At 49.5% G+C, this 259,192-nt stretch overlaps 6 protein-coding genes across 29 annotated transcripts in view; 4 read left to right on the top strand and 2 right to left on the bottom strand.

The window, feature by feature from the left end:
• Window positions 1-24,197: 24,197 nt before the first annotated feature.
• LOC111858340 (plakophilin-4-like) lies at window positions 24,198-75,790 on the top strand. 2 transcript variants are annotated; one of them, XM_023840011.2, is made up of 23 exons: window positions 24,198-24,392; window positions 38,638-38,777; window positions 45,039-45,160; window positions 50,569-50,603; window positions 51,748-51,873; window positions 51,981-52,174; window positions 53,060-53,486; window positions 54,563-54,727; window positions 56,822-56,983; window positions 57,847-58,057; window positions 63,758-63,890; window positions 65,147-65,360; window positions 68,819-69,002; window positions 69,445-69,562; window positions 69,721-69,912; window positions 70,024-70,197; window positions 70,764-70,914; window positions 72,412-72,604; window positions 72,949-73,033; window positions 73,348-73,465; window positions 73,602-73,733; window positions 74,488-74,561; window positions 74,858-75,790. In XM_023840011.2, the coding sequence occupies exons 2-23, from the start codon at window positions 38,643-38,645 to the stop codon at window positions 75,092-75,094; spliced, it is 3,582 nt and encodes a 1,193-aa protein (XP_023695779.2). In that variant the 5' UTR covers window positions 24,198-24,392; window positions 38,638-38,642; the 3' UTR covers window positions 75,095-75,790. The 2 variants fall into 2 exon arrangements, with proteins under 2 accessions (XP_023695779.2, XP_023695780.2); XM_023840012.2 differs by lacking the exon at window positions 54,563-54,727.
• A 1,002-nt stretch (window positions 75,791-76,792) lies between these two features.
• LOC111858341 (death-associated protein-like 1 homolog) lies at window positions 76,793-79,157 on the top strand. The gene is made up of 5 exons (XM_023840013.2): window positions 76,793-77,078; window positions 77,160-77,316; window positions 78,225-78,315; window positions 78,493-78,556; window positions 78,731-79,157. The coding sequence occupies exons 2-5, from the start codon at window positions 77,250-77,252 to the stop codon at window positions 78,845-78,847; spliced, it is 339 nt and encodes a 112-aa protein (XP_023695781.1). The 5' UTR covers window positions 76,793-77,078; window positions 77,160-77,249; the 3' UTR covers window positions 78,848-79,157.
• A 5,485-nt stretch (window positions 79,158-84,642) lies between these two features.
• LOC111858297 (protein TANC1-like) lies at window positions 84,643-169,303 on the top strand. Of its 4 annotated transcripts, XM_023839942.2 has the most exons (27): window positions 84,643-84,788; window positions 97,868-97,958; window positions 113,407-113,616; window positions 119,575-119,679; window positions 128,388-128,524; window positions 130,260-130,434; window positions 132,481-132,750; window positions 138,020-138,142; window positions 138,248-138,529; window positions 138,697-138,839; window positions 143,893-144,124; window positions 145,176-145,342; window positions 147,841-148,448; window positions 150,698-150,806; window positions 151,131-151,253; window positions 154,634-154,870; window positions 155,071-155,256; window positions 155,757-155,835; window positions 161,511-161,644; window positions 161,892-162,015; window positions 162,445-162,620; window positions 163,733-163,865; window positions 164,494-164,523; window positions 164,633-164,724; window positions 165,310-165,456; window positions 166,829-166,929; window positions 167,186-169,303. In XM_023839942.2, exons 2-27 carry the CDS (start codon window positions 97,880-97,882, stop codon window positions 168,423-168,425), a joined length of 5,442 nt encoding a protein of 1,813 aa, XP_023695710.2. In that variant the 5' UTR covers window positions 84,643-84,788; window positions 97,868-97,879; the 3' UTR covers window positions 168,426-169,303. The 4 variants fall into 4 exon arrangements, with proteins under 4 accessions (XP_023695710.2, XP_023695712.2, XP_023695715.2 ...); XM_023839944.2 differs by lacking the exon at window positions 164,494-164,523; XM_023839947.2 differs by lacking the exons at window positions 119,575-119,679; window positions 164,494-164,523.
• A 242-nt stretch (window positions 169,304-169,545) lies between these two features.
• Window positions 169,546-178,464, bottom strand: LOC111858298 (WD repeat, SAM and U-box domain-containing protein 1-like). Its single transcript, XM_023839949.2, has 10 exons — window positions 178,335-178,464; window positions 176,760-176,843; window positions 176,419-176,512; window positions 175,864-175,897; window positions 175,252-175,292; window positions 175,054-175,160; window positions 174,688-174,723; window positions 172,297-172,476; window positions 170,644-170,778; window positions 169,546-170,312 (listed from the first exon to the last, which is right to left on the bottom strand). Exons 1-10 carry the CDS (start codon window positions 178,462-178,464, stop codon window positions 170,161-170,163), a joined length of 993 nt encoding a protein of 330 aa, XP_023695717.2. The 3' UTR covers window positions 169,546-170,160.
• Window positions 178,465-180,118: 1,654 nt separating this feature from the next.
• LOC111858352 (bromodomain adjacent to zinc finger domain protein 2B-like) lies at window positions 180,119-241,124 on the bottom strand. Of its 16 annotated transcripts, none has more exons than XM_072700151.1 (38): window positions 240,856-241,124; window positions 225,749-225,898; window positions 214,496-214,619; window positions 208,024-208,173; window positions 205,072-205,260; window positions 204,047-204,205; window positions 203,466-203,629; window positions 202,567-202,767; window positions 201,423-201,848; window positions 200,166-200,754; window positions 199,734-199,994; window positions 199,525-199,585; window positions 198,746-198,854; window positions 198,246-198,429; window positions 198,066-198,158; window positions 197,925-197,986; window positions 197,487-197,552; window positions 196,560-196,625; window positions 196,145-196,189; window positions 195,871-195,903; window positions 194,849-194,914; window positions 194,245-194,385; window positions 193,333-193,587; window positions 192,241-192,464; window positions 191,720-191,794; window positions 190,724-190,952; window positions 190,020-190,082; window positions 189,635-189,779; window positions 188,249-188,844; window positions 186,862-187,126; window positions 186,332-186,487; window positions 185,140-185,300; window positions 184,643-184,935; window positions 183,989-184,124; window positions 183,738-183,884; window positions 183,325-183,617; window positions 182,514-182,657; window positions 180,119-181,568 (listed from the first exon to the last, which is right to left on the bottom strand). In XM_072700151.1, exons 4-38 carry the CDS (start codon window positions 208,169-208,171, stop codon window positions 181,415-181,417), a joined length of 6,399 nt encoding a protein of 2,132 aa, XP_072556252.1. In that variant the 5' UTR covers window positions 208,172-208,173; window positions 214,496-214,619; window positions 225,749-225,898; window positions 240,856-241,124; the 3' UTR covers window positions 180,119-181,414. The 16 variants fall into 16 exon arrangements, with proteins under 16 accessions (XP_072556252.1, XP_072556253.1, XP_072556251.1 ...); XM_072700152.1 differs by having other exon boundaries at window positions 225,749-225,869; XM_072700150.1 differs by lacking the exon at window positions 225,749-225,898.
• Window positions 241,125-254,848: 13,724 nt separating this feature from the next.
• Window positions 254,849-259,192, top strand: part of LOC111858361 (E3 ubiquitin-protein ligase MARCHF7-like) — a 7,267-nt gene continuing 2,923 nt past the window's right edge. For 2 of the 5 annotated variants that reach the window (XM_072700544.1, XM_023840095.2), the window contains exons 1-6: window positions 254,849-254,950; window positions 256,188-256,354; window positions 257,611-257,751; window positions 257,926-258,076; window positions 258,283-258,417; window positions 259,155-259,192. The exon at window positions 259,155-259,192 is cut by the window's right edge and continues 980 nt beyond it. In XM_072700544.1, the coding sequence (XP_072556645.1) occupies window positions 256,190-256,354; window positions 257,611-257,751; window positions 257,926-258,076; window positions 258,283-258,417; window positions 259,155-259,192 (630 nt within the window). In that variant the 5' untranslated portion in view covers window positions 254,849-254,950; window positions 256,188-256,189. The other 3 variants (XM_023840096.2, XM_023840094.2, XM_023840097.2) reach the window with 2 other exon arrangements.

Below are 259,192 nucleotides of genomic sequence, written 5' to 3'. Positions count from 1 at the left end.
TTCGCCTGAGTAGCTTTGTTTTGTGGTATCTGTACTTCTACAATGGAGATACTTTATTAATCCCCGTGGGCAAATTCTCTTTCCACCGACCCCCATCTTGCTCTCCATGAGACACACATACAGGTGACGACAAGCTTGGGGGTCACATCGCAGGGTCACCCCTGCACCTGGGGGTTAGGGGCCTCGCTCAGGTTCTCACGCACATTATGACTAAGTCGGGACTCAAACTGGTAACGCTCCGACCACAGGCAGACTTAGCCCGCTGAACCACACACTTTTACTTTCAGTGTAAGGCAGTATGAAAATTGAGTTTCTTTTCCACCACCGAAACAGCTTCCTTCACCTGGATCATCGACAGTCAAACCTGGAAGAGCTCGATAGACACAGAAACTGTATTAATCCCAAAAGAAATTGCACTATTACTTGCTCTTGTACCTCATGTGACTCGTAATTTCTTAAGCGTTACTATAGCAACGTCTATTTTCTGTTTTCTAGTCATTATTTGTACTCGTTTGCTGTTCGTCATGCTGGGTGTGACCGAACATGCTGAAGGTAACATCTGTTGCTGTATGTAGCTATTCCATGTACAGGTGCAACGCCGTCTTTACATCTTGACCCTTGCGTACGGCGCCAGCTACATTAGACCCTCTTGGTTGAATATTTAAGGCTAGAAATAGACTGATTACTTATGCTCTTGATTTTATCAGCTGAGCCTTCTGGGAAAATGCCTGCTGGCACCCATTCAGGGCACCGCGGTGAGATTCACGGGGTAATTACCTGCACGGCGGAGAGGGTGACACTAAACAGCTGGGGGCGAGGGAGGGGCACATCACCATATAATTTTGATAGCAATTTATTTGTACTGAAGAATTTTCATACCTGTGACTCAACAACTCACACAACAAAATTTACATACTGCATATTTGGCTCTTTTAATTAGAGTGGAAATGTGTCTTGGGGGGGGGGGTATTATTCAAAGATTTTAAAAGCAGCTGCATGGAGACTGTAGGTGTTTCAAACTATCTGATTTACTCATGCATATTCACTGGCCTGTTGGCATACTGCTTTTATGTGGGGGGACGGAGGTGCTTACGCGCTCTCTGACCAGCAGGTGGCATGCTGGCTGTGGCATTGTCAATAAAGGATGATAAATTATAAATCCTAAATGATAAAACCGATCTTTTGATCACTGGCACAGAGACTTAGCCCACTGAGCCACTCACCAGCCCCTGCTTTAAATTATCAATCAACCAATCAATCACTCGACCAACCAACCAACCAATCAATCAATCAGTCAATCAATTGATTATTTAATCAATTAGTTAGCTAGTTAGTTAGTTTGTTTGTTTGTTTGTTTGTTTTAATAATAAATGGCAGGTTCAGGACATAGGCAAGTGTAAGACTTGCACCAGTTGGGTGGGTGATCGGACCCCCTTTAGGATGGAAGGAGGGAATGAGGACTTTATTTGGGGGACATGCACCCTCAGCCAAAGGTGTGGAGAATAAAAGACAGCCGTTTAAGTACAAGGAAACACAAGCTTTATCGGACTGGATCGGGTATAAAACTGTGGATGAGACACAAAGCAGAAGCCCATTTTTATCATGGGTAAGTATACCCAGGCCCTAGGGGGCATGTAGTCCCTGTGGGAAGCACCTCCCAAGCCCCCTCTGTGTGTGTGGAGTCAGCACAGTCTCCCCATATAGTGAGTTTCCTCTGTGTTCTCCAGCTTCCTCCCGCAGTCCAAATACATGCCACTAGGCAACCTGATTTCTCTAAATTGCCTGTAATTATGTGTGTGTCCTGCAATGGACTGGCATCCCATCCCTTGTAGCCTATGCTGTCTTAGTTAGCTTCTAGGTTCCCTGCCACTCTGACTAGGATAAGTGGTGAAAAGATGTATGGATGGATGGATGGATGCCCATGCTCCCTTACAGTGGGGCATTCAACGTCACTGAATCCGGCACTAGTGGAAGCTGCACCTGTTTGCCAAGAAGCTAACTGGCTCCCACTTCACACAGCGCACGCGTGAGCGCATGTCCACCTGCTCTCCAAATGTCAGGGGCCACGAGGGCCCGTTCGGGGCCCCTCTGCCCTCTGAGCGGCAGGTCCCATCACTATGTCTCCTCGCCGCGACTCAGCCCCCTCCTGAAACCACTCGGGCAATTCATCGGCTCTGCCTGTTTTTCAGAGATCATGTGACCTCCTCTCTTTTTTTTTTTTTTTCTTTTTCCCAGAGGGGTCTCAGTCTCACATCCCCGTCTCTCTGCCAGCCCGTGCCACCCGCCTGGCACAGACGGTTCATGTTCTGGCTCCTTCTGCTCCTGTCGCAACGATGGCAGACAAAAATAAAACGGAACACACAGGTATAACAGATAAGCCACGTCGGACACAGCCCGTGCGAGGTGGGGGGTGGGGGGGGGGGGGGGGTGAGGGTAGTGGGATAAGCTGCGGTGACAGAAGGTGGGGAGGAGACACGGGCAGTAAGGATATAATGTGCCAATAACATCGATCGCCAGTGAAGCCCTGTTTCATTTGTGTGAGTAATGTGAATATAATGATGTTATTGACTCTGGCACTCTGACAAATCAGACAGAGGGACAGAAACAAATCTGCGTAGCAATAAGATAATGTTTCATTGTCTGTTGAATTATCCCGCCAAACAATGCACAATCAATTCCAGCCCAACTGCCTCTATCAGTCTTCTTGCAATTCCCCGTGTTCCTGAGTTCATTAGAGGTGACTTCATTACCTGGATTCCAGAGATGTGAGGACCATCAGAAAAACTGCTGAGACGTGCCCAGGCAGACATGAGCTCACGTCACCTCCTGTCAGCTCGACCAGGGTGACACACGGTGACACAGACATGGAAGTAAGGACTTCACTGTACTTAGGGCACATGATGATAAAACTGGAATTCTTGAAGGTTATGTGACCCCTGAGGATGCCCCATACAGACGGACCAATGACAATGCATCCTGAGGACATCCTCCAGGCCAGAACGCATTTGTGCTATTCCTCCATTCCTGTCCCCAGTTCGCTAACCTTTGAGTTTGACCCCCTCCTCCCATTGGGCCAGGAGACTAAGGTGAAGCCCTGATCCTTTACCGTCTTCCCTCCACATCTGCTAGCCCCCTCAGGGCCCGCAACAGGTCGGCGGAGAGGCGCCGCCCCCTGGACAGCTGGCAGAGGCTCACGTGTGGCATTAGCAACAGACGGACACATGGAGCAGCTAGCGAGCCAGGACTAGCTTCCAGGGTGACGATATGCTAATGGTGCATCGGGCGTTTGCAGCAGGAGTGCCGCGAGCCAGCCGGCCTGCCCAGGGAGTACGGCGGCAGCTGTTTGGAATTTGCAGAGCGCTTATTCGCGCGCCGCGGAGAGGCCCACAGAATAATGAAAACGTATTTCCGCAAATGCGAGAAAGACGTGCAAATGTGTTTATCTTAGCGACATTAGCATAATTAAACTCCAGTCATATTAATCTGTTATTTAGTCTTGCACGTCGCACGTAACCCCACGCTGACGCATTAATAAGGGGAAATAAATCTTTCTCCAGGTGGCCTGTCATCTGCAGTTGTTATAAACAGACGTTACAGCCGTTAGATACATCAGATCGTGTCCAGCCTTGAGGTTGTCCTGCTCTTGCTGCTTTTGCTACACGCTGGATTCAGAGGAACATCCCCAAGGTACACACAACATTAATGTACCCCCAATGGTACAATAATGTTCCTCAGAGTCCATTTCTGTATCTTAAAAGGTACAGTTACTTAGAGCTATAGGGTACAATTGGCAGACCCTTGAGGGTACAGCCCTAGTGAACAGCAAAGATATAAATTGGAACTCTTTTTTCTGACAGTGTAATGTCTCATGAGACTGACGTCTTGCTCAGAGAGAGCGCAGGTACTCAACACATGCACCGTCCCCACATTTGCACAAATGAGTGTTTCTATAGACACAGCACACTGTCATCCACCGAGGGGGAGGCAGCCACCCCCGACAGAGGTCTTGGTCATTGGTGGCCTGACAGATCATAGATGAAGCACTTCACTACGGCTGTGTCTAGCAGAGACCCGTGGCCAGGGAGCAGAGGCTCGCTTGTAACGGACGCCATTTTTGTGTCCATATGCATCAGGCTGCCGAGGCGTGACAGCTAGGCACACGAAGTGAAAATTATAAGCTTCATTCTTTCAAGCAAGATTAATCAGCAGCTAGCAGCTAAAGAACGCAATCAATCTGCAAATGAGGCAAATGTGGAGGTTTTAGTCGGACAACTAAACAGCTAGAGGGACTTTCCAGCTTGTTTGTAGTTCGGGGTGGCAGTTTTACCAGTTATTAGACACGCTGATCTGTGTCATTCTTAACAATGAATTCAAAGCTTTTTCCCTTAATGGAAAACAGATTTTTGAAGAGTGTTTTGAAGACATGGAGGGACAACAAGACCCTCTGTCAGACTTGCCCGAGCAAACCAGAGACGAATATTTTCCTGTTGGATTCGGCATTTTGAAAAAAAGCTGATAAGCCAACCAGCTGGCAAAGGGAGCTTGGCCTGAGGGCAGGCATACATAGTCCTGAGCTGAACTACCTGCCGACAAAAGGAGGATGAGGTCAGGTCTACGGAATCTTGGGCTGAGCTACCAAATGGCAAAAGGAGCTTGGCTCGAGGGCAAGCCTATGAAGTCCAGGTCTGAGCTATCAGCCAGCAAATGGAGCTCGGGTTGAGGGCAGGCCTACAGAGTACAGGGCTGAGCTACCAGTCAGCAAATGGAGCTCAGCATGAGGGCAGGCCTACGGAGTCCAGGGCTGAGTTACCTACTTTACCTGGACAGGGTCAGGGGGACTAGAGGCAATTCCAGACAGCATAGGGTACACCCTGGCTGGGATACTCCTGCTGTAGGGCACACACATGCACACACTCACAACACACTACAGGCAATTTAGCAACTTTAGATGTGTGACATGAGGAGATCATCCAACCTCCACACACACACACACACACCATGAAGGTGGGAATTGAACCCTCTCCACTAGAGGTGTGAACCAGCATGCCACCATCAAACAATTATAGGCTGGTAAAGACTATTCAAAATACAGCGGTACCCCATTATCCTCAGTTTCAGTTTCTGTGGTCTCAGTTACCCACAGTGAACGGCGGTACAAAAATATTAAATGGAATGTTGATGTCATATTTTGCCTAATTTATTTCAAACTATTAACTGATTAAACTGTATCATAGCTGTATATATATCTGAGAAACGGGAGCGCTCATGTGGTCACTTCCGGCTGCAAAACGCCGGAATCCGACTCGTAATCATTCTGCACTGCAGATGGGTAAATTGCGTTAAAAATTTTAATCAGATTAAACATGATGATGGATTAATCCACTTTAACCCGTTAATTTCGACAGCCCTAATATATATATATATATATATATATATATATATATATATATATATATATATATATATATATACACAGTATATAGGGTAAGTACTATCTGTGGTTTCTGTACCTGCTTGTCCTATTTAGGGTTACAAGGACAAGGCAGGGAACACCCCAGGATGGAGAACCGACCCATGGCTGGGCGCACAACAGGCAATTTGGTAACTCCAATTAACCTCAGCATGTTTTCAGACTGTGGGGGGAAACCAGAGTACCTGTAGGAAACCCCACGATGACAGGGGGGTGACATGCAAACTCCACACACATGGACTCAAACTGAAATGAAGAGGTAGTGGATTTTCAACCAGATCGATGTGAGATCCAGGTGCAAACTCTTCTCTCTCCTCTGTTTTGCCGCCCAGTTCGGCTCCCCTGCCACGGGATATGACATCATCATAGCCTCAGTGCTCTGTCCCTCCCGTGGGGGGACCGTGCTGCCATGATTTCACAGGACCTGCGGTGCGAATCCTCCTCTCGCGGCTAATGAGGCTCCTTTTCAGATTACAGTCAGCCTGGCGGCCTCCGATCTCCTGACGGGCCCAGCGGTGCGGCTGTGTCGGGCCCCTCTCTGCACATGGATTTTGTCAAAATCGAGGCCCCGTTCGGCAAGTGGGAAGCGGCTGCTGTACTGCAGAGTCTGTGGAGCGCTACACCCTCCGCTTGTTCTATTCCACACGATACGCTTAAAAACTGCCAGGAATAAGCACATAAAGACCCTCCCGGGGGGAATCTGTGCCTAAATCTCAGGGCGGGGGGGTGGGGGGGGGGCTTTTTGGAGCCTTTCGAAGGAACCAGCTCGAAACCCAAGAGAAAGCATGAGGTTGTCAACAAATGTAACCCAGCTGGGAACAAATAAAAGACTAAAAACGTGATAACCCTCTACACTTATGATGCACTCTTCAGAAACCAAACCGATGTTATGATTCAACCATCCAGTCCCACCTTATACTAATCGTTGTTTTTGTTTTGATAGGAGAAATTCGATACACACAAAGGATGAAGAACAGTAAATTGAAGAAACTGATAGTGTTTTGATTGATCCTAATTTCTCCCACGCTATTCCTCAGACTGACAGCCTCTCATAGACATGTCCTATCGAAATAGGTGAACAATGTCAGCTACACAGACTATGGCTGCTCCACCAGCTCTGATACCCGCCTCACATAATTACACTATCAATCAAACTGCATCTCACCTCAGATAAGATAAGAGGTCGCTTCTGAAGATCTGCGGGACTGTGAGCAGAGCCATTAACACCTGTGTGTGTGTCTGTGTCTGTGTGTGTATGTGTGTCTGTGTGTGTTTGTCTGCCAAATAAGGCTGCCACGCTTTATCAACTCGAATCAAACTGTTTTGTCTTAAAACGTGCGTCTGAGTCCGTTTGGTTTGAAACTCCGCTGCCCCCGTGGGACAAACAGGAAGTAGGATGTGAGGAATGAAATGAAGAGCAAGGGGGCCAGTCACCGCCCCACCAGCAGTATGAGGTTTCCTCAGAAGACGAAGAGAGGTGTGACGGTGTCTTTTTTATCTCTGCTTTGTTTACACGATATCTGAGGGGAATGAAATAGAAAAGAGTCTCCACAGAATGCGAGACCATTATCACGATTGTTTGCCACTGGCAAACTGGCGGACTGGGGGGGCAGGGTGGCCCCGCCCGATCCACGCCTGGCACTTCCTAGGATCCGCTACTCCGCAGAGGTGCGCGCCGCTATTCAGCCAAAATGGATTCTGATGGTTTGCTTGTGCTTTCAGGCTCACCTGTGTGAAGGGGCTTGCAGGTGGTGAACAGACGAGAGCGGATCTGCAGTGAGTAACGGCGAAAAAGAAGCGAGAGACGCCCGTCAGGAGCCGGGCCGCTGAGCGGAGGCGGGTAATGAGCATGCGGTAAGTGCGGCACACACACCGGGCTCAATGGCCGCAGCGGGTGGCCCGGCAAATCCGATAGTAACGTTTCCATGGTCATCGCCATAGTGACCAGGTGGGAGGTGTTCACGCTGGCCTGCTTTCTGCCATCGACATCGGTGCTGCCCCTTCTCCTACAGCCTGTTGGCAAAGCGCGCACATGAAGACCCTGACACAAGACTACAGAGATGCAGGTTTTTACAGGTCCATTTCACTAGATGGCGCTGTGAGAAGGTCACTGGCTGGCTGTGCCTTTTCTGATTGGCTAGCAGTAAATGTTACTAAATGTAAATGTTAGTGAATGTCTCCACTCATCTTCCAGCCGTTTATCCTGGATGGGATGCCAGTCCAGCACAGAGCAGTTAAGAAGCACCACTTCGTGTACAGTTCACGTTTTTTTTTACTGTGGAGGTTGAAACTACTGGTGTGACAGTTCTGAAACCGAGACTGAACATGCGATACAGATGTTCACGATCTCATGTCACGGTTCTGGAAAACAGAACCATGATATACCCCCAGCTTGGAATAGACTGTTCAGCTCTCAGTTACATTACTAATATTATAAAAGTAATTTTTCATATCACAATTAATGCTATAACATGTGTAAATCACAAAATTATTATTCTATTTAAAGCTAGGGCAAGCTGCATATTTTGTAAATTTGACATATTAAACCTATTTTATGGCATGTCACATGACTATTTTCATCCAATCATGATCAAGTGATCACGCCTATATCTAAAGCACCTGTAGCCCAATATTTAGAGCATTGTACTGACAATGTGATGGTTATGGGTTTAAATCCCTGCTAGTGTGCATAGATCATAACCCTTCCCTCTACTTTAAGTTAGATAAATAACCAAACAGAGATTTAAATCCTTGAAATGATGTAGACATTGTACAGATTTGTACCAGATATGCATTTATTACATGTATGAAAGTAAAAGCCGCCAAAATCATCTCATGACTCAGGACCGATCTGGAACCACCTGCCTCTGGGGTGGCTAACCTGCTCCATGAGGGTCGCTGTGCGTGCGGCATTTTGGGATGACCTCTCAAACAGCCATTTACTGTGGGACTCCAGGACTAGAGTTGAGAACCACTGTTTAATTATTGGCTGATTGAGAGGTAAATCCAAAAAGTCGCCCCCTCATTGGCCCTCCTTGGAATGGGTTTGCCACCCCTGAGAGGGGAACCAGGGCCACCAGTGCAGAGATTGCATGTTCTCTGCATGCTTGCATGGGTTCCCCTCAGGTTCTCTGGCTTCCTCTGACAACCCAGAAAGGCATATAATGCCTAAACTGCCCTCAGCATGCGTTTGTGTCAGCGAGGCATCCATGAGCGCCCCCCCCCCCGATGACTCATCGTCCTAGGAGAACATGTGGCCTCAGCTGTCTAAACCGCGGATAGACGGGCCGCAGCAGGATGCAGACCGCCTGCGATCGAGGGCTTCTCTCCCTGCCACTCATCACAATGACAGGCTAAGAGGACTCCTCAAATGGGGGAGGGTGAGACACAGCTGCGGATTGCATCACTCCGAGGTAACCCTGGCGAACATCTGGCTGAGAAAAAATCCAGAAGAGCAAAACAATAAAATGACAAAACGAGTGTCAGAAAGCTGAAAGTGTTTTACGTGGGGAAGGACCCGTTCTGAAGCAGCCGCTTCTCTCAGAGCGTGAAGACCTCAGGCATCTCACCAACCGGCAGCTGTTTACAGTAACCACGGAAAACGAAGGGCGGTTTGCAAGAGAAGTTTAGGAGACTCTCTGGCAGACGGCCACATTTTACTGGGTCCAAAAGAGAAGGCAGAGGATCTGGGGCTGCTTCAGCACAGATCACGGTTCCACTGGGTCCGACAGAGGAGACGGAGAGCCTGGGGCGATGACCACAAACCGAACGTGCCTGTGCTGGGGAGGTCCTCACCGCCACTCGTTCTGGTCACATCATTTGCCTAACTCCACCTTAATTAATCCCACAGTGATTAATTGAGGCACGGGAGGGTAGGTTTTCGGATTTCTGTGAAATACTGTCGTCTTTCACAAAGTAGGCTGTATGCCAACGGCCCAGTTTGAATCAGTATGCTTGAGATAAACGTTGACAGTCTACACAGAATGATCTGGATACTTTTTAATAAAAGAAGAGAGCCGCTGTCAAGGACAAACATTTAGTTAATATAAACTTTTGCAAATTACTGTGACTGAGCCTTGGAAACTCAAATTTAATTGCTGCAGATGCCAGCTACATCTTGTTCAGTCTGTGATATTTTATTCTGACCTGAAGTAAATGCATAAGCACTAATCAGGAATGCCATATGGATGTCACATCGTCAAAATGCTTTAGGAAGCATTGGGTAGTGGGTAGAAATATAAAACTAGTTAGATTTAAGATAAGTTCATCCGAAAGAGACCAATACCCAGGGAAGCCTCAGCCATTCTCAGCACCAGAGCCACTTCTAACCACATGACACAAAGGTTCCTGGGAGTTCCCGAAAACTCAGGCGTTCTCTCCAAGTCAGGTGAATCGTTGTGGACGATAGTCAGCCATACTTCTTCCACAAACACCTTCAGCAATCAGACGGGCCCATCGGACCCCGTCCAGAGCTTCTGCAGATTAAGGTTGGTATAAGTGGAAAAAAATTACCCTCCTAGGTCCAGGATGAGGGGCAGAGTGTGTGGGAAACCTTGATCTTCTGCACATTCGTCAATGGCAAGTCTTCATAATTCACATTTAGTTGTAAACAGCTGGACGAGCAGGCCTTATGCATTGTGTGGGATAATCGAGGCGCAACGCTGGTCGCTCGTTATCTTAATTAGTCGACGCCCATGAAGCTCCGGAAGAAGGAAACAAAAACAGAGGCCTTCTGTCTGCAGAGCCGCTGAAGAGTGGCAACCAGCTTAATGTAATGCGACGAGCACATTCCGCATTGCAGAGGACCGGTCTCCCCGTCCTGTGAGACAGCGGGAAAACCCACAGCCCTGACACACGATGAATAAAATGCTTAACTCTCATTTCTGAGTGAACCACACAAGTCAAAGCAAGAACAAAGGAATACCTCAGGGCATGTTTCGGTAAATAAAGAGGGTAGCATGCGTCCTCGTTGGCCGCCTTGCGGAGTCAGTCCTCTGAGCTGTAAAACCCAAGGGGCAAATGGGATGTTGGGGTGGTTTGGAGGTACAAGATGAATCCAAAAACTGGAGACTTCCAGTGTATGAGCAGACTTCCAGCCTGTGAGCTGACCCCCTGTCTGTGAGCGGACCCCGGCCTGTGAGCTGACCCCCTGTCTGTGAGCAGACCCCGGCCTGTGAGCTGACCCCATGTCTGTGAGCGGACCCCGGCCTGTGAGCTGACCCCCTGTCTGTGAGCGGACCCCAGCCAGTGAGCTGACCCCATGTCTGTGAGCGGACCCCGGCCTGTGAGCTGACCCCCTGCCTGTGAGCGGACCCCGGCCTGTGAGCTGACCCCCTGTCTGTGAGTGGACCCCAGCCAGTGAGCTGACCCCATGTCTGTGAGTGGACCCCAGCCAGTGAGCTGACCCCATGTCTGTGAGCTGACCCCCCGTCTGTGAGCTGACCCCATGTCTGTGAGCTGACCCCCCGTCTGTGAGCTGACCCCCTGTCTATGAACAGAATCGCGGCCCATGAGTCGACCCCCTGTCTGTAAACAGACCTACAGCCTGTGTGCTGACTCCTAGCCTTGGCTTGGAACCTTCAGTAGGCTGCATCTTCCTGTGGCCATTTCCAACAGATGGGACTGTGTCAGCACACGCTTCTGCTCCAGGGCTAACCAGCACCTAACGTGTTCGAGAACCTTCTGCAAGAGGGCACTGCTATAGGTCTTGTAACCTCCTGAGACCCCACCCATTCATTTATGTCCATTGTAGTGGACATTTTGTTTTTGCATCTATCTTTTCACTGATGTAAGGAAACGTGTTTATTCCTGTTGTACACTAAAGAGGACATGCTGTGAAATTAAAAATAAAAATAAATTTGAAAAAATCTAAATTGTAAGATGTCTTATTTACTCCAAAGACAAATAACCTAAAATTGAAGGACACTTTTTTCCTGGGGTCTCTGGAGGATACTAGAACAGTGGCTGAGGGCCAGGGAGGTCTGCATATAAGTCTGGATGTCATACCTCACACTGACCACTCAGTTTAATAATAAAGGTCATTGCCATGTAAAAAACAATGAAATGGTGGGTGGCTATCATGGCTATGGCATCTATTAATCAGTTATTGTTCCATTGGGGGAGATCCTGGTGAAGAGACAAGGAGGGCACTTAATGCTAGTTACTAAAAAACCTAAACATGTAAACTCTGAAATTCATTGCCGATTAAAGCGCACGACGCTGGCTGGTTTGATCTGAGCCCACAGCTGCTCTCAGGTCTTCAGACAAGGTCTCTCTGAGAGACGGTGAGTCCAGCGGCTGCCAGGGAGGCGAAGATCAGAGCTCATCCAAGAGATCCATCCGGGCACCGATGGTCACTTTATCATGGCAGGGTTGGGCAGACTCTGTAGGAAGTGGGAGAGGCTTGGGGGGAGGGGGGCACACGATTTGGGCTATACCACTTGGGGGGTGGGGGGACACCAGCTGGGCTATATCACTTGGGGGAGGACACTAGCCGGGCTATACCACTTCGGGGGGAACACCAGCTGGGCTATACCATTTGGGGGAGGACACGACCTGGGCTATACCACTTGGGCAGGGGGGAGACCAGTCAGGCTACACTACCTGGGGAGGGGGGGAGCACCACCCAGGCTATACGACTTAGGGGGGGGGGACCAGCTGAGTTATACCCCTTGGGGGAGGAGACACCAGCTGGGCTATACCACTTGTGGTGGGGCATTGTTGGGAAAAGTTGTTTCTCAATTTCTGGGAAAGTTTCCTTGTGCAGTGCATCGATGACGATTTATCATAATGTCACAGCCTGTGCAGAATCCTTCTCACTTGGCTGGCTTATTGGAGCAGCGGGGAACGATATTAATCTGAGGGCTAATGGCGGCTGACCAGAGGAGGGGGGGGCATTTAGGGGCCGGCTGACTTCATCGGGAACGAAGCAGCCTGGCAGGTACGGAGCCACAAGGTGTGGCGAGAGTTACTGCGTGACTCAGGGATGAAGGAAACCGTCTGTGTGTTTATACGCTGTGTGTGAATCTGTGTCGAGGAGTGAGTGTTTGTTCTCTTTGTCTGCTTTCACTGTTGTGTATGTGAGATTGTATCTGTCTCCTGTGAGAGTCAGTGTATCTGTTTGAGTGTGAGTGTGTGTGTGTGTGTGTGTGTGTGTGTGTGCATGGTTCAGGTATACCTTACCTTGTGGGGAACTACACAAAACATTTCCTGGTCCCCATATGGGAAAACTCTATTTTATAAAAATCCGTGACTGTATTTTCCTTGGTTTCTTATGGCTATGGTTAGGGCTGGGTTGGGGTTAAGTTTGTCATAGTTAGCATTAGCATTTTTCCCATAGAAATGAATGAGCAGTCCGCAAAAAGATATGATTACACGACTGTGTGTGTGTGTGTGTGTGTGTGTGTGTGTGTGACTGAGGCATCACAGCCCTTATCAGAGCAGCCCCTTCGGCGCCTCTGTGTGGCTTGCAGAGGTGATTTTCCACAGCAGATGCCCCCTATTTAATTTGAAGGTAAGCAGCACTCAACCAGCTCTTACCTCTTAAACTGACAGTGACATTTTATGGGGGAGTGGGGCAGGGATGTCTACCTAATTCTGCGTGACTCCTCTGATATGTGTGGAATTGAAGGTGGCTCCGTCATCTGCGATCACATGAGTCTGCATGTTCCTGCACAGCGGTTTGTCCACGTTTGCTACCACTTCCCCCTGCAGCTGGGTAGAGAACAGGAATAAGATGTCTTTTCAAGGGAAAATTAAGAATCCCCCCCCAACCCCCGCTGTTCTAACAAGGCGGGGGGTTTGTGAACTGTTAATGCAAAAAAAACAAAATGGTCCATCAAACCAAGCTGCTATTAGAAAACTGAGAGATATTCATGACTTATTTCACTTTATAGAAGGGTTACGCATAGCAGTAGGTCAGGATTATAGCTGGGAGAGCAGAGTTCATCCCCACTCTCAGAGCCACTGATAATTGCTGTGTATTCATTTGTATGTACAGTGCACTGAAATGTTGGCCTGATTTGAAAATCCCCATTAGCATTTTGATTAAATCCATAGTGCTCGAGCGCACCAAGGACGGGAAGGTGGGTGGGGCTGATCCCAGGTCAGAACCACTGCAAGACATACCCCACCCCCCCATTCACACATCTGCTCTCACACGGATTAAACTGTTGATGTGGACTAAGGGGGTCAAGCAAGGGGTCAAACAGTGATAATGGACAGTGATGATGGACAGTAATGATGGACACTGGACTTTAATGATACACAGTAATGATGGACAATGATGACGAACAGTGATGATGGACAGTAATGATGAACACTTTGGATTTTAATGATGGACAGTCCTTGCGTGTGGCAGTATGAGAAACCTTCTAGCACCTGGTCGCGTTCTGGTCCCTTCGCAAATAACAGCTGCATCAACCCAGTGGCACTGTCAGCTGATTATGCTTTTTAAAGTAGTTCTTTTGTTTCCAGAAAGAGCGCAAACAGCCCACCACATAATTACAGCCATGCAGCTGCAACAGAATCACAGCAACAGCCTGTGTGCTTGTCCTTCCGTGACTCCAGTTCGTCTGGGGTTTTGTAATAGGAATCTGATACTGTTACAATATCAAAAAAATGTAACTCATCCTACTGGATAGTATTTCAGTCCAGAGAAATGTAAGCATTTAAATCCAAAGCTCATGGGCAACAGCACAGATTTATCGGAAGATGAGTCAAAACTCAGTGTGTTAAGAAACTCAAAAAAATATCAAAGCATTCTCGTATATTCTATGCAAAAATCATACAAATATAGTGTTTGTTGAGAACAGATGTAGTATCCTAAGGGATTTAAGTAGGTTTGGCTGAATCTTGGACACAAACAGGTTACCTCTAGGTACTGTGTTTGGGAAAACGTCCGAAGCCCCCAGCATGTTGGAAAGGGGCATCACACTCACAAGCCCCTGGCCCCGAGCACAGAGCTGTCAGAGCATCATCTCCTGACCAATGACGTGAGTGTCAGACCTGTGTTCGGTGGCGTTGACACCGGTCTGTGCCGTTCCCTGCTGTTTACTTATGAGATGCCACTGAGGCAGATATTTTCCTCCAAATCCTTCCCTCTATGAGCTCCACAAAAACAGAGATATAGGTCCACTCTCCATCTGGGCTGGTTTGGCATGAAGAATCTCAGCTCGATTAATCTTAGCACATTCTCCAAATCAGAGGTCATGTCTTAGGGACGGAGTGCCAAAAGACCGGTGACATTGCGAAGAGGATAAACATTTTGCCAAAGGGTAAAAGTCAAAATATAAGTGAAACATAAGCCTTACAGGTCTGACTACATGCAGATAGATATAAGGGGCAAGAGTGAGCAGGGGTGTGGCGGTGATGGGGTGGGGTGGCAGGGTATCAATACTGAAGGAGGAGACAGGAGGGCCAAGTATGCTGAGGGTGATGGTCCATCTCAGGGAGATATGTGTCACACCTCTCAGGGAGAGAGAACCAATCACATTGATGAGAGGCTGACCGGTCACACCTCTTAGGGAGAGAGACCCAATCACATCGATGAGTGGTTGAACTGTCATACCTATCAGGGAGAGAGATCCAATCACATTGATGAGGGGCTGACTGGTCACACCTATCAGGGAGACAGACTCAATCACATTGATGAGGGGCAGACAAGTCACACCTATCAGGGAGAGAGACACAAACACATTGATCATGAGCTGACCTGTCACACTTATCAGGGAGAAAAACTCTTCATATTGATGAAGGGCTAACGTGTCACATTAGCTAGGGGGAGAGACCCATCACACCGATAATAGACAAACAGCCAGTCCAAATAGCAATCCATCACACACAGAAGAGAAACAATATACTTGCAGTTTTACATCTTTCTGACACACATGGCCTGAAGCATTTCTGTCAGAAATGTATCTAATCATTAGAGAACTTCTCCTGCTCTCGTCAGTACAAGGAAAAAATGCATTCAATCTGGTCGACATAGAAGAAACCAATATTTGATATGTTTCCCTTTAAATTGTTCTTCTGCTCTATTGAGCACCAACCTAAGAACATTTTCAAGTTCGCCTAGACCTGGAAGAGTGTATTGGAATGATCAGCACCTGTAGCCTCTGGCAGGGCCTGTGAGATGGGGAGTGGACACCATGTGACCGGCTTCTGGGTAGCTTGCTAAGTCGCCACTTTGGTATCTCACCCCCCCTCCCCCCACTGGCTTTTCACACTGGTCCCTGAATGATAAGATACCTATGGCAGGTATTCCATGCTTCAGTGGGGCTTCAGGTTCTGAGATCAGGGTCCTTCTCCCCACTGGGGGCCTGCAGCAGAGGCTTCTGGGATTGCGTGCACTTCTAGCCCCCACTAACACTCTCAGATAGGCTGCAGGACATGGATGGCCTTCAGTCACGTCGAAGCGCCAAAGGTTATTATTCCGCTGAGTGGCTCCTTGTCAGATTAAAGTCTGAAGATGTACAGCTCAGCATTTGGAAATATATGAAACCACTGGGAAGTTTAAGGAAAGAAATATACCGGGTTTTCTGTAGGTGCAGTATCAACTATTCAAGAAGATATAGTTACTTTATGGAAATAGGAAGCAGGCTGAGACACAAAGCCTGAAGCCTGAAGAGGTCATTGACACTGGTGATGCTCTCCAACATGAATGCTTTTAGACGCTCATTTCTCCACAAGATCTGAGGAGGTCTACATTTTAATACAATTAATAAATAAAGAATGAATAAACAAACAAACAAACTGCGCTGAAGCAAATGTTATGCTGACAAAACACAGGTAAACTCTCCAGCAATGTTGCTGACCGGTGTTGCCTGGGCATTTTCCCCTTGATATTGGGCAACAAATTTGAAAGACTTTGATCTGCAGTGGGCAACTTTTTGTAATCATCCAGATCCAGGTTAAGTTGCCCTTTGTCTCATCTGATTAGCAAATGCCCGACAGCATTGCTGAACAAGCTGCGCCGTGTAGCATCACCTGTAGAGAATGATCAGTTCTGAGAAACTGTTTGTGCATGACTTCAGTCTCTTTCTTTTCTCTGTGTGTGTCTCCAGATATGCTGTGATAAAAGAAACTACAAGAAATAGGTGCTTGTTTTGCTTCACTGCCAACCCCATTGTCATGGAGGCCAGGAAGGACCTGCAGCAGCTGCAGAGCGCCTTGTTCTTAACCCTGCGCCTTGTTCCTGACTCCTGTGATACACTTCTAATATTTCACATACTAGAGCCGACACACACTGGAGTGGGCAGGGAGGAAGGAGGGGTGTGACAGCAAATAGCAACAGACAACCTCATCTCCGCGGCACCGTGACCCACCACACAGTCCGCTGTTAAATACACACCTGACATTAACTGAAGGCCATCTCCTCCGATGGCTCCAATCTCCTCCCGGCGCCGTTAACGTTACGGTGGAATCTTGTGCTGATGACGTCCACGTTTCCCTCGCTTATTGCGGCATATGTGACCATGAATCGTTCTTGATGGTTGCGCGGAGAATAATTTAGAACGCAGTCAGTTTTCGGATCATCTTATCTCATTTGATTTTTGAATGCTGACAGAACTGCTTAGAAATCGTAACAGCATTGTAACGATGAAATATTTTGCATACAAAGAAATCCAAATTCATTTAACATGTAACAAGTTTGTGCAATTATTATCCCAGAAACGGTGCACTCAATGAAAAATACTATTTTTAGTATAAACAAAGTTGAGTGAAAATAAATTTTCACAAAATGTCATTTTATTTAAGCTTTGTATTCAGTATACACAATGGCAGTTATGCTGTCATACCACAGTCCGTGGACAGTGTCGTCTATGAAGTCCCAAGGTAAACCATTAAATAACATACAATATTATGCAAAGTATGTATGTTATTATTGTATGCAAAGTACGCATAGTATTGTGTATTATTATTGTATGCAAAGTATGCATAGTATTGTATGTTATTATTGTATGCAAAGTCTTCACATTTAATAGCAGAATACAGCCATCAATGCTTCTGGGCCCAGATGCAGTTCTTATGGGTGGGTCTTGTGCCATTTCATGATTAACAGAGAGATATCTGCAGCCTTGAGTTCCAACAGAAGGAGAGTGAGTTGGCAGACAGATAGATGCAGCAGGGCAGTGGTGTTCTGGACAAGCTACAGTGGTCTGATGGTGCAAGGTGGTGGTAGGACTGGCAGGAGACCTGGATGAAAGCTGGACAAATGGCACGGTGAGATATGAGCGGACCTGCAAGTGCGAGAGAACACTGCAACATCAAGCCCAACGAGAGCGACGGGAGACACCGTGAGGGGACGACGAAGCCAAGGGGCTTAGCATGCCGTGAGAAGACAGAGGAGACCCTGTGCCGGTCTCTGCAGAGCCCCCAAAGATAACATCCATGGGACAGAGGGCTGCTAACTTGCTAAGAGGCTTCAGGGCATCGCCAGAGATGGTTGTCAGGTGGAACTGAAGGAGCTACTTTAGCAGCGCTGAGGGTCTCCGAGACAGCAGAGGGCGCACTTCTGGGGAAGCATCACCCTCTGAAAGCTACCTGGGCTTTGTTCTGGGTTACTTTGGAGACAGCTGACTGAGGATGACACATTCCAGTATTCCAGGGCCGAGGATGGAGCTGGTCTGTGTTGTTGGCATATTGTACGTTTTCTTTCATTTACAGCATATCTGAAACATATGACAGAAAGAGGGCAGCACGTTGACTCAGTGGGTATCACTGCTGTCCTGTACTTTAAGGCTTGAGTGTGTGATTGTGCAGCAGAGGGTAAGCCCCGTCTCATGCCCCAAATTTCTTGGGATAGTCCCCCACTGCCCTATACTGGTTAAGGAATGGAGGCTGAGGGGTCGATATTTACAATTTTGGTTGTTTTGCTTTCTCACAATTCCACCATACTGCGAGACCAGAGGCTTTCATATCGTAGGATGACGAGGTAAGGCGAAGCTCTTGTAAGCATGCTGGCTCTCCTATAAGGTCGGTCTCCAGAAATGTCACAGAGGTTGACCAGATGAGCCAAAGATCCATGTCGCCTAATCAAATCCCACAGCGGACCTCACTGATTTATTTCATTATCCTTAAATGCCTCCCACAAGCATTGTGGGAGTGGGGGAGGGGCGTGGGATATTCGGTCCAGCCAGCTTATGCATACAGAGGCAGCCTTATCTGGTTTGTGCAGCAGGGCTGAATCGGTCGAGCCTTGGGAGTTTTTAACGGTGCTCTGAAATGCTGAGCTGCGTCGTCCGTAATTTACTAACTAGCTTCGGGGGGCGTAATCCCCTATTCTGCCAGGGGGGGCGTCGCCTCGTCACAGGGGGGTGAGCTTCAAGGTGGGCGATCAGTGGGCTCACAGGGGTTTTGTCATTGCCCTTTTCATTTCTATGCTTTTTATCCATTTCCAGCATATCTAGAGATTCCACAATAAACAGCAGCTGTTTCGTAAAGTGCTGTGCGAGCCCTGGATTTTAAATTATTTGTTTATGCTTGAACATAGAAAATGAAACGGTGTGTGGCCGACATGATTTGAAATTTTTTGTAATTTCATTTGTATAATTTCAGATCCTGTATGAAATGTTTTTATTATAATAGTTTACATTTAAATACATTATGTAGATATTCCTAAACAGGTACTGTTTACAATAAAAAAAAATGTCCCTTGTTATTTTGCTTAGCCTGGGAAAATATGACTTACAAATACATTTAACCATTATGTTAAATATGACATAAAATAAGCCTTAGTACTGACAAAAAACATACTAATAGAAGTTTACATATAATCTATAAGTCAATGTAAACACCAATGCCTTTAAAACGAATTACATGACTTGTTTAGGAATTCAGCAGACTGGAGTCTTGACATTAAATATGAGATATTTTTGATTTGCCATGTTCCAAATTTCTTTCATCACCACTCGACAGTTTGTGTTATGTAACAGATTACGTGTTAATTAACTATCTTACTTCCAGAACTCTGTTGGCAGCCCGGTTCATTAGTTCAGATATGCTGAGCGCTGTGGCTTCAGAGTCCAATACCACAGACGCGCTGCAACTTTGAAAATGCAACAAAAGACTAAGAATTAATTTCAGGTTAATCCTGTCGCCCTAAGTTCACATCCCCAGCATCACGCTTCTGAGGTACCTGCCCTATTTAGTCGACAGAAGCAGATGCCTTGGTACTTAGTATCTTTACAGTGATGCTTTGTGACTGATTCTGACTCTATACTGAACAGATCCAGGTCACTCCAGCATCTTCAGTGTGTCACCCACAAAGTTCTGGCTCCAGCAAAAGGTGTCCGTCTGCGGCACACATTTAACGGAGGAAGAATCTGTTCAATTCCTTTATTATCTTCGCAGACTGTGTTAAGAATCTGGATGGAAACGTTTCCTGCAGAAAAACAGCTGCGACCTGACTCAAGAAGTCTAATGTCTAAGATGAGCTGTCAGTTTGTCAACTAGATCCAGACGCTCACTTGTTACAGCAGTGGTGCCATCAGTCACTGCCATGTGTGTGTGTGTGTGTGTTTCTGTGCGAGCAGGTATACCTTACCTTTTGGGGACACAATGTATGTATATATATATATATATATAAAATCAATGCAATATGGTATATAAAAAGCTGCAAATTTTGGTGGTCATGCTCGTTCAATCTCTGCACTGCGCAGCTCTGCACTGCACCAGCATAGCAGACTGCTGTATGCAGAAACACTCCTGAAGACATTATAAGGGCAGTAGGCTTACAGTTTTTTCCGCATGGCAACCACTGATAGAGCCGGTGTTGCTACTAAATCAGTCAAGGGCAAGTGACTTGCTTACGGTTGCAAAGACGGAACCAACAGCATTTTTCCTGTGATTTCTTACATTTGATCCACGCCCCGGTCTAATTTATTGGTAGTTCCATTCATCCCTTTTCATGTGTCTTAAATAAGTCTTAAGCCTTTGAGTTAACAAATTATAGAAGAAAAAACAGTAAAGGGAAATAAAATAGCATAAGAAACCTGAAGATGTGCTTAACAAGGTTCTGCTACTGGTGCCACCAAAGGCCAAAGTAGAGGTGCAGCAAACTGACATGCCCAGTCGCTAAAAACCCTGCATGTAGATCTACAGGGACCTTGGCAGAGCAGAGTTTTATTGTGTCGGTCAGGTAATTATGTCATATCCTCCTGAGACCCCACCCATTCATTTATGTCCATTGTAGTGGACATTTTGTTTTTGCATCTATCTTTTCACTGATGTAAGGAAACGTGTTTATTCCTGCTGTACACTAAACAGGACATGCTGTGACATTAAAAATAAATTTGAAAAAATCTAAATTGCAAGATGTGTTATTTCCTCCAAAGACAAATAACCTACAATTGAAGGACACTTTTTTCCTTGGGTCTCAGGGGGATATAGTTTGATTCGGTCTGAACAAGCCATGTCTCAATCCTTGTCTCCTAGTGCACATAACAGGTGTAGATTTGTTCCCCAGGAATTTGTTATGAAATACATGTTATAGAGAATGATAAACAGGTAGTAATAGGCAAACACATTGACTATTCTGGGATGGCCAATTGGGGATTTTTTTGAGTGGATTCCAGTGTTTGGTCTTGGGGAGTCTGAATCATGTTTTCTCTCTTTGAGGGGGGGTTCCCTGAGCTCATATGGATGGTCCAGGTGTCCTGATCTTCCTCTGTCTTACCCCTGCTTGGAGAGCGGAGGTCACTGGTCTTCCTGTAACCACACTGTTCCCAGCCCTCTTACCTTAACCACCCATACCTGTCTCCAGACTGTACATCCTGTTCTGTGCATAAATGTGCCCGAAGAGATCGCGGCACTCGTATCTGACTCAGGTGAGGTCACCTTTCCAGGCCCTGCGCCGCCCGTGTTCCAGGTTCCCTGCCCAAAGAGGGTCACACTGCTCAGGTTCCAGGTTCCCTGCCCTCAGAGGGCCGCTTTGTCCATGCTCCAGGTTCTCTGCCCACAGAGGGCCGCTTTGTCCATGTTCCAGGTTCCCTGCCCTCAGAGGGCCGCTTTGTCCATGTTCCAGGTTCCCTGCCCTCAGAGGGCCGCTTTGTCCATGTTCCAGGTTCCCTGCCCACAGAGGGCCGCTTTGTCCATGTTCCAGGTCCTCTGCCCACAGAGGGCCGCTTTGTCCATATTCCAGGTTCCCAGCCCAAGGAAGCCCGCATTTCCAGCACACGGCCCAGGGGAGGCCACTCAGCTCCAGTCTCCCACACCCAGCCTTACAGAGGCTACTTTGCCAACCTCTGAAGTCCAGTCTGCTCCGCCAGGTCCCAGAGTCCCCTCTGCAGCATCACAGGTCATTGCCTCCCTACACACTCCAGAGAATGTAGTCAAATCTGGTCCCGTTCTGTTGGGTCTTCACATCCAGATTGCCTAGTCCCTTGTCTCGGCTGTTTTTTCCTGGTTGTGGCAATACATAGAGGGGGATCACCGTCATGATCCACCTCTGTCTATTCCCCGTTTGGCCAGCAGAGGTCGCTGGTCATCCTGTAATTACATTGTTCCCAACCCTGATGTCTTAACCATCCACACCTGTCTCCAGACTATAAATCCTGTTCAGTGTATATCTGTGCCAGCCCTTACTGTGTTCCCCAGCTTGGTCGTTGTTGCCAGGATTGTTTAGTGTGTGTCGAATAAAGCCCATTTCTGTTCAGTCGAAAACTGAGTTGTGTCTCTCCCTTCACATGTGACACCAGGGACAATTCTATTAAATCACTAATAGTTGATTAAATTTGGTATGTCGTTGGGTGGACAGACGATTTGTTTGTGGGTAATTAATAAGGACCGCAAGAAACAACACAATGTTATGTTTCTTCGGAGTCCCACTTGTTGAAATCAGTGAATCCTGATTGACTATGGCGAGTCCTGTCAGAATCAAGATTCTCAGATATTCGCAAAATATTAAATTGGCCTAATAACTTCTGTATTGCAATTTGAATGAATAACTTGGCTCGTGTTCTAAGTGTGGAGCTTCGGAAAAGATTGAAAATACATAGGCATTTTAGGAAATCAACAGTAGATATAAAGTAAAAAAATAAAATATGTGAGTAGTGAGTAGTCGTAGCCTTTAATGCATATTATTTAAATTGTAATTTCATTGTTCTTTGTGTGTGTTTCAGGAGCTTTCTGGGTAATGTGACCATTAGAGGGAAGCGCTATGTTGTTGAATATTTTCATGTTGTAAAAAGATTGGTGTTTGTTTATTTAATCAGGGTTTTGTTGCGTGCTACCAATTTATTTTAGCGAAATTATAGATAGGCTGACGATTGTTTTCCCCTCAATTTATGACACACTAATTACTTATCCTGGCACTTCATTACCGCTTGAAATGCACTTGCCCTCCCCCAAGGGTTCATCTGTAGCTCCTTTGACTTGTATGAAATGAAAACGGCACGTAGAGACCGGCGTCGCGTAAGATGTCAGTGGAGCACTGAGCTTGCAGACCATCGTGCCCGTTCTGTGGCCCTGCCGGGTAGCCGGGCGGTTTTTGTGAGCCCCCATTCATCGGTCCAGCTGCTGTTTTAATCCGTAGTGTGTTACGCAACTTGGAATTTATATGGTCAGGTATTTAGGGAATAGGGAAGCAGTTTTTGGTTATCCAACTAGTCCCACCTTTCTTATATCTCAGCAAACGGACACGAGCAAAAATTCTTCAGCCAATTCCTCAGCTATTGTCCTTCTAACTAACTCACGAAGAACTGAAAATAGAGATTGAAATAGGTGCATTACAATGGACATCCCAAGGAAAAAATACTTGAAGTTTACTGTGATATTGTATATTTCTTTGATATCCTCACCGGACGATAAGTTACTAGGCTACTGAATAGAAGCACACACGTACGTTTATGCTAAAAAAAGACATTCTTTACTTGCATGCGATTTATTAAATTACAGATCCATATCTATACATGAACTTGGAAAACGGTGTAACACACCTTTTTTGAATTCCCTTTGCGGTGTATGTGTAAAGGTTTATTATTATGTTAACCTTTCAACGACGAAAACCTGTTTATACCTGATATGACTTGAACCCAGCAAGGATTTATGCACCGTAGCTACTTGGCCGAACAATACCCTTGCATGCAAAAAGAAAAAAACACACGAGGTTTGATGTCCTCAACGTGCTGCCTGATTAACATTTTAAAAGGACTGAAAATGGTTAGTAGTTAAAGACGTGGAGGTCTGAGCAGAAAAAGGGGTATATCAGGAAGGCAGTCGAGCTTCAGGAAAGTAACTGAAACATCATTGTTTTGTAAACATAAAACTGTTTTATCGATGCTGAATTTCGTCTGCTAAGCAAATAAACGCAAATTATGTTGAACATTGCTGACTCGTGTGCTGGATTTAGTCATGCAAATATTTCTTCAAATATGAAAACACCGATTTAGAATGACATTGGAATAATTGGCTGGAGTTCAAATGGACTACATGAATCTGATACAGGTTATAATTTTCAAGTGGCGCAATTAGTGGCTCCTTTATTTTTACTGAGCGTCCATCTGGAGAAGGACTATGAAAATAATCAGAAAGCACCGCTGTCATCGCCCTCGCATCTAATTTACATACGTAAAGTTGGTTGACAAAACTTGTAGCTAAGGGAACCGGTTTCATCCCTTCCCATTGGCCAATTTAATGGCACGACTCTCCAATGGAACGCCTCCTTTTCCCGATCGTGCCCAATGGGGTCTGAGGTCTCAGCCCTTGCTGCGGGTGACGTCATGCACACTCGTATTCCAGCCGAGTGGAAGCTCGGGGGGAAGAGGGGGGTCGCTCCAATCCCGAATGAGACTAGTTACCCAGCTCCGTACATGGGGCTAGGTCAGGATTCCTCTGAATTTACTTCCAAATCGCCAAAGTTGCAATTTCATATGGAGTTCGTTTCCAGAACACACGGATTGCGGTAATAGTACACCTCCCCACGGTAAGCTTCCGTTTATGTCTTTTTTTTAATGATTGCATGTATCCCGCAGCGTCGGTGAGTCTGATCTGGCTCACGTTTTGGCGGATCGGATCGTAGAGAAATCACCACCGCGCCTACAATTTGGTTACAGTTTCCATCCCTGTCGCCCCTGCACATTTTTTTTTATTATTCGCATCTAGCGTTTCTTCCGCCTTGATGGCTGAGTTGGGATCGCTAATGCGCTGCGATCTCTCCCTTTCATCACTTGTTCACCTCGCACCTCCGGGAGACCTTCACACTTACGTCTCCTGGCATTTTAATATTCCCACATAGTCGTTGAATGGGAAGTCTTTGCTGGCGCCGGGACGACTTTCCTCTGCTTCGCTACATGTTATGCCATTTGCGCCGCCGATATTTACTTTGTGTCGATTAATGACCCCCGATTGCAGCGCACGTTGGCAGGCAGGTGTGTAGGAATCCGGGCATTGCCACGGTGTTACGATCGGGGTAGTCGGTAACCGGTTGTCGCATTTTTTTTCTTTCGGATCCTTAGTGCACGATCCCCACGTTTTTTCGTGCCAGCATTTTAAAAATATATGCTAATAACTTTTCTATTGGGACACAGTGAAAACCGTCGACGCACTTCTCTCATGCCGAGAGCATGTCGTTATGGACCGAGAAAATGTAGTTACTCTGCTGTGATTTAAACTAAAATCTGGTCATTTTATAACCTTTACTCTCTTGAACGAAATGACCAGTGGGATGAAATGTGAGTTGTTTTTAAGTTTCGTCGTGAAGGGAGAGAAGATGGAGACTTGGCCTTTGGAGTTATATTTAACAGCATTCCGCCGAGCCCAGGCAGGCTGGCCACTGTTCCGGTTTGTGCGGAGTCTGGACCTGAGGAATCAAAGGCGGCGCATGTCGGGGCGGATCGGAGCGCCGCTTATCCGCTGAGGGCTGCGCGGTTGCGGGCGTGTTGGTTCACATGCGGGAATCAATCTGCCTGCTGCCTGTCCCCGGTATCTGTCTGTGTTAATGGCTAATCGGACGGTCGGGGCACATACAGGACCTCGCAGTGAACTCGCGTTTAGAGATTCTTTTTTTCTCCCATATTGTCACTGTTTCTGTATATTTCCATGTGAGCGATTGCTGATCTGGCCAGTAAGTGGCTTATAATGAAACACGCTGGTAACGTACGTGTGGAAGTTAAAATATGGCAGTCATAAAGCACTTCGTTCAGTAAGAGTACCGATTTCTTCAAACGCTGCTTTCTTTGTAACTCCTCTTCAAAGTCCAGCACTTCAGCTGATCAGCCAGGGACGAATCAACCGTGTGTGTGTTTACCCACCCAGATCCTGGATGGTAAAACCTTTCAAGTGTCATTTCCGCGATGAATAAAAGCGAGTTTCTTGTTTTTTCAACAAACTTGTTAATTGTTTACATGGAGCCATGGCGTATCTGACCTCAGTCAAAGTTCAAAGTCTTTAAACACTCAATTTTGCTGCCATTTTCTGTTTTGTAAATCCTCTCAGCCGATATTGATACATTAAAGCTATTTGCTGTACATCTTTCCAGTCGTCGTGGCCCGTGGGAGACATGATATAAAATTTATATACAGAAAGAACGTTTGCCACTTTTCTGTGTAGCTTAACTGTTTCAAGCCGAAATCTTTGGAGCTGCAAACTGAATTTTGCACTTGCACATTGGCTGAACCTCGACTGGACACGAAGTGTCATTAGCTGCACCGGTATGATTTACGTGTATACATCTGGTAACGTGTTAGCGATGCATTACATGGCAAAAAATACCATGTAGGCATTGTGTTGTATCACTGATTAGTGCAGTAATGAGCTAAGTGAGCATTGATTTGCCCTAGGCCTTACACTATATGGTGGAATTTTTTAAAATAATGATAAATAAACTTGCTCAATGCTTCCTTTCTGCATCCTGACACATTCTGTACTGTTCATCTGCTCTCCTTTGGTGGTTGGGATTCCCAGTTCCACTACACAAGATTGTGTGAGACAATTTAAGACTGTGTGTGGAGTGTGTGGAGCTCATGATTTTTGGTCCTGTAGCAGGAGGTGGGTCAATGGCATATCAAAGGGACTCATCACATGCGTGTCTGTGGTTAAATGCTCCAATTCTGTCCTCCATTCTCCAGCGATTGATGCTTCTCTAAAATCAATAAACCTAAAAGCTCTTGGAGACCAGAGGACGGGCCAGTCCTCCGTCACCCCGGTTTAACTCTGTCGACAGCTGCCTTGGCTGCCAAGAGCTCAGTTTGTGAACCGGATCCTTGCTGTCAGTATGGCAGAGAGGTTTGACTGAGTGTTAAGAATGTGCAAGATGTTTGTGTGTCACCAGGAAGCATTTGTTAAGCACCAGGAAGACCCCCCTCCAGGCTTGCATGATAGTACTGCTAAGCCTCCGTTATTAAGGCCATTTAAGTTTCCCCAGGCCAGACTTGCTAGTCTTGGTGAATATTTATGGCTTCTAGCTTCCAGGCAAGCATTTGGTAAACTTTTCTGGCTCCTTCTGGAGTCAGTGCATTGTTTCCGGAAGGGTGGGGGTGCAAGATGACGTTGGGGGATGCTTTCTGAACTAGATGGGTCTTAGATCTTGCAGGATCAGAGCAGCAGTGAAACGCCTTTGATTAACTCACCTCCACCTTCCCCTTTTGTGTTCTGTCATAGACGTCTCATTAAAAAAAGCTGAAGTTTAGAAAGTCGCCCGGTGGCCACGAGTGACTGAAGTCTGTGCACACTCTGGGGGGACTATTTGCCCCTTAGCTCTAGGTAGTTATCCACTCCCTCGCTTCTCAGTCCATTACGGATCATGTGATTTACGCCGCGGTGGGTCTGGCTCTGCGGTTAACAGCTGATCATTGGAGGCGCACTGTGGCACCGGGCCCAGGCAGGGTGTGCCCATGTTCCCCATTACTCACGCCGGCCCCGGGAAGGGGGAGGGGGACCCGTGACGCTCATTACCGCTCGCCCATCCTCCTGGCAGCTGACGGCCATCAGTGTGCTTTTCCTAGCGGGGCGGGACGGGACCTCCTGGGTTTCCCAGTCCGGGGAGCCAGGGCTGATGTAGCGACTGGCGGCGGCTTCTGTGCAGACAGACAGACAGACGCAGGCAGACAGACAGACAGGCAAACAGACAGACAGACACACACAGGTAGAGAGGCAAACAGACAGACAGACACACAGGCAGAGAGGCAGACAGACACACAGGTAGAGAGGCAGACAGACAGACACACAGGCAGAGAGGCAGGCAGACAGACAGACACACAGGCAGAGAGGCAGACGGACAGGCAGGCAGACAGGCAGACGGACAGACACACAGGCAGAAAGGCAGGCAGACAGGCGGATGTGCAGACGGGCATACTGAGGCGGTGCATGGTACCCTCTGTTGCCCCCAGGCTGCAGTCTTCAGTGAATAGTGAGCTCTGAATCTGCCCTGTGTGTGTGTTTGCAGGGGGGTGAGAGCTGGGTGAACGGCACATTGTCTGGGTCAGCCAAAAGCCCCGGCTTTTCTCCACCCCCACCCACACACACAATATTTACTTTCAGCTCTCCAGATCGGCTTGCGGGCGGGGCTTTTCCCGCTGCTGTTCCGTTTGACCCCAAACTCTGTTTATATTTAAGGGGTCTGTCCAAAGCTGTTTGGCTGTGAGCCCCTCCCCCCCCCCCCCCCCCCCGCCCCGTGTGCCCCTCCTGTGTCCCAACAGCCTGCAACCCGGAGCCACGGTTGTTTCTGTCCTTTGGATGGTGTCGTCAGCCCCAGTTTTCAGCTATTTTAGCAGCGTTTCTCATGCCCAGCACTATGGGTCAGGCCTCGTCCGGTGTATTGGCTGAGTAGCGGACACTCCTCCCCCTGTCACTGTCTGGTCACTCCGAGCCCAATTTACTCATCCATTCGGAGGCAGATAACCGAAAGTTCCGGCAGAATTTCCCGGCTGTCTGGTACCGGCGTCAAGTCCCTCGCATGTTTCCGTCTGCGGGGGTTTTCCGCTCGGATCCCCGCTCGAACCGTGCGACTGAATTTCCCCGCAAGGAAGTGAACTGGATCCCGACCACGTGGAATCAGAGGTAACATGTAAAACGTGCTCATTAAACAGGTTTTGTCTGCTTTGAGGAAAAAGAAAATAACACTCGCAAATAATAATGTGGGCTTCCTGGTGGAAGCTGCTTCATGTTACGGGCTCCTCTGGGATGTTAAGGAGCTTCTTAATCGGCGTTTATTTTTAAAACGCCGCCTTTACGAGTGAGAGAAGGACCGTCCCCAGCGGCGTGCTTTAAGTGAAAGCAGGATGTTTCCAGCGAGCACCCTGGTGATCCGCGCCGCTGCCATCTGCTTTGCATTTTGCCCCGCTGCCGGGCTGTAATTTCGCTCTGCTTTCGGGCCTCCCTTTAGGAAGTGTGGTGGTCTGGTATTGCAGCAGGCGCCCCCAGGAACGCGCTTCAGCCACGTCACTTTGGATGCGAGCTGGCGGCTGGGACCCGCACTGGGGAGTGTTACCCCTCAGGGACGCCGCCTTGCACCCTGCCACCGTTTTTCCATTGTATTTACATTTTTTAAGTTTGTGCTGTAGGTAGATTTGCTTTGGGGAGATTTGCCAGCCTTTTCCCATAATTAACCAGCAATGAAGTCATAACATAAGTTTTTCTCAAAAAAGAGCTTGAAAAGATTTTTCTTTTCTTTTTTTAAATCCCCTGGAGTCTGTTTGTGGTTTTTATACCGCATGGTTGGATGCATCTACAGAAACACAGCAATTTTTGGGCTATACATAATTTAGCCATTTTCTCAGTGCTTGTAATAAATTATGTTTTGACACTGGGTTGGTTTTTGGATGGAAATACAAGTCTATCATGCAATCAAATAATAACCATCAATCTGCCTTGTACCCCCCATACCCTCCGGGGGGGGGGGGTCACTAGGGCATCTTTGCCGGCTTCAGCTGACCATGCTTTAGTGTGTATGTCCGTAACAGGAAGGACAGACATATGGTGTGATTCTCAGCGTCCCTCCCTTTGCTAATTCGACGTAAAGGTGAATCACGCGTGCTTCCGTCCGTGACGGAGTCGAGCGGTCGCGTTACGGTCACGACGCGGTCTCGACGCAGTCACGGTGTGTTTGAGTGCGTGGGCCCCCAAGCCGTCTTTTTGCCTGGATCTGGGCCCTCAGATGCCGGTTCTTTAGCCGGAGCCTATTTTTCTCTTTCTTTTTTTAAGCATGGCGAGAGAGCCCCCACCGCGGTCACGCCGATCTGGTGCAGGACCAGCGTGAGCAGCAGAGCCGCTCGTTGGCCATCTGTCGCTCGTGGCACAGACCGAGGGGCTCCTCCGAGCGCCGGCGCCGGCCGCCCAATCCCGGCCGAGAACGCTCCCGTCGGATGGCTGCCACCGTGTTAGAATAACAAAAAAATAATATTGGCTGTTGTGAAGACGTGACAAGGTGCTGACTGGCGGAGACGTGGTCACTGTGGGCTGTTGCACGCTTAAGTCACGCGTGTTGGTAGTCAGTGAATGGTGGTGCCCCCCCACCCGCCGGCTCACGACCCGTGTTCCTGCTGCTGGTTTTTTGTTCTTCCGGGAGCTCAGGACTCTCCAATGCCCCCCCCCCCCCCCCCCAATTTCATATCAGCCCTCTCCCCCCTCACAGGCATGCTCCCAGCTGCAAGTTCCTGGTATACGTGCGGATAATCTGCCCCCCTGATGGGCGACGGGGAGTTGGGGGGGGAGGGGTGTAAATCCTTAAACACGCAGCCCAAACTAAAGGCCGACGCGGGGAAAAACGTAACGGGGAACCTGAGCTGGTTCTGCTTTCTGCTGTGTTATGGGTTCCAGCGCGCCGGGAACGGCTCCATGCCCCAAATGATACGTTAATGTCGGGTTAGGCCCGGAGAGGGCGGCCCGTGGCACACGTGTGATTAATGCCGGGACACGGTGCCCCCAGGGGCAATAATTCTGCCGTCCCTCCATGAATCATCTGTGGGAAGAGCTGGGGCGTTATCTCACTCACCCACACCTGTTGGATATGATGGATAATTTAATAACCACCACCCCCCCCAAGAACTCTAAGCAGCGCAATCCCCTATAGTTTAATGCTTAAAGCACACTTAACGGGACATGTCCACATTGTTTAGGTTATTAGTTTGATAATTTTTTCTTTTGTACTTTAAACGGACATGGCATAGTTAGTAGTAATGGAAAAGTATTTTGAGGGAACGCAAAAAAAAATATTTTCCAAGCCAGACCTTGTAGGGGCTCCGTATACCGCAGCTGATCTGTAGAGGGAAAAAAATCACAAATACATAACTGTCCAAAAATTTGTATTTTTATTTCTGTTGTGTAAAATTATATCTACAAGAATACGGAGCAATTTGTACACGTGAGAAGGGTTTAGCATATTTGTGTATCACTTACTTTCTGTTTGTAGATCGCATTTCATGTATGACAATGCTTCCTTTTATTTGCAGATTTTTATCTAATTCATACCGCAGCTGATCTGTAGGAAAAAAATCTATAAATATATATAAAATAAAATATAAGTATATATATGTCATTATCGGGATATGAGATTTTGGTCGTGTCGAAGAGCCCTAATGGCCAGTGCAGACTGGGATGGGATTCAGCCTCGCCCCAGTCACCAAAGATGGATGGATGGGTGAAAAGAAACAATGTAAAGAGAAATTGTACAAGTTGTGTATGTCTGTAGCTCAGTCATATTTAGCTCTTGTCTGTGTGTGTGACACTGTGTATGTGTGTGTGTGAGGGCTGGGCGATATATCGATATTATACGTTTATAATACGTACGTTTATGCCTACAATTTAAGCGGATTAGTAGTACTGCTAAAATATTAATGAGGCCTTTTATGACGCCCCAAAGTTAGTAATCCGTATAAATTCACCATATCCATCGTTTAACAAATGTCAGATTTTCATCTGCAAAAAGTACAACCACACCCCCAACGTCTTCCCTCCTCTTTTAAAAGATGTCGTCGCTGCTGAGCTGTCCCTTTCTTCACTGCCACTCACTGCATATCGCACTGAAGTATACCAAACCATAGTATACCAAAACAGTATTATGTAGTGTGCCCCGCTATAGTGCATGTCGCACTGAAGTATACCAAACCATAGTATACCAAAACAGTATTATGTGGTGTGCCCCGCTACAGTGCATACCGCACTGAAGTATACCAAACTATAGTATACCAAAACAGTATTATGTGGTGTGCCTCGCTACAGTGCATATCACACTGAAGTATACCAAACCATAGTATACCAAAACAGTATTATGTGGTGTGCCCCGCTACAGTGCATACCGCACTGAAGTATACCAAACCATAGTATACCAAAACAGTATAATGTGATGTGCTCCGCTACAGTGCATATCGCACTGAAGTATACCAAACCATAGTATACCAAAACAGTATAATGTGATGTGCTCCGCTGCAGTGCATATCGCACTGAAGTATACCAAACCATAGTATACCAAAACAGTATAATGTGATGTGCTCCGCTGCAGTGCATATCGCACTGAAGTATACCAAACCATAGTATACCAAAACAGTATTATGTGATGTGCCTCGCTACAGTGCATATCACACTGAAGTATACCAAACCATAGTATACCAAAACAGTATTATGTGGTGTGCCCCGCTACAGTGCATACCGCACTGAAGTATACCAAACCATAGTATACCAAAACAGTATAATGTGATGTGCTCCGCTACAGTGCATATCGCACTGAAGTATACCAAACCATAGTATACCAAAACAGTATAATGTGATGTGCTCCGCTACAGTGCATATCGCACTGAAGTATACCAAACCATAGTATACCAAAACAGTATAATGTGATGTGCTCCGCTGCAGTGCATATCGCACTGAAGTATACCAAACCATAGTATACCAAAACAGTATTATGTGGTGTGCCTCGCTACAGTGCATATCACACTGAAGTATACCAAACCATAGTATACCAAAACAGCACTATGTGGCATGCTCCGTTAACCGAATTAATAAACATAAAGATACTCCAGGTTTATACAGATTACTAACTTTTTGGTGTCACAAAACGCATCTCATTAAAATTTTGGCTGTGCTACTAATCTGCTTACCAAATTGTGGGCGTACATACACGTCCATATAGTACCAAAAAGCTGGTGTCCGGCCAAATGTTTTGCCTGTCATCGGAAGCCCTGGTGATTATTATGCATGCATGATATAATATCGATATGCTGTGACCCAGCACTGGTGTGTGAGTGTGTGCCTGTGTTCATGTATGTGTGTTAAAGATGCACAATATACTGCTGATGTTCGTTAAAATAATCAAGATATCGACATCGGTCCAATGTGTGAGTCTTGGTTGATATTGTCGGCCGATATATTTAAACTTTTATCAGTATTCGAAATTTGCAGCACCAGAGCTGAAGACGTTACTACCAAAATAATGGAGGTAATTGTATTGGAAGATGAACCATGTTTCCGTAGCGGAGGGAGCGGGAATGCCTCGGCTTCTTCGCCGCTTATAATAGGTCTCAGAGTACCAGCCCTGAGGGCAAGATCTGGAGATCCACTGAAGTATTATCCTGGGAACTTAAGTACACACAATTGAGGCAATCCTAAGAAAGTATAGTCTGAGAGCATTAATTTTCATCATTACACATGAAGGATTGGGAGTGTTATGTGCTGCGAAACAGGGCCAAGTTTCCCAAAAGCATCGTAGCTCAAAGATCTTCAGGCTGTGTTCCCTTTATTAATATTAAGGAACCTTCCTTTGTCATCCTATGTTTCGGAAATTCGCGAGCCAGTACAGATACTTTCCACGTCTGTCTGCAGCACCTATCTTTATTTTGATGCCAAAAGGTTATTTTACAGATCGAGGAAGTTTATTGCCACGTTGATAATCGATTCATCTAGATGCATGAATGCATTTTTCCACCCCATTTCACTGTGCTAATGTCTGATATCGGTTATTGGCATCAGTCAACATGTCTACATTGCTGCACCATTTTGTCTGTCTATGTGTGCTGGCTTGTTTGCTTGCCTGCTCGATCGGACCACAACCAGCTCATCAGAACCCAAAATGCTGTTTAAGCTAAACTTGAAATTTGCTAGATAGGGAGTCCAGAACCCATTGAAGATGGTGAAACGTGCGCCATGAGGGTAACGGACCCTCCTTCCTTCAGGTGTGACAAACTGCTCTGGTTATGGGTCCATCACTCTTTAGTGGCATCGCTGAGTTAGGTGGCACAGTGTGGACGCCGGTAGGTTCTGGGTTCTGATCCCGCTGTACTCTCTGCACTTAAAGTGTTTAAAGAAGGAGCTAAAATGACTTTTAATGCATTTTTTAATGCACTATTGCTGGTATTTTGCCAGTGCCGCTGTGGTAATGGTGCGGACAGCAGTTATAATGCAGAGAGGCTGAGCATGACTTTCATTCCGAGTTGTTTGAGGGCCGTCCCATGCTCAGAAGGCAACCTGGGCGCCTCTACGTGTCACAGCGGCACCCTAACGGGCTTGGGTCACAGCTGCGACGTTGCGGCCGACGCCGCTCTCGGGATTTACCGCTTACAGTCTGAATTTGGAAACATCTGCACCGGTTGGGTTCAAGTGGATTTAGGATGGACTCTGACGGATTCGCAGCGGAAAGTGTCTGCAGGTTTTACTGCAGCGTGGAAATCAGCATCTATAGTGATGGGGGGAGGGGTTCACACCGACTGTCCCCCATGTCTGTCCTGTCCTGGCTAGAAAGGGACCGGAAAGTGTGCCGTTAGCGGTGCTGAGCAGACATCAAAGGCACTGGTGTGTTACCCGCGCCCTCACATCTGCCCTGCCTCTCGTCGCAGCTCTGCTTTCAGCCTCCGCTCGCAGCCAGTAATGCGATAATTGTGGAAACGAGCAACGTAATTACAGTATTATTGGCATTGGGTGTGGAGTGATGAAAGGTGGCTGCTGTCTCCGGTGTGATGTTTGCTGTAACCCAACCAGTGTGGCAGGACATGATAAACGCCTCAACGCTGCCCACCGGTCTGGACGCCGCTCTCTGGGGTCTTGCTCATATATGCTCTTTGTCTTCATGACCTCCGACTACAAGGTTTTATGAGTCAGAGGTCATCGTCCTGTCTGTGAGCTTGCAGACTGTGAGTTTGCTGATGGTGCTTTCTGGAGCTGCTGGTGTAATTGAGGCCTGATAACTGGTTGGATTAGCAGTCACCCTTCTGCTCCACCAGACTGAGGAACACTAACGTTTCTGGAACCTTCTTTCATGCTCAGCGTTTACATTACACCCTGTCCTACTGCGCTGTGTTACTTCTGCAGCAGTCCGCAGCTTCCCACGGGCCACATTTTTGGAAGTTTGAGGTTTTTCCTCAGTGTCTGTGATTTTAACAGTGTATATTTACGGCAACGTCTTATCCTATGTCTGTGTGCAGTGACGGCACAGGACAGCGAGGCGTGCGCACGGCCTGCAGGCTCCATAAATGTCACGCGACGTCTCTGCATGCGCGGCCCTGTGGCCGGGAGCACGAGCTAGGACGATGCCAACCGTGGCGTTAACCGTCTGCCAGGAAGTATAAAATAGTGACCGTCACGGGGCTGACCTGGATAACCGACTGGTCACTGTGACATTAACATCACAGAAATGGTGGCGTGCTGGAAGATACTAATGCTGATGAATATTAGACACAGTAGCTATAATGACAGTGACAGTAGGGGTGTGTGTGTGTGTGTGTGTGTGTGTGTGTGTGTGTGTGTGTGTCCTGTGCTTCCTGGGGTGGGTTCCAGGCTCGCTGCACTGTGCCCCTCGATAAGCGGTGATGGATGGATGGAACCAGGCCTCCTCCCTGGGCTTATCGTTGCGGTGAGGCGATGGAAAATGACAGAGCTTGGGGGGGGGGGGGGGTTAGGGGTCTGCTGAAGCTCAGAGAGATGCCCATTTGGGTGTAGTGGTTCTGTGAGCTTCTGGGGAGGGGACATGGACTATGAGGCTGTGGGGCTTGTTGCGTGGTACTTTGGCACGTTATGGGACACCCGGGTCGTCATGGTGGTACTTTGGCACGTTATGGGACACCCGGGTCGTCATGGTGGTACTTTGGCACGTTATGGGACACCCGGGTCGTCATGGTGGTACTTTGGCACGTTATGGGACACCCGGGTCGTCATGGTGGTACTTTGGCACGTTATGGGACACCCGGGTCGTCATGGTGGTACTTTGGCACGTTATGGGACACCCGGGTCGTCATGGTGGTACTTTGGCACGTTATGGGACACCCGGGTCGTCATGGTGGTACTTTGGCACGTTATGGGACACCCGGGTCGTCATGGTGGTACTTTGGCACGTTATGGGACACCCGGGTCGTCATGGTGGTACTTTGGTGGGCGGGGCTGTTCTTGCGACAGACGGGTCAGGTGATGGCGGTGGAGGGTTCACTGGCCACACCCACAGGCGGGTAGTATATGGAGTCCTGAATAATGAGCCCCCCCCACCACCACCACCACCATGCAGTGCATGTTTAATGAGGCTGCTTTGATCGGGAGGGGTGCAGTTCATCACTGTCAGGGGCCATTTTGTTCATTTACTATTTTCATTGGTCTTTTTGTTCATTCAGGCAAACTTTAAGTGTAAAATAAAGATGGGTGTGCATTGTCCGGGGGGATCGTGACCCGTACGCCCCGCTCTCCATGGACCCAGGCTGCGGGTAGGATACAGCCAGTCTGCTAATCAGGCTAAACCCCCCCCACCACCCCGTCAAACAACCCGTCATCGGGTGTAATAAGGCCGGTGTGGGCCTGGCACTGAGCTCACCCCCCAGGGGGGTGGATGCCGTCCCCCTAATTGCCAATCAGGAAAGCTGTAAATCATTCTCCAGCTCAGAGTATCTGTTTACAGCATGTGTTGTAAACATGGCGCCCGTCTGGGCTGTATCTGCAGCAGACAGCTCTCACTTCTAATATCTGTGCTGAAATGGGATCTGATAGGCTGGGCTGCCCACCTGTGACGGGGGGGGCGGGGAGTGTCGCCGGATGCCGAGGAAATACGCAGTCACTCACCGCCCCAGTGGGATGATGGTGCAGTTCGGTTCCTCCTCTGATGGTGGAGGCAGGAAACGGTTCTTCAGGGCTGATGTCCTTGTGCGAGCAAGCGGCACGGATGAGCTTCCATGGAACTCCGAAGACGTCGTGCTAGATGTTTCAACCTATGTTACTGCCGCACAGGGACATCTCAGGGGATTTTATCACCAGTCCTGTCTCCCCGCACCCCCAGCATGCCCTGCCCGCATCCCCTGGTTGCATTCCTTAGCACTCCCATTTGTGGTCTCTGTCGCAATCCCACTTCCTGTGGATGACTAAAAACCGTGGTTAACGGCCTCGACTGGTTTGGAGGGGGGGTAGTCAATGACTGGACGCTGTGTTTGAGGGGGGGGGGGGCAGTGTGGCTCTTCTCTGCGGTGACCTCTGGTGTTTCGGCAAATATGGCCTTGTTCATCTTCCTGGGGTGTGCTGGCTCTCTCCGCATGGGGGCTGGATGCCCTTATCTGGGCTGGTTTGATTCCGGCTGTCCCCTGGTCTGTGTGATTTATAAAAAGGCGTGCTCTCCCTCGATTTTCCTCCCTGGTCTGGCTGCGGCGCCGACAGTGATAACGGATAGCCCCTGCTTCTTCCCCTTCGCTGGGTGGGGTTTTTAGTGCTCTGTTGGCCCCACCCTCACCCGAGAAATGGGACAAAATTCCCAATAAATCTGCTCCCATGTGGCTCCATTTGGAAAAGATTCCCGAGGTTTGTGAGAGGTCTGGCGAACACCTGAGCGCTTTATTACGCCAGACTCCGATCCCAGTTCAGAGGCGCGTTTCAGCGTCCCGAGGGTGTTGGAATGCGCGCTGTAATGCGCGGCTGCTTTCATCACGCCGCAGCCGTTAATGCGGCCCAGTGGTTTCACTGCCTTGTTCCCTGACTGTGAGGTTTGGAGTGGAGGGTGGGGGCGTTAAGTAAATAACCACCCTTTTGGGGGGGGTGGGGGGGGCATGTGTGTTGGTGCATGTGTGTGTGTTTAAAACATAGCAATGAGAGCCACTCTGCTGTAAGTTTCCATTTATCGAAACTCATAAAGAGATTAAGAAAACACACGGCGGGCATTTACACATCTTCCCGTGGTGTATTAATGAAGCCCAGTCCTTAATTAGCGTGTCTGTGCTTTTTGGCCCACCCTGCTATCCGTTGTTTGGCTTTGAATACCTCGCCTAGGCCTAGCTCGCTGCTTCACGGTGCCGTGGAGCCCGCCACGCCACCTCCCGCCACGCCACCTCCCGCCACGCCACCTCCCGCCACGCCACCTCCCGCCTCCGCCACCTCCCGCCACCGCCACCTCCCGCCACGCCACCTCCCGCCTCTGCCACCTCCCGCCTCTGCCACCTCCCGCCTTCGCCACCTCCCGCCTTCGCCACCTCCCGCCACGCCTCCTCTCGTCACGCCGCCTCCCGCCACGCCACCTCCCGCCACGCCACCTCCCGCCACGCCACCTCCCGCCTTCGCCACCTCTCGCCACGCCACCTCTCGCCACGCCACCTCCCGCCACGCCACCTCCCGCCACGCCACCTCCCGCCACGCCACCTCCCGCCTTCGCCACCTCCCGCCACGCCACCTCCCGCCACGCCACCTCCCGCCTTCGCCACCTCCCGCCTTCGCCACCTCTCGCCACGCCACCTCCCGCCACGCCACCTCCCGCCACGCCACCTCCCGCCTCCGCCACCTCCCGCCACGCCACCTCCCGCCTTCGCCACCTCCCGCCTCCGCCACCTCCCGCCTCCGCCACCTCCCGCCACGCCACCTCCCGCCTTCGCCACCTCCCGCCTCCGCCACCTCTCGCCACGCCACCTCTCGCCACGCCACCTCCCGCCTCCGCCACCTCTCGCCACGCCACCTCCCGCCTCCGCCACCTCTCGCCACGCCACCTAAGAGGATTTGTGTAGCATGTCTGGGCAGCTGGACTCGGGCAGATTAAATCCGCCCGCTTTTGTCAGGAGGTCAGCGGGGGCAGCGGGAGCAGCGGGGGGCAGCAGGGGCACTGCGCTCCGTTCTGTCCGGGGGAGTTTGGTACATCACTCCTTGTTTGATATGTTATCATCCCCAGAGTCCAGTTAAGCCCACTGGCCGCGCCAGGTCCCATATCTTCAGCCTTTATATTCCCATAATCTTCAGCATGGCCCTTGGTGACTGTAATGCTGAGTGTGTGTCCCCCCCCCCCCCCCCCCATGCAGGCGGGATGCCCGGCCCCGAGCAGACCCCCGCCGCGGAGGAGGGGCTGCTGCCGCCATCGCCATCGCCTGAGGGACCCCCCGGCCGCACCATGGAGCCCGGTGGCACCGCCAGCATCCTCCTGGCATCCGTGAAGGAGCAGGTACTGCCCCCCCACCCTCGCCACCGCCGCCACCGTCGCCTGTGCCCCCCCCCCCTCCCTCCCCCTGTCTCCACTCTGTGTTTCAATGAAGTTGTCCTCCTCCTCGTTCATGTCCCTGTCATATCAGCTCGGGTTTGGATTAACGTGGCTCATCGCCATGACAACCCGATGTCCAATCACTGTGCTGGAGCCGTCGTGTGTGATTTTAATCTACCGGGTATATGGACAGATGGGGGGGGGGCTGCATGATGTACTATAAAAAAGTATAATTTTCTCTGAAAAAAGAAAGAGAGAGAGAGAGAGAGAGAGAGAGAGAGAGCGCGCCTTTGCAGGACGTCACCCGCTGATGCTGATGTCACTTCCCTTGAAGCGGGCTCTGGGCGGCCCTCCCACCCCCAGCTACAAACACTTACTTGCCTTTAAAAAGCTAAACAACTTGAGAAGGGTCGCTGCCGCTTGGAGGTCAGCCCACCTGCTGGTGGGTTGGGGAGGGGGGTGTTTATAGCCCAGTGGATTTCATAGGCCTGTGAAGGGGGGCAGCGAGGGACGGGTCCAGAGAGCCCCGCCCCAGAATTCAGCATTCATCTTACGTCCTAAATACTTTGGAGTCAATATTTATTTGCTTAAAATAATTCTGATCGCTTGTAGGAGTGAAAATGCATCACGCCGGCTGACACTGTGGCTCTGCGCAGTCCTGTTGCAAGGTGTATGTTACTGCACTGCTGCTTTAATGCACTGCTGCTTTAATGCAATGCTGCTTTAATGCAATGCTGCTTTAATGCACTGCTGCTTTAATGCACTGCTGCGTTACAACACACCAGGGGGCTGCTGCATCCCGCGCTGGGTGGGAGATTACATTTTCCCCATTACATTAGTGACAAAGAAGATGAAAGCAGGTGATAAGCGGTTTGGTTCTTAAACCGCCCCCCCCCCCCCCCCACACACACACACACACACACACTCACACTCACACTCGCTGGGTATATCAGAATCTGAAGCTTTCCCGCAATTTTTTTCCAGGGCTGAGTCTATGCCAGGTACAGCGGGCTTTCCGGCCGCGTGGGAGGGGGAAGTACTGCTGTGCTTTGGGGAGCGGCTGAGTGACGGCGTGCGAGTGTGTCTCTGTGTGTGTGTGTGTGTGAGTGTGTGTGTGTGTGCGTGTGTGTGTGTGTGTGTGTGTGTGTGTGTGCGCGCGATCATACTGTGTGTGTCTGTGTCTCAGTATATGAGATTATTTGTCTGTCTGTGTGAGAGTGTCTGTGTATCTGTCTGTGTGTCTGTGTGAGTGTGAGTGTATTAATGGACACTGAGGCCATCAGAGCTTGGTCTGCCTCTGGCTGAATCAAAAAATAGTCTCATAATATCCCACTAAGAGAGCGTCTTTGGCACCTTAACATTCAAAAAAGACGAACGAATGAACGGCATGAGTGCACCATCGCTTTATGGGGTCTCGCCTGCCCCTGGCGACTGTGAATCTGGATCCTAATGTGCTTGATTCAGTCCCCGCCTCCATTATTCAGGCAGTTGCTTACTGATCCCGTCCCAAAGATCAGCTGTCTGCTTCAGCGGCACCTGCCGGGATGTGCCTGCGTCACAGGGACCGACTGGCCAGCGTGGGGCGCTGTCGCGGCACAGCGTCCAGGCTAAGCACCTTCCTCATGAATAATGGTGACCTTTTACTCACCCCCCCAGGGAAGATGTTGAGAAGGTTGAGGTTGTCCTGAGGTCACTTGACAGGCAGATTCAATGCAAAAACGCCCCCTTCTGGCCACGAGAGGTAGGGCTCCGCAAAGGGTCATGGAGTCGGCCCCCTGCCCCCCCGCCCTGTTTCCCAGGCTGCGAGCTGCTCCTTCTTGCTCTGCCCCACCCAATGACCTGTATAGATTTTGGCAGATTGTGGGATTTACAGGCTGTTGGTTTGTGGGTGTGGCTCTCAGGTGTTTGGGGGGGGGCTGCTTGCACCTTTTTAGGGTTAATGGGGTGGAAAGGCAGCTGGCTTCTGCCCCAGACCCCGGATCCACCCCCCTTCACAGGTGCCGGTGTCTCACACAACCCCCACCGGAGTCACGCCTGGTTTAGGACATCCAGCAGAACTGGAGTCATATTCAGTTTCATTAGGGAGTCTGAGGGTTCAAGGGGTGGGGAGGAACAGGTGGGGGCATGAGTGCTGGGACACGCAGAGCTGAATGTGTGTGTATGTGTGTGTGTGTGTGTGTGTGTGTGTGTGTGTGTCTGTGTGTGTGTGTGTGTGTCTGTGTGTGTGTGTGTCTGTGCGTCTGTGTCTGTCTGTGTCTGTGTGTGTGTGTCTGTGTGTGTGTCTCTGTGTGTGTGTGTCTCTGTGTGTGTGTGTCTCTGTGTGTGTGTGTCTGTGTGTGTGTGTGTGTCTGTGCGTGTGTCTGTGTGTGTGTGTGTGTGTGTGTCTGTGCGTGCGGAGAGCAGCCCTGTCAGAGTGTTTGGGGACTCTGTTTTTTTCCTTGAGCATGCAGAGCCCCCCAGTGATGTAGAGACTCTCTGCTTCAGTTCCCCCACTAATGGTCTCGCAGCATGTTTATGCTGAAGCTCCTGGAGCGTGCTGTCGCCATGCTGCCACTGGAGGGCGCTGCCTGTCCCCCGCCACTCGCAGCGTGTCCGCCCACATCTGGGCATCCTCTCCTCCTTCGGGATTAAGTCAGCTGGCTGGGCAACGAGATAAAGGTCAGGGGGGTTTGACCTTTCCTCCCCACCGAGAGATGGCCCCTCTCCCGCCGGGTCCCGGGACGCTGTTCCTCTGGATTATCTCGCTTCCTGTCTGCTACTGTGAGCCCTTTATAAAAGCTTCAACCCCCCCCCCCCCCCCCCCACCCCAAAATCATCCACGTCTGACCACTTTGGTGCTTCCTGCCTTCTGCCCCAGCTGAGTCTGGACCAACATTCCTACTGACCTGGCAGAAGAAGCTCACCCGCCCCCCCCCCCCCCCCCCCATCCCGTATGAGTACTTCACAGGTGTGATGTGGCTCCATTGTGGATGGGTCCATTTAAGGGGAAAAAAAGGAAATCTGTGTGCTGCCTCCCCTACCCTCCAGTAGGGGGCGGGCCACCTAACAAAAACACCCCATTTTCTCCGAGAAAGTATATCAGCTCTCAGCTGTGAACCAGTTAGCATCTCTGCTCTTTACATAGCCTGTCGGGGGGGGGGGGGGGGGGCTTGCACCCCACGTAAATCCCGGGCTGTATCCTGGGTAATGGGTGTTGGTCTAGGACAGAAAGCATGGCGCTGTGTCCAAACGGAGGGGGGGGGGCTTCCGACAAGCTTGGGAGGAGTTTCACAGCACAAGCAAAGGTGGCAGCATCCCGCCCATGTTTGGTTGGTTGGGGGGTGTCCCAAGAGTTAGACATTTATCCTCCACATATCACCCTCTGCGAGGTGGGGGTGGGGTGGGGGGGGGGGGGGTCCTTTTTCTGTGGGCTTGGTTTATTGTTTCTGTTTGATATTGGGGAGGGGGGTGTCTCGCAGAGGGCCGTTTGGGTTTCTTTAAAAGAAAGGCATTAAAAAGGAAAAAATTCTGTCTTCTGTCCCTTCTGAGCTTCGAGCTGCGGCACCATCCTGGTTCTGTCCCTGATGGGTTCTGGGATGTCCCTCAGCCATCTGAGCCCCCCGCCCCAAGCCTGGGTGCCCCCTCCCCCTCAAAGAAAAAGCTTTAGTAAGATTTTAAAGTCGTCAAGTCTGCAAAGCATCGACGGAGGAACTTTTGTCATGCTGCAAACCCACAAGCCAGCCTTGACCCCCCCCCCCCCCCAGCCGGTGCGTCTGTGTGGCTTTAATCCCCCTATTTGCTGCTGAATAAGGGTTCCCTTTTTTGGGGGGGGTGGGGGTGTGGTTGGGACATGCTCGGTTTTCAGTACGGAGGATTAGATGAGGGACTGTCTGTGTGAGAGTATCTGTGTATCTGTCTGTGTGAGAGTATCTGTGTGAGAGTATCTGTGTGAGAGTATCTGTGTGAGAGTATCTGTGTGAGAGTATCTGTGTGAGAGTATCTGTGTGAGAGTATCTGTGTGAGAGTATCTGTGTGTCTGTCTGTGTGAGAGTATCTGTGTGTCTGTCTGTGTGAGAGTATCTGTGTGTCTGTCTGTGTGAGAGTATCTGTGTGTCTGTCTGTGTGAGAGTATCTGTGTGTCTGTCTGTGTGAGAGTATCTGTGTGCCTGTCTGTGTGAGAGTATCTGTGTGCCTTTCTGTGTGAGAGTATCTGTGTGCCTTTCTGTGTGAGAGTATCTGTGTGCCTTTCTGTGTGAGAGTATCTGTGTGTCTGTCTGTGTGAGAGTATCTGTCTGTGTGAGAGTGTCTGTGTGTCTGTCAGCGGCCTGTCCCTGTGCTGGGCAGACGCTCCTCTCTGTGCACTTCACCACGGCAACGCAGACGTGAGCGTGCCATGCGCTCAGTGCCCCCCGGGGGTGGGCTGTCTTTACATGCCGGTAAGCTCTGCCTTCACACACCAGTCTCCTGGTGTGTCTCAGCGTAACAGCTCATTGGCCTTATTACCCCCCCCCAGTTTTTTAATAAAAGGCCAGTTCGGGGAGGGGGGGTCCTGTGGCTAAGCCCCCACTGCCCTGTCAGGGCCCTGCTTCTTCTGTGCAGTAAGTCCCTCTCCCCACACTGTCTCTCTGGGATCCGTTGCGTTCCGCGTTCCGCGTTCCGCTGCGGCTCCCAGGCCCCCGTCTGGGATGGATGCCACAGATTACAGGGAGCCTGCCGGGAGGGGCCGGTCCTTGCGGGCGTGTGTCAGGCTCACGCGTGGGAGGCGGGCACTTCCCGGAGGTTCTGCAAGCCGCTCCTGTCACGACAGGGCTATCCTCCTTTTGGTTTCCTGCGAACAGTCTGTCCCCCTATGCAGCAGAGTGACTCTGTTCTCGACATTTATGTCTTTTGGATGATTTTTAATGATGCCAGCCTTACCGCTAATTCAGAGGCTTCCATTCCTGTCGGGTCCTGAGGCATCGCACAGAGCGACCCCTTGGCCGTCATCTCGAGCTACGCGGCGCTGTGGGTCCCAGCGGGTCGCACCCGGGTTCAGTACGGGCCGCCAAAGCCTTTCTGTCCTTCCCTGCTCTGTTACAAAATGACGGATGAGTCAGAATTCCTGCAGTGATTGTCTCTAATCTCCTAATGAAATGGTACTTCATTTAAGGGCGTAATTGTCCCCCCCCCCGCCGCCCCCCGCGTACTTGCAGGGTGTGATTCCATGCGTTTTCCTGCTGTATTTCCAGTGCCGTACAGATGCTCGCATCCCCAAGGAAAGGATGCATGTTTGCAGAAGCGGATCGAGAGTATCCCATGCTGAGACTAAAGCATCCTTTCCGGTCGTGTGCCGCTTCTGTATGCCGTCATCTTCGGGGAAGAATATGACCGTAAATATACGGTTGTTAAAACTGTCATGTTTAAATTCATCGATGAGAATATGGTGATTCCCCTTTCAGTACAGCCAATCGGAGAGAAGGTGCTGACAGCTAATAGGCTAATTTTGTTCATTCGTCCCTTTTCAGGTATTTCAGTCTTCTAGGGGTCGGGGCATCTCTTGGGTGCCTGGATTACATTGTCCCTTTGGATGGTTATGGCAAGCCTTTCCCTGGGAGGCGGGGGCACTATCATACAGACGATATAGTGCCTTTAATAATGGTGCTTTTTCACTGCCACCAAGTACTGAGCTGTACCAGAGCCATACCATGAACTGGCAATTATCCAATGTATAGTATGAGATCCGTACCCCAGTCGCACCGGCACTGCGTGGGCTGAAAGCATGACCAAACGGAGCTTTTGATTGGTCAAAATGTAGGGAGATACTGGTTTTCTGTGCATGGATTATCAGAATAAATAAGTGTATATTCTCTCTCTCTCTCTGTCTCTGTAATATATATATTATTCCTTATTAGTAGTATTGCACATCGCGATGCATTTCTTCAAAATTCCTACAAGTCCTACAAAAATTACTATAGATCAACTGATCGGGATGGATTTGTAATGCTAATTATGCACGCGAGTGCTACTTCCCCTGGCATTTGATGCTAACATAACACAGTTCTCATGAACCTAACGACGCCTTTACTGAGCTGACCCTCCTGCAATGGAAAACCAAAGTGAGCTGTAACCGAGCTGTAGCTGGTTCCTCTTCGCGGTGCAGCTCAGGTACAGCCTAGTTCCTGTATGCCAGAGGAAAAGTGCCTTGTTCACAACCTGCTCTGAGTGAGTGGCGCTCCTAAGCCTGCTGTCCCTTGCTGCTTGCCGTAGGAGCTGCAGTTCGAGCGGCTGACGCGGGAGCTGGAGGAAGAGCGGCAGATCGTGGCCAGCCAGCTGGAGCGCTGCCGACTGGGGGCCGAGTCGCCCAGCGCCCCCAGCCCTGCCAGCGCCAGGTATGGTACCCACCCCTTTGTCGCTCATTGATGATGTCACTGCACAGCAGGGGCTTCAGTCCAGTAAGACACGAGTGTCTTGTTTATGACATCACAGCACAGCTCCTGGCTCAGTCCAGTACATCATGCACCATGGGCGTGACAAAAATCACATGCATGTTTTTTTGTGACAGGTGAAATACATGCTGCATTCCACTTACCTCGAGTTAACCGTGTTGTACCGGATACAGCAAGTCGGAAAGCCATTTAGAAATACCAGTTTTAGCCAAGTTCGTTGTTAGCCATTCTTAGCAATACCAGTTGATAACAATGCATTATGAGGTATTTTGCACATAAAACCACTGTAGCAACATGTCCACAGATAGAGGTTGGACGGTACTGTGTGTACGACCGATTTAATGAGACGTCTGTGCTGATAATCAGTATATAACTACAGATTTCACTTCTGTTGATGAGGGGCACAGCCATATTGACTTCGGCGGTCGGGGTTGTAGTGTAGCATTCTGCGCTGGGGTGGCAACTACCCTGTCCTTATCTGCCCCCCTGAACATCTACCCCATCCCACCCGTCCCCCTCAACAAAAACCCATCCCTGCGTTCCCCAGAACACCAACAATACAGTGTGAAATTGAAAATGCCCATATTTGCTTTTAAATACCGTAATTATTATATTACTCACTTGACGCTGCCACCCGGTGGTGTTGGGGTGAGAACAAATAATTTAACAGAGCAGAAGGACTTTTAATGTAGCAGATATAAGAATATGCATATATGAGCAATTACTGTGGTGTTACAATACTTTATTACAATCTCCATGGGAATACCGGGGGAATTCCCGCGGTTTCTGCAGACATCCGCAGCATTACCACTTACCCCATTCCCATGCAGCCCTCTAGTGCAGAGGTTCCTCTGACTTTCCGAGTCGGAAATCCAACTTCAGGAGGTGTTCCAGTTGAGATTTCTGACTAGGAACTCAGATATTCCGACTTCCCAATTCAAATGGAATGCGCTAATAGTGCAGTAGTGAACAGTATGCCCTCGGGAGGGATGCGACAGTAAGGGAACGGTATGCCCTCGGGAGGGATGCGACAGTAAGGGAACGGTATGCCCTCGGGAGGGATGCGACAGTAAGGGAACGGTATGCCCTCGGGAGGGATGCGACAGTAAGGGAACGGTATGCCCTCGGGAGGGATGCGACAGTAAGGGAACGGTATGCCCTCGGGAGGGATGCGACAGTAAGGGAACGGTATGCCCTCGGGAGGGATGCGACAGTAAGGGAACGGTATGCCCTCGGGAGGGATGCGACAGTAAGGGAACGGTATCCGGATAATATTCTGCAAAGTTCCGAAGTCTGCATCCGTTGGCCACTCCCCTTTCCCACAAAACCTCCGGAACTGCAACCAGACACTGCGAACGTTGCTCGGTCAGAAATTTTTTCAGGATGCCGACCGCCATGCGTCTCAGTGCATGCATATTGTTCTCATCTATACATACAGCACGGACAGCTTTAACAGTCAAATTTCCGACTAAATTCAGTGTGTACCGTGTAAGTATGCATTTTCGGACCCAGCCACCGTCCCCTGTTTATGACATCACGGTGCAGCTCCTGGCACAGTCTGATGTGTCACAGAGACCCTGTAGGCCATAGGGTGCTTAAATGCCCAAAGTGTTGAGCACAGGGATAAATCGTTACTACGACCACCCCCCACCCCCCAGGCCAGCAAGCCAGCATTATTGCTACGGGTGTCAGTCCTGGGGAGGAGAGGGGGATATCCCGCTGCCTCAGTGGGGTGGGGGCTGGTGGGAGCTACACTCCCTTGTCAGGGCACCTTTCCACCTTTTAGCTTACTTCAGAAAAGCACCAAAAGTTTGGTACTTCGAGATGTTGGTTTTCCACTGGTGTAAAAACTGGTACCGGCGCTGAATGACTTCACGGCGCAAGGGGGTATTTTGTACTAAATTTGAAAAATGCCTGTAGTGTGTTATAAGGTTGGATGATGTGCGATATTAATACCAATGTTGCATGCACGTTCGCTAGTCAGCTAGATTAAGAGCAGGCTTGCCTTGGATTCTGTGCGGACATTATAGCAGAGGAAGTTTAGGTTTCACTAAAGGATTTTACTCTGTCATAGAAAAAACCCTTAGCTTTGCAATTTTAATGATTATTCTTTTTATAGATGATCTGATATATGTTTAAGAATCAGTTTAAAGTTTATCTCTGTTTTTATCGCTGCTTTTGTATGAGCGCTGCATTCGTTCTCTTAATCAGTCATAATCATTTTCATCCTTGCTGTTTAAATCTCTCCTTGATGGGTTTGTGAGATTCATTAACTCCTGTTTGTTTGAAAAATACCCCAAACATAATGCTTTATAAATACAAATATAATGCTTTATAAATACTCCAAATATAATACCCCAACAAAATCAGTGCTGTCCAAGTATATTAAACTGTTCTTCCAACCAGATTGCAATTATTATTATTTATTTATTTATTTTACTTCGTTTCTCCTTGTTTTCGTTTAAAACTTTTTTTTCTAAGATGGTGGTTGTATTGTGTTTCAGAGGCAGGCTGTTTGCATAACCAATCAACAAAGACATTGTTTCAAGTCCCACCCACAGAATTGAAGTACCAGTGTAGTACCTTAGCTGGTTTGGAACCTTCGGTACTGGTGCCCTATGGGAAGTCAATGGAAATGGGAAAGAACCAAATGTTCAGTACTCTGTGCGGTGGAAAAGTGCCCTTAGAGTCCCTCCTGCACTTTGGGGGGGGGGCACAGCCTGGGGTGATATTTCTCCAGTGCCCCTCCCCCCCAGCCTTATGGGTAAAAAGCAGGGCCAGAGTGGGACTGAGTCTCAGACTGATAATGTCACACTCCAGACTGGTATATTTTAGTGTGGGAGGTGGGGTGACGTTGGTAAATATTTGTCAAACTTGGGTGGGGGTGCCAGCAGTAAAATTTGTTGGGAGGGGGGTATTTATTTCCCTTCCATTCAGCCTGGATCATGCCCCCAACCCCCTGGTAACGCTGGTGACCCCTCCCAGTAAGCTATAATGTGCAATTCTCACTTTTCCCGACCCTTGTCCCCCGGCCCCCAGCCAGCGTGGCCCCTCAGGAATCCCCCACCCAATCTATCGCTCTGGCTTTCATAATAAGGCACAAATGAATGAATCTGCTCCTCACTGGGCTTCTCAACACTGTCCCCCAGCCCCCAGTAGGGGCCTTTATTATGAATAAGCTGGTGTGCTTGCGTGCGTGTGTGTGTGTGTGTGCGTATGTGTGTCTGTCTCTATCTGTGTGTGCGCGCGTGCGTGAGTGAGAGAGACCCAGGCCCTCAGAGCCATGCGGAGTCAGGGCCCCCTTAATGGCCACAGACTCCCCACCGTGGGCTAAAGAGTTTGCTTTATTTTTACTGCTGCTCTGGAGCCGTGCATCACAGCTGTAATTAGGATTAGTGGCTGGTCTCTCCTGGCCCAGTACTGCTGAGAGGGGGCTGATTACGGGCCCTCAGGGTGCCATACTCTCTCCCTGTCAGGCGAAGAGAGGCCACTTCCTGTTTTTTTCTGACCCCACACCCCAGTTTTATATCGACCTGGAAATTTTGACCAAGCTGTGGCCTTAGCGCTGAATTTCATGTTGTCCGGATGTTCTCTGCCCCCTCACTGAGTGTTGGGCTTGGAGCATGGGGACAGTAGCATTTTGGGGGTACTGGGAGGGGGGGGCGGGGGCTGTAGAATCGTTGTAGTCTTCCCGCCACGGTTGACGACGGATACACGCATCACGTGTCTCGTGACAGAGGCGGTGCTCTGAGGCACCTCGTCGGTGACTCGCACTGACTCTGTCGCCGAGCCGAGACCCCTGTCTATGCGGTGCCCCATCGGCATTCTGGGTGGCTCTGCCTTTATGACCCCGCGGCTGTGTGCAGCGTACCAGCGACAAGCACTGCAGTACAGCCAGGGCATTAGTGCTGAGTGGAAATGACCCCCCCCACTGGGAAAGGAGCTGGGGCAATATTGGACAGGGCATCCACCAGGAGGGCTTTGTAAGCCTTTGTGTGTTTCCTTTACCCGGCATGCTTAGAGTAATTTACATGGTTGTCCTGACAACGAAGGAGATGGAGTGACGGCGTTTAGCCGCTCTGCGCTGTGCTGGTGGATGGGAGAGTCACAGCCTGATTTACACCTTTGAAAATTCATGGGGCAGCATTGCGTTGATTAACATGTCAGCTAAGTCACTAATTGAGATTGCAGAGTAAATAAATACTGATTACTGTAGAATATACTAAGGGTGTTTGTGTCTAACAAGCTCATACGCAAAAGAAAAAAATAGGCCGGCTGACTATTTATTGTACCACAAATTTTCTGGTTCGATGAAATTCAGTGTCATTGGGTATGAGCCTGAGGATTTGTGCCCCCTGGAGGGCGGGGTGGAGAAACACAGCTCTCTCCCAGGGCTCTCATCTTGATTGCCTTTCCCCCGCGTCGCCCTTCCTCCCAGCAGTCTCTCTCACGCCGGCCACTCTGGCCCTCCGCCGGATTGAGAGGCGTGGCTGGCAGTGAAGGGAGAGCAGGTGCACGCCTCCGGCTGGCCAACCATGAGTATACCCGGGGAAACGCAACGGCTGCAACTGCCGTCTCCTTTCCTGTCTCAGAGGCCCTGAGCTTAGTTGGAGCACTGAGGCCCTGAGCTTAGTTGGAGCACTGGGGTTGTTTCTCTTCATCACTTTGGAATCAAACGTGAGCACATCCCCCACCCCCAGCAAATCATTTTAGGGTGGTTACCTAGAAGCTTATTTTTTTGTACACTTTGTTCCCAGATTTTTTTAACTCCCCCCCCCCCCCACACACACACACACACACACACACACACACACACACACAGTGGTTACTGGCAACCTTTGGACTCGCTAGCTTGTTTGGTCACTGTGACCTTTGACCTTTGCTTGTCTGAAAGCTGATTCGCCAGTCAAGCTCGCAGCCCAGGGTCCTCGTCCCTCCCACGAACGTGGAAATATGCTGCGATGCCACGCCCTGGGGCGTGCGGTCAGGATGTGTGTCCTTGGGAAGATGGCACTCTGCTGTTCAGTAGCTTTCGCTTCTGCTCGTTATTAAACGCTGGGGAATGCCTTGTTCCCAGAAGCGCGCTGCTCGACATGTTCAGCGTGGTTTCCTTTGTTTGCTTTGCATGTGATTCGCCCGAAAGGCATAATTAGACTGTCAGACATGCAGGCATTTGGTGAGCCGGCCGAATACGAAATGCCAAGCTGTACTGGTGTGCAGGAACATTTGGAACCGACTCTCCGGTCTCCTTGTCCCTGTAGCCAGTCCTCCTGCCTCAACATTTGTCCCCACCGTGACAGGATGGTGCCCGGTCTGGCCTTGCACTAACCCGTCCTCCTCTGTTCCCACAGCTCGTCAGAGAAGTCGTCCCCCTGGAGATCCACAGGTAGTGTGCTCCCCTGCGTATTTTACAGCTCTCATGTGGGGGTGGGGTTGGGGGTGGGGGGGGCAGCTGATGGAAGGCAGGCACCGGCCATCTTAACGGCCTGACGGTCGATCGTTACTGTCTGCCTCCTGAAAGGTGATCATTAACCCGTGTGGATGAGCCCCCCCCGGCTCACCTGTTTGTCTTTTAGGGCAAGGATGCAATACTGCGGGTGGTGGTGGGTGGGGGGGCGTTTGTGGAGGTGTGTGTGCGAGGTGCCGTGATAGTGACACACCCTCATCGGTCCATCGATCACGCAGTGACTACTCGTGCTGCCATTCATGAGTCGTCGTTGTAATATATTCTCCTGGGGAGGGGGGCAGGGGTCATAATCATCCCCTTTGGCCAATCCTGGCACTCCGTTAAGAGAACCAGTCTGGTTTAGTCGCCACGTTCAGAGGCTCCCTGCATCCCTTTAAACGGGGGTGGGGCGGCCCCTTTGGTCATTTGACCACTTTATATTAAAACAAGTCTAATATGTAAATAATACATAAATAGTACATAAATTCTATGTACCTCGGATATTTTTTGCTTAAGTCTGGATTTATTCCGTTTCTGTTTGTTTTGTTTTTGTTTTATTAGCATGTATAATGTGGTGTTGAAAATGTGATATTTGTAGTAAAATTTTGATGAAAAAGCTGGCTTTCTGAAAGGGACCCCCTGGCGTCTCCCCCCAGTGGAGATGCCAGAGGCCCAGAGAAAGGGGCCGATCTGTCACCGTCCTGCGCCACCAACGCCCGTGTCCAGTGGGTCGCGCTCAGACGGCCTGCTGGGAGCACCTTTAACACGGAACACGTCCCTTTAAATGGACCCCATCTCTCTCACACTGGGCCCGTCTCCGCTTCCCGCAGGGATTGCATTTTGTCTCACGGAGACAAGCTGTTTGTCTAACTTATCCTGATTAATTCCTGGGACAATGTTTTCAGTGCAATTTTTTTTAATGAATAATTCATGGTTTGGAACAGGTCAGTGTATTTGCATGAAATTAGTCTGTAAGACATTGTCCTCTGATTGGTAGAGTGCTGACAGTGTCCTTTTTGACCAGGTAACTAGCGTGTTATAAGTAATTCCTTCCTTAACTACCCGTTTTTCACTTTCGCCACAGACGCTTCAATAGCAGGAGAGACCAAATCCCGTGTGATGGACGGGTCCCAGTCCCCGCCATTCCACCTGCGCGGTGACCAGGAGGTGGTGCCCTCGTACTCCCCCGAACAGCCCTCGCTGGCTGAAAGTGAGGGCCCGACCCCCACCCCCCCATGTGACCTGGGCGGGGCCTGCTCCTCAGCAGTGTAGCACGTGTAGGCGTGTGTCTGACTCCGCCCCTTCCTCCTCTCCCAGGGTTCGCTGGGAACTCCTGCAGCTCCGCCCAGATGAACTCGTATGCGGACAGCGGTTACCAAGAGGCCGGCAGCTACTATGGTGGGCAGATCCAGGGAAAGGCGGAGATGAGAGCCCAACATTCGTACCCGGGGCTCGGTGGAAACTCCTCCCACTCCAGGAGTGCCAGGGCTGAGGGGCAGGCCTCCGTTCAGGTACCACTGAGGGGCGGGCACAATCAGGGAAGGAGAGAGTGACACCAGTCTGTCAGCAGCTGGCCCTGGGGGTTCAAAGGTCTGTAGGAAGTAGCCTTATGAAGTGATGTCATCGTTTTGTATCATAAACAAACTGGGTAGGTCTGATAGAGTAATTGGTATTGGCCTCTGAATGGATGTATTTTCATAAACCTGGTTAATTTTTTACCACACAACCCCAGGATAAGGGGTACGTGGGTGGATGGATGGATGATTCCTTTTAGATGAATAAATGAGATTGGGAACTAAGCTGAGAACTCTTTCCTCTCCTTCCTTTGTTGTTCTTTCCACACCTCTCCTTCTCTTGCTCTCCTCCCTCATTCATTCCTTTCTCATATTTCTACTTCTTCCCTCTCTCCTCTCACTCATTCCATTCCTCTTTCTCCTTTTCCCTTCTTTTTCTTTACCTGTTCACTCCCTCTCTTCTCTCCCCTCTCTTGTTCTTCTCCTCTTCTGTCCCTCCTTCATCTCTACTCTCCTCCTTTTCCTCTCCCCTCTTTTTCTTTACCCTCTGCCCTCTCTACTCTCCTCCCTCCCTTTCATTCCTCTCTCCCCTCTGCTCCTCCACTCCCTCTCATTCTCCCCTCTCTTATTTTTCTCTCTCCCCCTCCCCTCCCTCTCCTTTTCTCTCGTCCTCCTCTCTGTCCCTTTTTTTCCCTCTTGTTCTCTCATTTTCCCCTCTCCTCCCTCGCTCCCCTCTTTCTCCCCTTGTATCTCCTTCCCCTCCCCCATTCTCCTCCATCTCTCTTCTGTCTCATTTTCTCTCTCTTTGCCCTCTCCTCCCTCTATCTCTCTATCCCCTCTCTCTCCTCTCCTCTCCTCCCTCTCTCCCCTGTACCCCCACAGACCCCCATGACCCTCCCCACGGCACCGGGTCGGGCCATGCGCAGGGTGTGCTCAGTGCCGTCCCGCGCCCAGTCCCCCTCCTATGGCACATGTGCGTCCCCGTCACGGGGCTCTCTGCGGGGCTATGCAGGCCCAGCCCTGCCCGAGTCACGGGGCCCGTCCGCCGCCGCCTACTCCAGCACCACGCTGCCCTGCCAGGGCCAGCGCAGCTCGCCGGGTGTCCTGCGCCGCATGTGCTCCGCCGGCTCCCGGCCCGGCAGCGCCGGTCACGCGTCCTCGCCACCCAGGGCCGGCATGACGGCCATGCCCCAGCACTACAGCTCCACGCTGTCCCGGCCCGCACTGCACCGTGACGCCGACCCCTACGGCCAGCCTGCCTACGACGTCTACGACAGGCTGATCCTGACACGCCCTGACAGCCTCGCAGGTCGGTCCGACGGCTCCCCCTGCAGGAGGGGCTTTGCTTTACCCAGACACCAGTGGCCTGCTTCAATGACCAGCTCAGCTAGGGATCTTTTGAACTTGTGATCAGATGTTTCTGCCTGGGCGCTTCTGTTGGACCCTTTAAACCAGATGTTTATTATACAGATAGCTGTTATCTACACTGAAATCTGTGTGCAGGGCTGAGCAGATGCACCTAGTAACTCTAATGTGGAAAGACAGGAGAGTCAGCTGGGGAGGGCGGGGCTTCGTGGGCCGCAGAGTTTGCCATCTGACGTCCCTGTTGTCACCCAGGGGCTGCTGATCTGCTGTGACGTAAGTGGTCCTCAGGACCCGCGGCTCTCTGAATTTAACCTAGAGGGAGGCTTTAATACGGCAGTAGCTGCTTTGGCCAAGGTCACAGAATGCCCCTGATATGTCACACAATAAGGGCCACATGTGTGAAAGGCTCCAGTCTCTGCTCTCTGATTGGTGGCTTCATGCAGCAGTTTGTCATATTGGCCTTTTTGTGTTGGTTTGACACAGCGACGTTACATTCTTATTGGCAGCGTTCCTTTCTCCAATGTCAGTGCCAAGCCCCGATTGGTGGATTTGCTTTCTCGATGCGCAGTCCTAACATCCTATTGGCTTCCCGACTGTGGGTTTGTCCCATTCCTTAGTTTCTGTGCTTATGCCCCCTTTATGAAATGACAGCGTAATGTAGTCGCATTTTGGTGTGGCTGGGTGTGTCTGCCCGCGGTCGGCGTGGGCATCGGGGCTTTGCCGTACCGCTGTCGTCCTCACCCTGTCGCAAAGCATGCGAGGTGTGCAGCGTCGCCGGGAGCTTGTCGGCATGTGTGTTATGTCCATTATTTTCATCTTTTAAGTCAAAGAATCACTTCCTCCTTTGAAGGACCTGGCATGGGATGGGAGACTGGGGCGGGGGGGGGGGGGGGTCACGTTTTATTCTCCAGTTGGTGTCTTTGCCTTGCCGGTGGTGATGTATTAGGGTCATTAATATTAATGAGGCAGCCCGTCTGATTGGTGGTGTCTCCTGCTGGTGCTTCTCACCCCGGCATGCAGCGTCTGCAAATAATCCAGATCCAGGTCTTCCAGCTGGCGCTGGGCCCCACCCCCCGACGCAACCTCTTCCAGTGGAAAAGTCTCCTGATTGGTTAATTGCTGACAGCACATTTTTCCTTAATGGCTTACGGGACACTACAGACGCCCTGATGGATGAGGTGCAAGGTGATTCCCCAGAGAGTGAGAGTGTGTGTGCATCACTGCAGTGTGTGTGTGTGTGTGTGTGTGTGTGTGTGTGTAGTGCCATGTTCATTGTCAGAGGGTATTTTAAGCATCTTTCTGATTGGGTGTGTGCACGTGTACCTCTGCCCAGTCACATGAGAGCAGGCTGCTGTGGGTTTAATAGGAGCATGAATACATTTCACTGGAGTATTATGTCTGTTCATCTGTGTTTTTAGGTGTTTTTCCATTGAATCATTTATACTTGTGAAAACAAAATCAAAGGCTTTGCCGTGAAACACTGTGCAGCCTGATGTGACTGTGGAGAATATGGCAGTTTACCAGCAACATTCCATAAACTCTGATTAGGCTCCTGCTGGACAAGGAAGGCTGACTTAATCATGGATGGATGGATGGGATGGATAAATCATCTGAATCGGTGACTGATGAATGGTAGGATAGATAAGTCATCTTAATCGGTGGCTCTGAGAGCGGTTGGCCAGTTCAGTCAGACTGTGCTCCAGTGCTGTTCCGGTCATGTGACCTTCAGAGCAGCTTTCTGATTGGCTGGTGGTTGGCTGTTTTTGGAACATGACATGTAGGGTCCTGTAATCAGGCGGCAGGCTGCTCGCTTCAGAGTCACCGAACGGTCACCTCTCCTTAAGACTGTGCTACACTTTCAGTTCGAACTTAATTTGATTTATGAATTTTATTTATTTCATTACTCCGGCATGTTTAATTATTCGCTCAAGGTGACAAACCAGCAAGCCCAAGGTGCCCAGAGGAGCGAGGGCCACGCCCACACCCGCACTACGCCCTTCTCTGTCACATACACTCTCCAAAGCAGCAAGTTATTTTTATTTTCTGTTTTTGATGATTTTAAATCCCCCCCCCTCTCCCCTGTGGTAATTTCCACAGCCTGTTCAATTTGACTTTCAACAAAGGAAAAAAAAAACATGCTTCAATGCTATAATTTTATTCAAATTCAAAATGAAAAGCTGGAATATAAAACTATATTCCTCCTAAAATACGTGGAGGGTGACCGCCCTGCTAGCCCCCCCGGCGCCCCCACGCAGACCGGCTCCGCCCGCCCCCGCCTCCTCTGCCTTATATCTGCACGGATGTGTCCTCCAGGTTTGTTACTGCTTCTGACTCGAAGGTCAACCCCCCCCGACATGGACCGGAAAAGCTGCGCGGATGTCAGGACCTCCCACGGCCGTGTGCTGTCACCAGCTTCACACTGATGTCACGCCATCTTCCCCTCTTTATTTAGGGATATAAAAAGTGTTTTTTTTTTTTTTTTTTTAAATGAAGTCGCAGGATGGTGCAGGGAAGGATTCTGACGCCGATTCTTCTGTCCGTTTTGCATGGAGTCGTGACTCTTGCTGTGGGAGGGGCTCTCTTCCGTGTGCCCTTGAGGTGTCAGACCCGCAGAGGAGGTCGCGTACAGACTCTGGAAGCTGTCTGTATATTTGACTCCACAGCAATGGAGGCGGGGTGTCTGTGAGGTCATCCGTGTGTCTGTGAGGTCAGCCGTGTGACAGGCTCGCTTCCTGCCCATGCGAGACCGTGTCCCCGAGCGGCCCCCACGTGCCATGGCGCTCTGCCAGTCAGGTGGGGGTTCTGGCCAGATCTTCTGGTACCGCCCCACCGACGTGCTGCTTTTGGTTCTGGCATGGACCCCATCGCTGGCGTTTGTGAGAATGCCGCAGCAATGACGTCCTCAGTGACGTACCGGCGAAAAGGGTGCCGGCTTCTGGCACGACTCCGTGGCCCCTGTCTTTGGGTCAGACCGCGAGGCCGAACGCCAAACCGTCACCATCAGGCGGCATCGCAGCGTGTCCTCAGCTGCCATCGCTTTAACCAGCCCAGAAAGCCTTTGGTTCTGCTTTTACTCCTTTGTTCATTTTTCATACCTGCCTGTCCTGTGGCCTTTGCTTATGTGATCATTGTAATTCTAATTTTTGTTGTTGTTCGTCCATCTGTCCACCTGCACATTGTCATGGTTACCATTGACCTAGCATGCAGCTTTATATCCGTGATGTCCCCCTTCTAACCTCTGACCCCGGATCCTTGTACCCCCCCCCTCCCCTCCTCAAGGCCTCCAGAGCTCCTACTCTAGCCAGCAGAGCCCGCTGGGACTGGAATTACGCTCAGCTGTGTCCCCCGACCGCCACATCGTGCCCATCTACGAGGACCAGGCCTTCCACAGCCCCGTATACCACAGCCCCGGCAACGGCTCCATCTACAGGACGGGACCAGGTATGCCAGTCAGACCCCGCCCCCCCCCAGACAGGTACTCTGGGTACGTGTTTGCCCTGAGACCCTTGAGCCCCCGGGAGTTCTACGTGTAACTCTGAATGGCCTTTTCAGCCAGGGCAGGGGGTGGGGGCGATGGGGGGGGGGGCGATGAGCCAGGGGCTCACATAGCATAGATGGGAGACAGTAGCCAATGAGAGCTTGTACTCCCCGGGGGAAGAAAGTCAATTATTGGAGTGTCAGAGTAATAAGTTGAAGACGGATGAGGGAGGGGCCGTGGGGAGCCCTTACAGGAAGCTTCAGGATTATAGAATTCCATCGATGCCCCACCTGCCCACCTCCCCCAGGATGTCCCGGTGCAGTTCCACAAATCCACAGATCCACACATGACGCGGCAGAAAATCGGACAGGCCGCAATCACCAGACCCAAGAAGTCCAGTTTCAGTCCCAAACACTTTTTGTGAAATTCATTTTTAACTTAAATTTTTTTTTTGCCCTCTTCTATGATTAGCAGCTGGTACACGTTTGGGCTTCGCTGATCTGAGGGTCATTAAAAATACGGTTGTCTAGGTGGAGGGCTGGAACACGGTATGGAAACAGACCCTACGTTCTGTTTCTGGAACCGGGAACGCTGCCCCCGTGGCAGATTTTCCCTCCCTTACACTGGCATGCAGATGGCCGACGTGCCACGGTGACATTCAGGCTCCGCCCCCTCGCCGGTCCTCCAGCTCAGAAAGGGGGAACGTTTGGAATGGCATACGGAACTGCGTGACACAGGCTGGGGTAGGGAAGGGCCCATTCATTTGGGGTCATGACGTCCTCTTGCGGCATCAGCGGCTACTGACTGACAGCCCCTGCCCCCCCAGGCCCGGCCGTCCTGCAGAGGGGATCCAGCCTGCGAGGCAGCGCCAAGTACCAGCGAAGCAGCTACGCCCTGAGCTCGGCCGGCAGCTACTCTGAGCCGTATCGCGCCACACAGTACCGGCACGCGGAGCCCAGCTACGCCCGCGGGGTCCTGACGGTGGACGGAGGGACCACACGCTCCCCCTCCATAGACAGCATCCAGAAGGACCCCAGGTACCACACAGCCCGGGTTTGCTGCTCACTGCAGCCTCTCCTGCTGAATGAGGGCAGTGGTGGCTTGATGGTTAGGGAAGCGCACTTGTAAGTGAAAGATTGCAGGTTCGAATCCCCGACCAGCAAGGCACCACTGAGGTACCCTGAGCAAGGTACCGCCCCCAAGCACTGCTCCCCGGGCGCTGAATTGTGCACTGTGTGCTGTGGTGTGTCAACAATGACAATTAATCACTAAATTCTTATTCTCATGCTAATTCTATTCTGGTTTAAGCCTCTTTTAGCAGTACTGTTACTGCCAAGGCTAATGCTGCTATGGCTAAGGACTGCAGGTAATCTAATCCTGTTACTAGTCCTGCTGGTAAGTAATCCTGGAATGGCCACAACTTGGATGAATAATCCTGGTTACTATAAATACTGATATTATTGAGAAATCTACCAGACACACCAAGACTGCTAATGCTAATATACTGATGATTAACTGTGTGTGTGTGTGTGTGTGTGTGGCTTAAATATTCAGTGTTATACATCTTTATTATGTTTATGTTACAACTGAGGTAGGCGCCACACAGTGTGTGTCTCAGACTAGTTTTGGTCCTTATCATAGGAATAGAGCTCTCAGGAGACCGATTCTAGAGGAATATTAAGGCATGATCAGATAAAATTTCCAATGGCCTTTTGTTAATGCTTATCAGTCTGGAAATGGTTATGGCTGACAGAGTGTGTCATTTTTAAACCCTGATGCTCCCACCAAACTGCGGTCAAAACCATATTCTCCAAATGTAGTAATTTTGGAGACTTCCCCGAAGTGTCTGTCTTGCCAGAATCCCTTGAGGAAAGACGCAGGAACTTCAGCAACTTCCATGAAGTGTCGTGAAGAGTCAAGCTTTTCTACTTTGGCTCAGGTTCATGGCTTCACAGTCAGGGCCTGCTGGACGTTATCTGAAACTTCAGAGAAAACTCTGTGTGATCTCAGCAGTGTTGGAATGATGATGTTCAGCCCTGAAGCCAAAAGTGGAAGCATTTTGGCAGCGTGGGGTCTCTTGTATGTGGGGGTTTTACTGTAAGATCCTTATACCAACTGTCTAGCATGGGCGTGACAGCGTCATGGTTTGGGGGGGGGTTTGTCCAGTGCAGTAGGACCCAAACGACTTGGCGTTCCCAAAGGGACCTGGAATCCCATCCATATCAGGAGAACACCCAGCCATCTCTCCGTGGGCTTCTTCCTTCAGGAAGAGTAAATGAAACAGTGCAGCTTTAGATCCAGAATAGCTACAGAACAGAGGAGGTGAAGCCTGACAGACGGGATGATGCCTGACAGACGGGGTGATGCCTGGCAGAGTCTGCTCGCTTCTGACTGTAAGCAGTCAGTGCTGGTTTCTGTGTGCTTCTCTGAGACACTGGTCACGGACCGGAAAAGCTGTGGAACGCTGGACTAAGTCACTGTTAAAAGTGCATACAGACAGACCTGTTTCAGGATAAGTCCTCATCTCATAGTTAAGCGCTGACTTTTTTTCCTCCTCATATGGCCAAACAGACTTTATTAAAAGTCACATGACTGTGGAAGTCCTGCCTGCTTTGTTTGCTCTGGGCCACTTTGAGCTAATTTTCTGCTGTGGTTAAGTGTCTCGTAGCATTCGCTGGAAATACTGAGACGCACTGGAAGATTGACAGGGAGATGCCTGCTTCGCTGTAAAGTGTTTGTTTGCATGGACATTTATAAACATTCACTCTGAGTATCCTGCTACACAGACTAAGCTGGGGGGGGGGTTGGAGTTTGTATTGATTTGGTTTCTGTGACCAGCCCCTCCTGTCTTGAGGACTGCTGCTGTTTTTGTGATATTGGGAGGCACAGGCCTTTCATAGCAGGAGTGATTATCACCCCCCCAGTGAGCCCCCAGTGGGATGGAGTGGGCCTTTCATAGCGGGAGTGATTATCACCCCCCCAGTGAGCCCCCAGTGGGATGGAGTGGGCCTTTCATAGTGGGAGTGATTATCACCCCCCCAGTGAGCCCCCATTGGGATGGAGGGGGCGGGGCTTTCATAGTGGGAGTGATTATCACCCCCCCAGTGAGCCCCCAGTAGGATGGAGTGGGCGGGGCTTTCATAGTGGGAGTGATTATCATCTCCCCCAGTGAGCCCCCAGTGGGTGGAGGGGGGCTTTACTAGGACAACGATGTATCGTGATGTGTCGCAGTGGGAGTTTGTTTCCACTGATGGCCTGAGAATGGCAATATGCTTAAGCTTGCAGAACAGCCATGCCCGCACCATCACCCCCAGGCTGGGCAAAATGGATCGCTCCGGTCGCTGGCCCCTGGAGGCGGGATTAGATTAAAACGAACTCCGCCCCAAGCCACAGCTCCTCTCTCCTGCCGTCGTCTTGGCATGCCCAGCGAGGACAGGACGGGCCCAGACGCCTCCGCCCCACCTGCTCTGGCGTCGGGGGTGTGTGGTGCCAATGCCTGCCCCCGCCATGGAGGACTTACTAGTGGAGGGTGGCCTGGATCGATGCCACAAGGGCTTCAGAATCAGGTCCAAGAACCCTGAGATAAAGTGCATTTGTTCCTCTGAGACGAGGACTTATCCTGCGCCTTTAATACTGACTGTAACATGTCTGAAATGGGTCTGCATGCATCTTTAATCGTGACTGTAACATATCGGGGATTTAACCTGAAATTGGTCTGTATGCACCTTTAATCATGACTGTATCATATCGGGGACTTAACCTGAAATGGGTCTGTATGCACCTTTAATCATGACTGTAACATATCGGGGATTTAACCCGAAATGGGTTTGTATACACCTTTAATCGTGACTGTAACATATCGGGGACTTAACCTGAAATTGGTCTGTATGCACCTTTAATCGTGACTGTAACATATCGGGGACTTAACCTGAAATTGGTCTGTATGCACCTTTAATCGTGACTGTAACATATCGGGGACTTAACCTGAAATTGGTCTGTATGCACCTTTAATCGTGACTGTAACATATCGGGGACTTAACCTGAAATTGGTCTGTATGCACCTTTAATCGTGACTGTAACATATCGGGGACTTAACCTGAAATGGGTCTGTATGCACCTTTAATCGTGACTGTAACATATCGGGGACTTAACCTGAAATGGGTCTGTATGCACCTTTAATCATGACTGTAACATATCGGGGATTTAACCTGAAATTGGTCTGTATGCACCTTTAATCGTGACTGTAACATATCGGGGATTTAACCTGAAATTGGTCTGTATGCACCTTTAATCGTGACTGTAACATATCGGGGACTTAACCTGAAATGGGTCTGTATGCACCTTTAATCGTGACTGTAACATATCGGGGATTTAACCCGAAATTGGTCTGCATGCACCTTTAATCGTGACTGTAACATATCGGGGACTTAACCCGAAATGGGTCTGTATGCACCTTTAATCGTGACTGTAACATATCGGGGACTTAACCCGAAATGGGTCTGTATGCACCTTTAATCATGACTGTAACATATCGGGGACTTAACCTGAAATGGGTCTGTATGCACCTTTAATCGTGACTGTAACATATCGGGGATTTAACCCGAAATTGGTCTGCATGCACCTTTAATCGTGACTGTAACATATCGGGGACTTAACCCGAAATGGGTCTGTATGCACCTTTAATCGTGACTGTAACATATCGGGGACTTAACCCGAAATGGGTCTGTATGCACCTTTAATCATGACTGTAACATATCGGGGACTTAACCTGAAATGGGTCTGTATGCACCTTTAATCGTGACTGTAACATATCGGGGACTTAACCTGAAATGGGTCTGTATGCACCTTTAATCGTGACTGTAACATATCGGGGACTTAACCTGAAATGGGTCTGTATGCACCTTTAATCGTGACTGTAACATATCGGGGACTTAACCTGAAATGGGTCTGTATGCACCTTTAATCGTGACTGTAACATATCGGGGATTTAACCTGAAATTGGTCTGTATGCACCTTTAATCGTGACTGTAACATATCGGGGATTTAACCCGAAATGGGTCTGCATGCACCTTTAATCGTGACTGTAACATATCGGGGATTTAACCTGAAATTGGTCTGTATGCACCTTTAATCGTGACTGTAACATATCGGGGACTTAACCTGAAATGGGTCTGTATGCACCTTTAATCATGACTGTAACATATCGGGGATTTAACCTGAAATTGGTCTGTATGCACCTTTAATCGTGACTGTAACATATCGGGGATTTAACCTGAAATTGGTCTGTATGCACCTTTAATCGTGACTGTAACATATCGGGGACTTAACCTGAAATGGGTCTGTATGCACCTTTAATCGTGACTGTAACATATCGGGGACTTAACCCGAAATGGGTCTGTATGCACCTTTAATCGTGACTGTAACATATCGGGGACTTAACCCGAAATGGGTCTGTATGCACCTTTAATCATGACTGTAACATATCGGGGACTTAACCTGAAATGGGTCTGTATGCACCTTTAATCGTGACTGTAACATATCGGGGATTTAACCCGAAATTGGTCTGCATGCACCTTTAATCGTGACTGTAACATATCGGGGACTTAACCCGAAATGGGTCTGTATGCACCTTTAATCGTGACTGTAACATATCGGGGACTTAACCCGAAATGGGTCTGTATGCACCTTTAATCATGACTGTAACATATCGGGGACTTAACCTGAAATGGGTCTGTATGCACCTTTAATCGTGACTGTAACATATCGGGGACTTAACCTGAAATGGGTCTGTATGCACCTTTAATCGTGACTGTAACATATCGGGGACTTAACCTGAAATGGGTCTGTATGCACCTTTAATCGTGACTGTAACATATCGGGGATTTAACCTGAAATTGGTCTGTATGCACCTTTAATCGTGACTGTAACATATCGGGGATTTAACCCGAAATGGGTCTGCATGCACCTTTAATCGTGACTGTAACATATCGGGGACTTAACCCGAAATGGGTCTGTATGCACCTTTAATCGTGACTGTAACATATCGGGGACTTAACCTGAAATGGGTCTGTATGCACCTTTAATCGTGACTGTAACATATCGGGGACTTAACCTGAAATGGGTCTGTATGCACCTTTAATCGTGACTGTAACATATCGGGGACTTAACCTGAAATGCTTCACTCCATATGCAGCTTAATGAACATTTAAAAAAAAATAAGTGCTGTGTGTGATTATCATAATTAAATGCAGTGCCATTTGTTTACTTGTAACCCTGACCTGAATTGGTGAAGTCCAGAAATGGACGTATGGATTTGTTTGTTTACCAATTAATGACTGCTGTGAAACAGATTTTAAGATCCCAGAGATGGAAGAATGCTGTAAAGCGAAGTGAAGCTTGGGCCTTCGTCTCGCATCTGTGTTATTTCAGTCGGCGAGCAGAGGTTTTATTACCCGAGAAATGGCTTTTTATGAAACGGAGCTGTTCATTTAGCCTCCGTTATGACAGTAATTGTCCGACGGGAATACGGGACATTTCCTGAACACTCAAAATTAAACTCTGCCAGCTGAAATATATCTCCAGCGGAAGCCGGGAAGTAATATTTCTGCCACTGGCCGCCTCGGATTTAATGAAGCCGCAGACGGAGCAATTTGGAAAGGAGGCAGGGGCCCCGCTCGCCCGCCGGCCCGCCTCTGCCCCCCCGCCCCCCACTCACACAGGCTCCGCCTCTCTTCCAGGGAATTCGGCTGGCGTGACCCGGAGCTGCCGGAGGTCATACACATGCTGCAGCACCACTTCCCCTCAGTGCAGGCCAATGCCGCCGCATACTTGCAGCATCTGTGCTACGGAGACAACCGAGTCAAGGCCGAGGTGCGTCCCGATCCAGTCTGGTCCAGTTACCGGGCGGGGGTAGGGGTGGGGGGTGGGGGTCATCTCACCCAAGGCAGGCCCGTGGAACCCAGTATGCCCAGTGTGTCTTACAGGCTGTGGGTTTTATTTACATTTAAACCTGTTGATTTAGCAAAAGCAAGGTGGACAGTGTAGTTCAAGTTCATGACCCTAAGCACACCTTGAGCTTAGGCAAGTACTGTATTATCTTGTGAACAAGGAATGAATGAAGGTCCATTTATATAGCACTTTTCAAGACACCCAAAGTCCTTTACAGAACCAATGGGGAGCCGCTTCAACCACCACCACTGTGTAGCCCCCACCTGGATGATGAGACGGCAGCCATTCTGAGCCAGTACACTCACCGCACAGTAGCTAAGGAGGTGAAGGGGCAGGAGAGAATTAACCAGATAGATAAAGGGGATGATTAGGAGGCCAGATTTGCAAGGGCCACAGTGGACAGCTTTAGCCTGGAAAGAGATGGAGTGCTGTGACAGATGATCCGGCCCCCACAATCCCCCGACCTGAAACCCTATGGAGCGAGTTTGTGATGAGTTGGATGGAAGAGTATGAGCAAAGTAGCCAACTTGTGCTCAGAACTTGTTTTGGAGAAGCATTGCAGGTGGCCATGTCTGGAAGCTGGCTGAGAGAATGCCAAGAGTCTGCAGCGTTGTCATCAAAGCGAAAGGGGCTCTATTGCAGAGTGTAAAATTGGAGCAAATCTTAAGATGTCGAACACTGCTCTTTCGTTACATATTGCTTTGTCACCTCGAGGCTTTTTACTAGAGGTGAATAAAAACTAAACTAGAGACAAATCCATTAAAAGCTGGTGTGTCCAGACTTTTTACTGATACTGTACATCACAAGCATACAGCTGTCAAGAGTCAATCAGGTACAGTTTCTGCTTGTCTGAGCTTCCAGTGAGTGACCAGTGACACTAGCGTGTATTAAGTTAGCATCAGAATAAGAGAGAGACCCTACGTTACAAAACGCAGCTAGAACCAAACAGGAGAACTATTCAAGGGCACCTTCAGAACAAGGTTTATATGTATCTCTCACCAACAACTTTGTAAATATTTAACTTTTATGAGTGCAGTGCCCCCCCCCCCCCCAATAGACCATGGTGATGTTGTGGCACCAGCCTGTGTATATGCATGTAAATGAAGAGAGGGGGCTCGACCTGCTCTGACAGTCATAGTTGCATGTCTATACCCCCCCCCCCCCAATCCCATCGTCAGGTCTGCCGCCTCGGCGGCATCAAGCACCTGGTGGACCTTCTGGACCACAAGGTGGTGGAAGTGCAGAAGAACACATGCGGGGCCCTGCGGAACCTCGTCTACGGCAAGGCTACGGACAACAACAAGATCGCGGTGAGGAATGCGGGCGGGGTCCCGGCTCTACTGCGGCTGCTGAGGAAGACTGCTGACGCGGAGGTGCGGGAGCTGGTGACGGGTACGTCAGGACACCCCCTCCCCGCTGACACTCCGCCCCCCTCCCCGCTGACACTCCGCCCCCCTCCCCGCTGACACTCCGCCGCCTTCTCTGCTGACACTCCGCCCCCTCCCCGCAGACACTCCGCCCCCTCCCCGCAGACACTCCGCCCCCCTCCCCGCTGACACTTCACCATTCATCTCTCTCTGGCTTATTTTTCCACTCCTGCTGACTGGAGAGGCTCAGTGTGTCGAGCAGACAGATCACAGTTCGTAGCCCCAGGGAATGTTGAGGTTTGGCTGATTAATAATTAAGCACTGCTCAGGCGCTGGTGGGGGGGTCTGTCGCCTCCTGGCTGTACAGACCCCCAGTGTCATGCACTGCGAATCAGCCACACATCCTGCATCTGCACACTGGTCCTTCTACTTCTCTCTCTCTCTCTCTCTCTCTCTCTCTCTCTCTCTCTCTCTCTCCGGTGCCTCTTTCCTTCTCTCTCACCTTGTCTCTCCCCCTCATCTCTCTCTCTCTCCCTCTCCCTCCCTCCATCTCTCTCAATCTCTCTTTCTGCCCCCCTCTCTGCATGTCTCTCTCCTCCCTCCATCTCTCTCTTTCTCTCTCCCTCTCCCCATCCCCCCATCTCACTGCCCCCCACCCCATCAGCTGTCGCTAACAGAGCTCTGCTCGGTAAATGTCAGCAGGGACACCCCTCAGACACCTGTCACGTTTCCATTTCTTTAATATTTCCCTTTCCAGTCTTTAAAAGCCCTTTAAAAAAAGTGCAGCTGATGGGGGATAAATTAATGGCCATACACGAACCTACCGTTGAGGACACTGAAGTATTTCTGCAGGTCCAATACCCACGATCCATTGCGGCCCACACCTAGGAAGTGCGTATACTTTAGACCTCAGTATTTAAAACATCCTGGCTACAGCCCTGTTAATAGCAGTCAGATTTATCAAAAGCCAGGGTGTACAGGGTGGGAAAGGCATGTTACACTATTTCATACCCGCTTCTACCTAGTTAGCTGATGGCTTCCAGATCTTCCCTGACAGAAATACACAGTACAGTGCACACTGATGTCATGTTTCAAAATGCTATTTTATTGGGCTTTTCTAAACAACATTTGATTCGTACGAGCCATCGTCTAATCAGAAACGAGACTGAAGTTGACATCGTGTGTCACATGACCTCCTTGCTTAACCCCCAGCTGTGGCCCTTGAATAGTTATTGACCTGCAATAATGCATTTCCTGATCTCTGCCCTCGGTCCTTACCTCAGAGTTCGGAGGCACTTTGGTGACGTTTGACATGCCATGTGAAGGACCCTGGTGCCATCTATAGACCTGTGACAGGTTTGGGGGGGGGTTGGTGGTCATGTGACTGGGGGGTCATGACCGCCGCTGATCTTGTGGGGTCAGACTCCTCTTCCCTGCCAGCTCAGGTGTCAGGGGTCACGCCAGGGATCGTTTTAGGGGTTGTTTGGCATCCACATTCTCCCCTTTCTGTCAGTCTGTTACTCGCCTGTCCCTGTCGGAATTACAGCCCTGTCACTGTCTCCCACAATGCACTTAGCTGTGACCCCCTCGTGACCTTCTATTTAAACGCTTTTTCATGCATTTCCCGGCACCGTTTCTGAGTGGCAGGAGCTACTGTGTGATGAAGCGTGGGACGGTTCCCTCTATTAGCAGGAGTTCGTCGCTTGCCGGTCGCTTTTTAAGCGTCTTAAAGGGGAATGTTATGCTCAAAGGAGCAGCTCGTGTGTCCGTTGGCAGACGGCGAGAAAATCGAGCACAGCAGCTTATTCCCTGGGACGCTTCTGCAGGGTGTTTTATTTTATCGTGTATTTTTTAGGTTCTCTGTCCTTTTGTCACGGTCGCTCGGTTATTGGCCCTTTTTGTGACTCCACAGCACAATGGGAAATGGGGAAATTATTAAAGATTAATAAGGATCAGGGGCGGTTCCCATTTTTTGAACCTGAAAAGACGTGTCATGTTGAACGGGTTTTGTTCGGAGACTGGGGAGCCCGGTTGGCGATCAGCTTGTGTATGAAACCTCTGGACACTCTTGACCGTCTTATGGGCTAGACAGCGGGATGAATATGACTGTCAGAAAGACAATGACCTGTGTGACCTTCCTGAAACACTGGTGGGGCAGCGAGTCCACTTCAGTCTGTGCTGCTCAAATCCGCCCCCCCTGCAGGGCAAGGGGAGAAATGCAGCCAAGTGTTACTGCTGTTCCTTCAGTTGCTTGCGATATGCTGGGAGATCTTCCGCTAAAGTGTACATGCATTAGTTTTGTAGGATGACGGTTCGGATAACACCAGTGCCTACAGACAGCGAGCTGCGGTTCCCCCAGGCCCCCTCTTGGGGGCGCCCTTTTGTTTTCCTCCCAGAGGGAGGCGCTGCCTCAACTTAGTTATACCGGATGTGAGCGCCCTCAATCGCAGCCCACCCCCCCATTTGTTAGTCCTGAAATGCACACTACAAGGGACTGTCTGTGTACCAGCCATGGTGTTAACCATTAAAAGGCAGAGGAGTCCCGTTAAGCAGCGTGCTCCCTGTGCGCTCCGGCCCTGGGGGGGGGCGCGTGGGACCTGCCCGCGCATGCCCGTGTGTCCGCTCGCATGCGGCTGACTAAACGTGGCATACTGTGAGGAAGCGGGGGCCCGTCCCATTTACGCCCGCATCAGCACGCTGGCCTGGCAGGCAGCGATAAGGGCTGTCAGCTCATTGAGAGACCCTGCCTGCTTTATGCATCCTGAGCCCCTGTGACATCACCGCGCCGGCCGTGTGTGTGTGTGTGTGTGTGTGTGTGTGTGTGTGTGTGTGTGTGTGTGTGTGTGTGTGTGTGTGTGTGTGTGTGTGTGTGTGTGTGTGTGTGTGTGTGTGCGTGCGTGCGTGCGTGCCACTGTGCATTATATAATGTCATCTTTAAGGGGGTGCCCTGTCACACGAACACTGGCGGACTGGGGTGGGGTGGGGGGTCCAGGGCACGCGTATACTGGGAGCTCCCCAGTAATGAGGCACAGGCAGGTAGGGGTGGGTGAGAAAGGGGGGCGTGTCCCCACAGACACATGCGCACACACACACACACACACGCACCCATTGAAACACAAATGCATGCATGCAGACACGCATGCACACGCAAACACACATGCAGGCACGCACACACACACGCAGGCACACACATGCACGCTTGCACACACACACACACGTTCCTGGTCCACAGTAGCCTCTACCAGAAAGTCATGCACACCAGTTTCTGGTAATCTAGTGTCAGTCTGATAATCCCAATGTGCCGCCATGATGATTCCAGATACTGATTCAGATACTGGCCTGAATTTCCCGGAAGTTGTGTCCGGTTCCATTTCTGCGTACGGAATGTGATGGTGTCCCGGCCTCCAGTAATGCACTGGCGTGTGGGAGTCACGGCTCTGAGATCTGCTTCTGTCCCCCCCCCCCGCCTCACCTTCCCTGCAGGGGTGCTGTGGAACCTCTCCTCGTGCGACGCGGTGAAGATGACCATCGTGCGAGATGCCCTCACCCCCCTCACCAACACTGTGATCATCCCCCACTCGGGGTGGAGCAGCTCCTCCTTCGACGACGAGCACAAGCTGAAGTTCCACTCCTCTGTGGTGCTGCGTAACGCCAGCGGCTGCCTGAGGTGCCGGCTTCCCCCCAACCCCCACCCCACTCGTGCACCGCTCTGCCATCAGTGTTGCGCTGCCGCCCCCTGGTGGACAGCTTACATACTACAGCTGGAATTCTCACACAGGGCTTCTTAAGAAACTGAAAAATCTATCTGAGATTCTCCTGCACACGCTTCCTAAAAAATACACTAGAACTTGGTCTTTCACAATCTTTTCTTTGTCCTGTTAAGGGGGCCACCATTGAACCCGCTTAGTGGCCCCAGGCCCTGACATCGTCTCGGCAAATGCAGACACATATTCCAGTTAGCGTGGTAATGCTAATCGGTCCACCACCCCTGGTCCCCTCCCCGCCTGGGGCGGTGATGTCTCACTCGTCATTAGCCCTCCATAATGGCTGGCTTCAGACCGTAATCGTATGCTGAGTGAGTGACCCGCTGCCTCCTGCCACCTCCCCAGAAACCTGAGCTCGGCAGGGGAGGAGGCGCGGAGGCAGATGCGCTGCTGTGAGGGGCTGGTGGATTCCCTGCTGTACATCATCAAGGCCTGCGTCAGCACCTCCGACTTCGACAGCAAGGTGGGCGGGCGCTCCCTCTGTGCCCTGGGAATATATAAATAAATGATCTCAGCCCCATTGTTCTCCCTTTGAGAGTGGCAGAGGGAAATCACTGAGCGCCCCCTGCTGGTGGTGCTGAGTTATGGATGCCCCCCCCCCCCCCCACCTCCCCTTTTCAGATTGTAGAGAACTGTATCTGCACCCTGCGAAACCTGTCGTACCGCCTGGAGCTGGAGATGCCCCAGTCGGGCCCTCTGGGCACGCAGGAGATGACCAGCCTACTGGGGAGGGAGTCACCCAGCAAGGAGGCGGAGCCCAGCTGCTGGGGCCGCAGGAAGAGGAGGAAGAAACGGGCCCCCCAGGATGAGCAGGTGGGGGCCCTCGGCTCCTCACCGCGGAGGCCACTTCTCCGTTTCGGGTGTGAAAGAGGAGTTCAGGCACTCTGCATCACAGATGCCCTAATTCCCTTCTCCGTTTGGCAGTGGGACGGCGTGGGCCCTATCCCCGGCTTCTCCAAGGCCCCCAAGGGGGTGGAGGTGCTGTGGCACCCGGCCGTGGTAAAACCGTACTTGACGCTGCTGGCAGAGAGCTCGAACCCGGCTACACTGGAGGGCTCCGCAGGGTCCCTGCAGAACCTCAGCGCCGGCAACTGGAAGGTGAGCCCCTCCCACTGGGGAAGAAGTCCCAGCATTGAACACAGTGGGACAGAAGGAAGTCTACGGTCTGTGTATCTGCATTGTAATGTACAGGTAGAATTAAACTCTGGCCTATAAATTAGCTGTTTATGTCCATAGCATCGCATCTGGAAAACATACAGTACCAGTCAAAATTCTGGACACACCTCCTCAAAATGGCTCCCTTTTGCGTTGATGACAGCATTGTAGACTCTTTGAACCAGCTTCCAGATGTAGCCACCTGGGATGCTTCTCCCACAGTGCTGAAGGAGTTTCCACAAGTTCTGGGCACAAGTCGGCTACCTTGCTCTTACTCTTTGGTCTAACTCATCCCAGCAATCCATCTCATTCCTTGTTCACAAGATAATACAGTTACTTACACAACCTCCAGGTGCTCTTAGGGTCATTATCATGTCGAACAACAGATTTTCCGCTACTGTGTCAAGATTTTGTGACCTTCCCAGAATGCCAGAGAGATGCCGCATACCGGCCTCGCCTTAGACTTCTTCCTCTCCCCCTCCTAACCCCCTGCCGTCCTGCCTTTCCAGTTTGCGGCCTTCATCCGGGCCGCAGTGCGCAAGGAGAAGGGCCTCCCCATCCTTGTGGAGCTGCTGCGTATGGACAACGACCGCGTGGTCTGCTCTGTGGCCACGGCACTCAGGAACATGGCCCTGGACGTAAGGAACAAGGAACTGATCGGTGAGGAGGCAGCGTCCACCGACTTCTGCACCACACAGCTGGGTGACACCTATAGGCCGGGGTGGGTAGCTCAGGTCCGGAACGTAAAAATCCAGACTAAAATTTCGTTTCAACCAACCAGTTGAATACTCCAGGCTTTCTCAACCCAGTCCTCAAGGACCTCCAGACCATCCATGTTTTTGCTCTCTCCCAATTACCAAAATGTGGACGGTCTGGTGGTCTCTAAGGCCTGGGTTGAGAAAGCCTGGAGTATTCAACTGGTTGGTTGAAACGAAATCTTGGTCTGGATTTTTTCGTTCTGGACTCAGTGTCCTCTGAGGGACTCCAGCAGGTATACAGTCGTACAGAGAGGACCGGCTGCAGCTACAAGCAGAATAGGCCTGAATTACCCCCATTGCAGAGGAAGTGAAATGGTCGTCGGTCTTCTTAATAGCTTTGCCTGTGGCTCCTGAGATGGTAGAGCCAGCCCTGTGTACACCGCCGTGAAGTAACGTTCCCCCAGAACCACAGTGTGACGTACAAACAGTGAGCGAGAAGGGGAGGGTTAACACAGTATCTAAAGTATAGAACACAGGATGGTACGTGACAGGCGGGCTGGAAACGAGGGTGTATATACACAGTGCACTGAAAGCTGTATGCAAACAGTAATGATAAATAATGCAGCAGAATAAACGATGGACTAAATAGTGTCAGTTGTCTGACAGTGAATAGCTTAATAATAATAATAAGGTAAAGAGAGCAGTGCGGGTAATCGGATACATGCTGTTATTCAGATTCTGTTTTGGTTAATGAGCAAACAGGCGAGACGGAAGGCTGAAGGAGCTGGACATGGGTGGAGATCATGGGCTCCGTGGAGATGGTTAACATGAAACACAAGCCCTGCCCCACCCCGCCGCAGGGTGGGGGAGCAGGCCAGCGCGGTTACCCCACCCGAAAACCACGGGCACTCCGCTGCTGCTCCTGTTTGCCTCCTCCATACACAAGCTTCTTGTGGCTTTTGCTACAGAAATAGTTTTTATTGGCTTGATATGGAAACGGTATGAGGATCTTGGCCGGGGGAGGGGGGTGGTGGTGTTAGGATGGAGGATTAGCCTCGTGACCGGGGGCGTGAATATGTACCTGAGAGGAGGACTGGTGTTGTAGGTGTTTTAACCTAAGCTAAGCGAGTAAAAACAACCAGTTGGATCCATCCATCCATTATCAGGATTGGGGGGGTGGGGGGCCTAGAGCCTATCCCAGGCAGCACAGGGCACCTCCCAGAATGGATGATTGAGCGGGTCTTTAAAAGTTAAATAAATACATATCATTTATTAAATGTAAGGAGTTTGCTTTGGATGATGTGCCATGGTGCAGAGAGGGTCCCAGAGCTTCCACAGGGGCCGTGGGTGTTGGACATTTCTGATGAGTGTGGGATGGAGCTGTTGGTCCCTCTATAGTGCCCTTGAGGTGTGGATATGCAGAGGAATATGGCAGTAACCACCCCGAGGCTTCCTGCAGGGAAGTACGCCATGCGGGACCTGGTTAACCGTCTCCCCGGCCCCGGCGCCTCGCTGCTGTCTGACGAGACGGTGGCAGCCGTCTGCTGCACGCTGCACGAGGTCACCAGCAAGAACATGGAGAACGCCAAGGCGCTGGCAGACACCGGCGGCATCGAGAAGCTCGTCAACATCACCAAGGGCAGGGGCGAGAGGTGGGCGGGGTCATATATGGGTGGGGTCGTTGGTGGGTGTGGTCACATGTGGGCGGGGTCATATATGGGTGGGGTCGTGGGTGGGCGTGCTTATATACGGGCGGGGTCGTGGGTGGGTGTGGTCACGTGTGGGCGGGGCCATATATGGGTGGGGTCGTGGGTGGGCGTGCTTATATACGGGCGGGGTCGTGGGTGGGTGTGGTCACGTGTGGGCGGGGTCATATATGGGCGGGGTCCTGTGTGGGCGGGGCAAGGAGTGGGCAGAGTGTGGGAGCTCAAGCTGTCTGCAAACTGCTCACTAGTTATCTGATTACCTAAGAACCTCTCTGGCTGCCATGTTGCAGGTACTCCATGAAGGTGGCAAAAGCTGCTGCCCAGGTGCTCAACACACTGTGGCAGTACAGAGACCTGCGCGCCATCTACAAGAAGGTGAGGGGCTGCGACACTGCGGGTTCGCAGGACTCATCACTGGAAGAAGTCGTGGGTAGTTCAGGGCCAGAAAGTAAAACTCCAGACCAGGATTTACTTTTGACCAACCAGTTTAGTACTCTGTGACTGTGACTCAACTGATTGGTTGAAACAAAACTCTGGTCTGGATTTTTAGTCTCTGGACCTGAACTTTCCACCTCTGACCGGACGTTTGTAGGTGCATTCGGATCACCTTGTGTTAAGTAGCTGTATATCACACCTTATACATACAAATGCCTTACTGTTCAGATTTTTGACGTGTCTTGTGATCTCAGGATGGATGGAACCAGAACCACTTCATAACACCTGTCTCCACACTGGAGCGGGACAGGTACAAGTCCCAGCCCACTCTGCCCAGCAACGCTATGCAGATGTCACCCGTGAACCAGATAGGTGAGCCTAAGAAGTCAGGGGAACGTGGGAAATGTAGTCCTGAGACGGTACCGTCATGGACAGTGAGCCTTCTACAGAAGCGCCTGATAGGCCCCAGAATGCTCACCTTGCGCCCTGATGCTGTGTGTCTGTCCAGCCTGCAGTGCCACCTCTTCCCCTGCCGTGCTGGCAATCACAGAACGCCGCTCAAACTACCAGAGAACGCAGTCAACTATGCAATTTTATAATTACCAAGGAGACAACGGTGTGCATAAAAGTCAGTACGCAGGTAAGACACTGCATGCTTGCTGGGTGATCATGTGACAGCAGGAAACCGCCACCCCCCCCCCCCCAGAGCACTACTCTGTGTTCTTCTGAAACCACAGTTTCCTTTAGAGCAGTGTTTTTCATAGGCGTCCTCAGGGACCCCTAGACAGTCCGCATTCTGTTCTCTCCCAGCTGCCAAACCATCCATCAGGAGCAGGGAGGGAGCAAAAACGTGGACTGGTGGGGGTCCCCAAGGACCGGGATGGGAAACACCGCGCTACAGCATCATCAAGGATGTCACTGCCCACAGATCTTCTCTGACAGTGTTCCTCACCCTGCCCCCCACCGCACCCCTGCAGCCCTGCTCAATTTGGACTCGCTTAAGTTCTGCCAAGTTCTAAAGAGCGCCCCCAAGTGGCCCTGTGTGCCCCACCCCTGTAACCCCCTGCTACAGAGCAGCCCGCCTCAATGCCTGGGGGGGGCTGGCAGACATATCTCAGCCAGATGGAAGCCCTTCAGCTTGGGGGCGTCACCATGACAACACACTGGGGGATTACCGGAGAAAGGCTTCTTTGGGTTTGGATTCCTTGAAGCTGCGCCAGGGCAAATAAGATGGTGCAGTCAGAGTAAAGAGCAGTAAACTGGGAGCAGCCCAGCCCGCAGTCGGCTGTGAGCCGTGCTTCGTGGTGGGAGAGAGGATGGGGGGTTTGGGGGGAGGGGGCAGCCGCTCGCAGTGCCAGAGCAAGACCCCGTCCCTCATGCATCTTTCCGCGCAGGCCCTGCGAAGCCGTCGCCGTACTTCATAGAGTCCTGCCCCTCACCACCCAGGGAGGAATCAAGGAGAACACAGGTGAGACGGGGGGGGGGGTCTGCAAGGGTTTCCCTGTAAGGTGGGGGCCTTGGAAAACTCCAGTACAGGAGGGAGGGATGGAAGGAAGAGAAAGAGTGGGCGAAGGAGGAAGGGAGGAAATTAAAGGGAGGGAGGGAGGGAGGCGGGAGCAGTTTCCATGGAATTCATCTGCTGTTTTCAAAACATTGCAACTGGGTGAGTTGGGGGGGGGCGGGGGGGGCATGGGATGGAATTGGGTGTGTTATGTAGCGGAGCAGAGCAGGACAGGTCTGCATGGCCGTTGATCTCTCCTGCAGCTGTACTACGCAGACGAGCAGGCCAGGAGGACCTATGACACCTACCGGCCGTACCGGCAGCCCCCGCTCGGCTACGAGGAGCCCTACTTTGAGGACGCGGTGCACTTCGCCACGGACTATGCCCCCTCTCTGCACACGCTCAAGTCCAACACCAACTACGTGGACTTCTACTCCACTACGCGGCAGCCGTCCTACCGGGCGGAGCAGTATCCAGAGTCACCCGACTCCTGGGTCTAGAAGGTTCTGCTGCGGGCGGGGAGGGGTGGCCGTCCCGTCCGAACTGAGTTTGCCCTGTGCATCTCAAACAGGTCTCTGCATGCTCAGTGAGCCGGTAATGTCATGGAAGGAACGCAGAGCCAGAAAGAGACAGCAGGGGGCGCCTCTCCATACACGTCGGCCCTTCCTGATCCACGCGCTTCCGTTTCTCGAACCCGCAACCCAGCGGGGGCGACGGTGGAGCGGGTCACATGATGCCTTGCGGCAGCAAAGTGGGAGATGAGAGGCCTCGTGAAAAGACAGTTTGACATTAGTGAGAAGAACGAGATGGCTTGTTCATGGGATTCGAACCGTCCTCCTTCCATGTCGTACTGCTGTGTGTCACATCGAGACATTGTCTGTCACCCCGTTCTTGTGGTTTCCTCTCTGTACACCCTGAAATCGAATCCCTCGCAGCCCTCAGATCATCAGCATCAGTAAACTCTTGTGCCATATTAATCCTGTATAAATATATGGAGCCATTTAAAGAAAATGTGGGATCAATTGAAGTGTCTAAAAAGTGACATTCTTTTTTTAAATGAACTGTGCGATTGTAAACATGTGTGTGACATTGCAGAGGCGTTTATTTTTCCATGTCCTGTCCAGTGACCCCCCTGTGGATGGTTCACCGCCATGTTCTATGCACATGAGTAGAAATAAACGTGAACGTTTCATCCATGGGGGCATTCTGCCATCCTCAGTCTGTGGGGGGAGGAGAAAGAGTCAGAAGGTCCATTCTGGCAGTTTCTATGGTCTCCCCTTGTCCTGCAGGTTTCTTTCGGGTACACCAGGTTCCTCCTGTAGGCTAAAGATGAGCAGTGAGGTGAATCGGTGTCTCTAAATGGCACTGTGTGTGTGTGTGTGTGTGTGTGTGCGCGCGCGCGCATGTGTCCTGTGACGGACTGGCATTCCATACAGGGTGTTTACACTCTGTGCTGCCTGGAACAGGCTACAGGGTCCCACAAACAGCCCTTTACTAAATAAAAGTTTTAGAAAATGGATGGTTCATTCCATATGTAACTCAAATAAAAAATAAAATTTCAATCTGATACATTTAGTCTGCATGGGAGTTCAGCCGGAACCTTCTCTGAACATCAGCGTGTATAAATATTAACGTGTGTACGGTCGTCACCTTGGGCTGGAGTGTGGCCGGACTTACAGCGATCTGTTACGGTAATCAGACTTCAGTGCCACCCCAAAAGGTTGCAGGAAAACATTCTTGGTACAGAGCAAACAATTTCAGCCCATCCTAAAAACACAGGATTGTAAAACCAAGTGATAAAAATGTCCTCTATTTCTGAAGAAACCCAAGAGCGCTGTGGTATATCCTGCAGATGTTAGCATGGTTTAGTGTACACATCCCCTCTCTCTCCCGGTGTGCCAAAGACCCCAATGGACGCCTGTGGTCACACCCTCTGCCCTGGGCAGGCAAACACACCAGCAGCTCCTGCCAAAAATCCGAATACTGAAACAAACAGGAAGCCGTCGAGAGGATGGGCCGAAGCCGCCTCGAGCTCGTGGGAGTTCTACTTATGGAAAAACGTTCTGAGGGCGGAATGAAAAATGATTGGGTGAGAGAGATAACCAATCAGATTGGCTGATCCCGCCTCTTCTAGCTGTTTGGATCCACCTCTACAATCTGATTAAAATGTCAAAACCGTGTCAATGTGCAAATGTCGTAATGCCTACCTAGTTATTTATCTTTGACTGTGTTCTTAAATTTAATGTACCAGTAATGTTTCACAACAGTTCGAACGTCAGTCCAATTTAGAGTGGTTAGTGAACTGGCGCTCTAGTAAATCTAAACTTATACTTATAAGCTTTAGACTCCAAGAAAGTAATTGTATGGTTTAATATTCAAATTATTCTCTGAAATGCTGAACAAAAGTAGCGAGTAACTTCTCTGTAAATGTAGCTAACGCTTTGCGGTTGTAACGTGACTCACATTTGCATTGTGTGCTGGTGGGTAAGTAACCAAAGCGTGTCGGGTGCTGCTTGTTTTTAACTTTAACTCCACCCCGTAAGTCTAATTTCCTGCGTCGTGCAGAAACCATCCTGACCCTTTAGAGGTATAAATAGGAGTGCGTGCCCCCATCGGCGCCCTGTTGATGTTAGTGTGTTGGCCGAGCGGCGCAACATGGTGCAGGTGTCGAAGCCCGGGGTGCAGAACAGAGCGGCGCTGAAGGCTGGCCACCCCCCCGCAGGTAAGCCATCCGGCCCATCGCCGCCAGTGACTTTTTCATTTCGAAAGCTGATCTTTGTTTTTTCTCTACAGTAATTTAATGTGGGACTGCTTGGCTGGATCCCAAGTGCGGAAACCCCTTCGCTTCGTTTCAGATTTAAGTTTTTGCGCACGGCGGAGCGTGGACGGAAATATGATTATTTTCAAAATTGATTCTTGAGTAGAAACTTGTACAAACTTGCTATCCTCTCACTTCCGACACGTCTACCTTGGCTGTTTTCCGTCTGGGGATCTCATCTATGCCCAGTAGCTTTTTTTACATTAGACTTTTGTTTACTCTGCCATATTAATTTTCAAACCAATGTATATCACTACATCAAGTCCATGTGTGCCCCTGATTCGGGTCGTGTACTGTATTCCGTATTTTTTTTTTTCTTCTGCGAAATCGCTCTTATTTTGCTTTCCCAAATTGCCGTCAAATGGCGCACGCTTGTCTCCTACAGATGCGTGAGCTTTTCGCTTAAAGCCTCGACTCCGTTTACCACTTGTGCAAACACTTCGCTGCCCTTAGTGTATAGAGACGTGTGAAAATACAATAGTCGCCTGTCTACTGCACTTGGTACAAACCAGTTCTGTACCGACTGAGCGACACCGACGTACAAAAGCTGAATGATGCCTTTGAAAACTCTCCAACTACCCTGCTTTAACTCGGAGCTTCCTCTGGCAGATTCCTCTGACTCTTTCCACTTAAGATGGAGGTAGACAAAACATTTGTGCACCCTAAGCCTTTGAAGGTTTCGGAAGTACTGTGATTCAGTGCTACATATGTGGTATTCTAGCCTTCCAAGGTCCACCTAGGCTGTTCCCAACACATGTTGGACTCCTCTATTCTGGGCCTGAGGGGTGTGTGTGTGTGAATTCTGTTCACAGTGATGGCGGGGGGGAAACGGGTGGCCAAGAAGAGCTCCGAAGAGGCCTCTCCCCCAGAGAAAGATGTGAAGCGAGCTGTGGACAAGGCCAGGTATCCTCTTAAGGCACCAGTGGTGTGGAGGTGCTGGTGCGAACGCAGCCGTGGGCTCCTAGTGCTTGGTGGTGAAGGAGGATGTGTGGCCAAGCAGTGCTTCCCCTCTTTGCAGAAGCCTGTGGCTTAACCTCCACCATATTGCACATGCTTTTGACCTCCCCCTGCCTCTTTCAGGTCCTTGCCTGCTCCAATCAGAATGCAGTCTGTAAATCTGTTGTTGGCAGGTACCCTGGACAAGGTGAGTGACACATCTGTCCCCCTGGTATTAAAGTAATCGCGTAGGTCTGAACTGCAGGAACGCCACAGCAAGAATCGGGACAATGCTACTGTTAGCCTTGTGTGTGCAGATGTCTCTGTGGGTGGGTGACGTGCACGGGTTTCGCTGAAATGTAGACGTGCTTTCACTTTTCAGCTGGCGCACGACTTCCCCACGGCCCCAGTGAGCGTGCGGCACAGTCGGCTGATCCCTGCTGTGGCAAAGCCGCATTCACCGAAGGCCTTTGTCATCCAGCAGCCCAGGAAGTGCTGAGTGAGGTGGCTGTGTGCGCCCACCCCCACCCGCTGTGGGGGGGTCGATGACAGCACAGGAAAGCTCTGGTGGACCCCAGCCCTTGGTGTCTCACTCTGGGTCCTTGTCTTTCTGGGCGTGAACAAGCCTCAAGTTGCTTCCCTACAAATCTGTAGCTTTTGCTGAAGTTGCTCTGCTGTTGGAGGCTTTTGAATGGGAATTTGCACTTAAGTTGTCCCAATAAGGACACGGTGGGCTGTATGTGCTCATTTGACTTCAGATGTTTGTCCCAAAATTCCTGGAATTGAATAAAACTGCATTTCTGACTTTAGTGACTGATCTGTTTTAATGGCATCCCCCCCCCCCTTTTTTTTTTTTTTCCTTCTCTCCTCCAAACCGTTTACTTAGGCCAGGGGTGGGGAACCTGTTCCATGGAGGGCCGGTGTGGGTGCAGGTTTTTGGGATGGCCTTTCAATCGGCTAATACTAAAGCAGTGGTTCTCAACCCCAGTCCTGGGGACCCACTGTTATTGGCTGATTGAGGCCATCCCAAAATCATGCACCCACACCAGTTCTGTGCAAGGAAGGTCATTGGTTCAAATCCTGCAGCCAGCAGTCTACTCATCCCCAGTATCCACCGCCTGCCCATTGCAGGGGTACTGGGTGCTGGTGCACGAGGCTGACTTGCAGAGAAATGGATCTGTGAAAACTACCCAATTTCCCCAGGGAGAAGAAAGCATCACTAATTCCTCCTGCAAATATGTGCATGTATCAATGGAGCTGTAGTGTCACACAACAACCACAAGGTGGTGCCATAGCACTTGGGGTGAAGGCCGTACCAATGACTCACTGAAACTTCATAGTAGTGAAATTTGTGTATAGACTACACACTCAATCTGTGGATGTATTATTTACATTCTATTCTAGAAAATGTCAACTTGTGGTATCCGGTCTCAATGGGGCCTGGAAGGTGGGTTTGTCCACTTAGTGTGATTTAAGTCTGTCCTACACCTAATGGTCCCCTGTATATCACATAGAGGTCACTGTACTGTAATGAGGCTTTCTTCCTATGTATTCCAGGTCTGTTTCAGACATGAATGTTAACTGATTACGTGGCACTCCACAGGACCTGTGGTTTCACAGCGTTTGCACAGATTTTCACTATTGCACTAGTGACTAGGGCAACTGAAGATTGAGATCTGAGATGTCGCACTGCAGACAAAGTGCAGAACATGCTTGCGGAGGATCAGGCAGAGTCAATGGCTTCCCAGACTTAGCTTGTGATGGACTGACCCAGAGCAATAAGAAGTGTTGGTTATAAACTGGAAGTCTGGGTGATATCTGTCACTTGGAGAGCAGCTCGCTGGCCTGTCACACTTAGCCCGCTCGTGCAAGAAGGTTTGTCTGCATTCATAAATCATATCGGCTATGAGCTTGGAGCAAGACTTCGGCACAGCAAAGCTACGATCATTAAAAATAAATCACAGCAAGTCTGTCGGAGCCTTTTAAGGAGGTGGAGATGGTCAATTTGGCTATTCATCCATCTGTTCATCAGCAGAGATGTCAAGTCGTGCTTTGGCTGTTCGGGGAGCGTTTGTAGATGTCACTAGTGTGGTGAGGCTTGAGCGCCATCGACACGTTTTCTGCAGTAATCCAGGTGATCTATCTTTTCAGGGACGTGACAATTCCAGCTCTCTGAACCTACAACCATAAGCGTAGGTCCTTCCCCAATGCTCCACTTGCAGCTTTTCCAGGTTCTGCTCTTTGCAAACATATACCCAGTGGGCCTTAGACTAGACCATCCACATGTCAGCAGATACCTGACCCAAGGTTGCTGTCTAAGCTGTGTGGTATCTTGGGTAGAGCCTGGAATGCATGTGCTGCTGTTCTCCTGGTTGGGATCTGGAGCAAATAGGCTTCTTTCTCAAGTCAAGGACGAATAGCAGGCGCCGTTCCAGCATAATTCACCGAGTCCATCATCCCAACGGAGCTGCCCAGGGGTCTGAAGAACCTGGACTCTGTGCTCACCTTTGCATCAGGACAAGAAGACTCCACAATAGCAAGTAATGAAAATGCACTCTGACCAATCTGCCTGGGACTCCATTAAGATCTAGAGTAATTAAACCCACACCCTGGGGGCCCGATCCACTCATCAGTCATCGATATTCACACACTAACAGGCTCAGGTCATACAGCACTCAGATTCTTCAAGTAAAAAGTCTGAAGTAAATGGAGCCGTTTGCATGACATCCATACCGAAGTCCGGCGCCCTGTCATGTACCACTTTAGCACCAAGGAAATCAGTTCCCAACTTGATACAGAGACACGCACATTATCTTAATATGTTCAGTGAAACATCTAGCTGATTAAATTTAATTTGAAGTCTAAACAGCATAATTTAAATGTCCCCAACTTACAACCTATATGACTCCCGACTCACACGTACGACTAAAATTTGTTTTTAAGCAAAAAAAATGAGTACATATCTTAAATTTCGGGCGGCTGCATACCAGGCAGTGCTAAGCTACCTAGTGCTATGATGGCTGCCGCGGGAGAGCATTGTCCTGTATGGCAGAGTGACCATCCCAGCCTCACACGCTTCTCCCAGTCATATTCTCACACCTAAAAGTCGGTGTGATTATCTTATTCTGACATACGTCCATTTTGGTGCACAAGCTGTCGGAACGGACCCAGTCGTAATTCTGGGACAGTCTGTATATATAAATTAATTTGCATATACAACACAAATCCTCTTGTCATGCTCTAGCATGACAATATTAAGTTTGAACAGCATTACCAGTCTTATATTTGGGTTCTAGTCTCAGAAACACAGAACAGGCGTAGCACCCGGAGGCGTTACGTGAGTTTTGGGATGCATGTCGTGGTTGGGGTCTTGACCTCACAGTTGCTGGACCACAAGGTCGGGAACATGGGTGAAAGGTGGTGAATCCTATGCATCCTGGGTCACAAGCTTGGGCCACCAGGGAGAAAAAAACAAATGTCCACTCAGTTTGGGATGACCCCCCCCCCCCAGGAGGCAATCCCCAGTTGTGTGAGGAGCTCCTCCCAGCAGCAGGAATGCTGTGAGCTCCATGCTTACCAAGGCACTGGAATGGTGGCAAATTAAGCAGGTTGTGATGGACTGGCATCCCATCCCGGGTGTGCCCCAGCCCCGTGCCCTGCGATGGACTGGCATCCCATCTGGGGTGATTTGAGCTTTCTGGGGTAGATTCCAGACTGACTGTAATTCTATAAGTAGTCATGTGAAATAGACAGATTATTACTTCAAGCAACTTTTCAATATTACTCTTGAACTAAACATTAAAATCAAGAAAAGCTGTTTTTCACAAATATTATGTAACAGTGGCTCTCTGGCTTTTTGCTGCACAGGGGTTATTATAAGGTGGAAAAACACGACTCGGAGAGATGGTTCAGGACTGACCTTTACACCAAGGGCCAGCTCCATCTCTGTGAGGCCATTGTGAAACCAGGTTCCACCAATCAGTCAGTGTGTGCGTGACTTTTTGCTCCATATTGAAACCTGAGTGCGTGGTAATGCTAATCATTTTCCCGGCTGAAGTCATTTTCACGTGTCATGTTTGTTAAAGATGGCTGGAAAATCTCACAGGCTCTCTGGTCCAACCATGCCAGGGTTCTAAAGTATTATTAAATATTTTCTTCAATATTTTTTCTGCACCCTTTTTCAGCACAGCATCCAGAATATCATCTCAGGCTGATGTCATGGCAGCCCAGGGCTTCTTGGTCTGTGATTGGCTGTGGTCTACTGACTCCGCCCACAAGGTGTGGCTCCCAGTGCCCAGGATCGGGCTGCACAAACCACCAGGAGATGACAGGTCTTTTGCCATGCTGATCAAAAATTACATGAAGGTCTCGTCTCCTGCTACAAACTGGCGAAACATCATTTAAAGCTTGTGCCCAGGTCAGCGTAATAATGACAGAAGCTAATTAAGGGTGGAATAAGACATTAGTCTGATCGATAATCCACAGCACAGTACATGAGCAGGTCCTCACAGTGCTCATTGGTGAGAATCAATGGGTGGACATCCATGTAGACCTACAGGTACAGTGGAATGCTTCTCTTTGCCGACCACATCTTGCTCTCCATAGCTTGGGGGGTCGCAGTGCAGGGTCAGCCAACATGTGCTGCACCTAGAGCTGGGGGTTAGGGGCCTTACTCAAGGGCCCACAGACACGTGATTATTTTGTCTAGGGTGGGATTTGAACCCATGAGCATCTGGTCACAGGTACTAGTGGAGGGTGGGGGGATCCAGACCAAGATTTTGTTTCAGCCAACCATTTGAGTCCTCTGTGGCTGTGACTCTTTATACTCAAGTGGTTGGTTGAAACAAAATCTTAAGTCTGGATTTTTACTCTTTGGACCTGAATTAGCCACCTCTGTCAGTACTCTGAAGAGAAAACAAAGACGTGCTGCTACCTCTTGAAGCACTCAATTCCATACATAGATAGCAGGGAGTGAGTCTTGAACCATGAACCCTGGAGATGTGAGCATAGGTGCAATTGCACCCCCTATTGGTTAGATGAAAATGTTATTTGAACACACGTTTAATTAAATTAAATTGTAACGTTAGATTTGAAAATGTAGCTTTTGTTCGTCATATCAGCATGTAATAATAATTTATCGTAAATGTATTTACTATTTTTATTTTACAAATGTATTTATCTAGATGAATGACCGGTTGGGCTCTCTCACCTTGAACCCCCTGGGAGAAAAGTCTAGAGTCGCCTATGGATGAGTCTCCATGCAGCCCTACAGAATGGTTAAGCTGCGTTTCACTGCGTTAACTTTTCGTTATTTAGTCAGGGAATTAACGTACCTGCTGGCAGCTGGAGTGTAAATTTAAACCTACAGCAACAGCAGCGAATGTGTTAAAACAAAGAAAACGCACCTCGACGCCAGGTGTGCCTTTATAAGCAGCTAATGGGGGGGGGTTCCCCGGTTAACCCCGCGCCAGATCCCATTGTAACGGCAAAATGAACGCAGATCGGATATCTCCCGACTGCAATGCCAGACATAGGCATAACGCTGGAAGCCAGATTTTTTTTTTAAGACACAGCTTTCCGTATTTTCTGCCTCAGGAGATTTTAATTAAAAAAGACAAAATGTAGCCTAGTTTTAGTCTATATTTATATTGAGAAGTTAAATAAACGCGATATTCTGCGGAGCAATAGCCTAGGAAATTTTTTCTGCCTGGGGTGTCACTATAACGCCCTAGCGGCTGTACTAAGCTGCTTTGCTCACACTGTATATATATACATGAAGCTCAAATCACTTTTACAATGGATGCATTTTAATCTTTCTACTTCCTGTCGTCATTAACTCATTCATTTTCTCGTGATTTTCCTAAACTTGCCTTGTAAGTATTTAACTGCCATTACACTGTTTCAGGAAAGCCGGAATATGCAGCATATCTTTACCAGCACCCACAAGCATCGTCGTTACATACGTGTTATGAAGTTGATTAAAGTTTCTTTCTGGCTTTCAGAAACAAAACAGACACAGACGAAGAGTTATGACCTAAATTTGGCTCGTATGACCCATTTAGGTAATACGTCTCGAATTATTTCCATAAATAACACAGCTTATGAGTTAATTATTTCAGATTGTCGTAAAATTGGTTCAGTGTTAAAATGTGTTATAAGGACCGATAGCAATAGAATAAAAGAGGATTATTAAGTTTGGTGAGATTCATCACCTTGTGCGCGCAGCCGCTCGTTCTCGATCAGGTATAGAGCACGGTGAGCTTACACCCAATGGCCGCTAGGGGCGCTATCCCAACTCCCAGTTAACCCAGAAAAGTTTGCGCAAAAGTTTTCCACGTTGCGCATTTCTCTTCGTCGGGGTCCCACGTCTGGGTGTTCGCAGTCTGTCTGCTGGCCTGCGGAACAAGCGGAGTGGCCGGCCGTCGGTCCAGGACTCGCAGGTAATGTACCCCGCCGAGACGCGCTCGCTTTCGGCTCTCATGAAGCTAGTTTTGTGCCAGGGAGGAGTTTAGCTCTCTCGCTTTATTAGGGAACTGTTTTGGAAATAAAAGACTAGGAAAAGTTTTTCACTTCCCTGGACGGACGATTCGTGGTTTAAAACCAAGTATTTCTCCACCTATGCTGAAGTTTCATATGGTCAGAAACGTGCGTATTTATTTATTTTTTGTAAATGCATGATCAGCCCCGTTTGTGTCTTGGGAAGGATGTAGCGCGAGTGGGCTAGATCAAAGGTGGTAGTGAAATAAGTCAGGGCATGCCTCTGAGTAACGTTAAACCGTTGAATGTTTACAAGATTGTTAATCGAGTCGATAAAGTATTGGTATTAAACTGCAAATCATCTAGATTATATTAATACTGTAGTTCGTGTAATACAGCGGCATTAATGAAGTTCTACCTGTGTTTTGTTAATGTTCTTACCTGTACTAGTGCGTGTTTGGTTTTCTGAATAAGATTACAGGTTGTAATGCTTTGATCGCCTCTATATCTCTTCTAAACAAATGGCTTGTCTGATTTTGACACCGTTTGCCATGACCGAGGTATAAAGCATGTATCTTTATTTCAGCGCTGAATAATCAATGTCAGTAACGTGTGGATGACAGCCGCCGACAGCTTGTTAAGTGCCGTAGACATTATTTATTGATCTCGTGAAGCCAGTGCAAATCATAGCGCCCACACTTTATGTGAAGCTCGTAAACCTGGTGGCTTCTGGTTTTTATGAGTCGTAGTCAGGTTTATTTTCAAGTGCATAAGCTTTCTATAGTATCAATAAATATGTTTCACAAATAGTGATGTAGGGGACACGCCGACTTGCGAGACGCCTCGTTTTTATGCGCTTTACGTGCAATTTACTGTCTTTCTGCATCTCTGTCTTCTTGACCGCTCGCCGGGCGCTTGTAACTCTGCTTTACTGATCTTTTCCCAGGTGTTGAATGCATACCAATCCAAAGTGCATCCAGAAGTCCTGAAACTTTGGGAAATCAGCCCCCTATCATTCCTTACTCTGGATGCACTGTGGAAATTGTCGTTTAAAGTTTATTACACCCCCCCCCCCCCCCCCCCCCCGCTTAACAGTCCATACTGAGGGAGGATATTCGTTAGTGTTGTAAATTATAATCTTTGTAGCAGCCCAGGTACCTAACGATGTGAACGGGAAAGTTTGAAATACAAATCACTTTCTAAACGACAGTACGTGTTCAGTAAATGGACAGGAGGCTCTCATTAAAATTCCGTATTTTATTATAAAGGCTCTTTCTTAAACTCCCGCTTGGGTTTTGATCTCCCTGCTGCAATCATTTTTATGAGCGTGGATAAACTGAGAAACGCAAACTGGAAGCGTGGGTGTTTATTTTGCGTTTTGCATAATTAAATGGCCTTAAAATCGCCATTGTGTCTGCTTCACTGACTCATGAACGCTTGTGTTGTGCTTCACGTCTGGCTTGGCTGTGTGACTAATCTCAGTGACGGCACCCCCTTCCTCCCCCGTACAGTAAATATGTCAAAAAAAACGTATTCATCGCCATCTCTGATCACATGGAAAGGGCCTTTGGGTTTTCGGATCTAAAAGATCTGCGGCTTCTCATTCTTTTTTGGAGGGGGTGGGCGGTTTCCATGGTATCTGACCAGTTGGCAACGTGAACAGGTGCTGGCACTGGGGGCACCGAAGCCTCCCTGACCCCGGAGAGCTCCGGAGAGGTTCGAGTCCCGGCCAAACAGTGCCTCCATTATGTGGTAGCCTGTGCAACAGATTAGACCGAAATTGATCGTGTGGACAAGGGCACGGTCCAAACCCCGGTCTGGGCTCCCCTCACTGCTCAGCCCTGTTTTTTCTCGCGCAGATGGTGGGCTGCGTGGTTCCGCCGCAGAACCCCGTTGTTTGTTTATGGAGATACGGTGCTGGAAAGCCGGCGTAATCCGTAGCGCCTGGCTGATCACGCGGCGCAAAACGGGCGACTTCAGGAGGCTCTGACAGTCGCCCAGCGCGGCCGTGATGGTCCCTCTGGGGTCAGGAGGGCTGGGCTGTACGGGACTGGTGATGTATCCCGTCTCACTCCCTTCGGCCTCGCGGCGGAATGCGGGATGTCCGCTAAAATGCTCCGTGCAGAAGGGGAGTTCGCCGAGCCGCTCGCCAAGGCTCAGTGAGCTCGGTAAGCCATGCCACCCCCCCCCCCCCCCCCGATCTGCTTCTCTCGCATCATCCCGGGCTACTGAGGCGTATCTGAGACGGGGAATGAAGCGACTTTCCTAACCGCGGACGGCGTTTGCGGCATCCTGGCCGCCGTGTCGCGGTAACACAGCTTATGCAACCCGGCTGTATAATTTAGGAAATTATTGAGGAGCGCATGCTTGGTATATAGGCCACCAAAGAACTGGAACCCCCCACCCCCGTTTAATTTTATTCATCCATCTTCTAACCGCTTATTCTGGTCAGGGTCATTTAATTTGATCTCTCTAACTTTCCTGGAGAGCGAGCCTGCGCAGTGACACGCAGGATGGCTGGGAGGCGCTGCGAGTGTGTGAGCAGGACTGGCCGGACAGCTGGAGAGCTGGAGATCACTCACCGTGCTCCTCTGCCCGGACCTTCTACCAGCGAGCTCGGCTTCCTCAGACAATGCCGCTTCAGGCTATTTTAGGCAACCAGATATTTTGTTTGGTCAGAGGTGTGATGATGTCATGCTGTTTATTGCAGCGTTCCTCTTGCTGAAATCCCCCCCCCACCACCCCCCCGGAGCTTCTGAGTAGTGTTTCATGCCAGGTTTGAGTTGTCAGTGTGGGATATCACTTGTGGCTTCCCCGCTCTCTTGTTTAATACATGGACTAATCCATATTTCATATAATCTGGTGTATTTTTATTTATTTAAACATATCCATCTCAGTGAGATGTACTTACTCATTTTTGTTTATTTTTTGTACAACTTCCTCCATATTGTAAATGTTTAATTTTCTGGTTTGTGTTGCCATGTTCTGTGTGCGACTCTGTACTGGTTGTAGTGGTTGGAGACTGGATGGATGTTCAGACTTTCTATGGCAGAAAGCTGGGACTGGGGGGAGCAAAAAGGTGGTCCGTCTGGGGATCCCCAAGGACCAGTTTGAGAAACACTCTTACTCCACTGAGTAGTACTGGTTTGAGCTGGTAGCTGACTTCACTGAGTAGTACTGGTTTGAGCTGGTAGCTGACTTCACTGGGTAGTACTGGTTTGAGCTGGTAGCTGACTTCACTGGGTAGTACTGGTTTGAGCTGGTAGCTGACTTCACTGAGTAGTACTGATTTGAGCTGGTAGCTGACTTCACTGGGTAGTACTGGTTTGACCTTGCTGGTTTTCAGTTTACTCCCTGCTGGTCTGCCTTGGATACATAACTCAGCTGGCCCCTCCCCAAGGCCGCCGTTTCCCAGAAAGCTGGTGGCTCCTGCCGCAGCCGCTCGTGGTGGCCCCCGCGTTGGTGGCCCCCGCTTTGGTGTCCAGCACGCCGCCTGCTGACTGACCTTCTGAGATCTCCCGGGTTCATGAGCGATTCTCAACCCAGTCCTCTGAGTCCTCAAGCTGATCTACATCTTGTGTTATACTCCACCAACTCCACTGAACCAGGAATTCCAAGGGCTTCATAATTGGCCGACAGGTGAAGTCAGATGTGTAAATGGTGGGGGTGGGGGGGGGGGGGGTTCAGCTCCTGTTAAGTGTGTAGCTTGAACAAAATGGGTAATTTCCTAACAGAGACACGGTGGCCGAAATGGTTTCAGTTGGTCTAAACTTGGTCTGAAATTTGAAAGATGTGATTTAATGTTAAATTTAAATGGACTCCACCGGTTCGCAAACAAGGACTGAGACTGCTGGTCATTCTGCTTCAGTTTTTGCATTTTTCTATAGTCTTCATCCTCAGGTATGTCTGCTGAAAAATATTAGCGGTGCAGTGATATCTGCTGCCTGTTTTTTTGCCCGTCAGGTGGGCTTCTCAGCCCCCGGAGGACAGACTACTGGCTCTGTTTAGGCCTCCAGGGAGCCTTTAGCACAGCCTGTCTGTCAGTGAAAGCCTGCGTGGACTCAGCTTTGCTGGTTAATCTTTAACTGTGAACACACTGCAGGAAGCCCCAGAGCATCCCTGCCAAGCGGACGCACCTGGATCCTGACGGTCTGGCCCCGTGTCGCCCTTCCCCCCCCTCCCCGCCACCCGCCTGCCCTGGGTCACTTCGTTAGCGCTGGATGAAGGTCGCCGCTCCAGCCTGGACGTGAGCTGCAGTTGCCGAGGAAGCCGTGGGGTGAACCGGGCGTGACGGAGAGTCAGGCATTCACGAGGACGGTCCATGTCGTCTCTGAGGCCCTCTCTATGACATTGTCATTGGTCGGTTGCGGTTGTTTGGTCATGTGACTCGGTGTGAAGGCGGAGCATAAAGAGACATTATAAAGTGGTTACATGAAGAACTGAGGAGGGTGTGGTTAGCCGTGTGGGGCATGCCAGGTGATCTGCTGGTCTCCTTCTCAGTGAGACGACAAAAACTTTCATGCATTTTTGATGGCGTCCCCGCTTGTTCTAGATACCCGGACTTGACGTATGTAGGACGCTCGTGTTCTTGAGGGGCCACAGCCCTCTAGGCACCAAGCTGCTGTTCCAGAATAGAGTCGGGACGAGGCGAGTCTATTCTGAGCCAGAGTAAGTGTACAAGTAGAGCATGAGGGCGGGCGGGCGGACGGGCATCACCACCAGCGAGGTCGGTCGCAAGCAGCCGCACGCCCGACATTCTCTGAAGGAGAAGCCGATTCCCGTCACACGGAGCCGGTTCGCTTTCCGCGCCGCCTGCCCGTGACCGTAAGTCTTACGAGGATTAATGACCGCCTTGTCCTCATTGTGCCGGGGTTCGCTGATGCCAGACGGATCCCCCCTCTTCCCAGGCTGATCGCACAAACGGTTAGTACGTTTTTGCCAGCGCTGGGCTCCAGAGAACAGAGCTGGTTCAAGCTGGAGGCCGGTATGACGGAAGACCTTGGAGATGTGGGCCTTCTGATCACATCTGTCTTTTTGTCTCCAGGAAGAAGAGCGAACTGGATCATAAATCTTCCTGCTTCATGTTTGAAAGCAGCAGAAATGCTCTAATGGCAGGAATCACATCTCATAATACTCATTTCACCAGCCTCGTTGGTTTAATGGGAAATGACCTGCAGCAGTTTTTCCCAACCAGCATGATCTCTGGTGTTGATACAGTAAAACAGGAGATGTGGAGTAATGTGAGTGCTGCTTAACTTTTGTGTGCATATAAAAGGCTGAATTCTATCAGACGCCACCAGGCAGAGTGAAAGCAGCAGAGGATTCTGGGATATCTCTCGTTACGAACTGCAGGTGACGGGAGTATCCAAATAACGTCCCTCCTCCTTCCTCCTGTCCTCTCGTCACGGGATCCCGTCTGCCGTCTCGCACAGTGCGGACGAGTCTCAGTCGGGTTGTAATGGGATCCGCATTGCCCGCATCTGGTCATTGTTGCTTTTGCCCCAGCTAACGGCGGCTGGTCAGAAGGGCCGCCAACTGTACAGTTGGCTGGCATCTCCCAACGAGGTCTTATTCAGACCTATTCTTATCCAACAAGGTCCTGTTCTTATCCAGAAATAGCTGCGTTATTTTTAAGGGGCCTCGTTTCGCCGCTCAGTCACAGGCGTGCCGGAGGTCCTGAGGAATGCCGTGCACGACACGTGATGAGAGAATATTCGATAAGAGCAGCTAGGCGAGGAGAATGGGCCCCTTGTCCGGAATTGGCAACGTCATCTTCTCATTACCTCTGTAATGACAGGCAGGGATGCCCGTCTGTCTGTAGGGCTGTTGCTGTGTTGGTCACAGTCCTGTTTCCAGTCTTTCCATCTTGCGGAGCATCCATGTTAATTGGGCCTGTGAGATTTGCCCATGAATGGGTGATTAAGATGCTGGAAGGCCGTCAGTATCCAAAGAAGAGCGGCTGCTGTTCTGGGCTGCAGATTCCAGCCTTGCTGTCCTGTTACCAGACACTCCTGCAATTGCTTGTTGAAACTTTCCATGCTTCACACTGTTTATTCCTCTCGTAAAGACTTCGGTAATCACTATCAGCGGGTGGTCAGATGTTTTGCATGTGTCCCGATGCCTACAAGCGATGGAGAGGGGATCGCCTGTGGCGGATGTGTGGCCATGGTAACGGGGGACCTGCAGGCGGAGGGGATCGTCATGGTGAGGACCCTTCCTCCAGCCCGTGATGCGCAGATGAGTTTTTCCTTGCTATGAACAGTCCTGATGTGGAACCTTTGGTTTCAGAATTGTTGAGTCAACCTATAATATTTATATTACTTGTGTGAAACTGTATCTTGTGTTAAGTTTTCTCTGCTGGGTCTCACCCCGCTGCTGGATGTCAAGGTCCTGTAGGGTTGGGGGTGTGACCTAGCCACCGGCAGTGATTCATAATTTCCCTCTGCCTCATCTTCCTCGTTTTATTTTTCCTTATTATTCCAGTTACCCAGCAGTGAATTTTGGCCCATATTTGCTAGGGCCTGCATTGCTGACTTAGCTGTTTTATACTGGTGGATGTTTTTGCTGAAGCAAATTACACTGGCATTAATGGCACAGCAGGACCCTGCGCTGATTTCCAGATCTCAGACAGGCCCAGGCTGCAAAGATTCTGTCCGGTGGTACCCAAAGCTGCCCTGCATTGTTCTTTGACTTGCTTTTAAAATGGCAGAGCAGGCTTTTGCCTGCTTCATGGTCTTGGAAATACAGCTTGAGGTGAAAAATAGCACTGCTAAATTCTTGGCTTTTCTGGGTTTAGGAGGGAAACGGCAGTATGGCCTGCGAGTCTGGACGCCGTTTGTGCTGGGTGGGGGCCGCGTCACCGAGCCCACTTTGGCACTGATTTGTGCTTTTACTTGACTTTAAAAACATGCAGCAGTTAGTTGTTAATCTCGGATTGACTGATTGGCCTGTAAAACTGAAAACAAACTGCTTTAGGTTCTGTGGCCCTGGTTTCAGTCACATCAGGGTCCTGCTGCAGACTGTGACTGTGCTTATACTCGTTACTGTAACTGTGCCTGTGGCTTTTGTTGTTTCCATAACTGAGACTGTAGTCGTTACTATAAACCCACCTCCCCCGCCAGTGGCTGTGACCCATATCACTTTCTATTCTGGGACAGAAGCCCCACTGATGGGAATTGCAGGGAGAAAGTGGCCTGCCTCTCTCTGCCTCAAAATAAGCCACAGTTTGGAGGTCCTGCCAGTAATCCAGCACGAGGTCCGTTGGAACGGCCACAGTCACCCTGGTGGACCATCGGAGGAGCTCTTGAGGGGTGGGGCATCTGCACAGAAGCTCGAAGTAGAGAGGGAGATTCGGAATCTGGAGCTGTTTATGTAGCACAGAGGGTGAAGGTCTGTGCTATCCCAGAAGGTTGCTAGGTCCAACTCCCAAGAGGAGTAACCTATCCACATCACAACGTTCTCCAGAAGAGTCGCTTTCCAGAAGGCCGATTTGCCAGATTTGGGCTTCTCGTTATTTTGAGGTCAGTTGTAGTTCTTTCATGAAACCACACAATGCTTTAATTAGCTCTCTCTGAGGTCACGTTTCCAAAGGCCTTCTGACGACACTGGTGCTGTTGTGTGTCGGGTCTGGACCTCATTAAAACCCTCACGCAGCCTCTCAGCTCCGAGAGAAATGGCAATTTCAGAACAACCCTCAAAGGACCGAAAGCTGCGTGAGCATAATTAAAATGATTCCATAATTCTGTGAGCATGCTATGTGCCACATCTCGCAATACGGAGAGATTACATTTGATCACTCTCACCATACCATATAGTGGGGGGGGAAGACTTTGTTCCTGTTTGCCCAGAAGTATGTGGACACCAGCTTGTCCAGCATCTCATTCCAAAATCAGGGCAATTAATATGAAGTTAGTCTGTCTTTTGCTGTAGTCGCCGCTGCTCTTTAATTAAGGAAGGCTTTCCATTAGATGTTGAAACACGGCTGGAGGAGATCAGGTTGGGTTCTGATGTTGGGTGACCAGTTCCCTACCTGTGAGATTGTGTGGCTGCCTCCCAGATGTTTTGATCTTCACAATCACTTGCAGTGTTGGAAAGCTGGTGTCCTATGATGTTGCCATGTGGAAAGTCACCATCTATTATACTGCTGATGATTGTTCCAGGAGGTTGCAGAACTATGTGTTTAACTACATACCTGTGTCAGCAATGGGTGTCACTTAATTAGGCAGTTCGTCTAATTAATAGGGGTGGCCACATACCTTTTGGCCATATGGTGTACGACAAGTCCCAGCATCCTTTTGGGGCCCATCAATTATTTCTTTTAAAAAGGCGTGCTCGTGCACACTGACTGTCGCGTAATCACGCCGGAGATTAATCGCATTGTCATCATCCTGTGCTGCTTTTGATCTGCTCCCCCGTGTGACAGGATTCAGGATCTGGGTGATGATGACAAAGGGCAAGCGGCGTCATTGTCTGCTTTCTTGGTGTCAGGTAGCACCATGAAGGTGCCCCGTGATGAACCATGATGGGTTCAGTCTGGCCAGGACCTGAGGGCCCCTTGGACCGGCTGCTATGTCGTCTTCCATCTAACGTTGTCCGGTCATGATGCTTAAGCACAGAAAGACATCAAAAATCTGCTTTGCTGCCACCTGTATTGCTTGATCTTTGCTTACACGCAGAAGCCCCTCCCTGGAAGGTGAACTTGAGAGCAGCATCAGCTGAGTGCTGGATAAACGGCCAGCTGTTCCTTTCCACCTCCCTCTGATGTGGGCTCTGTGTAACTTTCTTTAAAGAGCCTGATTCTCTGCGTCACCCAGCGAGGGGGGGGGGGGGATTGTGTGATCGTCCTGTTCCAGAGCCCCCATTTTGCATTTCCAGTGGTGCACAGATGTTGGAGACATTGCAGCCCCCCCACTGTGGCCTGTTATTCCAGATGCATTTTTTTTTGGGGGGGGGGGGCTTGAAGGGAAGCTGTTGCTTTCATGTGCGTTGCATTACTCCTGCTGTAGACCTGTTGCTGTTTCTGCTGTCAGGAGTAGGGGGTGCGGGGGGGCTTGGAGTAAGAGCAAGGCCCCCTCCTTTCAGAACTCTGGAGAACCAGGAAGGAGGCTCATTTCCTGTCCCTGGGACATACGAGATGTTGATGGAGCAGTATCAGCCATCGTGTTTGGATAGATGTGTGTATTTATTGTTCTGTGCTGTATGCCTGTCTGTCTGTCAGGCTGTTGCTGTGGGTGCTGCTCTTGCCCATAGCGGCCCGATTATCCAATCAGGAGCCCCGCTGTCCTCCATTCACAGAAAGCCCGCTATTGGTGCGCAGATGTCTGCTTTGTAGTGAACGAACAGGAAATGGTCCTTGATGGCGGCATTAAAAGAACAAGTTTTTTTTCCCCATTTATTTTCATAACGATGTGGGAAAAGTCTTTTATACAGAGGATGTGGTCTGTTTAAAGGAGAACAATTAATATGCGACTTGCCGCTTTTCAGCGCCACCTGCGACCACGGGTGGTCGGCAGAGCCTTTTCGCGAGCAGAACCCAACCAAAAAGCCAGGCTGCCCAGGTCCCGGGCAAAGCAGAATGTCCTGCGTAAGCATGTGGTTGAGGAACATCACCGTTTCCATGGGGAATTGGGAATCGGATGTGCGTCATATAAACCAGGGGTCTGCCCATGACATCTTACAGCTCAAAGTGGAATCTTCTCTGGCTTCATTCGTAACCTAGTTAGGTGGCATCACGTTATTAACGTACAGCTATTTATGGCCAAGTCGCAGTCATTGGTTTATTTCTTACGTAATGTTTTTGTCTAAGTGTCATCGCATTGCCTGCAGCCGTACTTCTCTGGTGCTCTGTAGATGGGTTAGATGCTGCCGTAGATGATGTCATCATCGGGTGTGTCCTCTCAGGTAGTCTTTGACAAATCCGGTGTTTCTGAGCCGGTACACCAGCTAATTCCCCAGTTAATGCTGCCCATTCTTCAGTGTGGTTGAACTGGATCAGCTGGTATTTTCAGCATCATGTCAGCCAACAGTCTTACTCTGCATTCATGCCATCCGCCTGTTTGTTTTCTTTTCTTATCTGAAGAATACCAAGCTCGTTCAAAGGCTTTCCACCTAGACCTCGGCACAGGAAGAGTGCTCACCAGGCCAGAGAGCAATCGGTTCTTTACTCATGTATGCATTTTTCTTGCATTGGAATAAATGGTTTTAGCGGCTGGTATGGTAAATGGTCCAGCTCGTTAAAATATGGATTGCTGTCCCCTCTAATTTCCTATGGCTGCTTGGCCTACGACCATACTGGAGAAGAAAGTGGGACGATCACTTTGGACAGCCTGTCTCCTGTAGATGTCTGCTGGTTTTGGGCCAGATAATAGTGTTGGCTGAAGGTGATAAGCAAGCAGAATGGTTAACAAGGAGGGAACCTAGTGGCATTCAGAGGACAGTGATTTATTTGCTAAATATACTTACCAGTTGGTAGTATGGACTTGCAGTGGTGAACACTGTATGAACTTCATTCTTCTTGCTGCAAGCTAAAGGGAAGGAAGAGCCATCGGACAATGGGCACCATTGCTGTGAGGTTCCCCAGTTTGGTACACAAGGGTTGGTGCCTTGAGCGAGATTCTTATCCTGAATAGTGAATCATCCAGCTGTGGCTGGCGTGTAAGCGTCAAGGCATCTGCTTAGAGAAACGCGACTCGGCCAAGGGGTGATGTTAAGGCTTCCTCCTCCTTCGGATATGAACCTGCACCCACCTGGTTTCCTTCAGCCTCTGCCATGACATGTGCAACCAATGATGAATTTTAGGGAGTGCGGAAAGGACCACGGGGGTCATGAGGATTAATGACTCCTCACATGAGTCAGTGTGCCGTAAACCAAGGCGAGTCACAGTCATGTCAGCCGCCCACTCCTAGGGTGATGACGGGAAGTAAACACACGCACACACGTTTGAATTTGTATCTTTGTGGGGACCGTGCATTCATTTCTGTGGGAAACAACCTTAACCCCTACCCAGCCCTAACTTTAACCATAAGTAACCAAACAAAATACAAGGCTTTTGCCATTTTTAGGTTTTTGATTGCAGTCAGAGATTTTTGTAAAAGCGAGTGAGAGAAAAAATGTTTGCACAAGGTGGGGAAAAAAACAGGTTATTGGCATTTTTCCTTTTTTGATTACATTCACAGATTTTTATACAATTGAGGTCATCCAAATGGAGACCTGAAAAATGTCCCCAAAAGTAAGGAAGTTTCAGATTTTACCACACTTTGGGAACATTTTGGTCCCCAAATGTGATCTATGCAAACCCACACAGGGGAGTTGACATGAGCTGGTCACTATCTTGCTCACACCTACACATCAAAACATCTGTATATTTCATCTTCCTGGACAATTCATGGTCCTGATTTCCCACATGAATGCTGGTTGCAGGTTTAGCCCGTGTTGTGTTTGTACGGGGAGGGCGTCTCGCCTGTGTTTATTAGAAATGGAGCTGGACGTCACCTTTCGGCCAGTTAAAACGGCACCTTTGCCGATGGCAGATGAAGGAATGCTGGTGGACAAAACAATGGACCCCCACACAGATCCTGCACGGTCAGGTGTGCTTCCCGACCCCTTCGCTCACAGATCCGGCACGGTCAGGTGTGCTTCCTGACCCCTTCGCTCACAGATCCGGCACGGTCAGGTGTGCTTCCTGACCCCTTCGCTCACAGATCACAGCAGCTCCACCTAGCAGCTCTTACAGCAGCATTTGTGCTTCGATGTTTTTGTCCTCAGCGGTGACAGAGAGGTGTGTGACAGCTGGCAGCTTAACACAGAGGCTTTTGTTTCCCGCTATTTTGAGGACCAATATACTCTAGTGGCCAAAATTGTGGAAACGCTTCCAATATTTAGAGACTGCAGAGATTTATTCAACCGTCGGTCTAGTTACTTATTTAATTGTCCTATGTCTGATATTTGTAACATTCTTTGATTGTTGAAACATTACCGCAAATAGTGGTGTAATAATTTTTAAAACAATGCCAGAAATATTCTAGGTGTATCCACAGATTTGGCCACTAGTGTAGGCTGGTACTTTCTCTGTTCCTTTGAAAGGCATTCAGAGGAGAGCTGCAGAAAGAGCGTTTATATATCTATATCTATATATCTATATCTATATATTTGGGGCCGCAATGTTTAGGGTGAGTCATCTAGACCTCGATTGCCTGCTGACCAAAATGCCTGGCAAGCAGGCGACTCGCGCTTCGGTGCCGCTGTGCTGCTGGCTTTGCTCAGGAGATGCTGCCCCCCAGCGTTGTGCCAAGGCTGCGATCTCCGTGGCACAGACTCCAGCCGCTTATCTCGGGTATGGTTCTGAGATCCAGCGGATCCCTCAGTCAGGAGTCGGCTCCCCATATGAATCGGCCAGCGGCGGATCCGGCAGCACATGCCAGTCCTCGGTGCTCCAGGGTCACGCTAAGCTCCGCCGGGGGGGGGGGGCAGCTGTCCCCGGGGGCCTGCTGGCCGGCCTCACAGGGCACAGCTACTGGGGTTCTTGAAACCCGCGTTCTCAGACCTCTTCTGCTCGGAAAGACCAAAATAATCTGAGACTGTGATCTGCCGCTTATCGCCAGTGAGTAGCATGACATTACCCGAGTTTCTGCTTGAGTTTCACATCACCCCCGGCAGTCTGTGGAACTCAGGAACCATCTGGCCCTCAAAGAGCCAAGGTGACGAGGCCCTGAACCCTCTGATGGGTAGGCGGCTCTGCCTTCGTGTTGCAATCCCTCAGATTTTGTAGCAGGCCATGACCACCTGCCGTAAGTTTAGTCTTTTTAAAATTATTTCACAAAGAACATATTTATGGTTTCACCAGCTCTCTGCACGTTGTGGTGATTGGCGAATGTCCACATGTCGTGAGAGAGAAGATACTGTGTTTTTCCTGGTCACATGCTACTTCATTCTTAGCTGGAATGGGGGGGGGGGGGGCACCGGGGTCAAATCGGAGGGTGGGATGGGGTTACGGGCACTAGCTGTGCTGACTGTGACTGAGACTATCTTGGCTTTGTCCCGACAGTTGGTGACGTAGATGCCCAGGAAGCACGCCATGTTCAAAGCTGTGCTGAAGAAGAACAGAGAGAGCGGAAAGGGGAGCAGAGGGGAGCCAGGTATGTGCGGGGGGGGGTCTTCCTCTCCTTTAATGACCTCTGGGGCCCGACCTTAACCGAGAGAGCGGCGAGGGGTCCGATCCCCATCCACCAAGGAGACAACGTTACTATTTGTTGCCCAGGCTGTCTGGATCATCCTCATTGGCCATAACTGTGCTTGTCTCTCTATGTTCCCTTGGTGTTGGGAGATCCTGTTGTGTTCCATGCACTCTTAACGTCGTACCCTCAAATGGGGCTCTTGCGTAGCGAGTCCACGCTACATTCCGGTAACTAACGTAAACGTGAACATGTTGCCGTTTCGTGTTTCACTTGTCAGAATCCGGCACGTTCTGTGACAGTTTCTAGGCGTACATTTCCGTCACTAGTCAAGCGACAGCCACACCGGAGGATTCAGTTACTCTCCCGAGCTGCTGAGCCGTCTCGGAGCTGGAGGTGGGCAATGCTGAATCCTCTGAGGGTCTAAATTAAGCTGCAAAGCAAGTCTTGCCTCCGAAAAATATTCAGCGGAATCTCATAAAATTTTCAGCAGGATACAGCTGAGCTCTGTCAGGTGTGTCTGTGTAGTTGTGTGCGTCTCCTGCTGTGGCTACACCTTTGTCCTACAAAAGATAATCTGCTTCTGCCATCCGCCTCTCTGTAGTACAGTGGTGAGTACGGGGGGGCGAGGGGGGCGGGAAGGGACGGGACTCCTTCCATGTTTTCCATTTTTTCGTGGGCTCGCCGCATTCCAGCATGCCGCCGTCAGTCATAAATCGCTCGCTGACACGTAACTGCACACCCGTGAGAAAACGCTTCAGCGGTGCGGTGGGGGGCGGGGGGGGGGCTGACTGGCACGCCTTCAGTGGTGGAGTTTGACAGTCTTGTCGCTCCTACTCATTCTGCTGGCTTCCAGCACCGGTTTGGTTGGGACTTGTCCTTGCTGTCGGCCTCTTCGTCACTAACCAATAAGCAGCCAGGCTGCCAATGTGTGCTGCCCTCCATTGGACGGCCGGTCTCATGACCGAACAAAGTGAGAGGACCCTCCCCCATCCACTAATTAAACAATTAGCTTTTCCTGCACTATGATCTTGATATTGGGGCAAAGTGGCAATTTAAGGGAGGTTTCCAGTCAAGTCCCAGTAGGTATCTTGCTGTTGAAATCTTTATCTACTTAATAACTTTAACAGAATCATCACATAAAGGTTAATACATGACAAGCTGTGCCTTACATGTCTTTGAACGCACAGCCGCCGAGGCAAAGAACCGCCCGACGCAAAGTGGAGCCAAAGATGTAGCATTTCGCTTAGATAAGCCCATAGCCACCGTCGCTAATTCGAAAATCGTGCACTGCTAAAACCATAAGCCAGGCGTTGGAGCAAAATTGCCCCTTTCTAGGTATTAAATTGTGTTGTAGGTCTTGAATTTTAAGTGTTGTTAGTTAGAATTAAAGATTATAATAGTGCATCGATTTTATCACTGATTCGCCTGCCTGGCAGTACATTTCCGGTAATAGAAAATTAACACCCCTCTGACCAATCAGATTTGAGAATTCAGCTGTGCCATGGTATAATTTCCCATAAGCACAAATGTGTAGTGGAAAAAGTCATTTCATAAGGATATGGTATTGAAATATTTTTTTCTAGATGTCTTTGGGTGGGGAAAGGCGCAATTAAAACTTATCCGAGTTCAACCCCCCACAACCCCTCTGTAAATAAGCCCCAGCACAGGAGTCCTGCTAAGCCAGAATGATTGGTGGATTGCTGTTTCCTTATCCAGTAAGGACTTGCCCGCCACCGGCTGAGTCACACCCTTTCCTCATGGTAACTGTGAGAACGGCATGAAGCCCCGCCTCCCAGCTGCTCACTGGCTGCAAACTTAGTGACACAGATGAGCTGTCTGGTTGACTTGGTGATCACATGGTTTCCCATCATCGTCGGATACAAGCCATTATTGGCTGACAGTTAGATCGGCAAGCAAATAATTTTCCTTTCATTTCCCAGTTGAATTATGTCGATGTGGGTCATGCTGATTCGAACAGGTGTTCCCAAAAATGAAGAGTATGGCACAAGGATAGTCGCAGAATGCAACTTAAATGCAGAAATCACAGCTTGCATGATGAACGCTGGTTCTCTTTTGCTGATGACCGTGTTCATCTTAATGTTACAGCAGATGAAGTTTCAAAGCATTTCTAAAGTGCAGGCTGAGCCCTGTGATTTTGGTTCAGTATATAGAAATTTTAATTTCATCCTTTCCAAGCCTGGAAACATGGGAGAAACTTAATTAGCCTCGTTTATAAAAGGTTCACGTTCCTTGTTCTCAGTCTGCACAATTATAAGGAAATGTGTCAGGCGTTTCTCCGAGCAAGTCTGACGAGTGCCTGGACTCATGAAACGCACTCGGCACGTCCCCGGAACGCTGTGTGCTTTCCTGAGCATGCCGGCTGCAGCTTCCGGTCACTTCTGTGCCGAGTCCCGGGGGCTTGCTGGCCCCCGCAGGGTCTCTCACCCCGTGGTGCAGCGACTGTGGCTGGACAGAGGTGTTCGTTTGTGGCCTGCACCGCAAACGAGGTTAGTAACACGGCCTCCCCCCCCACAACCCGCCCCACCCCACCCCACCCCAGGGAAAGCTGAGTTAATCAGATTGTGTTCACTCACAAAATATGAGGCCGTATGCCTCCGTTGGGGCTTATTGCATATAAAATATTCACCGCACCTTCTGTTGGATGGGGGTGTGTGGATGCTGCCTTGGTTAGATTTGGTTTATTATTCATATCAAATCAAAAATGGATTGGGTGGCTGTTATTGTTTAATAGTGCGGCACACTTCTTCATGCACAGTCACTTCTGGGTCTCACTGGTCAGCTGCTGTTGCCTTTTATTTTTTCTGAAGAAACTAGTTTAGTCCTAATTCTGTAACGTGTTCCGAGTCCGCAGCAGCAGTGCGATAAATAAGGATGGAAGTCCTGAGATCAGGTGTTTAGGTGCCATGCCACTCTCTGGCTCTGGTGGTTTCGGGTCAGATTGACTGGGTCCAGGTTAGTGTTGTCAAAAGTACCGATAGAATCGATTCTGTTTGTATAAAACTGTTTCGATATTTTCATGGTGTTGACTCTACAGCCCACACCTCCTGTTTGCTCTGATGACTGAGGCTCGCAGGCTCCCAATGCGCACACCTAGACCTGCACCTAGACCTGCAGTCTCGCGCACAGGGTGTCACTGAGATGATTAGCTCTGAAGTGTCAGAACTTTCTCCGTTGTGCTTAATCAACAAAGAGTTTAGCTGGAGGGGTGTCTAGAGATACTTTGTGCTAAATGAAGACCGTAAACCAGAGGACGTTTAGCAAGGCTTTTTTTTTTTAAATATAGTGACATCAGTTTACAAGGATGTAAAGTTTTTACTGCAAACAAAATTGCATTTGAAATTTTTCCATCGCTTTAAATTATGTTGAGTCTCGAATTTCAGTATTTTTCCTGGTATTGTATCGAAATTTGAAATTTTGGTGTGGTGATAGCAGTAATGCAGGTTGAGGTGGAAGCGCAGGGCAAGCAGGGAGCGCAGGCGAGACCCCAGCAAGCGCCGGAAACCATGCCAACTTTGAAAAACTCGTTTCACTTCTTGATTAGCGGCCTGCTAGTTGATTGAGAGCCATGCTGTTTGTGCTGCTGACATGCACAGGAGGTGGTGAATTGCGATGCGGGGCATGCACCACACGATGCACGACGGAAAGTGTGGATGAGGGAACGCCGGCTGGTCCGTAATTAAGTCACAGCTCAGGTGAGGGGCTGGGGGGAGGGGGAGGGGGAGGGCTCCTCACTGTCTGACAGCTTCGCCCGCAGGGAAAAGCCCATAAAATCAAGGAAATCTGCCTTCTGCAGCAGACACTGGAATCATTAGTTGGGTTAACAAGGGTTACTTGGATACCAGAGCCCACTAGTGCATGTGCTAGTGACATACAGAAGCAGTCAAAAGCTTGCACACGCCACCTACAAAGGAGAGTGATATTGTCATATGACCTGGTCACCTGACCTGGTCACCTGACCTAAACTCAGTACAAATGGTTTTGGAGGAGTTTGTCCAGAGGGTGAAGGAAAAGCGGCCAGCGAGTGCACAGCATATGTCGGAAGTCCTTCAGGACAGCTGGAAAAGCATCTCCGGAGACCACAATGAAACTGGCATAGAGGAGGCAGTGGGGTTAGGGGCCTTGCTCAAGGGCCCAATGGTGGGATCACTCTGCCGATCCAGGGATTTGAACCAGCAATGCTATTTTACAGTTTCGATGTCTTTGTACTATTCTTTACATTTTAGAATAATTATAGCCTCTCTATGGGTAGGTGTGTCCAAACTTTTGACTGGCACTAAGTAATGTGTGTGTCCCGAGTCGACGTGTTCTCTTTAACGCCTTTAGGGTGGCTTTGGGCCTCGTGTCCTTAAGCATGATTGGGGTGGGGGGGGGTGTTTTCGCAAAGGCACCTGCAAAAAGTCCTCGGCCCGGTCGCCCGTTCGCTGTCCTGGGCCCGGTCGCTCTTCTCACCGCGGTCCCAGAGCTCGTCGCAGTGCCTGAACTTCTCCGGATGAATTGATTCTGACTAATAAAGAACCGCTGTTAGCATGGCGCCTCCGCTTCCTGACAGAACCAGCCCTGCCTGGCCACCAATCCACAGGCCCCTCAGGCGTGTCCAATTAAACAGTCCATTTCTCTTTTTTTTTTTTTTTTGTAACCGTCTGTTCAGAATTATCTGGCTTAAGTCCATCTGGTGAAATTTTTCGATGCCTTTCATCTGTTGCTTAATGTCTGAGCACATATAATATGTTTAATGTGTTTTAGATACAATATGCATATTTCTAAAATAAACAGACCTTGGCCTGTACCGTCCTAATGCTGGGTCCAGCTCCTCACCCTCGGGGGGGGGGGGGGGGGGGGAGCAGAGGGTTATTGCTGCTCCCGTAAATGACTCCTTTACACACCTTGAGGCCACATGGCCATCAGCAGCCGCAGACAGTAGTGAGGTCACGTGACTCCCGGGGGCGCTGTACCCCTCCTCCGCCGCTGCCGTCCTGCATGTATGGGAAACCGCAGAGGGCGGACTGGCGTGGTCGTCGCTTTTATTTACTGCTGTTGTCCGCTGTGGGAATCCCGGCCTGGCCTCTGTGAATCGCTTATAGGATACGGGCATGTTGACACGGTCCTTAACGAGACCACAGGAGGAGGAGGGCGTCGCGGCCTAAAAGCGGGCTGCCCCCCCCCCGCTGGTTTACTGTTTACACACCATTTAGAGCCAGCAGCATATTTTACCGCCCCTCCAGCACGAGAGACATGGTGGCTATGCAGTCAAAGAAAAGTTGAGTGCCTTTTACGAAACTCAAGTGGGGAAAAAAATGACATTTTTACTTGTGGACAATTTTACAGGAAGCATGCTGTTTTTCTTTTCTTCCAGAAAAAGGCCTTTTCTTTCAAGTCCAAAAGCTGTAGCCTCTGCTAACAGAATTAATGCTACATAGTGACAGGAGGACGTCACAGCTGTCAGAGGGGATTGTGGGTAATTTGGAGGTGGGGTTGTATTTTTGTATCTGCTGGCCAGGGAGCCTTCCTCATGACCCTTTCCTGTTGCTGTTCTGGTAGAGGGTTCGGTGCATCTGAGGGTGGTTCACCCGCGGTTGGAAACCTCCCCATCGCCACGAAAATGTCCCGCTTCCCACAGATGCCTCATTTCATCCATGGGGCGAAATAATTTCCCCTCTGCGCTGATGCGGGAATTGCACACAGAAGGGGCTAGAGCTGGTTAGGTGAAGGTTATGGGATGGTAGTTAAACCGTGGCTGGTAAACTGGTGCTGGTAATCCGACGTGAAGAAAACACAGTTTATTCTGTGACGGTTTCTGTCAATAGGGGATGTTTCCCCAGGAACAATGAAATGCTCTGTGGTTAGTAAACACCCGCTCGATCTCCCCTTCTTTCCTCAGTGAAATCCCCCCCCCCCATTCTTGCAACTTCTTCACGCTGGGGGGGGTGGCCCTCTTCCTAAACGCTCATTTGTTTCAATGCTGACGGCTCCCGATTCAGGGACTTTGTTGCCGACAGGTGAGTAGGAGCTGGGAAAACGAGGCCGTTACCCGCGGTGTGGGCTGCTGCGGTCCTAGGGCCCCCAGGGTGTGCTGCTCACGATTGTCGGTGACGCTGTATTGGGGACCTTGCTGGGAACGTCACCACAGCACATCTGCCAGCTGTAAATATGGCACTAGCTGAATGCCTGCCCAGACGACTATGCCCCCCAGGGGGTGGGATGGCTATTCCACACCTTTTTAGATGTTTTTTTATGCCGTGACGCTGGGCTGCTTGGCAAAGGTAATTATTTAGCTCCTTTTTTGGATATTTTAATCTTTTTTATCCTTTGTACGGTTCTAGGTAGCTGCTTCGGCAAAGTCCAAAGCAGGAGGAGCTTTCGAAGGAGCTTAAGGTGGCCGTACACTTCAGTCAATGTTGAAGAAGAACTCGCCACTAGAACAATCTGTTGCTTATTTATGTGTCTCCGCCTTGTTTGTTTAATGTCACACCACAACCCTAGAAGGCACAGAATGTTTTCGATGCAGCAGACACACATACAGAGGGCAGTTAAACCTATTGTGGTGAGTGCATGAGTCATTTTAATAAAGGAGATGACTCATTTAAATATTGTAAATTAATATGTGCATTTGTGTATTTCGGTTAACTGTGTCATAACTGTGTAGTATTTGCCGTGGAATGTATGTGTTTCGTTAGCATGTAACTTTAACTGTTGTGTAAATGGTTGGTTTCACTGTCACCGTATTGCTAAAACAATGTAGATTTTCATCTAAACTATACAACCACTTATAAGCTGCCAGTTACGGAGTCTGTTAGCCGCTGAGGTGCTGGCAGCTGATTTAATCTGTAGCTCAAAGCTTAATGTCAGGCCGCATGGCATCCAGTCCCTGGTATCATATGGAATATGGACACAATGGCCTCTGGGTGCCGCCCAGACCTCTGGCTCCGTGCTCCGGGCTCTGATGACTGTAGTTTTTCTATTGTTTCCTTGACCCAGGCTGAGCTCAGGAGATCCCTCCTTCTCAGTTTCACAGGTCTTCTCGTGCGCTATGCACACATAAAGGTGCTGGCATGGTGCAGGAGACAAACAATGGTGAGGGGCGTGGCCGGACCCGTGGTGTCCGCAGGGTGGTGATACCGAACACCCTGAGACATGTCATTGCTGTGATGTTTCGAAATGTTTTGGCTCAACACCGTGAGGTACTGTCCCCTCTAAGGTGGTGACTCCTCATATCTCTCTCTCACTCACTCACTCACTCACTCACTCACTCACTCACTCACTCACTCACTCACTCACTCACTCACTCACTCACACGTTTGTATTCATGTCTCTGTGGGGACCACCCATTCATTTCTACGGGCATATACCCCTAATCCCAACAATGACCCCCTACCCAGCTCTAACCTTAACCATAAGTATCCAAACAGAATTCAAAACTTTTGGCATTTTCAGTTTTTTGATTGCAGTTGCAGATTTTTATACAATTTATTATCCCTTGTGGGGACCGAGAAAAATGTCCCCAAAAGGTGAAAAAAAAACAGGTTATCAAACTGTGGGGACATTTGGTCCCCCAATATAATATGTACATCACACACAATATCCCACAGTATGAATGTCCTAAACGAGTCGCATAGATACTTTCTATCTTTAAATACCTATATGAGCTGGAACATGTAAGCCAAGACGGCTTTTATCTTGTTTTATCCGGTTCATTTTGTGTTTAAGTGCTAAAAAAAAAACATATTTAGGTGTAATTTTTTTGAGGCCAGGAACCAATTAATTGGTTTTCCATTATTTCTTATGGGGAAAATTCGATCACGACTGATAAACGGATTAAATTCGAGTTCTAAGGTACCACTGTATATCATCCTGTCTTGTTTGGTCTCATGCCATCTTATCCAGTAAATCCCCGCAGTGACCTTTTATGGGTTATCACCCCAGTTTCCAGGGCCATTTGTGTGCTTTGCTATCAGCTCGGCTGCTTACCCAGAAGGCTGTAGTTTCCTGTCAAAATAAAAGCATTTAAGGTGAAGGTGTCCATACGTGTATATACCTCTGTTTTTGTTGTGGGTCCCCAAAGGCGAGGAGGTTAAACAGAGTGCCTTCCTCTTGCTGATGAGTGGCCTTTGGAATATACACCTGCGTCCCATTCCCCTGTGAGTGTGAGCTGTATGGATGAAGCCCCCCCACCCCACCCCACCCCACCCCACCCCGTCAGACCACTGCAGAAGGGTTGGTGGGAAGGTCGGGGAGCTGTGGACAGTCGAACCCCAGTCGATGTGGGGGGTCCGCAGGAAGCCCAGAGCTCAGCGAGGAGAGAGTGTGGCGATGGCTAGCCATAGGGTTTCTCTCCTGTGTTTTGTAATAAACCCTGTTTATATTCCGACGGTGTCAGATACTGAAAAGCAGAGTGTCGAATCAACTACTACTCGATTGGAGAGATTGGGCGGAAGGGTGGCACAGGAAGTGACAACACAGGAAATGGGCCATCACTGTTGTGACGGAGCGAGAGCCGCTACCGCCGAGCACAGAATGAATCTGCGTTTTATGGCACCTTGACGCCTGGAAGGTGAGGGGGCACCAACCAAACAGGCGAGGCTTTCCGTTCCTTCCTTGGCCCAGATAGTCCGGCAGGAACCGGTAGTGAGGTCATCGATTGGAGGTGTGTGAGGGCTCTTTCGTCTATGCTGTATGGCCAAAAGTATCAGGACACCCTTATTAATTAGAGGAATTGCCCAGTCAAGCCACACCCATTGCTGACACAGGTGTATAATTAAGCACTCAGTCTCACGATCTCCTGTAACAAACATTATCAGCAGAATTGGTGGTTGTACAGAAGAGGTTAATGACTTTCCACTCAGTGCCAGCATTGGACGCCGTCTTTCCAACTAGTCGGTCACATTTCCTCAAGTGAAGTGACTGCGAAGGTCAAACCATCTGGGAGCAAGTTCAGGTGTGAACTGGTCAGTCAAAAGGTTACAGGTAGGGACCTGATCACCCAACATCAATACCTAACACAAATGGCTACAGATTCCCCCAGCAATGTTTCAACATCTAATGGAAAGACTCCCCAGGAGAGCAGAGGCAATTATAGTAACATTGGGCTGACCGACTTCATATTAATCCCTTTGGTCTCAGAATGAGATGTAGCGCAAGCTGGTGGCTGCATACTTTTGGCCATGTAGTGTATCTTCTTTAATCGCTTCTTCAGTGCTGGGTTGCAGTGAATCTACAGGTTCATAGTCAGCTTACGGGCCTGGATCTGTCAGGTTGAGATTCACATCCCCGCAAAACTACAATGTAAATATTTATCTACATGGATAGATGATCGGGGTAGCAGCTGAATAGAACCTTTATGGACCTGAATCCTGTTTGTGGGACAACAGCACATAGAGCAGACGGTTCCTTTGCGGGGGGCCACTGCCATCATTCTTAGGGCATCTTCTGGCTCGGTGGCTCAGGTTACTGTCTCTGAAAGCAAGTCCTTAACCTCTGAACTTCAGTGCCCCCTGCTGAGGACCCCGCGGAGTGGCGGGCCAGCCTTAATGAAATCGGGGGCTGCTTAGAAAAGGTGTCGTGGCAGGAAGTCATCAATCATAGATTAACTTCCAGAGCACCACTGCAAAGTAGAGCATGAAAGGGTCCTTCAGTTGCCTTGTTCTTGTCGTGGCTTTTTTTTTTTTTTGTTCCTTTGGGGGTTCTTTCACGGCTCAGCGAACCCTGATTTTATTTATTTATTTGTTTATTAAAATTGGGGGTGGGACCGCAATCGGCACCCCGTCCCGTCTTCTGCAGTGCAGCCTGGCCCATGACCCACACATGTCCAGCCGCCAAAGTCGTGTACAGGTGGTGTTAGAGCCCGGTGGACAGACGGGGGGGTGGGGGGGCTTTCAGGGGGCTCTCGTGAAGGTGTGAGGAGACCCGTCAAGCAGGTGTCAAAACGGCAGCGTGGTGCAGACGGGCAGCGTGACCTTTTGGGTCTCTGAGGTCAGGAGAGGCGGCATCGGGGCTTGGGGGTGAACAGGAGCCCTCCACTGCATGGACCCAGGGTGGTGATCCCTCTGAAGATGCCGCCATGTTGGTTCAAGTTTACGATGCTGCTGCCGTCATCAGCTTCGATGATGATGATGATGATAGTGGCCTTGCTTCAGCCCAGGTTTGTGTTCCAAAGACTCAGGGAAAGTGTTTTTTCTTCCTGGTCAGCACTGACTGACAGCGAAGCCTCAATGTTGGGTGGGCGGATTTGCGCCATCGTGGGCCCTGTTAACACAGATGAGCAGTGGCTCCGTCAGCAACAGTTTCGCTAATGTGTTACTAATATTTCTGAATGCAGGCTGGTGTCAGTCGCAGTCCTTGATATTGCAAAGGGCTTATTGCAAGTAGGTTTAAATAATGCAAGGATCTGAACTTTCACTGAGGTTTCTCAGCTGTGGCATAAGATCATGCATACTGAGGATACGTCTACAGCCAGCCCCCACAGTGAACACACACACACACGCTTTTCATACTGTTTTGCCTTTTTTTCCTCCTCATCTCACTCTTTGCTACCTGTCCTTGTTGGAAAAGGTGTGTGATTCCTTTTTTTTTTTTTTTTTTTTGTTTTACCCAGGGATTACATAATCAGTTGTGTATTGTGGCTGTTGCTATAACAACACCTAGGCAACAGAAGTAATTGTGAGTTCCGGGTAAAGTCTGTTCTGTTCCTTTGGGGATCTGGAGCGACATGCGGGTGGCTATTATGTAGTGTTCTTGGGGGAGAAAAGGAGGGTTTTTTTTCTTCTTTTTTTTTAACAGCAGGGGAGGGGTTGGGGGGGGGGCGGCGATGTCAGTTATCTCCTGAGGGCTCTATAGCAGCCTGTCAGACAGGTCTTGGTTGCAGTGATCATATGGTAAGAAGGGCTTGCCCAAGAAAGAGTGGTTATGAACCATCTGGAGCTTTCTGAGACGCGCTATCTGATGCGCACACACCGGTCTACCTGTCAATGCGGGGAACTCTCCGTCAATCTCACTTCAACGCGTCAGGCCTCGCAATCATGTCTGACTGACTAACTTTCCTCGTGGGAACGTTTCCCCCTTCCTGTCTGGCATTTTTAGAAAGGGCGTCATATTATGCTATAATGTTACTGACGTTCAGTGTGCTTGTCCAACATTTAGCAGATCTTTAGCGGGTCTGCGGGGAAGTGGTTAACGCTAGCTGTCACTTACACATGCTGTCAAGTCGTGATTCTCCTGCTTCATGAAGAACCACCATAGGATCCAGAGAGCCAGATTTTTATGTATCTGCAAGGACATTTCCTCCACCTCCTCGTCACCTCCGTCAAAGTGAGAAAACACTGAGTTACAAGAAGATCTACTCCAGATCAAGATCTAGCACAAATTGCTGGGAAGCTGTCAAGCAGAATTTTGAAATGTGATACTATGTATATCTGCCTGATCCATTGGTAATGTCTGTAAGTTAACATGCTTTTTATATAATGTTCTACCTCGGTGGGCGGGGTCATTTTTGGACACGCCCCATAACACCATATTTAAACACAGAAGGTGTGGTCATTTTCTGGTTCCTGTTTTTCCTAAAGCTTGGAAGGAGCACCAGAGATTCCTGCTTATAAAAGTCTTGGGTAAAATCATTCCCTTCAAGTGAAGCAGTGGGTAAAATTAATAGTCCCTTCTCCAGAGACCTTAGTCAAAGTTAAACCATAGTCAGAGTTAAAAAGAGACTTTGTAGAGCAGAGTCAGCTTAGCTTTGCTGTGGGGGGGGGGGGTGAGGTGTCCCCCAGATAGTCGATTTCAGTTGGAGGTGTGACTTTAAATGCTACGATAAGGTTTCATCGAAAGCTTGGCAGCGGGTCGTGCCATTTGAAGACTGGGATGATTTGTAATGGAATGGAGTCTGTTTTCTATCCCTCTTGGCTTGGTGCGGTATAATTACAAGGAGGACATTTCCCGTCCACACCAGGGCTCAAATTGTAGGCCTGGGTCGGAGCTCGGAGAGTCTCCGAAATAACTGTAGCGGGTTGGGGTGCTGGACTCCCTCCCGGCTGAACCTCAGCAGCTGACCACCGTTAACCACGAGAGCCGGTCCTGCCCTGCATTCTCTCTGGCTTTTTAATGTGGTTCCTCCCGTTTTTAATGGCCATCAACCCCCCAATCATTGCTGCTGTTGCATATTCATCTTGGCCCAGAGGTTTGTTCCCCTCTCCCCGTTTTTTGCCGTGCTTTCATGGATAAGTGCTTACATTTTGCTATAACGTGCATTTTTTTTTCTCCAGCTGTGTTGTGGTTGGTTGAATAAAAGAGAGCTGGTTGGGAAAAATGAGGAAAAGCCTGCAAGTGTCACCATCAAAGTTCTGCACAATTCAGTGCAACTGAGTGAAATCACGAGGTTCTACTGTTAGAAATCAAGAAAAAACATCACTGTCTCTTAAAGGAATTTAGTATCATTGGGTGGGTTGAACGAAGACCCTGCCCGCTCTCAGACATCTGAGGCTGTGATTGGGTTATGCACACTATCAGCCAAACAACAAGGGAGCAGCGGCCTGCTTGCTGTTTTCTGACTGGACTCTTCTCGTGTCTGGATTTGTAACATTAATTTGCGGAGGAGCTGTGTCCTAGGGGGTCTCCAACAGACTCATAGTTCCAGCAAAAGGCATCCATGGCCAAACACTCCAGCTCCAGGTTTGTATGTCAGGATTTAGATTGCAGGGGGGGACTGCGTTCGTGCAGGAAAGGACTGCTAATAAGCACAGCACGGCCCCATTCTGAAGGACGTTCTTCAGAGTGCTCATCAGATGCTTCTGCTTCTCCAGCTGCAGTTCAAACTAGAACTTTCAACAGACAAATGGTGTCACGAAAACCAAAACAATAAATGGGGCCGTCCAGCCAGACGGGACAGGTTTATGGGTTTATGGGTTACACGCTTCTGGGGGTGTTATCTCTGCAAGCCAGATATGCCAAAGTCATGTGGTCTCAGCATGATTGAGTGCATCTTCCACCATAACAACAGGGGGTACTGATTATGGAACCTAATACCACAGCATTACATATATTTCTGGGTACATGTTTGGCTTTTGCTTCTGATGGCTAATGTGTATGAACTCCCAACCAATAGAAGCTGCTTTTGACCACCTATCAAAGCTAATCCAACGAGGTGGAGCTTAGCCTCTGGTGGCTGGTGCTGCTTTAGAGCCCTGCCTCCACCATCATGCTTACATCCATGCCATCCAACATTCAACCCAATTGCCAATGGAAACACCTTCATTTTAAGGGTTCCTACGTTCACTGTCTGCAGGACTCAATGTGTCCCTATTTGCTTCAGAAATATCAAAGATCAAACTTTGTGCTGAATATCAAGTTAAAAAAATGTTAATCAAATGTGGGTTGATTAACTCGCAGCTGTGATGTGCTGCAGGGCATTCTGGGAGTTTGCTCCGTGTTCTTGTCACTAACAAACCGAGCTCTCTCGATTTCCCGGAGTGAGTTTCCAGCACATTCTCAAACAGGCCCATCGTTTCTGGACATTCTGCGGCCTGCAGTGAAAATGGGTATTTTAATATATATGTTTTTTAATCGTCTTGTACCTCATCAGTAACCTGCAGGCCACACCACGGAAGCCCTGGGCCTGTCACACGCTGCCATATTACTTCCTCTCCCTCCCTCTCCCTCCCTCTCTCTCTCTCTCTCTCGCTCTCTCCCTTCTTCCTTCCCCCCCTTTTATTTCTGGCTGCCAGCACTGATTTCCAGCATGCACTCAAGCGGGCAATCGCTGGCCCCTCTCCACACCACTGCTGGCCCCTGGGTCAGGCCAGAAGCAGCTCCCATCCCCAAATTGGGAACCTGGGGGCTGCCCGGCTCTGCTTCTGGCGCGGGCCGCCGTGAGGGGGGGGGCGGGCAATCCAGCTCCTTTCCTGCTCTTTACTCAGAACTGCATGAGCAGAAGGTTTTAAGCTGTGGGTGGACTGGGGCGGGGGGGGGGATTGGCGGCCATGAAAGGGGAAGTTTGGGGTGGGCTGGTGCTTATGAAGTCAGCCGGTCCTGAGTGTGTGTGTGTGTGTGGTGGTGGGGGGGTGGGGGTAGTTATGTATACATTTTGATATTGTGGGAATGATGTTTCCAAGGGGAAGCTCAACTGCAATCAAAAAACTAAAAAAGCCAAAGTATGTTATTTGTTACTTATGGTTAAGGTTAGTGCTGGGTAGGGTTAGGGTTATCATTGTTGGGATTAGGGTTTTTTACACTAAATTAAAAGGAGATTCCCAATAAATATATGACTGCAAACGTGTGTGTGTGTGTGTGTGTGTGAGGGAGGGAGTCTTTGGGAAGGTGGGTTCAGCTGACTTCTCAACACTGACACAACTCATTACTTTTTCTAAAATTCATTGAATTTTCAATGGATGTGAAACAGTTTTAGCACCTGGGGGGGGTTAAATTTAGTCATGTCAGGGGTCAGCACTTCCTAACGGTAACCCTAAAAACTAAAAAAAAATCTCTCCGCCACGCCTGCTTCTCCTCAGATGCCTGTGTTCATACCGCCGCGCAAAGAGAACGTGTCTTTTTATAAAAAGCACCTGTGCTGCTCTCCCAGCAGCCATCTGTCAGTGTAAACACAGGCCTTTGGTGCGGAGCTCCGGCCCGCAGAGAGCCCCCCTCCTGGACACCCACGCCGCGGAATTGCGAGGCGAGCGATTTCCCCACCGACGGCGTCTGGCGGGCTTTAGGACCGGGAGGTGCCGTTTGGCCAGGTCCTCCCCTCTCCTGCCACGTTAATGTCAGGACGCCCATGACTGGCGGCCTTGTTGTCTGACAGCTTCTCACCAGCCCCCCCCACCTACAGATATGTGGGCATCTCATGGTTCGACCGCTGCGGCCATGTGCCACCTTAAATAAGGTTTAATCTGAGCATCCCCCTTTCATCTGAATGTTTAGGAGTACTGGGACACAGCCCTCTGCGAATCAGGATGGTGTTTCAACAGGACGCTTTGAGCACGAGAGAGACGATCATGCCTATTTGTGCTTAATTATTCCTGAGTGATAAATAAACATGACCTAAGACATCTGTAATTAGCAACTGACATGGTCATTCTGTTCGTTTTTTCCTGCGATTATTTGTTGAGATTGAGATCGCCATTATAAAGCCACTCACAAGCATATGAAGGGATTCCACTGTATTTTAATGTGTCTGCTCCTTGTGATTTTTAATTGCCTGCAATTCCAGAAGGCTGGCTGGTTTCTGTGCAGCCGGCGCAGTCAGTGAGCAGATCTGATTGGCTGTCTGAAGCTGCGCAGGGTCAGCAGATATTAAGGAAGGCCGGAAAGATGGGGAATCTTCCCTAGGAAGGATTTAAGCGAACTGCCATTTCAAGCCAGTGGCCCTTGGCATAAACACAGCCTTGTTCCTCTCCTTCCTCTGCAGCCTGCGAGTTTTATGGCCACAGCGCCCCCCGCAGATTTCCACTGGGTGGGGCGGCCCATCACCAAGACCCAGGCGGCTCCCGCTCCCTCGTCCCCGAGGACCTGGTTCGCCTGAGCCTGGCCAAAGGGACGTCCATGTCCCTCCCATCCTCGCCGCTGCTTCCCCGACAGTCCTACATGATGGCCACACGTTCCACCAGGAAGTCCCCAGGTACGGCTCCGCCCCCAGCCCCGCAACCTAACCCTAACCCTGTCTCTCCCACCCTTTCATCTGCTCGCTCACCTGCTCCAGCATTAGATGCTAAGAACATGGCCGACCAATCGCATACATTAAAGAGTATGTGGACACCAGCTTGTCCAACATCTCATTCCAAAATCAGGGATATTAATATGAAGTCGGTCAGCCCAATGTTACTATAATCACCTCTGCTCTCCTGGGGAGTCTTTCCATTAGATATTGGAACATTGCTGGGGGAATCTGTAGCCATTTGTGTTGGGTATTGATGTTGGGTGATCAGGTCCCTTCCTGTGAGATCGTGTGGCTGACTCTGCAATTGAACTGGCTCCCTGACTGTTTGATCTTCAGAATCACTTCACTTGAGGAAATCTGACTGATGTGTTGGAAAGTATGTACGTCCTATGATGGTGCTGAGTGGGAAGTCACTAACCTCTCCTGTACAAGCACCAATTCTGCTGATAATGTTTGTTACAGGAGACTGTGAGACTGTGCTTAATTAAACACCTGTGTCAGTGATTCCTCTGCTTAATAGGGCTGTGTACATACATTTGGCTGTATTGTGTAATTGCAGTCAGTTCCCTGGCTTTGTCTGTTTAACATCTTTGGTGCTCGTTCCAACCTGCTTATGGTCCTTCCACTTGTTCCTATGGTCAAGCATGTATCGCAGTGATTACAGACATTTGGTTCAGATTCAGCAGGATTCCAGCGGCTGAATTGTTTCAAATGTATGGAAATCTTTCATCTACATTTAAGAGGCTGTGGGTGTTTGTTCCAAAAAATCAGAGCCCAGTCGTCTTTGTTCTTACGATGCCGGCTCTTTCGTCAGCCTGTAACTGGGGTAAGAAAAGGCCGTCCTAATTACTCTGTTTCGTTTTGTCTTGTGATGTTTCGATTGGGGATTGGGTGTTTTTCGTTCAAAGTGAAAAGGCACCTTCTGTTCAAAACAGACAAACCCTCAGACATAATTGCTTTCAGTCGGCCATTTTCATCTGATTTTCTATCACATCCTCTGGTTAAATTCCCCATGAAAATTCACAGATCTTAACCACAATGGACTCCATTTCTGCTCTGTGTGCCTTCTTGGTCAGCGGGCTTGAGTCAGACTTCAGCATGACTCCTATTAACCAAGAACGGAGTCAAAATTATTTATTTTTTCTGTGTGGAATGACTTTGCTGGAAGTACAAGGTAAAGATGGTTTCAGATTGAATATCAGAGCCGCAAGGTAGAAAATCACTGCAGTCCTTTTGGGGAAGACCTGGGAAATGGACCCTCTCTGTCAGGTCAATGAAAATGGTGGGTGGGTGCGGAGTTATGGCACTCAGGGGAACCTCCTATTTCATAGAACGGAAGAGAATTTGAGCACAGAACTCAGGACGGTAAATTGCCACATCTCCATAACATATCATTCTTGTTTGGTACTGTTATTAATGTGCTTTTACTTCTCATTCCATCGTTCCTTTAATTGTTTTTTTCTTTCTGTGTACTGTTCAAAGGTTACGAATCAGGATCTCTTTGTGTGGGACTCCTGACCCCAAATCTGTTCACTTTTCCAGTCGAACATCTGCAGGCTATTGACCAGGAAGTAGTGTGACATGCTGCAAAATTGCTTGACCTTTTTTTGTGGCGATTTTGACGGTTCCCAGTCAGGCTGAGTCACCGGGGCATCTGTGGAATGTTTGGAAAGCCCCTAATGACCAATCAGGAGCCTCTGGGGGCGTGGCTATTCTCTATGCCCCCCAGACTGAGCCCCTCTTCCCCTTGCAGCCTTGGGCTCAGCAGGAGGCGAGTCATTAGTGGCCTTTAATGGGAATCTGTGTTTCCTCCCTTCACATTGCACCCCTGTTTAGTCTGTGAATAATTTTCTGACGGGTCCTAAACAGCCATTTTTTTGGTAGGACCCCGTCTCACGGGTCATGGGAGAAACACGCTAATGAGTAGTGTGTCGCTAGCGGTGACCACGCAGCCTTTGATCAGTGATGGGCCCGGCTTACTGCCACTGTGCCGGACACGTGCTTCTCTTTACAGCCATGACTTCACAGATCTCGGCAGTAGGGTGGCCCTGCCAGATCACACCAGCAATAGACCCCTGCTGGCCATGCGGGGCTATCGCAGCTCAGGTCACATTGCAAGCTGATTGCATGCATCCTGCAGGGCTCTCTCTGGGTATCATCAGGATCCAGTAGCACGCGGGGCTCTCTGGGTAACATCAGGACCCCGTAGCACGTGGGGCTCTCTGGGTAACATCGGGACCCCGTAGCACGTGGGGCTCTCTGGGTAATACCGGGACCCCGTAGCACGCGGGGCTCTCTGGGTAATACCGGGACCCCGTAGCACGCGGGGCTCTCTGGGTAATACCGGGACCCCGTAGCACGCGGGGCTCTCTGGGTAACATCAGGACCCCGTAGCACGTGGGGCTCTCTGGGTAATACCGGGACCCCGTAGCACGTGGGGCTCTCTGGGTAATACCGGGACCCCGTAGCACGCGGGGCTCTCTGGGTAACATCGGGACCCCGTAGCACGTGGGGCTCTCTGGGTAATACCGGGACCCCGTAGCACGTGGGGCTCTCTGGGTAATACCGGGACCCCGTAGCACGTGGGGCTCTCTAGGTAACATCGTGACCCCGTAGCAAGTGGGGCTGTCTGGGTAATATCGGGACCCCGTAGCACGTGGGGCTCTCTGGGTAATACCGGGACCCCGTAGCACGTGGGGCTCTCTGGGTAATACCGGGACCCCGTAGCACGTGGGGCTCTCTGGGTAATACCGGGACCCCGTAGCACGTGGGGCTCTCTGGGTAATACCGGGACCCCGTAGCACGTGGGGCTCTCTGGGTAATACCGGGACCCCGTAGCACGTGGGGCTCTCTGGGTAATACCGGGACCCCGTAGCACGTGGGGCTCTCTGGGTAACATCAGGACCCTGTAGCACGTGGGGCTCTCTGGGTAATACCGGGACCCCGTAGCACGCGGGGCTCTCTGGGTAACATCGGGACCCCGTAGCACGTGGGGCTCTCTGGGTAACATCAGGACCCCGTAGCACGTGGGGCTGTCTGGGTAATACCGGGACCCCATATCGCTGCAGATCAGCTGTCTCCCCCCCAGCCCACAGAGACACCACTGAGTCTAACCCAGGACGACAGGAGCAGGTGTGGAGTTCATATCCTCATGAGTCCTAATTTATTTGGCTTTGCTGCCTAATGGGAGAACTCTGAAGCCTCATGAGTCATATGACTGCAGGGGGGAGATAAAACACCTATTTGCTTCCCCCCCAGCAGTAACTGGAGCCCCCTTGCCGTTCCTTTTAATTTACGTATCTGCATAACGAGACCCCAGGCCCAATCGGGAGGTAATTGGTGGTGCTGGATTATCCAGTTTGGTGGGGGTGGAGGGGGGTGGAGACATGCTCTGACTTCATGGCATCCATCTGAGTCCATCACTCAAACATCGTTAAGCCCTCTGCATTCTGGCATGTTTAATGCTAGCATGGGATGGCAATTAAGGCAACTGAAAGCGGTTAAAGTCATTAACGTTCCTGCTGTTGTACCCTTGAGCAAGACTGTTAACATAAAACCCAGTCAGATTTCCAGGTGTGTAAGCTGGCAACCCGTAAGTCCTATTGAATTAGACCCATCAGTCATGGAAATGAATGGTAAAGGTAAATGTGCAGTAAGTATTTTACCTGCGGAGTCTGGATCTGAGATCCACGCCTTTGGCGACGCGGGTGCTAGCTCCTCGTAGCTTAGCACAGTAGCACTTTCCTGACTGTCTGGGGCTCTCATGTAGAAGAGGAGAAGGAGGGGTGAAGCTTGGGGCCGGCCCCCGTCACGTTTCCACCTCCCCATGGAGGGGTGACAGTGTCAGCCATTGATAAGCCCGGGCGGGATAGTGGGGCCCAGTGTTAGCCTAGCTCTGATTTCTGTGCCCCCCAGTCATTAAAGCAGCATATATTAAGCTGTGCTTTGTGAAGAAGCATCTCCATCTACGGAGTTGACCTATTTTTAGGACTGGACCATTTTCCCCGGCTCCGTTTGGGGCCCCAAAGGGTTAATTATGTAGGAGAAAATAAATTCATTCAGAAGCTTAGTGTTCTGTTCCTAATCAGACCTTCTTTCCCTACCGCCTTAACCGTCGTCCTTGAAATCTTTTAAGCAGGCAAAGTATCTACAGGCAGCAGTAGAGCCTGACTGGCAGAGCGCAGAGACAACATCCGCCTCGCATAGGGAAAGGGTACAGCGTGGGCTTCTGCTTGCTGGCCACAGAGGCCGTGAGTTACCGCTGACCCAGTCTGCAGTGGAGGGTGCTGCCGCCGTGGGTAACGTTACGTATGCCGAGTCAGCAGCTCGTCGGTGCTCCTTGAGCGGAACCACGCAGGTTTCATCGCGGTAGGTTATGGGGGCAGGCTGCTTAGCATATTAGCTGAATTTGCATGTCTGCCTATGCAGCATTTTCCCCAAACAGTGTCAGACTCCTCCCACTGTTTCCCATGATCCTCTCTTCATGTATTTTTGTTTGTACTAATTCCCCCCCACACTCACCTCTGTTACCTCACACTACCTTTTTAGTCCCTGCATAACTGCGGGCCCCCATCCAGGTCGGCAGTGGGCCGCCTGTAGCCTGCACTTCACTGTATGTGTCCATAGGTGGCAGCATAAATCAAGTTGTTATTGGGCCAGTGAGGCCCAGCTCCAGTGTCCCTCTTTTGGGATTGGGGACATGAACCCAGACAGTCCAAACTGGGAGGTACGGATCAGAACGGGACAGGGATACCAGCTCATCGCATCACCACGCCCCATGGTACGATTAGGTTAGCCATGCGACGTCGTCTGGACCTACAGTGAGTCAGGCGGAGTGTTTGAGTGTGTGTGTGTGTGTGTGGGGGGGGGTGTGACTTCAGTATTATTTTTTTAACTGCAGACCTCATGGGGGCTCAAAGCTTGTCCATTTTCCTGTGTTGTGGAACTGGGTCGTTCCATTTCGGGGGGGGGGGGTTGATTTACCGCATTAGGGGGAGGTAGGACGTGCTGAGTCCCACACAGGGGGCTGTGGGGGGGGGGAGCGGCCTGGCTACCAGCTGCCCATAGCCAATCGTGTCGTGCGTCATCCGGCTTCGCGGCAAATAATTTAACGGGTCGTTACTGGTTGCGGCGCCTCGCTCTCACGGTGAGCCCATCTGCGGCGCCGAAGGACGAGCTCTGGTTCCTGGTGCCAGCTTGTCAGGGACTGGGTGATGGGGGGGGTCATCGCAGTCCATGGTGCGAGGATGCGGGGGCAGTCTGGAGCGCAGCGACGCCTTACCTATGAGGCAGAATGGATTGATCCTCTCTACTGAGGAGTTTCTCAGCCCGTTGAGTCTCTGACTGGCAGTTCTGAGCGGCGGTTCTGATAGGCCGTTAGCCTGAATGGTGAAGCCCGCCTGGGAGTTAGAGGCACAGAGTGTCCCTGAAGGCATGAACATGGGTCTTACACACACACACAAACACAAGCACGCGCGCAGGCCCACCAGCAAACAAACCGGTGCAAACAAACGCACGTCACGACATTCCCCAGTGATCAGTTGCCGTGGTTTCCTGCTGCTGTTCGCCGTCCTGTAGCCTGCTGTCTTATACCAGGACTCCGTGCAGCATGCTCGCACAATCACGGGGACAGGAGAGCCGGGCCGGGCCGTGCTGGGCCAGGCCAGCCCCACTGGGAGTCAGATTCCTTACCCCACATCCCATCTGGAAGCATTTAATCCAGTATAGATTCTCTTTCTTCCTCTCTCTCTTGCTCATTCTCTCTGTTCCTTTTCTCTTCCACTCACTTAATCTCTCTCTTTCACTCTTTTTTCCCTATTCTCTCCCTCTTCAACGATCTTGCTCTCTCTCTTCCTCTCTCTCTTCCTCTCTCTCTCTCTCTCTCTCTCTTGCTTGCTCGCTCACTCGTCTTACCCACAGGTCCAATCAGGAAGCCCAAGTACGTGGAGAGCCCTTGCATACCCGGAGATACCATCGTCTCTGCGCTGAGGAAGGTGGCCCAGCACACAGAGACTGCCCACAATGGTGAGTGTGTGTGTGTGTGTGTGTGTGTGTGTGTAAAGAGCAGCATAGCCCAGTGATGGGGTCAAGCTGTCATGGAGAGCTGGCCTTGAAATGCATGAACCTGATTTTCATCCTCTGAAAAGTTAAGCGGAGAGATGGACCCCAGCTCTGATTCAGGTCTGTCTGTGTGTCTGTCTGTGTGTCTGTCTGTGTGTCTGTCTGTGTGTCTGTGTGTGTATACGCACGCACACAGTTTGTGTTTCTGCTCAGTTATGCAGCCATGAGCTGGGGATGAGCTTTCTGTGTTTATGTTCTGATTTTCGTTGTTAGTTTCCATGTCTGCTGAGATCGTCGGTATTTCCAGTATCTGATGGTGAGGCGCCGCTGGTCACTGATTGTTTATTGCTAGATGTTTATTGTTGGCTGCGCGTGTGTCTGTGTGTGTGTGTGTGTGTGTGTGTGCACGCGCTGAGAGGTTCTCATGATGTAGATGTTGAGATGTAGTCTCTGTTTTATGATGTTTCATTTTTGCTGTTTTGCTGCAATTTTATCTGTATACATGAGGGTACTATAGGAACAAGCAAAGGATCCATTGGGTTTGGATCAGACAGTAGTCTGACCAGATATTCCCGAAGTTGGGTCTTGACGTGTAAGTGTGTCATGTTAGAGTGATTTGCACGCCAGGGCTGAGCCTTGTGCACGTTCCTCATTAGTGTAAAATGGTTCCCTGTCGCCCGGCTTTCGTGGATCACTTTGGAGGCGGTCGAGCTCCGAGTTCCTGGTGTGGCTGCCGTTTGGCCGCGACTGCATGGGCATGGCCGTGGGGCTACCCTTCTGCCAGGTTGAGTGCCAGCAGTAGGTTAGTGCCAGGCCAACCATGACGCTGTAGCGACTGTAGGCCATCATTTCAGACTCCCGCGGCGTGAGGTGACGAAAGATTAGTAATGGCTGGAAGGATCGGGGCTTTGGTATAAGACAGCCAATGGCATCATTCTGTGGGATCCGGGCAGGACGGTCAACTCCATTGACAGTTCTGCTGCATCCCGTTTACCTTGGAGAAGAGCTGGGAATGATGTCACACCTGAGTTAACCGCGTCCAATGCAGCAAGTCGGAAAGCCATGTAGCAATACCGAGGACCTGTTTCAAAAACAGGATTTCTTGCTTAGCTGGATAACTTGTTGGATTTAGGGTACCCCAGTTTAAACGGCCTTTATCTTTGTTCACTTACATTTAGCCCAGAATCCCATAAATCTGACAAGTTGTCTGGCATAACAAGAAAACCTGCTTTCTGAAACAGGCCTCAGCTCTAGCCAGGTTGATTGTTAGCAATTGTTAGCAGTTGATAGCGCATTATGCAGTGTTTTGTGCATAAAAACACCATAGCAACATCTCCACAGATAGCAGTTGAACAGCACTGTGTGTACGATCAATGTAATGAAACACAAATAAGATATAAGTGCTAATAAACAGTTTATAACTACAGCTTTCACTTCCGTTGATGAAGGGTGCAGCCATCTTGAATTCTGAGGTCAGGGTTGCAGAGGTGCCTTCGACTTTCCGAGTCAGAATTCCACTCGCGAGTTTAAATGGAACGCAATATTAGCTATACCAGGATTCTTCAAATCTGGACCTCGATTCCAAATCCAGGCCTTGTTTTCAGTTCTCCCAAGTAGCTAGTTTAATAATTACTGATTCCTGATTGGTCAGAGACTTCACACCTGGCATACAGGCAAATGAAGGCTAGAAAACCAGCAGTGCTCGGACGTCGAGGACCATGATTTGAATAATAGGGAGCTATACTATGGGTGAGATCTCAACGACCGGCAATAAGCTAGCAAACTTTCTCCCAGCTTCCCACCTCTTAAATCACACTATTCTGCCCCCCTCCCAAACTTCTCTCACAGTCAGAGCTTTTAGGATACTGATGTCAAAAGTGCTTTTTCCGAAGTTTTTCAAGTAGAGTTAAGGAACAACTGACGTGGTTGATGGATTTTGCAGTATGTCACACCTCTGTGACTCTTTGCCTTTTGGCGTTTGAGGCTGACTGGTCCCAGCCAGTCACACATATTCGACAAGGTACCAGCCCACATACTCTTTTTGGTTTGGGGCAAAAGTAGCATTTTGCTACACTGCAGTGAATCAGAAGCATGGAATGTTGCAACTCTGATCTTGGCTACTGTGAATGGTAGCAGGACTTAAACTACCGGGAGATCCTCAGAATCCTGAATGGTGCACATATAGCATAGCACAGAGGTGCTCACTCTGTGCATGATTTGCATTGCACCAGCTTTTCTCTACAGCTCACCCTTAACATGGAAGTGCTGAGCCATATTGCAGCACCATGGTCTTCTGCAGACCATTGAATGATGCCACGGAGATGTTTGGTCATCTGTTCAAGATCCGTGACACAGCCTCAGAGAGATACTAAGAGTTTTGTGTGCTCCAGGTGTCGTCAGGTAAAATCAGGCAGCAGAGGGGTACCACTGCACTGTCTTAGGTAAGTAAAGTAAGAGGTACGCATCCCCACCTCCCAGTCTTATTGGGTCACCAGACATTGTGGGAAGGTGGCCACCGTGCCTGGAGAGAATGGCTGATGTGAAGGACACATAATGCCCAGACATCCAAGAGAGTGAGTGAAGGCCGAGCCGTTAGACACCTCAGGATGTGTCCAGGCTGAGGAAGGAGAATCTGGAGGAATCTGGGAGGAGTTTTCAACAAAGAGCCCGGAAACAGGAGTCTGTGACCTTCCTGTCCAAACTGTCACCCCAACAAGGAGCATGACGCCTTTGTAGTGCCGAAGTACGGCTCTGCTCTGAACCAGGCGCTCCCTGTGTACACACGCTCCACACACAAGTCCATGCTGACCTGGTGACAAACATGGGTTTGAACGTGCGCTTAATCATCCTTTAGGCACGGGATTGATTGTTCTGTGTGGTTCTAACGGTGTGAGATGTTCACACCCTGCGTTAGGGGCTCAGCTGTTGCCGTCGGCGTATCCGAGCTGGCGTTTTGGGGGAAGGTACCGGAGGCCTGCGAGCCCTGGGGTCGTGGATGGAATGAAGCGCCCCCTCCCCAGTGCTCTGCCTTTAAAGCAGGCTAGCGTTTCCTGGATTTGCCAGCTGCGCTGTCACATGGAAGACCTACATACACGCCAGTTGTGGGGGGGGGGGGAGGCGGGGGGTTAGCCTGGTGGTGCTTATAGGAACATCTCAGCCTTCTAAGGAGTCCAAACCCCACCCTGCTTCGCAGGAGCTCCAGATGGCTGGGGCCCATTTCTGATGACCCGCTCTGGAGAGTTTGGCCTCCGTTGAATGCTGATCGCTGCGATAACAGTCACCACACGGGGCAGCAGATGAGTGGCTCCCACGCGTGGCTTCTCAGGAAGTTCTACAGGCACTATAATGATGAGGGTGCGGCGTACTTGAGGAATTACGGTAATGAGGACAGTGTTGCCAGCACTGTGCTAGAAGTGGCAGTGGCCATAACTTTGGATGTATAAATGAAAAGTTTAAATATCCGCTCATTGCTATCACCTGCGTCGCCATCTTGACGCAAGTGTTGTGATTCACGGGGAAAGTGACCGAAGGTCTTGCATTGAGGGGCAGCACACCCCCTGGGCCTTTGTGGATACGCAGCTCGGGCAGCGATGGGCCAGAGGTCGCCATGTTTGACTTTGTTTTTGTGAAGAAAATAAGGTCTCCGTGACGACTCAGAGATGGGGGCTGTAATTAGCGCAAACTGCACCGTCAATGTCGGAATCGCTAAACTTCGCGGCAGAACATCCTTTTAATTAAGAGAAACTTCTGGCCTCTGCGCGGCCCTGTTAGCGATCTCCACAGAGGGCTGCAATTAATCCCTCCGTAAACTTCGCGAAATTGAAATTACATCTGAAACCACCAACCTCGATGAGGGATTTAAGGAGATAACCGGAGGCGCACACTATCATTAGCGATATCTGCGTATCAAACCGCTTCGATTGCCGCATGTTTTGTGCCTCTCTTCCGTAAATGAGGTCAAAGGTCAGCGGTAATTGGGCAGCTGGTAACCCGGCACTTAAGGAGTTAGACCAGAAGTTTTGTTTGACGGGAGGACGTTGGAGGTGGTGGGTGTGGCCGGAGAGGTCCGAGCGATGGCGAAGTGAAGACCGGGCTCTGCGGTTCAGAGGTGTGGCCACCAGCCTCGTTTCTAGAAGGTTCTTATGCTCAGAATATGCTAATAGTTTTGTCCCACCTACTTATCCCTTCGTTCTGTTTTCCAGCAAGGTTCTTGCAGCTCGTTCATTTCCATCCCTCTCAGACGGCGTCATAAACGCTAATTGCGTTCTGCGGGGAGGTGGGGATTTCACCCTTCACCTGACCTTGTACACCAACAGTCGTGCTTTTGCCGGAGGTCTTGGGAGCGGGGGGGGGGGGGGGGGGGGGGGGGCTCAGTGGTGGTGCAGATAGCTGTTGCAGCCCCGTGGACACACCCGCCTTTAATTATATGCCGGTAAACACACTTATTACTGTAATTATCTGCCAGACTCGAGTGCCTCCACACCACAGCCTGATTTCTGTCCCGTGTAAATATTAGCCTTGCTTGTTCTCACCCAACTCTCTGCTGCACGGGTTTTATTTCACTGCCTAATTGTACAGGCCATGGTAAATGGGTCAGCGAATACCTTTTTTGCTCTGCCTCTTGCTCTGCACCCTCTGTTCACCCCATTTTCTACAGCTGCTGTACAGTCTATGTTCTGGTCACAGCTGAATACTGAACCATAGGTGACTGAGCCTGATTAGTTAACAACGACACCCCCTTTTGTTAGAAAATGGTACTTATCCTTTTCTTTGTTTGTCGAGGGAATCCTTAATGTGCCTTTGAATTGAAGCCTGTGCCTTTTCCCTGCTGGTTTTTGAGGGTAAGCTGCCTGTCTTGGAGGTCTCGATGAACTCAACATCCTTGAAGAAGTGTCTTCTCTTGTGGTCACTCATTTGCTGCACTGCCGGTGTGGCCTCTTTTTAAACCGTGACTTACCGTAGTTGCTGGTAATTGCTCGTCGCTACAATAACTGCTTCATTTCAAAGGTATCCCGTAAGTAAGATTCCGCTTTTATGAACTGGAACTGATGGATTAAAATACATATGTACACAATTACTTCCACTGAACAAATTTCCAAAGAATTTGTTTGGCACAAAAAAAACAATGTTCACCCAGGGTCTCGGAAGCAAACGCTTCCCCGTTTAGCTCATTTTTGGAGAGCAAAAACAACTTACTAACTTAGGACCTGAACCATTATTAATTGAAATTCTCAAAACATAGACCATTTCGCTTGAAGCCTAACCCTAGCATTTTATTTGACTAGACACATATTTTCGCTGTTAGATCTGAAACATTCAGGCCACGCCCTGCACTGTAAGGACAGCATGGCCTGCCTGTAATGCACACTAGCTAGATTGCGGTTTGCATGGGGATGAGCGTGGGTTCCCTCTTGTTGCATTCCATTATATTACTTTATACGATGTTGCATTCCAGAGCTTAATTCTGTTCACTAATTAATTCAATGAGACTCTCAAGCCTGGTCCCGTCCACAAAGAACAGCCATTTTTCTCCATACAGATTACCCTGGAGTCTGACGTTTTTTTTTCAGTCACAGAAACAATAAAGGTTCCTCACAACATCAGCCACCTGGAGAAAATTGGTTCCCTTCACGGAGGAAAGAGACCATGGCCCCAGCGCTGATGTGAATGCTGAAGCCCCAAGGGCTCCGGTCTGTCACATCTGCTGCCTCAGATCGTGTCATTCAGCGTACATTCTTCAGGATCCATCGACCACGAAAACCTTAATGTGTTTTATTCGCCACTGTGCTCTTAAGTCGCCAACTGTACAAATCCCCCAGGTGCAAACGTGCCCCCCATGGGGATGTTTTGAGAACCACCCCCTCCCTCTTAACACAAAGAGTCTGTATTTATCCACAAATGGGGGTTCAAAGTTTGGGGGGGGGGGGGGGTAGTCTTTCACGCTGTCACTAACCCTTTATCTGACTTTGCAAATGTTGACTTTGTGTGCTTGTGGTCTGTTTGTTCTGCCTCGGGGGGGGGGGGGCAGAAATACAGGGAAAGGAACAAAGCCAGGCTGTTGGGTCGGGGAAACGATTTTACTGGCAGCCGGAAACGAGAGATCCCGAGATGTGACCTTTAGAAGCCGTGAAATGAGACTAAAGGTTTTGTTCCTGAGCGTAAAACGCGCCACTTGGGATGTGCGGGGGGGGGGGGCACAGCCTTGACCTTACAGAAGTAACGCTAGGTGGAGCTAAACAAAACGAAATACAAGCAGAATAAACGATGATGTGCTTTGGTTTGGAGCCATGATATTTAGACTGGCAACTGCGGCCTTTTATGACATCTACACATTGGCAACAGGGACAGTAGGTGGCGCTGAGAGATGGTGTTGGGATGATGGTAGGTTTAGCACAGCGTGAATCACTGAGACTGATCCGTTTGCACGAGGGACGAGGTGGAGCTCAGGCGTGATTCAGGTGTGTATTTACTCCTACCACAGACTAAAGGAGGGAATTAGTCAGTATGAGGCCATTATGTAATGTGGTGACCTCCATCTTGCATCGTAAATAGAGCATTAATTACTACAGTTATTTCCCAACTTGTTTGGCAGCAATGTGGGATTGAACCATCAGTCTGCTATTTAGTTTCCTTTTCTGTTTTTTTCTTACTATTCCAATTAGGTTGAGCGGCCTCTGTCATCGATTTAATCTGGGTTTGAGTGTCCCCAGCGGCCGAACGATGTTTTTATATGATCAGTGTAAACGGCTGTGTTTAAACAGCCTGGTTTCTGGGGGGGGGGATCCATGACTCTGGGGGGAGTATGGCTTAAGGTCGATCTGTGACTTATCTTTGTGTATTTGTAGTGTGGTTTAACTCAACTCCCAGGATCGCTTTAGGTCGGCACTGTCTGACAGTTGTTCTGGAGTTTTAGCAGATCGGTTCACCCAGCTAGCACTGTTAAGTGGACTGCACTGGTGCACAGTGAATCACTAGTGCCGAGTAACACATTTTAACTGATTTCTGATTGGGTGAAGGCTGCTGCCGGGCTGTCAGGTTAACCTGTTGAACCTTTATTCAAAGACAAGGCACCCATCAAACCCCGGGGTGAGGTATTTTACGGTATGAGTTTTGTAGTGTCATTGTTACTGGGTTTACCCTGAGTGTGACGGCTTGTGCCAAAAGTACATAAAATTAGTTTTTTCCCCCAGATCTTTTTTGCAAATGAAATAAGGACACTCAGAACAGCGCACACAGCCGTGTCCTATATAAGTGTGGACTGGATTAGACCACCTAAAACTACATTTTATTGTGTCACTTCTTTTCACAAACCTACTGCAAGGTCCGAAACACTTTTGGCGCCCAGGCCAGATTCACGTCGTCCTGACTGCCAGGCCCGTCTTAAGCAGGAAAACCGTCTGAGATAGGCGGCCAGAAGCAGTGTAGGTCTGCAGGACATCTGAGATAGGCGGCCAGAAGCAGTGTAGGTCTGCAGGAACTATTTCCAAAAGCAGGATCTCTTGCTTACCTGGACCCCTGCTGAAAAAACAGCGTAGAGCAGCATTTCTGGTTACCAGCATAACCAGTATAATGCATGTTGGTTATACCAGCGTATGATGTGTTTTGGTGCTGATCGACCAGCTTCATGTGCAGGAAGACCAGCACAGCCATGTTGGTCCACCAGCTACACCAGTACCAAACCAGCACAACATGTCTGATTTAAGGTACCCCAGTATAAATGGTATTTTATGCATAAAACACCATAGCAACATGTCCACAGATGGCAGTTGGACAGTTCTGAGTGTACGACTGATTTAATGAGCCATAAATAAGACTTAAGTGCTAATAAACAGTATATACAGTATCTCACAAAAGTGAGTACACCCCTCACATTTTTATAAATATTTTATTATATCTTTTCATGGGACAAAACTGAAGATATGACACTTTGATACAATGTAAAGTAGTCGGTCTACAGCTTGTTTAACAAAATAACTAAACACACAGCCATTAATGTCTAAACCGCTGGCAACAAAAGTGAGTACAGCCCTAAGCGAAAATGTCCAAATTGTGCCCAAAGTGTCAATATTTTGTTTGGCCACCATTATTTTCCAGCGCTGCCTTAACTCTCCTGGGCCAGGCTGCCACTGAAACCCTCAAGATCAACCAAAGATGTGAGGGCTGTTAGTTTTACTGTAACTAAAGCTCTCACTTCTGTTGATGAAGGGCGCAGCCATCTTGGATTCTGAGGTCGGGGTTGCAGAGGTTCCTCCGATTTTCCGATTCGGAATCCCAACTTTAGGGGGCATTCCAGTTGAAATTTCCGACTGGGAACTTCAGAGTTCAAATGGAAAGCAGCAATGCACTGGCCTGTGTTGGGCCCTGGTTGCCTGCTGACACACAGTTTGCTACTGTCATCAGTTGGACGCGGGGGTGGCCATGGGTCATCTGAGAGGGGAGACCCTGGCAGTAAAATCCCATGTGGTGGACAGTTACCATTCACAAAACCCCACTATTGGCCGGCTTGCATGGGAGGGCGGGCATCTCTCACGAATGAACCGTGGTCATTGGAGGACGCCTTCTGTGTGTGCTGAATGCACAGCCTTGACCTGCCCCATGGATGAGATGGCTGTGCTCTCAGGTGTGGTCATCAGGGCTTTCACTGTCTCTAACCCCGCCCATTTGTCTTGCAGAGCCACGCCCCCAGAGGGAGCTGAGCTCCGCCTCCTCACCTGCCACTCAGGAACTGATGACCCGGCTGGGATTCCTACTGGGAGAGGGCATCCCGGCCGCTGCTGGCTTACCCATGGAGGACAGGAATGAGAAAAAGGTATTTTGGACATGCCCCCCCTAGCCAACCTGCAGATGTTGCTGCTGCGGAATCAAGCACGAGAGAGAGAGAGAGAGAGAGAGAGAGAATTTCTGCACTGATAGGTAACACTTTGTTTCACTGTTTTGGGATCAGTCTCCAGTCTGTTCTTACACCAGGTTGCATGTTGAGTCTCAAGCTGGCTTCTGCAGGGGAACGTGCGGTTCTGTGTAGGCTGGACGTTCCGTCGTTGCCGGGTGCTCGTCGGTTCGCCTTGGCGCGGGGGCAGTTATGTCGTCTTTGTGTTCGGTTCTGCTGATTGGTGCCGAGAGGCCGGAGACTCCTTTATTAACGATGATATCAGCAAGGAGCCTCGGCAGAAGGTTGTGCTCAATGAGCCGTTTTCAGTAGATTTCAGAAGTTCTGCATGCGCATCCAGGCCTGCGTTCGGGCCGCTGAAGCTGAAGCTGAAGCTCGCGGCCTTCTCCCCTTCCTGGCTGATGGAGGCTCGGCTTCTGTTCCATTCCTAGCCGGATCGGATGTTAACGGTTGAAGTTGTCTGGAATGCTGTGGGGTTTAGTCCCAGATGGACGCCTGCTGTCAGCACCTCACCCCCTCCCGGAACAAGTAGCTTTCAAGGCCTGGATTTGTAACCGGACTCGGCCCCAACCCACAGGAGGGAGTTGCACTGTTGTAAAATTATCCAGCTAGATAAATGATTAAAGCATTGAAGGAGAGATTAGTTGTTTAATAATCTTTGGATAAGAGTCTCCTAGGCACGTTTTAATGTGCCGGACATGTGCTGCCTGTTTGCAGGTGACCGGTGGCTGATCTCAGATCAGGCTTATGGCGATTCTCAGTTTGTCTGATGTGCTTGTTGCTTGTGAGGCTACAGAGTGGAGAATCATGACTATAGTGTGTCTGTCCTCATGCCTGCAGTTACCTGCTGACAGCTGCCCCCTCGACCTTGTTCATCTAAAAAAAAAAAAAAAAAACACGGTGTTAGTTGCCAAAGAATGCTGCTAATGTTTTTGTTCTGGTTTGCGGAACATTGTGTTTTTTTTTTTTCTTTTTGTACTGGCTGGACTGAGTTATTTAAATTCCATCTTGGACTGGATTAGAGAAAATGTGTTTCAAGACTGAAAAGAATATTAAGTTGGCCTGGCCCAGACGATGCTTGCTGAGAGTCAGTGTTTCTTTATGGGGGAGACCTCGCATGCATTTGTCTCAGAACTGTGCAGGCCAGCTGCCTTCTGGGGCTTGCTCTGGTAGCACCCAGGTCCATTAGAGATAAGAGTGAGTGTTTTGTCTGCATGGCGCGGCCTGAGAGGATGTTAGTGGGTCAGGTCAGACCCTTATCATGTGGTCTGTGCCGCAGTCGCATAGGGAAACGTGGTCGCAAAACCTTAGGCCCAAGTCCTGAGAGGAACCCCCTGGGGAGCTCAAGGTACTTGGTTTCGTTTGTTCAGAAAGCTGGTACTAACATGGCTGCAAAGATTCAGTGCTGTCGCATGTGCACTAGGAACAAATTAGGGGCCACACCGTTCCCTTTGTAGCTGATTCGCAGACTACTCTATGTGTGCAGAACTGAGTCTCTCGTGATGTCATAGTGATGATATCATACGGAAAATGTCATGCTGATGATGTGATGTTGGTTCTGTCATAATGATGATGTCATGTTGGTTGCGTCATAATGATGGTGTCATGGTGATGATGTCATACTAATGATTCCCACTTCCCCCGCCCCCCACACCAGTGTACTGCACCTAGCCAAGGAGTGAGTCCCTGCTCCACCCTGACCAGCAGCACGACCTCCCCCAGCACGGACAGCCCCTGTTCCACCATCAGCAGCCGTGCCAGCCGGCCGCCCCCCTGCGGGGCCGTCCCCAGCCCCAGCTCCACCCTGGAGAGCAAAGACAGCGGCATCATCGGTGAGCGCAGACCAAGATCAAAAACTAGGGACTGCTCTCTCCAACCACTGACACCTCTGGCTTTCTGTCAACATATACATCCCAGAATCCCCTGCTACTCAGGAATGTCAGCACCCTACTTCAGTATATGGGAGGACCACTAGCTTTCACAATAAAAGTCTCCCACTAAAGCTGGAACATTATTCGCTATGTTCTCAGTCTGTTCCCGGCTTTTATGCTCTTCAGCCTTTAACTCCTAGATCCTAGATTGTATACCAAGGATTAAGCCATTTCCTCTAGTGAATCTCTTCTGTTGAATTCAGTTTATTCTAGTACCAAGCAAAGATATAACAACAAAGTTAGCATGGCAGTTAATGACAGCCATTTTCATTGGCTGGGATATGTGTCCATCATATTGGCAGCCGGGCACCTTAGCAGGAATGCTTAGGTTATTGACTGGTGTGTAGAAGCATCCTTTCCAATGACAGTAAACAGGAAGTGACTTCAACTTCCTGTTGCGAGACCAAAAAGAGTGTAATTTTTAATGTGATAAATCACATGCTTGTCTCTTTTTTTATTTTTTATTATTTGATGCGGTTAATTTTTCTGAGGACTTGGTTCATTCTTGACAAAACTGGGCCAAACATGTGTTCCTTTACCTTTCTTCGCGGGTTTCTAAGTAGGGCACGGGTTTGTGTTCTACCCCTCACGCTTCAGCCAGGGCCCCTCCCGGGGGCTCACTCTGGTCCCGGCAGCAGCAGTTGAGCTGCGGTGGACCAGCTCAGGTCTGAGTCATGTTTCTGACACCCGGTTCGGTATCATAACAGCCGAATAATTAATGTCAGCTTTGAAGCCCTGTTCGCCGTTCCGTTATGTAAGGTGTTTTTAACTGTTTCCACACATAACCCACCCAGGTTGAGAGGGTCTCAGTTTACTGGATAAGATCAAGTGGGAGGGGGGAGGAATCCATTAGTCTGTCATAGAATCAGAGATATGACACTTTCTGGGTCTTTAAAAGACCCCGATACTGAGGTAACAGCATTGTGGCTGGGTGCTGGGAGGGCCTATCAAGAATGGACTGGAATTATTTACATCAAACGGTGTCCTAATGTGGCCAATTTAAAAACAACATATTGCTTGGAATGCTGGGTGTTTTATATTTGTGGGTAGGTTATAATAACCTGTTGCTGATTGATGTGGGTTATAAAAAAGGATGCTTTATGATGTGAATGGAGAAAACGTGATTTTCTGAGAATGTTGGGGGAAAACAACAGCTAAACAAAAATGGGATGTTTTATCCTTGATGTGTTTATTTCTGTAGATGTCCTGAGTCACTTTTTCTGTATTCAGTCCAGTCAGATGTAATTTTGCCCACGGCAATGAAATTCGTATTGTCTGTTAAGCTTGGTTTACTGACTAGTGGATTCCTCCGCTGATTGGATATAATCCTCCGCTGATTGGATGGAAGCCTCCTCTGATTGGATGGATGCCTTCTCTGATTGGATGAATGCCTCCTATTTTTGGTTGGTTGCCACTGAGCTCAATTTCTCCCTCAAGATTTTGATATTTTAGTGTTTTTTTTTTTTTTAAAGTTCTGGAAAGTTAATGGATTTTCTCTCATCTGAACAGACCCCTGTCCAAAACCACAGGGGAAAATGCCTGTTCGTCCTTCTCCCTCATCTCAGTCAGATCCTTTGGTCTTTTGTGCTTAACGTACAAGGGTCGTCACATGTACACCTGACTGCATTCCTGCTTTTACGAATGGCCTCTGAGTGACAGCGGCCTCTGAGTGACAGAGGTATCGCACCCTTTCCAGCCACCCCCACAGAGATGCTGCCGCTTGTCCATGAGCGCTACCCAGCTCAATCCGCTTCAGTTAATTATCCAGCTGCATTAATTGGATAATTACATGTGGCTTTAGATTACAGTGCCATTTAAGCGAAGCCGGCGCACGGTTACGGAGACCTGTGGGACCGCAGCAGTGACATGCCCCTCAGACAGTCGTGCATAACCCGAGTGAGTGTGACGCCGCTAGTGTGATGGCCGCCCGTCTCCCTGCCCCCGCAGCCACCGTGACCAGCTCCTCGGAGAATGAGGAGCGTGGAGGCTCTAGCCTGGAGTGGAGGAAGGAGGGCGGCTTAAGGGACAGCCGGCGACACGGACCCATGCGGGCAGTACGAGCCGATGCCTGCTCGCCTGTGGCGGAGGAGGAGCCAGCTGGCCCTGCCCCCGCCCCAGGCCCCGCCCCCCTGCTCATGGGGAGACCACTCCCACCGCCTCGACCCCTGCACACCACCGCCTCGTCGCTGGCGATGCAGCGGCCCAACTCTGTGGCAGGTGAGTGCCCCTCCCCGTATGTCCGCCGCCGCACCCTTACCCCTCCCCAGCACCCGAGTGTGGCTCTCCCCTAGAGTTCCAGACCTCGCCCCATCTCTGTAAACTCCCCCCACATGTGCTCTTCTCTGAAATACGAGGACTGCTCTCTGTCCTGGTGAAGCTGCCCCAACGCACCCATGCAGCCTAGCAACAGAGTAATGCAGCACTCTTGTGTCGTCACATCCTGGCGGCTGCGGCCGCTTCCCTCAGCGCCGGGGATCAGCTCAGCGCATCAAATGCGGGATGAATGTGCAACTAAACCGTGGAGGTGTGAGGTGTGATGGGGAGACATACATGTGCCCTGTAAATGCAGAGGGTTAGGCCTGTTTTACAGCAGCCAGGGCGGGGGGGGGAGAGAGAGAGAGAGAGGACGATCGACAGGCTGGCATTTTGAAATGTCACAGAGAAGAGGACGCTTTTTGTTGCTGTTTTTTTAATTGTTTGTAGCTTCACTTTTTATTTGTGCCATGGATAGATACTCTGGCAACACAAATATTATTTTGTCATAATGATAATCCCACTTAATTTTTTTTTAAAGGTTGTATGAGAAAGGGGTAGAGATCTGGTAAATTAATGGTGCTGGTGCCCACCCTCCAGGGCAGGGGCACAGCCCCGCCACAGCTGGCCGAGGTCAGCCAGGTCTAGGGGTCGAGTCCGCAGGGGGGCAGGCGGGCGGGCATTCCCTGGCACCCAGCTGGTGGTCCTCTCTCTGTCGGGGAGGGGGGGCAGTGGATTAGGGTTATGGTTAAGGTTAACATTCTGATGCGGTCGCAGTAGGCAGTGGGGTGGATGACCACTCAAAAAAACTCCACCCCCCTGGGTTAATATTTAGCCACAGAGCTGAGTGGACCCTAGATCAGCTGAAGACAGGATGCCTATGGAGGTGAACATGAGGTGTGCAGGTTCTTCCGGCAAAACTGGAGAACCTGCGATTAGCTGGTGTCCCTCTGTCATGTGGCCCCAAGACTGAGGGGCGAATCACCCCATTTCAGGCAGGAACCTCAGAACCAGGTGGCTTTATCCGGCAAATATATTACACAAGGCTCCATGTTCTACTCTACTCATCAAAGTTACGGTTGTGGCCTGTATGGAGACCCATAAATCTGTAGCCTTTCCATTTTTCGGTGTCGTCTTCCACTCTGTCCAGATTGCTCTCCTTGGCCTCTGCATGGGGTTTGCGGTCCGTACAGTCAAGAATTCTGCTGCCTGCTGTTGCCCCCCACTGGTAACAGGGGGTCCCTGCACCTGTCAGAGCCTCAGCATAAATCAGATTAGGAGGCAAAACCATTAAAATCTTACTAATGACTGTTGCTCGGTGTGGGAAATGGGCTTGTGTAACACATATGGCTTTGTGTGTGTGCATGCGTGACCCCCTGTGTATGGTGTGTGTGTGTGTGCGTGTGCGTGTGGGGCAGGAGGCATGTCTTCTGGGGCACTGATCTATGACCAGTGCATGTCAAATGCTGACCGTACTGTATCAATAACAACCCAGAAGCAAAACACAGCTAACCACACATCACTAACCTTGGGGATAACGAGTGGATCCTATATTGTTTTCAGGCTTGTCGCCCCCTACTGACAAACTGTAAGCCTTGCGGGATCATCGTGTATCTCTCTGTTCATTTCGCTTCGCCGATCCTCTGACTCGTCGGCACCCTCCCGGCCATGGTACCCCATGTTTTTATTTTATTTTGCTCATTCATCTGGGTTGTTATCTGCGTTTGCATCACCCACAGTTGCTACAGGAAGGCCTGAGCCTTTCAAGTCGTTCTTACAGTCATTTGTATTTGATATTTTCTCGGGTTTGAAGCAGACCTCTCCCTGTGACCGTCAGTGTTTGTACTGGGATCTTATACTGGGTCGTTCTACTTGCGCCTTTGCCACGCAGCTGCATGTATCCGCACAAGGTCATAAGCAGATAGCGTGGGTCTCGGTCTCCGTGGTTACGCTGTCTGCCAGCTGCTTGTGTTTTAATCGCACTTTCTGTGTGTCTCTTATCTGGGCTCGCCTTTGCAGTATCAGGGCCATCAGCCTGGTGGAAGGACACTGTTCTTTAGCTCAATTTTCTATGGACATCTTCAGCCCAGGCTCACATAGGTCTAAATCAAATGTCGGGAGAACAACAAACGCTAAAGCTCCCTCCCAGCAGGACCGGCGCAGGGTCTGGCTCCGCCCACCTGTGCAACCCCCCCCCCCCCCGCTGCAGCCATACACCATCCTGTGCATGGGTGCAGTGTGTGTTTGTGCACATGTGTGTATGTGTGGGTGTGGGTGTGCGTGTATGTGAGTTTGCAATGCGTCGAGGTGTCTTTCTCCATGTGTGGTACATGCTGTTGTTTGCTCTCTGTGCATCTCTGAAATGCACAGAGTCTAATATGCAGAGTCTGTGCATTTTATATTATGTGTGTTTTGATAACTTCTATGTGTATCTATCTGTGTTTGATATCCTCTATGTGTATCTCTCTGTGTTTGATATCCCTTTGTGTATCTCTCTGTGTTTGATATCCTCTATGTGTATCTCTCTGTATTTTATATACCTTTGTGTATCTCTCTGCGTTTGATATCCTCTATGTGTATCTCTCTGTGTTTGATATCCCTTTGTGTATCTCTCTGTGTTTGATATCCTCTATGTGTATCTCTCTGTTTGATATCCCCTGTGTATATCTCTGTATTTTATATCCCTTTGTGTATCTCTCTGTGTTTGATATCCTCTGTGTATATCTCTCTGTGTTTGATATCCTCTATGTGTATCTCTCTGTGTTTGATATCCCTTTGTGTATCTCTCTGTGTTTGATATCCTCTATGTGTATCTCTCTGTGTTTGATATCCTCTGTGTGTATCTCTCTGTTTGATATCCTCCGTGCATATCTCTCTGTGTCTGATATCCTATGTGTATATCACACACACACACACACTGTTACGCTTCAAAGACTGCAGAGGGAGGGGGGCAGGGTGGGCATGATCCAAAAAAATGGGCTTAGAAAGATTTTGGAAAAAAACAAGAAATCTCAGTGTTTTTCTCCACTTCCTTTTTCATGGAAATATCACCACCCCAGGACTGAACGAGAAACCAACTCCTTCCTTTCTTAAACCAGCAGACACATCTCTCCCTTCCTCCCTCTTTCTCCTTCCCCCTCCCTCTCCCACCCTCTATCACCCCTTTATCTCATCCCCCTTCCTTGCCTCTCACCCCTCTTTCAGCCCCCTGTCTTCCTTCTGTCTCACTCCCCTCCCCTCCTTACCTTTCTCACCCCTCTTTCATCCCACTCTCTTCCCTCTGTCTCATTCTTCTCTCTCTCTCCCTGTCTCACCCCTTTCTCTCCCTCCCCCTTTCTCACCCTTGCCTCTTCATTCTCTACCTCCCCACCTCACCCCTGTCTTATTACCCCTCTATCTTTCCCTCCCTCTCTCACCCCTCCTCCTCATCCCCCTCTCTCCCTCCCTCTCTCACCCCTCATCTCATCCCCCCATCTCACCCCTTTTTCATCCCCTTCTTTCCCTCTCTCACCCCTCGTCTCATCATTCCTCTCTCTTTCACCCCTCTGTCTCATTCCCTCCCTCTCTCACCCCTCTGTCTTATACCCCTTCCCTCCCTCTCTCATTCTCCCTCTTTCTCCCTCCCTCCCGCTATCCCTTCCTCTCTCACCCTGCTCTCCCCCCTTTCATTGATTCCTCCTTCTACTCTGCTCTCACATACAGCTCACGTCGGAGTGCTCACCGGCTCCCGGCTTCCGTGCATCTCTGCTCCGTCCACCATGTGGTGCCCCCCCTTGCCGTGCCCCCCCACCCGAGGCACCGTGTTCCCCTCACTGGTTGAGCATTAGCTCTGTGCAGCAGTGACGCCGGCGGCCAACAGCAAGCAGATAGTTGGCGGCTTTTGCGGATGGAGGTGGCAACACGGAAGCTTCCCTTAGTTTCCGCGGCGACCTCCGCTCTCTGGGTCTTTCGTGGGGCGTCAGCGGCGTCTGGCTACAGCTCGCTTGCTGTTTCGCGACTCGCTCCTGGGAAGCGCCGTGTGCTCACAGGTTGCATCGTTCCCCGGGCTGCCGGGAGCGTGGGTGCTCGCCACAGCATCGCGCTTTGAATGGACCATAAGAACGCACCGCTGGCTCCCTTTCTGGAGGATGGGCTACATTTTTTAAAACGCCTTTCAAGTTCTGTGGATGAGGACAGCTTCGATCTGCACGGACGGAGCTCGCAAACTGAGGCAAACGCCCAACTTCAGGACGCCTGAGGATGTGAGTGGCCCCTCCCATTTCTGCTGGATTTTGGCAAAGTGAAGCTGGGGAGGAATCTTAACAGCAAATTTAGTGATGTGAGGCAGGTTTTGGAGGACGTCTCTGTCTGTGTGTGTCTCCTCTGTCTCTCCATGTATCTGTCTGCCCCTGTGCCTTGCTGTGTAGATAAAGAACAGGTCCCCATCCCAGTTGGTTGCCCAGTTCCCTTATTTATGGTTCCTTTGAGGTCGTAACCGTTCGTGTGTTTGAGTGTGTAGCTGTGTTCATTTGTACTCTTCTCTCTTCACCAGGCTTCCATGTGCGAGTGTGCCTGTGCATATGGGCCAGTGTTTTGCCCCCCTCGCTGCCCCCTTTAAACCACCCCTCTTCCCCTAATCCGCTCTTAGTGAGCATGTAAGCGCACATGTGTGTGTGTGTGTGTGTGTGTGAGAGAGAGAGAGAGTATGTGTGTGTGTGCCAGTACGTGTGTGCACGTGTGTGCGAGTGCGCATGAGTGTGCACGTGTGTGCGAGTGCGCATGAGTGTGCACGTGTGTGCGAGTGCGCATGAGTGTGCACGTGTGTGTGCACGAGCATTTGTGTCTGTGTGTGAGTGAGCAAGTGTGAGTGTGTGAAAGTGTGTGTGAGTGTGTATGAGAGTGCTCTGACTTGCACCTTTCAGCAGCTTTCATGCTGTCAGAGTGAATCGCTTGGCACTGGTTGATCAGACTGGTAGCGGGGCAACGTTAGCAGTGGTGAACTGTACCTTGCTGCTCTGCCGGCTCGTCTGAGGACTCGGAACGGCTCTACCAGCTTCTTTCAGGAAGCATCGCTCTCTGGTTTTTGCACGTGACACCCTACTCACACTGCACTAAATTGCGCTGGGTAGGTAGTCCAAGATGGCTGTCCGTCATGCTGGAGAGGGGCAGTACGTGAACTCTGTGAGTTGGGTATACTTTTAGACCACCTGGAATCTTTAAAGAGACCCCCCCCCGTGTCTCTCCCTGGCCACAGCCACCAGTTCCACCAAGCTGGAAGACCTGAGCTACCTCGATGAGCAGCGTAACGCACCTCTGCGGGCCTCCATGCGCCTACCGTGCTCTGGCTCGGGAGGAAAGACCCTGCAGGACTCCAAGGGTAGGCCGGCCCTCTCGGTCCTGTCCTGTTCCACTTCGTGTGGAGGACTTTGGGATAGGTGACAGCGGGCTGCCTTGCCAGTGATACCGGTTCTGCATTCCCTAGCTCGGTTCCTGCCCTACAAGCCAGCGGACATCATGCTGAAGCCGCTGCTCTTCGAGGTGCCCAGCATCACCTCGGACTCTGTGTTTGTGGGACGCAACTGGGTCTTCCAGCAGCTAGAACAGGCCCTTGGGAGCCAGGCCACAGGAGAGGGCCGCGGAGCCGTGCTGGTGGCCGGGGCTGGGGCCGGCAAGACTGCCATAGTCTCCCGTCTGGTGGCCCTCAGCTGCCATGGAGGGCGCATGCGTCAAATTGCCTCCAGCAGCCCTGGAGCTCCCCCTAGAGGTAAGGGCAGGACGTGACTTGTGTGTCGACCAAGTTCTTCACGAGTGCATCTTGGAAATACAGAGAAAAGTGAATTAGCTTGCCAGGTCTTGGTTGCTCTGTCAGGGTGCCTGGTCAACAAAGATAGTGTTAACTCATTGGTCTCCATACCTGTTCTTACCCTACAGGTGGCGACAGCAGTTCAGAATTACCGCTCAGCCAGGCCACCTGTCCCTCAAGCACTCCTGGTACCCTGCGGGATGGCAGCTGTCCCGGGACACCCGAGCTCCAGAGATCCAGGGAGGAGACCATCAAACGGCTGGCCTCTAAGGTAGGCCACTCCTACTCTCAGATGGGCAGCATCTTCATGCCGCTGATTGGCTGAAGCCGTCGCCTGTTGCATTCCCTCGGTTGCAATTGGCCATGTGAGCAACTCAGTGCAGAGAGAAGCTCATATTTTCAGTCTGACTGCGATTCAGCGAAACACAAACCTAGTACGGAACCAATATTTCACAATGGAAGAAAATGTGTCATGAGTTATCTGTCTGTTGTGTTATGGTCAGCCTATGACTGATGTTTATTGTAGTAGCCGGTCTTCTCGAGCTGCAGGGTCGTGTTTTCTCAGCTTATAAAGAGACATTAAAGTGTTTTCCGGAAGAACGGATGTTTATTGACAGCCACGTGGCATTGGTGAGACCTACCGTCTCCGGGAGCCCCCCCCCCCCCAGATACGTAATGAAGCATTCTCTGTCCGTGCTGTGACCAGTCGCTCGCTAGTGGGGTTGGATTTATTGGTTGCCGGAGATTCATCTTTTTCCATGAGTCAGAGATATTTTGAGGCTCTCCCAGCCAATGATGTGATCCACTGGGTTTTGCCTCTACTAACACCAACCCCCCCAATCTCCAAAATCGCATTTCCACCAGCCTGCAAGGGCGCCGTGCCTGCTGAATGGACACGCCTCCCACTTACTGCGCCATGGTGCCGCGTCACTGAGGCACCGGTAAGCAGGCTGTGCAGGCTGCCTGCGGCCTTTTTTGTTAGGTAATGCTTAGCGCCTACAGTCCTTTAACGACACGCTCGTGAAATTCAAATGACTTCAGGGCTCCCCTAATTATTTCCACGGCCAAAACAGAAAGTGTGAGACCTTCCAGCATAGTTTCTGCTTCTAATGAATGTCCTGACATTTGTTCAAAGGAATATCAGGCAGCTGCCGTTACTCAGCAGGTCCCGAATGGAAGGGCCCGAGAGCTTGGCTGGCTCGGTGTGATTCTGCAAAGTTAGGCAGATTTATCGGACAATCTGCACAATTGATATGCGACCCAGTTGCCAAGGAGACCACCCAGCTGGAAGGTTTGGGTGACCTCGAGTAAACAGTGCAAAACTGGAGTCCATAATACTGAACCCCCCCCCACTGCATTCAAAAATCCCGTGTCTGGGGGCTAGTATTTAAGGCTGTAATCCTCCTTCAGCATGTGATACCCAGATTACAGGCCGCTTTTGATTGTAATGAAATTCTATTTTTGGTGCGTTTGAGCTTTTTAGTAAATGACTTAAGCAAAGTGCAGACAGTGATTTTTAACCACGACTTAACCGCATGGCTACTTTGCTCCGGATATGAGACAATGGAGGGGTGCAGCAGATCAACGACTCACTATATAGCCAAAAGTGTCTCGTTCTGAAACCAAGGGTATTAGTATGAAGCTGGTCAGCCCATCGCTGCTGTAGTTGCCTCTTTTCTGGGGAGGCTTTCCATTAGATGTTGGAACATTGTTGAGTTGGATTTGCAGCCATTTGTGTTGGGTATTGATGTTGAGTGGTCAGTCGCCATTCTGTGAGTTTGTGCGACTGACCACTCTGCACCTGAACTATCTTCTTGATGGTTTGATCTTCACAATCACTTGACCAGGGCAGCTTCTGCAGGGCAACTTGTGGCTAAATGTCCTCTGATGGTGCCAAGTGGAAACTCACAAACCACTTCTGTACAACAATTCTTCCCGTTCTGCTGGTAATGTTTGTTACATGACATTGTGTGACAGTGTGTTTAATAATATGCCTGTGTCAGCAATGGGTGTGGTTTAATTAGGCGATTCCTCTAATTAATATGGGTGTCTACATACTTTTTGGTCTTATAGTTTGTGTGTGTGTGTGTGTGTGTTATGTATTTATTACATTGTCGGGACCAAATGCCGCTACAATGTGATATAACCCAGTGCGTGCGTGTGTGCGTGTGCGTGCGTGCGCGTGCGTGTGTGTGCGTGCGCACGCGCGGTTTCCTGGTCCCCATAAGGGAAAACTCTATTTTATAAAAATCAGTGACTGCTATGAAAAAACTAAAAACTCTTGTATTTTGTTTGGTTACTTATGGTTATGGTTAGGGCAGGGTGGCGGTTAAGGTTGTCATAGTTAGCGTTAGCATTTTTCCCATTGAAATGAATGAGCGGTCCCCATAAGGATATGTGTGTGTGTGTGTGTGTGTGTGTGTGTGTGTGTGTGTGCGTGCGTGCGTGCGTGTGAGTGTGCATGTGTGTGCGTGTACAACAAAAACAATATGAGAAGCAGTCTATAAAAAAAATTCAGGGTCCCAAATCCATTTCAGCATGTTCTACCAGGACTGTAATGGCTGCTTAACCCAGGGCACCTTTAAGAGGAAATAGCGAGTGGGGTAATGAAATGTAATATTTCTATTGCCAACATAACATACAGCACACGGTCATGAACTTGCATACCTATTTTATGATCCACCATCCATCCATCCATCCATCTATCTTCAAATCACTGACCCTGGTCAGGGTTTTGGCCTTTTGCATGTTGTAGCCCACCCCCACTTTAGGAAGGTAGTGTGAGGGTGGCATTTTAATATTCATTAAGAATTAACCAGATAATGGTGCACCAATTGTACCAAATATTATTAGGTGACTTGTAATTGATGTCATCACCTTGTGACTACGTAGACTGCTTAGACATTCCTCTGGAACTTTCTGTCTACTGCCCAGGTCTTTACAGTCTACTAATTCTTCATACTAAACAGCACTAGTATATAGTTTAAACATTAATGAAAATAACAGGGTCAAACCCACACACTATCGATAAATAGTAGTTCTGCATTTTTGGTAAAGTAGTGCTTCGAATAATACTTAATATTCCTCGTACGTTTATGTTCGCTGAACGTGTGGAAGCTGTTCCCCGCGGATATACAGACAGGGCATTCCTGTCCATTTGAATCTCATCTCTGCTGTCCTGATTGTTCGATCTCACTGAGTTTTCGTCTCACACCTACTTAAGTTGCTAAAAGACAGATGGTTAATTATTTCATTGTTTTCTATTCCCCACTGTCAAGTGAATCACTGGGTTTGTTATGTAAGCGCAGACGAGGCAAGAGTTTAAAATGCTCTCAGTCAAAGCCATGAAAGAATCCCGAAAGTGTAGCGTCACCTCTGACCCTCCATTACACTAGGAAGGGGGTTACAGATGCAAGTAAATACTAGATAGTTTTTATATAACATTTATGTTTCACTATTCTTTTTACAACAGATCATTCTTTTTAGCAATATGTCCCAGAATCCTCTTGGAACTAGCTGTTAATCACCAAATCTGCCGCCCTTTTACCTAATGATTCAGGGAACCATTCTTTAGCTCTTGGCCAAGACTGTGGTTTTAAGTCCTCCGGGCCACACAAGTTTTTTCAATTAGAATTTGATGATTAGTGGTCATTGTTGACACACCACAGCACACAGTGCACAACAACGAAATGTGTCCTCTGCATTTAACCCAAATGTGACATCATGGCATAGCAGGGGGCAGCTAATTCAGCGCCCGGGGAGCAGTGCTTGGGGGCGGTACCTTGCTCAGGGTACCTCACTAGTGCCTTGCTGGTCGGGGATTCAAACCAGCAATCTTTCAATTACATTTGCACTTCCATAACCATTAAACCACCACTGCCCATGGTTTGTTTCTTTAAACTGGACACCCGTCCTGCACTCTGTCCTGCCTGACCCTGTGTACTGCTGCTGCTGGCTAGCCTCTTGTTAGCTGATGGTTTAGACCAGTCTTTCCCAGTCCGGTCCTCGAGCATCCACAGACAGTCCACGTTTTTTGCTTCCTCCCAGCTCCCAGTAGGGAGCAAAAACGTGGACCGGCTGTTGGTGCCTGAGGACTGGATTGGGAAACACTGGTTTAGATGACTGACACTCTTCTCTTGGCTGCGGGTTTCGTCACTATGCTTTTCCACACCTGAGGATCCGAAACATTGCATGCTCCTTAACTGAATGTTTCAGCATAAGCACTTTTCAGATATACTTTAAATTTCTCCAGAACATGAGACTTGATCTTCAGGTATCCCACAATCCCCTGCCAGCTTTTTGGCGGTCGCTGAATTGTGACCAAGGGGTAAGATTGGCCCATGTCAGTTTCCTGCAGTCTGTAGCTTTGGCAGGGGTCACATTTCTGCTCTGTTCTTTTTCTGCCTTTGCCCAGCGGTTATTTCTTTAGAGGTTGTGTCCAAGAACATTGCCGTCCTCTGCCAGGAAACCCTGGGTAGGACGTCTCTGAGCTGTCACTTGTGGAGCGCTATTTCAGGGGGCCGTGGCCGGCTCGTCCTCTTTGTACACTGACCTGTACTTGTGGTTTGGGACTAATTACTGCTGATGGGACCAAAGAGGTTTTGAAGGCCAAAGCAGACAAGACTACTGTGTGCTGTCAGTCACTGCAGGGTGTCACCCAATGGGACCCGATGAAGTAACAACTGTACATTGGGGTAAACTAATCAATTTTAAAGTGCCATTTCTCCCATTGGAAGTAATGAAGTTCCCCCTTGTACTTTTCTAGTGTCGTTGTCCCCAGATCTGGATCTGACTCTCCCTCCATTCCCATCCCCCCATCCCTTTATTTCGCTCCATTCCTGTCTTTCTGTCTCCTCGCTCTAGTCTCACCCTTGCAATCTTCCCTCCTCTGGTTATATACTAGTTATACATCAGTGTGTAGAAGGTTCCAGATCCTGCCTATGGTGAGTCACCTGCCTTTGAGTTACTTGAGTTTTTTCCTCCAGTCCGTGGACCTTCCCATGAGGTAGAATGCCCCCTCTGTTTCGGGCCTCGGATCTGTGCGGTAAAGAGGGGGTCCCGGGGGCTGAAGGGTTAAAATCCCAGGAGTGTGGTCCTCAAACAGACCAAGCAGCCTGTAGGTTTAACAGCACGCCCACTTTGGCACATTTGTCCAAAGAAGCAACGTCTACGAGCAAAGCGCTTGCCATCTGTACCAAAAGAGTCCAGATTCTAAAAATAAATTCTGTTTTCGCTCTCTGAGGTTTTTTTTTCTCATTTGGGTTGATTGAAGCTTTGCTGTGGATCTGGGTTCATATTCTACAAAAAATGACCATTCCCACCAGGTGGTGGCGTACCACTACTGCCAGGCGGACAACACCTACACCTGCTTGGTGCCGGAATTCGTGCACAGTGTCGCCGCCCTGCTGTGCCGGGCGCCCCAGCTCAGCGCGTACAGGGAGCTGCTGCTGAAGGAGCCCCACCTGCAGAGCATGCTGAGCCTCCGCTCCTGCGTGCAGGACCCCTCAGCAGCCTTCCGCCGGGGTGTGCTGGAGCCCCTGGTCAGCCTCCGCGAGGGTGAGCCTCCGTCTCGCTCTCATTGGCTGCACCATCTGTCCGTCTTTAGCCACGCCTCTTACTCTTACATGTTCACAAACCATATATTCTTCTGGAAACAAGCCATGATCACATGTAAACACTCTTTATAAATGTAGGTTACATGTCTAAATAGATATAAAGAAACAAGAAGGATCTGTATTTTGAATAGTGCTGTGATTACAGATCTGACTGAAGCTGATCTTTTAGAATCACTGCAGCCCAGTAGAGTTCTACGCAAAGTTCTTTCTGAAAGTTTCATTAGTCCTGTGCTCTGCTTATATGTATGATATTGTGGGAGCCTTGACAATGGAAGCTGATGGTAAAGCCCCCTGTGTTGAGATAATCAGTGGTTGAAGGCAAGGCTCAGTTTCGAGCGCTGATTGGATATGGAACCAGCAGGAAGGTTCTCCATTGGCCAGTAGGGCGGAGAGCAATAAGCAACAAGGCTTGCTGGCTACCGCGGGTTCACGGAAGTTTATTTTCTGGCTGAGGAGCCTGGAGGAAAAGAGTGTTCCTGCAAATGGTCGAACCCGTGATTGGGTGCAGCATGGAGACACAGGCATGGTGAACTGTAGATGTTTACTGTGGACCTTGAAATGCCAATTACTGCTTAATTACCACATTTTTGTCATGGTTTTTATTGCATGTTCATTCTTGCTATACCGACAGCATATTTCTTTATCCTTTGAATATATGTATTTCTGACAGAGCCGTTTGCAGCCAGGTGTAAACCGTGAGCATAGCCTTTAGAGTTGGCTGGTAATGGCTAACTTCCATACCAGGCTTGGCAATAATAAAATGTGAGAAAATAAGAAGCGTGAAATAAGAAAAACGTGAACAGGTTGACCAGGGAAACTCAATGATAACAAATGTAAACAGCTACATCCTCTACTCTTTACTGATGGGGACAGTCTGCTCATGCCAGAATGGAGAATAATCTTCTCAGAGTTACAGGGTCACCACTGCTGTCCAAACATTTATATTTTACTGGAATAAAGCTTGAAAAGTCCCCGCATCTCTGCAATCCCAGAAAGGAAGACCCCGGAGGAGGATCACGTGATCCTGATCGACGGGCTGAACGAGGCGGAGTTCCACAAACCGGACTATGGGGACACCATCTCCTCATTTCTCATCAGAATCATACCGAGGTTCCCCGTCTGGCTGAAGCTCATAGTCACAGTCCGGGTCAATCTGCTGGTAAGCTCAGTCTCTGGAATCCATGCTGTACCGGTTTGGGTGTGTTAGGTGCTGTTCTTCCAGATCCTACCAGACTGCAGTTTCTGTATGATAGCCTGGACTTCATGGAAGTATGGAAACAGAACAGGGCTTCAGATCTGCTCTCTTGTCTTTCCTTGGACAGTGTGGAGGGCTTCCCAGCTTTCTGGTGGTCAGGCCTTCAGGGTGTCTGCCCCCTCCCCCTCACAAATCCCAATAGCTCACTTCTGTTCTCCTCCATGGCCAATAACAAATTTTACCAAAGAGGTTTGGCACCTCTCAGTCCTCCAAATCGACCAGACTTGACCAGATAGTCCTAGTGGCTTACCTAAATCCAGCACTTGTAAATGTGCACAGTGCCAAAAAAGCAAGTGTAGATCTGGGCCGGCTCTGGAGCAAAGCGGTTACGTCATGTTGACTTGGAGAGCGTCCTGGAAATGGAGCCACTTTCCGCCTATGTACCTCAGCTCGGTGGTGACAGGAGTACAAGGATCAGCTGAGGCTGATAGGTGGGTGTTCAAGTTGTCCTCAGGAAACTTTGCCACTGGGGGGCGCTTTGACCTCCTCCACCCCTCGAGACCACATGAGAGCAGGAAGCCTCCTGGGTCCATCCAGCCTGGGGAAGCAGCATGTCTCTCATAGCGATGCCTGCATCGCCTGACTAATCCTCTCGCCCTAGTCCGGCGTTTCGCACAGACGTGTTGCCAACACCTCGTCTCCTGTATTATTCAGTGTTTTCGTGCCCCTGCTGCTCTGTATCGTGATAAGACATACGGGGGAGGTTCATCTCTCGGCAGTCAAGTCTCTGTTGGGTTTTTGGTGGGGTGTAGATTCATCAGTGGCCCCTGGGAATAAAGACACGGCCTCTGAGTGTGCTCCTTAGTGCGGTGTGTGATTGCCGGCGTTGCCCCCAAAGACACGGCCTCTGAGTGTGCTCCTTAGTGCGGTGTGTGATTGGCGGCGTTGCCCCCAAAGACACGGCCTCTGAGTGTGCTCCTTAGTGCGGTGTGTGATTGCCGGCGTTGCCCCCAAAGACACGGCCTCTGAGTGTGCTCCTTAGTGCGGTGTGTGATTGGCGGCGTTGCCCCCAAAGACACGGCCTCTGAGTGTGCTCCTTAGTGCGGTGTGTGATTGCCGGCGTTGCCCCCAAAGACACGGCCTCTGAGTGTGCTCCTTAGTGCGGTGTGTGATTGGCGGCGTTGCCCCCAAAGACACGGCCTCTGAGTGTGCTCCTTAGTGCGGTGTGTGATTGCCGGCGTTGCCCCCAAAGACACGGCCTCTGAGTGTGCTCCTTAGTGCGGTGTGTGATTGCCGGCGTTGCCCCCAAAGACACGGCCTCTGAGTGTGCTCCTTAGTGCGGTGTGTGATTGCCGGCGTTGCCCCCAAAGACACGGCCTCTGAGTGTGCTCCTTAGTGCGGTGTGTGATTGGCGGCGTTGCCCCCAAAGACACGGCCTCTGATTGTGCTCCTTAGTGCGGTGTGTGATTGGCGGCGTTGCCCCCAAAGACACGGCCTCTGAGTGTGCTCCTTAGTGCGGTGTGTGATTGGCGGCGTTGCCCCCAAAGACACGGCCTCTGAGTGTGCTCCTTAGTGCGGTGTGTGATTGGCGGCGTTGCCCCCAAAGACACGGCCTCTGATTGTGCTCCTTAGTGCGGTGTGTGATTGCCGGCGTTGCCCCCAAAGACACGGCCTCTGAGTGTGCTCCTTAGTGCGGTGTGTGATTGGTGGCGTTGCCCCCAAAGACACGGCCTCTGATTGTGCTCCTTAGTGCGGTGTGTGATTGGCGGCGTTGCCCCCAAAGACACGGCCTCTGATTGTGCTCCTTAGTGCGGTGTGTGATTGGCGGCGTTGGCCCCAAAGACACGGCCTCTGAGTGTGCTCCTTAGTGCGCTGTGTGATTGGCGGCGTTGCCCCCAAAGACACGGCCTCTGAGTGTGCTCCTTAGTGCGGTGTGTGATTGCCGGCGTTGCCCCCAAAGACACGGCCTCTGAGTGTGCTCCTTAGTGCGCTGTGTGATTGGCGGCGTTGGCCCCAAGACAGCCCTGCTTGGCCTCTGTGTCTCCACCCTCTGGCTTGTCACTTGGTGACGAATCTGTGGTCAACCTGGGAGGGGCAGGATGAAGTAGTAGGAAATCCCTCAGGCTACATGACAAGGCATTCCTTTTGTTACTGTTTATTAGTTATAATAGCCAATGCAATAAAAAAGGTAGAAATTAGGATTTATTTAACTCTGTCTTTCTCAGCCCACATCTTTGCTCCCTCCAAGCTCCCAGCTTATACTTATCGAGCAACCAAGAATGCTGAATAGCTGATGCTGTCTGGGGGTCCCCGAGGAATGGGTTGAGAAACATTGATTTAATTGACTTTGGTGTAATGTGGTCGTGTTCATCACACGAGGGCTTCTTCTTGGTAGCCTGCCAGCACGCGCAATCGATGCTTAGGGGTAGGTTTTTCATCTGCATGTCATCTGTTCTTGACAGGACATCACTAGCCTGATGCCCTTCACCAAGATCACCCTGGACCATTTTCCAGACAACCAGGATGTTCAGGATGACCTGTATGCCTACATCCAGCACCGCATCGGCAGCAGCAAGGAGATCCTGAATAACATCTCACTGAACGGCAAGGCCGACCCAGCCATGGTGGGCAAGTTGAGCAGCCACCTGGCCTCACTCAGCCAAGGCTCCTATCTGTACCTGAAGCTGACCCTGGACATGTTTGAACATGGCCACCTAGTCATCAAGAGCGCCAGCTACAAGGTCGTGCCTGTCTCGCTGGCTGAGCTCTACCTGCTGCAGTGCAACATGCGCTTCACCAGCGGTGCCGCCTTCGAGCGCGCCCGGCCCGTCCTCAACGTGGCACTGGCCTCGCTGCACCCACTTACCGATGAGCAGCTCTTCCGAGCTGTCAACGCCGGAGCTGTAGCTGGCGAGCTGGAGTGGGAAGACTTTCGGCAGAGGGTGGAGGCCCTATCCTGCTTCCTGGTGCGCAGGAGGGACAAAACTCGCATGTTCTGCCATCCTTCCTTCCGTGAATGGCTCGTGTGGAGGGCCGATGGCGAGAGCACGGACTTCCTGTGCGACCCCAGGTGAGAACCGCACCCACTCTACCAACCAGAACCTTCAAGACTCAACAGGAGTCAGTTCCAGATCCCACATCAACGATTGATTAGGCTGTCACTAGATACTGAATGAGCGTGTTCCTCAACGTTGGAACGCTGGGACATCTTGCTTAGAGGTGACAGGACATCTGGACTCGTGGTGCAGTGTACTGTAGCTGTGATTGGACGCATCCCTTGTCCTCACACTTAGAGAGGTGATATTACTGTTCTGTGTTCAGCCGCAGGCGGGGTACTCAACTCATCGTGAGGCCATGGCAATAAATCTCCGAGCAGCATTCCACATAGATGCAGACTCGTATCGGGGGCAGTCAAGATTGGATTAACACACGGGAAGCTTGTTTTGAAATGCGGGCAAGTGGGGAGAGTAATTAGTGTTCCCTGGTCAATAAACGGTCATGTACTTTAATCTATTTAGAAGGAAAGGTTATGATGCGGAATCCAAGAAAATAGCAGAAACCAAATAGCCTGTTTATTCTGAGCTTAAAAAACATTAAACTCACAACGGTGCTCTGTGATTTCCAAGAAAATATAGATAAATTCCCTGATGCATTTATTTTGTCAGGCACATTGATCAGTCAGTCTCTGCACTGCCACAAATGGACCATCACACTAGCATTTTAAGCCTATTTAATATAAACAAAACAGCAAATTGTGTAAAATAATTTATCTCACGATGATCTTACTTCCTGGTAATTTCTGAAAGCCAGGGCTACGCTGGGTCCTGGTAACTGCAGATAGAATCACGTGGGAAGCCTGTGTGGAATAGAGGAGTCTCTGTGTCCCGTGCAAAGGTTTCTCCTGCCACTGGTCTGACACGCTGTCCCGAAATCCTCAAGGACCCGTCCGCTCCCTGAATCTTCATAAACGGAGCAAACTGACACCCACGTCCCCCTGAGTACTCAGACGAGGCTGTTTCTGCAAACATTTAACCGTAGCTTGATAGCTGTCAGCTGTCAGCTGTCAGTTTTACTGGGTCTCCAGTGTGCCCGAACACCCACTGCAGAGATGAAAACCGGAAAGTTTGTCTGCACTGAGACCAGAAACTTCTTTATTCCTTAATTTTTGGAATTTCTGCCTCTGGGGCACGCTGTCACCATGAGCGTGCTGTCAATAAGCCGTCAATCGCTATTCGGCGGAACACGGCAAGCTGCAGCTGTCACAGTCACGGGCCCTGTTGCACTGTTAGCTGTTAAATATGTACGCAGCTGCCTGAGATATTAGCTCGTAATCTGCTCGCACCATCTTCTGACGGATTTGACAGAGGGGCACAGAGCTGCAAAAGGCGACTCTAATTCCTGTGTCCTCTGGGCTCCTGTTTAGCAGTGGCGTGGACTCCCGTGACCTTGTTGCCGAGGCAACCTTAAATGTGACTATACAGTATGTGCCTGATATTTGCAGGAAGGTGTGTCGCCTGTCCCTGCCCACTGCAGCAACTGGCATGGTGTGTTCTCCACCAGGCTGCCATTAAGGCTCTGAGAAATAAGGCAACATCAGGGACTGGGACAGAAGAAAGCGTGCAGCCCCCCCACCCCCCGGCCCTGGAAACTTGTTAGTTAGGGCAGCATCGATCATGGAGATCAAAGGCGAAAGTGGTTGTGTGTGGCCTTTTAATGAAGTTCCCAATTAACAAACAGCAGGGCAGACGAGGAGAGAGCACATGCCCCCCCCCCCCCCCCCACAAGCCCACCAGCTCATTTGCTCGGAAGAGGACCAGTGCTCTTCAGCACCATTTAATCACACGGAGGGTCCTGATGAACGCGACCGTCGGTGAACTTAGGAGCGAGGGGAGCAAGCACATCCGTGATCCGCATTTAAATGTGCGAATTTGAAAGTGGACACATTTGAAGGAGATGGTTCAGAGCGAGGAGTGGCCCAGCTGTGGCTCCTCTGGCTGGAGCTGAGTCACCCTTTGCCTTGCTGAGTCTGAGAGCTTCCCAGGGAGTCACAAAGGCACAGCGCTCACCTGATCGCGCGACATGACAGCTGCACCAATACTTCATCTTAGGCATCACAGTTGCACCTGTAACTGCTGCCATTTGATTTATTTATGTGGTGTATGTCTGCCATGCCCCACAGCCCTGACCAGGAAAAGTAGGTATCGGATGGATGGATGGATGGATGGATGCTATGACAGTGACTGGGCAGCAGTGTATTATGGGATACAGTGACTTAATGAGGCTTTCCGTCCCCTGTAATGGCTCTTTGTCTGCCCGCAGGAGTGGCCACGCCCTCATGGCCTTCATGCTGTCACGGCAGGAGGGGAAACTGAACCGCCAGCAGACTATGGAGCTGGGCCATCACATCCTGAAGGCCCACATCTTTAAGGTAATGAGAGGAGGTGCAGTGGGGTCCGGGGGGGTAGATCCCAGGGGTCATCACTAGCAGAGGATGCTGCTCTTTATTGCCTTCTTACCAAAATGTATATATCTGAGGTGGGGACACATCTGTTCCTCCTTTGTTCATTTGATGATTTTCATCTGAATATTTTTAAATAATTAAATAACAATGAATAACAATAAGGGGTGGCACCTCCAGAATTGGAGGTTAGTTCGTGTGTCACTGGGTAAGATATTCCAGAAGGTTCGGTGGGCCTAGCATAACATTTTCCACCGCTGGTGTCTCTCACCTTCACGCTTTCTGTCTCTTCAGGGTCTGAGCAAGAAGATGGGCGTGTCCTCCAGCGTGCTTCAGGCCCTGTGGATCAGCTACAGCACTGACGGCCTGTCCGCTGCCCTGGCCTCCCTGAGGAACCTCTACACGCCCAACGTCAAGGTAGGTGCCATGGTGGACGGGTCTGGACCAAACATGACCTTGGTCGGGAGAAAGTAAAAATGAAGAAAATGATTTTGCAATGAAGCAGCCAAACTGGTTTATGTTACAGTCAGCAACAGCTCTGATTTTATATCATATGTACATGTTACCCGCCAGCAAAGGTTGATGCCTTCTAACCTGCAAGAAAATTGACCTTGTCAAGGAGATTCTCCATTTTTCTTAACCATTTATCCAAGGCTGGGTGGTGTTCAGCCAGGAGACTATCCTGCAAACCCAAGGGACACCCTGCACAGGCTGCCTCTCCATCACTGCATGACCTTGTCAAGTCATTTCAGAAAATTATGCTTTAAATATTTCTCCCTACTACATATGGTGAATTCTTGCACCACAGGGAAAATACAAACAGGGGTATTTTTTTAAAAACCTCACACTTTGCTTTTTGTTCTCAAACAATGACCTTCTCCTCCAAACTCGTTCCAAACGATTCAAGGTCATTTTTGCTCTGAAAGGTTTTGCTTTGAGCCACTAATTTATTCCATTGACAGGGAAGTAAATAAAACCAGTTCAGTCCTTTGCCTTTCACTGTTGTTTGATCAGGTGTCTTTTATTCAAATTCCTCCCAGAAATGACGTGGTTTGATCATCCTGCGAGGGGGCGGCACGAGACACGCTCTAGCGTTTAATCAATTTGGGAATTGCAGTCTCTGCATGATGGAGCCAGCTTATGTCTGAGTTCCCCAAACAGCTAAAACGCAACATCGTTTTTGTGGAGAAATCAAAGAATCACCAAGTAAATGCCTGAGTCACCTTAGGCCGAGTCACCTATGAGCTGCCTGTATTGGTTATTTAGTCAAGCTAACATGCTGTTTGTTAGCCAAGAAGCTGTTTGGATAGATGAGTCACAGTTTCTCTAACTAAGACACTGTTTGGTCAGTCACATTTCTGTTTGGTTAGTTAGGAAACTGTCGCATTAACTGAGAGTCATTCAAATTTATAATTCATCACCTGAAGCCATTCAGGACAAACATAATAGAGCCTCTTGCGGAAATACATTCGTGACCTTGTAGGTGGTGCTGAAATACTTTCTATCTTAGGAGTTAGTCAGCTTCAGTGTGCTGCTGTGTGAGGAAGCTCAACCGCCTGAGCTGTGATGAAGATCCATAGGCAGAGGAGACTGAGCAACGGATATTTTAATGGAGTTTGTGATCAGTTAGAACAGTGTGTCAGGGACTTGCAGACAGTCCAGGTTTTTGCAAAAATGTGGACTGTCTGGCAGGGACAGTGGGTTCCCGGGGACTATGTTGGGAAACACTGAGTTAGAAGACCGGTTAGCTGTGCACTTAATCCGTTATCGTTGAGTTAGCTGCATCCCTGCTGGACTCCTGTTCAGCCAAGCGGGTGATGGATCGGCAGAATTCCCATACAGCTGGAGATGGATGAGAAGCCACAGGTAGCGGCACATGGAGATTGATGCTGGGAGTAGCTTCTCCTCCCTCCAGCGAGGCTTCATCACTCACAGCCAACACTGTAAATGGTCTGCATCTCGCCGTAGCCCTAGGTGGGCTTGACGCCTCTGCTCGCACTGCTCTGCACCTGGGAGATTTGTGGCGTGCCGGAACCAGCATATCTCTCACAGTCGCCGCGTGGGATCTGCAGATGAAAACACCCATCGTAACAATTCATTCCCCCTCAGCAGCAACTCACCCCCTCCCAGACCACAGGCGCTGGTTGTTTTCCTAGCAGGTCGATATTGGCATGTGAGTTATTACCCCCCAAGGCTGGGGGTCCTGCCTGCATTATAATTGTGTGCGGAGTTTGCATGTCCTCCCCATTTGCGGGTTCCTTCCAGATACGCCAGTTCCTCCCTAAAAACCAAAAACCCTCAAAGTTAGTAGGTGACCTGGTGTCTCTGAATGGCCTATAATGTGTGTCCTGTGCTGGATGGGCATCCCATCCAGGGTGTCCCCTGCCTCTTGCCCTGTGCTGCCCAGGATTGGCTTCAAGATCTGTACTGGATACGCAGTTAAGAAAAATGGATAAATTAGTTTAAATCATAGGCTGGACTAAGGCAAAAATAAGAATCAGTGTGGGTGTGTCTATTTGTCCATCCACCTCATCAGCAACTTAAGATATGTAGGGGTTGGACAATGAAACTGACACACTGACCAAACTGGTGTTTGAGGTTTCACGCCTATATATGGGTGGCCTGATGGCCAATCTTCACCGATTGCACGTTCCATCAGTAACAACAGAGTGTGAAGACTGAATTAGCAGAGCAATAGCACAGCCGAACATAAAATATTGCAATCGATACAACATGATGGGAAGCATATCAGAGTTCAAAAGAGAACAGTGACCAGGACAGAAAGTCTTTGTGATGTATCAAGAGCCACGGAATCCAGGGTAATGTCGTCATACCACCACGAAAGATGGACCACATCTAACAGGAGTAAATGTGGATGTAGGAGGAAGCAGTCTGAAAGGGATGTCTGGGTACTTACCAGGATTGTATCCAAAAAAAACATAAAACTACAGCAGCCCAGCTCACTGCATAATTAAAAGTGCATCTCACCTCTCCTGTTTCCGCCAAAACTGTTGGTCAGGAGCTCCACAGGGCCAGAATTCATGGTCGAGCTGCTATAGCCAAACCTTTGGTCACTCATGCCAAACATCGGTTTCAATCTTGGGTTGTGGACAATGCGAAACATATTGTTCTCTGATAAGTCCACCTTTACTGTCTTTCTCACATGCGGGAGAGTTACAGTGTATAGAATCCCCAAAGAGACTTACCACCCAGACTGTTGTGTACCCAGAGTGCAGCACGGGGTGGATCAGTGATTGTTTGGGCTGCAATATCATGGCATCCCCTAGGCCCACTGCTTGTTCTAGATGGGCACGACACTGCCAAAGACTACCAAGCCATTCTGGAGGACCAGGTTTACCCAGCGGTTCAAACATTGTACCTTGAAAATGGTGCCATGTATCAGGATGATAATGCAGCAATACACACTGCAAGACTGGTGACAGAATGGTTTGATGAACATGAAAATGAAGTTTCCTATGGCCTCCACAGTCACAAGATCTGAATATTATTGAGCCACTTTGCGGTGTTTTAGAGGAGTAAGTCAGAAAATGTTTTCCTCCACCAGCATCATGCAGTGAACTGGCCACTATTTTGCAAGAGGAACAGCTCAAAATCCTTCTGGCCACTGTGCTGGACTTTTATCTCTCATTCCCAAAACAAGCTAATGATGTAATGGCCACAGAAGGAGGCCCTACACCATATCAATAAATGATTGTGGTCTAAAACCAGGTGTTTCAGTTTCATTTTTCCAACCCATGTAAATCTTGTCATTTCCCAACCCAAACCCCGCCTCCCAGGTAAGCCGTCTCCTGATGCTGGGTGGGGCCAACGTGAACTACCGCACGGAGGTGCTGGGCAATGCGCCGGTGCTGTGCGTGCAGTGCCACTTGGGCCACCAGGAGCTAGTGAGCCTGCTGCTGGAGTTCGGCGCCACCGTGGAGGGCACCTCGGAGAACGGGATGAGCGCCCTGTGCTTCGCGGCAGCCGCTGGCCACCTGGGCCTCGTCACACTGCTCTGCAAGCGTGGGGTCAAGGTCAGGATGTGTTAAAACCGCTAACACGTCGCTAGCTGTTAGCTAACGCTACATGAGTCCGTATGTCTTAAAGTTTCTCTTCAGTGTCTGAACCCTCTGGTGCCTGAACCCTTCCGGGTGGTGTTGATTTTTGTTAACCATGCTGGTCTCTGGCTACCCTGATTCAGCTACAGATGCTCATGTTCAGTACCTGTGTGCAGGTCGACCATGTGGACAAGAGTGGTCAGTGCGCCCTGGTCCATACAGCTCTACGGGGCCACCTGGATGTCATGCAGTTCCTGCTGGCCATGGAGTGGAGCCCTGGCGGTGGGCAGGGGGACTCCGGCCTGAAAAGCAGGGCCACCCAGCAGGCCCTTACCGCCGCTTGCAGCATGGGCCACACACAGGTGAGTGGGCTCCCAGGGCACAACCGGAGAACGGGCACACACAAAAAATTCCTGAAAGGGCCATGAACTCATAGCCATTCTTGGTAGGGTCAAAAACCATAGCTGTAACTAGGACATTGCAGGTTCAGGACCAAGCACGGGTCTTGTAGTTATACTCTGAGCAGAAGCTGTCACACTGTTGTCTGTTTTATGCACCTTCAGTGGATGTTAAGGACATTAATTGACTTGAGAAGAATGACCCCCCTGGGCTGGTGGGATTGGGGTAGCCATGCCCTTATTACTTCCTGGGTGTCTCTCATTTGTCAGTCAGAGATTTACGTGCATATCAGGTGTTTGACATGTGATTGGTTTAGGCAAATGTGCATTGATCATCCTAAGTAATTTCCTGGTCACACTTTAAAAATCTGTTTATTCAGCACAAAGCACAATCATTTGAATATTTAGTTCCTACCCAAGGATGTGAGTTTGTGCCATTAATCACGTCGCCTTCCTTTTGACAGGTGGTGCGGAGTCTGCTGGCACTGAGTAATGAGCACAGCGTGCAGATTGATGGGCATGACACACTCTGGGGAGAGACAGGTACCGTCGCCTGCATCTTCTCATTCTGTGCATCTCCCATCGGGTCATCATTAGCACATGTTGGGCGCAAAGCATAGCCAGATCTCTCTCTCTGGACATGTCAGGAGGGTGCAGTATGTATTATCCAAAAACATGTTTTAGACCTGAATGCTGTAGCCTCCTTATGAGCTTAAAGCTCTGACCTCGAGGCGCCACCTGTTGCGCTAATCGTGCATCATCCAGATGGTTGTGGCTCTTCACAGCTGTCTCACATTAATCCCATTCACCTGTAAATAGAGCAGCCCTCCAAAGCGTTAACGTTTTATAAACGCACATTGGCTTCACCCCCTTCCTACCGCCGCTCCTGAAAACGGACCCTAGATTGGCTCATCCTGTGTCTTATCCTGATGGAGTTTTACCAGATTGTTACCAGATTATTACCCGAGTGTTACCGGCCTACACTCGAAAGAGAGCTCTACCCTACCCTAATCCCCCCCCCCCCCCACCCCAAAACACATAGTGAAGTTGGAGATGCTGGATTCATCAATCTGGTTACTGAGCCGTAAAGTAGACACGCTCTGCTTAGGTCTTTTAAGCGCCACTGAAGTGAGATAGCAGAGAACTCGGTGCCTGTGAATCTTCATCACAGCTTAAAGCTCCATAAATGCCCAGTGGTGGGGTGGAATCCATCTCTAGGGGAATTTCAGCATCACCTGCCAGTTTTCAGGTTTGAGTACCACTGGTTGTGTCTACACTAGAAAGGCTTCAATCGAAAAAATTATAAATCTGTCTGAAGTAGTAATACTGCAAGCATCTCATGGAAGAAAATGGTTCTCTCCGAGGCCATATCATCAGATTAGACGGCGTTTGTGAGGCGGGCAGGCAGGTAGCCGCTGGACACGGTTGCCATTGGACACGGTCGCCGTTAACAACTGGTCACGACAACAACATGGTAATAGAGCGGGGAGTAGGAAGGCAGAAGAATCGCTGCTGATAAGCTGGCAGTACACTGGGTGCTGCGGAAACGTGTAGCACACAGGTCTTTATGAGAATTTACAAGCTGGGAGTGCTGGATTCTTTTGAAATAAATGATGTGGAATTTTTAAAAAAAAATTGAAAAGAGTTAAAATCTCTGCGAACATTTAGCTGTGAACCATGTTTTTTTCCAGAGAATTACATAAATGGAGATAAACAGAGAAATGTTCCCTGGCTTGTGTCCATCTAAAAGGGCGTTCTCAGCATTTACCTCTATGGCTGGCCTGACGTCATGTGATCCAGAGACCTGTCATGTGACTTGTTCCACAGAGACATGGCATTGGGTCAGTGTCATTTCATAAAGCTTTGATTGGTTCCTTCCTCCTACACTTTGTTTTGCCACCTTCAACAAAAGCAGGGCTGTGATAAAGAGCTGTGAATTAATTAAAACTGTTAGGATTGTTTTGGCAACGCTCGCTGTACTCGCACTTAATTTATTGCGCTTTGCAGCTCCAGCCAGCAGAGTTCGGGATTAGCTTGTTGGCCGCAGCGTCGCTAAAATGCTAAACGTCAGCGTAAAGACGTGAGCTATCCTGTGTGACCTTGTGCACCGCTGTTGTTTCAGATGAGCGGCTCATTCTGCTCCTGGTCTGTCGCTGCTACCAGACACTAAAAGAGGATAAACCATGGGCGTCGCCGCCATTAAATCTGAGGGGGACGTGTTGTTTGGACTCCCCCACGTTTAACATAAAATATTAGTTCTATGCCAGTGTCCCCCCCCCCATATTCAAAAATGCTTCTGACGCCCCTGGGATGAACAGTGTTTACAGGTTGGGGCCATTCCGGAATGCATTCACCAATTCCAATCGAATTCCAATCCAAATCATTTCCTGATTTGCATTGGAATTGATTAATGGATTCCGGAATGGCCCCCACCCTGGATTACAGCACCCCTCCTGGGCCTAATTGTGACAGGGAACATGGCCGTAAGCAGGACCTGATGATTTCAGCCTGGTCTGCTTCCCGGTCTGAGAGAAACAAAGGCGGAGCTAGCCTTAATTATGTTTTCCTGCTATACTGAGGTGCTAGACTGTAGCAGGGGTTTGTTAATTGGATTCCCATTCATTTGACTTCCAACTGCTTATCCTGCTGAGGGTCACAGGCCTGGAGCCTATCCCAGGCAGCACAGGGCTGGGGTACTGGATGGGATGCCGGTCCATGACGGGCCACATAGGCATGATCACACAGCCTGACTGCATGGCTTCGGAGTGCCTGGGGGGAGACCCGTGTTACGTGGGTGGAAAGCCAGTCTCTAAAGCAGGATTCCCCAGTCCCGGTCCTGGAGGGCCACTCTACACCACAGTTTGCAGATTTCCCTGCTCAAACACAGGTACTAAACCTAATTAGTTGGTAAGCTGTGTAAGATGCATTTGAGCAGGGAAATCTGCAAACTGTGGTGTAGAGTGGCCCTCCAGGACCGGGACTGGGGAATCCTGCTCCACATACAGACAGTGGAGAAGGGGAATCCCAGCTTGTAACCCTGGAGCTCGGAGGCAGGAGTGCTGGCCACTGAGCAAATGTGCAGCCCGTCAAGTAGCTAATGCTTGTAGACACTCTGCCAAGCCGTTTGATGTATCTCAACCAACGCTGGCACCAGAGGAACATGGATGAACATTTTTCTTTACACGTAACATTCCTTTACTGTGATCAGTCCGTGTCACATGCTGGTGCTGGTGCTCCTTACCAAACTCTGTGCACATTGGTGGGCTGTACTTAATATTCTTCAGTGTCTTTATTGTGTCCAAGCTGTTTCGCTTCCAGAAGGTTGTCATAGTCGACGGTGTGCCTGCTCAAAGTCACATCGCGACACCTGTGGGTGTCAGCATGCCGCCGACAGCTCTGCCCCGACAGGGGGGCATTTCCAACGGCATCCTTCATGCACGGCGGGTGACCTGTAGCAGAGACCGGGGGCCCCCACGCCCCTAATGGTCACATAATGAGTGTATATCGAAGCCTAATCGCATGCATCTGGCACCATCGTGAGATGGGTGAAGTCCCCGCCTGCCCAGCCACCCCCTGCGAGGAGATGAGCCAGCACAATTTGTTTCGTGCCGTTAAGCCCCCATCTGGAACTGGACGGTTGGATCGTTTCTGCAAGCGTGTCCGTTTCCCCGTGTGCTGGACGCACTCCCCAGGGACTCGTGTGAAGCTTTGCTGTAGGACGTGTTTTTAATGTGTTTCTCAGAGAGGACGACGTCAGCAGAAATCATGGCGCTGCAAGAGCCCTAGACATCTAAAGGCGTAGAGGTCACCTACAGCGCTTTCAGGCCAGCGATTATGATCAGAAGTCAATATTGCGGCTGCAGTGCTGTGACCTTGATGGCCGTTGGCCTCTCAATCTCATGCAGCCGCATCAGGAAGGCTCTGGAAAGAGCTCCGTGTGTAGATGATCCTGCCTCAGAAAAGCACCCACACAACAAGGTCCCGTGTAATTACACGAGTGTTAAGCTCATTTTCATGCCGTACAGCATGTTTTTCGCCGGGTTATAGCTTTACGGCGAACTGCATCTGTCTAACAAATGCAAATAAAATACGGATTCCAGATTTTTCTTTACATAAGGTGCCTGACTTAATCAGGACATGTTGCCGTATAGACAGACCATGTAGCTGATATGAATTTAATAAGGAAATACATTTATATAAATGTAGTCTGAATAGCTGATGTGAATTTAATAAAGATGTATTGATCATATAGATGTAGGATAAAGAGCTGCTTTAAACCCTCTGAAATTACATGAATGATAACTGAAAGTTCAGGTCCAGAAAGTACAAATCCAGATCAAGGTTTTGTTTCAACCAACCACTTGAGTACTCTGTGACAGTGACTCTTTATACTAAACAGGTTGGTTGAAACAAAACCTTGGTCTGGATTTGTACTTTCTGGACCTGATCGTTCCACCTCTGATGAATATTAAGATGTACATAAATACACTGCCTCTAGTGTGTAAAACAAGTCAACAGTTGGTCTCGTGGTCTTGCAGAGGGGTAATACAAGCACAATACAAGACGACCGGTGGGGTGGCATAAACAGGTGACAGAATCCTCCCGTCTGCAGCCCCATTTAGGCTCAAGTCCTGGGGGAACTCGTGGGGGAATGGCAGCCTTGCCCTTAAGTGGCCCATAAACAGTCCTCCCCACCTCGACCACCGAAGTCACTCCTGGGTGTGATGGATGGACAGACGGCCATTGACAGACACATTCGTCAAGCCGTGCTCTGGCTTTTATTTTTGGCGTACCCCCGACCCCCTTCCTGAAGGTCATATGTGGGAGAGGTTTTCACCAATGGTGCGTGTTTAATGGTGATTAAGGCAGCAGCTGTTAATCCCTGCGCTTGTCGCTCACATGAGAACAAAGATGTCGCCCCATCTCACCGTTACTTGCATACTATTGGCCCTAAACCACAGGACACAGGGATCACTGGTTCCTGGGCACAGTGGTGTCTTATGGGTAATTTGTTCAGAGGGTTTCATGGTTGATGAAAGGTTAGGCCCCGAAAAACCTCACCAGCCAGGAGCCCCTTGAGTTTCCTGGGTTCTTTATTGAAATAATACTCCACACTGCACGCTCCACCCCGACAGCACTCAGGCCGTTTTTAAACTCGGATCCTAGCAGACTGTTTTTGCCGAGGGATGGGATGTTACGTAAGGGATTAGAGCCGGGCCTCATGGCCGAGCCATCTGGAGGCTGTTAGGAGAGCACTGCGGCAGGTCAGGTGTACCTCCCGCTTCCTCGGAGCAGGCAGCCGGCTTTTTAGCAGCGCGATGGATGTTTCCTGTCAGCCCAACACGTGTCCAGGCCATGTCCCTCCTGGACAATAAGCATGAGGTTTGGGATGGGAATTAGATGGCCAGTTCATTTCCTTTTCTGCATTTCTGTGCGTATCCAGTCCATCTCTTCACAGTGTTGAGGGAGTAAATATATCCATGTGCAGTGTTTCTGGGGTCACCAGGTGTACTGAGCCCCAGTGTCATGTCCTCTGTCCCCAGCACTGTGTCTCCCCAGTGTCATGTCCTCTGTCCCCAGCACTGTGTCTCCCCAGTGTCATGTCCTCTGTCCCCAGCACTGTGTCTCCCCAGTGTCATGTCCTCTGTCCCCAGCACTGTGTCTCCCCAGTGTCATGTCCTCTGTCCCCAGCACTGTGTCTCCCCAGTGTCATGTCCTCTGTCCCCAGCACTGTGTCTCCCCAGTGTCATGTCCTCTGTCCCCAGCACTGTGTCTCCCCAGTGTCATGTCCTCTGTCCCCAGCACTGTGTCTCCCCAGTGTCATGTCCTCTGTCCCCAGCACTGTGTCTCCCCAGTGTCATGTCCTCTGTCCCCAGCACTGTCCTCCTAGTGTCATGTCCTCTGTCCCCAGCACTGTGTGTCCCCAGTGTCATGTCCTCTGTCCCCAGCACTGTCCTCCTAGTGTCATGTCCTCTGTCCCCAGCACTGTATGTCCCCAGTGTCATGTCCTCTGTCCCCAGCACTATGTCCCCCCAGTATCATATCCCATGTCCCCAACAGTGTCCCTACCACCATGTCCCCTGCACACTGTTCCCTGTCCCAATACTATTTCTCCAGCACTATGTCCCCTGTCTCCAGCATCATGTCCCATCCCCAATGCCATTTCTCCAGCACCGTGTCCCATGTCCCCAGCACAGTGTCCCCTGTCCTCTCCACAGCCCTGACGGCCGCATCGAGCCGAGGCAAGCTGGAGGTCTGCAAGCTGCTGCTGGAAGAGGGGGCTGTGGTGCAGCAGGCCAACCGCCGTGGGGCCTCCTCCCTCTTCTGTGCTGTGAGGCAGGGCCACTGGCAGGTAAGGAGGGGGTCACTGGCTGGTGGGAGGCGGCCTCTGGCGGGTGATGGGAGAGGTGACTGGCTGGACATTAATCAAGCCACACTGTCATGTATGTCATGAGCTGAGACCAAAAGAAGCTCTGAAGAGCCAAAGCCGGATGTAACATTCTGACTGATGCGTTGTTGCACTTAGGTGATCTCTCAGAAAGGACGTTATCTGATAACTTGGGCAGCCAGCTGTAACTGCTCCCTCACCTTATCTTCAGGTCGCCGAACTCCTCCTGGAGCAGGGAGTGGACGTCAACGTCACCGACAAGCAGGGACGGACCCTGCTGATGGTGGGAGCCTGCGAGGGCCACCTGAGCACAGTGGAGTTCCTGCTGTCCAAGGGTGAGTGTCAGGTCAAAGGTCAGCCCTTACCACTGCCCCATGGCCCTTCAGGTTTTACTCAACACGCAGAGTGACAGGGTTTTCCTGAACTGGAAAAAAAAACATCCCATCGCATGTGGAATGTTGGAAAGTCAGTCAACGTGAAGATGAAATTCAGTCATTACCATATTCATAATTTTAAACTGATATCTGTACATTGTTTTCTATTGGTAACTGGTCTGCATTTCTATTGGGTGGCTGGTGAAGTACTTACTTCTTAAGAAAATTGTATCTTGAATGTTAACCAACTTATTAAAAGTCTGTAGATCTGAAGCCCAGACAGGACCTTGCTCAAGCATGGATGAAGGCCGCGTGAATCGCTCTGAGCACGTGACCATCGTAACAATGGTGGCCTCGATCAGTGTGCGTGTGCCTCCTGTGTGCCCCCAGACGCCTCCGTGACGGCGGTGGATAAGGAGGGCCTGACGCCTCTCAGCTGGGCCTGTCTGAAGGGACACAGGGAGGTGGTGCGCTGTCTGGTGGCAAACGGTGCCGTGGTCGACCACGCCGACAAGAATGGGCGCACTCCACTGGACCTGGCGGCCTTCTACGGCGACGCCGACATTGTGAGTGACGAGACGCTACTCAGACGGTCACCTGGGGTTGGGTGCATCCTGCAGTCACTGGTATAACATACTGTACAGTGGGTGGGTCTCCTGGGTCTTACTTGGGTTCAGACCAACAAAGAGCTTACAGAGCCACAGAAAGTTCACAGACACTGCACCCCCCCAACAGCTCATGAGGTTGTTTAATATATATAAACATTATATATAATCATATATAATCATTGCAGACTGTTGCTGGGGTTACCAGGTGTGTCATGTCCCCTGTCCAATGCCACAGTGTCCTCTGTCCCCAATACAGTGTTCCCAGCACTGTATCCTCTGTCCCCAGTACTGTGTTCTCAGCACAGTGTCCTCTGTCCCCAATACAGTGTTCCCAGCACTGTATCCTCTGTCCCCAGTACTGTGTTCTCAGCACAGTGTCCTCTGTCCTCAGTACAGCGGTCCCAGCAGTGTCCTCTGTCCCCAGTACAGTGTTCCCAGCACTGTATCCTCTGTCCCCAGTACTGTGTTCTCAGCACAGTGTCCTCTGTCCTCAGTACAGCGGTCCCAGCAGTGTCCTCTGTCCCCAGTACAGTGTTCCCAGCACTGTATCCTCCGTCCTCAATACAGTGTTCCCAGCACTGTATCCTCTGTCCCCAATACAGTGTTCCCAGCACTGTATCCTCTTGTCCCCACTACTGTGTTCTCAGCACAGTGTCCTCTGTCCTCAGTACAGCGTTCCCAGCAGTATCCTCTGTCCCCAGTACAGTGTTCCCAGCACTGTATCCTCCGTCCCCAATACAGTGTTCCCAGCACTGTATCCTCTGTCACCAATACAGTGTTCCCAGCACTGTATCCTCTGTCCCCAAGCACAGTGGCCTCTGTCCTCAGTACAGCGTTCCCAATACAGTGTCCCCAGCCCACAGCACTATCTTGTGTCTCCTGTGTCCTTAACAGTGTCCCCACTTGGTTTATTTGGTTACAGACCAACAAACAGCTCACAGAGCCACAAGAAGCTCAACTGACCCTGCACCCCCACCCCCTCAAAACCTTTAGACTAAACCTTTAAACCTTTAGACTCGGGAAAGTGGTCTGATCAGCTAAATTCACCAGTGACTGTCTCTGGCGTGCAGGTGCACTTCCTGGTGGAGAAGGGCGCGGTGATCGAGCACGTGGACTGCAGCGGGATGAGGCCACTGGACCGGGCCATTGGCTGCCGGAACACCTCAGTGGTGGTGACCCTGCTGAAGAAGGGGGCCAAGCTGGGTGAGAGTCGTCGTGGGCCGGCCCGGGGCCGGGCAGGGTGTGGGGGGGTGCCCTTTCACTAGGGTCGTTCAGGCAGTAGATAAGAGTTAAGGTCCAGCATGCAGCCTTTGACCATCAACGCCCTGCTCTATCGCTCTCTGTGAGGTGTGCAGACCGTCCCCCCCACCCCGTCACCTTGCCTCTCTCTCTCTCCTCCTGTCATTAGACGTTGTCACCGTCACTGGTGACATTCAGTGAGCATTCGGGCCCACAGCCCTGTAATCTGCTCATTTAGATCTTATCTCCTTTTAATTTTCCCTAATGACTGTTGTATCGATTGGCTCAGAATACACCCACGGCCTTTGTGGTGCACGGTAACATTTCGGTGTGTAATTCACACTTGTTTTTGTTTTGGGAGTAATAACTACACCCACTGCCATAGATGGTATCTGGCTATTCATTCAGTATTTTAAAGCATGTTTCTTTGTGATTGTATTGCACAATGCATGATAAATATGATTATTTGCTTTTTAATTATAAGTTAATTAAGTTACAGCATTTGCCTTTCACTTTGTTTCTGGCTTCTTGTCTGTCTGTAATGTCTCAACCTTTCCTTTCTCCTAACCGCTTCCCATAATGCCTTGCCTAGGCTACAGAACATCTCCTTATGATCGATCAGGTACAATCTTTAGGTAACCTTACCTCGTACCATTGCTACTGTCCTCGCTGCCCCCCTGAGGGTGTGGTAGGAACAGCAAGCTGAACTCCGGCCCGCTCTCGCTCCGCAGGCAATGCGGCCTGGGCTATGGCGACCTCCAAGCCTGACATCCTCATCATCCTCCTTCAGAAGCTCATGGAGGAAGGCAACCTGCTCTACAAGGTGAGCAAGAGGACATTCTCCAGCGGGACTTTGAGAGGTTTACGTGGCTCCTGACCCTTGGCAGATGGAGATGTCCTTGCAGTGACCTTCGGCATGATTAGCAGAGCCACCCAGCCACAGGTCAAGATAGTGATGGGACCATTGGCTGTATTTTGACCCCACTAGATGCCACTCTTGGTTTGCTTTGGTGCCCTTTTTTGAGAGCACCATCTAGTGGGGTCAAAAAATACAGCGAATGGTTCATGAAGTCCATCACCACGTCTGACCTCCCCAGGAAAATGATCCACTTTTGTTGTTTTTCTCTTTAAGTAATGTAGTTTAACCAGGATTCTAGCCCAGAAAAATGGGAACGAAGTTCAGAAAGAATGTCCTAAGCACACACAGCCCCCGAGGCAAGGTCAGCTTCTTGACACATAAAATGGCTGCGCTCCTCGATCCACAGAGCAGGAAAATGACTACCGCAGGTGTTACCCGAAATTGATCCTGTTTTGACGGGACGTGGTGGCAGGTGCAGCACAGGGCTGTCGCCGCAGTCGGTCCTTGCAGGAGTTTGCGATGACCCCTGCCCCCTCCTTCCTCTCTCAGAAGGGAAAGATGAAGGAGGCTGCACAGCGATACCAGTACGCCCTGAGGAAGTTCCCCAGGGACGGCTTCGGGGAGGATCTGAGGGCCTTCAAAGAGCTGCGCGTGTCGCTCTACCTCAACCTGTCCCGCTGCCGCAGAAAAACCAATGTGAGTGCTTCTGTTCAGACTATACCTGTCATTCAGCCAGTTGCCTGTAGGGTGGCGCTAAAGCATCATGGGGTCAGTCATAAACTCTGATTTCTGTCCTGCCTCGTGATATAAAATACATGGTGCAATATGAACGGCTAAAATCCTGCCACAGAAAAGGTCTACTAGGTCAAAAAAGAAGAAAGATTTAATGTAAGAGCCCAGCATACATTAGCGGAGAGAGCCGGGCAGGACGCTCCATGTGAGGCGCATTAACAGGGACGAGGCCACTAACAGCAGGACGACGTCCAAACAAGCTTTGGGAGGAATAACAGGCGAATGGACACAGACGGCAAGCAGACGGGCCTCGTATCAGCAGATTAGAAACCCCATTATCACCAGACGGGGGCACAAACTATCCTGGGATGGGAACTTCAGACTTGGGTACAGTGGTAGAGTCTAGATTTAACTGCCACTTCAGATACTTGATTAATCATAGAGGGTTGTAGGTGCTGTGGTCGGCACTGTTGCCTCACACCTCTGGGACCCGGGTTCGAGTCTCTGCCATGGCTCCATGTGTGTGGAGTTTGCATGCTCTCCCCGTGTCGTCGTGGGGTTTCCTCCAGACTCCCCCCACAGTCCAAAAACATGCTGAGGTGAACTGGAGTTACCAAACTGTCCATAAGTGTGCCAAGTATGGTCATCATCACTTCGAATATTAATAGTTAATGGTCGTTAGTAGTGATAGGGTTAGTAATAATTATTAATAATGTTTGTTGTCTAATGACTAATATTAATCTATAGTGAGTATTGATATTAGGGCTAGCACGGTGGTGCAGTGGTTAGCAACAGTGACCTGGGCCTGGGTTCAAATCTCTGTCAGGGTTCCTTGTGTGTGTGTGGGTTCTCCCTGTGTTTGTAAGGTTCTCCCTGTGTTTGTAAGGTTCTCCCTGTGTTTGTAAGGTTCTCCCTGTGTTGTGTCCTCTGCCTCCCCACCCACAGTGCAAAAGGATTTATTTATTATTATTTGCCATTGCACAGGTATAAGTACAGGTATGTACTTCATCTCTTTGCCAAACCCATCTTGCTCTTTGTAGCTCAGGGGTTACAGCACAGGGTCATCATATAACATGTGACTGTTCTGGTCAAGGCTGGGGCTTGAACCGGCAACCTTCTGATCACAGAACTTAGCCCACTGAGCCACTCACCACCACCACCCCAGTAAGGTGTGCAAGTGTCCATAAATAGTGTGAGTGTGCCCTGCGATGGGTTGGCACCCCATCCTGGGTTGTTGGGAAAAGCACCCCAGAGCAGTGCCTGCATGGGCATGGAAACCTGCCGCCCTTCGCCTTGCCCCGGCCCATGCTGATCTAGGACTCCGCCTCCCCCCCAGGACTTCGGCATGGCTGAGGACTTCGCTACCAAGGTGCTGGAGCTGAAGCCAAAATGCTACGAGGCGTACTATGCGAGAGCCAGGGCAAAGAGGAGCAGCAGGTAGGACCCACCTCCCCAAGAGTGGGGGTCACAAACCAACCTCCCTAAGGTTGGGGGTCACAAACCGCCCTGGCTCACTCTCTGCCCTGTCCTTCTGTCACCGTGTCTCTCATTTCTTTTTTGTAATCTGTCTCACTCTTTTTCTCTAACCTCTCATCTTTCTCTCTCATATTTCTTTTTTCTTCTCTCTCCTCTTTTCTCCATCTTTTCTCTTCTCACTTTGTCTCTCTCTCTCTCTCCATTGCGCCCCCCACAGGCAGTTTGCTGCAGCGATGGCCGACCTGCATGAGGCTGCCAAGCTCTGCCCCAATAACCGCGAGATCCGGCGGCTGCTGGCGCGCGTGGAGGAGGAGTGTCAGCAGCTGCAGCACGCGCAGCAGAAGCAACAGGGCGCAGGCCACGACTCGGACCACGAGGAAGAGGAGGCCGACGTGCTGGAGCAGAGCATGGATGGGGCGGATGAAGGCGAGGGGCCCGAGGACACCGCCACTGCCGCCGACGACGAGGAAGACGAGCCGCTCTCCGCGGGCTGGTCGCAGAGCATCTACTCGCTGAACAGGACGCTCCCAGACTCGATGGGTCCATCCCGCCACAACGCCAGAGCAGGTTCCCCGCCCAGCAGGCGGCCCCACAAACCGGCCCCCGAGGCCGTCTCCCACCAGGGCCTGGTCCTGCAGCCCAGCAGACAGGCACAGATCGTGAAGACCAGCCAGCACATGAACTCTCTGCAAAGCGGTTCCAGGTCTGGGGGAAAGACACAGGGCCAGTATGCCCCGTCCAGCCCGCTGCCCGGCCGCCACATGTCCAGCGCACTGAGGCCGGGGCCTGGCATAGACATCAGCCCGCTGCCATCCGGTGCAGACGACTCGGGGCCGGGATACCGCTCCGATCCCGATGCGCGGCCTTCCCTCCAATCCTCCAGCAGTGTCAGAGAGAGACAGGCGCTGGATGTGCACCAGGAGGCCAGGAAGGAGCTGGGGTCCCAACCCGGGGGCATCAGAGTGTCCGGCTCCTCCAGCAGCCTTGGGTCCAGCGGCAGCCTGTCAGACGGTGGTAGGTTGCAGGGTCCCGACCCGCGTTGCAGGGCTTCGTCGAGTGAGAAGAGCAGGCCGGGCGAGCATAAGCCCCGCCCCTTCATGGGGGTCACGGATAAGACGGCACGTTTTCAGCAGCTACAGCACCAGGGCGGCGCTCTCGAGGTCCGTGGCCGGCAAAGCCACTCAGTAGAGGGGCTGGCAGGACATGCCGCCCCGTCGAACTGTGAGTGGGCGCACGCGAACATGGCGGGCTCCCACCGCGGGCACCTGGACGGCACCTACGCCAGCCTGCACAACGGAACGCACGTCCGGGAGTTTGCCGAGCGCTTCTCCTACGCCGAGCCAGGGCACCGGGCCGCCGTGGATGCCAAGGCCAAGCAGGCGCTGACCCAGGATAGCCCCACCCTGCACTCCGCATCCATCAAACCAAAGCGACCGTTCATCGAATCCAACGTGTGAAACTGCACCTTTACGAGATGGCGCTCCCGTTTTTCCTGAGGGAAGATGCCAAGTGTACACTGTTTCACCATCTGCCGCTGTCAAAGGCATTGAGGTGCTGCTCTACGGGGCCCCCTGCAGGCCGTGCGGAGACAGTGCTGCTAACCGCTCAACGCTGACCTTTCAGCTGGTCTTTCCTGCCGCACCACTGCCGCAATAACACAGGCCCCACCCCGTGTCGTCTGCATAAAGCCACCCCTAACTAGGGAGAGGTGCTGGGGAGGGCACTGCTTGGCCCCCAGACTGGGGAAACCACACACTAGAACTTCTTGTACATATGACCTTTGTTTACATGAAGGTCACCGCTGCCGCTGACTTACTGGACATACATGTATATATATACCTAGCTGCTTTTTATTTCCGCATTCAGAGGTCAAGAGTCTCTATTAAAACTCATACAAGGTTTACTGGAATCTTTCCCGCTTGTTGCCACCTACGTTTATTTATTTACTGCTCTTAACAGCTTGGTCGATTGTAAAAGCAATACTTATACTCTATAGTTTTATTTTTGCACTGTGGAGACATTATCAGAAAAGAGCGTCGATGAGGACAGTGCATATTGCAGGGGTACAGTTTGTAATAAAATAATTTAAATATATATATGGGCATATATATATATATGTATATATATATATATGTATATGTATATATATATATATGTGAATGAATAAAATAAGGTTTGGGGCCAGCTGCAGCAGCTCTGCTATACTCTTGATGTGTTCAGTATTGTGAAGCTGTATTTTCTGTTCTCACAAACTGTCAAATGGAAAAACTATATATACACACACATGCTGCCATTCTAACAATGGAGAAATTAAAGTCCTACTGCTGAGACTGGCCTTGGGAATTGTAGTTTTTTTTTTGTAAGTGTTAGATGATGGACTACAAACCTCCCTTCCACCCACCCAAACTGACTCACCGATAGCTGAATGGGGGGCTGCTGGTGTTCTACTCATGGATTTCACAGCCAACGTCATTCACTGGGCTGTAGTGCATCTTTATGAGTTGCATTTATCCCGCTGAGATTTACGGTGAATTATGGTGATTTATCCAGAGGGGAAACAAAAAAATGCAAGACAAGTTACAGAAAAATAAATGTCAGTTTTATAAACTATTGCCAGATGCTCTCCTCACGTGTGAAACATTCAATCGCTTTGTAACAGGTGGATAACACCCCCACTGTCACGGCACATTAATGTTAGATCCATAATACAACCATTTTGACAGTTAAAATTATACTGCAAAGTCCCTGCTGTTCTAATGCAACCCCTTGAAAACACTTTTTTTTTTTTTGGTAAACCTTGTAATTTGGGGCTGTTCAAATTTAATCGACAGCAAGGCAGTCTGGCCTTGCCAGACGCCCTAATAAATGCACCCCATAAAAGCGATGTGACGTATGCAGAAGCAAATCGTGACCTTCAACGCGAAACAGCCGCGCTCACGGATGATGCCTCATTACGCGGCACGCACTGCCATCTAGTGGCAGACTATAGTTCTTACTTTATTATATACTGGGAAACGGCTCATAGATTTAACACTACATATTTTTAACAACAACATGTAATATTTACCTATATTTTACAAACAACCAAATACTATACATTATAAAGTTCTAATATTTAAAAAATAACTGTTACATAAATGTAATGCCACATCGATATTGTCGGACACAAACTGCAGAAGTAGTGTCCCCGTTTCACTGGGCAGCTTTCCAGCGGCTGATGGCCATCTTCAGGGTGCGGTTGGGGGTCAGGGCCATCGTCAGCAGCGGTAGGTTCGTCATGGGACTTGAGCGATTGTGGTTTCGAACCCAGCTTTCGATGGCTTCCCTCTCGTATGAATAGCCGTCTGTTTGTGGAAAATGTAAACCATACAGAATTGCACGTGAATTTCCATCCATAACTGCTTTTCCAGTACCAGGTCACAGTGAGCCTGTACTTGGGAAGCAGGGCGCAAATGGCATTGTGCCAGTCACACTCCATGAGTAATTTTGGGACACTAGCCTATTGGCACACGGTATGAAGCTCGAGTCCTCTCTCTCTCTCCCCCCCTCTCTCTCTCTCTCTCTCTCTCTCACACACACTGCAATGCTTTTGACAGCCTCTCCCTCTTATAAAGCAGTATGTCTTCATACAGCACATACAGCGTGAGAGCCGCCCGGAATCGACTTCACAACCACCTGCTGCAATGACGGGGTCCCTCAGCACCTCCCTAGTGATGGGGCACAGAAGCTCGTCGGGGACACGGGAGTCATCGGAGGCCGTTTTCATCTCCTCAATCTTCCGGAGGACTTTACTGCGCAGGCCAGCGGACTCTGGAATGCACAGATAAGGGCTTTAATCACACAACCTGCCACTGGAATAACTAGGTGGAACGTTTAAAAACAGAGATGTGTACGTCGACCAAAGCTGAATATTACTTCTGCTGTCCAAAGGAGGGAAGAGGGGAAGGAGTGAGGGAGGGAGGGACAAATGGGGAGAATATTGGTTAAGTGAGATAAAGGGTAAACTGGGACACATATTTGTTACTCTATATTACGCCTCTGTGGTCTATTAACCTGAGCTTCGATTAATACTTTTATGTTTTAATATTTACAATTAGGATCATATTTTTAAAATGAGAACATACATTTCCAAAAATCGTACCAGTTTTCCAATATAGACCCTGTACCCGAAAAAGTGCAAACTACTAGGCACAAAAGCACAGCTGAATAAACTCTGCAGGTGTACACACTGCAATCTCCCTCGCGATTCACACAGATACTTAGGGAGGGGCTATCAGAGCAAACCACTAGGCCAATGTTGTTGTTTTAATCCGGCAGGGCTTCTCCTGTGGGCTTCCACTTTCCCGAGGGACTCAGGCCAAAATGGAGCACTAGACATCAATAATATCAATACACTGGGCTTTATAATGCAGGATATTAATCCTCAAAGAAAAGTGAGCACAATTATGGAAATCTCACAACGCAGATGGATTATGTTTACAAGCGAAGGCCTTGAATGAAACAATTGTAATTTTAAGGTCTGCTTAGAAATGCACAAAAATAAGTTAGTAGGCCCACGTGTTGAAACAACCCCAATGATGGCGTAAATTGTCTCAAATGATTAGACCCCCCCCCATGCACACACACACACACACACTGGGGGTGGCCTCCTGATTTTGAGTTTCTTCAATCTGAAACCTTTCAGACTCGTTACGGTCAATTTAACAGAAAATGAAACACGAAAGGTCAGGCAGATTAATCCACTTAGGCACTGATTGCTATGACGGGGTTTGGGACATCACAGGGCCTCCAGGCAGCAGGGCAGGCTGTCGACACCCCCCTGAGGTGGACTGAGGCTAGTGTTACAGCCCTCATCACTGACACAGCGTGGCGGGGGGGTCCATGAAAATTTCACGGTGGGAGAAAACTAGAAAATCTATTTATATCCATGTGTGCACTATGCACATTGACCCAGTGAGGGGATCGAATCGTCAGCTTGACACACTGGAGCCCACTGGTGCAGAATACCCAGAATCCCCTGGGCTGAGATTTTGGGGTATGTAGTAATAGAAGCCCTTCACCAGTGGAACAGGAAAAAAACCTCAAGCAGGAGACACAAGGCACACTAGGACTGATCTGAGAACAGATCTTTCCAACACCCAAGCCCTCTGTCCCCATCTCCGCCCCCTACTCATTGCTTGAAGGCAGCTGATCATTGGACAGCCTGAGCTGTGGGGATGAAGCTCACAACTTCTGGGGGTCCATAATGACACACTGGCATCTACAAAGTGGATCAGCAAAATGCATGGAAGGTGAAGGAGCAGGGCAAGGTCAGGAGCGTGACATCACCGATGCGGAGGTCAGAGGTCAGCATCTCCTTGTCCAGGCAGAGCAGCTCAGCTCCGTCGATGTTGTTGGCCCTGAAGGAGCTCTCGAGTGCTGCCAGACCTTCCTCACGCAGCCAGGCCAGCACGTCTTCCTCAGACCACCTACTCACCGGCAGGCTGGAGCGACCCACTGCACACCTTCCTGGAAGGATGGAACACACAGACAGCAGAGGACTCAGAGATTCCAGGTCCAGAGAGTACAAATCCAGACCAAGATTTTGTTTCAACCAACCAGTTGAGTATAAAGAGTCACTGTCACAGAGTACTCAACTGGTTACTTGAAACAAAATCTTGGTCTGGATTTGTACTTTCTGGACCTGAAATCTCAACCTCTGTTGCAGTCCAAATTATGACCTTTGGCTAGATGATGTGATCAAAATGGGCCCTCCTACCACCATACCACATAAAAACTACATTTTAAACACCAAAAAGTTTTTATTCATTAACCTGCTCATAACATGTATCATTAATGAGCATATTACATAAACAGCCCATAATTCCCCATTGATACGCATTTCTCCTTCCTTCCTCATAGTAATGTATAGAAATATGGAAATGATCAATAAAACTAACAGTAAATATATTGTGCATATATTTATAAATTCAGTAGAACCTTGGAGCTCAAACACCTCTCAACTGGACCAACTTTACTTGTACCTCGACCTAAATCCTGCAACTCGACTGTTCCTGCTAAAAAATTTATGGGTCGAGACATGTTCAACTCCACCAATTCGGACATCAAACAGGTTGGTTGAGAAAAACCTAGCCACATGTAGACTGAAACACGAAACGAAACACGAACATGAAACACGACAAAACAAGACAAGACTTGCCAAAACCTGTAAAGATCAAGACGTGTCTGATGGGCTGACACAAAGGCAAACGGACCTACTGGGATGCTGATGCCTACGAATCGCTCTCAGTCTCACAGTACCTCTCAACCGAGTTCGACGAGCGAAAGCTGTGTTCCTGTGTTGTGTGAATTTTTTTGTGCTTTATCTACAGTACATTTACTAATACAGTAATCCTGCCCCCTAAGAAAGTTTGCAGTAATAGCAGCAAACCAAAGGGGGAAGTAGTGAGAGTGACTGTAGAACTTAAAAAGAAAATTATAGGGAGACTTGAACGTGGTGCACGTGTCTGCTCTTGCTTCAGAGTATGGGACTTCATATTTACTTCATATTTGTCACTTTTTCTATCTGTGCTTTTTCATGTGTGTATTAATTTTACATTGATTGTTAATGCTTTTTATCATTAGTTAGGTAGGTTCATAAGCTTAAATAGGCAATCATTTGGGGGTCTGGAATGGATTGAATTCATTTACATAATTTCTTATGGAGAAATTTGACTTGGACCTCAACCAAATTGCAACCCGACCAGCCTTCTGGAACAAATGAAGTTTGTGTTCCAAGGTAACGCTGTATATCTTAAAATACTTATGATGGCCAAAGAAGAACCAGTACAGGAAGGTCACAGATGTACAGGCACTGTTGTGCTTTTAGGAAAACGACAGACCACAAGGGAAACAGATAATCAGGTTCTTGATGAAATTAAGCCTAATACTGTCCCTCGAAGCACAAATGACAAGAGTGAAGCTACCCGATTCTGGGCATAAGACCGAGAACAATGGAGAAGAGCACCATGGTCAGCAGGCAACATGATGGACGGACATCACAATGAACCTGCTGTTGGGAGGCCTGGCAGTAAGGCGTCTTCGCCCTGTAGACCTTCACATTCAAGGTAACCCAGAACACGCCAAAGTATATACCACATCTCTCCATTACTCACATACATACAGTACCAGTCAAAAGTCAGGACACACCTGCTTTTAATGTATCTGTCTCTGTTTTATCTGTTATTTTCCTTGTAGTAAAAAACTTCGAGGCAATGAAGTAATACATGCCAAATATCGCAACGACCAAGAGAAGTGAACATCTCTAAAGTTTCTCAAATTTCGGACTCCTCAAATTGGCCACCTTTTGCTTCAATGATAGCAATGCCGGCTCTTTCAACCAGCTTCCAGATGTAGCCACCTGGAATGCTTCTCCAACAGTCCTGAAGGAGTTTTCACAACTTCTGGCCACAGGTTGGCAACCTTGATCTCACTCTTTCATCCAACTCATCCCAAAGCAGTTCCATTGGGTTTAGGCCGGGGGACGGTGGGGGCCGGGTCATCTGTCACAGCACTCCATCTCTTTCCATGTTCACAAGATAATACAGTTCTTACATAACGACTTTGAGCATTCAAGGTTATCGTGTTGAAAAACAAAAGTTTTTAGCAGGTGTGTCCCGATTATTAATTGGTACTCTACATCACCCCCAAAGAACAGACCACAACAGAGACCATACTGACCCACCACAGCTGTCTCTGGCAACTCCTGAGATGAATCTGAAAGAGAACAGAGAATGACATTACAACACAAGGCAGCACTACATGATGATAAGGAGAAGCTGTGAAAAACCAAGCTTTAGAACCACAAAAGGGAAAGCATCACAGTTCCTGCCTGACTACGTTTCACATTCGATCCCTTAAGCCAACAGTCTTAGTCAGGCACTGATATGAAGATGGAATGTAATACAAGAACGCTAAATCAGAGGGCATCCAGACAGACACCCTGGTGAGTTACTGCTCACACGGGGGCGCTACAGAGTCAGCTGAGAGAGGGAGGAACTAGACAGTAATGTGGAATGTCGGAGAGTAGCCACGATGTTAACACACCCTGTCCACCAGAGCCGTCCTCCACCCTCCAGATGATCACCGATCGGTCCATGGAGCCCGTGGCGAGCAGGGGCATCGTTGGCGAGAAGGCGCATGCTGTCACATACCTGGAGTGGTGGGGGTTCATGGCAGAAGCTGTAATTATGGCCAGCAGGGGGCAGCAGTGTACATCTGAGCATAAACGGCTCACTCACTGACCTTTGATGCTGGTGTAGGGAATAGAGTAGGGAAGCGGAGTTCTGAAAGGTGGAGAGATCCCAAAGCCATTTAACACCAGACTCACATATCTGTGGACTTTTTCATAAAGGGAAAAATAGGGTTCTAATGCAGCACCCCACTGCAAACCCAACATATTCAGCTATATACAGGCCGTCCCCAGGTAACAGAAGAGATCCGGTCCCTAAGTCTGTCTAAGTCGAATCTGTAGGTGTGTCGGAACAATCATAATAACAGCATATAATAATAATAATAATTACACAGTAATAATAAAAGTAACTCCATATGGTACTATTCTGTACCTCGAGCTGACCAATCACAGAAGCTGTGTGGCATCTTAATGAGCGTCACAAAGTAGTGCCAGCATTGGTTAATACAAACCGTTGTTTTCAACTCAATTTATTTAGTATATCGTGCTTTATGGCAGTTTGCTTGTAAGTACGAGTTGTCTATACGTTGAACATTCTTAACGCAGGAACTGCCTGCACACAGCTGCGTGTCCAACTAGATAATTTCACAAGAAAGATCTTGTTCAAAACATCCATAACCACCGCTGGCGTAATAAGACGCAATAAAAATCGCGGTTTTACTTACAGTGTCGTATACAGCGACGGATTTATCCAAAGAGCTGCAACGAGGACAGAGATCTTATTATACATGTGATCTTCCCCGGAACATCACAATAACGAGGAAAGGTACCTCGCTCAGCAGTTTCGGTCCAAGGCGCCGATTCTAAAGAATTCATTCAAAACTGTTCATGACTAAAATGATTCTGCACACCACAGAATCAACAAGCGGGTGACAGTATGAAAGGAAAACTCTCCCTGCATTCACTGGAAGCTCAGACTGGCCGCACTGTGCCTAGTCGACTCCTTGACAGCAGTGTTTGTAATGTGCTGTTTGCTTCACTTGCAGCTACAGTAAGTAAATGCAACGAAACAAGCAAACTTCTCAAGTTACTATTGTACAGTAATAAGTTACTAATGTATATGTGACTTAAAAAGGAACTTTGAATGTGTTCATCATTCATATTTAATTTCTGGAAGTGTGTCTCAATGAGCGAACAAAACTCTATTGCCATGAGTGATTTCCTGCTTGTTCCTACATTTCTGAGAGTGTTTCTGTGTCCCCGGGAAGGGGGCGGGTTACCCGGACACCAGGAGCCCTCCGTCAGCAGAGAAGGAGCAGGACAGCACCGGGGCGGACTGGCCTGTTAGCGTGTGAAGCAGCTCCATCCGGCAGCCTGCCAATCCATAATCAATAACCAATGCTTTATACCACCAACACCACCAGTCCAATCCATCTCAACTGGTCCAGTACATTACCATCATGACCAGTATGACTCGATGACTCACAAGCTGAATCAATACATATGCCCTTATGCATAAAGCACCAGGATTTAATATTAATGTAAAAAAAGGGGGTTTTGTTTGTCGTCCCAATGGAGAGAGTTTCCTGGGACTGTCACCAAGGCAACCAGTGACCCGTACCTGTGGTATGCTGGGAGACGGTCCATATCTTCAGCAGGCTGTCCTGCCCACAGGAGGCCAATCGAAACCACACAGAATGATCATCTATCGGACAAAGGAGGAAGGTCACATACATGCCCTGAACGTTGCAGCCAGTCGCAAAGGCCACCTCCCCAGAATGCACCTCCCCGTGTAGCGTAATGCTACATAAAAAAAGACAATATTAATGCGTAATTAGCTATTTTGGTAAAAATCAGCCAGCTTGTTTCATAACCAAGTTTATATTCTGAAAGGTGTAATATGAAGAACTGTGAGCCAAACATTTGCACAAACACACATACATACCTGTACTCACATCTTTGTGGGGACTTGACATTCATTTCTATGGGCAAAACCCTAATCCCAACAATGACGACCTTAACCCCTACCCAGCCTTAACCTTAACCATAAGCAACCAAGCAAAATACAAGACACTTGGCATTTTTCATTTTTTGATTGCAGTCACAGATTATTACAAAATTGAATTTCCCCTTGTGGGGACCGAAAAAAAAATGGTTCCCACAATGTCAAACTAACAGGATTTTATCACATTGTTGGGACATTTGGTCCACACAATGTAATGCATACCTGGACCACACACACACACACACACACACACACACATTGGGTTTTACCAATGACATCATCTAGGGTCATCTGGATATTCAACAAAAGAGCTGCATTAAAAAATTGCTCACATGCTGAACTGAAACTCCCAATGTTGTGCTTTGATATGCAGTGAAAACGTCCCACTTCCATCTTGCATTTAAAAAAAATGACTGACTGCCTTTTAGAGTACAGATAAAGATGACTGACTAAATAGTTTAATGTGGAAAGTCTGGTCAGGTAAACGGATAGACGGACACACACAAAGACCTGCTCATTGACTGTGACATCTGAGCCTTAAATAGCCTATGTGTCACCCATATGTCACTGAAAACTTGTGGTAAAAATGTCTGGTTGCTATTATCTTGTGATGAATACCATTTGTATTAGTTACACAGAGACCCAGCTTTGCCACAGTGACTCAACAAGACCCTGTGATAGAACGAGGCTGGCCAGCGTTTTACAAAACAGCAACATTGTGTGACGGGTGCTTTTGCAAAGGCAGACCTGCTGTTGTACTGCACAGCACTGTCACAACAAACTCAGCAGGTTATATAAAACCAAACAGACACCAAACTGCTGCTTCGGCACCATTGGGATGGGTCTTACGGGAATTTTAATGGCTAAAAAGAACATTACAAATGTACTATATCTGACCCATCTAAAGGTTTGTGTGATATGACATGTAAACACAACGACCAGCAGAGACCGGCGGCTAACTCAAGATCTGCCTGAAACAGGCCTTAATCGGCCCACTTATAGCATCAAGAGCAGCATGTTTGCTGAAAGTACTAAACTTCAGCAGAGAGAACCTGGGAAACGGAACAGCAGTGAAGCGGATCTGTTGCCGGGTGACCAGAGCAAAGGAGTGGAGAGAGAGAGAAAGAGTGAGAGAGACAGAGAGCGGGAAGGAGAACATGGAGACAGACGGAGAGCAGAAGCGTGGCTCACCGCTGTGGATCTGGGGTGCGAAATGGCAGCAAGTCACCCCCAGGTCATGAGCTTCCCTGGCAGCGTGGAGCTGGTTGGCATCCAGGTCCCACGCTTGCATGTCCCCATAGGTGGTGTCTGTGACAAACATCAGGCCACTACCGAGCCGTCCTTCACCGCAGCCGTCCTGCGGGAGGGGTCCACACTCAGCTGCATGCAGCCAAACAGGCTGACGCGCGCCATACATGATAAGAGTCACCCTGCATACAGATTACCTTCACGGTGCCCTATAATTACTGTACAGCCATTTACTGACTCCTACCCCTAAGCATATTTCAAACCAAGGAGATTATATCATTCAGATCTCCACACGCATTAGGAGGATTCAGATAACAACCAGACTTCTTACACGTTTTTAGTTTAATGTAGGGTTGCCAACTTTGGTCAGTGGGCTGGAGCGAGATTTTCCATTCGAGACAAGTCTGCACACGCATTTATATGTATGTGACAGTTTTATTACCTTGTAAATAGTCAGTAGGGTTTGCAAACTACCCCAAATGCTTTTGATGTAGCTAATTGTAGGTTTAGAATTGAATAATACAGATTTGCCGTAAGATTGCTTGCATCTGAAAGCGTGAGTGTCACGCCAGATGGGTGAGACTTGGCAGCCCTGTTAATGTATATGATTTTTATATCCCGCTTACCTGCGCAGCGCTCTCGATTGGAAGTCCCACAAAGCGATGCTTCCGTCAGACGCCCCGGAGACGAGGCAGGCGGATCCAGGCGAGAACATGCAGACCCTGACGGGACTGCGACCCGGCTGCTCAAAGACGGCCACTTTCTCGCCGCTGCTCATGCCCCAGACCACCGTGGTGGCGTCGGTGGAACAGGAGGCCAGGTACCGGCCGCAGGAGGAGAAGCAGCAACAGTGCACCCCGTACCCGTGGCCGGCCAGGGGTGAGAAGGACGCCTCGGTGAAGTCGGTGGAGGAATAGATGCGGATGCTTTTATCCAAGGAGCACGTCGCCAGTAGGGTGGAGGAAAAGCCGCACCAGTTCACATCATCTGCGTGGTCCTGGATGGAGCGCAGAAGGGACACCATCTTCTCGGCAGCCCTTGGGACGACCCTGTCAAAATTACACACAGCAAAGCCTCCGCCATAAGACGCGCATCTGGACTCGCTCGCTATTAATTAACTTAATTACCGTGACTGCGACAGATCGGCATCGCCGTTAAACTTCAAAGAAGATAAAAGGATGCTAATGAATAAACGGAAACGAAAGTTTCACAACTAAAATGTAATCCAAAATAAAAAAAAATCTCAGTAATTACATACTTAAATACGTTTTAGAAAGTACAAATATCTTTAGCATAGGCTATTTATGACTATTATAGGTAGTTTTATAGCAAGCCTTGTGGAATGCGTAACTCTTACCCAACGCTGATGTAGAAATATTAAAGGTGAATTTGGGGTAAAATACAAAAACTAAACCTGTCGCACGTCTCCCAATTTGTAATCGCCAACTTCCTGGTCCGGGATCGGCCATGTGACCGATAAGGCTTTAATGTAATCTTATTTACTGCCGCTGGGGATCGCTGATAAGCTTCCCTCATTTGCCGCGGACACATTTACTTATTTGCGGACGTCCTTGGATTAAGTGCGAGAAATCGCTTTTGCCAGAGAAGTACCGACGATGCGAGGCTAGCTCCAGATTCAGGGTGATGAATAATTTGCCTTAAAAGCTTGGACCTTTATGTTAATTATTCCCATAAGGACACAGAGTAATCCGCGAGCAATAAACGAATTTGGGTTGTAAAACATCCTTTTATTCTTAGCTTTGTGCCCCCTCCCCATACACACATACAAACACACACATACACGCATACACAAAGTTAAAAATAATGCTTCTACAAAAAATGCTACATTTTTTCCCACAATATATTTAAATAAAATAACTTCAAGTACTCTGACATGGGTACAAAACCAATCTGGTCTAGCTGCCTCTAGTGGGCCACATCACACAGCAAGGGTCAAACAATTTATTATTATTATTGTCATTATTGTTATTTTAATTGACCATGGGTTGGTGACAGAGGTCTGTTATGTGTGTGTGTCTTGACAAGGGCAGGAGTGTTCATGAAAAACACTATGCACTGCGGTAAATACAAACATTAACCCCAATGGTAACACGAGCTGAGATACAGTATGGGTTAAAAAAAACAATAAATAAAAACAAAATTAGGAAATAAAAATACCCCTATGTTTCATTGGAAAGGCAGGCACTACCAAGATTAAGGAGACCACAGTGTATGTAGAACAGTGCTGTACAGACTCTATATGCATAATCACTTTAAGACTAAAGTAAAACGCTACAGTTTTCCTAAGGCATAAACAATATTTCATGTCTGAATCACTATGTACACATCATACATATTCCAAACAAGACTTAACATTAATGAATGCAGTACACATACACACGCACGCACACACACAAGTCACGTGATTCTCTCTTACAACCATGTGATGCAAAACCCCTATTCATATATAAATGCAGCTCTACAGTATTACCGTGACTATTCTCCTGCTTCCGGGAGACACTGAAGCGTGTAAACAGTATTCAGTTTTCTTGGCTTTGTTTTATATACGAAAAACATTCCTTAAGATTTTAAAGCAATTTCTGTCATTTCTTCCTTTTCACAGAAAATGAAGACTGGACTTTTTTTTTTTTACTCATAAATAAAATTAAATACATTCACTATAATATTCATGGTAGAGTTTAAACAAAAGAAAAATAAACTATGTGAAGGTAGCGGAGAGTCATTTCGCAGACGGCTCTGAGGGTTGTAAATTCAGTGCGGTTTCTGGTATCTTGTATTGCACAAGGGCTGCCCCATCTGAGACTCCTTGGGTGCGTTTTTGTGCCATTATTCATCGGCTTCCGTTGCCCCCCCCCCACCCCACCGGGTGCTGAAAGGGCCACATCAGCCTCGAGCATCGGGGGAATCTGTCTGCTTAGCACAACGCTTATGGGCACACCGGGCTGGACGTGAGGTGGACAGGTAGCTGTCTGAGGGGACTGAGGACAATGCTTAGGACCAGACTAGTTACTCTTCAGAAGTTCTGTCCAGCGTCTCTCAAAGAACTTCCTCATGTTGTGTCCGGCCCTTCCGATCTCCGAGTTGTCTTCGTTAAACTTTTCACAGTTATCGAAAACCAAGTTGACGTCAATGATGAACATCTCGAGGTTCTGGTACCTGGAATGGGGGGGGGAGGGAATGGGGGACACCTTTCTGAGTTTCAGGAACTACCCAAACAGAGTCTCCGTAAGCTGAACAAAAACAATTATTATTAAAACTCCCGAAAGCACTGAAGCTGGGGGTACGAGACGGGAGAGCACTAGGGGATGGGAGATTACGCACTGAAGCTGGGGGTACGAGACGGGAGAGCACTAGGGGATGGGAGATTACGCACTGAAGCTGGGGGTACGAGACGGGAGAGCACTAGGGGATGGGAGATTACGCACTGAAGCTGGGGGTACGAGACGGGAGAGCACTAGGGGATGGGAGATTACGCACTGAAGCTGGGGGTACGAGACGGGAGAGCACTAGGGGATGGGAGATTACGCACTGAAGCTGGGGGTACGAGACGGGAGAGCACTAGGGGATGGGAGATTACGCACTGAAGCTGGGGGTACGAGACGGGAGAGCACTAGGGGATGGGAGATTACGCACTGAAGCTGGGGGTACGAGACGGGAGAGCACTAGGGGATGGGAGATTACGCACTGAAGCTGGGGGTACGAGACGGGAGAGCACTGGGGGATGGGAGATTACGCACTGAAGCTGGGTGTACGAGACGGGAGAGCACTAGGGGATGGGAGATTACGCACTGAAGCTGGGGGTACGAGACGGGAGAGCACTAGGGGATGGGAGATTACGCACTGAAGCTGGGGGTACGAGACGGGAGAGCACTGGGGGATGGGAGATTACGCACTGAAGCTGGGTGTACGAGACGGGAGAGCACTAGGGGATGGGAGATTACGCACTGAAGCTGGGGGTACGAGACGGGAGAGCACTAGGGGATGGGAGATTACGCACTGAAGCTGGGGGTACGAGACGGGAGAGCACTAGGGGATGGGAGATTACGCACTGAAGCTGGGGGTACGAGACGGGAGAGCACTAGGGGATGGGAGATTACGCACTGGCAGCTGCAGAGCTTCTCGCGGATGGTGGAGAAGTCCATTGGCTTCTTGATCACCTTCCGGTACCCGGGTACAGTCTTGATGTTGACAGGGTTGAGGAAGGGCCAGGCATCGTGGTGGTCTTCTAACTCTGCCAGGAGGATTCTGTGGGGGACGGGGGGCACGTATGACCTAGTCATAGGGGTGACTACTTGTGACTTCACTGTACAAGACTCAGCCCATTGTGACAGGTGGACCAGAAACTGTTTACACTAACACAACATTAGCATGTTTGTGCGACGATCTGGGAGAACTTCATGGGTACAAAACATTGATGTGGCAAGGAAGTGGAGGGGGTCTGTGATGTGTGATTGCTACATCCTTGTCCAAACTACCTCAATAATAATACATTTATTCATTTGGCAGACAAAAGTGGCATACAACCAGAGGTCAAGAGTCTAGAAAGTACAAATCCAGACCAAGCTTTTGTTTCAACCAAACAGTTCTGCATAAAAAGTCACAGTCATAGGGTACTCAACTGGTTGGCTGGAACAAAATTCTGGTCCAGATTTATATTTTCTGAACTTTCCAACTCTGCAATCAACCCAGGCAGATAATACATCACAAGCTTAGGTACAAGTGCTGCTAGACTAGACTGACAAGGTACTCGAGACACTCATGGGAGAAACAGCGATAGAGACTCTACTGAAAACCCGGGCGGCCGGAATGCTGTGTATTTGTCATGAAGAAGGCGGACTGATGAAGATGTGTCCTGTGAGAGCCCAGTAAGAAATGGCCCAGCTGTGCCAGTCACCGATGGCTCCGGTGCTACCTGCAGAAGGTCAGGTCCCTGTCATTGTCCTGGGAAGGCTTTGGCATCTTTGCGCAGGTGGGACTGTCCGGCTTGGCTGGGCCAGCAGGGGGTGCCTCCTCCACCTTCTTTTTTTTCGGATCTTTGGGGGCTTTCTTTGGCGTGCCGCCCGCGCTGGCCACCCCGTCCTCGGAGGCCTCCCCCCCGGCGGACGCCTTCTTGACCCGCTTCACCTCGGGGGGTTTCTTGCTGCCCCCGCTACTTGCCCCACCTTTGCTCAGAAGTTTCTTGTTTTTGGGTGACTGGTCGCTGGCCTGCGGGGAAGGGGGCGGGGGAGTCATGACATTGTATACATGCATCAGCACAGCAAGAGGGGGGGGGGGGGCATGATTCCTGATCACCCATTGGTCCGTGGGGGGGGGGGGGGGGTGTACCTTGGATATGCAGGTTGGACAGAACCAGTCGCCCTCCGGGATGCTGGTGATCTTGGGTCGGTGACAGTAGGTATGCCATCCTTTGTCACAGCCGTCACAGAGCAGGAGCAGATCCTCATTGTCACCCCTGCGGCACATCTGACAGTACTGGGACAGAGAGAAGGAGACACTCTTAGCACAAGGAGGGGCGAGAAGCGAGCCTGGGAAGTGGGCCTGGGAAGTGGGCCTGGGAAGTGGGTGTGCGTACTCACCACCTTCATGATGGACCTCTCCCAGGCAACGGACTTCTGCAAGTGCTGAATGCAAAGCGAGAGCTGGGCAGCGCTGCGGACCTCGCTCACGGCCTTCCGCCACACCTTCAGCCCCGGGGCGATGTCCTCCTCCTCCCTGGGGGGTTGTGGGAAGGGGGCCGAGTTCACAGACACGGATCAGGGCCAGCAAAGTGGAACCGTCAGCCATCCATCCCAGCAGCGACAACATCAGCGCTTTTGACAGCCATAGGAGTGCAAGGATTGGGGATTGGGTTGGGGGGGGGGGGGGGGGTGGCGGGGGGCCCAAAGCAGCCTGGGCCAAAGCCCCAGGGGAGAGGGGGAGCCCACTTGTCTCATAGCGGAATATGCAGTGCCAGTGCTGACCAGCAGGGGGAGCAAGAGACTGACATCGCGCACCATGCAGGAGACCAAAAACAAAAAAAACAACAATGGCTCCAAAAAAACACAACCAAGACCTTTCTCAGTGGCTACAGGATGGCACACAGCTGCACGTGGCATGTGGCGAGGGAGGGGGAGCTGGCAAAGACGATGACCAGATAAGCTCCGGCCAGCAGCAGGGCGGGGGGCAAGGGTGGGGGCGGGGTGGGGTGGGGGGGGGGGGGGAAGGAACGAGACCGAACATGGACGACATACCCGTCACCGTCAGCACTAGCGGATGCTGCAGGGGCAGTGACTGTACCCACACTGTCCAGTCTGATCTGGACAGTGCTGCTTAGGGGGCTCTTCAGGTACCTTCTCTCTAAGTTCTTTTCCAGCTCAGCCAGCCTGGCTACGGCTATATCTAGGGGGTTGTCGGGGTGCCGCGCGATGCCGCTCTCGCCGACCTCCTGCGCCGCATCGCCCGCTGGGGACGGCCCCGTGGACGCCTTGTGTTCGTGATAGACCAGGTCTTCTCTCTCTGACTGGGGCTCGGGGTGAATCCAGCCCTGCAGAACGGCATTATGGGTAAGGCCAAGCTGCTGCCCACATGTTCTCCTACTACAGATGATCTGTGTGCCTATCCTCCAAGACAAACCATAGTGAATCTCGGGTTTGTAACTTGAATTTCAGGTTCCTTAGTCACTGCGCCACCTACTGGTAACTTTAAAATTTAAAAATCCCCTCCTAACCCCCGTGTCGCGGCTCCCTACCTTGAGCTGCAGGCTGGCCAAGGTGACCTTCCGTTCCAGCTCTTCCACCTGCTGCAGGACGCCGATGTCCACCTCCATGGCCTGCTCCTCCACGCACCAATTCTCCAGCATCTCCTCGGTCACCTGGTTCTCCTCCAGCTCTGTGATGTCGATGGCGACGGCTGCACGGGCCAGAAAGCAGGACCAGTGCAGTTTGGTATCATAGTAAGACCTGAGCTCTGATATCGGCAGCAAACGGAACGAAACCTGACACTGATGTATGTCTGGGGGGGTGGGGACAGCGTGTTAATGTCAAACAGCAAGCTACACATTTGGGCATTAAATAGCATCCAGTAACTTCCATCAGACAGGAACATTCCGGAGCTCAGATTTATTGATGCTAATTATAATAATGCACTTATGTTATCGCTTTATGCCGTGTTCATGTGATCATTTTCTATTCGCAGCAGGAGCCTGACTGTTCTGAGCACTTTGCCTAGATCAGCCCCAAATGATTCACACCGTCAGGGAGCTTGGGGCTGCCAGCTGGGGCCCCCGGGGTAAAATCAAGCAGCTTCATCATCCTCCACTCATTCTTTACCACAGGTGTCGGCTGCAGTCTTTAAGCAACTGCTTAACATTAAACTCTGGGGGCTCCGCTGAGAGCGAACCCCGCAGACTGTACGAGCGGAGCAGCGCAGGGAGATCTCCATGATCCACAGGCAGCTCCACATTATTCTCGGGGGAGGGGTGACAGTAAAATGGGGGGAGGGTCCATCCAAAGCAGAAAAATCCAAGTGTATATCACAGTAACAGAGTGCTGAGTAGGAGGAGCAATGTCAAGTAGGAGGGGTTTATCATGTGGGGTAGGGTTATTGTATCAGATGATAACAGGCCCCTTGTTATAAACCCCTCCCATATTTCACCGCCTACTCGACATTCGATATGCCTCTTGAAAAATCACAAACATCCTTCTACTAAGCGCACAAAATCAGCCCCTTATTTTCCTCACTCACACCGTAATTATGGCTGCATGCGATTCTGGGAACTTTTACAATTATAGATGCTATAGAATTATTGCATCACATATGTGTTTGGGAGAACTGCAACTGACATCAGTCATAGCCAATGAAAATGGGAGACACTGATTCTGGCAGCCAATCCGATTCTAGAGGCGGGGCACCACCAGCCATGATGGCTCCTCAGGACTCACTGTCTCCATTCCTGGTGAAGGCTTGGCCAATAAACTCCATGTGCTTCTGGATCTGCTTCTGTAGTGCCCTCTCTCTCACGCCCCGGCAGTGCAGGGCGTTGGCCAGCGTCCGCAGCTCATCCATGCTCTCCACCTTCCACCAGCCCCTAAGCATCCCTGTCATATGACACACAGCACAGTTAGGAGTATTATGGGATAGCCCTAATATTTCCATCAATATTTGCATAATTTTTTCAGTGAATTTTACAATTTAATCCAAAGCTCTGCTGAGTGTGGGATTTGAACCAGCGACCAATCAAGGGGCACAGGATCCTAACCCATTGAACCATAATGCCCCCAGGAGGTGAACATTTTATCCATCTGTAACCTTTAAGAGTTGCAGACCCTTGCACCAATCAGACCTCCATAAAGGATAAGGAATTAAAACAGCGATCTAGCCCCCAGCTTGGATGCCTGGTGGAACGTATTACAAGGTCGCTGGGCTGGTCCCATACATGACTGGCCACATGAAGCTCCAGAGGCAGACTCACCTTCTGGGATGGGCTGGGGGGTAGGAAAGTCCTGGGGCTTGGCCACTTCTACTGCTGGGGAGGGGGCAGAGGGTGGCTTCTCACTGGCGGGGGGCGGGGACTCGCTCTTGCCAAGGCCAGAGGGGCTAGTGCTGCGTTCCAGTGCGGGACACCCTGCCCCCAGAATGGGGAATGCAGGGCTACTGGGTAAGGACAGGCTTGGACCCAACATGCTGCTGGGCCAAGCACCAAACAGGGGGCCCAGGAGGTGGAAATTAGCTTTTGCCTGTAGGCGAAGAACACATGCAAGTCACTATAGACAGGGGGCGGAGTCATTGTGTTGTATATAGAAGGGGGAGGAGTCATTGTGTTGTATATAGAAGGGGGCGGAGTAATTGTGTTGTATATAGAAGGGGGCGGAGTCATTGTGTTGTATATAGAAGGGGGCGAAGTCATTGTGTTGTATATAGAAGGGGGAGGAGTCATTGTGTTGTATATAGAAGGGGGAGGAGTCATTGTGTTGTATATAGAAGGGGGAGGAGTCATTGTGTTGTATATAGAAGGGGGTGGAGTCATTGTGTTGTATATAGAAGGGGGAGGAGTCATTGTGTTGTATACAGAAGGGGGCGGAGTCATTGTGTTGTATATAGAAGGGGGAGGAGTCATTGTGTTGTATATAGAAGGGGGAGGAGTCATTGTGTTGTATACAGAAGGGGGAGGAGTCATTGTGTTGTATACAGAAGGGGGAGGAGTCATTGTGTTGTATATAGAAGGGGGAGGAGTCATTGTGTTGTATACAGAAGGGGGAGGAGTCATTGTGTTGTATATAGAAGGGGGAGGAGTCATTGTGTTGTATATAGAAGGGGGTGGAGTCATGACACTATACAAAAACAGATGGGGTGATTACATTGTAAATTTAAATTAAATTGTAGACGGAAGGGGGTGGAGTCATTATGTTGTATATAGAAGGGGGTGGAGTCGTGTTGTATCCAGAGAGGGGGGGAGTTGTGGCATTGTATACAAAAAGGGGTGGGATCCTTGCATTGTACACAGAAGGGGGTGGGGATCATGGAGTAAATGGCATGAGGGGATGGGGTCAGGGCTTTGCAGTCAGGAGGAGGAGCCATGGTGTTCTAGATAGGATGGGTGGAGTCATGGTGTTGCAAGCTGAAGGGGCGGAGTCATGACATTTTTGACAGGGGGTGGAGTCATGGTGTTGCAAGCTGAAGGGGCGGAGTCATGACATTTTTGACAGGGGGTGGAGTCATGGTGTTGCAAACAGAAGGGGGTGGAGTCATATCACACATTGAAGGCCTCACAGTTATCCAAAAAGACTTTCAACAGAAACTTGTGTCCATTTGTCACAGTATTAAGCACACTGAAAGGTGCATTTATACAGAGAGCAGACCTGCAGTGCTGGCAGGACCAGAGTGGTGATGCTGGCGTGATCCCGGGGAGCCAGGGAGGCAGAGATGTCTTGGGGGACAGGCGAGGAGGTGGCAGTGAAGGTCTGCGGACCTGTGGTGAGGGAGGTGACGTCACACGGGGTGCGGGGCAGCAGGCGGAACCAGCAGCCGCTTTTCTCAGTCAGGGTCCGGAAGAGCTGCTCGCTGGGCCGAGGGGAGGGGCCAGACGCAGCAGCGGTGGGGCCGGGGGGGCATGGCGGAGCCCCCGCTACTGCTGCTGAAGGAGGGCTGCTGGGCATGGACGCCTGCGTAGGTGCGGATGTCACCGTGGGAACCGTCACCAGGGGGACCGACTCCGTGACATCATTCTGCACCTGGTGCTCAGCTTCAGGCAGCATCTTAACCGTCTGTAGGAGCTTAGTGAAGCAGACCGGATTCTGAAGGAACAGGTTGGGGGGGTCCTTCTCCTGCGTTTCTGTAGGGGGCGCCGGGCCGCCTTGCGCCTCCTGACTGGCCTCGGAGGCTTTCTCCTCCTCTTTGACCTGGGGAGTGTCAGCCGCATCCAGCCATTCGCTCTCTGTCTCGTGCTCCTCGGGACCTAAGAGACAAGAAGTGAAAACCATCAAGACCAGTACAAAACCACTCCACTGTATATGTGTGTGTGTGGGGGGGGGAGGTCATGTAAATATTAAAATATTACATTTTGAGGATCTAATGTCCCCAAAATGTGATTAAAAATTTTTAATTGCGGGGACTTTGATGGCACTTTATGAATGGTTTATAATCTGGTTATTAATTAGGTTATAACACTTTGGAAATTATTAATAGACCATTTTAAATAAGTTATAACACAGTTTTCTTTTTATTAATGAGTTACTACCATTTACAAGGCAAAAGGAGCCTTATTGTAAAGTGGCACCTGAATTTTATAAAAATCTGTGAGTGCAATCAAATAACTACAAATGCCTCGTAATTTATTTTGTTACTTACGGTTAAGGTTATGGCTGCGGAGGAGCTAGGGTTGCCATTAATGGGATAAGGGTTTTTTTGTGTGCCTTTATCTGTCATTGTGTGTGTGTGTGTGTGTGTGTGTGTGTGTGTGTGTTCGCCCGCAGCATCTGTCAATACATTGCATGAGTTTATAGTATCTCTGTGTGAACATAAGAACATAAGAAATTTACAAACGACAGGAGGCCATTCGGCCCATCAAGCTCGTTTGGGGAGAACTTAACTAATAGCTCAGAGTTGTTAAAATCTTATCTAGCTCTGATTTAAAGGAACCCAGGTTTTAGCTTCCGCTACACTAGCAGGAAGACTGTTCCATACTCTAACTACACGCTGTGTAAAGAAGTGCTTCCTCAAATTTGTTTTAAAATGTAATATCTGACCTTCCTTGCCGCCCTGGCCCTCCACAAAGACAGCGCCACACTGTGGCAGGACCCAATAGCGGCGCCGGTATCGGTCCTGTCCATACATCATGGAACGCAGAAGGTGGGACGACTCGAACAGCTTGCGGCGGATCTGGTTTTGCTGCTGTTGGGGTGGCGGGGGGTGGGAGGGAGAGGGTCAGCAAGCTGAATGCGTTCAGCCTCACCAGCACAGCCCCATCAATGCAGCCACACCAGCACAGCCTCACCAGCACAGTCCCACCAGCGCAGCCCCACTAGCACAGCCCCACTAGTACAGTCTCACCAGTATAGCCCCACCAGTGCAGTCCCACCAGTGCAGTCCCACCAGTGCAGTCCCAAAAGCACAGCCTCAGTGGCTCCTTACCTTGGTCAGCTTGTCTATCTGCTTCTCCAGCTCCTCCACACTGGCCACCTGGGCTCCCTCATCCTGTGAGAGACGCCCCAGTTAGTGCTGAGAGCCCTAACCAGGTTGTTATCACTAATTAACACTGATCTCATGGTTTATATACATTAATTTCCCACAAAGCCTAAGAGGCAGGCAGGCTCCTTTCTACTTAATAATATGCTTTTTATAATAACATTATTTTAATAAAACCCTGCGCAGCTGCACATTTTTACCAAGTCTGGGCCTTAATTGCTACTGTTTAATTAGTCTCCAGCTGTCAGCCCTGATCCTAAGGCCATGCATCCCCCCCTCCCGCATCAGGGTGCCCTCAAATGGCCGTAGCTGCTCGTCTCTCCTCACACTCGTCTAGTGCCCCCCCCCCCCCTCTCTGTTTGCCAAACTTCAGCTCTGTGACCCCATTTCAAATGGGATTTAAGAAGTTTGCCCTCAGTTAATTTGTCCTGTGTCAACACCTGTACTCTTCACAGATACATTACTCGCCACTCTCGCTTAATGGGATTAAATGTTTACACCTTCTTTAAATCAACGGCTCATCTGAGTGGACAGTTCTGCCGTCACTACCTGTCTGGGGGCCCCCGATTGGCCAATTCACCACACCAGTAATGACTGACATCCAGATGAGCGAATGGTTGAGGGGAGGGAGTGGGGGCTTTTAGACTTGCCTCCTCCTCACAGGTCTCTGCCTTCTTCGCCTTCTTTCCATCTTCATCCTCCTCCTCGTCATCCTCGCCCTGGTCGTCGCTATCCTCCTCTTCATCGTCGTCCTCGTCGCTGTCGCCCCCCTTCCGCTTGCGCTTCCTGCCTGCCGTGGGGGTGCCCAGTGCCTGGGCCTCCTCACCCCCCGTGGTCGACTCCCGCTTTCCCGTCTTCTTGGCGTGGATGCTCCTCAGCCTGAAGGCACATGCCACGGGAGCATTACGTCCAGAACCGGATGGGTCACAGTAAGGCTTTGAATCCTAACAAGCATCCTGCTGCTGGACCTTCAAACAACCAGGGATCCATCCATCCAACTTCTAGCCTCTTATCCAGTTCAGAGTGATGAGATAGAGCCTGGAGGCAGGCAGCTTAGGGAAAAGCCCAGGTGGGGCTCCGGTCCCTCACAGGGCACACAGACACACACACACACACACACACACAGACCTGTAATCATATCTTTCTGGGGCCCACTCATTTATTTCTATGGGGAAAATGCTAATGCTAACTATGACGACCTTAACCCCTACCCAGCCCTAACCATAACCACAAGTAACCAAACAAAACACAAGACTTATTGCTTTTTCAGTTTTTTGATTCCAGAAACTGGTCCCCATAAGGTCAAAAAAAGTATTATAATAAGGTATTCTGCATGTCGTGGGGACATTTGGTAGGTATATTTGAACCAGACACACACACACACACACACACGCACACACACATAAAGGGTAACTTAGGCAGGCTAAACCAGGAGTACAAATCTGCACATAAAGGGTAACTCTATTAAAGGTGACAGCGATGTAACAAAATAAAAGTCCTACTTATACTCCTTAGTAGCTGCAGTAAAAGCTATTTCCTCAGACGAACTTGCTAAACTGTTAAAATGTTTCCCCCTTTTAATGCCCCCCTCCCCCCCCTCCCACTTAAGCTGCCCTCCCTGTCATATAACCATCTGCCGCACTCACTTGCGGAGTTTGCCTTCAATCACGCACTTGTCCCGCCTCAGATTGGTCATGTGGTCGATGTTCTTGTCGATTTCGCTGTGAGGGAGCAACAGGATGTTAAATTGGGTTTTTCCTTGCGGTTAAATTAAATAACGAGAAATAAACACAGCGTTTCTTCTCATTCGAATACTGGAGGCTCTCGTTAATTATTTAAATCAGTGTGAAATGTGCCCACGGAACAAAAGAACACTAGATCATTAAACCTGCCCTAAATGTTCAAGGAAGCAAAAAATCTTAAAAGGAAAAAGAAAACATGTTGTCATCATTTGCTTTTTTCCTCTCGGAGTGTCACATTTTAACGTCGCTCCTGAAATCTAGGTCACAAGACGAGGAGCGATGACATTCCTGCCGTAGCTCTGAGGGTCGCCGAACGCTGATGAAAGAGGTGTCACACGGAGGAGGTGCGGCAGGGCTGGGAATTTGTCACCATCACGGCTCGCTGGAGTGCAGGCCAAAGCCTGGGCCCCGGGTGCGCGGCTTACCTGACCACGCTCTTGCTGCAGGCCAGCTCGTTGACCAGGAAAGCCAGCACGGAGGCCTTCTGCGTGGGCGTGTGGGCCTGGAAGGCCTTGGTCTTGAGGCTCTCCACGATGCCCGCCAGCTCCGTCTGGCCACAGTGTGCTGCCATGTACATCTGCAGGACCTCCGAGACATTGTCCCGGTTTATGCCCACGCTGGTCAGGTGCTCGCCTAGGGCTGTCTTGGTCTGCAGGGGGGTGGGGGAATTGGGGGAGAAAGACGACAGGGAAAAGGGAGAGATGGGGAAAGAGAGGGAGAGAGAGAGAGAGAGAGGGACAGAGGGAGAGAGAGAGGGAGACAGAGGGGAACAAAGGACAGAGAGATAAAGGAAGAGAGTCAAGAAGGACAAGAAGAGAAAGAATAAAGGGAGAAACAGGGAAAGAGAGATAGGGAAAGAGGAGGAGAGAGAGGGGAAGATAATGGGAGGGAGAGGAAGAGAGAGAGAGGGAGAGAGAGGGGGAGAGAAAGGGAAAGAGGATGGGAGGGAGAGGAAGAGAGAGCGAGAGAGAGCGGAAGAGAATGGGAGGGAGAGGAATAGAGAGAGATGGGGAGAGAGTGGAAGAGAATGGGAGGGAGAGGAAGAAAGAGAGAGGGGGAGAGAGGGGGAGAGAAAGGGAAAGAGGATGGGAGGGAGAGGAAGAGAGAGTGAGAGAGAGGGGAAGAGAATGGGAGGGAGATGAATAGAGAGAGATGGGGAGAGAGTGGAAGAAAATGGGAGGGAGAGGAAGAAAGAGAGAGGGGGAGAGAGGGGGAGAAAATGGGAGGGAGAGGAAGGGGGGGAGAAAATGGGAGGCAGAGGAAGTTTTATGCTGATGCCATAGAGGGCAGTTTGCCAAGAGCCAGCGACTCCAATTCCCATGTGGGACAGGCTGACAGGGAACCGTGACTAACCCCCCCAGATTAGCATGAAGAGAGCATCTCAGTGACAAACCACCCCACCCCCCCATGTGCACCGCGTGAAGGGCGATATAAACATCCCCCCCGGGGAGCCCAGAGCCGGCCTGCCATGTTTGGTGCCCGGTGAGTGTGTGTGTGCGCGTGTGAGGCAGCCTCACCCGGTGTCCCGGCGGCAGGCCGGGGTCGCACACGGCCGCCGACAGCATGCGCACCAGCAGGTCCTGCACGCGCCCCGCGCCGGCGCCCACGTTGAGCAGCCCCTCCTGCAGCACGCCCAGGCTGGGCACGTCCTCGCTCACATCCAGCCCCAGCACTTTGCCAAAGCTCCGCAGGAACTGTAGCACCATCAGGCAGTCGGAGAAGGGCTCGCCGGGCAGAACCAGGCCCGGGACCAGGGACAGCTCAGGGAGGGGCTGGGGGGGACAGGGCTGCTTATAACCAGAACCGCAGGCTCACGCCCTAGTCACACTCTACCGTGACCTCATTCGTGTAAATCGGTGATCCGCTCAATCAGCCTCCTCGGGGTGGTGATTACGCACCAGTGGTGCTTAAAAGGAGGGGTGGGGGGGGGCTTTTAACTGACAAGTCCTGAAATAAACTACAACTGAGCCCTGCAATCTGTTAGAGGGTTCGGGCCGGACTGCTGAAGTTCATTACCGTTCCTACTCCCCTCGACACCCTGGGGAATTCAATTCATAAATTAATTAGCCAGATATGATGTCTGTATCCCCCGTGAACCGGCCGCCTCTCTGCAAGCTCGCCGTCCGAGCGTGGACAGCTTTCTCCCCACATCACCTACCGAAATTAAATCAAAGGGTGCGGCTTCAAGCTTACGAGTCAGATGGCTCAGCGGCCGATCAGTGAGATCTCACAGCCTTACACGTCAGGGTTTAAAAGAGGCCACCGTGTCCAAAAGCTGAACTAGGATTCTGGGGTTAAAAAGGCACTAATGAGAAGCTTAAACCTCTGTCCAATAACGGAGCAGCAGGCACAGTGAACCGTGAAGCACCTCACTGAACGTATACAGGACGCTGAGCGGCGCGGTCCCTGGTCCGGGCGCCCGTGGTCACCTTGTGGTCAGACAGACGCATGTCCTCGTTGGGTTTGCTTAGCTCTCTCGCCATCTCCAACTCCAGCCTGCGGAGTTCCATCTTCCTCTCCTTGTTCAGCCGCTTCTCGTCCCGCTTTTCCTTCTTCAGGCGCTCCCTCTCCTGTTGGGGGTGGGGGCACGGCGGTTAGCGCAGCGCCGCGTTAACAGCATTAACAGCTCGCTAATAAATTACAGCTCCTTGAGGGGAAAATGGCGGCGCTGAATTTTTACGGCGGTTCACAGCTCATATATTGTGTGAAAGAAGAGCGGTGAGATGAAGGTTGTGCATCACGCTCGTTTAACGGACACAGTCACCCATATGCCCCCCAGGTGTCTGGCAGGAGGAGTGTCCTCAATGCCTTCAAGCCGCCAGGGCTGACTGTAGTATTTTTTTAAGGTGGGGGGGGGGCATAAGAAGGGCCATACTTCAGGTAGAGGGGGTAACTTTGCCATTGGCCAACGATACATTTTGAATTGAAACATGGGAGGGGGCACCCCGAGGGCCAATCAGCTTTCAGCTGGGGCTGGTGCCCCTCTCGATAACTGAAAGCCTGGTGGGGGTGGGGGGCGAGGTCGGCTTGTACCTCGGCCTTCTTGCGAGCCTCCACAGCTTTCAGGAGCATCATGTGCTGCCTCCGCCTCTCTCGTTCCTGGCAAAGTGTGAAAGAAGAGCACCATCAAAAAGGGGAGGAGTCACCCTGAGGGGCTTGGGGGGGGGGGGGCACGTGGGCTGGGGGGGGGGGAGTGGGGGGCGGGGAGCGACAGTGCACAGCAGCTTAACGAAGAGAATGCGAGAGTCAAGACACGCAGGGCACCGCCCTGGGCTGTGGTCATAGGAGTAGGAGAAGATATGACGAGAACCGAAAAATAGCAAAGGAGGGCAGTAGGGGGCACAGGATGGGGGGGGGGGTGCAGGGGGGCAGTGCCATGTGCACAGGGTCAAACAGGGAGCAGCCACCATCCGGGCTACATGTCTTCTCCGGACATGGACAGTGTGGGATTGTGGGATTGCCTGTCTGCGGTAACCGTGAGCAGTACAGCGGGCACTCACTCATGTGTGTGCGAAAGGAGTACAGCAGCAGATTGAACGCACACGTGTGTCTGTCTGTCTCCCTCTCTATCTGTCTGTGTCTGAGCAGTGGGGGAGGGCAGGGGGGCATCCTGGCAGGGCAGTTAACCGTTGGAGGGCTAGATGGAGGGGGGAGGCACAGCCCTTGAGAGGGACCCCGGCACGCAGGCAGGGTCCCAACATCGAGCATCGAACAGTCATTCCAAAACAAAAGGAAAACGGATGGAATGGATGACTGGCACGCCGAGCATCCTGTCACACTATGAGAATGCACCACAACTTTCCGTCTGATTGGAAGACCAAAGGAAGTTGGGCAGGTTCTGGGGGTGGGGGGGTTGGGGGGGGGCAGGGGGATGGGAGTCATGTGACTCCCAGGCATACAGAGAGCAGACGCAGAACAATGAACTTGAGCTGAAGAAGCCATGCAGAATAATGTAGTATGACAGCAGCCAGGGCTACACTTTATGCATTGCTATGACAACCAGTTCACCAGTTCACGATGCGGTGTTAGATGGAAAAAAAACAAAATAAACATACCCATACCATATCTAGTCTATGCCTCTCCAACTCCTGGTAGAAAGAGTTGGCAAAACATTACCAACAGAAATCACAGGATCATAAAAAACCAAGTTTAATCAGAAAAACACCCAGGTAATGCCAAAAAGTACAGAAATTAAAACAAAAAGACAGATTTTACAGAGCACTACATAAGCAGTTATTAAAAAGTGCTTCCCAGTGTCCAAAAGGTTTGAACTGAAGTGGACAGCAGTTTAGTAGGATGACAGACAGAGAGGAGCAGGTCCAGACCTACCTGGTGCTTCATCAGGACGGCCTGTTGTCGGCGTATCTCTTTCTCCTGCAGAAAGAGACAGACGCCATCGGTCCAAACGCACTGCCTGACGCAGACCCAGTGCCACAGCCCTCGCACACAAACTCCTCACCTGCTGCTGAAGACCAATATTTTAGCTTTAGGAGACACTGTGGTCTCACGCAGGTACAGGATGATATGGTAGCTCGCTGACTCCACCCTCCATGGTTGGTCCATTTACACCCCCACATATTTCATCGCAGCGACATCAAAGAAACACATTCAACTAAAGTGCCTTTCGCCACGCGGTTTCCGATGCACTTCTCATGTGACGTCATGGGGATTTGCCTCCACCTTACCCATAATCCTCTGCGCCCTCCCTGTCCCCCTCAAGCCTCTGCAGCAGGTCCATACTGACCTTTGTCCTTTTCTCGGCCTCCAAAATTTTGGCGTTTGCGGCTTCCTCCTTCCTCTTCCGTTTGGCCTGGGTGAGCACAGTGTGTCAAACACACTCATATGCAGAACACACACACACACACACACACACACACAGTACCACTAATTTTCATACAATGCCACAATTATCATTCTTCATCATTAGTTTCACCCATTAGCCACAATTAGCTAGAATTTATTAAGTTCATAAATGTGATATTTCTTTAATTGCCTTAAAATTAACCAATTAGAATGCAAGTAATAGTTTGTTTTAGATGTAAATCAAGTCCATTCCAGAATAACAGAGAAAAGGGTTAGTAGTTATGACTGATGTATTATAAGCAACTAGCTATGGGTAATGCAAGCCTGTTATATAAATATTGTACAATGTAGGACATCTGCTCTGATGTTGGGTTATAGATTTGTGATTTAAAACCACCTTTATTTCATCTTATAAAACAACATGGGTAACCCCACCCCCCCCCCCCCCCCCACCAGGGCGAACAAGGAAATAAATTATGCAAAATTTAAATGTGTAATTACAAGCAATGAGAAATCCTGTTAAGAACAGCTTGCCATCCGTGTCGACTAAAATTTGATTTTTGCCCACAAACACATTTTAGGACCTCCGATAATTGCATGCATATAGAAAAACGCTTTTTCCACTTACGTAGGCTAAATTAAACAGTCACTATTTTGTGATAAGAAAATATACTTTTATGTACAGTTTAACCCTGGTCAGAAACCAGGGTGACATAGACCTTGAGTATTCAATAGCAGTTTACACCAAGAAATCAGAATTAGCCTAAGTGTGATGATGTAATCTGGAAGCCTGCACAGCGTCCCGTCGCTTGGAATGAAGAGCATTTCGGAAACATTTCTCACGCATTCCACCTCCTTGGAGACACACCTCCAGGATCTGCTGGGCTCGGAGCTCCTTCTCCATCCGGATCTGCTGAATCCTCTTGATCTTCTCCTGGAATAAATGCCATTGGGCCGGGATTTATGTATGGCTGTTTAAGACGGGTCACATTCTTTCAAGAGGCAAGAAAAATAATTTTTTAAATCGCCCATAACCCTGACAGCAGGATAACCCAGACCAGGATAAGAGATCAGAAGATGGATGGATGGATGGCATGCATTGTTGCCCTGTGACTCTACACTGAATAAGAGGCTAAAAGATGGATATATGGATGCTGTTTTTACAAGTAAGATCTAACTGTAAAAGTATTTTATGGTATTCCACACGTAACTACGTCAGAGAAGACGCCGAATGTTATCCCTGGTTTAATCCGGCTAATGCTGCAGCTCTACTGTTTACATGAGGCATTTACAGCCTCACACCCACCTGCTGTTTGAGAATCTTGAGCTGCTCCTTTTGCTTCCGCTTCTCCTCGGCGGCCATGATCGCTGGGGGAGGGAAAGGCGTGTCAGAGGCTGGGGCGCCGCACACGGCGGCCGGCGGTCGGACACAACGGCGGCCGCATACCCTGCTGCTTGCGGGCCTCCTTCGCCGCCTGCGCCAGCGCCTGCTTCTCCAGCTTCCGCATCAGCTTCATCTGTGCCGCTTGACGGGCGATTTCTGTAATCAGGAAGAATTACTGACCTGACCGGAAACAGGGCAGGCCGACGTATGCACTCAAGCGGCCAGCAGGACGGCGCTATTTACCCTGAGCTTCCAACTTGCGGAGCAATTTGGCATCTGTGGCACCGGGAAGCTCGCCGCCATCATCGTGGGACCGGGCCCTCTTGCGCCTCGCGCGGGCATCATCACTTGGCCTCAAAGTGCGACCCCCTATGTTCAGGATGCGAGGAATTCCATCCCGATCCTCCAACAAGCCCCACTGCATTCCCTGGAAAAAGGAGAGACCTTCCATGTTAGATGGATGGAGTAGGCATGGCTTCATTACTACATTACTGTCCTGGCATCTCATCCTGGCTGTGCCCTGCCTTGTGGCTAAGCCAGTGTTTCCCAATCCAGCTGGGAGGGAGCAAAAATGTGGACTGTTTGGTAGGGAGCTGGGAGGGAGCAAAAACATGGACTGTGGGTCCCCGAGGACCAAGTCGAGAAACACCGTCATAAGCAGAATCTAAGACACATAGATGAATTGTTCTCTTGGGATACCCCACCCCTATCCCTTGAATGTCAGTCCCCAGGAGAGGAAATACCTTGGCGAGGTCCGGGTACTGGCGCAGCTTCTTCCCAGCCGGCCCATAGAGTACCAGGTCTTCTGGCAGCCGCCCGTTAAGGCTCCCGAGCTGGGCTTCCCTCGGCCACCTGGAGGCGATAGAGAGTAGGCCCTCTTTGGTCACACACAGAACACCAAAGCAGTGAGTGTGGCTTTGCAGCAGGTATCGGCCGCCGTACACAAGAGCCCGACAGTGTGTGGAGTCACATGGGTGCTCTGCGGTGGCCATTTTTAGTTACTGCTGCCCGACTCATTAAGGCGACCCGGTCCTGCTTCTCTCACAGCGGGTGAGACGCAAAGGCCAAATTCAGAGGTTCTCATCTCGCCCTCCCTCCCAAGGCTGGTTGGACAGGGATTTTCTCCTAGCTACCAGGACTGTGCAGCCGTCGCGGCAAACAGTGGAGGTCAGGAGTCAGGCTATTAAATGTGTCTCAGGCTGCGCCACCTGGTCCATCGCGCCTGGGGGTCACCAGACCCCACACCTGTGCCCCCCCCACGCGCGTCTGTCAGTACCTATAGGCTCTGACGGGCTTGTCTCTGTTGGTTTATGACAACTGGACCGTATCCACCATCCAGCTGACCCTACACGCTAATTCCCTGCACTCGCACTAAAACTGGGCATCTCTTCCACGGCCAACCATGGGATTGTCACTTGCTCTGCAACCAGTCCAGTCAGAGGGATTTAACCACTGTGTGACATCCGGTGGGGGCCCAGGTAGGGCAGCCGGGCCCAGCTCCACCCAGAGGCAGGTGACATACCCCAGATCGAGGGGTCCCCGGAGCTCCCATCCATCTGTCACCCGCTGTCTCTTCCCGGACCCTGCAGGAGAGAAAATTCGAGTCAGAACCAGACACTGGCCCGTCACCACTGCCTTGATGTAGCACCAGTCATGCCCTGGGGTTCGGCGCTACAATGGATTTTCCCATCATAGCTTTAAGAGCAACAAGCTTGGTTTGCCTGAAATTACCTGGAGGTCTGCAAACAGTGTGTGAGGATGAAGAGGAGGAGGAGGAAGAGGAGGAGGAGGCTGGGGCGGAGACGGCCATGCTGGGTGTCCGCGTGACTCGGAGGTTGAGGGGGGAGCAGTTGCCTTCGCGGTCTGTGGGAGTGTTGGAGAGGGTCGCGGTCTTGGTCAGCTTCAACGGGGTCTTCTCCAGCTCACTGTCCGTCCTCGTGCTGCCCACTCCCTCATCACGGTCCGAGTCACTTCCGAAGTTGGTCTCGGATTCTGGGGGGGGGGGGGTATTATGATTGAAGTCATCGGACTACAGAGTCATTCCCTGTGTTTCTGTATAGAGTCGCCTGTTTGTAAGCCAACAGCAAAGTAAAGTTCATCAACACAAATTAACAACGTGAGGATGCATGCCGTTCGGTCTCAAACACGCAGAGGGGTGCCGACCTGACAGACTGCCGTCGGAATCCCCGTCCTCGTCATCCTCATCTTCGTCTTCGTCGTCCTCGTCCTCGTCCTCCTCTCCCATAGACTCATCCGAGTCCTTGCCACTGGGGATGTCAGACTCGGCCCCCCGGAACAGGCTGACCAGGGAGGGCGCCAGATGGTTCTGCAGCAGGCCACTCACCGCCAGGGCTGCCCTGGGGAGCCTGCTGGTCCCCTGCCTGGGGCGGGCCGCCGGCCTGGTGGAGGGCGAGACACCAGCCGGGGCCAGGGGGGCTGCCGGAGGGCTCTTCCCTGTCGTGCTGAGGTTGACTGGGAGAAGGGCTGCGAGGGGAGGTTTGTCGGGGGGTTCGGCCTGGCCACGCGACTTGGCTACCAGGGCCAGCGGAGCATCCTGGGGGGCGCTCTGGATGACACCGTTGCTCCGGTGACGGCCTAAGAGGGTGTCGGCAAGGAAGAGGTTGCCGTGGCCACCAGGAGGCAGGGCAAGTCGGTGGGTGCCTGGAATCTCGGGGGACAGGTGGGGAGGGGGCCGGTTCGGAGAGCCCACCTTCCTGTGAGCCTTCAGTGCATCCTGCTGTGTCCTCGGCTTCTGCAAAGGTCAAAGGTCAACCGAAGAAAAAAGACGTTATTTCACACGCAAGCACTTTCTGGGACACCAGATGGCATGGTTAAAGATTTATTTTGTTTATTATGTTTTGTTTTGACTCTTACAGTGTTAACAGATTTGTTTTAATTACATGAATAAAACAAACACAGGCAGAATGGCTGGTATTTAATATTAACTAGCCTCCAGCAGAATCTATTCACCCTGTCAGCTTCGTCTAATTTCTGCAGCGTCACGTTTCCGGACCCTTCCGGCTCAATAGAGAGCGAGCTACAAACCTCCGGTAACTAACCAAGCAGGACATATGGTCTCAGAGACAAAGTTAGCACTTTTGAGAATGAACATTTAGACCTAAAAATGAAAGAAAATTACACAATACATGAAAAACAAATATTCTTGTTTTAATCCACCGTAGGAGTTAGTGACTAACACGGCCTAATCCTTTGTTTTATCTGTGGCTTTCATGCCCACATTAATATTTTGTGACTAATTCCCAGTGAAAGCAGCTACTACAATGTTTACAATGCATGCAAGGCTAGTTTAAAATATACAGTGTTTAAAAACAAATGATCACAGCATGTAACGTGGAAATGGCAGGACAAAAAAAAATCGCAGTGTTGCTATGATACACAAAACGTGCAAAGGCTGCTCACCGTTTTGACGGTGAAGTCATGGATCTGCGAGAGAGGCTCGTCACACAGACTGCGGCTCCCCGACTTCACGCTGCTGGGGGACAGAGTGGGGGGACTGGGGGTGGAGGGCGGGGCTCTAGCCTTGGGGGAGGCCTCCCGGCCGGGCTGTGTGAGCAGAGCCAGGGGCTCGGAGCTGACCACCAAGCCTGTGGCCTGGATGACACTCCGGTGCAGCTTGAGCAACTCCAATGCGGCCGCGGGGCTCTGGAAGAGCGGCGGGCCAGACGGGGTGGGGGTGTGATGCTGCGGGGGTGGCCGGGGCGGGAGGAGGCGCAAGCCGGGGGGGTCCGTGGAGAAGCCCCGTGTCTGGCTACAATTTTTGTCACGGGGCTCCGTGTCTCTGGCGGCTTGTTTCCTGTCCACTTTGCTTGTGCTCTGAGTTAGTGTCTGGAGGAGCAGAGTCGAGTGACCAGTCAGCTGCAGGTTGAGTAAGCTGTGACCCAGTCACTCCCAAAAACACCCTAACCACTACTATCCCCATCCTCACCGAGCGTATAATTTCCCTCAACCTGGTCAAACCCTGCCGCAACCCGACCTAACCCCGCCCTGACTCTACTCAACTCCATCCCAACTCCGTTCCGACTCTTCCCAACTCCGCCCTGACTTTACTCAACTCCATCCCAACTCCGTTCGACTCTTCCCAACTCCGCCCTGACTCTACTCAACTCCAACTCAACTCCATTCCGACCCTTCCCAACTCCGCCCTGACTCTACTCAACTTCATCCCAACTCCGTTCTGACTCTTCCCAACTCCGCCCTGACTCTACTCAACTCCATCCCAACTCCGTTCTGACTCTTCCCAACTCCGCCCTGACTCTACTCAACTCCATCCCAACTCCGTTCTGACTCTTCCCAACTGCGCCCTGACTCTACTTAACTCCATCCCAACTCCATTCCGACTCTTCCCAACTCCGCCCCAACTCTGCCCCAATTCTACCCCCATCTCCTACCCCTTAGCCCCAGCTCCACCCCAACCATGTGAATCCACCTCATGCCACCTCACAGACCATTACTTTCTCCAAAGGTGAAAGGTCAAATCCCAACTGCCTGTCACTATAATTTGCAAAACTGAACAATCAATGCCTTAAAACCATTAAGACTTCACCTTCACCTCCTTCCTCGCTCGGGATTCACTCCCAGAGTCAGAGTCCTCGCTGTCGATGCTCTGAATATCTTCATCATCATCATCATCGTCCTCCAGGTCTTCGGAATCACCGCTGCTCACATCTTCGCTCGATGTGTCTGAAGCAGATCCTGCCTCACTGTCGCTGTTGCTGCAGGTCTCCAGAGCTTTCTTGCGCTGCTTCTACAAAAGGGCGGCAAAGGTGTCAATCAAAAGGCACCTGCCCAATCAGGTGGCTCAATTTCCAGTTCCAGGTGCCAGGTCCCTCAAGATGATGTTGAAGCCAACAGGGCAGCACAGCTGTCAATCAAAAGGCACCTGCCCAGTCAGGTGGTTCGGTTTCTGGAAGGCAGGACCCTCAAGACGATGTGGAAAGCATCGCTTCATTGCTCAGACACAAACATACCCAGCTCCATTCCTGCTCCCTTTTGTGCCATTTCAGGTCTGATTTCCACAACTAAATCTTAATTACTCAAATAAATTCACAGCTTTCAAAATATTGACATTTCTTTTAGAAATTATAGGGAGCAGTTCAAGATATTTTGCTACATAATCAGGGAACAATTATTTTCCACGCTTTGTTTTAGAGGAAACCCATCTGTATAAGTAGAACTTGATTAAGTATTAATTGGACAGATGAAGCCCAGGGATCATAGCAGAGCTACTAACAGCAGGGAGCAGAAGGCTTGCCAGGAACAGAATCTGACCCCCAGCATGGTAACAGGACTGGACCCGAAGTGTGCAGCCTCGCTAGGGATCAGCTGTTGTACCCTTGAACAGGACATGCAATGAATTTCTATGAAGTAGCTTAAATAGAAGACATGCAGGGCATTATGACTTGTGCAGTCCCCCCTGAACGCTACTGTGACGAGGGCTCCCACCTTCTCCTTCTTGATCTGGGGGGGGTTCACCACTTCTTGGTCACCCCCACCGGAGCTGCTGGTCCTCGCTGCCTCGGGCGCCCCTAGTGTGGGCGGGGTCCCGCCGGACGCACGGCCCGCGGACGCTGCTGAAGGGGAGGTGCCGTTCATCATGCCGTTCACCCCTGGGAGGCGCCAAGAGGTACCCAAACGTCAGGATAACAGCCAGGACAGATTTACACATAACAACACTTTTTACTAGCTTAGTTTTGACCAAGAGCACCAAAAAAAATCACATGAGATAAAATGACTAAAGGCTGTTTAAACCAGTGTTCCCTAATCCGGTCCTCAGGGACCCAAAGAGAGTCCAGGTTTATGCTCTGGCAGGGAGCAAAAATGTGCACTGTCTGGCAGGGAGCTGGGAGGGAGCAAAAACATGGACTGTCCGTGGGTCCCCGAGGGCCGGATTAGGAATGACAAAAATCAGCTCGGCATCTAGGAGTAATTATATAATATTTACAGTTTTGTTCATGTTCCTTCTTCCAGTTATATGTTTATGATAATTTAGGGGGGGGGGGGGGTTAGTAATCTGAAGAGAGTACCTTTAGGAACGCCTCGCCCGTTTCTGCTGGGGGTCTGAGCCTCGGAGGTGCTGGGTTCGAGGGTCTGAACAGGGGCCCCGAAGAGGGGCGGGAGGCCGAGGAGCGGGGGGAAGAAGGCAGCAGGGCCACGCCCATGAGCCTCAGCACTGCGCCACCATTCTGCAGTGTGAAGAGTTAGCAAAGCGCCCCCTGTCAGTCAGCCAGCTGAAATGCGTCAGTGTACTGCACTTCTTCATACCAGCGAGGGGATTAAGTTACATCTCAGGAGAAATGGAAGCCTGGGAGATCAAGAACAGGCAGAATTATTCGTTGATGCTTCAGGAAACTAACAGAACTGAATAAATTCGAAGGACAAGCAGCATGTCCCAGATGCTTCCGGAAGTTACAAGAGTTACTCAGCAGCTGTTGACCCCTGAGCCAATGAGGCCTTTAAACTTCTCCAGGTGTGAAAAGTCATGAGCATGTTCTGCTGGTGGCGATCATTTACTGTGGTCACAGATCACTCGGCAGAGTCGAAGGACCTTCCCGTTCTCATGCCCAAACCACTGAAGTTTCTACACACCGACATCCACCTCCTGGGATATCGGCCATGTGCTTCGAGCTGGACATAGGTCACACCGTAGTTGTCTTCCAGCCCTGAGCCTTTCACTTTGGAAGAATTCAGTCACTCTTTGTAACACTCTCTACGCGTCCAGCAGCGAAACGCCAAGCTACTCAAACGCTTACTGCAAAGGAAACAGCCGTTACAGAGCTGACCTTCGCAAATTCAAAATAGGCCTCATTTAAAAGCAGGATGGTAAAGTATTGCAGAGAGGAGGAAAAAAAGAAATCGATTCAATAAAATCCCATGGCAGAGAGGCAGTGAATTTTATTAGAAAGTGCTGTCCCAGTAACATGCATAACAGACATCAAACAGATTTCCCTTTTCAATGGTCCCTTGTATGAACGCATATCACACCCCCCCCCCCCCACCCCCATCCAGAATAGCAGTTAGCTGCCCAGGCAGAATGGAGAGGCCGCCCTACCTGGGAAAGCCCCCAGCTGTGGGTGGGCAGCCAGGGCTGGGGTCATCCCAAGTGTCCCGAGACCCCCAAACTCGGGGCGCCCTGAACTTGTAGTGTAGATGCCGAAGGCTGGGTGGCCCACCATGGGAAAGGCACTTGAGATGGAGGACATGTTAAAGGGGTGACCCCGGGCTGTCCCGAACAGGTGCCCTGCAGACAGAGAGTCAAGGATTATTCTAGAAAGAATTAAAGGTAAATGTGCAAGGATAACCGTGTATGCATGTAGACAATTCATTCTGCTGCGTGTTAAAGCCTCGCGTTACGACATCTCTGCATGCTTCACCATCCCCGGCTTGTCGTACAGCCCTTCATGCATTATGAGTCAAGACACTCCTTCGAACGGAGACCCCCGCGGATTCAGCGAGGTCTGTTTAAACATGCTTGTGCAAACACGGCACGAATGCTGGCTCGGGAGTGCGGGATTACATGCCGCCGAGAATCGGAGCCGGCGCCGTGGCGCGAGACCCGGCCCCCGCCGGAATCTCCGTCACCGGAAATTGTGGCAAATGTGTCCAGGAATGTGCTTCTAATTGGCTGGAATGGGAAGGAGAGAAATATCTTTGTGGTGTTTAAAACATAATGGCCGTTTCCTCGAGCATGGAGTCACTGCGGCTCATATCAGGAGGCGCACGTGTGACTGCACCGCGCTCACGTGAGCGGCGGCTGCCGACGCGGCGAGTGTCCCTGTCCCCGCGCCCGCCCGCCCGCCTGCCAGAGGAACATATTTCATGCAAATCCAATTTCCAGCGCCGAGTGGGGAAACAAAAGCGGGTGAGCGGCGTTCCAACAATCAATCAGCGGGGCAGGCGACGCACATGCCGACCGAGGGGGGGGGTGCAGAGCAGGGACGAGGCGGCGGCCGTTTTCTCCAAGAGCATCCGGGACACAAATCAAGCAGGAAGGATGATTTTTCTCACTCCCCCCGCCCCCCCCCCCCACTTCACATCACACGGAAGGACATGCATTAATATTCCCCGTCTTCCCTACGATGGATTTCGCAGGATGGGGGGGGGGGGGGGGGGCTAGTTGCTGCAGAATAGCTACAGACTAAGCGGTAACATCTGAAAGAAGCATCACCAGCGGCGTGGAGGATGGGGGGGGGGGGGGTTGGGGACAAAGAACCGGTCCCCGGTTACTACCGGCCACCACCACACTTGGCATGCTGCTACACTCCACAATGCACACCCCTCGGGGGTAAGAGGAACAGAAATTCACCCCCCCCCCCCCCCCCCCCCCAGCCTGACGCATGACTCTGCTCGGCCTGGGAATCTGCTCCTGAGAAATGAACCCGGCCGTGCTCTCCTCTTACAGGAGGACATCCGTCTTCAGCGGAGATGAAGAACACCGTCAGCAGCAATGTTTTTGCTTTACGTCTCGTTCGGTAACTGGGCGGATCGAATAGGGATGCGCTAGGGCAGCCGGGGGCAATTTTAATCTCGGTGGGAGTTAACGAAGCCGTCGTAGTCACTAAACGAGCGGCCGAGTCACCAGCAGACGGAGGAGGAGTGACAGGTGAGATGATGAAGGACCTGTGATTCAGCCGCTTAGAGAACGCAAACTCCGAATATCCCGAAAACAGTGGTACTATTTTAGGCACCGTGTACGAAGCAATTGCCACGTGGCAGACAGGTCACGTGACTAGTTTCCATGACATCATACCCTGTTGCTCGTTTCTGGTTTCATACCAGCAGTATTTTGGTGCAAAAAATAATTAAACGGTGCAGCTATTCCTTTGAGGCCGCTTATGACGGATAACACATTAGGAGTATCACACACAATGAAATAATTGTTTACAATAAAAAAACCTTTGTAACCTGGTCTGCCTTTGACTAGGTTGATGACAACGTGCTTTATGAAAACATTTCACAACACAACAGGACATCGATAAAAGGGTCCTAACATATTTTTTTTAACTGCTAAACCCAGTTACTTATCAGTCCCTGGAAATCACAGGGGCGTGACGCAGAAAAGCGTCACGGTAACGAGAGCGGGTAATGAGTCAAAGCGGGGCGGATGTGAGAAGCGTGTTTAATTTCATAACCACAGAAGGGGTGGCATTAACCCCCCCCCACCCCCCACAGATGGGGGGGTGTATTTTACGTTAATAATAACCAGCAAAGGAAACCTGAGAAAAGAAGCCCGAAAATTATGCTATCTGGCAACAGCTTTGGATGTTATTCAGATTTATCTAGAAGTATCCAGAGAACCATGTGACCAAACCTGCGCCGTGTTTATCGTGGTCGCAGGAATCCTGTATTTCTCACAGTAAAAATGACAGTTAGGAAATTTGCATGTTATTTTCTGGTCCAGGTCATGTGACAGGCAACCTGTCATGGCAGCCCTGCAAACAGCTTTGAGCACAATTAGCATTCAGTGGGAACAGAGGATGGCGGGCTTTGGGGGGGGGGGGGGGCTGAAATGTCAAATCACACTGGGCTAACTGGGGCTGGCGGCAGTCCGCCACATGTGGGGGAGCCAGGCCTCGGCACGCAGCAGCCAACATGACCCCCGCAACCTCCCAAACAGCAAACAAACAGAGCAGCCTTTGCTTAAAGCTAAATAACACCCCCGTTACAGAAACGTGGACCGTTCCTTCTCCTAAAAAGGTCAACCAAGTATCCCAAATATCACAATGTGGTAAAACCTGTTACTTTTTAGCTTGCGGGGACATTTTTCAGGTCTCCGCAATATAAACTTCAATGTTATAAAAATGTGTGACTGCAGTCAAAAAACTAAAAACGCCAAAACTTTTGTATTTTGTTTGGTTACTTATGGTTAAGGTTAGGGCTGGGTAGGGGTTAAGGTTGCCATGTTGGGATTAGGGTTCTTCCTATGAAAATGAATGGACGGTCCCCATAAAGATATGAATACAAACATGTGTGTGTGTGTGTGTGTATGAAAGCCCACCCTTACCACAGCTGGTGAGTGCTGACCCCAGGGCCGGGGGTTCAGGGGCCAGGCTCTTGGAGGAGGGGGCCACCGAGGATGCGGGGGCAGTGGGGGCCACACGCCTGGACGGCGAGGCAGACGAGGGAGGGGCCAGCCGCTCTGCAGACTCCATTCCTGTCAGACACGATGGGGGCACAGAGGTGTTAACATCGACACGGAGAAGCAGAGACAGTCACGCTCACGCCCCCCACCGGCCCGACCTGGGATGGCATCGGCCGTCACTGCTCCTTCATTAAAACAGGCTGAGGTCTTTGGCACTGCTACATGAGCTCCCTGTCGGGGGGGGTGAGGGGGGGGTCACTGTTATCCTTTATTCCTAGCAGGAGCCGCCCGCCCACTCACGCCAGCAGCTCCCAGGCAGCCAAAAACAGGTTCATCACCACACTGTTAAACTCCCCCCCCCCACCCCCCAGGAGAGAAAAACAGCTCTTTTCCAATGACAGCCTGAGCAGATTCAGCCACAGTAAAACACAACGTTAGTCACCCAAATTTAATCCGCTAAAGGTTTGACTGCTATCGCCTCACCGCTATTATTTTTAATTGCATCTCGCAGTTGCTGACATACCCCCCTCTCCACCCCCCCGACAAGGTCCAGTCTCAGGTCCGGCTTGACAAAAACAGCTTCCCGACCCCCCCCACCCCTCCGGGGTCCTGCCCGGCAAGGATGGAATGACAGCCTTCGGGGGGTGACAGGGACAGCAGTGAGGGACGAGTCGCCCATCTCCGGCACACCTCCTGCCGCAGGCTGTCCTTCTTACCCCACCCCCCCCCCCATTATTCACGCTTGGCAGACACCCCCGTGAAGCTGTGAGTCACGCTCCTCACAGCCCAAGCCGCGAGGACTGACACGGGGCGCTCCGGTCGCAGAGAACTGCCGTCTGACGGCAAACTGCAGCCAAAACGGCAAAATGGACGGAGTCACAGGAGTTTCGTTAAAAGGCAATAAACAGCCGAACGTCTGATTCTAACATCCACGGGGGGGGGGGTGATCTACCATTTTGGGGTGCCGCCATTGAACCTACAACCTGTCCACTACATTAACATGCCAGAGACGATTTACAGATTTACGGCGATGCCGAGTTTCCTCCTCCGCCTCCTTGAGGAGAACATTGCCGGCACCAGGCCTCCCCCCCCCAGCAGCAGATGGCCGGCGATAGCGACGGACGGGCACGGCCGGCGAGGCCCGGGGTGCGGGCGCACGAGCGCCGCAGCTAACAGGAGGCGGGGATGGGGTGTGGGGGGGTGACGGCGAGGAGCCTTGGCCCGGTGTTGATTACCGCGGCCGCAAGAGCCTCTCACCGGCCCTGCTGCTTCACGCCACGACAGCTGGTGATGCCCGGCAGGGCGGTGGCGGCGGCTATTTTTAACCAGGATGCAGCGTGAACAAGCACGTGGACAAACGGCACGCCGGCGCCACCAAACCAGCCTCCGCCACCCGCCGCAGACAGACCACACTCCCATCTGCATTTTCACCAGAGTAAATCACCCTGATTTTCCGATACTGCCCTCTGGGGCAGGGGACATACCACCTTGCAGCCATGGCTCCCGCCACTTGAGCGCTCGACCTCCACGCCACCTGCCGCCCCCCCCCCCACCACCTCTGCGGTTGCCTGGTGACGAGGCACCCTTCCGCTCGCCTCGGTGAAACAACACCATCCCAGCAGGGTAAGAGAAAAAAAGCCCAGACTTCTGTCACAAACAACAAAGGCTCCTCTTCCTTCCGCCTTCCCAATTTTCAAAGCAACCTTTAAACAAACACTCCCTCTCCTTCACATCCTGGGTTACCACATGTCTCATATTTCCTTCATTTTAGCCGACCATCTGAAGCCACCTCTGCTTTTTGACACCATCCTGATACACTTTTCCCTTCTCAACGAAATGAAAACAATTAAACTTGGAGGACGGAGTAATTAACTTCACGGCAGAGCGGAGGAACTCCCACTTGTTCCCCGTTGCAGTGGGATGGTTTGGCTGGATAATGTAAAAAAAAGGCTAAAGGTCACCTTCCTCCCTCATAGCCTCCCCCCCCCCCCAAGCCATGTTTACAGACACAGACAGGAAATGGCACCTCACGCGGAGACCAGCGTGCCGCGGAGCCGCAATGTCGATGGTGTAAAGGTGCTTAACATCTATGCCTCACGGTGACAGATCTCACAGAGGAAGCCGCCTCCGACTAAGGAGCCTAAACAGCAGCCTCACCTTAACGAGAGCAGAGATCCACTGCTGATCGGCGACAGAACCCTGAAATAAGGTCTAATAAAAGACAAATAACAGCCAAAGAATTAAACATAAGCCCAGACCATATTTCTCTGTAGTGTATTACACATATCTTTCAAAAACAACTTCACACACCATACTGTGTGCACTCCCTTAATTAAAATGTCAAAGGCTGCTCATTAAAACCAAGAATATTTAAATTTTTTATGAAAAAAAAATTTAAACTAGCCCACACAAAAAAACGTGAATGACTGACAACGGATAACGGGTCTCCCCTCTGGGTCACAAGCACCTGCAATTAGCCAAATATTTTTCACCGGAGCCGCGTCTAATTAATTATTTGTCACCCGATACAATTAAACAATCAAATCATTAATGCGACTGACAACAGACAAGCACTACTGCACCAAGCTTTCAACGACTAATGAATTTCCAAGCCCACCATACATAAAAATCGGCAACGCAATAAAACACATTAACCACGTTCTAGAAGGTGCCGTGAGCGCCCGACACTTTCCAGGTGTCCTTTTCCGGTGGGACTTGCACCAGAAAACCTTTAGACCTGACATAAAGATTAAACTCTAGACTAAGATGAGACCAGCTAATCAACCACTAAGGCACCTGCTGACTGGTTTGGGGGGCAGGGGTGGGGGTGGGGGAGGTGTAGCTGTAAACTCTTCATCCTGGTGAAATCAATTTTCAATCAGAAAGATGGAGGAGGGCAGACAAGGAGGTCCTGAGTCTCCCGTAGGAGGCTGCCGCAGAAACTCACTCCTGTTTTCATTTTAAGTACAAAGTCGAGATAAAAGGAGCAGCCGTCCGTCCAAACAGGATTAAGAGAGGAGGGGTGGGCGGCTTGAGATACCTCAGGTCACACACGCACCCCCAGCACCTTTCAGATCTCCTCTCCAGTTCTGTGAGGAGACTAACAAGCACGCCTGATCAAAGAGCTGATCTTCTGCATAGAGCGCCTTCTTGAAGCTTTCCACAGCGGCCCGGCCACCTAATATGCGTCTATGTGACGGCGACGAGGACCTGCCAAGCCCTGCTCGTTATTGGCTCATAGGGACGCCTAGCCAACGAGCCAAGTTCCCCTTTCAAGTCGAGGTCCTTCGGACCAAAGCTCCAGCTCTCTGTGACTCCACAGTGAGAGGCTTTTTGTCTTTTAATTCCATACCTCCGTCCTTGCTGAGTCCTGAAGTTGTGGGGTCTCACACGATTAAGGAACACCAGGAGCCCAAATAGGTCCGAAGTCGAGAAGAGGAACGTCTGTGTCCTTGTATCTTCACAACGGATGCTGAAGCAGAATTCCTCAGGAAACAGAGAGCCACTTAAACGCGTAAAAAGCTCAGGACATCTGCTCCACCAACGGGTGCAACATAAACAATCACGCCGAGTCTGGCGAGCCTCAGAACGCGTCAGTATTTGTCTGGATCAATTCCGAAGACGCAGGCTTGATTCGGGGCATCCGCACTAACACAGCAAGGCAACGAGGCGGCCCGCAGCTCGTTAGAGATTCACACCCCTGTGTTTTCCGTGTGTTTACTTGCGATTCATTTGCTTGCCTGTTTGTCTGAACCCCCCCCCCCCCCAAGAGCTGCTTTGCCATAACTGTGCCCAGTTTACGACAGGAAAGTGGAGACTCAAACCACAGGAAACAAACAAACAGGTTTTGGGTGGCATTGCCGTGCATTTATCAACACGCGTGCATTGTCTGTGGAGGTCTGCGATATATGGCATCATGAATGTCTCTCACAAAATCCTGAATTCTCACGCCCACAGAGTATATTCTCACTTGAGAGTTTCCACGTGCCAGAAGGAGCTCTTTTCTTCTAACTTTGAGAGATGTAACAATTCCATCCATCAATCCTCCAACCTCTTATCCTGGTCAGGAAGAGCCTGGACCCAATACCAAGCAGACCAGGACCAGCACAGGGAACAGTCAGGCACACACACACACACATACACACACACGTCTATCAGATGCCAATTAGCCTTCATGTTTTTGCACCATGAGAGGAAACTGGATTACCAAGGAAAATCCACATGGGGAGAATATGCAGCCTTCCTGAAGCACAGTACAATGCACAACGGGGTGGAAGGATCTGATAATCACTCAGAGGCATTAGGTAACGTAGCTCAGATAGCAACGGTGCAAACCGGCGATGCTTTACCCTTAAGAAGCACGCCCAGCTTTGGATGCTCAAAACACGGCACTCATACCGGCCTCTCCTCATGCCCACCGGCCCCCGTGACCACTCATCTCAGGACAGCAATCACAGACTCGACCCGACAGGCCACTCCGCATCCAGGAGACAACATCACGGGTGGGATGACGTTCCCACGGCAACCAAGACCCCGAGCCTTCAGAATGACTTTGCTTTACACACGATGTTTACAGAGGGGTGCAATCCATCGGACACAAACCGGAATCCTCGCTCATCAAAGAAACAAGAAAAAGCCTCTAATACACAAAAAAGAAAAAAAAAATCTCACTTAAAATGAAACGGGGGGGGTGAGACCTTAATATATCAGCGATCATGCCATATACTAATATGATCACGGTCTCAATGAGATCGGGAAGGTCACAGAAAAACCCAGAAACAAAAGCTGCCGTTATACAGCCCCAGCGCAACAACAGGCCCGTTTCGGCAAGGTTCCGTCTAGGTGCACTATCACAGCGGCCACCTAGCTTTACAAAAAGTGAAAACAACCTTAAAATGGATTTTAAGATTCTCTGAGTGGCCTTCTTGGAACCCAAAGCTGACCTTTAAAGAAGTAAAAGCAGATCTGATGTGATTCCCAGCTGGAGCCTAACCCAGTGTTATGAAGAGCCTGAGTTTTCAAGTGTCCCAATCTTCCATAATCGCTCTTCCAGTTTTGTTTGCACACTTGTGCCCTAGACACGTAATGGGACACTCTTCACTCTTCAGACTCTCATCCCAATACTACAAAAATCAAATGTACTTCACCAGACAATCCCTAGGGAAGAAAGGACAGGCAGCCACACTGAGTATCAGACCCAACACCCTGCGCCATTTTCATTTTAACCTCTTTACAGTGTATCGGTCACTTTACACCCACTGTGTCGGAAGTGAGTTCCTGGGGAAAAAAAAATCTGCTTCATGAATGAATAATAGTCTGCAGTCAATGCTCATTATTTTCAGTCAATCCTTAATAATAGCACTTAGCCCTTGGCCAATTAAGGAGGCTGTAAATAACAGATTGATTTAAATTAAGTCCAATGCCAGTTTATTTATGTTTTACAAAAAAAAAACAAACAAACTGGAACATACTTTATCATTAGAACTGAATAATTAAATTCCGTTTTAGGTCTACGAACAAATTGAAAGTCGCGCGATACATTGAGTAAACAGTTAAACCTGAAGTGAAAAGGTGAGTAATTATAGAGTATGGCTAAGTGTAGTCTAGCGTGTCTAGGGGTCGTGTGCGGCCTGGGGGGGGGGGGGGGGCGTCGGCCCACCCACTCGCTGCCGCTCCACGGCCTCCCTGATATTTAAGCCATCCTGTTTGCATAAGCATTGAGCCGAGTCTCCTCCGGAGGGAAGCCGTATGGCCAGACACACCGCAGGAGTGACCTGTCCAACTGCACAAAAGCCACAAAGCCCAGGCCAGATAAAGATGAAAGGAAACCTTCCCCAGCTTCAATGGGGGGTGGAGGGACAGCAGAGGACAGACAGACGTGTAGAGTAATGCCTCAGAGCTGCCAGTCACTAAGCGAGCAGGGCTTCAGACACTGCTCAGGCACAAACACACACACACACACACACACACACACACATGCATGCACACGCACTCACACACACACACACATGCAGGCACCCTCATACACACACAATCACGGAGCTTGATCACAGCTGGTGTAGCCTGAGGAAAATCTTGCCATTTGTGTCATATTTCAGGAAACACACCAGTTGAATCTTTGCACAGAGACAAGGGGCTCCTGCAGAGAGTGTCTGTTGAAATAATATTAATTAATTACAGTAATTACTTTTCAGGGATTCACACCCAAAATTACCAACTTTATACGACGGAAGGAGCTTTACGGAAATAAAACACAGACGCCGGATGACTTGAAAGCAGATTCCTGTTACGCTAGAGAGCATAAACAGCCATTCTGACAGTTAAAAACCACTAAGTGATCCTTAAATGGTTTCAGAGAGACCCAGACGGCAAGGCTGAAACCAGCACAACATACCGTAATGCGCTGCCTCTTCACACTGCTGCAGGATGTGATGTCATACGGCTTGCTTGTGCCCGCTAAGACCGTTATACAGAGCACTCTTGGCAGTCGTCACTTTCTGCAGACCCCCTGGACCTCCCTGAAAAACAACGGAGAGCAGGAAAAATAAACAACGTCAACCTCGTCAAACACAGCCAGCGTCCCCTCCCCCTCCCCAAAGTCAGATACTCAAAAGGAAGGGGGATTTAATTAAATGATAGCGATGTGGCGTTCGCAACGAGGACGGGCAGCCCTCCTACGGCAGAGCCCCCCTCCCTGCCCAGACCTGAAGGCCTGGAAGAATCGACCGCTCTGACTTTGAGACGCTAACAGATGGAGAATGCAAAGCGAGCGAGGACGTTGCTTATCCCGGAACGAGAGGCCTCGAACAATCCTCGCTTGCTGGCGTGCGTGAGCACACAGTCATAGCGATTCTCCGCAAACGACGCCGAGACTTAACCGATACAAGGCAGAGCGAGCGGAAGCTGGCTAAAGATGCATGGCATCATCTGATTAAAAAGATCATCATCACTTATCATCCCATTAAGTCAGAGGAGAGAAATAAACACTGAATCACAGCAGAGCCGGGGATTGTCTAACAGCAGAGAGTGTCCTTAGTCCACAATAACACCCCCCACACAACACTCTGCTCAGTCATCATTAGATGTGTTTGTGTTTACCTATTAAATCCACATCCTAACAGCAAACTGTTATGTGATAATGAGGGAAACACGAATGGGAGTCTTCTGGAAAGATCCGTGTGCTGTCACACGTTGACTCCGATTTTAAGGCAGGGGGTAAAATTTAATTAAAGCAGCACATGGAAATGTGACGTTTGTGACCCAAAGTGACACAATGGTGCGATCTGTATTCGGGCAGGACCAGCCCCGGCCAGCCGCCTTCCTGGCCACATTCCTGGTTTTGTAAGCGAGCCTCTTAATTCCTGGTCCTGGGTCAGCCCTCGGGCCGCCCCGGGAGCCGAGCGGAAATGTGGCTTTAAATCTCCCCGTTTAGGGTTCCAGCGCACTCGCTGCTGTTCCGTCAGCAGAACGGGCTTTCAGACGGGGAAGCGTGGGAGTGGGGCAGCGAGAGGCGAGGTGGAGCCTGCGTTACCACGGCGATAGCAGTAACATTACATGGGATAGGGGATAGCTAGACACAAACAGACACACACACACACACAGACATATACAGACAGACACATATAGACAGACAGACAGACACACACACACACACACACACAAAGACAGACACACACACATATAGACAGACAGACAGACACACACACACATAGACAGACACACACACACATAGACATATACAGACAGATAGACAGACACACACACACACAAAGACAGACAGACACACACACACAGACATATACAGACAGACAGACACACACATAGACAGACACACAGCCACACACGCAAACATACTATATACACTCAGAGAGTCACGCAGATACACACACAGATCCGCAGACACACAAGATTTTTAACGTGCTTTTTTAGGCCTATGGTCTAGCACCCTAAGCTATGAAAATGTGTACTCAAAAAAACCAGAACAGGACGTGACAAAAAAGGAACAGGGCTGACCTTCTGATTTTTGGTAGAGCCACACGCAGAAGCTGACTCACTGCGAATCGTGTGGCAACAACAGCAGTTAACGGCAGTAACCGCCGGCTGCCCTCCGCTGCACTTCCGGGTGCTAATGAGCCAATGCCGGCCGCGAATCCCCGCTGGCAGGGAGACGGGTTTACGCGGGGACAGGGAGGGGCATAGGGAGCTCTCTCCCTCTCCGGAACCTCCGGCAGTGCCCGATCACGCCTCACAGATGCTCGGTGAGGAGACCGCAGGAGGGAGGTGGCTGAAGACCTGGATCTGGGTGAAAATGCCACAAGAGGAAACAGGGCTGTTCTCTCACGTCAGTGATGGAATATATGAAAGACTATAGGCTCATAACAGGGTTAGGAGCCAACAAGGTAACCATTAAGAAGCGTTTTGGACCTGTGAGTGACTGACACAATGGATGGAGAATAATGGAACGGACAGGAACACGATTCCCCAGAAGCGACCGGTCCCGATAGCACAGCACAACGCACTGCGACTGGATCACTGCCGATCTGATTGCGCCCCCCACACACACCTGGTCCCCCACCCCCACACACACCTGGTCCCCCAACCCCCACACACACCTGGGCCTCACCTGCCAAAGACGGATGTCCTGCATAGATCCATCATAGCTAAAATCATATTATAGGGGTATATATTTAATGCATGTGCGCGCATGCACACGCACACGCACACGCACATGCACACGCACACACAGCCGTTTTCCATTAATGTGCCAGAATTACACACTTCATAATTAAACTGAAATTAACCTCGCAGAAAAGTCCTCACACACAGGAGAATGGAGCAGTCAGCTGCACTTGACACGTGCTGTCAACAACACAACAGAGCTCGTGGTTTTGTGGGGGGGGGGGAGGGTTCTTACCACCACAACCACCACCCCCGCCCCCCACCGACACATACGAAACCCCTCCGCCGTCACGTTACACATCCGCTCGCCGCCGCTCCGCAGCCCCCCATCTTCCCGTCATGTCACACATTATTCGCTGTGTACCCCGCGGTTGAGTCAGGAGCCTTCGTCTGCGCTGATTACAGTTATAAAACTCATTAAACGCCTCTTCAAATAGAGCCAAAAAAATGAACTATCAAAAAAAAAAACATTTAAGGTGCATCAGCCTGCAGAGGACAGAATGCGGGCTGACAGCTAAGGATGGCACAAAGTCACAGCCGAGCGGAATGTAAATGCAAAGCGCACTTTGCGGGGATTCAGCACCAGCCACCCCCCGGTCTCCGACTCCGCGGCCGCCTCCGTGACGACCCCCCTCGGCAGAGCCCGCAAATCCTGCACTTACTCTCCTCGCCCTCAATGTCAGTCCCAGCTCACACCTTGGAGGAATTCTTTACTTTTTATTCATGCAACTGAGGTGTGTGATATTTATTTTTCACACAAGGCACACCTTCCCGGTGGCTCTCCTGCCATCATAGCCGTATTCCCGCTCCATACAGTGCCATCGGCTGCCACCCCCATCGGAAGGTCCGTGCCCTTCTCGAAAGGAATCGCAACAGATGGAAATAAAACACGAATTGGTAAATATGCCAGCATCGTTTCAGCCTCTTGACGCCGTGAACTCACACCACACCCGTCACACTGAAACCGGGGCAGTGATAAATGAACCCCAAACGCCTTGGGTGCGAGAAGCGCGAGATCGGAGCACCGTGACGTCACGGCGGCTCGGATTTCCCACAATCCCCCTCTCCACAGAACAGGAGTCAGGGAGGCCAAGCGCACAAGCTCATCTCATCCTCTTTATGCCCTACAGAAGAATTTCCAGAAATAAAGAGAATTTGAGGGGGGGGGGGGGGCAAACATGAAACATGCAACGTAGACGTTCAATTTGCCAGCGCTGGAAAAGCTAAACGATTCCCTGATCCTTTGTACAGAAGGGGAATTGAGTGACTGCGAGCAAAGCACCAGAATAGAAACAAGCCGTCAATCAACTTAGCGGCGATCGTGCCGGAGACGTCAAATGCAATCCGTCCGGGGAGGGGAGCGCCGGGCCCGGCGGGGGCCCCACGCTACTGGGAGCCCGCGAAACACCCCCGAAATTAATTAGGGGGCGATCGGATCGCAGAGCGCAGCCGCGGTGTCTTCACGTTTTAAACAGCCACCCGGGATTCTTCGCCGAACTATTTTTATTTTGATGAATGTGCGGAGAAAATAACTCATTTTCTCCTTGCCTCCAAGACATCTTCAGGAGAGAGCTTCTCGTCGCCAAATTAATACTCCCATCATCCTGGTTAGTGCGTCTCCTCACTTCACCCCCCAAACCTTTCAGGAAATATAAGAGCTTCACCTACAAAATACTTCTTAAATGTGCATTTATATCTTTTATATTTGTTATACGTACCATTTTACAACATTATCTGTCATGTAGGACATGTTCGATTTCAAATAACACACATTCCAATAGATGTTTTTTTTTTTTGAGGTGTGTAGTTCACACTGATAAATGGTAACCAGGACAAGTAAAGCTGACTTCTTGCTACTTTTCCAAATTTTGATTGTCATCTTTTTCAACAGAAGCTAATACGTTTATAAACACTGTCTACCTGACCAATTCCCAGCTTGGCCTGTTCCCTTGGTGCACTGGAGCAGGTGAGTGTAATGGATGAATAAGATACCCCAGTTCCACATGTGAGTCCATCCTCAGGCTGTGGAGGGGAGGGGTTCACCAGCAGCCCCCTGATCCTCTACAGAGCCTCCCTTTCCCAAAACAGTACCAAGTGGAGCTTTGACTGGAATGAGACAGGTGGACAGGCACACACGCAAGCCTGAACTCAGAGTCACAGCCACAGCCACACACGCATCTGTCTAAATTCAGGCCTAAACACAAAGAGACTGATTCAGAAACAGATGGAGACTCTGACATACACACACATAAATGTACGATGAAACCGGTTAGAAACAGACAGACAAACAGACAAGCAGGAAGACAAACAGAATATCATGCCCAAGGCTAGCTAATGCCCAGTTACGACGGCGTAAAGCCATCACCATAGGCCCTGCACTGAGTAGCGTGCGCACGCACACACACACACACACACACACACAGTCACAGCATTTCCTTTCACAGGATTTGTTCACGGCGTTTGGGAGTCTGGAACGGAGACAGCGCATCTTCCTATTCTGATGTAAACACAGTGGGTGATCTTTAGCAAATGATTAAAGTAAGCTTTTGACCTTTAAAAAAACAGTAATGACAGAATCTGGAAACTTGTGTCTTAAGTGGGAACCGGCAACTACGTACAGGACAGATTTTATAGTTTATTAAAACTGGTAACACTTTATATCCATCCATACATTTTCTATGCTAGCTTGTCCCAGCTGCAGGAAAACGCTTAATAATTTATGTATAATTACAGTATTATAGACCTGTAAAAAACACATCGGTGAAAAGCAAGTTAATCTTGGTTTTCAGCGAGTGACTGCATCTGCGCAGGCCGTTGTCCTCCTTCACGCAGCTGGAGCAGCTGCTGCAAGCTTTCCTGTTAATCACTCCCTTCCCAGCAAACCCCGCCGCTGCCCCCTGGCCCGTTCATCGCGATCACCTTGATGGCACCGGCGGACGGGAAGATGGATGGCTGACATGACTGGGCGCTCACAGCCTAAGCGCAGGGCTGAGGGCCGTCACCAAAGGACCATGAAAGTCAGGTGAGGTCGGGGAGGTAGGTGAGGTAGTTGAGGTAGGTGAGGCAGGTGAGGTAGGGGAGGTAGGTGAGGCAGGGGAGGTAGGTGAGGCAGGGGAGGTAGGTGAGGCAGGTGAGGTAGGTGAGGCAGGGGAGGAAGGTGAGGTAGGGGAGGCAGGTGAGGCAGGTGAGGAAGGTGAGGTAGGGGAGGCAGGTGAGGCAGGTGAGGTAGGGGAGGTAGGTGAGGTAGTTGAGGTAGGTGAGGCAGGTGAGGTAGGGGAGGTAGGTGAGGCAGGGGAGGTAGGTGAGGCAGGGGAGGTAGGTGAGGCAGGTGAGGCAGGGGAGGAAGGTGAGGTAGGGGAGGCAGGTGAGGTAGGGGAGGAAGGTGAGGTAGGGGAGGCAGGTGAGGCAGGTGAGGCAGGTGAGGTAGGGGAGGTAGGTGAGGTAGTCCAAACACCACTGACTGCTTCTGGAGCTCATATGTAAGCCCTGTACACATAAATGCGCTCACACAAACAAGCCCTTCCTTTGATTTACGCAACAATAGACTGTGGTACCAGATCAGATTGGTACCAGATTATACCACCTTACAACCAAAAACTGACATCCTTGACATCAGGATTATACCAAAGGGTGAAACACCTGACACAGCTGCATGTGAAAAGATTTGTGTTATATGGTTTTGTTTTAGTTTTATATCAATTTTGTGAAGACATACGTCAATTAGAGCATGTATTTATCCAAAAACAGCAACATTGGTGTGATGAACAAATACAAGCATGAGAACAAAATATACAATAAAGAAAATTGTACATTTTTTCACATTACAGTTTAACGCTAGAGGTGATGTTCTGGTGTTTGCGACAGGGATAACAATTACGAATATGCGGTGCATAATTACGTAGCAGCGTAACGTCCGCCTCGTGTCCGAAATGTACCAAACCGCTGTCCGCCCTAATCCCCTAGGCAGTGTTCTGTGCAGTGAACACTACATAGCCAGTGAGTGAACAAGTGGACATTTCCAACACAGCCTCTGTACATGAGCTCCTTTGAGCTACTAAGAGGATGACTCTCAGGGCCAGTGCGGGGAGTCGGCGGAGGCCAAAACATGATGTGGGGCGGGGGGGGGGGATAGGAGGAGGAGCTAGCTGAGAAGTCCTGGAGAGCAGTAATGGCAGGCAGGCGGAATCAGAAGCGCCAGCCAGCGGTCCACAGGCGGCATGTTTGGGTTCCGCCCCCGTCGCTCGTCCATTTACGTCCACGCGACTGTATCTGCCAAGCGCATGTTTAAGCAGCCCTGAGCACCGGCAGCAAGCTCACACACAGCCAGGGGAGAGAGGACACCTCGCTGACAGATATAAAGATGGTATTACATCGGCAGTACATGGGGTACGGCCTCATACGTCCAGGATTGCTGGTTCGAATCCCACCCCTGCTGTCTGTCTGCGGTTTGTATGTTCTCTCCAAGTCACATGGGGTTCCACTGGGAACCCACATTCCTCCTGCAGTTAGGCTGAATGGTGTCTCAGAACAGGGCATGCAGGCCCCTCGCAACCCTACCTGGGATAAGTGGCTGGAATATGGATGGATGGATACGTATTTATAATAGAATGCAACTCCATCCCAAAACAATATTCCCCCTTTTCGTCTGATCAATGTGAATACAAAAGGGGGGGGGCAGATTTCACTAAGGAGACTCGTCACCCCACCAACCTCTGATCGATATTTAGCAGAAGAATATCACATCATCATCTCCCACCCCAGACCACAGCCTTCTGCTGAATAGTGGCTTCAACCACGAATGGCGGAGTCGCTCATTTAGAGAAAGCTCCTTCTCAAACTACCCTTTTCTTCAGTGTCCCACAGAGTGTCGGTCTTTCAGAAGTTTGGGGGGGGGGGGGGGGCGCAGGGGACGACAGTCTAATGTGGTGCCGATATTCACAGAGGAAGCGTGTAAAAGTACCAACACACCCGTCTGCAGGCCAGAGGGGCAGGGAATAACAAAGACCAAATAAACACCAGTGGCATCCTATCCAGGCTGCCCCCCCTCCCCCCCGCCTGCTGCCCCACGCTTCCTGGAATGGGCTCCAGGGTCGGGTCACTGTGACCCCACACTTGGTGGAAGATAGCTGGATGGATACGAAATGCCTGCATCGGATTCTTAGCGCTGAGTGTTGGCGGAGTTACCTATTAATATAATCCCCCCCTCCCATATCAGCGAAGCGTGCTGCCCGCGTTTCCCACGCCCAGGGAAGGGGGCACAAGAACGTCACCAGCCTCCCCCGCAGAAGCGGGACAGACGTTCACACGCCGTGCACACCGGAGGACGGGAAGGCAGGCCGCAGTGCCTTGGATGGCAGGCCGCAGCGCCTCGGAAAGCAGGCCGCAGCGCCTCGGAAGGCAGGCATCCCTGGGAAAACTTGCCGGGTGCCTGATCGTGGTGCGGCGTTGGTTTGCTGCAGGAGGACAGTGAATGCATGACAATGAGAGCCGCTAATGAAATCAAGGAGCGACCTGAAATACATACATATTAAACCGGCACCTTCCTCTCATTCTCACTGCCTCGTTTGTCCCCCCCCCCCTCCCCCCACCACCCCTCCCCTCAGCCTGACCTTTCAGTATTTTATCTCGCCTTGAATTTCATCGCTTTAAGCCTTCAATTAATAGTTGCAAGTTTTGGCTTCATTGTGGCCATTTGAGCATCGAGTGTGTGTGTGTGTGTGTGTGGGGGGGAGGGGGGGTCGCCTACATTGATGCAGATTCTGGAAACCCGGCTGTCGGGCCCAGAACCCCCAGACAGGACGGCCCGGAAGCGAATGTGACCCAGCTGCTGCAGGAGGCTGTGGGCTGCCGGGTTTTAATCATATCCAAGCCAATGTTAAACATTTGCTGGATCTTCTTTACTCACGGCTGAGCGTCTTAACCAGCCAAGGTAATCTATAACGGGTAGAGGTCAGCACCTGGGGAGGGGGGCAGTTAAAAAAGATCCCAATTATCACGCAGAGCAAATACAACAAAAGCCAGTAAGACAACTCACTAATGGCCAGACGGGGACCATTCTGGTCACGTTTCAAGGCGCCGGGGGTGCGGCTGGGGGTTGGGGGGGGTTTAAACTCACACGCGGGGCTCCACAAGAAGGCAAATTAGTCATGGGAATCTCCTGGGTTCTTCCGGCATTCCGCAAATGCACAGGACCCCGGGGGGGCAGAATGACGGCCCCCCTCAGGACACGTCGCCCCCACACAGGCTGTGGCACTGGAACAGTGAGGTCCGTGCAAGGTGTGTATCTGCGACAGCACCCGCGTGTGCCCCAGAATCGACTGCGGAATCTGAGCGGGCAACTTGCAAACTGGAAGAGCAGCAGAGTGAGGGGTGCTGATCCAGCAAACACGTGGTGTGCCTCAGGAAACAGCAGAAGGAGTGGAAGACAGAACCACAGAGGTCCAAACGGGACCATACAGGACACAGATCACATGAAGGATAAAAGAAAAAACCTCGTGAAGGATGCAAACAGTGGTCAGTGCGCAGTGCCGAGAGCCCCCCTCTCTCTCGCCCCCCACAGGCCACCCTAGGCATTACAGCTCCACCTGCCCCGCCACGTCTCTCTCTCTCCTCGACAAGGCCACTGTCACGCTTCTCAAAATGCCTCATAAACAATAGAAACGGGGGCAGGGAGCCCTTCTGGGGGGGGGGGATCAGCGCTCACGAGACGAGCTGACGGAGCACGGGAGGGGGCGGGGGCACGCGACTCTCCCCCCCTGACAGAGAGCCCATCTGCCACGGAGGCGCGGAGCCGACAGCGTGCCGGCATTCCGCGAGGCGGCGTTCACCTTGGCCTCACCTCCGCGCGTGCCGCACCGCGCCGCTGATGGGACCGGAGAGGCGTCTTCGCCAGGCGCCGCGGGCTGGCCGGCCACTCCCCATCTGGGAAAGCTGCGGGGGGGGGGGGGGGCGCCATGACGATCCCGCTGTGGGCCGTGCGCGTATTTGTGTGTGTGTGTGTGTTTGTGTATGTGCGCCTCGTCGCAGACGGTGGCGGGAGGCGTCAGCTTTATTAAGGAGATGGTGCAGGAGTGGGTTTGAAAACAGAAGATGCCATTTTAATCAGGAAGGAGGGTTGGGCCTGCAGAGGTAGGATCTTTGTGTGTGTCTCTGCGTGTGTGATGGACCCTGGCAGGTGACGACTAGCGGGGGCCTCCCCACCCCTTACCCCCCCCCCCCCCAGCCTCTGCAGCGTCGAGGGGAGCATGAGCATCTGGACCTGCCAAACGAACGGCACTGAAGAAAATTCAATTCACCCCCCTCCCCTTTCCAGACCATCTGCACACTAAACCACAGAGAGCCACTTACAGGACCCCCTCGTGGCCGCTCCGGGGGCACGGTGCTCAGATGCCCCCCCACCCCACCCCATGACCTTTCACCCTGTCTCTTGATTGGCTCAGGCTGGCATACAGCCGGGCCCTGTAGGAGCTTCGCAGCGCCATGCTCACGTCCGATACACTGCCTTCCAGATTCTCAGCCGTCCCGCACGGCTACATGCCCCCCAACAGTCTCCCCGAACCACACTGCAATGTCCACAGCACAAGCTGCATGTCTAAAAAAGAACTTATTTTTAGTTTACACATACTGCATTACACATGGCATGTTTTAATGCTATACCTATTTAAACAGACTAGGACAGAGGTCAGCATGAATAATGGCAGATTGTAAGGACTTGGGTTCAGTTCAGGTTAGATCTGTGGTCTCCGCTGAGCACATGGCTCCCTCGCTGGGCTGAAACTTTTCTCGTGGCAGCCCACACGCGACCTCCCTGTGAACCCGGGAGTGCTCCCACGGCGCGCCTAGTCACATGACCAGCGCTCCCCGTGCGCAGACCTAGTGAGGTAATTAGCCCCGCCTCCCCAGCCACCCCCAGCAGCCAAATGAAACCAGGTGAGTCCCGGGTCAGCCGACGTGCTGGAGAAAACAGAGAAGGGGTAAAGTGATCCTATCTGGGTGGGGGCAAGGGGTTGTAGGTAGGGCTGTCCCCCCCCATCCTGTTCCCCTGTGCTTCAGTGAACCTGAGATCCAGCTGCAGTACTCCCCGAAGGCTGCAGGGGGCAGCACAAGGCGCAGCTCAGCTGTACGCCCGGCCGTCCCGCTGTACCTGCTGCAGAGCGTAGTGCACTGCCCCCCCGTCCCCCATTTCCATTCACCCAGCTGTAAAACTGCAGCTCAAGCGCGTCCGCGGGGCAATCTGATGACAAATCGTCAAATAATCCCCAAGCAACCGGAAAACTCTCTTTGTGTCACCTGATCCTGGGGCCCTTCGCGGGAAGGACGGCAGGGACGCGTGGCCCCGCCCAGCCCCGCCGCTCCGCAAGACGCCGATCGCAATTCCTTGCACTTACGAACCTCTGGGAATAAATTTAATTATGCAGCCCGCTCCTCCCTTAACATTCCAGCAGCGAAGGCGCTCCACGATCATGGGGGGGGGGGGGGGTTGAGATAAGACTTCTGCGGACCAAACACTCCTGCCATGCGCTCTGCTGTATCCCTGGCTGTCACACGTCCCCCACCCGCTCTGCCAGGGTCACTGGTGCTTGACGTACGCATCGAAAGGTGACATCCGGGTCACAGCTCAAACAGTTGGGGTGCTGCAGGATGACTGGTCTGACCCTACAGTCAGTTCTCACCGTCACTCGCCAACGGCAGCCCGAAGCCACGATCAGCGAATACGCGGGAGAGAGGCCACTTTTCCCATTTAATATGGAAGGTTCTAGAACTTAGGGTCGGGACACGTCTGTGGTGCAGACCGGGTCAGAACGAGGTGGGATGAGTGTGAGGCTTAAAACTCATCCATTAACACTGTAAGGTTATCTGCTTTCCTCTCCGCCTCCGCACCCAGCTCTCTGATCAGTGACACCCCTCCACCACTGTCTGCGGAGGCTCCTGGCATCCGTGGCTTCAGATACCTGTGTTTACTCCTCACCTGTGCACCACGGCCTGTCCAGATTCCGTTTCGGGGGGCTGGGGGCTCAGTGATCCCTCACGCCACAAATGCTCCACACTGTGGCTCTCCCGGCATCCCTTGGTACAGCTCAGCACCTACACTGAAACACAGGGACCGCCCCGCATCACCCTGCGGGCCAGCCAATCAGCGGCGAGGACAGTTACACTTTGCCCGATTATTTTATTAAATCATATGTACTAAATTATTAAATATTTTGATCAAAGAGCCAGAATATTAATCCTGCAGCCCTTACAGATTGACAGGTACTGCAACAACCCTTTCTTTTTCGGCGATTTCACTGTAGGAAACATTTCTTCCTTTGAGGCAGCATTTTATCGACTCAAACAGATGCAAAACGAATACTAATCAGTCAGCCATTAAGAGAAGCCTTATAATTGGGTCTTGACAGGAGCCTTTCATCAGGCACGGACGCGCCGCCCCTCCCCCCGCTCCCCACTTTTTCTGCGGACTCCAGCATTTACCGCTAACGCGCATCACACACGGGCCGCGGCAATCTGTTAAAATTCAGCCCCGGTCACAGAGTGACCTCTTTGAAGTCCTGCTGTCAGCCGTAGGAGGACATAAATATTTAAAAACGGAGGAACAGGAAACTGACACAGGGCGTTTCAGAAGCTGCCGCTCACGAGGCCACCATCACGGTTAAGAAGAGAGAGAGAGAGAAACGCTTCAAGCAGGGGTAGAAGGCGAGCTTCTCAGTACACTAAATGCCCAGAAAGGCAGGATCTGAGCCGGACTCTGGACCCACCGGGGGCGGTCTCTCAGCGGCCTGTCCTTACACTCATCCCTGACTAAGGTGACGCGGACAAACAGATCATTCCACAATAGGACGCTTAACCCAGCACCAACGGGCAAATTTGTTTATTTCTGGAATATTCTCTCTGATCGTGTGAGTTTTTTTTTTTGTATGAAAGAATAATCCCTTTGTTTCGTGACCGTGATTGCTGGTCTGTTGTCCTTTTTACTTCGAAATCCAGCACGGGAGGAAATTCACTGACGGTTTAAACGCGACGGCCGTGCGCCGGGGAAATTGAGCCTCTTCAGGCCACGTCCCCTTTCGGTCACGAGTCCATTAACCTTTAGGCCACCTGCCTTCATTAGACGATGGCAGGATAACATCGGCTCCCCCATATTTCAGTGACAAAATAAAAAAAATATCACAAAGCCCAGAGTAACAGGCCGGGCCACGAGCAGGTCAGCCGTGTTTGTTTGGGCAGAGGCCGCCGGTTAGGCTGATGGGCACCCTTCATTACTGCCGTCGCCGCACACGGACGCGCGGCTCGCCGGCGATGGGGCATCCGTGAGGGATAAACAAGCCGATTCTAAAAACAAAAGCAGAGAAGGCCACCGCTTAATCAGGGCAGCGTTTTATTATTTAAACGAAAGGCCGTTTATCACCTCGGAGATTACATTACCACTTCAGAGCTCGTTGCAAAACAAAAACAGGAATTGCAGCATTTTTATTTTCACCATGTGCCATTTCCCCCGAGCAAACATAAGGTACTTTCGCCACAGCCCCTTGGCCGTCGTCCATGGCGACCAGCCCCGCCCTCCTTTTCCTCTGGACCAGCATAGAGGTAACGGACAGACAGTATCATTAGCCCGAGACAGGTAGATTTGTCATGGGGGAAAGCGTCTGCGGCTAAAACAGGACTGAATTCATTTTCAGCGCCCCGCTGACAGGCCGGTGTGCAACGCCGGGCACGTCTCTTAATGCCCTGGGATCCGCCTCGGACCGAGCCGCCGTCGTCGTTAGCGACGGCGCAAAGTGACTCCAGCAGTAAAAAATTCACGACTGAGACAGCGCGCGCCAGCCGTGGAGTCCATCCACATCGCACTGTAACAGGGGATAACTCCCCCAGGGTATAACTGCGCAATTCACTCCCAAACTCCAACGTTAGACTGCTTTATACGCGATGCGTGGGAAAAAATGCCTCGCGTGAGCCAGACCGTTAGTGAGAACATGGTGACGCGGGTCCTGCCGAATCCGCGCCGGCTTGGCGGGCGGCAGACACGTGGGCCCACACACTTGCGAGACGCTGTAAGCGGTCGGTGCCAGCGCTCCCCACCGCCACGTGGCAATTCCGGCGGTTGGACCAGGAAGAACGTTTCAGCATCCTTCTGAAAGAAATCCGTGAGGAACTAAATATCCCCCCCCCCCCCGGGCAAGTACCACCATGTTTGTCTGCTTCAAAGAATTAAAAAAAAGTATAAAAAAAAAAAAACAACATACAGGATAATTAGCCTTCTTGCAACTGGTGAACCATTAATTTCCAAAATATAACCTGTTTTTCCTGTATGGAGCCAGCCTCCATGATAAAATGTCCTCGCAGGGAGAAAAAAAAAAAAGCCAAACACGCCACGAAAAAACATCCATCAACGGGAACGTGAAGGACACGCGTGTGCAGTGAGACGCAAACAAAGGTCACTGCTGTCACTCGGCGGCGCTGCGGGCCGGCATGCTGCACCGGCGTCCTCCCAGGGACCTGCAGCTTACCTTCAAACGCGGTTCCACCATTAAGTCATGGGGCAGGACGAGCTCTCGCTGTTCAAACAGCGGCACGTCTCCACGGCAGCACTTAGGGAAGCGGGCAGTACAGGCCACTTAAAAGGGGGCCGGGGTGAGCAAACACTCACTGCCCCGTGACATCACTTCTCCTCCAGTGACTTCGCGTAAATACTCTCCTTTCACTGATGCATGCATGCAGTGAAACTGGAACACAGCAGAGCCTCCGGCGGACCAAAACGAAGTGGCCGAGCAACGCTGCAGCCCAGGCCCTGGCAAGCGAAATCCTACACGCCCCCCTCGCCCCTTCCGTGTGCCCCACCGGACCCCAAAGTACCAAAAGCGCAGAGGTACAGTCAGAGACTTAATTCCCAGGCCTGCAGACCTGCTTCACAAACAGTCTTTTGTCCCAACCAGCCTTGAATAGGCCCTTAAAACAATTAAACACATCCACTGCACAGCTTTGACTTCTGTTATCCGTAGATAATCATAACTATGTGATTAATACATAGAATCCACTAGAAAAAAAAATAAAAATTATCTGACAAACCTTTCAAATCTAGTATTGGATTTAAATAATGTTAAACTGGCAGCAGGGGGCGTAGTGGTTAGAAGCATTTTAAAGGTTTGAGGATGAGGTATTACACCCCATCAACATACTTTGTTAAATTATCACATTGTAAAAAAAAAATGTTAGTCTCTTCAGATTAAAGTGTCAGCTAAACAATTACATTAAATCAGTCTTTGGGTTATTTAAATTATTCAGGGGCCCTGGAAAAACATTCAGTGTTTAACATTCAGATTTCAATTCAGCTTCATTAAGATGAATTAATTCCTCACGCGCATTAAGCCGGCATCATCAGAAACACCCTGAGTTACCAAAGGCACATCCCAACCGGCATCCTGGCAAAACGAGATCAGATGAGACCTATGCAGGACATCCACAATCAATCAATCAGTCTAAATTTCAGAAAAATATTTTTTTCTTTAAAAATTGTACACACAAAGTCGTACAACAGCAAGGTGCGGCTTACCGTCAAATCATCTCTTTAGTAGTTTGACAGAGAGACAAAAGGAGCTGTAAGTTTACGACAGGCCGTGACATTTATGGGTCAACCGAGTAGAGAAACAGCAGCCGGGAGTCTGAACGCTATACCCGCTCCCCAAACGCCCCTTCGCGGCATTGGGCTTCTTATTTTCATTAAACATTTACACCTGGGTTTGTATCTTCGGGGACGTGATACAAAACAAACCGTTGAGATTAGTGTTAGATTAGAAATTTCTAACGCAAGCGATTTAGCGGTTCAACGCATCATTCAATATGCCTGATCCAAGCAATACGTTCGCCAGAAAAACTACGGTAAGGAATATTTCGTAGTTGTTGCACTCAACTGTACATGATCCATATTCCATATACCTATATAAACAAGGCAATTAACTTCAAAGCACTAACGACAGTAATAATAATAATAGTGACGTCAGACTGTCGTTGGGATTAACTTTATCATAAACCTTGGACGTGATATTAATTTCTAATGTGCAGAAGAATGAAGCAAATATTGAATTGAACGCCGTTAAGACATTTATGTTATTAAGCTTACTAAACACCATTTTTATGGGAGCAAAGGATCCTACCCAAGAGATTAAGTTTTCTAGGCTACATACAAAAAAAGAAAAACAACTTGCATATTTTTTACATCGTGAGCACAACTGCGATCCCCCAGATCCTCTATACCTGCCGTGCCGCAGCCCTCACAAAGCAGGCATGCCTTGACAGTTTATCTGTCAAAGACGCGTCACAGGATCCTTTTGGGGAAACTGATACCTAAATACCTGCGATTCATCGCTCCGGCTAACGTGCCGACTGCGAATTGCTCCTTCTTCTCCCTCCCTCCCTCCCTCCTGCCTGCTCCGGCCATCTTACTCTCCCCCATCCTTGCGGTGAGGCGCCTAACAGCGGGGCCGTTTGCGGCGTTTCCCGGCAGCAGCCATCCCTCAGCCGTAACAGAGAGGGACCAGAAATCCCCCGACATGATCCCAGGGACCGCGACAACACTCCCCATCCCCGTTTATCTGAGGCGATCGTTTTGTTGAATTTGCCTTTTCACTTTCAGAGCAGATTTAAACGGAGTACAGAAATCCCCTGATTTAACCGGGGGCTGCGCCCTAGAGAAAGATCGCAGACTAAATGCTTTCGGCAAATACGGAGCTGTAATACGTGGTTTAACCCGCACTGATTAAAAGCTCATGTACGCCTCTTTGGGTAAAAGCGGCAGCTAAGCAAATAATAATATTTAATAGGATAACAGTAGGAATAACAACACAATATCACTCTACAAACTTTGCAAATTCAAACTGTGGCATCAGGATTGACGTGACCCCTCCCCTCCTCGCGCACACATTCCTACAGGGCTTGGGGCGCGAATTCTGGATTAATATTCATTAGCAAAAACCAAATCATTGCACGCATTTATCTTTTTTGCGATATATGGAAATGAAGGCAACCCGGAATCATCTCTGGGCGAAAGAATAAAACGGCATGAAACGGTTTATTGTAAAGATGTTTTGCGTTTGGGCCCCAGAACCCCAGGGAAATATTTATGCCGTTTAATAATCAGACCCGTTGCATTTAAATACATTTTCTGGTATCCTCAGTAAGCACTGAATAATAATGAATCAAGATTTTTTTAACTGTCTAAAAAAACATCTAAACAAGAGCAAGTGGAGTGTGCAGGGTGTAAATGATTTTAACATAGGACATGGCTGGGGAATATAGAAAAAATGTTTATCGAGAGGAAAAAACGGGATAAGCCACCCTCCTGACCGGGGGGTGGGTAGGGGGGGTGGGTGCGGGTGGGAGTGGACACCATTAATCAGAAAACAAGAACCGTATGTGGCTGCAGTGCGCCTCTGCAGCCACTGCATGTAAGAATAGTACACAGAGGACAGAACCTGTGGCCTGAGACGACAAAAAAACACAAAAACAATCCCGTGGGGGGGGGGGGGGGGGTTAGCTTCGCAAACGGGGCAGGTGGGCACTGTGCTGGGAATGAAAACAGCAGACCATAAAAACACCACAAGACAGTGCTGTGAGGGAGGGGGCCCATTCACGGTGCTCTTTTAAAAGGCTTCTAATACAGCTATAGGTCATCTAGTAGATGGGCCGGGGGGGGGGGGGGGGGGGGGAGGAAATGAGAAGCCCTCTGGATCTCCTGCCGTAGGAGTCTGCTGTTTCCATCAAGGAGTCGTCCCCGAGCCTCCATCACTGTCGGTGATGTCACAGCTGGATCCTGATTGGCCAGTGTGCAGCAGCTCGGAGGCTGGGGGGGGGGGGTATCACAGGGAATGCAGCGCTTCCTGAAAGACGCTCCTGGCTACTCGCTTAAAGCTATAAATATTAGGTTTACGCCTCGGTGGGGGGGGGGGGGTCTCCAGCATAGCCTTGGGGAGAAGTGGCCCCTCGCAGGCAGTGTCTCACGCAGCTCATGTCGCCGGTAAATCTCAGTGGCAGAGAGCGGCAGGGCACAAGACTTCAGGCCGGCCCTCATGGCGGCTCCACTTCCCTTCCACCGGGGCAGGAACACCGTCCATGCAGGGGGGGGCATATCCTCCTATGCTCACCTGTCTCTGATGCTGCCAGGACAGAGAGGTCACTCCCTGGTCACAGATATAAAGGTCCTCATCCTGGTGGCTCTTTGAACCCAAGCCTGGCCGGAAGTGTCTCACATTACATCGGGGTTTTTCCATCGCCCCCCCCTCCCCCCGTCTCCTGTGTCATTGGTTAGAAAACAAAGACAACATAGAGCCTCTGCCTCCAGAGCAAAGTCAGGCATGGAGAGCGGTCATAAATAACCAGGCAGCTCTGGGGGGCTCTGCTGTGTCCCCCTCGCTTCCCACTCCCCCAAAGAGCTGCGCTGCATTGCCTGGACCCCCCTCCCGCCGCGGGGCCCCCGTCAGCGGGACTCGTGGCCTGAAAACGTCCACCTTGCTCACACTTTCGCTTCCCTCTTTTTACACACCAGTACGCATCTTCTAGCAAATGTTTGAATAATTAAAAAACAACAACAACAAAAAACACAAACCATGGAGTGAAAGGAAGGCGCAGCAACACAATCCTTGGGGGCTGGATTGCTGGCCGGTTCCCAGGCCCGGTGCCTTTGAAGGCGAGGTTCCGCGGTTGTTCCGTTTACGTCCTCTTTTACAAGGCCTCCGGAACGAGATGCGGGACCTACTTAGATCACAGCTCAGCCACGTCCCCCCCGCCCCCAGCCAAATTAGGCGGAGTAATCCACAGACCTTTGGGGGGGGGGCATTGTGTGGCTCCTCCACACTCCCCCGGATTACTCCACTATAATCCATTCCCGCCAAGCGACGGATCCGTCTGAAACGGCTGCGCTGGCGGGAGCACGCGCTGGGCGGCATAATCCCATGGATAGCAAGTCTGTTTACGCCATTTAAAAATGGGATGCAGGGTAAAATAAAAATATATATTTTTTCCCTCTTTATTGTCTTATTTTAATGCATTTTAAATTCCATGTGTAGGAGACATGCCTCAAATCAGACCGTGATGAGTGTGATACAGACGTCACCAGCGAGAGGATCTTGATGCTCGGTGACATTTAACGTCAAGGTGGCTGTTTAGAACTCACCCACCACCCCCAGCTGGCTGATGGCTTCACAGGAGTGGGGGGGGGGGCTTCCGGCCCTAATAGCTCGACATTCATTTCCCAGGCACCAGGACGCAAGCGAACAGCGGGGTTTAAATTAGCAAGGCGTGACGCACCGACTCGTTAACAACTGCAAACCCACATCCAGTGTGACCCCCCCCCCATCCACCAACCCCCCCGGCTTCCTCGATATTTCAAGCACGCTGCTCAGCTGATATTACTTAAGAGCTGCTGTAACAGGGGGTGGGGGCGGGTTTCTTTGCTGGCAGAAGTGCACATAGAGCGCTAGGAGATCGATAAACGGGGGCCCAGCACCCCCGCACGCCCCACCCCCGAGGAACAGCTGGGAGGCATGTGGCCCCATCCCAGCATGGCGGCCGTCCAGCTACTGTTCCTGCACGTGGCACTTGTTCTGCTTAGGGGCTTAAAAAAGAGCAGCCGGCCGGGGGGGGGGGGGAAGCACACAAGGCCAGACGAGCCAAGCTAGCACTGCACTGACCGTCCCCCCCTCCCTCACCAAAGCACAGAGAGCGGTATTGGGTCATTCCCACTACAGGATCGGCACCATGACAACCGTCTCCAGGATTCAGCTGTCTGACCGGCACCCTCGCACGTCAGGCTCACCCCGTGAGCGACTGTCACCTCTTATCCGGCACGGGATGGGAATCGACCTTTAAAAGGTCCCCAAATGATCCTCCGCGGGCCAGGCCAAGGAGAGGGGACAGCAAATTATATAGCATTAACCTCAGGGACTTTGCATATGGAGACTTGGGTTTATTTATGTCCGGGGGGGGGGGGGGATGTCGGCGAGACCAGGAGAAGGGGGCCAGCCTGCCAAGGCGACGACCCCGGCCGCTATGCCGCGTCGCTGATTAATGAGCGTGCTCACGGGAGGGGGCGGGGCATGGCGGGGCACGGAACAGAGAGCGAGAAACGTGGGGCTGCCTTTGGGATGGGCTCCTCTGGCACTGCGGGGAGCCGGGCATCTCTCTCGCGAAAAACACCCGCAGGGCAGTGTCCCTCCCCAGTAAAAAAAAAATAATAATAATAAATTGAAAGAAAATAAACAGAAAAAAAACAAACCTAATGTAATCGGCCTGAGGTGAGAGATGCAGAGGAGGGGGGCCAGAGTGTGCTGGATGCCCCCCCCCCCGCCTCGCCTGAGAGCACGCCCGCCACGAAAGGCACTAAAATGAAGCAGCGTCCCGCAGCACGAAGATGAACCTTCTCACCTTGTCAGCGAAAAGAGGAGGCGCTTGAAAATAAGCCCCCAGCGAAAGCGGAGGGTTCCTCCGCCAGCGATGCGAGGGGACAGAACCTGCGCATAACAAAGGCCGGCCATCTGCGGCGGCCGGGTACCACCCTGCAAGCCCGTTTAGTAAAGGCCGGAAAGATCCGACTTATTCCTGGCTGTCAAAAATTAACAGTTTATCCACCACTTCTGCGGAGCTGTCCCCCCCCCCCACCCGGCTCATGGCACGATGCTTATGAACATTGGGTAATAACATTACGCCTATTGAAACGCATTCATCACGTTAACGGTGCCCTTACCGCGTCTCGATCGATACCCGAATACACGAGCGACTTAAAATATAACGGATGGCTGTAAGCAATTACTAAATGCAATAAAAGTGGACACTTTGTCAAGGAAACCATGGATATGCGTTGAAATGGCCCGTGGTCCGAGCAGCGGGGCCAGCCAAAAGCGCTGTTCTAAGCAGAATTTCCGTGACTTTGTGACCCAGGATGGATAGTACCATTCGGTGCTTGAATACAGCGGGGATTTCTGGGAAGTCAGACACGCTACTCGGCGAACCTGTGATCGGCATTGACACCTCTTTGCCATGTGATGGAACTTTCCGGAAACAGAACCGGGAGACGGTGACCTTCCAGCTCTGTCTCCTTATTGGTGGTCACGTCCGCAGGCTGATTCGCTGCATCACCTCCCCTCCCAATTAAGCCAATTACATGATGGACCTTAAACACAATAATGTGTTACAGGACATTTTAATGTGCAAAGTTTCCTCTTTGTCGCGGAAACTCCCCGATTCCTGAGTATCAGGATCAAGGATATTCCAAATATTGTGCCCCTCCCCCTATCCTTAATAACAAAATCATGCCTTTGTGTTTTGACAGACATTAGCATGAGGTGTAAATTAACGTATCGATCCAACCTCCTGATGCCACTTTCTGCTGAAAGGCTGCATCCCACAACTGCGTGTTGGCGGTACTCTACGGACGTTACAACGCATTACATGCGACGTTGATTAAAAAAAGAAACCAAACACAAATTTTACAGTGGTGACCTCTCCTTTCCAAGGTGGCCACGGAACCTGAAGGAAAACACTGCACTTACGGCAAAAGCACAGTCAGTCTGTCAGGACAAAAAAAAAATTAAGAACAGGGAAAATGATTTAACAACACAACCCCATGAGGACAGACAACTAGTCCATAAGGAGGAAAAATAGGTAAACAAACTCCATTGACATGTAACGGAGGTGAAGAAGAGAGATACGACACATAACCACAGCATTAGAGCAAGAAAACGTCACTCTTCCTAAGTCTGCTGCACCAAACCGAAATATCTGTATTTATCATATCCAGATTGTCGCCGTCCAATAAAAACCAAGTATGTCCACTTTTTTACCATTATGACTTAGTATATAGATGGAATATGCCCATTTTCCTCTGTCCATTGATAGTGCTTAACAGCTAATCGACCATTGAAAAGATGTTTTATAAAGTCATCTATTTAACTAGTATTTATGTTTGTACTAGTAAACAATTGTATTTATGACGGTCAGTTTCATGGATTCTAATTATATCAACTCACGATTCATAATTCGACCGGTAACTAACATCATTGGTAATTGTGAATGCAATGCAAGATTAGTTTGTATCTTGTTGACGCTGACATGTTTGCCTAGCTAACAACACTTCACGTAGGTCCATTTCAAACAAACCATTTGCTGGCTGGCATCACAGATTTCTGGGGCCATGGGCGTCTCATTACCTCGTTTTGGGTTCATTTTGTAAAGTAGGCCTGGTTTTTGAGAAAATCCATTTTTGCGCGCACCTGAAATAATCGATTTTTGGAGATACATGTTTTTCATTGGATAGCAGAGACATAAAACTAATATCAATCTTAATTAAGCAGGACGACAGGGTCGGCATTTTACAGTTGTAACAATCTGAGGCTATGATTCATCTGACAAAAAAAAATCATTGCAAACATATACCCAGGTCACGAAATGCCAGTGGCCGTCACAACAATGCAGAAATATTATTAATTGTGTTTCAGATAACTGACTCGACATTTCATATATACTTTAAGTCAACACTTTCACATTAATCCCATTTTAACGTGGCTTTGAGAAATGAAATGAAAATGCTGTATTCTGGTTAGAAATGATTTGACGGAATTGGATTGAAAGGTAAATTTAAATTGGCGTGACGGACGTCATTCTACAAATGTGTAACACATGCTTCCATGGTTTATGTTGTTATCTTAAACTTTTTTGGGAACTTTCTGGATTTTTGTCCCCACTTTCAGGAATCTACTGCGAACATCTAGTGAAAACACTCAAATATATATAGATATATATAAAAAATAAGTTAAATATGAATGAAGTCATAAAGACTAATAATTCGATCATGTCATGGTAAAAGTATTTTAAAGAATTTTCTACATTATTTTATAAAAATGTACAGTAAACACTACGCTGTATTTCCTTACTACAAAAGTATTACAGATAGTTTGCCACACAGGTTCTGTCCATTAGCCCGAAAGTCTGAAAAATGTCAAAAATGCTGCCTATCTGAAGTGCCAGAGGCCTCACGGAGAAAATGGGAGGGGCCCCATGACCACACTAGGGAACCTGAGGAGCCCCCTCCCCCCCCTTAACGGCCTCAGAGACCTGGACAGGCACCACGTCACCACAGCAGGCATCTGGAAAATTAGCGGGACTCTGCAGCAGTAGCTGTAGGTGTGGGACATGAAGGACATGAAGCTTAATCCCCATAAAACAGCCCGTGGCCTGAAGCTGCACTCCGCAAGGCAGCTGGGCCTCGGGTATCATTCGTTAAAAAAAAAGAAAAACATGTACAGGTAGAGCTATTTGAAACACATGCAATAAAGGACACAATGGCTCTGCTGACACGCCCGTTTAAACCCCCCCCCAAACCGGAGGGATTAAACGCCGCACCTCGCAGTACATAAGGGGTCGCGGGCCCTGCTGACGCCCGCGTTTCGGCACTCCCGGCCAGCCTCAGCGCCAGGCCCTCAAATCCTGATTTCCCTTAATCAGCTTAACCCACAGCAAATGTTCCACGCAACTTCGGCAGACATGCAAATAAGGCTTATCTACGTCTATTTATAATTCTTGAAGGCAGCGTACGTGGCGGGGAACTCCGCGCTTTCCCATTTCCCCAGGTAGAGAAAACATCAGCTTAATGTTCTGTAAAAGTATTGTTCTTATTTTTTTTATTTTTTAAATTCCCAAGCTCTGAGAATGTAAGTCAGACTAACCTTCGGGGTTTTTTTTGTTTGCTTGCTTCTCTTCGCTGACATGATTGAAAAAACACTAACATACATTCCTTAAGAAAATAAGAATACACACATCACAAACAAATCCTGACAGACAGACTTCCTCTAGCTCACGGAAACAGGAACCTGTCTGCGGTGCCCTCCCTGCATCTTCGGGGGGGGGGGGGGGCACGCAGACACATCCACTGGCATTTATTCGTGAGGGTGTCGGAGCGGGCTCCCGTTCAGCCAGCCAAAAGCACTAACGGTTTCTTCATGGCACAAAGACACACACACACACACACAAACACACATATAAACAGTGAGCTGTCGAGGCGACCCAGCAGTGAAAAGGGAATCACGCTCCCATAAGAGAGAGCAGCAGCAACGCAGAAATCCTGCAAAACATCTGCTCCTGCAGGTTTCAGCTTCATGGCTGATATCCAAACAAAGAAATGAGAGGTGCAGCGATTAGCATATCATTAAGGGACGTGCTACACAGACAGGCTACCTCTCTGCGCCAACTCACTCAGGGAGGGGGGGCAAAAACCAGGAAACCATGATGGTGACCAGAACACGCAGGAAGGCACGGATCCCCGAGTCAAAAGTTCGGAATTTTGTTCCTGACTACAATCCAGAAGCGACTAAGATTGACTGCAGAGACCCAGTCCCGCTGGGAGGGCCAGGCCTGGTTCTGTAGCCGCCGGTCTGGACCCACATGCGGTTTCGCCCCTGCCATCTTCGACGGGAAATATCAAATTTAACATAGCGCATCTAGAATTTCATTACAAATCCCAAGCTGTCTAGTTTGAAGTCTGCCGATGCTTCAGAGTAAAAGCAAAGTTTAAATCCTTTTTTTTTTGTCATATGGCCAGGCATTAAAGAAATATGGGTCAGTCTCCTTTTGAGATACGAGCAAAACCTACAAGCCAATTACAATGGGGTCAGTGGCAGCTTAGTATTCGAATACAGCGATTATTAAGCGTCATGTTGGTGAACAAGGACAGCAATGTGGTACATAACCTGCACGTAAACCACAGACACTGAACGCCGTAATCATCATGAACATAAAGCCAGTTTACAGGTCCGGCGTAGGCCTGGCCAAGTCCCACTGGTTTGCCTTGGGGGGGGGGGGGGGGTGCCAGAGTAACAGAGCTGAATGCAACCTGAAAAGATATCTAACATGATCTTAGGTATGCCTTCGTTCAAATAACAACGCTCCGGAGAACCTAACTTTGAAATTCGATCTAAGCGCCCTTCGAAATTCAATCCCACTCAGCCCAGATCACAGATTTTTTTTCTTCCTTTAAAAAAATGGTCATTTGTCAATTTCTAGCGTTTCACTTCCAGTTCAGGATTAGTTGCAGGTGGGAACCTGGGTTAAAACAATGTTAAAGCATTCCCTTTCTACCCTACTTAAAAAATCTACAATATACCATTATGAAAACAAGATTTCCCCTCTTCTTGAGGTCACTTAAACGGCACAATGGTCCCATCTGGCGCAGCAAATCTTCACGTCTTCACTCACTCTGACCCTTAAAGAAGGGGAGAGGCCGGAAAGCTGGTCTTGCGTTTACAGCCACGGAAGAAGGTTCGCCAAAACCCCAAGGAGCAGCTCCCATATGCGTGTATTCACGTACAAAGCCGTTTTTAAAGATGCCACAGCACCATACGTTTAAAATAAATCCATGGCAAACAAGCAATTTGTTGAGGCCCTTGTAAATGCACCTAAGTAATACCGTATGTAACAAAAAGTACACACTTCCTCTTTTTTATCTTGCGGTTTCATCCAGGAACCGTGGCATGACGATGCGTGCGAAAAATACACCGAGTAACTGTTACTGCGTGTTTTTCTGCACTATTTATACGCATCAAAGAGCTCAATCCAGTTTGCTATAAATTCATCCAACATCCACTCCAAGAGTCCTGTTCGGATCGACTCAATTTATTTTATAGTAAATAATTGTTCGGGTATAATTTCGTACAGCAACTGGATAACTCGAAGAAATTGTTTTTCTATATATTGATTTCCAAACGCCCAGGGGCCACATGAAATTTTCATATAAACCACCACAAAACCACAAAAATAAATACATGAAGGTTACATTTCCAATCTGACAACTTCCACGTATAAACGTTTGCAAAGCCGTTAATAACATCGTCACATTCGTGGGGTGCCCCCTCTCCCAACCTGTCACCCGCACAAATTATAATAGTAATAATATTGCTACAGGCATTTCTTGATGGCCCCCTTCATCAGATCAAAAAGCACTCCGCAATTGCGAGAGAGATTTCCCCTTTGCAGCAAAACACCGCGCCGCAGCGCAGCGTAAAGGCGACACGACCGACACGGATAAATTTTACTTAAACTTCACATGACGTCAGCGTGTCCCTTTGAAACATTTCATAACTTTCAGTGTTTGGGGGCATGGATCCGAGTGTTTGGGAAATAAATAAATTTAAATGAAAAGGATCCAGGAATTAAAGTGACCCAAGATGGCGAGAGCCTTGTTGTTTAGGGGGCAGAGGGGAAAAAATGGAGGATATTGTAATATACACAAAGGGATAAATTTCAACAACTCAGCCGGCTGCAGCTGCTTCTCTTTATAAGGAAGCAACACAATAGATAAGAGGAGAAAAAAAAGCCTCCGAACTCGCAGAGCGGTCTGCTGGGGAACGGGGAAAAATTCTTTGGATAAAATACAAAATGCACGCGTATAAAAGCACATTCTCTATCCTTAATAATATAAGATGCTTAATTTGTGACTTAACAGTGCCGTTTGCTTACGGCAGAGCTGTTAGGTGTTTGTCATCATCTGGAATAGACATAATAATGTGACCGAGGTGCTCCTCTCCCATCGATTCCCGCATCGGTTTTTAATGCATTTAAAACTAAAAGCGAACCACGATAGTGTGAACAAAACATAAGCCGCGGGCAATATGTGTAAGAACTCACTATTACACATGTGAAACATGTTTTTGTTTGTTTGTTTTCTTTTATGTAACAGTTTAACCGCACGAGTGAGGACACAATGACGATTCACGCCGAGTGATCCCAAGTCTTTAACCACCTTGATCAAAAGCGACAAGATCGACTTGGTCCAAACTTAAAGTTATACATTTAATTACCGATATTTTGTCACGCTATGTGCAGCTACACGTACGTATTCCGCCGTATCGTGGAATAAATAAGTTTGTATCAAACACGCCAAAGATCGCACGAAAAGAGACAACTACAGCTTGTTAGCTTGCTAATGTTGGCTAAGAAATCTTGCGGACTGGGAAGCTGCACAACATTGAGTCTCCAGTGTGCTGGACGGCTTTGATACGTATCAGCCAAACGCGTATATTAGAAGAAATTAAAACTTACCTTGCTTTCTAGACTTATAGGTATTCCCCCCCTCCCCCGACTTGGTTTCAAGTATTATTTCAAGTAAGCTTTATGTCTCTTTTCCTTCTCGGTTTCGTGTTAGATAGAGGCCGGTAGCCGGAGATGATAAAGAAGGGAATTGAGCAGTAATTGAGTCTGTGTGACTGAGTGACTGAGTGAGTGTGTATGCATGTGTGTGTGTGTTAGTGTTAGATAGCGACCAACGGCAGATTGAAGGAGACTCTTCTCAAGGTTTATTCAGCTTCACTTCAAGGAACTGAAATGACGTCAGCTAACAATCTCTTCGCAACTACATTAATATAATAATAAAAAGGAAAACTTAAATTTCATAAAATTGCAATAGCGGCGGCTAACTAATTTACAATAAATGACAGTGAATGTCCGACGCTTTTAAGCTTTGTCTGTGCCTTAAAAAAATCGCCCGCAGAAGAAAAAAAGATGCGTTAAAATATCACGCAGACATCCAGCTAAGACTGCTATCTGCCATAGATTATTTTCCGTAAACAGCATCCTGGTCAATAGCAGCATCTATGCGAACTCTTGAAAGTCAGCATAGAACTTGATATTGCATAGTGCACAATTAAGGAAACACATAAAGGCTAATGACAATACATGGGACAAGGATGAGCTGAATTATGTTATATTTAAAAGCGAGAATATATGGATATTAGTAATCAATAATGATATAAAGTTCATATGCTACTGAAACCTAATTATTTTTGTAGTAAAAATCTGTAATAATAATAAAATCGACCCATTCATCTTCCAGACGCTTCTCCTGATCAAGGTCGCTAGTAATGATAATATTTTGTTATAAAATATTTCCACATTAGTAAAGTACTAAGTTGATGTGTAAAGACATCACGCGGCTGACAAACAAACATAAAACAATACTTTGACTTTGATATATAACAGAAACTAGCATGCCAGATATGTCAATAAGGCAGAGAGTATTAGAATAACACAAGATCTACACCAGAAACCAAGCGTTTATATTAATGTTTGCATTAGTCTGTGCTAGGGGGCAGTGTGCTCTGAAGTAATGCATTAAGCTAATACCCATGTTACGCGGTTAATGTATTTTTGGTTTAAACGTGACTCGTGGGCAGGGAGATTACGTTTTTTTTTAAATTATTGTAGAAATATTATACTATTATTAGAATTAATACGGTTGTGATATCTTAAAGAAGGAATTAGCGAACCCCACTTGTTTCACGCTGGGAGGTACACTTGAAATAATACTTGAAATAATTCTGCAAGTATCAGCATACGCGTGTCAGACCACTGGATATTATACAAAATGTGAATGCATGCTATTTGTGGAATTGCGCCCAAAATCGCTAAAAATAAATACTGACACATGCTCATCTGACCTCGTGCCTCATAATCACTGTAGGGGGAAACCGAGTGGCCATTTTAAATCCAACATATGAAGTGCAATCCTGGATATTGTAATGTATCTGCATATAAAATAGACCTGGAAGACATCATTTCAAATGGGAGCCCAATGATCTTTTGATTTAATTACATCTGGACAATTTCAGATTTGTCATTTATTTAATAGCGTAACTCCAGTTAGTCAAAGGCTGCCATCTGTGCTTAATCTGAGTTTTTCCCCATTCTCTGCCTGTACGTGTGTGTGTGTGTGTGTGTGTGTGTGTGAGCGGGTTTACCTATCCTTATGGGGACATAAAATGTCCCCAAAACGTGATAAATATCCGTTTTTTCCATTATGGGGACCGGTTTCCTGGTCCCCAGAAGGGAAAACTCTATTTTATAAAAATTGGTGACTGCTATGAAAAAACTAAAAATGCAAAAACTCTTGTATTTTGTTAGGTTACTTATGGTTATGGTTAGGGCAGGGTAGGGGTTAAGGTTGTCATAGTTAGCGTTAGCATTTTTCCCATTGAAATGAATGAGCGGTCCCCATAAGGATATGTGACTTGTGTGTGTGTGTGTGTGTGTGTGTATTTGCATGTAAAATTCAGCAACAGGCTGGCTGAGACCTTTAGACCTAGTTTTGGGCACAGTCAGCCTCATACATTCTGCAGATCGCCCTCAGACAATAGCCGGAGAGTGAAAACCAGCTCATCTGTGAATATGATGCAATCAGGACTCACAGTAGAAAGGCAAATTAATTCTGTGCAAATAGCGGCAGCGTTACATTTATGCGACTTGTCTCGAATTTATTTGCTTATTGACCGACCGATTACAGGAAATGAGGGGGACATATTTAGCATAGCTTTAGTGTCAAGACAGTCAAATTGCATTTAGAAGATCCATTCTGAATCCCCCAAAAGAAATGTAATTAAGATACTGTGTGACCCGGTTATAGGGTAACGTTGTTTAATGTAGCGCTTTGAATTTGGATTGAGTTCCGAGAACATTATCTGGTCAACGAAAGACTGAGAGGCACATTTAATAATTTCAGCTTTTTCTGAAATCAATTATTATTTCATTACAGACGTATTTATTTACTCAGACCTAATTGTTCGCATTACAGTTAATTGGATATAGTAATTCGTCTACAAAGTCACTCTTGAATAAGTAGGGTTGAGTCATTCGGATTTTAGAATTTAAGACGCTTTTGTGCGCCTGTTCACCATCTTGTTTGCTCATTGATTTTTTTTTCTTTTCCTTCTAAGTGAAGAAATGGTGGTCAGGCCGGAGAAGGAGAATCTGCAGTTGAAAGGGGGCGGGGTAAAGGGGGGAGGCCAGGTCTCATGGAGTCCCTGCTGGAGAAGTGGCGGGACGGTGGTGGGCTTGGGGTCGGCAAAATGATTGGATGACGCAGTTTTTTTTTTTTATTGTACGGGAGAATCTTCATTAGCGACAGCATTTGGGGAGCGCGCTCAGAGCCGCTTCATTACACAACGCCTCGTGGGTCTGGCCCCCTCTCGCATGCCGGGAGAATGGTAGCCGTACCGCGGTCATTTGTAACATAATAAGTGCAAGTACAATGACTGCAATGGAAGCGCACAATAAGGAGGTGGGAGGGCACCCGGCCCAACTCCTTAAAAGGGATTTTTAAAAGCGTCTTGATTAGAAAGTATAATGAACCACTGAAAGAGCCTGTGTGGATGATCCCTTTCTGAGTCCGATGGAAAACAAATTAATGTGGCGATTCATTTTTAATTATTACTTTTCTATTAGTTTCAGGGCAGCTAGCGATGGCCATCGGACCACAGGGCTGCGCTCTCCGTTATTGATTTTGTGCCGGACACGTGCGAGGAATACAGATTTTAATCATCTCACTGCAGCGCATTGTGTAATTCCATTAAAACAAGGACCTTCCAGCGCCACCAACGTATTTCATTTCATTTTGTGACACAAATTTCTCCGGGAGCTACAAACAGTGTCTTTCAAAGCAGTCGTGGCCTAAGGTTTTTATATACTTAATTTAATCCAGAGTCGTTCACGCCATGCCTCTGTCTCATACGCTTTAGCTATTAGCGGTAATAAAGACAATAGTCTCCTAATATTATATTACTAACCTGCATCAAATTAAAAACAAATTAAACTGAATAGATGTTTCAATGTTTTGAATAACCTTCGAAACAGCCCGCAGCAGATCTATTATTGTATTAGAATACGGTATGTTGTGAATAAATTACTGTCAAGCTCCACATTTAATTTCGTTTAAGAGTGCCGGTACCCGTGGGCGTCTTGGTGAATGTATGTCTTCATATAATTAGACAGAATGTATGTGCTCTATATATGTGTATCTATTTTTCCTCTATCACTGCTTCTGTTTGTATTTCTGCTGGAAATGTTCTCCAAATTATTGCATAATTCTCCAATACACCCGCAGTAATTGTTAGAGTATTGGAAAATGAACCGGCTTTCGATGTTGACTGCGCATCAAAAGCACCGTTCAAGGGCCGTGGGGGGGCGCCTGTCATGCTGATGATTTCAGAGGCTCACACAACCCCAATACGCGTGTGTGTGATGTTTACAAATCAAATTTCAGTTCTGCCATTTTTTTCCCAGGCAGAGTTTGAAAGCAGACTGAGCGAAATGCAGAGAAAGTAGGAAATCCGGAAGGTATGATATCTGCTGTTTTCCAGATGCAAACTCTGCACAACACTGTGGTATGCTTAAACGTAATTTTAATCACGTGATTATGTAACTATTCTTATTAGAACATGCTTTTAATGGCATAATTAAGTAAATTATGATAATTAAAATAAAGAAGTTTATAAATGCGTTTATAGGGCATATGACACGCATTAAATGAAATGTGGTTTTTATGGACATGCTGATTTTTGAGGACAAATGAGAGGCGGCTGTTTTTATATTACTGTTTCTCTTCATTTAAAAGCAATGATTTTAACAAATGTTTCGCATGAAACTAATGAAAATGTCATCACATACTGCTGTAAGCAAACTGTGGCCAAAAGAAGATTCTCTTAGGTCTCTTCCCATCAGATCCATTTTTGAGGTAAGGAACTAAACAGCTTTTAAGTGAGTCAAAACTTGTTGTTATCACCAATGAAACGTTGCAATTTTCACATTACTCTGCACCACAAAATGGTAATAATAAAGGCCCCGTTCAGATACTTCAGACTTCTCCAGTTCTGCACACTTAGAGAATTATTTGACCCCAGACCCTCAGGAATTCATTTCCAACGAGGAATATGCTGACCTTTGACCTCCGTGCTAGACAACAGCAGGAAGTCGGGTGACATCAGAGCATTTGGAGATACACTTCTAATTTGGAGGTGGAGGTGGAGGTGGTGGTGGTGGTGGTGGTGGTGGGGGGGCGGGATATGGATTAGCACTCCTGTCGTCTTTCACGCCTTCTGCCGTGGGATTCCGAACCGGAGCTGAAGGTCAGAGACTCGCCGGAGGGTGCAGAGTGCGGTTACATCAGAACGCACGCGCGATGACCAGCCCCAGTGATGTCAGTCGTTACTCAGAGACGGCAAGAACAAATCTGAGACACAGCTTGTCTGGAGCGTGTCTGAAAACACGTCGTTCTTTCGCAAGTAATTATTAAACACAATGTAAATTTTGCAGTCCTTGAGTGCACTCATGAATGATGACTTTGGGAGGGACATTGAAAAAAGACACATGCGGACGTTTAATGAAATGTGAGATGAGGTGACTGATCAGTCCCCGGCCTTCGCTCTCTGGCTGGATCATGTGCCTGGTCTTGCAGCGGAAATGGCGCACTAACGCCAGTCTGGACTGGCCTTTCCTCTGTTTGTACGAGTCACACTCATTACTGCGCTTCGTCAAATATGATGCAGTTCTCTTTGAAGACTGGTCTAAAAATGTTAAGATGCTCTATATATACGCCTTTCTCCTTGTTCCTCTGTTCCAGATCTTCTCAGATATAATAAATCAAGGGATTAGTCAGCTGCTATACAGAAAAAAACATTACCTGCATTAACATGATGGTGTTTTGGTGAAGCACTGAAGTAAAACCATCACAGATCTGTCAGGCAGGATTAGTTGGCTGATCTGGGGTGTATGTGAACAGGAGAATCAAACACACTTGTTTATGAGAAATAAACTACCAAAAGAAAACTGGTTTGTTGAGAAATCATTCCATTAGTAAGCGAGCTTGATATTATAAAATGTAGTAATAAGACTAATTAATAGTATAAGACCACTTTAAATTAAAATATTCAACGTTCAAGTTTGCAAGTGTCTCTGGAATGCAGAACACGTTACTACTGCAGCTACCTTAGATACAAGCATAACAACAAAACACCAGGAATTTTTTACAGTTAAATTACATAGGACCCCTAGTTTCATTAAACTAGAGTTGTCCAAACTTTGCTCACTCAGAAACTGAAAATGCATTTATGAGGTATTGTATAACGCTATCCAATGGCATGGCTGTCAGTATTATTATATTTGTTTTCTGAAGTTAGTTCTTAAACAGCTTATAATTCTTTGTAACTTTGAGCCAGGGTATGAAAGTAAGATGCACTGAACTAAACGTAGCCCCAGGAAACGGGGTTATTTCAATAACTTTGCTCCTTCTTTTAAAGACCTTTCCAGAGTGCAGTGAAATTAACAGCAGCCGCAGTTCATTTTTTGTTTTCTTGGACAAGCTTCGGGACAGAGAACGAGCAGGGAACATGATGCGGCATGGGATACAGGTGCACCATGGGAAACAGGTGAACCATGGGAAACGGCTGTTTACCTCTGCTTAGAAAAATCTGGGAAAAAAACAAATGAGGAGACAGTATTGGTGTCTAAAGCAACAAAGGACATGAAATGTAACCTGGAATGGAAGTGAGATGAGATAATGACATGGTCCACCTTCACTGCTATCCTGTAAGGCAACGTTCCTCTACGCTATACAGAACAATACTTAACAAAGGTTGCAAGGTGATCCTGGGATGTTTTTTTCCTGAAATGCAACTTTTACACTTTGATTAACTGTCAACATCGTTTAGCCGATCTCCAGTTTATAAAGATACTAGCGTCTTAAAAACACATATTGATCGTCCGCGGAACACAGAATGGCCTCATTGCACCTGTAAATTATACATGTAAAATGTGAAATATTAGGTACCTATAAATAGCGCTGTAATGAAATCACTTGAAATGACCTCAGGCGCGATTGTTTTAGTGTCAGCCTTGGAGGACGGGTGTTGAGATTCACCGTAACGTTAAAACTGAGACAACAGCGTATAGAATAATGAGCCGTAAATTAATGAGCGCATTTTATGCAAAGCTACATCTCGTGTTTGCTGTGGCTGCCGGTTGGTCTTTTTTAATGGCAGCCCATTGTCATCCTCATGTCTTGCGCTCAGCCTGGCCCCTGAACAGTTTTTATACCAACTGTCACTCTCTGTTAGCGCTCCGCGTTTTTTCAACGCTGTCTATTTTAATTAGCTATTTCAGGTCGCAGAAAACACAGCTCTTCTCTTGGCCAGATAAATGTGCAATAGCCACTCGGTGCTATTGCTCAAAAAACAGTCCGTTTCAAAAATAATCCCAAATGGCGATAGGTCGCTTATAAGTCACTGCTAGATATACGCCGCCCCCTTAAAAAACGCCAGATAAAAATGGGGAAGCATGATGGACTACACGCTCCTAAGTCTGTCTGGAAAATAAAGAGCTTTGTCAGACAATGTAATTACAATGTGAACGGGCCCAATCATTTTCAAGGATCTTGAGAAAGACTTTTGTTTCCACATTAACATGACAATTAATTATGATAATCGCCTTCAGGCGTAAAGAAAACATCAATTTAAAAATATCTCCTGCAATGCTGCCTTGCAGACATTTTTTTTAATCCTGCTATAAAATAACATGAATTTTACAGTACAGCACAGGTCCACTAGGCCTGTATCGATATTCCGTTTAATTGTTAGTCACTCATTTTACTTACAGTGAAATAAAAGGAAATGTTCTCACACGCAAAACCATAAGGAAACAAAAACAAAATATTTTTTTCTTCATGCTTTCGAGCTACACGCACTATTTTCTGAGGAAGAAGTGTCCGCAGTTAGGCGTTTTCCAACTACACACGCGTCTGATCAGGGGACCTGGAGTCTCATTTATAAAGGCTTCTTACTAACGAAAAGGGCGAGAAGCATTCATACGCACGTTTATCCGAAGATTTTGGGATTTAAAAAGAAAAACCTATCCTGAAATAGTCCGCACATTTATGAATGGTGCAGAACAGGCGTACGAACGTTTTAGGGGAAATTGGGGGTGGGGGGGGGGAAAGGTGACATCTACAGTTCAGATATAAATGTGAATCTAATTTGCATTTCAAGTTTAGCTTATTTTTAGTGCTTGATGAAATGCAGAAAGATTTTTATGTCTGATATGCAACTAACATTCAGTAGTTATATTGAGTGAATCAACATTGGTTTAAATGAAGGACATTATATATACCAATATATTTATTGCGTACAGTCTAAGTTAGAGGTGTGTCTATTGAAAAGTCAAAATAGGCATCAACACCTGTGTAGCCACATGTAATAGGTAGGCCTACAAAAATGCCTGTCGGTAGGTATGCCACACACAGCATTATCACGGCATATTTAGCTTTGTTAGAGGACATTTAACGCAGCCAAATATGAAGGAAGTGAGTATTTAAAGATCACCATGATTATTTTTACAAAGATGATTTGTAGCCCCAGCTCCTGAACAACCTACATTACGAGATCATGTCATTCCATCTTTAAGTACTGTCGACCCTTGGGTTTCTGGCAACAGGAACATAACAACGAGAAGTGGCTGACAGATCGGGGGTGTCCCAGCCCACACCGACTTCCATTATTCCTGAAGTTGTAGTATTCGGCTATCAAGGCAGTATACAGTGTTAAGTTTCCCTGGTGTGGACGTACAGGCAAATATTGCAATGCAATTTTCAGCAATGTCCAGCTTTCCACCTAGAGAAGAGGAACACAGGTTCAATGGATTTTAAATTCACCCATTTTTAAAAAAAATCTATCACTGTCCGGCTTGTTGAGCTGACCGCATTTATGTGAATTATTAACCGTCAGGAGACACAGCAGAACCGTCAGGAGATGATCAGCAGACTGACTTCTATTAGAAGTTCCAAGATCTAAATACAAACAATGGGCAGATAGAGCGTTCTGTGTAGCTCCGCCTAGTCTCTGGAACAAACTACCCCCTGAGATTCGTACCATTTCTGATCGCGACCATTTTAAATCGAAACTCAAGACTTGCTCATCCCGGAAAGCTTTTAATATTTAGTTGGGGCTGACATTTTACTCTGTTTCACGCACCCCCTGCTGTGTCTTTCAACATTGTATTGTGTTTTATGCATTGTGTTGTATGATATTGTTTCCGTGACACCGTATTCTGTTTTTATTTTACCCAGTCTTTATTTTACCTCCTATTTTTATATTTTTATTCTTGATTGTGAAACACCTTGATCACTATAGTGTTATAAAGTGCTGTATTCAAATAAATGATTGATTGATTGATTGAACAGCGGCAGTCACGTGCTGCCATTCGACAATTTTGTTGTTTGACACACCAACAGATGTACTACCAAATAACATGGTTTGGCGTTCCTCTACCTTGGACACTAAAGCTCGCACTTCACATTCTGAGAAATTCCTTTTTTTCATCTCGTTTGTGGCTCCATTGTCTCTAAAATGGCATTACAAACGTGGCCTATATGTGCATTTATATATACATGTGGCTAATTTGCATTGCCAATTCTGGGTAGGAATGGAGTGATCTCTTAGCGCGCATACAAGTATTTATACGGTAAGCAGGATTTATAAATCTGAGCGATGTGTACCCTGAGATACACAAGGTTTTATAAATTTGACATACAGTGTTGGTGCGAACAGTGTTTTCATACATAGGCCTACGTTGATTCTTCTGTAAGAATGTATGCGTTATGACGGGGCAAGGCACAGCCGGGGAAAAGACGACAATCCAGGGATTGGCTCTGAGAGGCAGGGATTTTATTAATAACACTGAACACACCAGAGAAGAGCAGAAAATAAAGGTTCTAGGAGGGCTCAAAATCAAACAGGAAAAATAAAGAATGAACCAAGGTGTGAATGAAACCATCAAGTGCAACCAAGGACCAGTGTAAAACAAGGAGCAGGAGTGGGAGCAGACCTACAAACATGCAGGAACACGAACACTATGACTGACTGACAAATAGATCAAAGGCAGGCACTGAAACACACTGATCACAAATACTAACAAGGGGCAGTTGTAGCTACACAGAATTAGGAGCAAGGAGGACCAGGCGAGGACAACCCAATCAACTGATCATTAATCGCATGAGCAAGGTGGGGTAGTTACAGTCAACAGGCACAGAGAGGTCAATTAACAAATAGGGGGAAAGGACCAAACTCTAAGGGAAAACAAAACTAGGATAACTGAATGAACAGAAAACAATGAGTAAAACAAGAAACCGTAACTGAAATACCCATAGAAACATTAAACCAGGAGAACTCCAAAAACAACAGGCATTAAATAATAATTAGTTGAGGCTGGCCTCTGGCCAGACTCAAACGCACAACCACAAAAGGGGATTTGGGAATAGTGAGCAGCCACTTAGCCTATTAAGACATGCATCAGCCTGGAGAGCAGGTAAACACACTAGGGCCTAAGGGGCAACAAGACAGAGGCAGGAACAGGATGGCCAGCGACACCTGCTGGCCAAACAGGGACAAAACACATGGGACACGACCAGTTGGGCACCGATCCTGACAATATGAACATTTTCATAAATAAACTGCCTGCTTCTTAGGGGATTGAGAAGGAAATGTCACAAGGTGATTCTCACGGGTATCACCAATGGAGAAGTTAAAACAAGAACAGCAGTGGCCTGTACTACGAAGCGGGGTTACTGGCTTTTCGGGGCAACTTGTCGGATTTAAGGTAGTCTGTGCAGAATGTAAATGAACGAATATGAAGTCCATTTAAACTGCGGTACAACAACAATAATTGCATATTTTAGCACTATTAATAGTAATAACAACAACAACTAAGTGTGCAATTATATTTAAGCAATAAACACAATCAATAAAACCTGCACAGTGTTTGGATACGTGTCAACGAGATTATCAAATAACGTTTGGAAGCTGAAAGGACGAAAAAAGGCACTTGGTGAGGACCTGCTCTGAAAGGTTAGACCTATATTTACAACACGACGTATTTCACACAACATTTGTTTTACTTTATTGCAATTAAATCCACGGGATTAACGTGACAGCAGGCGAACTCCCACTTCAGCAGTTTCTTCGGCGTGTGATCAAAGGATCGTCTTCAGAGGCGAACTTCTACTCAAGTGAGATGTAACTGTTTCTTGTCAGGATATTTAAAGGCAACCTATGTGAATATACCCTAAAACGTCAAGATTATTGGACTCTCGTCTCCAAACAACTCGTTTGTGCGAAGGTGAAATGAAAAACATTTTGTCAACTTGCATTTTACAGCGTGAAAAACTGAACAGGCTTCAAGAAAATAAATGAGAGGCAAAATATATACCCACATATAATTTAGGATGAGAATCTGTGGTCAGACGGGATCGGAAGGTTTTCAATTACTTTTAAAAAGGATCACGATGTGGTTTGGTTTCTGTCCAGGTAATAATCAAGTGAGCATATAAACTGCTATTTTAAGCGCACAAGACGGCATTCATGATGATTATTAGCACGAACGGATAAAGATATACCTCGAATTTATAATAGCGCGTCTTCAGGGATCAATATATCAAGCTACAAAAAACGACCGTTTTCAGCGCCGCCAAAAAAAATGCCTTGAGAGAAATTTAGCAAGGTTGACAATACTGGTTGGTGATCTAACGACTTTATTATTCTCGAGATTAAAATAAATGTTTAAGGTCATCGGTTCTAAAGAAAAACGTACGCCGTATCAAACAATTAATGACTGCATCGAACAGGTACACACCAGCTATAACATTAGTAAAAATCAGATCCGCCCAAACGGAAGGCATAATATGCAGTACAGATGTGTGTATATACTAGTGATGCGCGGCCGGGTCGACCCGTGACCCGCCGGTACGGGCGGTTTTAGGGCAGACATTTTTAAATATCGTGGGTATGGGTGGGCGGGTCAAAAAAGTTACAAAACGCATTTCAATATCGATCAAAACGTGTTGTAAATGGGGTCGGCGTATATTTTTCAATTTTGGAGTTTTCAATTTGTAGGATAAGCTACTAGTTTGGTGAAATATCACGGTTAAGTATGGTCTGCTCTACTTCATTTTAGACAAAATTAGGTTAAAAGAAGACCTAAGTTCTACTAAGTTAATTCAAATCTGATAGAGTTCTCAGATCTGATGTTACATCAGATGTTACAGTTTTGACAACTAGTGTGTTTTTCATACATGCGCGCTTGTGTGTGTGCGAGAGAGATGTCTTTCGTGCAATTTTCCGCAACCCTTCAATAAATAACGACGTAAAAATCGATCTTTCGGTTTCTTTGTTGTTGCTTGGTACACAGTTAATCTTGCATATAATTGTGTCATCACCTTCAATCAGGGTACCCGCGGTCATGGAAAACCTGGAAAAGTTTTGGAATTTTGAAATAATTTTTCCAGACCCTGGATAACTTGTGGAATTCTTGGATAGAGAGGAAAAGTTATGGAAAAGTTTTGGAAACTAGCCTTGTTCATTTTTATTGATCAGTTTCCCGTTTTTGACTCCGTTTGCCTCTACCAATCATAAGGTAGGCATACGTATAATTTTAATATTGGGATTAATTTACTTAATAATTGAACGCTAGGCCTATTTGCACATTGGCGAAAGTTGTCCACCATCTGTGTTTATTAGGTAAGCAGATTGGCTATTATCGTACCGAAAATTGTAGTATTACTGTCGTGCCGTATGCGGGACGCGGAGCAGACACAGAGGAGCGGCAGTCAGGAAATCGGGGAACACGGGGTCTTTTTGTTTTTTTTTAAATAATTAATTAACTATTTTTTTTACCTCATTACAGCCCATTTACTTGTACCTGCATCCCTGCCTCCCCAGCCTCTCCCATCACCTGTCTCTGGCAATCTGTGACAGAACGCTCCAATCCCAAACCAATAGATGCCGCCAGTCCGGGTCCTAAACCTGCTCTGAAGGCCAGGACCCTGCACCAGTTCCTGAGTGTGTCGCTGTTCCTGTACTCCAGAGCCCTGTCCCACATTGCTGAAGACCCAAGCCCTCCTTTGTCCGGTCCTGAAACCTTGTGCTCATCCTTGTCCTGTATGCCCCATACTCCTTTGTAAAAGAAGTGAACAAGATATGTTCAAGAAATAGATTTAGGTATGAACGGTAGAGATGTGTCACTGCCAATATATATACTATGCGTGTTTAGGGGGCAAGGAATTTGGGGCTGATTTGGTCCCTACCAGTGCTGAAACCAAACCTGCACCCATGGAAGTGAATGAAAAAAGTATAATGCTATCAGTTAAAGAATCTAAGTGACCATGCACGATAAGCCAGGTCCATCCATCCATCTTCCAACTGCTTATATTGGTCAGTCGTGCGGTAAAGTTGGGTTTATATAATTCCATTAATACACTACAACCATCTTCGTTTGTTGTTGTATTACCATTAAATAGGTGCCTACATCTACACCGCAATAACGACAATACGCCGCTAATAAGACACGGTTTTATGAATAAGTAAAATAACATAATAGCGGAAACAAATTACTGTTGGACAAAAATATGGGAACAGCAGGCAGGTAAGCATCAATTTTTATTTCATTCATTCATCTAATTTCTAACCGCTTATCCTGGTCAGGGGGCCTGGAGCCAATCTCAGGCTGCATCGGGCACACGGATGGGTTACACCCTGAACAGGATTCCGGTTTAGCACGGGGAACACACGCACACAGTCATTCTCCCTGGGAAATATAATGACACCAATTAGCCTGCTGCACGTCTTGGAACTGCGCGAGGAAACCGGAGTACCCGAAAGGAACCCATGTGAGACAGGAGAACGCGCAAACTCCACACACAGAGCAATCGGTCGTATTTCTGTTATCATTTCGCGTACTGTAGCCCACTACTGCCATCTGAAGTATTGATACGGTATTATTTAAAAATGATTACTTAAGCTGATGAAATGCCTATGTTTAATTAAATCACCATAACACGTCACATTCAATTAACATTTCAAATCGTATCAAGATAACTATTTCCTAAAAATTGCCATTCTGATTTCTCTGTGTCCTGTGGCTGCATTGCTACTTTCAGTCAGTAATGGTAAGGAAAAAAAATTAGTTCGCGTGATTATTTGCTTACGCAAAGGATTTCTTTTTCCTGTTCAAGAATGTATAATAATGACATGCATGGTGTGTTATTTACAATCATCTTAATGAGCAGCCATTGCTGTTGTTGTTGTTGTCTTTACATTTTTCTTGCGCTGAGGGGTGCTGATCGTGAGACACTGATGTATCAGGCCATGAACCATGCTACCACCCCAGGGGAGGGACGTCTGGCCTAAAAGACTGATGTTCATTGGCTGTAAGAGACAGCGGTCAAATTAGATGGGCGGGGCATGCTTACCACGTGACACCCTCTATATCAACACATCGGCGCCATTTTTCTAATGGTGAGAGAACCGAAGCTAGGGGGAAGCTGGAGGTGAGTCTCGGTCTTCGCCTGGGAAGCGCTGTCAAAGGTCTTAAAACGCTGACTCATAAGAGCACGAACGCAGGCTTCGGATAAGAGCATCCTGATGCCGAATGTCTTCCTTTCCTGGCCCTCTCTCTGCTTCGCGTCCGGCGAATGGGGCCTACGCGGGGCTGAAGGCAGCCCGGCTTGAAAGCCCGCATAGGCGCCGAGCGGCTGCGGCGCTCCGAGGACCCGGGCTCTCTACCGTCCCCGTTTCCGATAATCACAAGCCTGCAGGTTAATCCGTGAGGGGAAACGGCGCCGTCAGTTTGACCGCTGCCTTGAACGCGTCTGTAATTTGGCTGTTTGCTTGACTTGATGGTAATCGGCCGGTAAATTACGGCTATCGTATTAATATTTTTGCTAAAATAAATGCACCAAATGGACATTTGGGCATTTTCTCCTTTTATAAAAATAAAATTTTAGGCCGCCGGATGTACTGTACGCGCACGTTAGTGAAAGCATACCGTTATTGTACTCATTTCCACCTTCTGGCTGGTATATAAATAGTCACAGCTATGTATGTTGCTGTGCTCCACTTAAGTGTTCGACTAGCTAATGTCACGGACTGCTAGTTAATGTTTGCCCTTGCTGATATGTAATCCTCCCTCTGTTAACGGTTCAGATGACAGACGCTTCGACCTCTTTAATGGAGGTGATGTTTGTATTAAAGAGGGAAAGGGCGTTTGGTGTCGTGCGCATTTGCTTTTCAAGCCTGGGTGAGTTTACAGCTGCCGTCTTCATGCTGGTGTTACCGGAGCACGGCGTGGCCTTGTCGCCTTGACTTACACCCCACCCTTCATAATGTCATTGCTCCTGGTTGATGTTGCCCTAAGCTGGCGATGTTCTGATTGACCCCCGCGGGGTTTGCTGTGCTGTTCTGGTATAAATCAAGGAGGTGACAGTGTTTGTGGGCACTGCTAAATGTGGGAGTGTAATGGAGTCGAACTTGTTGGCTGGCGCAATACTTTGCGTCTTGTCATAATCCAGGGGCCTCTCACTCCGGTCCTGGAGAGTTACTGGCTTCTGATGAGCCGCACCTGTTCTCGGGTAAATACCAGATTACCCCCGTTATAAGTTCTGGTCTGGTTAGTATTTTTTTTTCTGGACATGAAAGAAACTATTAAAGGAATTTTAGTATTTTTAGCAAATGCCTCTGATATGTTTAGTCTTTGTTTTCATTCCTGGTCACTTCTCGCCCACTCAGGAATGGATTCAAGACCCTTTAGGCTTACATTTACACCACCCGGAGCGACTTCCCTGTCCCCCTCATCCACTCGCCTGGGAACCAGCCGTCTGCACAGCAGAGGTCGAACTCTCGCCAGTGATGGGTATACTAGGGCCTCGTCTATCAAGCTGGATTCCGATCTTGAGGTATTGAAGGAAAAGGGGGTTGACCCCCCACCCCCCATTTCCTTCATGACTGTGAACATGCAGGAGAAGGTTCTGTATTACAGTGGTACATGAGTTCACTTGTTTTTGCAATTGTTTAACGATCCTGCACCTGGGGGCACCGAATTCGGTGTATCATTGGAATTCCCTGTCCGACTTGCATGAATATGCATGTTTTTCAGTTCTCTGATAGCTAAAGATGATGATTTAACTACATTTGCCTAACTATATTGGCATATTGCCAATGTGCTTGCACTGGGTGTACATGTGTCCACTGATCTGTCAGAGGATCAGAACAGGGCCATTGATAGGAGTTCCGGTACCACAGTGTTCTTGATGTGGTTTTTACATCCTGTTAGAAGTAAACTGGCTAAGCAAGAGACAATGTGATTTAATCCAACAGAGACTGAAATTCTCTAATTATGGATTGTACTTTCATGGGAGGAGAACCAATCTTGTGTAGCGTCATCTCCTCTGGGGATTAAGCTCCCACCTCGTCTTCTGCAGCGAGGTTGTTTAGTAACCCTGTTGGTCGGCCTCGGAGCAGGAACCTTTTCGAATCCAGGTATTCAGGTTACTGCAGCTATATTAGCCCGTCTTTTTATAGCTGAGCCCAGCTCTGTCGCCGTGCACATTTCTGCCTGCCTGTCAGGAGCTGATTGCGAGGATTGGGTTACAGGGCTGTTTTTCTCAATGCCTCACTGAGGGCAATGCGAGCCAGAGACAGCATTGCGACAGATCGAGGCTTTTGGACACACGAGGCGCTGTGGGGGTGTAACGGACTCATCGGGAGAAAAACGCCCCCTCTGTTTAGGAGGCTTTTGTAACGTGGTTTCTGGAGCTAGTTTGCAGCCTGAGCTTCTGTGTAAGCATTAAGGGCTTTGAAGCGGGTCATCTTCTGGATTCCAGATGCTGTTACTGTTAAAGATTAAGGGTGGAGATGGTGCAGCTTATCTTCAAAATGGTTTCAGTTTGTGCGCTTTTTGAGGAACAGCACCCCTGAGGATAATTCGCCAACGTGGTTTGAATCGGTTAAAGCTGCAGTCACAGCAGGAGTTGTCTCTGAATAAACCCCGGCTGCTGGTGGATGGAGGACACCAGCTAAGTTTACGGTTGGTTAATTGATCCACACTGTTATACACCTGTGTTTTCCTGGGGTGATCCTGGTCAAGTTTACTGGAAGGTAGCCACCTTCCCGGAGCTGGGTGTGATCTCATGTACTACCCTTTGGGACACAGGGTTCCAGGTTCAGCTCCTCTAGAGAATATGGGATCTCCGACAGCCGCCGCTCCAGCTGGAAGGTGTCCTCTGCCTTGACAGCAGTCACGTCATGTGATCGCCCGTGGGCCGACTCCCCGGTGGGGAGCAGGAGCAGACTGGTAGGGCAGTCCCCAACAATCTGTCCAGTTGAGTCTCTGCTTAAAACAGGGATAATTACCTTGCATTTGGTCGAATGATCAAAATGATTGAAATTTATTTTCTCAAAACTTCGAAGCTGTACTGCTCAGTATCTGCGCCAGAACTCTGGGAAAATCAGTGGTGTTAATTTATAGGGTGGTTCTGAGCCACTGGGGACCTGTTCCGGCTTCCTGAACGGAACCCAGGACAGCGATATGAAAAGAGCCAAGATCTCCTATTGCAGCAGAACGCCGTTCTCCAGAGAGCCATGCTCACCCGTGCTGAGTGGAGCCTACTGCAACCCGGGTATGGGCTGATCTCGGTGGGGGGGTGCCCTGTCATGTAGTGCTCATTTAACATGTGTGTGGTAATATGTATGTTATTGGGGGCAAGAGAATTTTGTTTTGTTTTTAACCTGGGGGTGGAGATGTTTGGTCAATGAGTAACTTTGTTTTTAACTTTTATTTTTCTTTAATGTACGTGGGAATAACCAATATGACCCCTCTGTTTAGATCCGTCATGGCAGGTCCGCAGCACCCGCTCCCGATCCTCATCCTCGTCTCCCTCCGAGGGCGGGTGGTCCCGTCGGGAGCACGATGGTCTCTCCATGCAGGCCCCCAGGGCGGCTGGCCTGGCATCCTCGCTGTGTGCGTATACACGCCCCAAGTGTATTTGCTTGCTTGTTGTTCTGATAAAATGCATTGTTCCTTTTGGTTCGGCTGAATGGAATGATCCGGATGGGAATACGGTAGTTGCCCCCGTTAGTAGCTCTCATGCCGGGCTCATTCGGTATCGACTTCTGACTCAGCATCTGGCTCAGCGTTTCAGTGACCTTTCGCCTTCACTTTGTGGTTGCGGCGATAAATGCATGGCGGAGAATGCGTGCGCTGTTATTGCGAGCTCCCCCCGTGTGTTGAATGCGCAATGGGACGTAAACGGCTCTACTCGATAACCGTGTAAAACTAGACATGGTTACTGGGCCTGATCTCTCAAGTTACCATGACGGCATGAACCGATCAGCTGTCAGGGTGATGAGTTGGCATAATTTCTAAGGTGTTTTTGATCTTGGTTTTAGTACATGGTGTTCTGCAGGAGTGAGATGGAGGGACATCTGTACTGCTTGGTGTATTGGACACTTTGTGATGCATTACATAAAAAGGATTCTTCACAAAGTCAGATTAAGATGCTTTGTTCTATACAATGGTGTAATACTACAGTTTTGTGTGTTAAAGTTGCTTCAGCCTGTGGAGGATTTTTTGGACCACAGATGGGGATATTTGCTGTAACGGCACACTAACTATATATATATAGTGCCGGTAGTCTGAAAATGTGTGTGGGTGATGTTATGTAATGTTTCCTCCCCCCATGTTTGGTTGCCATGCAGATCCTGAGCGTGCGGTGTCATCTTACGCACAAGGAGCC

The sequence above is a fragment of the Paramormyrops kingsleyae genome, chromosome 16 (assembly GCF_048594095.1).
Source record: "Paramormyrops kingsleyae isolate MSU_618 chromosome 16, PKINGS_0.4, whole genome shotgun sequence".
NCBI lineage: Eukaryota > Metazoa > Chordata > Actinopteri > Osteoglossiformes > Mormyridae > Paramormyrops > Paramormyrops kingsleyae.
Note: the sequence above shows the minus strand (reverse complement) of the source record. Positions and strands in the feature narration are given on the sequence as shown.

Bases quoted from the DNA above. Each gene is read 5' to 3' on its own strand.
- LOC111858340 (XM_023840011.2), top strand. From the start codon at position 38,643: ATGCCCGGCCCCGAGCAGACCCCCGCCGCGGAGGAGGGGCTGCTGCCG. The intron at 54,728-56,821 runs GTGATTCCCCAG...CCCCTCCTCAAG, and splicing joins CCTGATGGATGAGGTGCAAG to GCCTCCAGAGCTCCTACTCT. The intron at 69,003-69,444 runs GTGCCGGCTTCC...CCACCTCCCCAG, and splicing joins AACGCCAGCGGCTGCCTGAG to AAACCTGAGCTCGGCAGGGG.
- LOC111858341 (XM_023840013.2), top strand. From the start codon at position 77,250: ATGGTGCAGGTGTCGAAGCCCGGGGTGCAGAACAGAGCGGCGCTGAAG. The intron at 77,317-78,224 runs GTAAGCCATCCG...TTCTGTTCACAG, and splicing joins GGCTGGCCACCCCCCCGCAG to TGATGGCGGGGGGGAAACGG. The intron at 78,316-78,492 runs GTATCCTCTTAA...TGCCTCTTTCAG, and splicing joins CGAGCTGTGGACAAGGCCAG to GTCCTTGCCTGCTCCAATCA.
- LOC111858297 (XM_023839942.2), top strand. From the start codon at position 97,880: ATGCCCAGGAAGCACGCCATGTTCAAAGCTGTGCTGAAGAAGAACAGA. The intron at 162,621-163,732 runs GTGAGTGACGAG...TCTGGCGTGCAG, and splicing joins TCTACGGCGACGCCGACATT to GTGCACTTCCTGGTGGAGAA. The intron at 163,866-164,493 runs GTGAGAGTCGTC...TGCCTTGCCTAG, and splicing joins GAAGAAGGGGGCCAAGCTGG to GCTACAGAACATCTCCTTAT.
- LOC111858298 (XM_023839949.2), bottom strand. From the start codon at position 178,464: ATGTTTGTCACAGACACCACCTATGGGGACATGCAAGCGTGGGACCTG. The intron at 175,161-175,251 runs GTCAGTGAGTGA...CCACCACTCCAG, and splicing joins TCCCTACACCAGCATCAAAG to GTATGTGACAGCATGCGCCT. The intron at 170,779-172,296 runs GTGATGTCACGC...TGTGCATTCCAG, and splicing joins GACCTCTGACCTCCGCATCG to AGTCCGCTGGCCTGCGCAGT.
- LOC111858352 (XM_072700151.1), bottom strand. From the start codon at position 208,171: ATGGAGTCTGCAGAGCGGCTGGCCCCTCCCTCGTCTGCCTCGCCGTCC. The intron at 198,159-198,245 runs GTAAATAGCGCC...TCCTGATTACAG, and splicing joins CCGCAAGTTGGAAGCTCAGG to AAATCGCCCGTCAAGCGGCA. The intron at 196,626-197,486 runs GTGTGTCTCCAA...GTGCTCACCCAG, and splicing joins GAGCCCAGCAGATCCTGGAG to GCCAAACGGAAGAGGAAGGA.